At 42.4% G+C, this 288,358-nt stretch overlaps 2 long non-coding RNA genes across 8 annotated transcripts in view; one reads left to right on the top strand and one right to left on the bottom strand.

The window, feature by feature from the left end:
- The window catches only part of LOC106508464 (uncharacterized), a 315,434-nt gene extending 286,241 nt beyond the window's left edge, over positions 1–29,193 (top strand). Inside the window, exons 4-11 of one of the 5 annotated variants that reach the window (XR_014813482.1) lie at positions 7,608–7,643; positions 8,393–8,501; positions 9,292–9,356; positions 14,055–14,198; positions 15,994–16,096; positions 18,019–18,126; positions 26,352–26,563; positions 28,558–29,193. This is a non-coding gene — a long non-coding RNA (uncharacterized LOC106508464). Of the gene's footprint in view, positions 1–3,936; positions 4,064–7,607; positions 7,644–8,392; positions 8,502–9,291; positions 11,658–14,018; positions 14,199–15,993; positions 16,097–18,018; positions 18,127–26,351; positions 26,564–28,557 lie in introns of those variants that run through there. The other 4 variants (XR_014813481.1, XR_002346881.2, XR_014813483.1 and 1 more) reach the window with 4 other exon arrangements.
- A 109,076-nt stretch (positions 29,194–138,269) lies between these two features.
- Positions 138,270–283,454, bottom strand: LOC146401097 (uncharacterized). 3 transcript variants are annotated; one of them, XR_014813571.1, is made up of 4 exons: positions 283,278–283,454; positions 261,879–261,989; positions 213,999–214,115; positions 138,270–141,099 (listed from the first exon to the last, which is right to left on the bottom strand). It is a non-coding gene; the product is annotated as an uncharacterized LOC146401097 (long non-coding RNA). The 3 variants fall into 3 exon arrangements; XR_014813570.1 differs by lacking the exons at positions 138,270–141,099; positions 213,999–214,115 and adding exons at positions 240,524–242,787; positions 242,930–243,018; XR_014813572.1 differs by lacking the exons at positions 138,270–141,099; positions 213,999–214,115 and adding an exon at positions 224,591–226,902.
- Positions 283,455–288,358: the final 4,904 nt, after the last annotated feature.

Below are 288,358 nucleotides of genomic sequence, written 5' to 3'. Positions count from 1 at the left end.
TTTTATTCTTCATTGTTCCTCCCTTCCCCTTCCTGCTAATGAACCCTCATCATACACACTCACACCTGCACATCTGCATTCTCCATAAATAACTCGGCTGTGATACAAGCACTAAAGGATATTGGAATAGCTCATTGACTTTCTTGGGTGTGCTCGCCTCTCCATGCCATTGCGCTTTCTTTGCTGATGAAAAGGAAAGACATGTATTTTTCCTTAGCGTCACCTACCAAGGGCTTTTACTTTAAATATCACTAAGGACACCAAGCATCTAGGAGAATGAGGTATGGTCAACCACGACTTTAAAATAGCATCTTCCATGCAATTTCTGATGCTTCCACGGAGCCTCCTGAGTCTGCACTGGGCTTCTTGGCCCATGGAGGCCTAGACGTGAGCCCATCCCCGAGGGGAACATGCCCTTGTGTGCTTGTGCCCGCTCGATTCCTTAACAACGTGTGCAGATGGTATTATCGGGGTCACACAGATACTTAGCTTATGGGGACCCGCTTATCTTGAAGCGACTTTGAGAACCCATGCTTAGGTTTTTCCGATTTGGGAAATTAAACAAAGAAGCAGCAGCCAAAAAGGATGAAGCAAGAAAGACAAGAGTAATGAAAGGGAAGTCACCATGGCTTCCATCTGATCCGGATATCCAACTTAAAAAAAAGCAAAGCAATTCAAAAGCCCAAACAACCCAGAAAAACTCCCAGAAAACAACAGATATTTTAAGCTGAAAGTGTTCCAGATCCCTCTGACAAAGAGCCTCCCGAGGATTACAATGCAGTCAATGTTGCTTTAATTAAATTTAATGCTGTGTGAAATGCACTCCAAGAAACTTTGATGAATGACTGGGGCAATTCACGGAGCTCACTAAAGGGCATCCAGCCCTTGCCGGGGTGTCAAGCCACGATGAATTGGTTAGTACAGGCATGTTTATAGACTGCCTCGGGATCCTTGTGTCTGTGTGGCAATGTCAGAGATAATGTTATGATTCGCTGGACCTGAGGGGGCTTTGATGACACGGTTAATGAGATGTCCCAGAGAGCGTCCCAGCAGGTTGGGCCCAGACCTCCCACATCAAACGAGGCAGCCTCGCCCCTCCAGAGCCCCTGCCCTCCAAATCCCTCAGCTGGTCTTTTCTTTCCTTGGGGTCTTTCTCCCCCTTTTCTTTCTTTCTTTCTTTCTTTTTTTTTCACTTCTTAGTCAACATTCACTTTGTCTGGCAGCTGAAATTCAAAAGTTGTTAGTTTTTAATTTGGCTTCTTGTTGACCTGACGGTGAACAAAAGATTTTCTGGGATTGTGTGGAAACAGGGAGGGGGAAAAAATAAATACGATTCTGGGAAAGGGTAAAGAAAAAGAAGAAAAACTCCTGGCCAAAAGAGGTAACACAGAAAAATCACTCCACTTAAAAAAAAAAAAAAAAAAGTCTTCTTCCTGTGGACTTTGGTGGTCAAATTTTGTCCTGGGGGAGAGGCTGTGCTAGGTGAACTGAAATTTCATTTGCTTTATTCCCGTCTAAAAGGAGAAGGATTCAGAGAACCAGTCGGATAAAAATGGAAAATGTGTTAGCCAAAGCAAGCACAGAAGCAAGTAATTTATGTATGATTATAAGGGACACAGTCGTATTTTTAACAGTTTTTCTCCTCATTATAGTCTGTGGGTGGAAAAAAAAAAGTCCTTCTGGGAATTGGAGAAAGTAATGGTAGCTGGCAAATAAACACGCTTAGAATATATCTATCTCTGCACAAACTCCCCAGACAGGAAGTGAACAGACAGTGTTACCTCATTAAAGAAGATTATGTATAGAAGGGGCAGCAGAACTATATCGAATAACCTTTTCTGAGAAAGCAAATTGTTTTGTGTATTTTATACTTTAAAGACATTTTAAAATATTTGCCTGTCTAAGTGTAGCCACGTATTTCCTCCTTAGGGAGAAAGCAGTTTTTCTTATTAATATTCTAATATTTTTTTCAGAGAACAGAGGGAAACTAGGACCCTCGTCTTTACATTTCATAAAAATACTTGCTGCTCTGATTTTTCTTATTTCCATAGAAGTCCCTCAGACATGCCTAAAAAGAACAAACAACAAAAGCATTTCCCTATTTTTCCATTATACCCTTTCTTAATTTCTTATTAGTACTACTTAAATATTCTTAATTTTTTTATTGCCGAAGGGTGAGTGAATTATCTAGGTAGAAATGCTCTTATGGGAAGTGACATTTATTTAAAAATAGACTTGCTTTTGCCTAATAGCACTATAATGAGGTTGGAATTAGATCATAAGGACAAAAGTGTCACACATGGTTTGCTTGGGTGTTTCCGAAAGAGAACAGAAAAGAAGCAAGAAGCTAATCTATTTTAAAATAAGTCTAGCTCCAAGATGGTGTGACGAAATAATCTTTGTACTCATTAAGGATCAATTAGTGTTTCCGCTAACCAGACTCTTTCCCACAATTATAAAGGGCAGAAGCTCTCAGATGGCTGGGTGAGAAAAGTCTACCCCAGCTGTACATTGGAAAGTGTAACTTTTTAGGTGAGATGGTAATTTTTATTACAGCAAAGGTGACGTATGGGTTGATAAGAGAACAAACTATAACTAATTGGCGGTTGCTTTAGTAAAGAAAATGATTTCAACCGGTTACATGTTCCTTAAAAGGGAGAGGAAAAATTAAAGGGTCAAAAGAGTAGAATATTTAATAGAAGAGTTGGAGGCAAAACGATGCCTGCTTTGCCTGAGGAGCAGCTTATTAGAAGGTGCCCGTGAAGTGTATTTGCTTGTTATAGATCTATGCCAGGCTCAAATCCTCGGCAAGAAACAAATTACCTGTGTGTTTAAACTTGGCATGGAGCATCAGAGTGTCATACAGACTCGTTCTTTTGCAAGTGACAGAAATATCAGAGTGTCATACAGACTCGTTCTTTTGCAAGTGACAGAAAGTCCAACTCAATCTGGTTTAAATAAACTTTTAAAAAGGAAATACAGAAGTTCCCGTTGTGGCTTGGCAGGTTAAGAACCCAACAGTGTCTCCGTGAGCCTGCAGGTTCAATCCCTGGCCTTGCTCAGTGGGTCAAAGATCATGAATCGCCACAAGCTACGCCAGAGGCCACAGATGCAGCTCCTATTCGACCCCTAGTGGGATCCGTGTGCTGCAGATGCAGCCATCAAAGCAAAACAAAACAAAACAAAAGGAAATAGATTGGCTCCTATTGGTCGAAAGCCTAGGGAAGATATGCCTTTAGGCAGGGCTGCCTTCGGATTTCAAACAGCCTCTTCAGAACTCGCTTTCCCTCCGCTGTCCTCTGTGTAACATACTGATTTCGTTTTTAGTTTCACACCATCGCAAGAGAGCTGCAGCTTTGCCTGCCTCATATCTTGTCAGGTTCAAGTCAAATGGGTCAGACAGACACGAGAGGCACGCTGACTTCAGGGGTTGAGGTCACGTGTCCACCATGAACGTACCACCATCACCAGGAGGTGGTACATTGATCGACTCCAGGCTGGTCACAGGCACCAGCCCTGGAGCCTGGGGAGCATCTTCATCCCACGCAGACCCCATGGACTAAAGAGAGGTGCATAGCCCAATACAAAATGACAGTCTGTAGCGGGAATAAGGGTAAAGAAGCAAACAAAACTGACCCCACGTGCCTCATCTCTCCAGTCTTGCAGGAAATATTCCACCTTTTTCACAATTTGAGAAACCTACCCATGTAAGTTTCGGCTGCTAGTCATAAAGAGTAGAGAAGCAATGTCTCCTTAAAATGGAGCTGGGGAGCGTGCAAATTGTCTACCACGTTGAGCCTCTGAGTCCAGTTGTACAAATACCTCTCGTCACAAAGGGTCACGTCGAAAGTGAATAACAAAGCACTGGGTGATGTTACCATGGTGAGAAACGTTAACTTTAGCTCATCAGCCTCCTGTCATCTTTGTGCATTTTAGGTGGTTAAAGCCACCAGAAAGAGAAGAACCAGGCAGCTGGACTGGGAGAGGAGGAGGAGGGGGACCAGCCAGGCGGCAGAGCCCCAGGGAAGTTACACCTCCAGTGCACCTCAGAGTGCAAGACAAGGTAGCACTGACCAGGGCTGGGGGCAAAAAGAAACCACAGGCAGGGATGCGGCACCGTGTGGGGAGAGCCTATGCTACAGATCTGGACAGTTCTAGAGTTTTCTGGGTCTGAGCCAACACTGGAAGGCTTTTGACTCTCAAAAGTGAAGTCTCATAAATTGCCGGGAAAAAAAAGTTCAAGTTAAGCAACACTTAACGATGACTAGATAGAAGAAGGCATTGGTCTGAAACTAGGTGTTATATTCATTTACACATAGTTCCAGACAGCAATTTTTTAAATGCTGATATGTAAACAAGACAATTGTTTCTTAAGATATTAACGTTTGTGAATCGCAGTGGGTTTTTAAAAAAACAAAAAACGAAACACTAGAGTTGGTTAGATTCCTTTATTCATCTCATACTTCTCTTTGGTGGCAGGAGTACAATTGCAGGCATTTCATTGTTATACTATTTGTAATAGTGTAATTAGCACTATTACAAATTCAGTGCTAATTCAGCCCCTGTAAATTCAGTTTCATCCACTACACTACTAGTTTTGGCTGCCTTCCTTTTTTTCTTTTTTCTTTTTCTTTTTTGGCTGCATCATTGGCATGCCAAAGTTCCTGGGCCAGGGATCAAACCAGAGCCACAGGGAACTGTACATGCATGTGGCGGTGGACAAAAGCAGGTCAACAGCCTTCTCTCATGCAGTTGACATTTCAGTGGGATGAAAGCGAGTCATTTCTTGACTGTCCTTCAAGGATAAGTTCTGTTGAAAAGTGAAGCCCATTTATCCACGCTCCCACTCCCACCTGGCCGCAACACAGTAGGGATCGCAGGGGCCATAAGGCTTGGGCAGCGACACCAGAGAAGTGGAGGAATGTTGCCCTTATGTTTCTCCCCAGCGTTGCATTGCACTTTGGATCAAATCTTGACATGGATGGTCAGTCTCTTCAACATCATAAAAAAGAGACCTCTCTGGAGTTCCCCTCGTGGCTCAGCGGTTAACAAATCTGACTAGCATCCATGAGGATGCAGGTTCGATCCCTGGCCTTGCTCAGCGGGTTAAGGAGCCTGCGTTGCCGTGAGCTGTGGAGTAGGTCACAGATGCTGCATTACTGTGGCTGTGGCACAGTGCAACAGTGCTTGACCCCTAGCCTGGGAACCCTCCATCGGGCCGGGGGTGTGGCCCTAAAAAGCAAAAACAAAAACCACAAAAACTAACTATATTGCTATAGTTCTGATCACTTCACTCTCCTGTTAAAAAAATAAATAAAACCCTTCAAAGCGTTCCTGTGATCTCACATACTCCTTAGCAGACATTAAAGTTTCCTATTATCAGCATCCAGGCTTCCTTTCTTGTCACATCTTCCTGTTCCCTGTCTTTTACGTGGCAGTCATGCACCTCTGCCCTTGCGTGCGCTGGTAGTGCCATCCGGAATGCCTCTTCTTCGGGTCTTACCTGCCGAAAGAACCCCACTGTGGCTATGCTGAGGATATCCCATGTTATCTCTGACCTTGAAGTCTCTCGGGTAGACAAGAAACCAATCATCTCATTTGATTCAGTTGGTTAATACACTTCATTTTCCCTTAAATTTTTTTTCTTCCAACACAAGCTCTTACTGTAGAGTTCCACATTTATGCTACGTTTAGTGTCATGCTTTTAATGCTGGCACAGATAAAATCAAGTGTAATTTCATTCTTAGATCTTAATGATAATTTCTGATCATGATTTTGACCTAAAAACGTACATTGGAGTTTCCTGGTGGCACCACAGGTTAAGGATCCAGCATTGTTATAGCAGCAGTTCAGGTCACTGCTGTGGCACAGGTTCGATCCCTGGCCCAGGAACTTCTGCATGCTGTGGGCTTGGCCAAAATAGATAAATAAATGAATGGATAAATAGATAAATACGAAGAAAGGGTACATTGTTCAAATGGGATTGTGTAGTCTAACTCAAAAGGAGTGAGCAAACTATGGGAGGCCTAAATTGCCATTTATGGTCGTGAACTTGGGAAACAGAATCCGTAGTCGGTTGAGTCTATAACAAAAGAACAGAGAACTTTTCAAAGACCTTGGATATCAAGGGAAAGTGAACTTAGATCATTGTCCAGAAACCTGCCTAGAGATGGGCTGCTTCTCTGAATTCTCTGAGCATGTCATAGTCTGGAGGGCCCAGAACAGTGTTGACCCATGGCGGGGGTCGGGGGACACAGCAAATACCTGTTGACTGATTTACAGCAAGCTCAGAAAAGAAAGGACCAGAAAGGTAGGCCCAGGAAGTGAGAAAAAGAGGAAGAACTCAAGACGCAATCTGAAGGGAACACCACATAAAAATAGTTAACCGTTGACGACTCCACTGGAGTTTTCTTCTTAAAATACTCCACCTCCTTTTCTGTTTTCCACAGCTCCTAGCATGAGGCTTGTCAGTCAAGTATATGGGTACATACCTAACATCTTCTGAATGTATAATAAATGCCTGGGTTTATTGATATAGCTCATTGTATTTTAGGACATGTTGCATGCTCAAGAGTGCCCCATTGGAAGTCAAGTAGCTTTGATTTTTTTTGTTTGTTTGTTTTGTTGTTGTTGTTGTTGTTTTTGCTTTTTAGGGCAGCACCCTCGGCATATGGAGGTTCCCAGGCTAGTGGTCAAATTGGAGCTATAGCCTCCAGCCTATACCACAGCTCACGGCAACACAGGCTCCTTAACCCACTGAGCAAGGCCAGGGATTGAACCTGCATCCTCATGGATGCTAGTCAGATTTGTTAACTGCTGAGCCATAAGGGGAACTCCAGAGGCCAAGTAGCTCTGAGACGTTTAGTATTTTAAACTATACTCAGATAACTCGTTAGGGCGGGGAGGAGGCAGTGGCATTTCTGACAGTGGCGAGAAGCAGAGCCCCCTGGAAATAAGGTACAAAAGAGACACCTTGTGAGGCTCTCAGGGAGGAGGAGGGGGCTCTGAGCAGGCTGCTCTGATAGGTGAGCACGGCTGACTTTTCTTCCATCTTCCTTTTTGCTAGATGTTCCGTTCCCTCCTCCTGCCGCAGGCACAGCAGCACCTGGAGAAACCTCTTTATGAGGCATTTCCTTCACTCTCCCTTTCTCTCCCTCAGTCCTATTCTTCACTCCGCTCTGTGCCCTGGGAAGCTAGCCTCTGTTGGACATCCCTTTGGAAAGCTGGGTACAAAGCGGAAGAAGAAAAGAGGATGAGATCTGGGCGTTTATTTCCTTGGTCTCACTCTGGGGGCGGTTGAGGGTAGACCTTGACCGAAGCTCCATGGTCACTGGCACCTGGCTCCGTGTCTCCCCTCCCCCTCTCTCTTCCTCGTTCCTTCTCCTCTGGTAAGTGCTTCCGGCTCTTGCCTTTGGAAACTTGGGATGAGTCGCATTCCACACTCAGGACATAAGTGTCTTGGAGTAGAGCATTGTTCCGGGTGAGTTCCCAGAGCCTTCACACCTTTGTAAACATGCCTTTTATTAAACTCATATTGAATTATCCAGTCTGAGTGTGCTGTCTCTTTTCTGCTGGGATGTTGACTGACTCAACCTCTTAACTTACAGGGCGACTCCCTGGCTGTCATGTGAATTCCCAAAGAGGTAAATATCTGATTTGGGAGCTCCTGATATGAACATTTTATTATGAAAGACTAGCAGGTTTATTTATTTATTTATTTTTGGTAGCTATCAACTAAACATTTTCTGAAAGTCTATTTACAAATGGAATCCTTTATAAAATTCCAGTTCCATGAGGTCCCATTAATCATGCTTATATATAGAGGAAGAAGTAGGTTTCTGCTTATGTCTTATTGAAGTATTATTAAATATTTCTCTCCAAATATATATCGGGTTTCCTTTTTTTTTAATGCCTACTAAAGACTCTAAGTCATGTCTTATGAAGGAAACCTCTGAAGAGCCAAGACATTATTCTTCAGCCTGCCTGGCTCCTCCACATTTGAAAGAAATAAATTAGATTGCACCAATTAAATGACTTTAATAAACCTGTTGTTTTCAGTACTGGAGTGGGATGTGACTTTTGGAGCAGAACAGGATATAAATTCCATTTCTCTAGCAGAACTCACTGCTGCATCATCATCTTCAAACAACACGTACTCTGCCCAGTAAAAGACAATGGCAAGAGGGAAGGGATTGTATTTGGTAACAGAGCCTTTTAAAATGGAGGAGACAAAATCATTGGATTTATTGGGGCGTAGGTAACGGTACCCTACCATGTGACTATCCCAGGGCTCATGCCCCATGCACAGGAAGTCAAAACCAACCAAGAGCAAAGAGCCATCACGGGATTTGAACTCTGATTCCAATTTGATGACATGATTTTTCTTCCCCAGGGACAGAATCGATTGGGCAAACTGTCTGAACTTCCAGTTGATGTTTAAAATACCTCCTCTCCTCCAAATCACGTAAGAAGGTCTTCACATTGTGAGAGTCTGACAATGGGTAAGTAAGTCAACAGCCAAGGGCAGCTCTTTGGAATTTTCCTTTAACATCTGGAGGAAGCAAAAGACATGTTAGTCAGGGTCCATGTGCAGCTTCCAGAATGGCCACTGCCTTGCACTCTGGCCTTGCCCAGGTTCCGGGGTGCAGATGTGTCCAGCTCATTTTGGAGGACCCTTGCTCTGTCTGGTCCATGGCTTTGTAATGATTCATGCCCAAGAGTTCTGGACCGAGACCATCTACATTCAAGCGTTGACACTGGTCACCTCCAGCGACCTTAGGCAAGTCACCTGACCTCTGGTTTCCTTGGTTTCTGTAAATGTAGGATAAAAATAATTCCTATTTCTTAGATAGTCGTAATAATGAAATAATGCATTTGCTCATTAAAGGTATTAAATTAAAACTCATTGATGCTGTATACCTGAAGCTACTGCAACATTGTAAGTCAACCATACTCCAGTGATGTTTAAAAAAAAAACACACACACACATTGAAAGTTATACATGAAATGCTTTTAGCACTGAGCCTGGCATGTGGTCAATGCTCAATAAATGGGAACTATTTATCATCATTATTATTGTGGAAAGTGTTCCGCATTTTGTAAAGTGGTTAAAAATATTAGCTATTTTTATCATTATATTTCCAGATTTTGCTGTTCTAGCCATTGCGTGTTTATCAATAAATTGTCAGAATAGCATTTCCCACTTATTCTTTGTCCATGAGAGTATGTGCTAGGTTAGCAATGATGCACTATTGATTGAAGATCTTGGTAACTGTATTTTTTTTCCTTCAGATGGAGATGTTTTGCTTAGGTCTTGATCTTTCAGGGGAAGAAAATGAGGACATCATCAAAGAGATGTATGTGAGATTTCCGAATTTAACTGTTTCCATATCCTGCTTCTTCTTTTTGCCTTTTTGGAGCATTTGCTTCTGACCAGTAATATTTTCAAATAAGCATTTCTAAGCAGCACCCTATACTGTACATATGGAATGCAGTATATGGAATCCGCTATTCAAATAAGCATCTCTAAGTAGCACCCTCTACTGTATACATGGAGTACAGTATATGCAATACAGTGAGTTTAAAAAAAAAGCAAGCCTGGGAGTTCCCATCGCGGCTTCGCAGGTTACGAACCCAGCTAGTATCCATGAGGATGTGCGTTTGATCCCTGGCCTTGCTCAGTGGGCCAAGGATCCAGAGTTGCCACAAGCTGTGGTGTAGGTTGCAGACATGGCACAGACCTGGCATTGCTGTGGTGTAGACTGGCAGCTGGAGCTCTGATTCGACCCTTAGCCCAGGCACATCCATTTGCCACAGGTGTGGTAATAAAAAGGAAAAAAAAAAAGCCTCAAAATGTTGAATTAAAAAAGTTAGACAATCTGTTCAAAACATGGACTTTATCAGCTATTATTTCCATCGCTATACACGCTCGTCCCTAACAGGCATTGCTAATAGAGTGCTGCAGTCATTCATGCGGTCTGGGTTACAACCTCGGAATCTCTTCAGCACAGCACCAGGTAACAGCTTCTGGTGCGTAAGAAGGTCAGACTAAGGGACAAACGTAAGATGCCTCCCTCGCCTCGCCCCCGCCCCCGCCCCAGATCGCGCACCTGCTGAACAGCAGCAGCGTTGGCGTCGGGACTCAGCGTTTCCAGATGGGGCGTTCGTAACTCGGTAAATGGCCATGTGCTGGAAACAAATTTCATGAGATTCTCCAAAGATCTTCCTGTCTTCTGAGGTGACTTTTGCATGAAGAAACCAGCTTCAGTGACATCTCTGAGGACTGGCTTCAAGAGCTGTACTTCTACTTACTTCATTTCCCGTTTTAGCTTTCATGAAAAATCAGCCTGATCCTTAGCAGTCCATAAGGAGATTGGTTCAGTGTCAGGAGCAGAAGTGACAGATGAGCCAGAGGTTGTACTTTTGTTTTCAGTGTGGCCCGTGGTAGCGAGCTGGGAAGTGTTTTGCGCATGCGTCATGCGCCCTGGGCCCCGCCTGCCCCGCTGGGGGGCCTCTTGGAGTGTCTCCCTCACCCACTTCCCCTGCCAGTTCCTTGGGTGCTTCGGTTTTCACGTGGTGACTCTGAAAAGTCTAGCAAGTGTCATGTCTGCTCTCGCCTCAGGGTTCAGATTCAAGGAAGGTTTCCTTAACTGGGAGATGACATCAACCTGAAATAAGTCCAACACTCTCTGGCAAGAAAAGCAGCCAGTATCAGGAAGGAGCGATATTAGAAGGCTACAGAGCCACCAGCTGTTATGCAGAGAATGGCTCTGAGAGCTGGAGAGAAAGGCAGATACCACCCTGTATGATGCAGACTCTCCTTGCTGCTTGCTGTGAGCAACGGCATCCTTCTCCCTCTCCCGATACCAGACCTGATGGAGCAGGCGGTCTCGGAGGGAGACGTGGCAGAAAGAAAATGTGGAATCTGCCCTTCCTGAGGCACGTCCACCTTTTTTTCCAAGACAGTGTGTTAAATTCACTTTCACGTCAATGCGGAGATGCCTCAGTCACGCTAAAGCCACCCTCCCATCCCCCACCTGCCCAGGCGGTGGGGCACATCACCTAATTCTGTTAGACACTCTCCAAGGAGACTGGAAAGCAACTTGCAGACACTGCTAAGAGGTTTTCTTGGAACATTAAAGCTACAGTGGCATAAGGGCTGGATGATGGTGCAGAGTAAAAAGATCTGCCATGCGTATCCCTCCCTCCTTGCTGAGATGGTTATTAACAATAATAATAATCCCACCTTCCATTTACTAAGCTCAGCAGTGTCCAAGGGCCTCAGGTGAAAGCTCTCCTTTTATTTCTCATGCTTTGCACTCGAGAAGATGCTAATTGCTTGTGAACTAACCATTAGAGGAAGAATTGAGAACAAAAAGGTTGGAGTTCCCATCGTGGCGCAGTGGTTAACGAGTCTGACTAGGAACCATAAGGTTGTGGGTTTGATCCCTGGCCCCACTCAGTGGGTTAAGGATCTGGCGTTGCCGTGAGCTGTGATGTAGGCCGCAGATGCGGCTTGGATCTGGCATTGCTGTGGCTGTGGTGTAGGCCGGCAGCTGTAGCTCAGATTGGACCCCTTGCCTGGGAACTTCCATATGCTGCAGGTGCAGCCCTGAAAAAAGACAAAAAAAAAAAAAAAAGGAAAAGTTTAAAAAAAAAAGAACAAGTTACAAAAACTAGCAGTGAGGAAGGAGGAAAATTAGATGCTATTTCAATTTTCCCCGTGTAGGCATGAGAATGAAGAGGGCATATCAATGCTTACACAGAATTTATTCCATTAACAATGAATGTTGGGAGTTCCCATTATGGCTCAATGGTAACTAGCCATAGTATTCATTAGGATGTGGGTTCAATTCCTGACCCTGCTCAGTGGGTTAAGGATCCGGCATTGCAGTGAGCTGTGGTGGAGGTCACAGATGCGGTTTGGATCACACACAGCTGTGGCTGTGGCGTAGACTGGCAGGTGCAGCTCCGATTAGACCCCTAGCCTGGGAACTCCCATGCTGTGGGTGTGGCCCTTAAAAAAAAAAGAATGAATGCTAAAGATGGTTCCCAAACATTTCTCTACCAAAGGCTTCTGCAGGCTCCATATTTTGAAAAATAACCTGGAAAACTGCATTTATTAAAATAAAAAAGCAATTTTTCTTGTCCTCATTTCTATTTATAATAGCCATATTTAATTGGTACAATTGTAAGTTGCTATAAACAGCAGTCCTAGGAATATGGAATTTCCACTAGGTTTTGAGAATCATCCAAATAGCATCTGAGTGCCTATTGTGAGTTTTGTGGTACCAAAGAGGTTGAGACTTAAGTCTGAAAACCACTGATACGGTCTAACTCCTTCCTTTTGAAGATGAATAAGTTGGACTAGAAAATCAGAACCCTTGGCTAAGATTACAAATTTGGTATCAAGATAAGACTAGAGTACAAGTCTTCTGTCTGAACGTTTTATTCCAAAACCTTATCAGTCAGATCAGCACCATTATTGTGATTCTGATTATGAACTGCACAGGTAATTAAAAAGAAGTTGCTAGTTAACAGAAGAACAGAATCACAGGCTTGCTGATGAAAAATGAATGGCACTTTGCCTTGGTCTTAGAGAGGCAATAGGGAAAAGAGAGGACTGTGGCATAAAAAAAGGGCATATGCGCTGGCCAAACGGAGCCACCCAGTCTGCTTTAGCTAATGGTAGTCCTGCTGGAAAGTGAATTTAACATTACCAAATAGTCATGGTTTTTTCCCAAGAAAAGCTGGAAATGCAAATTTTACATGAAATCTCCCAATGTTCAAATGTTGCCAATTAATCCAAATATTTAAAAACATACCATTTGGGCCAACACTTCAACAGCCAAACAAAATATCCTTGTGAGCTGCTAATTTGTGGCTGCTCATAAAATAATCAATAACCTGGGAGTTCCCCTTGTGGTGCAGTGGCAATGACTCGGACGAGTATCCATGAGGACTCAGGCTTGATCCCTGGCCTTGCTCCGCGGCTTAAGAATCCAGCTTCACAACCTGGTGTGAGCTGTGGTATAGGGCAGTAGCTCCAGCTGTAATTTGATCCCTAGCCTGGGACCTTGCTTCCATCTGCTGTGGGTGTGGCCCTAAAAAAATATTAATAAATAAATAAATAAAAATAAATCAGTAACAACATAGGCTAAGTGATAAAATTTACCCAATTCCCACTATCAATTCATCCATCTTCTGTTTACCTATGTGATCAATACTTGAGTTTCTAATACTCAAGTATTTAAAAAACACAGTACTAGAGGTTGTGGGAAGCGCTGAGTGGGCCTGAGAACATGAGCAGCGTCGATCAGGTTTGGAATGGCTCTCAGGGGGAATCACATAAGATTTTTTTTTTCTCAGTCTGGCTGTGTATCAGAATCACATGGTTCTGGGCCCGTGGCAGTACTGACTCAGTTGTCCTGAAGAACCATCAGCAAGTGATAAGAGATAAATAAAATTGTTTTAAGCAGCAGCCCGTGTCAGATAACCTGACTTCCTAGGGAAGCCACTATGTCCAATATCCTGACTTCCTAGCAAGCCCAGGATAAAAGAATGGAAGTAGGCAGTTCCCGTTGTGGTTCAGTGGTAAGAAACCTGACTAGTATTTGTGAGGACGCGGACTCGATCCTTGGCCTCGCTCAGTGGGTTAAGGGTCTGGCAGTTGTCGTGAGCTGTGGTGTAGGTTGCAGATGCGGCTTTGATCTTGTATTGCTGTGGCTGTGGCGCAGGCTGGCACCTGTAGCTCCAATTTGACCCCTAGCCTGGGAACTTCCATATGCCTTGCGTGCAGCCCTAAAAAGACAAAAAAGAAGAAGAAAAAGAAGAGATGGGAAGTAAGTGTGGCAGTGGAGGAGAGTAGATAAGAGGCCCCATTGGACTTGAAGACTGGTGTCGCTGAGTTAATGGCCATTAGGTCTAGGCTGGGGTGGTGGTGACTGGCGGGTGGGTAGGCACGTGAGTCTTGAAACGGAAATTCCAAGTCTGTAAACATTGTGCTCGCTGTGTTTCAGGAGAAAGAGAAAACGCCGGTGTCTTAATCTTCCTAGGTCCCTACCAGACTGACCAGCCAATCTCGAGGAAATTGTTTGCTACACACCAATTGCCTCATTTTTTAAAGAAAGCTCCTGTGGCTGTAGAAGCAGTTTGGAACTTGCCGAAGCAGTGTGAAGCGTGAGAAGTGATGCCCAAGTGCGAGTGTTATGGTTTTCAAATCTGTCTTTTTGGTATTTTGAGTGCAAAAAGGAGTTTCTTGGAGAAGTCGTTCATAAATCCAATCAGAAATGTTCAATTTCTGCACACACGGATGGGCAGCTACAACAGGGAAAATGATTCTGTGATTCCACACATTTCTTTGACAAGCCACAAATGGGTTTTAGTGACCAGCTGCAGCTTGTGTGTTAAATTCAAATAAGTCATTCTTGGCACAGTTATTTTTTACATTAGAAAAAAAAAAATACCCTGCCTACCGTTACACATTGTAAAGGCGATAGATTATATCTCTTTGGAGAGGATATTGCATGCTAAGTGCGTAAGATGAAAATGTCAATGAATTCAGCAGTATGTTTCGCCTCTGATCGGGGGCAAACCCTCTGTGGATCTTTCGCTAGCAGGTCTGCTAAGACCTGCAGGGAATTTTCTTATCGCATAAACCACAGGAAATGTGAAATGGAGAGGATTGTTGACTACTTTCCAGATACTCAAACAAAAACGAGCTTTTAGAGCTTAGGTTGATCTGAAATTATTTCCCCCCCTGCAGGTCTGGAGCCAATAACAATAACACAGACAGACCGTCAATCTCCTCACTAAACTTCTGGTTTTCAGAAGGGAAATCTTCTAAGTCAAAGGATGTCCTCACATTAGATTGAATTCTTGGCTTGAAAGAACCAACGCAGCCATTAGTGTTGTGAGATCCATTTGACAAATACATCTTAAATTTATTTTATTTCTAGGCTTTTTCAAGTCCATGATTATGGAAATATAACCTAAGTGAGAAAAAAAAAAAAAAAAGGATATCCAGAGTGAGCAGAGGGAGAGATGTTTCAAGATGATTATAGTAGAATAATGGATACTATTATTACATAGGAGGTGGTTTGATGGAAAAAGATCCTTGGATGTTTGCATTTAGTCCCTGACTGAATCAACATAGAATTTCTACCGACCTAATTAATCTTAAATTAAGCATGCCTACTGTTTACTGTGATGACCTCACCCGACAGGCTGTTTGAGCGTCTGTTTTTCCTCATGGCGAAAAAGGTTCTCTTTTACTTCAAAAGTGAGTTTTCCTCCTCTTAAGTTCAGTTGTTTGGCCATTTCCATCCAACATAAACACTTCTCTCTCACCTTTAAGCTGTTTCAGGCTGAGTTGTGTCTTTAATGCCTGCACGGCTCTCTGTGCAGGCTTCTGACTTCAGCGGGAGCTATGAGTCTTGGAGGGCCTGATGTGACCCTGTGTTTGTGCTCAGTATATAAGTATTTATGTAATGTTTTCACTTCCTGACCCGCTCAGTATCATTTCTTTGGCAAAATATATTCACTTCCCTCACATTTTCCCCATCTGTTATATTCTTAGTCTGTCTATTACTTTGCTTACTTTTCTTTGATCCTTTTTGGTCTGGATATCATTTTCCAAGCACAGTGCATTGACACACATGCACACACGTAAACCAAAAAGATACACAGAGTTTGCTTTCCACTTTCCAAAGTGTGTACATCATCTAGCGTAGCACTTGGCTTTACATAGTCAGCGATGCAGACACATATCTCTATACTGACAAGATGAATTGATCTTCTGTTTTTCTAAATAGAGACAAAGGGTTCTCTACTTCTTAGTTTTATGAGAAAGAACTTACTACTATTGAGAACATATGGTCTGCGCTTCCTTCATTTTCCTTCTCTGAGTCTAACTCTGGGATATTTTTCTAGATGGAGAGGTTTTCAGGTTTTCCTGTGATGAATCAATATTTGTTTCCCTTTGTTCCTAAATAGTATATTTCGGAAGCATCGCTAGTGCACCATCCTGGAAGATGTTAACGTTCAAGAAAACATCAAACTGGGTATCAGGCGTCTGTGGATTCATTCTGGATTCCAGGTGGGTATTGGAGACACAACAAATGAAAAGCCCCATTTTAATATATTTGCCTGCTCTTGTTTTCTCACTTGACTTCCCAATCTAATTTCTTTGCTGCCAAGGGTTCTCACTCATAACACCATTTAAAATTTAAAAGCAATATATATTTAAATGCAAAACAATGTGCTTGTGTGGAGACTCTGCCACAGTGGAAAGTATGACAGTGGTTTTCATTTCAGAGAGTTCTGGATGAGCTCCTGAGTGGTAGAGCCAGAAGTAAGAAATGTTAGATTATTCCAAATGACTGGAAATAAAACAAATACTATTCCCTGTTGGATCACGGGGCTGTATCTTTCCACATTAGGGGGTTTTTGTTTTTCTCCATTTGCTCTTTGTCGTCTTCTCTTTGAGTGACCATGGTCGGTGTGAATAGCAGAGAAAGTAACTTACATCTTTTTTGGAGCAGCAGGAGAGGTTGTGTCACTTGTTTCCACACTTTGAGAAAACGAAGTCATTGTATGTGCAGGCCGTGTAGACTTTTTCCTCCAAAGTCTCCCTGTGGACTAAAAACACCCTCTGAAATATATCTGTTCTCTGGAATGATAATGTCATTCAAACGGGGAATTTTCTACTCAGCATCTTATCAATTCACTCAGGAACACCGCCATGGAGTGATCCATTCCATGGAACTTGCTGCTTGTACCACCTTCTGCCACAAAGGCTGACAGAGAGGCAAACATGTGAAAAGCTCAATCAAAATGGAAAATATTTTATGTCATGCAGTATGAATATTTACCGAGAATGTTTGTAAGAGTAGTTTTTAGAATGCATAAATAAGTTTATGTCTGGGGTCAACCGTCAAAAGTGTGCTCCCAGAGCAAATACCAGATTATTCTGGTAGTGAAATTGTGTACCTTTGAATGCATCTATTTCAAATGCTTTGGTCTTTCTCCTGCTTAATATGCCTTCAAAAATTAATATTCTCATCTGTCCTGTAAAAGCAGCACCAGTAGTTAAATAAAATAAATCCACTGGTCTGGCATGTATTTTTTCCCTTAGAAATTTCACAACTGAAATGTGTGTGGGCACATGTGTAGGTATGAACCCACCCAGCCTGGGAGTGCAGCCTACATTCTTGAAAAATTATGTATATGTGAGTAAATAGACATTAAATCATATTTAAAATGATTCATGGACATTCAGTGTAATATAACTCCTCTGGGTATTACTTTTAAGTGAAACCTACTTTAATAATGTAATTATTTACCCCCACAGATATACTGGATTTATAGATGGAATTTTTTTGAACACTGTATTTTCTAAAATTAGTTACAGCCATGTAGGAATATATACATATATTTTGTATTTTTAGGGCTGCACCCACAGCATATGGAAGTTCCTGGCTAGGGGTCGAATCAGAGCTCTAGCTGCCAGCCTACACCAAGCTCATGGCAATGCCAGATCCTTAACCCACTGAGTGAGATCAGGGATTGAACCCACATCCTTATGGATACTAGTCAGGTTCGTTACCACTGAGCCATGACAGAAACTCCTAGAAATACTGATAAACGTTGAAATTAGAAAACTGAAATGTGGCATAGAATATTTGACATGACTTTGTAGAATTATTTTGGCCACTTTCAGAGGCAGACATTAAAAGTAAGAACAAAGGAGTTCCCACCGTGGCACAGCAGAAACGAATCCAACTAGGAACCATTCGGTCGGCTGAAGATGAGACTTGGAATCTACATTGCTGTGGCTGTGGTGTAGGCTGGCAGCTGTAGCTCCAATTGGACCCCTAGCCTGGGAACCTCCGTGTGCCGAGGATGCGGCCCTAAAAAGAAAAAAATGAGAGCAGAGAGGAAGCCCAGATAACTGGGAAAGAACAGCAATGTGCTCACCTTTCTCCTTCTGTCTGTGACTCATGGCTTCTGTCTTTGTAGCATTGTCGGTGAAGAAGAGCATACGTTTGATATCGGTATATTTTTATGGGGGCAAGTGGCCTCCTCAGATAGCCGAGCAACATAAAGGAGCCGAGTGGGAAAAGAAAAGTAAGTCCTTGATCTGTGGCTGAAAGTGTTAGTATGGGTGCTAGTACTTCCTTGGAATCTTTATCTTTATGATCTGGAGGTTGGTTCTGTAGAAACTGGACATCGGCATGAATCACTGACACTATGGTGATGACCAGTTCTGGAAAGCCAGCTTCTCTCTACCACCTAAAAACATGAGCCCAAAGACTCAAATAGTAAACCTTAATTTCCACCCAGGACACTTTCAAGCTGTCTTTTTATGTTAAAAGTCAAATGCATTAACTGTATGAAAAATTACCAAAGAAAATCTTGACCCTTACCTCACACTATATAAAATTTAACTCAAGGGAGTCTCTGCTGTGGCACAGTGGGTTAAGGATCTGGCCTTGTCTCTGGCAGCTTGGGTTGCATCTGAGGTACAGGTTCGATCTCTGGCCCAGGGGGGTGGGCTAAGGATCTGTCATTTCTGCAGCTGTGGCTCTGATTCCATCCCTAGCCTAGAAACTCCCATATTGCATGGGTGTGGTTCAAAAAAAGCTTAACTCAGGGAGTTCCTATCATGGCTCAGTAGTAATGAACCCAACTAGTATTCCTCTGAATGCAGGTTCGAACCGTCTTGCTGTGCTGTGGTGTAGGCTGGCAGCTACAGCTCTGATTCAACCCCTAGCCTAGGAACCTCCATATGCTGCAGGTGTGGCCCTAAAAAGACGAAAACAAAAAACCAAAAAAGCCCCTCAAAATGCAGCATAGACCTAAATGTAAAAATTTTAGAAAAAAACCTAAGAGGAAATTTTAGAGACATGAGAGTTGGCAAAGATTTCTTTTTTTTTTTTTTGATTACGTAAATGAATGTATCACATCTGTAGTTGTATGATGATCATAACAATCCAATTTCACAGGATTTCCATCCCACAGCCCAAGCACATCCCCCCACCCCCCAAACTGTCTCCTCCAGAGACCATAAGTTTTTTAATGTCTGTGAGTCAGCATCTGTTCTGCATAGAAGATCCGTCTGTCCTTTTTTCAGATTCCGCATGTCAGTGAAAGCATTTGACGTTGGTGTCTCATTGTATGGCTGACTTCACTTAGCATGATAGTTTCTAGGTCCATCCATGTTGCTAAGAATGCTGGTATTTCATTCTTTTTAATGGCTGAGTAATATTCCATTGTGTATATGTACCACATCTTCTGGATCCACTCCTCTGTCGATGGACATTTAGGTTGTTTCCATGGCTTGGCTATTGCAAAGAGTGCTGCAGTGAACATCGGAGTACATGTGTCTTTGCGAGTCATGGTTTTTCTCTGGATAGATGCCCAGGAGTGGGATTGCTGGATCAAATGGGAGTTCTATGTTTAGTTTTCTGAGGACTCTCCATACTGCTTTCCACAGTGGTTGCACCAGTTTACAATCCCACCAACAGTGTCATAGGGTTCCTTTTTCTGTACTCCCTCTCTAGCACTTATTGTTTGTAGACTTTTGGATGATGGCCATTCTGGCTGGTGTAAGGTGGTACCTCATTGTGGTTTTGATATGCATGTCTCTACTAATGAGTGACGTTGAACATCTTTTCATGTGTTTTTTGGCCATTTGTATGTCTTCTTTGGAGGACTGTTTAGATCTTCTACCCATTTTTGGATGGGGTTGTTTGTTTTTTTGGTATGGAGCTGCAGAAGGTGTTTATAAATTTTGGAGATTAATCCCTTGTCCGTTGATTCACTTGCAAAGATTTTCTCCCATTCTGTGGGTTGTCTTTTCATTTTGTTGAGGGTTTCCTTTGCTGTGCAGAAACTTTGAAGTTTGATTAGGTCCCATTTGTTTATTTTTCTTTTTATTGTCAATACTCTAAGAGGTGGATCTGAGAAGATGTTGCTGTCGTTTATGTCAGAGAGGGTTTGGCCTGTGTTTTCCTCTAAGAGTTTTATAGTGTCTGGTCTCATATCTAGGTCTTTAATCCATTTTGAGTTTATTTTTGTGTATGGTGTTAGGGAGTGTTCTCATTTCATTCTTTTCCATGTGGCTGTCCAGTTTTCCCGGCACTATTTATTGAACGAGCTGTCCTTTCTCCATTGTATATCCTTGCCTCCTTTGTCATAGATGAGTTGGCTGTAGGTGCGTGGGTTTAATTCTGGACTTTCTATCCTGTTCCATTGATCTATATTTCTTTGTGCCAGGACCATGTGGTTTTGATGATTGTTGCTTTGAAGTATAGTCTAAATTTCGGGAGCCGGATTCCTCCAGCTCCATTTTTCTTTTTCAGGATGTCTTTGGCTATTCTGGGTCTTTTGTGCTTCCAAACAAACTTTAAAATATTTTGTTCAAGTTCTGTGAAAAACTTGATAGGAATTGATAATTTGATAGGGATTGCATTGAATCTGTAGATTGCCTTAGGTAATATATTCATTTTGATACTATTAACTCTTCCAATCCATGAGCATGGTATATCTTTCCATCTATTTGTGTCATCTTTGATTTCTTTCATCAGTGTCTTATAGTTTTCAGAATACAAGTCTTTTGTCTCTTTAGGTAGGTTTACTCCTAGGTATTTTATTCTTTTGGATGTGATGGTAAACGGGATTGCTTCCCTAATTTCTCTTTCTGCTCTTTCATTGTTAGTGTATAGAAATGCCATCGATTTCTGTGTATTCATTTTATATCCTGCAACTTTGCCAAATTCATGGATGAGCTCTAACAGTTTTTTGGTAGAGTCTTTAGGATTCTCTAGGTCTAGTATCATGTCTTCTGCAAATAGCAATAGTTTTACTTTTTCCTTTCCAATTTGGATTCCTTTTATTTCTTTTTCTTCTCTGATTGCTGTGGCTAGGACTTCCAAAACTATGTTGAAGAGTAGTGGCGAGTGGACATCCTTTTCTTGTTCCTGATCTCAGCAGGAATTATTTCAGCTTTTCACCATTGAGAATGGTGTTAGCTTTGGGTTTGTCATATATGGCCTTTATCATGTTGAGGTAGGTTCCCATTATGCCCACTTTCTGAAGGGTTTTTATCAGAAATGGGTGTTGCATTTTGTTAAAGGCTTTTTCCACGTCTATTGAGAGGATCATATGGTTTTTATTCTCCAGTTTGTTAATGTGGTGTATCACACTGATTGATTTGTGGATATGGAAGAACCCTAGCATCCCTGGGATAAATCCCACTTGATCATGATGTACAATCCTTTTAATGTATTGTTGGATTCAGTTTGCTAGGATTTTGTTGAGGATTTTTACATTGATGTTCATCAGTGAAATTGGACTGTAGTTTTCTTTTTTTGTGGTATCTTTGGTTTTGGTATCAGGGTGATCGTGGCCTCATAGAATGAGTTTGGGAGTATCCCTTCCTCTGCAATTTTTTGGAATAGTTTCAGAAGGAGAGGTGTCAGCTCTTCTCTAAATGTTTGATAAAATGCACCTGTGAAGCCATCTGGTCCTGGACTTTTGTTTGTTGGAAGTTTTTTAATCACAGTTTCAATATTAGTTCTTGTGACTGGTCCATTCATCTTTTCTATTTCATCTTGGTTTAGTCTTGGAAGACTGTAGTTTTCTAAGAATTTGTTCATTTCTTCTAGGTTTTCCATTTCCTTGGCATATAGTTGCCTATAATAGTCTCTTATGATCCTTTGTATTTCTGTGATGTCTGTTGTTTCTTCTCCTTTGTCATTTCTAATTTTATTGATTTGAGTCCTCTCTCTTTTTTTCTTGAAAAGTCTGGCTAAGGGTTTATCAAAGAAGAACCAGCTTTTCGTTTCATTGATCTTTTCTATGGTTTTCTTTGTTTCTACTTCATTGCTTTCTGCTCTGATCTTTATAATTTCTTTCCTTCTGCTAACTTTAGGTCTTGTCTGTTCTTCTCTCTTGAGCTGCTTTAGATGTAAAGTTAGCTTGTTTATTTGAGCTTTTTCTTGTTTCCTGAGGTGGGCTTGTATTGCTATAAGCTTTCCTCTTAGAATGGCTTTTGGTGCATTCCATAGGTTTTGGAGTGTCATATCTTCGTTGTCATTTGCTTCTAGGTTTTTTCTAATTTCCTCTTTGATTTCTTCAGTGATCCATTGGTTGTTTAGTAGCATATTGTTGAGTCTCCATGTGTTTGTGTTTTTTGCAGTTTTTTTCTTGTTGTTGATTTCCAGTCGTATGGCATTGTGGTTGGAAAAGATGCTTGATGTGATTTCAGTTTTCTTAAAGTTACTGAGGTTGGATTTGTAGCCCAGGATATAATCAATCTTAGAGAATGTTCCATGTGCACTTGAGAATAATGTGTATTCTGTTACTTTTGGATGAAATGTCCTATAAATATCTACTAATCCATCTGGTTTAATGCTTCATTCAGGGCTGTGTTTCCTTATGGATTTTCTGTCTGGATGATCTGTCCTTGGCTGCAAGTGGGGTGTTCATGTCCCCCACTATGATTGTGTTATTGTTGATTTGTCCTTTTAAGGTTGTTAGCAGTTGCCTTATATATTGTGGTGAACCTATGTTGGGTGCGTAGATATTTAAAATTGTTCTATCTTCTTCTTGGATTGATCCTTTGATCATAATGTAATGACCTTCTTTGTCCCTTAAAATATTCTTCATTTTAAAGTCTATTTTGTCTGTTATGAGTATTGCTACTCCAGCTTTCTTTTGATCCCAGTTTGCATGAAATATTTTCTTCCATCCTCTCACTTTTGATTTGTATGTGTCTCTAGAAGTGAAGTGGGTCTCTTGAAGACAGCATATATATGGATCTTGTTTTTGTATCCATTCAGCCAGTCTGTGTCTTTTGGTTGGGGTGTTTAGTCCATTAACATTTAAGGTAATTATTGATATGTATGTTCTCATTGCCATTTTATTAATTGCTTTGGATTTGTTTTTGTTGCTCTTTTTTCTTCCCTTCTTCTCTTGTTCTCTCCTCTTCTGGTTTGATGACTATCTTTAATGTTGTATTTGAATTGATTTTTTTTTGTTTGTGTATCAATTGTAGATTTTTGGTTTGCAGTTATTCTGAAGTTTTGATCTAAGAGTCTATATGTATATGAGATTGTTTTAAGTTGTTGTTCTCTTAACTGCAAGTTCATCTCCAGTGTCCTGCATTTGGACCCACCTCTTCTCATGATTTCTGATTTTGATGGTATAATTGTGCATGGATGATTTCATATCTTTACTGTATATACACCTTAACTGGTGAGCCTTGTCATTTGTGGAATTTTTGTTTCCTGTTGCTGTCTTTTCTTTTCTGCCTAGAGAAGTTCCTTTAGTATTTGTTGTAAGGCTGGTTTAGTATTGCTGAATTCTCTCAACTTTTGCTTATCTGTGAAGGTTTTGATTTCTCCTTCAAACCTGAATGAGAGCCTTGCTGGGTAAAGTCATCTTGGTTGGAGGTTTTTTCCTTTCATCACATTAAGTATATTATGCCACTCCCTTCTGGCCTACAGAGTTTCTGCTGAAAAATCTGCTGATAACTTTATTGGGGTTCCCTTGTATGTTATTTTTTTCTTTTCCCTAGCTGCTTTCAAGATTTTCTCTTTGTCTTTAATTTTGGTTAGTTTGATTCCTATGTGTCTCGGTGTATTCCTCCTTAGGTTTATTTTATATGGTACTCGTTGTGCTTCCTGGATTTGAGTGAGTGGTTCCTTTCCCATGTTAGGGGGGTTTTCAGCTATTATCTCTTGGAATATTTTTTCTGTCCCCTTCTCTCTCTCTTCTCCTTCTGGAACCCCTATAATATGGATGTTGGTGCATTTCACATTGTCCCAGAGTTCTCTGAGACTCTCTTCATTTGTTTTCAATCTTTTTTCTCTTTTCTGTTCCGCATTTGTAGTTTCCACTACCGAGGCAGAGGAATGGTTATTCATTCTTCTGCCTCCTGTATTCTGCTGTTAGCTGCTTCTAGTGAATTTTTTATTTCAGTTATTGTATTTTGCATCTCTTCTTGTTTAAGTTTTATATCTTGTATCTCTTTGCTCAGTGTTTCCTCTAAGTTATCCATCTTTGTCTCCAGTTTATCTCCAATGTCTTGCATCATCTTCAGCATCAACAGTCTGAAGTCTTTTTCCTGGAGGCTGAGAATCTTCTCATTGCATAGCTGATTTTCTGGGGTTTTTCCTTTCTCCCTCATCTGAGTTATAGTTCTCTGTCTTTTCATTTTTATAGGTTTTTGTGTGGCGACCTTTTTATAGATAATAGAGTTGTAGCCTCTCTTGCTTCTGGTGTCTGCCCCCCTTGTGGTGAAGTTGGTATGGGGGCTTGCTGTAGGCTTCCTGATAAGAGGAGCTGATGCCTGCCCACTGGTAGGTGGAGCTGATTCTAATTCCTCTGTTGGGTGGGGCTTTGTCTCTCAATGGGATTAGAGGTGGCTGTGTGCCTGAGGGGTCTTTGGGCAGCCTGTTTACTGATCCCACCTGGATTGTTGTTTGCCATGGGGCTTCTTATCACTGACTGATGGGTGGGGCCAGATTTTCCCAAAATGGCCCCCTCCAGAAAAAGACAGCTACTGAATATTCCCAAGAGCTTTGCTTCCAATGTCCTTCCCTCATAACAAGCCACATTCACCCCTGTTTTCCCAGGATGTCCTCCAAGAAGTGCAGTCAGGTTTGACCCAGATTCCTATGGAGACATTGCTTTGCCGTGGGACCCAGTGCACGTGAAAGTCTGTGTATGCCTTTTAAGAATGGGGTCTCTGGAGTTCCTGTAGTGGTGCAGTGGTTAATGAATCCAACTAGGACCATGAGGTTGCAGATTCGATCCCTGGCCTTGCTCAGTGGGTTAAGGATCCAGCATTGCCATGAGCTGTGGTGTAGTTTGCAGACGTGGCTCGGATCCCGCATTGCTGTGGCTCTGGCATAGGCCAGTGGCTATGGCTCCAATTAGACCCCAGCCTGGGAATCTCCATATGCCTCAGAAGCGGCCCTAGAAAAGGCAAAAAGCCAAAACAAAAAAGAAAAAAAAAAAGAATGGGGTCTCTATTTCCCCCGGTGCCGTGGAGCTCCTGCACACAAGCGCCACTGGCCTTCAATGCCAGATGCTCCACTCTTTCCCCCAGTGCCAGATCCCCATACATGGGAGTTTGATGTGGGCTCAGAACTCTCGCTCCTGTAGGTGAGTCTCTGTGAACCAGTTAGTTTCCAGTCTGTGGGGCTTCCCAGCCGGGAGGTAGGGAGTTGTTTATATCATGTAATCGCCCCTCCCACCTCTTGATGTGGCCTCCTCTGTCTTCTGGAGTAGGGGATCTTTTTTAAGGTTTCCGGTCCATTGGGTGGAAGATTGCTCAGCCTTTAGTTGTGAATTTTGTTGTTTTTAGGAGAGAAGTTGAGCTCCAGTCCTTCTATTCTGCCATCTTAAGCCCATCTCCTCAAGATTTCTTAAATATGATACAAAAAGCAGGAAGACAACTGCACTGCAACAAAGTAGAAATGAGATAAATTAAAAGTCAGGATACTCTCAGGGCTCAATAATCAGGGAGACAAGATGATGACCGTGGTCTGAAGAGGTCAGTCAACCTCTTCACGAGTCATCCAGGGCTTTCTAAGAGGGTCCATTAACACAGTAGCTGTTGAGGGCGGTGTTGGAAATTACGCATGGGCTCTCACCGAGGCAGATCTGGCTCCTCTGTTCTTCCAAAGGCTGATGTCCCAACAGCCAGAGCAATAGTGAGCCATACGCTACTGCACCTGAGGGGACCATGCAAGGCAGGTTGATTATAGTGGGTCACTTCCTTCACGGACGAGGCAGGGTGTGGTCCTCACTAAAACAAATTTTCTGAATGTGGATTTGCCTTCTATGCCCCCAGTGCTTCTATCAGGACCATAATCCACAAACTAACGAAATGCCTTACTTACCAACATGATATCTCACACTGTATCTTTTCCATCCAAAGTGTTTAAAAATGTGTTAAGGTATTATGTCAGGGACTTAGCACTCAAATGGTTCAGATTAAAAAAATCCCTGTAAACAGTACACTGTACTTGGAACTGTTCTTTGAGATAGTACCAAATTTTCTTAAAAAACAAAGTCATTCCCCTGGGAAGAATAGAAAACATATGTATATACACCCAAATATATCTTATATACACCTATAGTGTATAATACATGCAATATAAACTTTCATGTTCTATAAACAGATTCTTAGGTCCTTACCTTCAGAAATCCTAATTCATTCATTTTTACCTATTTTAGTAATTTATTGCCGTTTGCACTAAGCTCCCAGGTAATGCAGCTATACAATTTGAGAACCATCTAGAAATCATTTAATCTATCCCCATTCCTCCATTTTACAGAAGAGGAAAGAGAATCCTAAAGAAGTGATGCCATTTGTTCAAGGAACCAGCGTACTGATGGAGCCAGTATATTGTTGTTGACACCTAAATCTTGTCAATTGCTGGCAAACAGACAGACAAACAGATGAACAAATAAATCAAGTATTTACCACTTTATAGAAAGGAAACCGAGGCTTACCATGAGTAAAAAGTTGCCGAAAGTCATACAGCAGGTAAGAGACAAAGCAGAACTTAAATCCAGGGCTGTCTGATTTCCAAACATGAGCTCTCACACCATGGCTTGCCTAATAGATAGTGAGTGGCCATAAATATTTTTGAATTAATGAGCATTGATTGAAGCTTGGGTGTAAGGTCATAAATACTCTTTTCTGTGAGCTTGCAAGTCATCAGAAAAGAGTGACAGTTTGGTTTAAACATGCCAAATAATGGCTTAATTATTTCCTTCTCTTTCTCTTGGTATCAAAATGCCTTTATGTGTGGGGCACCCCTTAAGTATTAGATGCTAAAGAGTGCAGATGACTTTGTCTAAGTCTTCAGTTCTTTCAGTGATAAAGAGTATTATTACGCTTCTTTTTTTTGGCAGTGCTTGCAGCAAATGGAAGTTCCCAGGCCAGGGACAGAACCTGTGCCACAGCAGTGACAACGCCGAATCCTTAACCACTAAGCGAGCAGGGAATTCCTATTCTGATTTTCAAAAGTCTTGATTCAATTTTTCGAAAAACTGGCAGAGATGTAGAAAAATCAGCAGGAAGACTACTGTAAGGAAACTGAGATGGGACTTTCCACAACTTAAGGATGTGGACATAGAGGTGGATGAAGGTGACAACCACAGGTCAGAGAGAAATGCTTCATATCTCTTTAATCCTTTTCTGTAAGAACGGCGTCGTATCAAAAATTATAATTATGAACATGAGACTATGCTTTCAGCTTTACACCTGAAAGAATCATATATTTGTTTTATATATATATATATATATATATATATATATATGAAGCAATAAGCATTAAAAAATTAATATGCATTAGGGAGTTCTTTTGTGGTGCAGCTGGCTAAGGATCTGGTGCTGTCACTCACATTGCTGTGGAGGTGCAGGTTTAATCCCTGGCCTGGATCCACGGGTTAAAGGATCTGGCATTTCCACTGCCGTGGTGTAGGTCACAGGTGAAACTTGGATTCAGTCCCGGGTGCTGGAACTTCCATATGCCACAGACTCAGCCATAAAAACAGGGTAGTACTAAGGACTAAAGAATGTACTTTAGTGTACATAATACACTACACAGAAGGATAGAGCTAAGGTTATAGAAGATTAGATGGAGAATAATTCTCACTAAAAGAAGAGCTGTGTAGTCTACCATTAGTGACTGGATGAAGCTGCAACTCAATTTGGAGTTAGGTGTATGGGGTTTCATCCATAATCAAGATTTGCTGGGTGCCCGGCAGTATACTCTAAAAAAGAAAGCATAATTGGGAGAAGCCCATCATGGCGCAGCAGAAACGAATCCAACTAGGAACCATGAGGTTGCAGGTTCCATCCCTGGCCTCGCTCAGTGGGTTAAGGACCCGGCGTTGCCGTGAGCTGTGGTGTAGGTCTCAGATGCAGCTTGGATCTGACATTGCTGTGGCTGTTGGCATAGGCCAGCAGCAACAGCTCTGATTAGACCCCTAGCCTGGGAACTTTCATGTGCTGTGGGTGCGGCCCTCAAAAGACAAGACCAAAAAAAAAAAAAAAAAAAAGCATAATTGAAGCTGTATGAAAATGCAGGCAAGCTAGTGCCATGTAGATCAATAAGACTAATCAGGAGTTCCCGTCGTGGCGCAGTGGTTAACGAATCCAACTAGGAACCATGAGGTTGCGGGTTCGGTCCCTGCCCTTGCTCAGTGGGTTAACGATCCGGCGTTGCCGTGAGCTGTGGTGTAGGTTGCAGACGCGGCTCGGATCCAGCGTTGCTGTGGCTCTGGCGTAGGCTGGTGGCTACAGCTCCGATTCAACCCCTAGCCTGGGAATCTCCATATGCCGCGGGAGCGGCCCAAGAAATAGCAACAACAACAACAACAACAAAAAGACAAAAGCCAAAAAAAAAAAAAAAGAAAAAGTCAATGGAAGATTGTTTTTGCATTTGTTATCACTAAAGATATTGCTCATAGTATTTCGTCCGTATGTTAAATATCTGTTAGTATGAGGATCATTTTCCAATTCTCTTTAAGGACTGCAAGAGCTTCCACTCAGACACCAAAACGAATGATTGTGAAAGTATGGAATATTCATGCAATGGAATACCACTCGGCAGTATAAAGGAACAAACTGCTGATAAACACAACCCTGTGGGTTAATCTCCAAAACATTAGACTGAAAGAAAGAATCCAAAAGAAGTCTGTAAAAGAGTACTTACGGCATGATTCCATTTATACGAAGCTCAGGAACAAGCAAATCCGTGTTGAAAGCAATCAGAGCGGCAGTGAGGAGTCGAACTGGAAGGAGGCCGAGGAACATTTTTCGAGGTGATGGTTGTTTTCTCTGTCTTGACAGGGATGTTGTGTTATGTTGATATGTGCACTTGCCAAATTGCGTGTAATTATAACACTTAAGATCAGTGTTGTCCACTGTATCTATGTTATGCCTTAAAATCAAAGTTATTAAGAGAAAAAACGTGTGGTTATTTTCCTTTTTGCCTTTACTTCCAGCAGCATTTTAAGTATAACCAATTAACCAATAATAACTTCAAATTGTTTCTTTTTCCACATGACATGTAGAATCAGATTATCCTTCTCCAAATCAATCCTGAGGGTGTTTTAATTGGAATTACATCTCATTTAACCATTAAAAAAACCTGAGAAGAAGCTTTCCATTTTGTCTTCTTTCATCATCTGAATTTTTCTTCATACAACTTTTGTAGATACTTTGTTAAGACAATTTCTTCGTGCTTTGTTGCTCATGTTAGACAGCAGTCTGTTTATTTTGGGGAAAACTTCAATGATATTATTTTACACTGGGTTAATCCCATCTATGTCATTTTTTTTTTTTTTTTATTGGCCATGCTGCATGTGGAACTTCTTGGGTCAGGGACTAAACCCGAGCCACTGCAGTGACAACACCAGATCCTTAACCCACCCGCACCACCAGGGAACCTATCCTATGTCCTTCTTTTGACAAGCCTACACAGATACTGTCTGAAAGGTTCGTCAATCCAAATTGTCTATGGATTTTGTATCTTTTCCCATGGATTATGGGAAATTTGTATTTTGTGTGAAATACCTCTTTTTCCATGATTCACGGCATCTTTTTTTTTGATAGCAGATATGAATATAATTTTATTAAATATAAATGGATAAGCATCCAAATAAAAGGCTAAGATTTTCATACAAGGAAAGCACATAATCTGAAAATCCATATGGCATCTTGTTTTTAAACAGCCATTTTAACTGTTCTCTCTTAATATATTTAAGCTATATACCAACTATCTATGTGGCTTCCATATTTTTTTCCTCCAATGTGCCATCAATAAATTCTTTCGAAATCAGGAGTTCCTATCATGACCTAGTGGTTAATGAACCCAACTAGCATCCATGAGGACATGGGTTCGATCCCTGGCCTTGCTCAGTGGGTTGGGGATCCAGCATTGTTGTGAGCTCTCATGTAGGTTGCAGATGTGGCTTGGATCCTGTGTGGCTATGGCTGTGGTGCAGGCCGGCAGCTGTCACTCGGATTCAACCCCCAGCCTGGGAATTTCCATATGCCGCAAGTTCAGCCCTAAAAAGAAAAAAAAAAGAAAAAAAAAAGAAAGAAAGAAAATCTTTTTCTTCTTTATCAAACTTAATTTCTTGGTATATAAACATAAAATGAGTCTAAAATTTTTTTAATTGAAGCAGGTTAAAAAAAAACAAACCAAACTGTGTATGCTTAATACGTACATTTCAAGATGCTTGGAAAGAGCACACAGGGAAAGGACAGCAAGAACCATCGCAGATCTTACAGCTGCCTCCCTGCGAAAGACCCCCCATAAAAATAAGACAGAAGAGTGCTGTTTGCCTTAAGATAATCCTTCCCATTCATAAAAAATGACATGATTATAAAAATCATACATTGTATCTACGGGCACGATGGGCATCCTGAAAAGGGCCAGGTATTTACTACAGCTCTCAATCAGCCGCTGTTAGTCGTGGAGACATGAATGCACTTTCATTTTCCTAAGGCCCCAGCCTTTTATATGACATCTTCTTTCGTATTTGGTCTTGATTTAACTTTACTACATGTTCCTGATACCCTTATGCCACTAGCGCTCATGTTAAACAAGCATGAACATAATATATTTATAGGATGGAGTAGGACGCAGGGCACGCGTGTAGCATAGGTGCCCGTGGATGCTCGAGGACTAGCAGGAAGTGTAAGAGGGATGGAGGGAGCTGGTTCAAGAGCATCAGAAGAAAAATACGAGAGCTCATCTGGAGAGGAAGGGAGAATGAAGGAAGGTATAAAGTGTTTAGAGAGCTTCACTGATGCTAAGACCGTAATAGTTTTTTTTTTTTTTAAAGAGAAAGACTGATACAGGTGAGATCACTTAGCCTTTTTGTTATTTGAGTTATTGTGTCTACCTAACGGAATTTTAAACCTAATGTAGCGTTTTGGTAAAGATTGATTAGACAATAGGTTAATTCTACAAGGGGATTAAGCCATTCCCCTTAGGGAGGCAGGCCGTTTGGAGAGATGTGCTGTTTCTTTCAGACCCTCAGAGTGCCATTTAATCCAGCTGTTCAAACACGAAGCCGTTTAGAGTGCTTTCTACCACTCAGAAGAAAATTCTAGATAATGTGGATAATCAGCACTAATGACACGTCCGGCGTGACAGGGGATCGAGACGGAGGTAGAGATTGCTCAGGGCCAGAAGCAGGCCTGTGCACGCAGGGAATGAGTTCCATCGTGGGGCCGAGAAGCAGTTTTAGGAGGCGATTGCTCTCTAAAGAACAAGCGCTGAGAATTCTTTACCCATACAGACTCCAGACCATCAGCTAAAGGGCACCCTTAGGAACAGGGGAGATGAGAATGTGCTTACCTGTAAGGTGATTCGTGCATTCCCGCCATCAGAACTTTGCTGGTGGACTTCACGCTGCATCATTTCGGAGGCATGACTTCGTTTTTACGATTGTTTTTCATTAGGCTTTTCTACCCTCTTTGGTCTAAGCAGAAGGTGAGATTTTAGAGGCTATGGCAGGGGAATGTGGGCATCACATTGAGGTTGTTGGGTAGGTGTGTGACTAGTTCCTTTTAGATCCACAGTTCCCCTGGCGGCCCATCCCACATCAATACCTATCCTGGGATTTTCAGGCCCAGACAGTATACTCGGGCTTTGCATCAGTCTGGCAGATGTAGCTGGAGGAAGCATGCAGGAGTCTTGCCAAGCCCCCAGTGGCTAGACTGCAGTTCCGGATATTCTTTCTGTGCAGAAGCACCTATAGAGAGAAAGTTATACAGTTAATAATGGCAGGGGCTGGTCAGGGCCCCAGGAAGCACTTCTGATAGGTTGTATCTGGTATCAGAGCTTCAACAAGGAGAGCCACACCTGATACCCTAAAAGAAGAGCCTGGGCTACAAGCTCTTTTCATGCTACTGAGCTTGGCCTATAGATTCTAGTTTACCAAGTTCTGCTAAGTCAGTGTTTCTCAAACTTAATAAAATGAAAATACACGGGGAAGATAGTTAAGCATGCATAGCTCTGAGCCCTACTCCTGCAGATAAAGATTTGGTAGGTCTTCAGTAGGATCCCAGAATGTGGATTTTTAACAAGCATTCCTCCTTAGACAGAGGTGCACTGTAAACACACTTTGAGAATGTCTGTGATAGGCGGTCATTGGCGAATGTCACCCACGCGGGAGATGAGAGCAGAGAAAAGCACTGAGGTTTACAGAAGTGCTTTGTTTGTTTGTCTGTCTGTCTTTTTAGGGCCACACCCACAGCATATGGAGGTTCCCAGGCTGGGGGTCGAATCGGAGCTGTAGCCGCTGGCCTACACCACAGCCACAGCAGCGCAGGATCCAAGCCGAGTCTGCGATCTACACCACAGCTCACGGCAACGCCGGATCTTTAACCCGCTGAGTGAGGCCGGGGATCCAACTCACAACCTCAAGGTCCTTAGTCGGATTCGTTTCTGCTGAGCCACTACGGAACTCTGAAAGCAGTGGTTTTTATAGAACTGAATCTGGTTTGTGGCTAAGGCTGAACTTCTGCAGGATCCAATAGTGGGAGGGAAGGCAGGCTGGTTGATTTGCTGAATCAAGGAATAGAGCCCAGAATGCCTTTGGTGGTATTTTACCTGCCCACCAGATTGGAGATGGTGTCTCAAGTCCTGGGGGGCAGGGACACGTTAATTGCTGGAGCACCTCTGGAAATAGGCAATAAACTGAAGATTGCCAAGCATGAGGGAACGGTCACCTGGATATTTCTGGACAGTAAAGGATTCCTTGGATTTGGGGCTTGAGTCACTTTCTTCCATAATCCCTCCACCAGAGTGGGATGCCATTTCTTTCTTTTTTAAGTTTTATTGAATATAATTGATTTACAAGTTTGTGATCATTTCTGCTGTTCAACAAAATGATTCCATTAAACATGCACACACATCCATTTTCTTCCAGATTCTTTTCCCACACAGATCATCACAGAACACTGGGTAGAATTTTCTGTGCTATCCAGCAGGTCCCTGCTGGCCAATCATTCCATATACCTCAGTTGTGCATGTGCCAATGCCAACCCCCCAGTCCACCCCCATCCCCCGACCGCACCTGTCCCCTCTGGTAGCCATAAAGTTTTTTGAAGTCTGTGAGACTGTTTCTGTTTCACAAATAAGTTCATTTGTATCATTTTTTTAGATTGCACATATAAGTGATATCATATGATGTTTGTTTTTCACTGCCTAACTTCACTTAGTAGAATAATTTCTAGGTCCATCATGTCTGAAGGACTAGAATTTGGTTAACGAAGCTACTGCAGTTCATGTTGAGTCCAAAGTTAGATGAGGTTAATTTGTCTCTTTGCACCTTCATCTCCTCATCTGTAAAATAGTATAATTACAACACACTAGAGTATTGGGAAGAAGGGGGAAATAGAAATAAACACCCACAAATAAAACTTTTTGTGGGTGTCTTTATATGCAGAGGCTGAATAAGGAGGAATTCTTGTACTTTTTTGCTGTCATGAACATCATGGGGTACTGGACAGAAAGTGGATTTCACAGGGAGACCTGGTTTTGAGTCCCATCCCTATCTTTTCTTAGCCACGTGACCTTGATTGGTTCAGTTTCCTTCCTATCTCTGCATCTAAATTACTCTCTTAAAAAAACAGAATCATAATGCCTGTCTTGCAAGGCTGTGTTGAATATCAGAGGGAAATAAAAATAATACAGGGTAAACACTTGGCATCTTATAGAAACTGATCAGCAAATTGCTGCTTCTCTCCCTCTTTCCTTTCTCCTCCTTCTCTTTTTCTCCATCGTCCTGCAACTTGTTTGTTTGTTTGTTTGTTTTTTGCTATTCTTATATTTCAGTGTCCGAGTTGCTGAAACCTGTGGAGAGGAAGATGGTCTCCCACCCTGGTTTCAACTACCAGCTTCAAAAAAATTTCCAGGAAAGCCAGAGCTGAAAATCATAAGGATTCTTAAGTCAACATGACCAGGATCTTCCTGAATTGGTTTCCCAGTCAGTCTTCTATGAAATGACTGGCCTGCTTTAATAGTTAGGCCTCCCACCAGTTAGTTCACAAGGTCTGTGCAAGGAAGCTGTACCAGCTCGCTATGAGTAACGACCTTGCTGTCCAAGGGTTTTCTGGGGTGATGTCCAAGAGTGCCCTCTTTGAGGTTCTGGATTCTCCCTGGATGAGTAGGTGCAAGATCCCAATCTCCTCTGTTCTTCTAGTCGATCCTTCCCTACTGGACAGGATCAAAGATGGCCAGTTTCTGAGCCAGGAAGCAAGTGTTAAAGCGGCTGGAGAATGAAACCATGCCCTTTACACTGCAAGGAAACATTCTCCACCTTCCAGAAAAGCCCACATCTTTTGGACCTCACTACCTCACACACACACCAAAAAATTCTGTTTGCTAAGTAATGAACCCTGGTTCTGTCTCTGTGAAACTAGCCAATCATCTTTGCACAGTTTGGAGGGGGATATGAAGTCAACCCACCTTCACCTTGAAAACTACAGCAACCATAGTGTCTACATGCAGGCAATGATCAACAGGTGGAAAATCTACCGTTCGCAGAGATGGCCATAAATCTCCAAGGGACACTTTTAGGAGGAAAGGGTGAGTGTGTTAGATACCCACAGACTTAATGTCCAAATGGGGATGCTTTCACCTGTAGGACAAGGACCTTCACGGCACTACCTCAAAGTAGGAAGGCTCCAGCAGAACCGTGTCACTAGCTTGGTGTGATTCAGGGGACGAACAGGCCCAGAAACCAGAGTCCGGGGGATTCAGCACTAACCAAGTACGTCCAGTGACGACTGGCTTGGTCTGAGATCTGAGAAAGAGCAATGGGGCTTGTTAGCCACCACGAGTTAAGGAAATCTACAATTAAATGCTAAAGCTGGGAGGGCAGGCGCCCAATGTTAAACCGCAGTGTTATCAGGAACTAGAGGTATGAGCCGTGGTGGGGTCACTGGGTAACCCCAGTGGATTCTGTTGGAGAGCATCCTCCTTGCTTAGAGATGTTCTTAGCAGGTCACTTACATGAGTTGCACTCGTCTGACTGTGACAGTGTAGTACACTCATGAACAAATCACCATTCAAAGTCAAATTCAAGACATTTTCTTTGAAATGCCAGGCCCTGAGCCCGATGCTGAAGAATACCAGTCACATGCAATCATATTCCCCATCCTGCGATAACTCATGGTCAACTGAGAATTTTGTTCATTTAGGAAGTACTTTTAACAAGCCACTGATCCAAGGGCAGAAGATATAAAGAGGTAAGAGGCCCTGTCTCCCCTAGGCTTAGGCGGCTACATTAAATAGAGAGGGGCAAATGAGATGAAGAAGCTGAGCTGTGAAGAACTGCATGCACGAGAGGGAAACAACTACTCTTTGAAACCTTGCCTTTGTTGAAGGGGTCTGGTTAGAGAAACATCCAGATAACTGCCAGCACTTTGTGCCCCCAAAAGGCAGAGAGCCCTAATGTTCAGCTGAGCACCTGGGCATAGTTCTGATATGAAACGGTGGTGGAAGATCTGGAAAAAAATGAAATTCTCTTCATCATGGGGTGACCAGCATGTGGAATTCAGAGGGCAGTTAGGAGAGAACAGATGAGAAGAGAGCAGGTGGGAGAAGGAGTGATCAAGAGGCAAGAACCTGGATGCCTTTCAGAATAGCCTGGCCTGAGGTCGAGCAGGCCGAAGGTGTGTTCAAGACACAGTGCCTACTACTTTATTTGTAGTTGTATTCCCTGTCTGTCTGTCTGTCTATCTATCTATCTATCTATCATCTACCTGTCTATCTATCTAGTGAAGAGAGAGATTTTTTCTCTTCCGTTTTAGAAAAATACAGTGCTTCAGATGTGGGGTGATGCTTTGTGCAACAAAGTCCATTGGCAGGATGGCAAAAAAATCCATACATTAGTGACTGGAAGCAGAATCTCAAAGCCAGAAGGGATCATGAGGACAGAAGCCTTTTCATTCTCCCTCTCTTCCCTCTCGCTCTGAATGCGGAGAGGGTGGTACTTTATAAAACATGTGGAATAGGTTCTGAGCCAGTCTCATCAAGGTCTTAGGAGTTCACATTGTGGCTCAGCAGGTTAAGGACCCCACAGTGTCTTTGAGGATGAGGGTTTGATCCCGGCCTCACTCAGTAGGTTAAGGATCCAGCTTGCCATGAGTTATGGCATAGGTCCCAGATACAGCTCAGATCCCATGTTGCTGTGGCTGTCGCATAGGCCTCAGCTGTAGCTCCAATTTGACTCCCAGTCTGGGAACTTCCATATGCTGCAGGTGCAACCCTAAAACAAGAATAAACAAACAAATAAATGATGTAGTACATATATACAATGAAAATTATACAGCCATAAAAAAGAATGAAACATGCCATTTGCAGCAACATGGATGGACCTAGAGATTAGCATATTAAGTGAAGTTAGATAATGAAAGACAAACATCATATTATATCACTTATGTGTGGAATCTAGAAAAAGGATATGAACGAACTTATTTGCAGAACAGAAACAAACTCACAAACTTTGCCAACAAAGTTATGGTTTCTAAAGCAGGCGGGGCGGGGGGAGGGATGGACTGGGGGTTGGGGATTGGCATATGCACACTGTGGTACCTGGCATGACTGGCCAACGGGAACTTGCTCTATAGCAGAGGGAACTCTACCCAATATTCTGTGATAATCTGTATGGGAAAAGAATCTGGAAGAGAATGGATGTGTACATGTTTAATGGAATTACTTTGTTGTACAGCAGAAATTATTACAACCTTTAAAATCAACTATACGTCAATAAAATTTTCAAAAATAAAAAAAATTTAAAAATAAAGTTTATTTGTATCACCTAAAAAAAAAAAAAAGACCCCTGCTGATATTTTGGTTATATTTAAAATTGAAGCCAAGAAGACTTTCTTTTATATTCGGAGTCAGACTATGGAACGATTTCAACCTGAACAATAATTTATTTGAACACTGATAATAATTATCTTACAACTTTGGCTAAAACACTTTTAGAGGAATTTTGTTTTTATGTAGTAGACACTTTTTAACTTGATTCATTTTAAGCTGGGTCAGAATTTGGGGTAAATATAGTGAATCTGTGACTTTTTAAAAATGGTATGACCGACTCAGGAAAACATTCTTTCACAGAGTTGGTTGGTTAAAGAATATGTTGTCCAGATACTGGCTCTGCAGATTTTTTTTTTCTTTCTCACAATAATCTTGTATAAGTGTGTAGGTGTTTTAATTTATGGTCAGTAGTAGACGTATGAGCCAGAAAAACTGCACTTAATTTTTGTTGCTGAATGTAAAACATCTGACCGTATTTGCCAAGAAAACCCAATTGCCTTGCTTTGTTTGCACAAGCAAAAGCAAAAGTCCAGGGTATATCCATCTGCAAATCCACATCAAAGGCTTTCCACAAAATACAGAGAGGGTGACATGTATTTGGAGAAACAGTATGAGATCCTTCTGTTACTAGGGCAGTGCTGGCTGCGGCTTTCTACATGAACTAATCACGGCCAAGGGCAACTGAGGTTTCTGTGTCTTTCTTGCTGAGGTAGCTGGTCTTTGAGAGCTGAAGTTCACAGCCCTCTGTCCTTGGCCCACTCCCCCACCCTTTAACATCTGTTACTGATGGAGATTCAGAGCACATTTCCTATGAAATGAAGCTATGCTACAAAACTTTCATAAGTCAAAGATTTTGGAAAAAAAGGAGGAAAAAGTTATTAAGTAAACACATCTTTTCTGAGACCTGATGCTAAACATGCCATCACCTCGTAGGAGTTTATGCAGCACATGTGAAATTTACTCTGTAGAATTATGGCCTCAATGCTTGACCCAAAAGTCTCTATTTCTTTCCCATTATTAATTGGATCCGGTTTTCTTTTCTTATAAGAGGCAGCCACAGTGGTGCATTTTAGAGGCAAGGGTGTAATTTGGATCCCCCATGCATTCCAAATTGCTCAGATTCTAAGTTAGGTATTCTAAGCAAGGGATATGTCTTTGCAAGCATTGCAAATCCAGAATCATCTAATATTTTGAAGGACGTGATTCACACTGCCCCAAAACTATGACATATTATAAGTTGTAAAGTTGCTTCCCTTCCTTCTCTTCTTCCTCCTTTCCCCTTCTTTCTTTTCCCTTGTCTCATTCTTTCTTCCCTCTCTTTAGCCCTTTCCTTTTCTTTTCTTTCCTTCGCTCTCCGTCTCTCTCTCTTCCACCTCCTCCTCCTTCTCCTTTCCCTCTCTCATCTCTTCCACAACATCACTTTAAAAGTTTTATCGAAATGGAACATAATGCAGAAAATTGAATAAATCAAATCATACGGGTGTAGCTTGGCAAATTTTTACAAAGTGAACAACCCCGTGTAATCAGCATCCAGAGCAAGAAATAGAACTATGGTGTCCCGGAAATCTTCTTCGGGTCTTTTGCAAATTATTCAGCACCCTTCCCTAAAAAAGCCTCATCACTGTTCTGATCTGTAACGCATTTCTAAACTTTATATAATTGGTTCATATAGTACGTACTCTGTGTGTGACTGCCTTATTTTATTCAACATTATGTGAAATGTATCAATGTTATTGCTTATAGCTTATTCATTTTCTTTGACGTGTGATTAGAAAAAACTCAGAACATATTTCGAAAAACTTTTTTTTTTCATGCAATTTGGTTTTTAAAAAATCTGTAAATAAGAATATGGCATGACTTACTCATCCATTCAATTGTTGATGGACATTTGTTTCAGTTTTGGGTCTTTTTTTTTAAGCTGCTGAGAACATTCTTGTATATGTTTTGATTTCCATTGCGTATATAACTATGAGTAGAGTTGCTGGGGCATCTAGAATATGAGTATGTTAAGTTTCTGTAGATGCTTCCCGAGTTGTCCCAAATGGTTATTCCAAGAATTCCAGTTACTCTACAACTTTGCCAACACTTCGTATTATCAGATTATATTTTGCTTCGTTTTAGCAATTCTGATGGATTAGCAGTGATTTCTTAGTGTAGTTTTCATTTGCCCTCCCTGATAACTAATGAGGATGAGTGCCTATTCATTTGTTTATAGGCCATCTAAATATTCTTTTTTTGTGCGAGAAGTATCTATTTAATACTAAACAGACAAAGAAAACCCTAAAAACAAAACTGTTTTCTCCTTAGAACACTTCTGAATGAAATGTGTGGGTTTTCCAGACATTGCAGTCCTCTGGTTCTCTGCAGACACAGTCTGGGTGGCCTGCAATTTCATGCTGGTCCCGTCTACCCGGAGTTCCGCAAGTTAAATGGCTCCATCCTACAAGACTGCCCCCACTTAAGATGTCAAGTGCAAGTCCTAGGTTGTTACCTGTACTGATGACTGACTGGCTGTAAATTGGAGGTTCTCAGACTCCTCCTTACATTCAGTAATTTGCTGTAACAACTTTACTTACTATTACTGGCTTATTATAAAGGATACAACTCAGGAACAATGGAATGAAAGAGATACTGTGGGAAGGGATGTAGGAAGGGCCACCTACACGGTGTCACCAACCCGAAGCTCTCTGAGCCCCATAATTTAGAGTTTTTATGGAGGTTGCATTACTTAAGCATGATTGATTCAATCACTGGCCATTGGTGACTGAACAATCTCTAGCCCCCTTTTCCCTCCCTGGAGGTTGGGAGTGAGACTAAATGTTCCAACCCTCTAATCATGTGGTTAGTTTCTCTGGTAACCAACCCTAATCTTCTAAGAGTCACCTCAAGGCATAAAGGTATGATGGAAAAGGGATTTTTTATGAAAAACAAAAGATGCACCTCTCATCCCAATCAGGAATTTTTAAAGGTTTTAGGAGCATTGTGCCAGGAACCAGGGATAAAGACCAAAATATTTTTCTTATTATATCACAATGTCACAAGTCTTTTGCCCATTTTTAGTTTGTCCCTCAGTTCTTTCTTATTGATTTGCAGGAATTCATAATATAATTTGCATAGGAATCACTTGGCAGATGTTTAGTGCAAATATCTTCTGCCATTCTGTGGTTTGCCTTTTCACTGCATCTTTAATAAAGTTCAGTGTATCAATATTTTATTTCTATGATTAGTTCTTTTTTGTCCTATGTGGGAAATTATTCTTTACTCAGAGTTCATGAAGATGTTCTCCTTTGTAAACTTCTAGAGATTTCATCGTTTTTTACATTTCACATTTAGTCCTTCCTTTCGCTTTGGAATGACATTTTGGATATGGTGTAAGGTGTAGATCAAGATTTACTTGTTCAGATGTGGATGACCCATTGACCCAGCATTACTTATTGCAAAGACCATTTTTACCCACTGCAGTGTAGTTTGACTTCATCGTAAGTCAAGTTTTCATATATGTGGTTAATTATCTGTTTTATTGGTCTATTTGTTTGCTGTTTGTCCTTGTACCAGTACTACTCTGTCTCAATTGCCTTAGCTTTTTTTTTTTTTTTTTTTTTTTTTTGGCTGCACTAGTTGCATGTGGGAGTTCCCAGCCCAGGGACTGAACCCACACCACAGCAATGACCTGAGCTGCTGCAGTTAATCACTGTAGCTTTTTAAATAAAATAATACTAGATAACTCATAGTGTACGCTCTCCAAATTGGATTTTCCTCAATATTGTCTTGGCTTTTCATGGCATTTGCATTTCCATATAAACTTTAAAGTAATCTGGTCAATACACCACCTCCCACGCACACTTTCTGAAGTATCAGTTGACATGAAATTGGATCTGTAGATCAGCTTGGGAGGACGGTATTCACTTTCTCTGACACCTTTCCTCAGCTTAAGATATAAACATATAGGCACAAATACAAATGTTTGTATAAATATGAGGTTGAAAGTGGTGTTGTAATGTTGGCTCATTAATGCACAGTGCCTTAAATATGGTAAAGACACTTTTTTTTCCAGAATGACTTTTTGGTCAGTTTGTCATTCATCCTCCTTCCTGATCTCAAATGTCTGTGTAAGTGACCTGCAGGAAAGTGTGTGTGGCCGGGGGTTGGGTGGGGGGGTAGGTAGAGGGAGGAGACACAGTGTCCACTGGGGGTTGTTCTGCCTACCTGTTGCTGCATACCAGTCAATCCAGAACTTAGTAGCTTAAAACAGCAACAATTACGCCATTTCTCATGGTTTTATGTGGGTTGAGCTGCCCTTCTGTCCTTTATTTGAGGCCACTCAGATAGATTGTGACAAGGTTGCAATAAGACTGTGCCAGAAGCTGAAGTTCCTTTATCAAGGAACAACTGGGACCCTGGGACAGCTGACATTTGTCTTACCATGTTGCCTCTCCATGTGGCCTCACAAGCAAAAGAGCTGGACTTTTAACATGACAGTCTTAGGCTTCCAAAAATAAAAGCTCATGAATTACCTGCCTTTCCAGATATAGTATGGGAGGGGTCTCTACAAGGCTGTAACTACTTGGAAGCATGGCTCATTAGAGACCACCTTTGGAGATGAACTGCCTCAAGGACCATGTCAGAACCCCTGGGAAAGTAAATGCATTGCTTGACTTGGAGATATTTTAAATACTATAATAAAATACAAGGGAAATGAGTAAAGCTATTAGTTTTGTAATTAAAAAGGAAAATTAAACCTTCATCACTTTTTTTTTGTTGTTCAGGGGAAATAAACAAATTACAGCCCATAATTATCAACTGAGAGGTATGACCCCTAATTAGTCATATTAGAATATTGGGAAAGGATGTCCTGAGTTTTTGTTTATTTGTTGTTGTTTGAGGAGAAGCAGCACATCAGAGAATAGAATGACATGTTTAGCTCTTAGCAATTAGGCTATCAAAACAAAACTCTATAAGATGATTTTCTCAGCGCCAACTGGAGTCTGCATTCACATCAACTTTCTGCTAAGGCAGAGTCTTTTACTATGTATTTTTATTAGATTAAAATAACAGAGCAACCTCAGGACTAAGTGTATTTGCTTTCAGAAGTTCTTTCTCCAACACGTCCCCCTCATCCCCACAAACATGTTCAAAGTTGAAATTTTTGCATTACTTTACAAAAGAACACACAATTTTTTTAATTCAAATGAACCTACTTTCTCTTTATGACCATCCAACTTATTCCCTGGACACAGAATTAAAACAATGAAACTCTCATTAGTTTTCACTTTCATTAGTGATAACATCTAAAATTTCAGACTTTTCTTTAGCTGGGAAATTTTCAAGACCGCTCCCCAGAGAAACTGCACAAGGTCACTGAGCCTCTCATTAAAGAGCCTGACCCTTGGGAAGGTGTGAGGAGGCATTTTTCCAAAGACGATATTTTCACTACCCCACATGGAGTTCTACTTCCATAAATAAAACAGCCTAACTTGAGTAAGTTAGGCCATTTAAAGCCAATGTCCCGACACTGCAGGCTGTTCTAAACAGTACAGGGTGATATATGTACGATGCAGCCAACATTTTGACTGAAAGAGACTTTTCAATAGCACCTTAATAAGCCGAAGAATAATGGACCGAAACATTTATTTGAGAATGACTATCTTTTTTGAATAACACATACTGGGTCAGTTGATTCACACTCTAGTCAAAGTAGGACATAAATACCCTTCGTCTCCAAATCTCAAAAGCCTAACTCATTGCCTGGCATTCAGAGAGTGTTTAATCAACATTTGATGAATGAAATAATCAATCAATCAATTAGAGAATATATCATATACCCTCTAACCTTCCTATTATCCCTCAATTGGAATGCTCAATGCTCTGTGTCAGCTAGTCTTTAACTATGCCTTGATTTGCTAGAGCATGATATTGGAAATTAGAATTGTGACTTGGCTCAATGACTGAGTTTTGAAAAGCCCATGTTTTCTTTTGCCCCTAGCCTCTAAACTGTGATAGCCTGGATACTGTTAAATGTTAGTGAATCATGTTCCTGAAGGATAAATGGAAAGCTCCATTCTGTAATCATCGTTTGGCTCCTATCATGTTTTTCCACATTCAAGATAGATAATGGCCAAGAATGTTCACGAACTGATGGAATACATGAACTCTTAGACTGTAGAAGCACAGAGAGTTTGGAGAAATATAAATAAAAATAAATCCAAAAAGCTGAGAAATTTTAAACCATTCAAGTTCGGTAGAAAAAACTACACTAACTCTGTAAGAGAGAAAAGTCAGCTTACTTTTAAAAAATAATAAACTTCCCATTAGCAACACTAGAGGCCAAAGAACAATGAGATACCATTTCCAAGTGTTAAATTATTAGTTAGGTAGGAGAGGAAAATAAAGATATTTTTAAACACATACTGAGAGAATTGACCACACAGACAATCACCGTAAGAAGTACTAAAGGATATACTTTAATAAGAAGGGATTGAATCTAAGAGGAAAGAGTGGATTGTGTGAAACACTGTAAACAAACTTATTAAACATGATTTAAAATTTTAATAAGCATTGAGTTTTTATTTTTATTTATTTTTATTTTTCTTGGTCTTTTTTTTTTGTCTTTTCTAGGGCTGCATCCATGGCATATGGAGGTTCCCAGGCTAGGGGTCTAATTGGAGCTGTAGCCACTGGTCTACGCCACAGCCATAGCAACATGGGATCCGAGCTGTGTCTGTGACCTACACCCACAGCCAACAGCAACGCCGGATCCTTAACCCACTGAGCGAGGCCAGGGATCGAACCCACAACCTCTTGGTTCCTAGTTGGATTCGTTAACCACTGAGCCACGACAAGAACTCCAGCATTGAGTTTTCAAAATAGAAATTATAAAAAGATACATGTACCTCAATGTTCCTGCAGAACTATTTATAATAACAAGACATGGAAGCAACCTACATGTCCAACGACAGAAGAATGGATAAAGACACATACCTACAATGAAATATTATTCAGCCACAAAAAGAATGAAATAATGCCATTTGCAGCAACCTGGATGGACATAGAGATTCTCATACTGAATGAGTACGTCAGACAGAGAAGGACCAACACCATGTGCTATCAGTGATATGTAGAATCTAATGAAAAATGATACAATAAAACTTATTTATAAAACAGAAACAAACTCACAGATTTCAAAACCAATCTTCGGGTTACCATAGGTGAAACCATTGGGGGGAGGAAAGAATTGGAAGGGTGGAAATAACATATATACACTATTGTATAAAATAGGTGATTAATGAGAACCTACTGTATAGCACAGGAAAATCTACTCAATAGTCTATAATAACCTATGTGGGAAAAAAGAATGGATATATGTATATGTATAACTGATTCATTTGCTGTATACCTGAAACTAACACAACATTGTAAGTCAAGTATACTCTCATAAAATTTTAAAATAACTAAATAAAGCGTGGCCACTAAAAATAGAAAAAAAATAAAATAAAATTATATATAGTCATTCAAAAAATAAAAATGAAGAAAGACAATAATGCATGCACATTTGAAACAAGAGAAGATAAAAATGTTAGAAAACAATAACGTGGTTACAGGAGTTGGTGTCCTGAGTTAATATAAGGGTTTTCATCTCTTTGAAAGGAGTATAGAGATGTTAACTTTAGACTTTGTTAAAGCAAATACATGTGTTAATATTTTAGGGAAATCCATGAAAAGAACAGAAATATAAGAGAAATTCCAAACCAGTAGAGGATGGGAAAAGAAGATTTAAAAAAATAATTTTTCTAATGATTAATGGAAATTGTAAATAAAAAGAAAACACAAAATAAAATAACAGCAATCGGGCCTATTAAGTCAGTTATAATAATACATATAAACAAGTTAGACTCAATAGTTTAAGAAAGACACTCAGACAGGATTTTTTTAAATCCAATAATATGCTATTTACAAGTGACAATGGGTTTTAAAAAGAAATCCACAGAAATGATGTTTATAACAGAAAACATGTTGACACTGAAATTTTGAAAATAAAGTAATAAAAACAGAGTTATTGGGGAGTTCCTGTCATGGCACAGCAGAAACAAAACTGACTAGGAACCATGAGGTTTCAGGTTCGATTCCTGGCCTCGCTCAGTGGGTTAAGGATCCAGCGTTGCTGTGAGCTGTGGTGTTGTAAGTTGTAGATGCAGCTTGGATCTGGCATTGCTGTGGCTGTGGTGTAGGCTGGCAGCTATAGCTCCGATTCGATCCATAGCCTGGGAACCTCCATATGCCGTGGGTGTGGCCCTGAAAAGACAATAAATAAATAAATAAATAAAATAGAGTTGCCAGGAAAAAAGAGTTAAAAGTGAGATAATGTAGCCATATTAATACTAGAAGATTGTAATTTAAAGTAAAAGCGTTATTAGACATGAAAAGAGTCTCAATTTCATGATGAGAGAAAGTTACCAGGGAGATCTAAAAATTCATAGCCTGCATGCATCTAACACTATAAGCTTGAACTATTTAAGCAAAAAATTAACATTATTACAAGTAGAAACAGAAACTTACATAATAATCAAGTAGGGATATTTGAATATATTTCTCTTAGAAATTAAAAATACAGCAACCAAAAGGTAGTAAACATATAAAAGGTTCAAATAACACACAAGGAAAATCCTATTTATCAAGAAAGATTATATCTATAGACATATACAGCTGCATCTGGAAAAATTCTCTAAGAAATTTTTCTAAGCCACTAAGGAAGTCTCAAAAATTACCAAATAAATAATATAAGTCTGAACAATGTTCTTTCAATACAGTACAGTAAAACTAAAAATTAATAAAAGGAAAATATCAAGTAACCCATGAGTCAAAAATAAACTAAAAATGATATTAACAACAGACACACAATTAAAAACTTTATGACTCAAAATTTGTGGGATACAGCTAAAATGATATTTAAAGGATACATTTATAACTTTAAATGTACATTAGAAGAAAATTGAGAATTAATGAGCAAAGTACAAATTCAAGAAGTAAAAATATTCACAGCAAACTAAACCTAAAGAAGTTATTATAAGAGGAAATGGTGAAAATAAAAACATTAAGTAATATCGTAGAAGACAAGAATCACTAAAAAGAATCGACCAAATCAAAAGCCAATTATTTGGGAAGACAAAATAGTCAAATTTTAACAAATGTGACCCAAGTGAGGGTGGTAGGGAAAGGACTCAATATTAGGAATAAAAAAGAGAATGTGCCTACAGATAAAAATAAAAGTTATAATATCAGACGTGATTAGGACTAATTTTATGCTAATACATTTGAAAATGTGTACAATATGAATAAATTTGTGGAAAAAAGCATAAATTACAAAATTTATTCAGTCTGAAACACTGAACAGACCTACAGTCATTAAAGAAATAGGAATAATCATCAAAATTCATTGATCCCGGGGTTACTGTTGTGGCTCAGTAGGTTAAGAACCTGACGTAGTGCCCCTGAGGATGCAGGTTCGATCCCTGGCCTTACTCTATGGATTAAGGATCCAGCATTGCCATGAGCTTTGGCAGAGGTCGCAGATGTGGCTTGGATCTGGTGTTGCTGTGGCTGTGGTTACAGCTGGCAGCTGCAGCTTCGATCTGACCCCTAGCTGGGAACTTCCACATGCTGCAGGTGCAGCTGTAAAAAGAAAACAAACAAACAAAAAAACTTGATCCCAAATAGAAGCAAAGGGCCCATACAATTTCAAATTTTTCAGGCATGTTTTACCAAACTTCCAAGGTGGGGGGAGAAACTCCAATTATATCAATTGTTTCGTGAACTAGAGAAACAGGAAAGGCTCTGTAACTTATTTTGTGAATGCTAATACATACTTCATAGGTAACCTGGATTAGGAAAGTACAAGAAAGAAAATGTATAAGCTATTCTCAATTATAGAAGCAGAAGTCCTAAATAATGTACTAAATATTTCAATAATATACATTTAAATTAATTATGACAAAAGAAGACTCATCTTGGGACTTAATGAATGATTTAACATTAAGTAATCTATTAAGTAACTTAACACATGGAATCTCTAAAGGTGAATTTATTGTCTTAAGTGTAAAAAAAAAACAATCATTACCCAAAATTCAACAACCATTAATCATCTAAAAAAACCTTATACTAACAGGAAATTTAAGGGAGATTCCCAAACCTGTGAAAGATGTTTAACAAAAGCCTCAGATATAAATACCCTTCAGCAGTGAACTGTAAAGATCATACCTTTCAAAGTCAAAGAGAAATATGCCCATTACCATTACTGCTATTCAATCTTGTATGAAATGTCCTAGCCAGCGCAATAAAGCAAGAAAAGTAAAAGATATACAAGAATTTTATGAAGAAGAATATTCATTATTGTTAAAGGAGATAAACAAGAGCCTAAACAAAAAATATACCATGGACTACATAAAATACATAATATCATCATATATCAAATATATAAATATAGATGATGGAATGGAAAAGTCATATCATAAACATGTCAACAGTCCCACAAGGAATGTAAATCAATTGCATTTTCAGAAATATTCAACACTTTTTTCCTAAAGAAGTTAATAAGTTGAATTATAAATAAAATAGAGAAATAAATGGCTGAGAACATAAAATTAGATGAAGCATGAGGAATAGCCTACCAAATGTCTGAAATCTAATAATTAGTACTAAATAACTAAAACAGTCTGAAAAGGTGTGAGGACAGGTAAGGAGACTAGAGGAACAGAACACAGCATCTATAAGAAGCCTCATGGAGATACTGGACTTTGATGTTTATGATAGACCTGGCATTACAATTGGAAAATAAAATAAACTATTCCATGAGACATAACGAGACCTTTGGTCATCCCTACGGGGGAAAAAAAAAAGTTCTGTCTCTTCCATACATGATATACAAAATAAATTCCAATGTGCTTAAAAAGTAAAACTTGAAAGCATAAAGTGATAGCATCTTAAAATACAAAAAAGGCATAACCCTTAAAAGACTGATAAATATAGGTAATTCTGTATTCCAAACTTCATTTCTTTTCAGTCCTCTAAAGTTTGGAAAAGACATCCACAGTGCATGTAACAGACAATAGAGTTCAATCTAAAATATATGAAGAATATATGAAGAATCCATATAAAATAAAACATGTGTGTATGTGTGTGTTCGAGAGAGAGGGAGAAGGAAAGAAAAGAAGATGAGGAAGGAAGGAAGGGAGGGAGGAAGGGAAGGAGGAAGAGAGGGAAAGAGGGAGGAAGGAAGAGAAAAGCTGACACACAGGCAACAGAAGAGCTAAGAGGCATAAGAAAGATGTTCATCCTAAATCACCTGGAAAATACAAATGAAGACAACATTGGATATGCGAGCAGATTTTTTAAAAATCTAGTTTTCTATTTAATACCTTCTAGAACTCAAATGAAATTCTGGGAAGCACAGAAACATTACAGTGCATATGAGACTTTAACAGAGAAGAAATATTCCATTTTTTGACAAACTACCAAGTATCCAAAACCAAATGTATGCTAAGGGCAAGGAAGGACAGCTCTTTAAAATATTTTCTGAGAGAGTTCCTGTTGTTGTACAGCAGAAATGAATCCAACTAGGAACTATGAGGTTTCGGGTTCAATCCCTGGCCTCACTCAGTGGGTTAAGGATCCGGTGTTGCCGTGAGCTGTGGTGTAGGCCAGCAGCTATAGCTCTGATTCCACCCCTGGCCTGGGAACCTTCATATGCTGTAGGCATGGCCCTACGAAGAAAAAAAAAAATGTTTCTGAGAAACTTCCCTTCTGGTTCATCCTCCTTCTGCTTTTCTGGTGTGATTGCTTTTTTCGAGGCCAAAGATCAAACCTGTGCCACAGCACTAACCAGAGCCATAGCAGTGAAAACACCAGGTCCTTAACCTGCTGAGCTACCAAGGAACTCTTCTGATTGTTTTTAAGCAAACAGGGAGACCCACTCCATCACCACTTTTTGCACTGAGTGGAAGATTTTCAGGAGTAAAAAACATGAATGTAGACTAAAATTTGTGCTCCCATTAGATTAGAATATACTTCAAATCTCTATGATACAGGTTTATGCAATTTAAGCTTTTTATTATTATTTTAATGTTGAAACTGAATTTTTATTGCTCCGTTTGTAAGGTAGGTCTAGATGTTAGTCATGTAACATCCTCAGTTATTAAAAAGAATTTAATATAGCTCTTCAGTTTCACAGTATCAGCATTGAAATCTAAAATTTGTATTAACACTGGAATGGGACTGTGCTATAAAGTAAATGACATTTCTATACCAACTTACATTGGATAAACTAGGGAAATAAACCCGACTGTTGTGCTGCAGGGGAAATGAATCCGACTAGTACCCATGAGGATGGGGGTTCAATCCCTGGCCTCGTTCAGTGGGTTGGGGATCTGACATTACTGTGAGCTGTGATGTAGGTCACAGACGTGCCTGGGATCCCACATTGCTGTGACTGTGGCACAGGCCAAAAGCTGTAGTTCCTATTTGATCCCTAGCCTGGGAACTTTCATATGCCATGGGTATAGCTCTAAAAAGAAAAAAAAAAAAAAAAAAAAAAAGATAAACTAGTGTGTGCCAAATATTCTATTCTATTTTTTTTTTTTACCTTCCAAACTTCCTGTAGGTTGACTAGGACTATGTATTCTTTTCCCATTCCATATAAGAAATTAAAAGGGCATTAAAGCTATGGTCTACTTACTGCTGAATCAGGTAAAGCATTTTAGTACGTTTTTATGACATGAAAGCCTGAAGAATAGTGTAAAATAGTAACGTCCTTAGGATGAGATGACAATCAGTGAGAAGAGTAAAGAGAAATGTGTGCTTGTCATGTGTTATTTTTACGAACATGGTATCAGAAATGTCACTCTGTCCAATGACTAATGGACTCCGACTAACGCCTCTAATCTTTAACCTACCATCCTCCTCATATCCATACTTACTTATTTAAAGGTTAAGGCCAATCCATAAGTGAAATCATTCCTCTGCACAAAAGCCTTGGCCCCTTACTACCTCAACCTTTGTTTTTAATTTTTTTGGCCACACCTGTGACATTTGGAAGTTGCCAGGCCAGCTATTCAACCTGTGCCACAGCACCCACCTGAGCCACTGCAGTGACAACACTGGATCCTTAACCCACTGCGCCACAAGCTAATGCCCACCTAACTTTTATTGATAAAATCCCAACAATAGTTCATCTACACTTAAAAGTTGAACATGGTTATCATGGCTATTCCCACTTTGAACTCATAGCCGATGCTCCAAAAATGTCTGTTCTGCAAAGCAGGTAAGTAGGAGCTGCCAATTCATGTGGGCAAAGCGGTAGCAATGGACCAACTTTCTGTTTAGCACAGATAATATTTGTTCGGCCACTCTCATCCCCAATACTCTTGGAAAATTCTAGATCTTATATTCAACTGAAGGAAACCACCCTGCTTCTGTTCCAGGACAGGCTATGAGGACGTCTGAGTAAAACCCAGAAATAACTGTTCTTCAGGAGCCCCTCCAGATGCACCATCACACAGACTGTCATTAAAGCCAGCCTGGAGTCCAATACTGTTTTGCTCCCTGAAGAACCCAGCGAGCCAGAAGCCACTGCTATGTAGCAGCTCAGATCAGCAACCCACCTACAGTGGCAGGGAAAGTTCTACTCAGAACCGTGGAGCTGACAAAGCTGGTTTTGATACCTGCTATGGTTCATCCCTCTGTCTTTCCCCTTTTCTGCCCAGATCACCTCTTCACTCTACTAGTATCTGCTACAGGAAAAGAAGATGGTATTGCTTATTCTCACTCCCTTTAAATCAATTAAAAAATTAAAATATTTAAAAAATTTTAAATCATTAGGATATTAGGAGACAGATGAGGGAAATTTGAAGGGGAAATGGCTTCTCCCTCTGTCTATAATGTGCCCAGGATGGGTTGCGTCTCCTAGATCCACTTTGTACATGACACAGATGGGCATCTTCCGCTGTACTAATTAACTCAGCACCAACATCTGAAAGGTGACAATCCACTCACATAGTCAATTTCACCACTGGTCACTAATTTAATGCTGTAGCTCTTCTGGAAGTATATTCAGTTTTTATTCATTAATTAACCCACATAATCAATATAGATTGAGAATCTACAACATTGGAGGTCCTGTGCTAGGTGCTAGATGGAAGATGAGAAATAAACATTCCTTACCTAGTTATCACAGGAAGATAAGTAATGATTACAGTCAAGCACTCTACAGAGGAATGATTTCAGTGAAGAGTGTTGAGATTGCTATTTATAAATGAGAGTCTCACTCTTCAACATACTTAAAGCATCTGAGAAGAGGATGCTAATTATACAGACATTATTACAGTCTTTCTCTGAAGACCTCAAAACATTTGTAAATATTTTCATAAATTGTGCCTGAGAAATAAGAGAAAAAAAAAAAAAAACCATGGAGGTCAATAATTTAGAAGCTATAGAATTTAAGAGCTGAAAAGCACATCAAAATTCAACTCATCAAGCCTTCTGGTTTTACCTCGTAAATGTAGAAAAGCTGCAAAGAGCATTACTCCGGTGCTTAAAATAAGAAAAAATCCAGACAAGTGGCAAATTAACAGCTTTTCTTAAATCCATTTGAGAGCTAAGGATTCAACAACTAAAAGAAAGATAGGCACCTGTTGGTACAAACAGTCCTGAGCATGTGCTTACCTGCGGCAAAAGCCACTGGATTATATATAAGCCGGAAAACTGATTTGGTGGAAAATTGTTGACAAATTGCTGGAGGTGTGAAGTCTCTGGGAGATGGAGATGGGGGATTTTGGGCCCTCTCCCAGGATTTTCTCCTCCACAGATTCCTCAAGATGCTCACGGGAGCGTCAGGGAGACATTAAGTTTCCTTCATGGTGTCTCTACTAAAACTCTTCTCAGATCCATCTTCCCTACCTTCTTGGTAAAAAAAAAGTCTTAATCTGAAGAGGAAAGGGCAGCAAAACTGTCACCTTAGTCTGCCCCTTGAAATCCACTGCATGTGGAATAAGGAAACAGGAGAAATAAAAATATCCTGACTCTTTGGAAAACAAGTACATGCTAAGACCAGCTGGAGGAGGAGCAGGAGGACTTGGAAAGTCCCCAGATTCTGAATATCTTCCTTGGACTCAAGTTTAATCATAACATCAGAGAACAAACACTTCCTCCTCATACTTCCTACCATGACACTAGCAAGTGCTGAGCAAAATTAGCAGGGAAATACTTCTGAAAGAGCTGCAAGGGTAGGTTCCCTCTGGGGAGGATACCTTGAGAAAAACTCTAGTATGCAAGTCTACTCCCTAAACACAAGACATCACCAGAAGAATCTGAGCCCAGTGGAGGAACCATAGCAACAACACACTTCAAACCCAGCTGAACTTCTGACCGTATTAACACAGACCACCACATTAAAGACCCAGCTGAGGGAAAGGTGTGCTCATCTCCAAGCATAAAATATACTTCTCTCAGTGTGTGCTGTCATATACAACATATCTTTCATGAGTAAATTAAGAGGCATAGGGCAAGGCAAGAAAAAATAACCTGAAGAGAAAAAGCATCCTCAGAGTCAGACTCAAACTACGCTTCTGTCTTACAAGTTTAGACAAAGACCAAATTAAACCCAAAGAAAGTAGAAGGAAAGGAGATAATCAAATCACTGACTATTGTGTTAAAGGATGGAAAAGGTAGATAACAGGCACTAAGATAGGTAATTTCATCAGAGAGATGCAACTAAGATTCAGACGGAAATACTAGAGATCAAAAGCACAGTAACAGAGATAAAGTTCCTGTCATGGCTCAGTGGAAATGAATCTGACTAGCATCCATGAGGATTCGGGTTCAATCCCTGGCCTCACTCAGTGGGTTGAGGATCTGGCACTGCTGTGGCTGTGGTGTAGGCTGGCAGCTACAGCTCTGATTCAACCCCTAGCCTGGGAACTGCCGTATGCCATGGGTGCGGCCCTAAAAAGACAAAAAATAAAATTTAAAAAAAAATGACTTCAATAGGCTTCTTGGTAGACTCAACATGGCTGAGAAAATAATCTGTAAACTTGAAGACAGGTCAATAAGAATTATCCAAACTGAAATGAAAACTGAAAAACTCAGAGCATCCATGAAACGTAGAGCAATATCAAACAGTCTGACATACACATCATTGGAATCCCAGGAGAAGAGAGGAAAGAATGATGTGTAAGTAATATTTTTTCAAGTTTTTTGAGGTATAGTAATAATAATGTAAGAGAATTTTCCAAAATGGATGACAAACACGAAACAGATCCAAGGAGCTCAGAGAACTAGCCACATAAATACCTAAACACACCAAGACATATATTCAGACAACAAAAATGCAAAAATATTTCTAATTATAAGTAAAGAAAATCCACACCAATTTTCCTCATGAACATAGATACCAAAATCTTCAACAAAATGCTATAAAATTGAGTCAAAGGATATATTAAAAAGGTAATGGACCATGACTAAGCAAGCTTCATCCCAAGAATGCAAGGCTGGTTCAACATTTAAAAATCAATCAATGTAATCCATCAAATTAGTAGACGAAATACAAAGATCTAGGTAATCATGACAATATATGCGCAAAAAGCATTTGACAAGAAGTTCCTGTCGTGGCTCATAGTATTAAGGACCCAACACTGTCTCCCTGAGGATGCAGGTTCAATCTCTAGCCTCGCACAGTGGGTTAAGGAACTGGCATTGCTGCAAGCTGTGGTGTAGGTCACAGATGCGGCTCAGATCTGGTGTTGCTATGGCCGTGGTGTAGGCTGCAGCTACTGCTCCAATTCAACCCCCATCCCAGGAACTTCTCTATGCCATGGTGCGGCCATTAAAGAAAAAAGAAAAAGCATTTGACAAAATTTAAATTTCATCCTTATTAAAAAAATATTTTAAAAACCTCTTGGTAAAGTAGGAATGGAAAGAAATTTCCTTAACCTAAAAAGAGACACTTTCAAAAAACTTACAGCTAACATCACATGCAATGATGGGAGGCTGAACATTTTTCCCCCAAGACAGAAAACAAGGCAAGATGTCTTCTTTCATCACTGCTCAGCATTGTGCTGGGAGCCTTACCTAGTGCAATAAGGAAAAGGGGGCTAGGACTGGAAAGGAAGACATAAACTGTCTCTATCTGAAGATAACATGATCGTCCACATTGAAAATCCCCAAGAATCTATAAAACTTCTTACAGAAATAGAGTTTAGCAAGAAAACTGGGTACAAAGTCATTATAGACATCAATTACATTCCTGTATACTAGCAATGACAAATTGAAATTTGAAATTTACAAAGCAAAACTATTTACAATAGGATCAAAACAATAAAGTACCTAGGAATAAATTAAAGAAAATGTGTGCAGTTTGTAGTTTCCATGTGTACAAAACATAATGAAAGAAATCAAAGAAGAACTAAGTAACTAAGAGAGATGAAATGTATCCATGAACTTTAAAACTCAATATTGTTTAGACTGGAGATCCATAGATACGATGCATTGCTAATCAAAATCTCAGGAAGCTCTTTGGAGATATTGATAAGCTGATTCCAGAATCTACGTGGAAAGGGAAAGGAATTAAAAGAGAATATGTGATTCTGAAAAAGAAGAGCAAGCTCTTTAATTAATATGAGACTACTTTCGCTTTCTTAGTGTTGATAACAGCACCATGGCCACGTAACATGTTAACATTAGAAGAAACTGAGTGCAAAGGATGTGGGAACCCTGAATACCATCTTTGGAATTTTTCTATAAAGTTAAAATTATTTCAAAATGAAAGTTAAAAAAATTTCAGTTCCACTTCCAATTCACCAAACTGGTGAATTCTTAGACACCAAAATTGGGACTCCTGAGCCTGATGTCCTGGTTAAGCCACGAAACTGCATTTTGCAGATGGGTTCAGGCAGCATCCTGCGTCCTGCTGACCGGTTTTCTCCCCTCTCCACCCCCGCATCAGCCCTGCGATGGCTCCGCCGAGGACACTGGCGATCAAAAGAAGACAGCACTTGTGCCATTGCTCATGCTTTCCATGTAAACAATTTCCCCCTCATCCTGTTTTCCTTAAAACTTTGACCTAATTTCTTTCACATGCTGAGCTAATTCTCGTGACTGTTTAAAGGCAGCTAAATATATCAGGAAGGTCTGCTCAAGTTCAGAAACGGAGACCCCATTCATTCAAGTGCTGCACTTTTGAATCATTATTTCTTCAAATGCATGACACAAATACGTTCTTGTCTCTCTTCTATTGATAATTTTATATTAAGACGTCGTTAGAAAACAGCATCCGGGCTACTTTTCAAACCACAACCAGCTGAAGTCATTTTTTTTTCCTGTCATGAAATGGATTTTTGATGAGCAATAATAGCAAAGAGCAATGTGTGGCGTTTAGAAGACTGAACGGGCTGCTTTCAATGAAGTCTGATGACCAAGTTGTTTCTGACACTATACCAAAAGCACACATTTATTCCTTCAGAAAGTTAGTGAGTTTTCGGGTTCATTGTTCAATAATCTTGACTCCTGGGTATTTCTTCCTACATGGGAACCTCTGCTTCTGGAGAGGCTCCTTCCCAGCAGGCCGGAGAAGCAGAATGTTGGGAAGACAACATAGGTTTACTAAGCTGGAGACACCCTCGCTATCTTTCTTCCAGTTTTCTTCTAGCAGCTCTTTTACCCATATTCTGTTTCTACCAACAGAGAGGCAACAGTCCTGATGCCTTGGACAGAGAGTAAAGGCGTGGGAAAAGACCTAGACACCTTCATTCGCTAGCAGAAACTATCAAAACAAATGAGACTTCTCATTTATCTGAAGCTCAAATAAGTGAGCTTTGGCAAAAGCCAAAGCAGGCAAGCTCCTTGCTCAGAAAACTTCCAGTCTCCCCTCTTTAATGATCTTTCCCCTCTTCATGTAGCATCTTTCTAGATTTCAGAGACAGAGCACCTTCCAGCTCTGTGTTCTCAATCAAAACTTATTTTCAGGCAGTACCTACTATCATTTATGCACACTTTAGGGTGAGTGAAAGCATTACATCATCACCTCCAGGAATACCTCTATTTAGAACTGGAGTCCTAACTGAGGAATAAGTGATATGTTTCCAAAAACTTACAGATATTGATGATCCTAAAAGAGGAGTAGACAGAAGCTAGACAGAAAGGAAACATACTGCAGTCTCGGAAATCTATCTGCCCCAAGGCTGGCACAAATGAAAACACCCAAAGGTGTTGTTTAATACTTATTCAGGGGAGTTCCCGTCATGGCGCAGTGGTTAACGAATCCGACTAGGGACCATGAGGTTGCGGGTTCGATCCCTGGCCTTGCTCGGTGGGTTAAGGATCCGGCATTGCTGTGAACTGTGGTGTAGGTTGCAGATGCGGCTTGGATCCCACGTTGCTGTGGCTCTGGCGTAGGCCGGTGGCTACAGCTCTGATTCAACCCCTGGCCTGGGAACGTCCATATGCCACAGGAGCGGCCCAAGAAATGGCAAAAAGACAAAAAAATTAAATTAAATTAAAAAATAACTTATTCAGGTTAAATATCAGGGCAAGTATTATTTTTCCTTCTCTCATTACTCACCTTGTTGTTGCTTTAATCTTGGTTCAGTTTGACAAATGGGGATTTTGCCAGGGGATTAACGAAGGAATGAACTGAATTCTACCCATCCTCAAGGCCTGTGCTGATGCCCTTCCCAGTTTAATGTGCCATATGGTTTGGCACAGTGGCACTTCCCCCTCCCTCCTAAAACACCCCTTCGCTTATGTGGCATCCATCATTTCGCTTGTTGACTTAGTTTCATTTTCTGTTTTTCTGGTCTGCTCAACTGCCTGTAACAGCATTAAATTATTCTTCTGATCTTTCTGTTTCCCTGAGTTTGCAAACTGGAATTTATGGAAGTCTTTAAACCTAAAGGGCTTTCTGATAAAGGCAGATGCCAATGAAATGATCAAGGTCAAAGGAAAATTGTACACTTTAGGGAGGCAACACCCTTGATAGAAATGCTACATCTTCATTTTTATATGGGAAGGAAATGTTATAACCAGTAGAGAAGTCAGTATTGACATTTAGAAATGGAGTGGACCTCAGAGATTGTCCAGCCCAACTTCATTTTACAGCGGCAGACACTGAAGCTTTGAAAGGCTGAGTTACATGGGTATCCAAGGGAAGAATTGGAACTTGAACTTGGCACTCTCAACTCAACTCACTATGTGTCCACTGCCATGTACTGATTTTTTAAATGACATATTCTAAATGACAAAAGAAGTAGAGTATGGGGAATACCCACTCCCTAAAAAAATACACACAACACTTCCTCGCTTCCTCTTAAAACCAAGTCTTACTTTAGAGAATCTGTCTAACACTGAAATGACCATCTGATCCTGAAAGGCGCGGTGTGATGTGCGGGAAGCATTTGATTTCTCCATCTCTCCCATCCCTGCCTATGCACCGTCTCCAAGTCCTCCTGCTACACCCTCGTGGCGTCCTTGTCTCCATCCTTTTCTTTCATTCATGTGCCACTCCTGCAGCCCAGAATGTTACAAAGTTACACTGAAATTTTTGGACTCGGTTTTTTAACTGTAAGTCGGGTGGGAGTTCCTCTCTCCCCCTTCCAGTCCACGATGATAGAAAGAGTCTCTCAATTAAAAACAGGAGGAGATAGCTAGCGCAACGCATCTTGCAGAACAACACTGAAGACTGGTCTTCTGTTGATCTAAGATGATTATTTAGTAAAAGACTTTCTAGCATACAAGACACAGCTGTGTCCAACTCAATGTGGATTTGTGTTTATACAGATTTTCCTTGTACAATTTCAATCTCAAATAAATGGTTCCTTATGTGAAAAAATTAATTAATCTTCTTGGAACATCACCTTCACTATAATGTTATCATCAATGGAACCTCTGGTTTGTGTGTTTGTTTTGTCCTGTGTTTTGCCGGCCCATATAACTTTTCTGGAGGAGAGTAACTACAAGACTTGAGGGGTACAGAAGAATGACTAGAACTTCAGGCATTGTCACAAACCAAAGGCACGCCCATTCTACTTCTGTTTAAATTACTTTCCTTTCTGTTCACACTTCCCCAGGGAGAAAGGTTAAACGGTGCCACATCACCTACCACTGTTTTCCTTCTAGCCCTCTGCCTTGACATTGTCATGAGTTACCTGCACTTGCCACGCACGTAAGTCACATGATCCAGCAATGCTCCTGGGGGTTTCCATGCTTTGGCTTGGGTTATGACTGTGTCCTTTCAGGAAAAAAAATCCTTCTATCTACACAGGGAGGCAGCATTAAGGATTTGCCCTTCCATTTAGGGAAATTGTAATTATCTTTGCAAAGCACTTCCTTTGGGTCTTTGTCACTTTGACTCACATCAGAGAAAATGAGGCCCGGATGCTGGACGTTCTTCCAAAGACCAGTTTTTGCCACTCACGCTGCAAAAGCTCCTCCATAGTTAACCACCATGTCTTACCTTCCCACATACATCATGTTTCCTGAGAAAAAACCCGTGATTGTTCCCACGGAAGATCCCGCCCTGCTTTACTCTTAAGGTGAACGTTATCTTCAAAGACTGGGAGTTTTTTTCTTCCTGAATTAGTAGAACGTGGAAGCAAATGAAACAATGTATACAAAACAGCTTCCAACATGTAAATGTTAAGTAAATATTTTAAATGTTTTCCTATGTTATCAGCAGCATGACTCAGTTCAGTGCTTTCGAGTGAGTCTGATGGGCCTCAGGGCCCTCGGTGAGACCTCACGCACACAAGAAGGTCAGAGCCTCATCATCCAAGGCCTCACCTCGCAGGAGAGACCATTGTGTAAAGCATCCACTGTAATGAGACAAGGACACCGCAGTTAGATATGACAAGTGCTAAACGGGTGGATGACTAAGTTGTCACATCAGTTTTCTCACAGTAAGTGTAGGCTCTCAAGCTACATATTTTTTGAAGTTTTGTAAATCTACCTCCTTATAAAATAGAAAGAAGATGAAAAATAAGCATTTTGTCAACTTGATCTGTTTTGTTTTTGTTTGTTTGTCTTTTCTAGGGCCTCACCATGGCATATGGAGGTTCCCAGGCTATGGGTCTCATCAGAGCTGTAGTCGCTGGCCTACAACACAGCCACGGCAATGCGGGATCCGAGCCTTGTCTGCGACCTACACCACAGCTCACACCGGATCCTTAACCCACTGAGCGGGGCCAGGGATCAAACCCACAACCTCATGGTTCCTAGTCAGATTTGCGAACCACTGCACCCCGACAGGAGCTCCCAATGTGATTTGTTGATAGTGGCTCTCAAAGAACTGGCTTGGGAAGGATTCTAAACTAGTACTGAGCTCAATTAAAAAACATTTTTTTTGATTAATTGCTGATGGCAGCCTTCAGCCTAGGAGTAGGAAAAGGAGAGCTGCATGTCATATATTTAAAATAGCCACCTCTAGTCTATATTACACAGCTACGATGTCAAGCTTTCACTACCTTATCATAGATTCTAAGACATCATGGTCACTTTTGCTGAAATTCTATCATTTACAATTCACGAAGCAACTCTTTACAGGGGATAGTTAAGAAGAGTGGCCCCTTCATTATGTCCTTTATGATCTGAGAAATGAAACTGTTAGCGAGGCAAGTCAAGGATGGACTTGATTCTCTGCTTTAAGGACATGAGTCTTCCAGCCGATATCTGATCCCATCTCTATGTATTTGTCTCTCTGCCAGTACTATGACTTGCATTAGAATGTACTGCCCACCAAATAAAGAGAATGCGCTGTCCAATCTGAAAATAGTTAGATATGTTAAAGCCCAATGGTGATTGAAGAAATCGCAAATGAAAAATTCAAAAGATTTAAATTCATAAATATTTAAAATTTTTTTTGCTTTTTGGGACCACATTTGTGGCACATGGAAATTCCCAGGCTAGGGGTTGAATCAGAGCTGTAGCCTACAGCCTACACCAAAGCCACAGCAATACCAGATCCGAGCCGCGTCTGCGACCTACACCACAGCTCATGGCAACACTGGATCCTTAACCCACTGAGGGAGGCCAGGGATCAAAGCTGGGTTCTCATGGATCCTAGTTGGGTTGTTTCTACTGAGCCACGAGGAGAACTCCCTAAAATGTATTTAAATATGTCAAAATCACACACACACAAAAGCAAACAACCTGATGGGCAAGGAAGACCATTCTCTAAAAATATAACAAAGAATTGATATATTTAAGTTGTATGACCTCATCTGCCAAGTTAGAGGCTTAAACCTGCAGAGCTAAACAGTCAGTCATGCTCTCTCCCCCAAACTACCCATGAATGAAAGAGATTCACTTATTTCAAAGAATAGCACCTGTTTGCAAGTGCCTTATGGGGGAAACAGTGGCTAATACTATCAATGTGGTAACAGTACTGACAACAGGTCCTATGCCTTCTGGTGTATCCTCTGCCAGGATCCCATGACCACCCAGAGTGGTTTAACACGTACAAACATGGCTAAAGCAACGAGTGTGTGCCAGGCAATCTTCTAAAGACCTTACCAATATTAATTTATTTGATCCTAATTACAACCCACTGTGGCAGGGACTACTACAAGGTCTACTTTGTATGTGAGAAAACAGAGGCAGAGCAGTTAAGTCACTTGTCCCAAGCCACGCAGCTAGTGAAGTGGGAGATCCGTACTGGAATTCAGGCAGCCTGGCTCTTTACGCACCCCTCAGAGGTACCCTCCGTCAAAGACGCAGCTTGCCGGGACTCCCAAAGAGATGACTCTTTCATTTGTGTGCAAAGTCCCATCCATTTACCTTTGGTTTTATTTGCTGTGCAGTAATTGAGTCCACACAGGAATATATGACAGATAGAAAGGACGCTCGGCGTTCTGGGGGCAAGAGAGCTCATTCTCTGGGAAGATAACACATGAAAAAGGAGAAAGTACTGATAATTCTGAGAGAGGGAAAAAAAAAATAACCAATACATTTGTTACAGAATGAATTGTCTCCTCCAAAATCTATATGTTGCAGCCCCACCCCCATGACTGTACTCAGAGACAGGGACTTTAAAGAGGTAAGTAAGGTTAACTGAGGCACAGGAGTGGGCCCTGATTTAATACGACGGATCCCTTACAGGAAGAGGGAGAGACAGCAAGGGTGCAGGCGCAGAGAAAGGCCCCTGAAGACGCAGGGAGAAGATGACCATATAGAAGCCAAGGAGAGGAGTTCCCATCGTGGCTCAGTGGTTAACGAATCTGACTGGGAACCATGAGGATGCAGGTTCGATCCCTGGCCTTGCTCAATGGGGTAAGGATCCAGCGTTGCCGTGAGCTGTGGTGTAGGTCACAGACATGGCTTGGCTCCTGCGTGGCTGTGGCTCTGGCGTAGGCCGGTAGCTACAGCTCCGATTCAACCCCTAGCCTGGGAATCTCCATATGCTGTGGGAGTGGCCCTAGAAAAAGCAAAAAGATGAAAAAAAAAAAAAAAAAGCCAAGGAGAGAGGCCTGTGGACAAACCAACCCTGCCTGCACCTTGATTTCGGCTTCCAGCCTCCAGAACTGCGAGAAGTAAATTTTTGTTGTTTAAGCCTCCCCATCTGTGGTATTTTGTCGTAGCCCTAGCAGACCATGACAATATCAAGGAGAAAACGTGGTTAACTTTCAATAGAGTAAATCAAGAAAATAAGAAAATATAGATCACCTAAGGCTAATAAAATTTAAATCTTCTGGGAGTTCCCACTGTGGCGCAGTGTGCTAGGAATCCAACTGCAGTGCCTTGGGTTGCCGTGGAGGCATGGGTTTGATCCCTGCAGTAGGTTAAAGGATCTGGTGTTGCTGCAGCTGCAGCATAGGGGATTCACTCCCAGCCTGGGAACTTCCATATGCTGTGAGTGTGACCATTCAAAAAAAAAAAAAAAGCAAAATTCTCTGCAAGTATGTAAAGCTGTATAAATCACCTTAATACTGATACAGTATCCATTCTTGGAAATCAGGAAATCAGTCATCCCTGGCACAATTTCTTGAGAAATAATAAAATATTAAAATATACTTCTTTAATGTGGTTAAAAAAAAAAAACAAAAACACCTGTCTGGAACCATCTGCCAATATTGTGCTCATTAGTGGAACTGCAGCCAGGGGACAGATCCCAAGCTTGTGGCCCAAGGGCCAGATAAGACCTACAAATAAGCTTGCTAGGCTGCTTCATTGTTTTGTTTTTAACTTGCCCTAGGTTCCAGCATTCGAAAGTCGTATTTTAAAACGTCCTCATTTTTGGCAAATTGGGCCCACATGACAACAATTCACTGTTGCTAATCAGGGCTTCCCACTGCAAACCAGCCATGCACACTCAGGTTAGCCAGTTTCCAGGACAGTCTCCTGTTTCCTCTGCATGAAGAACAGGTGACATGGTTTCATGCTGCTTGAGTTGCTTCTTTTTACCTTGGCCTGTGTCCCTTGTCTCCTGTGAGGCTTTTGTAGGTATTTGAGTTTACATCACTTCTTTTTCTTTTCCTTCTTTGAATTTTACTGGAATATAGTTGACTTACAAAGTTGTGTTAATTTCAGGCATACAGCAAAGTAAATCGGTTATACATGTACCTATATCCATTCCTTTGCAGACTCCGTTCCCACGTAGGTTATTACACAGTATTGAGTAAATCTCCCTGTGCTATGCAGTGGTCCTTGCTGCCCATCTATTTTATATATAGGGGTGTGTCTATATGAATCCCAACCCCCTAGTTTATCTCCCCCCCTGCCCCCTCACCACATTTCCCCTTTGGTAAACATAAGTTTGGTTTTGAAATCTTTGAGTCTGTTTCTGTTTTTTTCAGTTCTCGAGCATCATTTTTATTAGATTATAGTCTCATATGGCATTGGTCTTTCTGTCTGACTTACTTAGTGTGATAATCTCTAGATCCATCCATGCTCATTACTTCTTTTTTTTTTTTGTCTTTTTTTTTTTTGGTCTTTTTTTGCCATTTCTTGGGCCGCTCCCACAGCATATGGAGGTTCCCAGGCTAGGGGTCGAACTGGAGCCGTAGCCGCCGGCCTACGGCAGAGCCACAGAAACGTGGGAGCCAAGCTGCATCTGCAACCCACACCACAGCTCATGGCAACGCCGGATCCTTAACCCACTGGGCAAGGCCAGGAATCAAACCCGCAACCTCATGGTTCCTAGTCGGATTCGTTAACCACTGCGCCACGACGGGAACTCCTATGCTCATTACTTCTTTAAAGTCCCATCAAAGTTAGGAATTAGAAGGTCCGTGATCACCATTATTCAACCTTATTCTGAAAATTTTAACCAAGACATGAAATCAAAATCAAAGACATAAATATTGGAACGAAGAAGACATATTTGTAACCATCTGGAAATTATATGATCATGTGTCTGGCTAAACTAATTTGAATACTATTAGAAATAATAATGGTATGTTACAAAATAAACACACGTCCAGCAATAGCTCCCCTAGTTAATACTAATAGTCAGAGAATACCACGAATTTTAAAAATTGTGTTCATAATGATAAATCACTTGGGACATACAAATTAATCCAATGGGAAATGTTTTGTACTTGTATGAATAAAACCATGAAATTTAAAGTCCAAACAGGAGTTCCTGTGGTGGCACAGTGGAAACAAATTTGACTAGGAACCATGAGGTTTCAGGTTCGATTCCTGGCCTTGCTCAGTGGGTTAAGGATCCGGCTTTGCCATGAGCTGTGTTGTAGGTTATAGACACAACTCGGATCCCACATCGCTGTGGCTGTGGTGTAGGTTGGCAACGACAGCTCTGATTGGACCCCTAGCCTGGGAACTTCCATATGCTGCAGGTGCAGCCCTAAAAAAGAAAAAATAATAATAATAAAGAAAGAAAGAAAACAAAGTCTAAGATGATGTAAGAATTTAGTACATAACAATAGTGATATTTTCAACCAAGGGAAAAAAGTGTGGATTATTCCATAAATCATGATAGGCTAATGAGCTAAGTCTAATTGCAGGAAAAAAGTTCTAGCTACAACTTAAGTATACAGAAATCAAAAACCATAACAAAGAAGAAAATCAAAGTTAAAATCGTATTTATTTTCAGAGAAGAACTTTCTGAGCAGTGTGAAAATAAGAAAATGACAAAATGTGTTGATATGGTAGATATGGAAACAAAATTTAAATCTTCTATATATTAAAAAGATAACATAAGTAAAATACCAATACGAAGGACAAACTAAAAACAAAATTTGCATCATATCCTAACCAAAGGGTGCATATTTTTATTACATCAAGAGTATTTGCAAAGTGATAATAAAAGGAAAACATTAATAAAAATAAGCTAAGGCATGAATAATAATTTATAGTAAAAGGAAAAGAAATGGCAAACAATATATTTTTATACATCTAACATCACTGGAATACAACAAATATCAGTCACAATTTTTGTTATATCAATATTATTATATATAATATCAATATTATTACGGCTATAAAGTATCATTCACTCTAGAACCATTAGTGTTTTGGGATTCCATTTCTTTTCTTACATAAATTTCTATTTTCCTGAAATAATCGTTGCTTCCTAGTTAGATGTTTGATCTTTTGAATGGTTCCTAATTATCTAGTCTCTTCCACTTTCCAGCTGTATTATTTTCTCATTTTTTGAGTCTTAATTTTAACTTTCAATCTTTTCCCAAATGTGTTGTTTTGACCATACCTGGTATTATTTTCTGGATCCATTTCTTAGTCCATGAATGTTTATTTTTACCTCTCTTATTGTTTCACCATCTAATATCTTCTCTCATCTCTTAGAAAATAATATTGATATTTTTCTTTTATGCTTTCTTCTACTTTCTGTATTGTTTTCAAATCCCCTGACTTCCTTCTTCTCTGTTTGCTGGTTTGGATCTTGGACTTTCATAGTAGAGCCTTTTCTCACAGGTTTCAAGATCCCTGTCTATCTCTGTTCATACTGTTTCAAGAACTAAAAAGCTGATCAGACACGCTGAGGCATGGGGAGGTCTGCCAGTTGGTGGTTAGTGAGTCAGAAACCGGGCTATCTTGCTAGGGCACTCTAAATGATCAGTGTTAAGTCTTTTTTTTTTTTTTTTTTTTTTTTGAGTCTTTAATTTCTTTAGATACTATCCCTCCAGTCTCCTCGTGGGTTGCCAGTGTGCTGGGAGTCAAGGGAAAAGGGTCTGGGTCAGAAGGATCCCCCGGTAGGTCTCTTGGTGCCTCACCCTTGCCAGCTCAGGGTCTGGGTCTGGGGCTTCTGGAGTTCAATTTTCCAGAGAGTAAACCTTTGGTTATCTGGTTCCTTGGGGATGGGAGCTGAGTGTTTATGAGAGATGTGACCAGGAAATCTGAGCTTCTCACAGCTCCTTATAAAATCTTGCAACCAACATTATGTTTTCAAACTTTTCATGCACCCTCTGCAGAAATAACCAGCGCCTCTAAGTGCTGAGCCTTTCAGGGGTTCTGTGGCTAGAGGGGCTCTCTTCCTGGTGGCCTCTTTAGACTGAGATTTGCCCTCCTCTGCTCTGCTAGGTCTGCTATCATTTGTCCATCAGCTCTCCCACTTTGGGCGTTTTACTGGCTCTCTCACTGGCTGACTTTCCAACTCTGTTATTTTCATTTTTTTAATTCTTGGGAGTTTGTGCCCCTCCTGTTCTTCATTATTACTTTAGTGGGAGTTTAGAGGGAACTGGGATAAACTTTTGGATTCAGTTTGATGTATTTAACGGAAGTTACAGTTGCAATTGAAAAAAGAGTAGATAAGTCATAGGATGTATTCACAGCATTTTACAGTTGAACGAGAGCTTAAGTATCATTTACTTCAAATTATTGCTTTAAATGTGGGTTTTAAAAGGTTATGGAGAATAGGAATGAAGTACAGGGAGTATTTATGTTAGTAGGAGCAAAGTCAGGATTCTCTTCATGTTCATCTGTGGCCAACGCCTTTTGCTTGAGGGTCAGAACTGCCAAGGAACTGCTACCCACTGAGAGCTGCCCTCACCCATAATGTGCATGAACAAGCTTTTGTACCTGTTTTCTCTCCCTGGGCTCCATTCCTTGGTCATAACTACAGGAACAGGGGTGATGATCAGATTCAGTCTGCGCCCCAAATTCTCTCCCATAGAAATTTCGACTGAAGACCCAGAGATACTCGCTACACTGAGATGGTCTTCTTGGTGGGGAGCAGGAAGATCAGATGGGGGGGGGTCCTTCTGGACCTCCTGCACCACATGCCTCTACTAGTTTCTTAACCCTACATACACTGAAAGGACAAAAAAGGGGTGTGTGTGTGTGTGCGTGTGTGATCTTCTACCATCTACCATTTAGACTGGGTTTGTCACTAGGCAGTATGTTTGCCACTCTTACTTCTTTTCCTTGGATGAAGTCTTACGGCAAAAGGCTTCAGCCTTAGTAGAGGCAAGATCTTATAGATAAGATCTATGTTTCTCAGAGTGGACTCAGTCTTGACTTGCATCTTATGATGCTCCCAGTCCCTGCAGATGACAATTCTCCCACGTTTATGCTGCTGTGGCTTTAAGTAATTGTTGAAGGACAAAAAGTGTTATAAGGAAAGTTGACAAGACTGAGTACAGACACAGAGAGAGAGAGAGAGTGAGTGTGTGTGTGTGTGTGTGTGTGTGTGTGTGAGAGAGAGAGAGAGAGAGAGAGAGCGCGCACACAGGAATGTATGTGAAAATAAGGAAATAAGCTACTGACATGCCTGTGTAATTGTGTTTGGAGAATGGAGGATGATTGATGAAGACGTGTCTATGACATGTACTTTTTTAAGGGAAGAAACAACGAAAACAAAAGACACCCAGTGTAGCTGGCCCCCTACTGCTGTCCTTTCCCCAACTCTTTCTGGGGTGGATATATGGCTTCAGTTCCTTTAAAGTGTCAGCTGGCAACCGCTGGGGCTCTCTGTAACTCTCCAGGACTCTTTGGTTTCTTCGAGCCTTAAAAACTTTCCCAGCGACTTAAAGAAACCACACACATGCACGTACTCGAAGCCCATCGCGAAAGCGGTTCCACTGTGTTGGGTTTTTTTTCCTCTCTCGCTTTTGGAAGCTGATTGTTTTCGTCTCCCAAGACTTGCATGCTTCTACGATGTGAATCTGGTTAAAGAGGCGGTCATGACAGAAGCAGAGAAGGCTGCTGGTGGGTGGAACAAGGGAAGGCGAGTTCCCCAGTCCTGACTTAGTGATTCACATTGGGGAGCGCTGCTCCCTGGGTCCACTGTTCCTTTTTCCTAAGCAGCCAGAAGCAGGTAAACCTGCCCCTTCCAAAGACCTAGGTCACATTTCCATGACTTCCAGTAAAGCAAATGCGAATCATGAAGAAATGAAGGCACAGAATTCATAAAATGTAAGCAGGACAAAACAAATGCAACATGTTCATTTTTATGCTTTCCGGTTCTTGAAACAGAAATCATGAATAAGTATTTCCAAATCCATGTTCTTATTTCCCCATGCTTCTCTGAAAGCCCTCCTTGCACCCACCCTGCTCCCAGGCAGAAGCGACCACTCGGTCCCTTGACCTCCCATGATGGCATGATAGTGACCTACTGTGGCTCACAGGACACTGCATTTATTTGTATACATACTCATGTCACTGCCACTCCCCGCAGACAATAAGCCTCTTTTTTTTTCGTTTTATTGAGATACCATTGACATTAGACTGTGTAAGTGAAAGGTGTACAGTATAATGATTCGACTTACATATATTTTGTAGTGATTATTATAATACATTTAGTTAACATCCATTTTCTCATATAGATACCCCCAAAAAAGAAAAAAAAAAATCCCTGAGATGAGAATTCTTAAGATTTATCCCCTAACAACTTTCCTATCAACCACACCACAGTGTTATAGTCGTCCTATGACACATGACATCCCTAGTTCTTATTTATCTTATAACTGGAAGTTTATATCTTTTGACCACTTCCCTCTAATGCCCCCCCTCCCATTCTCCCACTCCCTGTCTCTGGTGACTATAAATCTGAGCTCTTTTTCTATGAGTTTGGCTTTTCGTTTGTTTTAAATTCCACGTATAAGTGAGAGAATGTAATATTTGTTGTCCTCTAGCTTAACGCTCTGCAGGTCCACCCATATGTCACAAATGGAAGGATTTCTTCATTTTCATGGGTGAATAACATTCCACTGCGTGTGTGTGTATGTATATAGATACATGTCTTGGTTATTATAAACAATAAGGAGCATTTAAAGAGAATGAAATTTCTTATTTATCCTTGAATTAACACATAGTACAGACCGACACAATTAAAGCATTTAATATTGAAAAATAATATTGGAGGATTTTAATGTATAGAACCATTTAATTTTAGTCACGTTTTCCACCCCAATCACCACACATATCCCCAGCCTACCATCTAGAAGAGACATCATCGCAATGCACGGAGCCATCTGATCACCATACCCGCTCGGTTACCCCAAGACTTGGTGCTGGACGAAGAGGAAGTTGGGGCTTATTAGATCTGAGTTCTGACTCTGTCACTTTGAACTAGTGGTTATGAAAAAGTTACTCAACTCTTTGAGCCTCTATATGCCTATCCGTAAAATGGGTAGAGTATCTTGGAGGATGACAAGGGCAATTAAATGAAACAGTCAAGTACTTAACATGTTACCTGGCTCATAGCAGGAGCTCAGAAAACATTAAAGCCTCTATAATAAGCAACAACTTTCTCTACGAGGAAATTTTGGGGTGAGAGGCAGACTCCTAATGAATTCCCTCCTCCTTTGAAAAAATAATTGATATAGTTTTGTGGGATAGGCTTTTTGAAATGAAGAGTACCTGCTGTATGCCAACTACTTTAACTTTATAATTGGGGGTACTGAACTAAATTTTAGTTGTTTGAGCATATGTCTTATATTGAGACTATGACTTTCTTAAAGAAAGGACTTCCAAGTAAGTCAGAGAAAGGAAGAAAAATATGACATGATGTCATTTATATGTGGCATCTAATAAAAATGACAAAAGAACTTATTTATAAAACAGAAACAAACTCAGATTTCAGAACCAATCTCATGATTACCACAGATGAAACTGCTGTTGCGGAGTGAGGAATTGGGAGAGTGGGAATAGCGTATACCCATGACTGTATAAGACACATGATTAACGAGAACCTACTGTATAGCACAGGAAAATCTACTCAATAGTTTGTAATAATCTACATGGGAGCAAAAGAATGGATATATTTATATGTATGACTGATTCACTCTGTTGTTCACCTGAAGCTAATACAACACTGTAAGCCAACTATACCCCAATAAAATTAAATTTAAAAAAAAGGGGGGAAGGGACCTCCATAATTTAGGAACTTAAACAAGGACTCCATAAGTATGTACTGGATGCCTGAATTAATACAGGAATAATCAATGCAGCTAATAATGTTTACAGGAGAGAAAAGGGTTTTTTCCCACCAGAAAATATAAAAATTCCTCTTCAAATGTCCACTGTTGGAAAGACTAGAACGTTGGGGAAGAGAAAGCACTTCTTTTCAGTTTAGATGTATAATCTTGGTATTGTGATCCTGGTCTAGACCCCAGCAAAGAAATGTGGATTGCAGTTAAAATCTTGACTGCATGAGCTGTTTTGCTTGTTGGGGGGTTTCCTGCTTATGACTCTATCAACCTCACGAAAGCGCGCCTCCAATAATGTGGCTCTAATAGCTAAATCGCCCAGGCTTGAGAGTTAAGAGACCTGCCACAAGTCAGCTTTGTACAACTGAGCATCTTACGAATGAATTGGAGTCTTTGTGGTCTTACCTTTAAGAAGAGGTTAACAATGGATGTCCCTCACACCTGTTAGAACGGCCATCATCAAAAAGACGAGAGAGAAAGAACTCCGGCAAGGACGAAGAGAAAAGGGAGCCCTGGGGAGAATGTGAACTGGTGCAGCCACGAAGGAACAGTACAGGAAGGGTCCTCAAAACATTAAAAGTGAAACTACCATATGATCCAGCAATTCCACTGCTGGGACGACACGCAAAGGACATGAAAACACGAACTCAAAACGTCTGGCGTTCTCATTGCGCCTCAGCAGGTTAAAAACCCGACACGGTCTCTGTGAAGATGTGGGTTTGATCCCTGGCCTCGCTCAGTGGGTTAAGGATGTGGTGTTGCCATAAGCTGCAGCTTAGGTCACAGATGAGGCTTGGATCTTGTGTTGCTGTGGCTGTGGTGTAGGTTGGCAGCTGCAGCTCTGATTCAACCCCAACCTAGCCTGGGAGCTTCCATGTGCCCTGGGTGCAGCCCTAAAAAGAAAAAACTTATCTGCACTCCTGTGTTTATAGCAGCATTAGTTACAGTAGCAAAAGACATGAAAACTACCTAAATGTCCAAACAAGTTGTGGTGTATGTATATACAATAGAGTATTATTGGGCCATAAAAAAATGAGGAAATCTTGCTTTTTGAGACAAGATGGACAAACTTTGAGGGTGTTATGCTAAGTGAAATAAATCAGGCCAAGAAGGGCAAATGCCGTATGACCTCCCTAATGTGTGGAATCTTAAAAAAAAAAAAGCCAAAGTCATTGAAAAAGAGATCAGATTTGTGGTTACCAGAGGTGGGGGGTAGGGGGGGGCGGAGAGAGGAACTGGAGGAAGGTGGTCAAAAGGCACAAACTTCCAGTTTTGAGATAAGCAAGCTCTAGGGATGTCACGCACACAGGATGGCTGTAATTGGCACTGCTGTGCTCTGCGGGGAAAGTTAAGCGAGGTAATCCGAAGAGTTCCCATGGTGATCCTTTCACAAAGCACGTACGTCAAACCACCGTGCTGTATACTTCATCACACTGCACGTCAATTACATCGCCCTAAAGCTGGGCAAGAAATTTTACAAAGAGATGGTAGAAATTGACAATTATGAACAACCCTTCTGACTCGAAAATTGGAAGATTATCCCACAATAATGTTTATCCCGGGGGGGGGGGGGCTGAAATATTAGGCCACTCAGAAGAGCTGGGCGGAGCTCCCTGGCACTGCACACCCACCCCCACCCATGCAAGGCTGGGTGCCAGCACGGGGGCCCCCCAGACGACTGTGGCACATGAGGCTGTGAGTTCCCTGTGTTCTGGCTGCTGCTTTGTGAACCCAGAGCTCTTTGGCTTGGGTTCTCAACTCCTGTTCCTATGCCTCCTCTTTTTCTCTTCCCCTCCATTTTTTTTCTTTCCCCTGTACCAATTTTTGTTCACAGTGCCATGAGTAAAACTGCTTCGCAATTTTCCCTGCTTCCTGGGTCCGAACCCCCAGCCTGAAGGTGGGTTTATCTGTCCACTGGATCTGTCTTTCTCTTTTGAGTCGCAGGGAGAAACCCGAAATGGGCAGGAGCTGGAGCCAGGGCTGGGCAATGAAGGTGAGATTAACAATTAGCCCTGAATATAGATGTGTTCTAGAGTGTTGGAGGATGGTGGAGCCCCATCTGTGCGGTAGAGAGACGTTTTGAACTCTCAGCAGGGAGGCAGCCTTGCTGCTCCAGTGCTAAAGGGGGGAGCTGTCCATGATAAATACAAACCTTCAAAATCTAGAGCAATGAGAAAAAGTCCTTAGCTGCTCTGTGACAGGAAGCACGGATATGTAAATATACAAACCTCTTACTCTCAGGGGATAAATATTAGTCAAAAGGATCCCGGAGTTCCCGTCGTGGCGCAGTGGTTAACGAATCCGACTAGGAACCATGAGGTTGCGGGTTCCGTCCCTGCCCTTGCTCAGTGGGTTAATGATCCGGCGTTGCCGTGAGCTGTGGTGTAGGCTGCAGACGCGGCTTGGATCCTGCATTGCTGTGGCTCTGGCGTAGGCCGGTGGCTACAGCTCTGATTCAACCCCTAGCCTGGGAACCTCCATATGCCAAGGGAGCGGCCCAAAGAAATAGCAAAAAGACAAAAAAAAAAAAAAAAAAAAGGATCCCTCCCTGTCTCAAAAATGTTGCTGGAAAATTGTGGTGCATTGATTTGAGAAGACAAAGATATTGTTAGAGGTGAAAACAGATTTTAATTTTTCTTTCCCTGAAATGAGGTCAAGCAAACTCTTAAGTGCATGCTTTCTAGAATTGCTTCATGTTTCAAAAACTCTGTCTTCAGCCCATATTCTTTTTATTTTAGCTCCTTCCTGGGAGGCGAGAATAAGTTGGAAAGGACTTAGCTCCTAGCACAATGTCTGGCAAGTAACAAGCGCTTCTTAGATGCCCATTCGATTAGGTATTTGATGAAGTCAGGCAAGTTGACTTGTTTATTTTCCCAGAAAATAAATAGAAAAAAATCCAACAGCAGTTGTTTACATATAAAATTGTATTTTCAGGAAACCCAAAGTGGGCATAAAATCTGACAAGTCTATAAAGAAGTCTTCTAGCTAAAAAAGGGAACTGCACCTTAAAAAGAACGAAATAATAATTTGAGAAGATGCTGGAGAAGGCTTAAGGGCAATTCTGTTTCTCACAGTCGCTTGAGAGGCAGAATCAGTCCAGCCTGGGTGATGTCACAGCCACCACGGCAGTGCTGGTCTAGTGTAACGGGTGCCAGGGACACGACCTGTCATTTTCAGTGATGATCATAGATGTGTCACTTACTCCGCCATAAACTCCACCCATTGGAAACAAGTTTTCACCCTCCGTGTGCAGGGAGGATGTTGAAGCCTCGTTATTTCAGCTCCTTCGGCTTCAGCCAATGTGTAAATATAGAAGCAAGTTTAAGGAGCCAAGGAAGAGAATGATGATTAGTCCATTAATACTAATGAGTGGAAGGGAATTAGGAATGTGTTTAGCTAATGCTGCCACCGAAGCAGATGACTTTAAAAGGAGAGGCAATCCACAGGCTGATCATTGATTTAAAAAAAAAAAAAAAAAGACCAAGACATAAAATCCACATAAGGTAAGATTCAAAGAGAAAATGTGTGTGTGTGTGCGCGGGTTTTATGCTCAGTGCATTCACAAGACTCTATGTGGACACCAGGAGGCTACTCCACGCCAGAGACAACAGTCCACGCACAACTTCTTTGTTCTGCTCCCTCATTTGGAGCTTTTCTTGGTACATAAAATAGATGCATGTATACCTCCAGCAAATACAGACCGTTATGTACCACATCCCCCGACTTCAGCTGAAAGGGTGCGGAAGGATCCAGAAGCGGGTCTGGCAGCGTGGGGTTTGGGGGAAAGGGAGCGTAGAGAATACAGTGACAGCCATGTGAACTTATGAAAGTCATTTTTCCGTTGCACCTCATTAAATGTTGTTAACACCGTCCTTATCAGACCCACCCCATCCTCAAACAAAAGCCATTTATTTGGGAGTGGACACAGTGCTTATTTATTTTAAGGGGTCTGCCCCATTTTCAATGGTCGCAATACCGCTTCACCTCCCTCATCTGGGAATGCTGGCACTTCAAAAGAAATTAAATTTCTTGTGACGGCAAAAGGGAGGTTTAGAAACTGGCTCTTTCCTAAATATTTTTTTAAATGAATCTAACACCCAGGTTCCGCCCAAGCTTTAGGCGGGTTTTGCCACCAGGATTTCTTTCTCCTCTGTAGCGGTTGCAAGCTTTTTGAGCTCTGCTGCGGGCAGTCCAAGCCCCTCGGTTGTCAGCGTCCCCAAAGGTCCTTGTGCCTTTAACCCGAAGGAGGCGCAGCCGCGCTTCTCTCTGCGGACACAGGGAGGCAGTGCGGGGAAAGGGTGGCTTCTTCAAGCCCCAGGAGCAAGAGGGCTGCTGCCAGCTTGCTCACCTTTTCCACTGTCCTGGCCCTAAAGCATCCCCAGTGGCTTGTCCAAATTTCTCATAGCTAAGAATTTTCAAAGGAAAAAAGCAGGTTGCTGACCCACGAAACAAACCTCGAAGGAAATTCTTTTGAACGATGTGTTCCGGAGACAAAGACACCATACAAACTAGGAACAGTGACAATTATTTTGAGCAGTTTCATCATCCGTAATAGAGCCTGTATCAGCCGGATATGTAGAGCTTCCCTGCAGATCCTGCCTTCCAAAGAGCACTTACCAAGCACTAAAAATACATCCTCTCCCTGAATTCTTCCTAGTACCTGAGATGATGACAATCACAGACCCGCTTCCACATCATGGGGAAGGAGACTGAGGTTGGAGAGTGCAAGAAGGTCACGTGGCGACCAGCAAGCGGTAAACTGGGAGCAGCAAGTCAGGATTTCAGCCTGCCTCATCTGACTCTAGGCCAGCAGCCAGGCACTTCACCCCCTCGCTCAGATGTACACAGAAAGCAGAGTCCCCTCCCAGAACTGCTTCTCATGATAATCCTTAGAGGAGAGGAAAGTAGGAGGTCTCGCCTTGTTTTTGCCTGGTGTAGGAAACAGGACGTTGAGTTAAAACCTCATCGTCAGAATCCTTGCCTGGAGTGTAAGCCCCCATCTGGCTCTCAGGTACCCACACCCACCCACCTCTCCTCCCTAGGGTCACCTCCCCAACTGTTGTCTGAGACCAGACTTTGGCTCTCCTTCTGCTTTCTGCCGCCAGCACTCCCATGGCTATCTTCTCCCCTGCCTACGCCGGGCACCTGTCAATGAGTTTTCAAAACAGGTGGATTTCTCCCCTGTAGATGCTCCTCGACTGCCCTCTTCTCCTCATTCTCACTGCCATCACCACCGCTGTTATTTGTCTTTCCTAGAACTGGAAGTTTCCAAACGCAGCTCTCACTTCCATTTCTTCCCTGTCCTAATCCATCCCAGGCCACGCTCGAATGAAATCACTGCTCCACCGGAAAAGCTTTGCTTCCTTAGACGGCACACAAAGGCTTTCTCCAGGCAGTTACAAACACGGCACAATCTGACTTAACCTCAATCTCCCAAAACAGCCCTTCCCTTCACGCATGCTTCACCTCCGCCAGTGGCTCCCCGTGCGAGCTGTGCACATTCTGCTTCTTTATAGACACTGTGCTTTCTCGCTGTGCTTGTTTGTACCTCCAAATTCTATACGCGTCAGAATCTAAGTTAAACACCGGGTCCTTCTTAAAGCCTTCCCTGATTCTCTGAGAGACATGTCATTTTTCTCTTTGAAACACCTATCCAATGAAAATTCTTTAAAAATAGATTAAGTCTAAATGGTGCATAAGTGAAAAAACTTCCCACGCACCTCTCTGTTAATCATCTCTTGAATTACAGCTCTCGGTATACGTAATAACCTCCTTTCCCAGGGTGTTTGTACACAAGGGCAGGAACCAAGTCTCTTTTCTGAATTCACAACAGCCTCAGAACAGCTTTCATGTATTTAGTGTTTGGTAAATGGGTTATGGAGAGAGGGTTGTGCCAAAACAAAACTTTCCCATTTACCTCCCCTGTGCACGATACATACGTATCAAATATTTAGTTGGATCTTCTGCCACTCAATAAATTATTTTTTCACATGTACTGATCATGTAATATATGTCAGGCACTGAACCAGGTGCTGTAGTAAAGAAAACAGACATGTCCCAAAGTCCTAGGAAAGACAGGCAATAAACTACCAATTTTTGCAAATAATGATGGGACTATAAAAATATGCAGAGCAGGTGAAGTGTCTGAGGAGGGGCTGGGAAGGAAACCTGCTCAGGCAGAGAGTCGAGGAAGGCTTCCCAAAGGATTAAAGAGACCAGAAGAGTGAGAGGTCAGCCATTCAAAGACCAGGAGGAAGTTCATTCCACACACAGGAAATTGCCAGAATAAAAGCAGAGACGTTGGGGAAAGCAGGTGCTTTCTAAGGAACTGAAGGAAGACTGACGCGGCTGGATTATAAGGAAGGGATGGAGGAGCTGATCAAGATTGGATGGGAGAGGGAGGTAAGGACCAGACCAGGTGGAGCTGACGGGTCCTGGCAAAGAAGGGGATTGGCTATGAAGTCTGCGGGAAACCACTGCAGGGTTTAAGTGTGAGAATATTAGGATCCATTTGCGCTTTTAGATCGTTCTGGCTGCTGTGAAGAGAACCGATTAAAGGAAAGCAAGACTAAAAGTAAAGAAACTGGTAGGGGGACCACTACTGTGGTCCAAGTAAGAAAAGATTCGACCTAGGCGTGGAGGACACACCATAGGGCTTGTTAAATACGGCACATGAGGGAAAGAAAAGAAAAGAATCAAGGGCAGTGCCTGGGTTTCTGACGTAGCAATTGAATAATCACTGTTACCATTTACTAAGAGAAGAAAGAGTAGAACAAGTTTGAAGGAAAATAAATCCATTAGCTCTAACATCAAAGCTGTCTTAAATCATAATTATTCATAGGATGCATAGGATGCACACATGTTTTGAACACCTATCATGTGCCTGACACTGCATTAGATGCTAGAGAGTAAATAAGGCAGTTCATACTATCTGGAGAAGAATCCCAATATAATTAAAACAAAATTTTTTTAAGCCAAATGGCTCATAGGAAGGTGTGCAGGCAGGCAGGCTGCGCTGTTGGAGATTTCATATAATACAATACCACTTTTAAAGATTCCTTTCCTTGGATGCTTTGTTCAGATTTGAAATACACAATTTACTTACCATTTTGCAAATGAATTCTAGGAATTCAGGAATGTAGAAGCCCAAACCAAACATAACATATCGTAACTTTGGGAACAGCTGCTCACAGTTTGCTTTCATTATGCTTTTAGCTTCCCCAACCCAAGCCCACAGCATCCTGCGTAGACAAGTGCGATTGGAGCGTGGTCTGAAGTCATGGTACCCAATCCTTGTTTCCGTGGCTGGGCTTCTCACAACGGGTGCTTTGTGTTTTTGAAGTGACTACTTTAAAGAAAAGAATGAGATTACAGAAACTAATCCTACAACCTTAGCAAGAAGAGTGTCAGACCAAAAAAAAAAAAAAAAAAAAAAATCAAATTGGGAAACTGCTTAAAGTTATAGTTAAATCCTGCTTTTCTGTCTGAATAGAACTTATGCCCTGAAAATCTTCTGAATACATGCCATAGTTTATGATCAAATCATTCAAGAGAATAACCCATATAAGGTTAAAATGTTGCTTCTCATACTGCCTCTTTCTAAGGTTTTACCTGAAACTTCCCCAGCATATTTGCAATGAAATTACACAACCAAACACACTGAACATTTATTAACTGACCATGTGTGGAAAACTTAGACACTGAGTCCAAGTCAATAAAATTAAAATTTGGCCACAAGACCTTTTTTAAATATCAGGATCGACTGGCAATTTATTGATAGCGCTCTCAAAATCCCTGACTCTGCCAGTTTTTTTGTTTTTGTTTTTTTTTCTTTTGTCTTTTTGCTGTTTCTTGGGCCGCTCCTGCGGCATATGGAGTTTCCCAGGCTAGGGGTCCAATCGGAGCTGTAGCCACCGGCCTATGCCAGAGCCACAGCAACGCGGGATCCAAGCCGCATCTGCAACCTACAGCACAGCTCATGACAACGCCGGATCCTTAACCCACTGAGCGAGGCCAGGGACCGAACCCGCAACCTCATGGTTCCTAGTTGGATTCGTTAACCACTGCGCCACGACGGGAACTCCAGACTCTGCCAGTTTAAAGCATCATATTGTTAATGTGATCATATTTTGCTTTATACTTGGTAACACTTATCCTCTTTTTTAAAACATGCCTAGAATTAGGTTCATTAATTTTCCTAAAATATAGTTTCCCTGGAAGCCAAATTCTAACACGCACCTTCCTAGTGCTGAACGTCGTATTTTCCTTGTTACTCTCCTTTCCCATAGAGGCTTATCCTGGCTGAGTCTCCAGAGGCCTTCACTGTTCACTGAGGCCAGCCAAGAGGCTCCCGACCATATGCACCAACTAAATCACCACGCTTCTCCTCCGGTCACATCGAATATATACACCAGTCATCTGTCTGCCTTTGATCTTCAGCTAGCACAAACTCCTTCTCACCGAGTTGTCCTCTGTGGTTTGTTTTTGATATTTAAACAGTTTGGACATCTCTAAAAGTGGAGTGACACTGACACCGAGATAAGGTGCCAATCAATTTATTAAGTGACTTTGTACAAAAATGGCAAACTTAACATGACCCTGGAGCATGACTGATGCACCCAACAAGAAGCGTGAAGAAAGCCATTCATCTGTTCTTGCCTCGCCTTCCTGAGGACACCATCTGTGTGAGACTCTCCTCTGGGGCCGGAGTTACTCCAACTCAACAGAAGTGATGTGGCTTTTTAAATTTAATTTTAAAAATTGTAATTGCATTTCTTATTTCTGTATTTCCTTTTTAGTTGACTTATCAGTGGAGGGTAGGCCATGAGGACGCACTCCATTAACAGAGACATTCTGTTCTTCTAAGATGAGGCTTCACTGTTTTGCAAGCCACCGAAATTACCAAGCTTATTAATAGAGGCAAACTATTGCCTTTGGAGTGGAGAAGCCATGCGATCCTGCTGTATACCACGGGGAACTCTATCTAGTCGCTTATGATGGAGGATCATGGGAGAAAAAGAATGTACATACACACGTGTGACTGGGTCACTTTGCTGTACAGCAGAAAATGGACAGAACACGGAAAACGGGATATAATGGAAAAAATAAAAACCATTTAAAATAAAAAAATGACCACGCCTATCACAACTACACTAAGTAATTTCCAAAGAGAGAGAAATGAAGGATAAAACACGTGTGTTTCATCCATCTCAACCCACTACATCCTGGGGAGCCTAGAGAGAAAGCCAGCCTAAGAGGGCTGAGGGTTTTCAGCATTTTGTGTTTCAAAGCAAAGCAGATATTGTATATGTAAATAAGAACTATGGTTACCTTTATTCTTTATTCTAAATGCCAAAACAATAGATTACTTTGAAATAAAACAGCAAAAAATTAGTATGACCTTTAGAAATCATTGTTTCTAATAAAATCGCTAACTCTTAGAACAAATTGGCCTGTCTCACAAGACCAATTTTACACAAGGTGGACTCAGTCATCCCTGTGCAGTAGGACCGAAGAGCAAGTACGATTTAAAGCAGTTGCCTAGTGGCCAAACACAGCACAAAGACGATGCCCGCAACTGAGAGTTGAGAAAGCATGCCACATTTAAGGGATGGGTGAGAAAGAGAAATGACTAAACACAAAGGATGATCAGGGCAATAGCTGGAGAAAAATATATGATAAAAGTCAATTAAAGTGGGAACTCTCAGATGTCAGGGTCCAAGAAATGGTAAGAATAATTCAATTATTATTGACCTCTAGGCCCAGACAATATGGATTACTCTGGCTCTCCGAAAGGAGGTTTCTAGGCCTAAAAAGATCCCTTTACCGTCTCCCAGCTTACATACCACCCTCTGTTATGGGTTATATTGTTTATTTAAAAGATCTGTTTAAGTCCTCACCCCCGGCACTACAAATGTGACCTCCTTTGGAAACGGGGCTTTTATAGAGGTAATCGAGTTAAAATGAGGTCAGGAGGGTGAATCCTAATCGAATATGACGGGTGTCTTTATAAATAGGGAGAATTTGGGTTCAGAGACAGACCGGCAGAGGGAAGACAATGGGAAAACACACAGGGAGAAGACAGCCCTGTCCCTGGAGTGAGGCATGTTCCAGCCAAGGGACAGGACTGCCGGTAAACCCCAGGGGCTGCAAGAGGCAAGGAAGGATTCTCCCTGACAGTGTCAGGGGGAGCATGGCCCTGTGGACACCTTGATTCTGGACTCCCAGCCCCTGGAACTGTGAGACATATAGTTCTGCTATGTTAAGTCCTTCAGTTCTTGACACTTTTTTATGAAGCCCTAAGAAACCAATCACGCCCTCGCATGCGGAGGTTGCACCATGATGCAGGACACCTGCTGGACGTCCACCAGCGTCCACCGACGCTGATCCCCAGGCAGAAAGATTTACAGGCCAGAAAGATATTTTTGCATCAAGCTGTTCTTGGTCTGGTCCTTACAAGGACACTTTTCTTGCCGTGCTTACAGACTGTCTTCTAAATGGACCTTTCTTCCCACCCCTGACTCATCCGCCCGTTGGCAAACGGCCTAGAACAAGGACTGTGTGGACAGTAGGTGTCTCGATAACCCACCGAGCAATGGAGGAGATATAAGGGGCTTGGGGTTGGGATCCCAAGTTTGAACGGTCCATCACTTATATCATAAAGTCACTGCTTCCACGAATATTTTCTAAGCATATTTTATGTGTCAGTCTTTGCGACAGATGGGTAAGTACCTAACTGTGAATCAGACAGACAAAGCAGCTGCCCCCATGGAGTTTATGTTCCAGCCTGATTTCACTCAACTCCACACAAGGAAATCTTTACTCAAGTCAATCAAGACAGTTTAATCCTGCTTACACTGAACTTTGAAAGAGCTGGATTCCTTATGTGGTTTGGAATGATTCGAACAGCCTTTTAGTTAATATCCGTCTTCGACAGACCGTTAGTCCTAATAAGCCGATGTACCGTTTCTCAGAACCTGACCTGATAGGATGAGTTACCACACCTCCTGCAATCAGTGTGCTAGGGAGCAGGCATGTGTGTGAAAGAGAGAGTGGCTGGGACCAGAAACATAAATTGTGCTGCTGAGAATTATATGTGCAGCCGGCTTTTCTGTGGTCTCGACTCTCATGACAGTGCCCTCCTCTGGAAGCTGATAGGAAAAGAGCTAATGTCGGCTGTGCCACACAGAGGTGATGGCGAATTGATGAGCCTGTAAAGAGATTCGCAGGCGAATAGGGAAATGCATTGTTAATGCTATTAAATATTACTTAGCCTACGGCAAGCTGCATGTTCAACAGTTTAAACTTTAATTGCTAGCTGATGCAGAAACAAGCCTGGATAGATGTAAATCCTATTGAAAGCTAATATCATTTTGGCTGCTCAGATGGATTAGCAGCCACTACAATTAGCAGCATGTGCAGCTAATGATATTAGGGGAGAATTCATCATGCACTAGTCTGGGCCTTTAAATCTGAAAAGAAGTTAAGGCTCTTCTCCCCAGAAACACCCTGCTGGGAAGTCTTGCCAGCTGATGCAGCAGACTCCAGGGGTGAGCCAAGAAGCTTAGAGAATGGGGGAGAGAGAGTCCACCATCACCTTGGATTGCCTCTCTCTATCATCCAGGCTAACAAATTGTGGCCCATGACACCCCCTCCCCATTCTCCGCAGAGGGACGCTGGACCGCAGACCAGAGGCACAAACATCCATCGTTGGTTACTGAACACATGCTTCACTCTGGCTACTGTGGTTATAATAGGGGGAGAAAGAGCAGGGGCTTTCATGAATGCAACACCACCAGAAGCAGGTGGCTGTATGAAGAACTTACTAACACGTTTCTGACTACATAAGGAAGCTCCAGGGAGGTGCAGTCGGGATCCGGCACTGCCGTGGCTGTGTAGGCTGGCAACTGCTGCTCTGATTCAACTACTGGCACAGGAACGTCCATATGCTGCAGGTGTGGCTATGAAAAGGAAAGGAAAGGAAAGGAAAAAGAAAAGAAAAAAGGGAAGGGAAGAAGAAGAGAGAAGAGAAAAGAAAGAGAGAAAAAAAGAAAAAAACAAAGTCCTAGTAAAAATAGTTCTCATTTACAACTCGATGACTTTAGAGTAATCTCTGGGAACTGACTTATTTTGAGCTTAATTTCTCTACCCGTTCTATAAAAATGAGCATATACGATGCCTTTCAAAGTCACAGCTCAAAGGTACAAGGGAGCAGGTATGGGGAGATGTGATTCCATCGCCTTGGCTGGATAGCAAGCCTTCCATTGCTAAAGATTTACATTCTGACCCTGATAAATGTTAAAATCAAAGTAATTTAAGGAAAGATTAGCCTTTATTAGTGAAATTTCTAAAATACGAAAGACTGTAGTTTCATTAATTTGATTGTGAAAAGCTACTATAGTTAGTTATAGTTATAGTACTGTGGAACACATCATCATTAAGATAAAATGGTCACTAACACATAATTTTAGATAACCCAATTTTTAAAAGAGAACTGTTTCATAATCAAAATTCTAAATATTCATAAAAGCCATTAACGTCATGATCCGTGAGACTGCTCCTTTTAGACAGAATCAGCAAGGATTATAAACCCAAATTTTTAACTAACAGAACCATGTGCACACACAAATTCTGAATATAATATTATATACATTAATACTATATATAATATTAATAACATCACATATTAATGTAAATAATATTATGTATTATTATGTATGATGTTATTATATTTTTACTATTATATATTATATTATATAATATTAATATATGTAATATATAACAGTTAATATAACTGTGAAAAAATTTTTGAGGCTTGCTTTTTTGCCCTGTTAGAAAGACTATAGAATGGAGACTTCCCATGTGGCACAGCGGGCTTAGGATCCAGTGTTGTCACTGTAGTAACTTGGGTCACTGCTGTGATGCAGGTTCGATCCCAGGCCGGGGAACTTCCACATGCTGTGGGTGCAGCCAAAAAAAAAAAAGACTATAGAATGGGATACATCTTAAATATATGTCACACAGGGAACCTATGCTACAAGAAAGTGATAAATAAAAGTCTAAGGAAATAAAGGTTAGGCTATTCCTTTCTTTCCCATCATTTAAAGAGAAACTTCTGCCAATTTTGCTCATCTTGAGTTTGTTCTACAGGGATCTCATCTTATCATGGAGAGCAGGCCTGCATGATAACTGTTAGTACAGAGTGAAGAGGACTTGTTGTCATAAGCAATCCCTCTCATGTTACTTTGAGAAGGCTACACTCCATAGAGGTTCAGACATGTCCGCTCTAATGAAAACCTCGATGCCATCACAGGCACCTCTCAGTTGTTTATACTGAGGTGACTTCGGAGTTTTGTTGGGCTACAGAAGATAGATGGCATTTCCCATTAATACAGCTTTTTTTTGCAATAAATTAGTTGATATCAAAACTTTCCTTTCACCAGCCCTTCTCTACGCTGCACCATATTCAGAAGCATGCCTTTATACCTCCACTAAAGGGGATGGGATTCTAAGTCACATGAGATGTCAGGTCAGAGAAAGGATATAAGGCCAATCTTTTCATACATCGAGAACCATAAGAGCAGTTAAAAGGGGCTGTACTCATTCGTTCTGATGTTCAACAGACATTTGCTGGGGACCAACTGAGTGCCAAACACGGTGATATAAACATACCTGAGGTATTGCCTTGCCATTAACGAGCATGTGGTTTAGAGAGGGGGGACAGAAGGTAAGTCTAGCCGAGACAGGAATATTCGCAGATTCTGTGGGATATATAACTTAGACAGGAAATGGTCAGAGTCTAACAGAGATAGGTTAGGTTCAGAGGTAAACTCCCTGATGGGAGGATTATATTGTAGCTATGTGGGTTTCCAAGAGGGATTGCAGTGTGGGGTTGTAAGAGTTAATCCTTAGACTGCAAATGGCTTGATTATACACATCAGATTCACCTGAAGATTCCAAGAGACTTGGGACTGGGAACACCAGGCCGACTAGGTAGCTCTGAGCTTCTTCTGTGACCCTTGACTCTCCGGCAGGGAAGATGTCCTCTCTACAGCCCACTGCTCAGCCCACTGCTCAGCCCACTGGGCTTCTGCAAATCTCAACACCCTCTGTCTCTCCCCAGCGGGGGGTCAGCACGATAGGCCCAGGTTTATCTTCACACCTTGTGTTCATCACCAGTCAGCTCATTTCTCACAGCTATGAATGACTTGGCTCAGGAATGCTGAGTGGTAAAACAGCTAGAGAATAGATCCGTTGCTTTTCATCTCCCTCCTCCGTCCAAAACTTAAATGCAAAATAGCTTGAATCCTGTCACTGGTCTTACGGTGTAAGCAGAGGCCAAAAACTAAGTGCTTATGTTAACTCACCATGATGTCCGTTTGTAGGTAGTAGACAAGTAGAGAAGGATGTTTTAAAACAAATGTAATGAATGGCCACCCCAGAAGGCTCATGCTTCCTGCATGTTGGGAGGGATCACTCCAGACGTAAACCTTGGATGCAATGAGTTTTTGAAATGAAACCTCCAACATCTCAAATCCAGCACATCCGAGACTCATCATCTTCTTGTAAACTTGTTTCTCTTCCTGTTCCCTCCAGCTTGGCATCACATAGGTCATTTAACCAAGAGGACTAGAGTTTTCCTCTGACTCCTTTGCTCACCTATCAAGCCAAACTGGTCAACAAAACCCATCAATCCTCTACATTCAGTGTGTTTCCTCCCCCCCCCTTTTTTTCCACGGTTGTTGCCACCTTAGCTGCCCTGGTCATAACTCTCTGCTGGAGTATGGACCGCAGTTAACAGTCTCTTGCCTCCAACTTTCTTTTACCTCATCCTCACCTTCCATACTACCAGCAGAATTCCCTTTTTAAAGTATGTTTCTTAAAAGTCTTATGCTCTAAAACTGACTCACAGATACAGAGAACAAACTGGTTACCAGAGGGGAGGGAGGAGGGATGATATAAGGGTAGGGGTGTGTGGGAAGTACAAACTATTGGGTGTAAGATAGGCTTGAGGATGTATTGCATAACACAGGGAACACAGCCAATATTTTGTAATAACAATACATGGAAAGTAACCTTTAAAAATTATACAAAAATAAAAAAAAATTCAACCTATGAGATGAATAGAAAAAAAAATTTAAAACATTTGCTCTAAAAGACAGAGTATAAAATCCTAAGGGTTTCACAGACCTAGAGAACAGTCTTGTGGTTGCCAAGTGGGGTGGGGGAACAGGGGAGGGAAGGATTGGGAGTTTGGGGTTAGCAGATGTGAACTATTGTAAGTAGGATGGATAATGAAGACCCTACTTTATAGCACAGGGAACTATATTCAATACCCTGTGATAAATCATAACGGAAAAGAATATAAAAAAGAATACATACACATACACACACACACACAAAACTGAATCACTTGGCTGTAGAGCAGAAACCAACACATCATTGTAAATCAACTATACTTCAATAGAAAAACAAAATAAAATCCTTTAGGGTGGTATTCAAGACACCTTCCAATTTGGAACCAAGAAACATTCAAGGCTCATCTTCCCCCATTCTCACCATGAATATGTGAGGCTAAGCTCTTGCCAAGCCGATGGCTCCAGCTATACGACAACTTCATACCCCACGTCTTTACTCTGCTGGAGCACCACTGCCTTCACATCATCCCGCACACCTCGACCTGGGGAAATACCCCTCTCGAGGCTTGCCGCCTACCCTAGTTCCTTAGACCAGTTACTCATTGAGCAGCCCTTAGTAGAAAGACCTCAAAATATCTAGCAGGCAAACCGCAAATACTTTATAACTTTTTTCCTTCAAAAACATTTAGTGAGGGCCAACTATGTCCCAGGCACAGTAATAGAGGCCAGGAACACAGAGGTGAGCAGGGCAGGTAAGATTAGTTTCATGGAACTTCAATTTTATTTCAAAATAAATAAATAGGTGAAATATACAGATAATTTCAGGCACAGGAACAGAGTATTGTACTGGAGTAGCTGGGTGGGAAAGGGGCAATTTTAAATTAATTGTCAAGGGAAAGCTTCTCTCAGGAGGTAGTATCTGAGTCGAGACCCAAGTAATAAGACAGTATCTCCCAATATCAGTTTTGGTTTTTTTACTTTAGCTGAGTATTGGCATAGAACATTTCAGCGAAAATAAAACAAAGCAAAAAAACAAAACCTCAAAATCTCACCTCCCCTTCCCATGGAAATGGCAGAGGTGCAAGAGAAAGCAAGCTCCATGGTGAAAGCATCTTTCAGGACTCTGCCTATAACACATCTGCTTTTATCTCATTGGCCAAGGTAAGTCTCAAGGTCAAGCCCAGAAATATGATGAAGGGCAAAGCTGTATGGAAACAGGGATGGAAGGAACATTTCGCTAGACTAGCAAGTAACATACCTGAATTCTAGTGTTGTATTTGCCACCAAATGTGTTGTGTTAAGCCTGTCACTTTCCCTCTCTGAGTCTTAGTATGCTTATTTGTAAGAGGAGGTCATTTGATTAAATAATTCCCAGATTCTTTATGGCAGAAATTGAAAGAACACTGTAAATCAACTGTAATAGAAAAAATAAAAATCTTACCAAAAAATAAAAAGAAAAACGAAATAAATTTCCCAAGATCCCTTAATTTAATTTAATTTCGAATTGAAGATCCTTTAATTTTTTTTTTTTTTTTTTTTTTTTTTTTTTTTTTTTTTTGTCTTTTTGCCTTTCCTGGGGCTGCTCCCACGGCATATGGAGGTTCCCAGGCTAGGGGTCTAATTGGAGCTGTAGCTGCCGGCCTACCCTAGAGCCACAGCAATGCGGGATCCCAGACGCGTCTGCAACCCACACCACAGTTCACAGCAATGCTGGATCCTCAACCCACTGAGCAAGGCCAGGGACTGAACCCGCAACCTCATGGTTCCTAGTCAGATTCGTTAACCACTGCGCCATGACGGGAACTCCCAAGATCCTTTAATTTTGGACGGGTCAGGTAGCATTAAAGCATCTGTGTGAGTAAATACCCAAAATGTTGTGAAAAGAACTAAAATCTACAATCAGCTGATATAAATGCTGTGTTAACCTTAGTGCGATGCTGCTGAGTAATTAAGGAAACTGAAGGAAAAAACAACCCACCATGGGAAGGGGCAGGAAAGGGTCACGGTTCATTCGTGGACTGCTCCTTGGGCAACGCTGCACCCTCCAGACTGGATGGTCGTGTCCTCAGAAAAGTATAATGATTAAGAACTCGGGCCCTGGAGCGAGCCCTAAGACACAGGGTGGGGTTCCTTGCTGCCCCATTCACCAGCTGAGTGCCTTCTCTTTCTTTCAGGGGATCTGTTTTCTCATTAAAAAAAAAAAAAAGTACTAAGAGTATATACTTCATATCACCGAGGTGAGTGTTAAGTGAGATTCTACACATAAAGTTTAGGAAGGGTGCCTGGAACACAGTGCTCGATAATAATATCAGCTGTATGTGCTACTTGTTTAAGCCACTTCAAAGCCAGGTGTACACATATGTATATAAATATGTGTGTGCATATGTGTGCGTATTATATGTATGTATATGTAGTGGGCATATATGTGTATACATAGCACGTGCGTGTATATACCTAAATACACCACTCCACCTGAGTCCCTACTGTCTTACATCCAACCCACCTCACTCTTCCTGGTCTCTGTAGACATTTGCATTTTCAACCTCTACTTCAGAAAATTCTAAGGGTTCCTCCAGTTTCTCCAAATGAGCCCTGGGCTCCCGATGGGTGTGAAACCACTATGGACTGGCCTGTCATCTTCTGATGGTTCTTCAAGTGGGTGAAGGAAAACTTAGAAGGAAAATATTCCATTTTTTTTAACACTCAGAAAAGGAAGCTGCAGCTCATTTTTTCCCTTACTGTAGGCTTTTAGGCATCACGGTTATGAAATATGGCAGCAACATTCTTTTAAATCCTTTTAAGTAGCAGTCACCCTCCCCCTCTCCTCCCTAACACCCCCCTTCCCCGATACTATTAAGCCCTTCACAGGTATCAATCGTCGGGAAGTAGGAAGAACTGCACTTTAAAAGGATTTTAAATAATGTCTCCAAGAAATATAGCAGCAGATTGTTCAATGGGGATTATCAGCCAAGAGTGTGCTGGAAAGGGGAGGGTTCTCCTTTAAAAGGTCTTGAAATAATGTAAGCCTACTCCTTGGCAACATTACTCAGAACCATTTAAAGAGCAGAAATCTTTGCTGCACCAACCTACCAGGAGTGTGCATCCACAAAAGAGACTAGAGGAAGACACAGGGCAATAATGTTCCCATAGCCTTGATGTGGTCATAGCACAAAAATTCAAGCTTCATCCAAAATGTTGAGAGTACCAAAGCCTTACCTAGCAAAGGGATCCTCGTTCCTTTCAGGCGCAAAGTTCATATAACCCTAGAACATACTTGAAAATATATTCATGATAACGTGAGAAAAAAAGAATCTACACATGTATGTGTAACTGGGTCACCCTGCTGTACAGTAGAAAATTGACAGAGCACTGTAAACCAGCTGTAATGAAAAAAATAAAAATCATTATATGAAAATAAAAAATATATATATTCAAATATATTTGAATATATAATAGGGGGAAATACATTTTCTCTACTTCCGAGAGGGTCTTAAGAGAGAAGCTTTACTTTCTCTTCTCCTTCACATCTTCATAAAACCAAATTTGAGGTCAAAAATCATCAAAGTCTAGACAGCCTACTCTGTCTTTTTTCAACCACCCCATCACCAACTCCCTTCCTGGTGCAGTCTCCTGACACCTGCAGGATGGGCAGACAAGGAAGTCTCTGCAGCAAGCGACGAAGTTAAGGGCGGAAGATCTGAGTTTAAAATCTGGTTCTTCCACTTCTGATGACTTCAGGAAAACATTACTACCCCCACTGAGCTGCAGTCTTCTTAGCTGTAAAACAGACTTAAACCATATCCACTCCTAGCCTTCCTTGTTCCTCGCATTCCATGGAATCAAAATGTTGTAAAGCAATCAGCTCCACACCCAGTATTTTCTAAATGCAAAATACATGGTACTCAGGGAGCTGAATTTGGAGCCCGATTTTTTAGTGCAATTTTAGTTGTTTAGTGTACAGGAGGGGCCTGTCTTGATGTATCCACTTGGTAAGCCAGAAGTTGAGTCTGATAGGCAGCTGGCACCAAGGACAGTGAAAGGATGGTTTTTTTTTTTTTTTTTTTTTTGTCTTTTTGTCTTTAGTTGTTGTTGTTCTTGTTGTTGCTATTTCTCGGGCCGCTCTCGCGGCATATGGAGGTTCCCAGGCTAGGGGTTGAATCGGAGCTGTAGCCACCGGCCTACGCCAGAGGCACAGCAACGCAGGATCCGAGCCGCGTCTGCAACCTACACCACAGCTCGCAGCAACGCCGGATCGTTAACCCACTGAGCAAGGGCAGGGACCGAACCTGCAACCTCATGGTTCCTAGTCGGATTCGTTAACCACTGCGCCACGACGGGAACTCCGAAAGGATGGTTTTAAGGATGAGTGTGTGCTGTGTGAGAACGGGGCATCAAGCAGAGCTTTCCTCTTGAGACAGAAAAATGAACAACTCAAATATCAATGCCGGCAAGGGGTCCCTTTGGCCATTTTACAGGCAGACTTTGCACAAATGGCAATAGAAGGAAATTGTAGGAGAATGATGTTTCTTTCTCTTCTCAGAGATCAAACATAAAGCAGAAAAGACAGCTCAAAGACTCACTGTTCTCCTTTACAGCCCAAAAGAATTTCAGAAATGAGAAGAACCTTTACCCAGTGGACCCCAAATACATTACATTCTTGAGAAACTGTGACATGGTAAAGCCAGGATCAAAGAACACCCTCAAAGAAGGACAATGAGCTGACAGGTGAGTAGAAATAATGCAGCTCAAATGATCTGAGGGAAAATGATGTTCCTTTAGCATTCAGGCAGTGGAACAGGTCTTGTGTCATTGACCACAATGACAGAAAATCAAACTGAACCCCATTAAAGAAAAAAAAGCCATCTATTTTAGTTAGCCCAGCGGGCGCCTGAAAGCTCCTCTCAGTATGAAAAAATGGGAGGGCACTTGAGAAGATGGAGGTCTTGGTTCTAATGACTATGTTTGCACCTCCTGCAGCGGATGGATCTCTCTTTTAAATATGAAGGATTGATTTTGAAAATAGTCTTCTCTGCGGTGTTAGTTCCTTTCCTGCCTTTCAATGACAAGAGGACATGATTGGGTGAGGACCCTTTCAGTTAAGGAGAGGAACCAAAACAAGGAAACCATTTTTTTTTTTTTTGAACAGGAAAAAGCTGGCAGGACCTTATTTGTTCTAATACTTTAATTCCAGTGTGTTAAACGACAGTGCCACTGTAGGGGACATTTCAGACAAAAGCATCCAGTGATATAGGGGAAAAAATCCTTGGAGATTTTATGGAAGCATTTCAAAGAACTTTTCACAAAATTCTTGCTACCTGGAAAGGAAAAGTAGACATGATCTCTTTAACCCTTTTTCTAGTTGACACTTCAGGTATCTTGGTCTTTCTGACCATCACCTATTTTAGAAGCACACATTGACTCTCTGGTCCTTATCAAATAAAGCAAAAGTCTGAAGCAACACCCAGATAATGAAGCCCCTCCCACCCCACCCAAACTCTTTGGCTTCAACTATGCTACATAAAATCTGTAGAGAAGCTCCAAATTTTTGATGTCGATTTCCATGAATATTGCCCATAGCTTCGCCGTGATAAACGGAAATTATTTCAAGCCATAGGTCCCAATCCTCTTTGTCGTCATCATGACTATGGCTCTGCTTTACCAGTGAGCATGGAAAGGGTTACACTTAACCTACTCCTCCAGTGTGACATGCAAAAGTATTTTTTCATAGACACGTCTTGATTTCAACCTTTTTTCTCAACTTCTTGATAGATGCCTGATAACTCACAAGCCAGCTTAAGACAATCAGCATGATATCTGATCTTTAAACTTTATGCATGGAGAAAGCCATGTTCTGAACACGATTTACCTGCCTGCTCACACCTTATAATGGACTTTATAGCTTGGTATAAATGTACAACGAGTGTATAAAAACTATCGCCATCGACCAAAGCGGAGATATACATTTGTTTACTAAAAACAAGGTAAGGAACCATTCTTGTAAGGATCAGACCTCAAAGCCTGGTTTCACGTGCAATCACAAGGAGCAGAAGAGAGGTAATGCTTTTTCGGTAGTGTGGTGTTATTAGTTTTAGAGCCCTTAGTTTGGCATTGAGAAGGAGGAAAGGAGTTGTGGGTATGGAGAATGACTTCAGAAAGTTCTACCACAACTCAAGAATGATAAGGTAAAATCCAGCTCTGAGCCCCAGTACTTGGAAAAAGGGTGAAATCACACAACAAGATAAAAGGGAAGAGGCATATGTACCCATGTTAGGTACGAATCTTTTGTGACCAGTACCACAAAACCAAAGCCAATGACTCCTTGAAATACTGGCAAGTTCCTGCCCTTGGCATTGATGCTTTAAACAAAGAGAGGAATCTGAAAGGTAGCAAATCTGATTCCCCCTGCGTCAGATAAGCTACAGTGCTTGCCTCACTCAGCCTGGTGCCTGTGTTGATTCCAAATCATATGAGGTGGGTAGGCTCACAGCTTAAAACAGCCCCATGGCATCTTGATGATTAACTCAGCAGCTTGAGCTATTCCAAATGCTGCTCTCTTGTCGGAGAAAAAGAATAAATACATTGGGTGTGAGTGATGGCCAGCGAGGGAAAGCTGGAATGTTTGCTCAGCCTCAGTGTTCTGTGAGCTGAACAGCTTTCCAAAGCCACTTTTTTCTCCCCTCTCCAGATGTTCCTGAGGAAGATGCAAATGAGCATATTTTAATATTGCAAAACTGACAAATCCTGCTCAAGGAACCTACCAGAATGTCATCAAGTCCAACAAGTCCCCTTTCTGATAGAAAAAGTCTGTATTGCTATCAATCATATAATCAGAGGGTTCATAACAAAATAGATGCTGTTTTCTTATTTCAGAACAACAGACATTTCTCAAATAGTCTCATGAATATCATTTATTTTTTCACAGTTCTGGAGGCTAGAAAATCCAAGATCAAGGTTCCTGCAGGGTTCACATTCTGGTGATGCCCTCTTCCTTCAAGTGGCCACTGTTTGTTTCCCTGTGTCCTCACATGGCCTCTCCTCTGTGTATATGCACATAGCATAGGAAGAAAGACAGACAGAGGGAGAGAGAAAGAAGGAGGAGGAAGGACGGGAGGGGGAAGACAGGGGAGAGAAAGTCTTCCTCTTATGAGGCCATCAATCCTACTAGACTATGGCCCCACCATAATCTAATGTGACCTCACTTAACTTTAATTACCTCCTGGAATCTCCTATCTCCAAATACAGTTTTGTTGTTGTTGTTGTTTTGTAGAAGTTGCATCTGTATGTCAAATATAGTAAAGAGATGACATATTCAGATTCTAAAATGAGCATAACCAGTCACGGCAGATCTGAAAGTTGGTTAATGGGATTTGATGTTCTGCATTCATTCACCTTGCAGCATTCTAGGGTTATAGGCTTTCACGTGCAAAGACTTCATGGGAATGACCCAGAGGAGGGCTGTACAGCCATTGACCTAAAGATGCTTCGTGTCTGGACATGAAGAAAAGTGTGTAAAAACCAGACAGTCAAGCATGGAAGAATGGAGAAAGCTCTATGATAGGTACTCATGTCCGCCATTGACCTATCAGGTGCGTACGTGGAATCTGAAGACAAGGTTGCCCCTGCAGATGGCTGCAACTTCATGCATCCTGTGCACAGGGAGGGCAGGTCTCCAAATATAGTTTAAATATGAACACAATGTGGTCCACAGAAGTATACATTAAGGTTCAGTCTTCGTGTTGCACACTTTTACAAATTTTGACAAATGCATAACGTCTTATATCCACCATCACAGTATCATACAGAATAATTTCTGCATCCTAAAAATCCCTGTGATTCACTTATTTACCCTTCATTCCTCCCTCTGAGCCCCTGACAACCACTGATCACTTTACTCTTTCTACAATTTTACTTTATCCAGCTATTCTGATCACTGTAGACAAGCAAACTGAGCAGAATTTCTAAATCTAAATTATGTATTTAAAAGTCTACATACATAATCACTCAAGGAATCACCTAAAAGAAGGTAAAGAGTTTGAACTAAAAGAACTTCTAGGTCCTATTTCAGTCTTAGACAGTATTATGATTTATCCTTTGACTTTCCTATCAAAGGAAGAAACAACTTCTAAGCTCCCGTTGATGTGAACTTAGTTCTGCTGGGCAGACACAGACCTCTGCACGTTATCTCTTTTCCATCAAAAAACAATGTCTGGTACTTCCTTTTATTTTCTCTGCTAAACTTAGAATTCAGGACTAGATTCATATTTATTAAAGTATGACCAAACTACAACTGATGTTCAAAAATGCAATTACATGTATGATCAGCTTCAAGAAAATCCTATATAAGTAAATTCACTCTATTGACCCATTAAAAAATCATTTACTGAAATATTTATTTAAATGATGCACTCTCCTAGTGCATTTAAAATTAGATTAAATTAATAAGAATGAATTTGACATAGCAGTTCTTGGCTGATTTACAGCTATACCTGTACTAATAAAACTCATCAACCTGGGAGAATAATAGAATAAAAAAATGGAAATCTAGTTTTCCATATTTATTTGAAAACGCTTCCATGGGGAGATTGTTCTTCACTAGGAACCAAATCCTATTTATGTAATAACTCCGTCTCAATCTGTGTGGAAGTTTGAAAACCTGCATGCAAATTCTCTGACACACCTTCCATCAAATTTGGGTCAATTTAGTGACAAGCTTGTACTCAAAAGAATGCAGTGAAGATGATGTTGTATGAGTTCAAAGGCTAGATTCAAAAGGACCATATAGCTTCTACCTGGTTCTCTCGGGCAACCCACATTGGGGAAAGCATCCCACTATGTAAGAAGAGTGACCACCTTGGTACTTCCATGTTGGGTTGGCCATCTGTAGGTTCTTAGGTGGCACTCCCACCTGAGCTCAGCCACTGAGCCCTCAGATATGTGTGGGAGGAGCCTTCAGGTGATTCCAGACCCCAGCTGTCATCTTCAGGTCATCTGAGGTCCCAGGCATCATAGGGTGCTGATAAGCCATTCCTACTGAGCCCTGCTTGAGTTCCCAACCCATAAAATACATGAGCATAAAAGAAATAATGGATTCTTGTCTTAAGCCACTAAGTTTTAAGGTGATTTAGTATAACGGCAGTAATAATTGGGAGAGTTTGGTTCCCCCAAATGCAGACCATAAATAGGATTTGGCTGCAGGTAGGTCATTTGGAGGCTGATCCCAGGAAGCATCAGATGGAGGGTAGGGGAGTGGGACAGGGAAGGGAGAAAGCCAACGTCAGCATGCCAATAAGCAAGTTACCACTGAGGTCATAAGGCATTCCTTGCTGCTGGGGATCCCTGGAAGACGGTGTAGAAAATGCCTCCAAGTTGTCCTGCCTAGTGAATGATGAAACTGGGGTTTTATCCATCATTGGCTGAGAGGTGTTCTAGGGTGTTAACATCCAGGTACCTGACCATGCCATGCGCAGGTGAGCCCTCCCCTGCAGAGTCACAGGAACGCGTAGTAAGAAGTTGTGGGTTGGGAATGTTGAGGGCAGTGGGGATATAGGTGGAACCTCAAACACATGAAGCATGTGTTCTTAACCAGAGTCCACTGAGCCATGGATGGGTTTCAATAACCCACCAACCTCTGAAAATTACATTGAAATTCTGCATACATGAGCACGTGTGTATTTTTCTAGAATGGGAATTCAAGATTTCATCAGCTTCTTCAAGTGGTCTATGAGGCAAAAATGCTCAAGAATAAGGAACTAAGATAATAAAGAAAGTTATGCAACTTCAGCCCACTTTCTTACATCAGCTAATCAGAATCCATACTAATTGCAGTTGCTGTGAAATAATAGATAGGTATTCAGTAATTAAACAGTAAGTCTTATACAGCTGTGTTAAATAATGACAACAAAATCAAAATTTACTGGTAAAAAGATCAATTGTCATACCGTTCCCTTGGAAGAAGAATTTTGGCAGATGAAAAAACTAAGGAATATCCAAAGAAAAAGTAGTCACACTTCAACCACTGCCAAGATATCTGGTTTTGCAAACAATACTTTGACATCTGGTGGACAAGGGAATAAGTTATATCTTTATGTATGGTCTAATAGTAACATATTTGAAAGCTTCATTCTCATCAAGAGTGAACACTTTTTATGAATATAAAATAATCATATTACAACGGCATTGATAATAAGAATGGAAATCAATAAAATGCATTGATACCAAGAAATTCTCAAAATATCAGGCATGTTCTCAGCATCAAACTTAAGCAAAGTTTCCTTCTCTTAGTCAAATTCCTCCAAAAGCAGGAGACCAGTTCCAGAGAAACACCAGGCAAGTATGCCTGCATGATGAAATCTGCTCCTGTTATCCCACCTCTTCAGGCAACTAGTACTTAAAGATTACCCTACTGCTTCTTTTCCAAAACCACAGCCAGTGAAGGGTACTGTTTTACAAATTTTTTTTAAAAATTATGTTGACTTTGACACACTGTTTAAATTTATAGCTGTCCGACTAGTCCAGTTCACCACTAATCACTTGGGCTAAATACTTCTCAGGAATTCTATGTGAGTTCAAGGATAGTAAAGGAAGAATGGATTCAAATAAGGATAGCCTGTAAGTTCCTAAGCCAAAAAGTAAATGATGCTACTTTTAACTCTAGAGTTGCAGATGATATCACATGATTCCCTCTGATAAAAGATGTCTGCCACTATGTCTGAACCAGCTGTTTCAAGCTATCTGTCCTAGTTGTTGCAGCTGTAAAGAGCTGTACCTCTTCCTCCCCACCCTCCATGCACCCTTTCATAGATAGGTTCAGACATAAGTTGCAGACATCTTTCATCGAAGGGAATCATGAAACTCATCCAAATATTGCTTTTCTGAGAGTGTCATCAATGATAATTTTTTATTCTGAAGCACATAATTAGTTTTATTTATTTATTTATTTCAGGGCCACACCTGTGGCATGTGGAAGTTTTCAGGCTAGGGGTTGAATCGGAGCTATAGCTGCCAACCTACCCGACAATGCCAGGATCCTTAACCCACTGAGTGAGAGGCCAGGGATCGTACCCCCATCCTCATGGATACTAGTCGGATTCATTACCACTGAGCCACAACGGGAACGCCCCATAATGATTTTGAATCGTAACATCTACTGCCACATGCTATCATTTAAAACTCAGTGGATATCACTTTCTTGGGCTCGCTCGGTAAAAAATACACAATTTCCCCCTCCAAACATCTGCATTAGCATGTAGTTTATGTTTTCCTGGGATAGGGTGAGTTACAAGATGCAAGCTTCTGAAATTATTATCTGATGTGAATTAGCCCAGGTAGGGAAAAAGTCCTATATCTTTCTATCTATAATCTATATATAGAAGACACAATGCTATGTTAATATTTAGCCCCCCAAAAGATTGCCTTCTGGTGTTACTAGGGGGAAAAATCATAGGATATCTCTCCACAGCTCACCAATTTTTGTCAGTTAAAATAAATATTATTTAAAAAATATATTTGAACTGTTTATTACTCTGTATAGTGCAATAAATTCCACAAAAATATTAAGCCCTCATCTATCAAAATTAAATACCAATGAAAAACCTATGAATACCAAATTTTTTTCAAAGGCTTAGGTCAATCAGCTATTGGCAAGACAGACTTGAGAAAGTTGTATTGTTATTATCTCAGTTATGTATGCTTATGACTATCTCACCAGATGATTAGACTTTAGATGAAGCTTACTGAAAGCATTTTTTTTATTCAGTAAAGCATCAGTAGTTTCATCACTTTTGTGTCATATAGCAAGTATGACTACCTTTTTACTAATTTGCCCAATTTTATTAATTTACTGAACTACTTAAACTATTTGTATATGTAGACATAATTTTTAGCTTGTATGTAAAGACAAAGATTAGAAAAGAAAATAAATGATAACGATTTTTTTCAGCTATGTCTCAAATGGGTTTGACTAGTTAAGGAACGGTGTTGACCACAACACTGCATAAAAACTCAACCAGGAAGAAGGACTCACATGTTTAAATCCTTCTTCTCTCACGTGGGGAGGAGGAGATAAGCAGTGGAGGGCCAGTCTGGGGGCATTCTCTAGGCAGAGCTAGCGGAGAGCATCTTTTACCCAAAGGCGCAGACAATCAAAATCCTAGATGTGCACAGGGTCAAGAGCCAATGGGAGACATAGAGGAAACCAAGTCTAAAGCAGAGAGGAGAAACTAGATAGATCCTCAAGAGCAGATTAAAAAAAAAAAAAGATGATGTCAAAACAGAGCCCAGGAAACACAAAGAAGGGTGATGAGGATCAAGACAAGAAGAAGCAAAGGGTCTCTGGGCAACTGCACGGGTCATGTGTCCCTTGGCTGATTTTTGTGTATTTGTGGGTGATTTTGTTGTGTTGAACAAATGAGGGGCAAGACACATGTGGGAAATTGTTGGGCAAGATCTGAGTGATTTAATGCTTGAAACGCCTGGAGGTGATCATTCTCAACCTCCTATTAAAACAGAAGCTGGTGGAACGGAAAACCAACTACTAAACTCATGTTAAATGAGAATGAAAGTCATGAAGGCATCAAAGCACAAGACTGAGGTCAGAAATCTGGCCCAGAACAAGGATGAAGAACTAGGAAATGTTCGGTTTGGCACCCACCTCTGCAGGCTTTTTCCATGTCAACCACCCATTCTGCTTTTCATACAGAAAGCGGAAGTAGGAGGGGCTGATACCGACTTAATGCGATGAAGGATCATGCAGATGAATGTGTGAAGTGCATGGAGTTCCTGTCGCGGCTCAGTGGCTAATGAATCCAACTAGGAACCATGAGGTTTCAGGTTCCATCCCCAGCCTTGCTCAGTGGGTTAAGGATCCAGCGTTACCATGAGCTGTGGTGAAGCTCGCAGATGCGGCTTGGCTCCCGCATTGCTGTGGCTCTGGGGTAGGCCGGTGGCTCCAGCTCCGATGAGACCCCTAGCCTGGGAACCTCCATATACCACGGGAGCGGCCCCAGAAAAGGCAAAAAAGACAAAAAAAAAAAAAATGTGCGAGTGCTTCTAGATACCCTTCTCGACAGAACTGCACTTTATAAGACAAAAACAGATGAGCAGTATTAAACTAGGGAGTGTTACATGAGAGAAAAAGCTGTGAATCACTTATATTTAGTGATAACATCCCTGGGCTTACCAAACCACAGACTAAGAACCCACCGAAACATGCACATTGTAGGTAAAATGTCAATGTTTCCAGAGACCCTATTTCCTGAGTGCATGATCAAAAAATTAAAATGAAGGCGACAAATATGTGTTTTTTAAATAAGAGTATTAGAAGTGATGCGAGTATCCAGAACACTGTAAACCAATTATAATGGAAAAAATAAAAGTCATTTTAAATAAAAAAAAATTAAGATAAGACAAAGGTTTCTATCAGGTGTAGATACAAACCAAAGCTGTCCACCTGAAATCTTCCATCAGGTCCTGGAGCATCCTTAACTTGAGGGTGAGTACTTAGCACATAAAAAAAAAAAAATTGAAGACCTTTCATGATAGACTATCTTCCCATTTTGAAACAATCAAGAGTGTTTGGCTATTACCAACTACCTGATAATCGATTCGACAAAAATATAAAGAGCATTTGATGAATTTTCATCACTGAATGATTGGTATTAAGCCTAGCTCTTATCCTCAAGTAGTTTATAATATGTCAGGGAGGAAAGACAGAAACTCAACAAAGGATCAGAGAACAATTTGGTATTAAACTATAACACTGACTCATGATTATTGTTCTTTTAGGAAAGAAAGGACAAAATATTGGCCAGAAACGTCCATTTGAAAGGGATGATAACAATGGAGAAAGCAGAAGAAAAATTGGAGGAGCAGGAAGAGATGGAGGTTAAGAGTCATTACTCTGTGCTGGGCACTGGCTGTGTTCTTTACAGACGGTAGCTGTTTTTTAAACTCATCTTGATGACACTAATAATAATACATAATATTTTTGAATGCTAGACAAAAGTTTACAAATACTGACTCATCCAACTCTTACCATAAATCCTATAAAATAGGTGTTTTTTCCCCTCATTTTACAGAGAAGGAAATAGAGGAAAAGAGATGTTATGTAATGCGTCCAAGACCACAAAGTTAATCACAGGGCTGAGAGAAGAACCAGAGCAATCTGTCTACAAAGCTGCCTTCTTACCTCCTTGCTAGGTATGCTATTCCCAGTCTACAGCTGTGAAAACAGACTCTAAATTAGGGCTGCTTATAAGTTTTAAGGGGTTGGACAAATTTGCTTCCGTGCATCCTCTAATGCCACCTGATGGAAATTTCTTACCACCTCTGAGGAAAGAGCCTCTCTTGTTTTGACCAATGACCTCACGGAGGGCTCAAGATAGGACAGGGCTCTACTTGACCGTCCCCACCAAAAAAAAGTCAAGGAAGCAGAGATGAAGGCAGGAAAGAAAAGCAATATAGTTCTTAAGTACCCTGACTGGCTGAACACTTACATACAAGACATCCCTTTGTCCTCACAACCAACCCACGAGAGTTTACGCACTGTCGTTTTATTAAGACTCCTGAGTTCTGCCTCAACTAACTTTGTACCTTTGGTTGGGCTCCTTTCTAACAAGTATCTAAGCTTTTATAAGATAGAAGCAGGTAAATAATAAGGGGAAGAAGAACACTAATAAAAGTCATAATAAGACTAATGGAGAATTCAAACAAGAATAACGAACACAAAGAAATTGCAAAAGGCAGACAAAGAAATATCCTGATGTTCATTTGGTAGAATCAAGGCAAACAGTCCTAAATTCCTCAGTGGTTCCTGGGAGCATTGTTGTATTATTAAAAAGTTTAAGAACCAAGGTTACAAATGATTATAAGGCACAAAGATTAATCTATATTTACTTTATTTTAGAAAATATTTAATATGTTTTGTTAGTTAAAGCTTATAAGATGCATGAATTAGCCAGCCCTCAATGAAACAAAAATCCCAACAAAATAATTTATTCCTTGATGAGATTAAAGATTTCAAGATTTCCTTGCATCAGATGTTTGCTCAGATATGAGAAGCATTTCTTAAAAGAGAGAGAGAGAAACTCATGAGGGCTAATGATTACAATGTATATTTCTCCCAAGTTTGTCTATGAAACTACAGTTGGCACTTTATTAAATAAAAATCCAGTAAGATGTAGTGTTAAATTATTTTCACAGGGGCTGGAGCAAAATCTGCATTTATAATATCTATGTATATTTACAGAAATTATTAGAAAATCAAAATCTCCAGGGGAATGCTTAAGCAAACCAAGGGGATTGATTGACATTCATTCCCTCTGGGTCTCGTCTTTGGAGAATATACTCAGGTTTCTATATATCTAGAGGCACAGAGGGGGTTATACGAAAAAATGGAGTGAAAGAATAAAAGCATACACACTGCTTGGATTGTTCCACCATAAATGGCTTTTCAAGTTGCAAGACAAGGATGAAGACTTTGTCCACTTTGTTCTGGATGGCGTATCAACAGAGAGTAGACCTTCGATAGCTCGGTGGAGGACAAAGCTATTGTATGCCTATAATAAGGACATTAATGAATGTGACAGTAGACCACAGCTGGTACAAACTTCTGTGCTGATACCATTCTCTGTCCAAAGACAACAAGTCATGACAATGATGAAAATGAAGCAATGAGGGTGAAATCAATCAAGACGGCAAGAATACTGAAAAGAATACAGATGGGGGGCTTCTGTGCCTCTGAGATATTTAAAACGACTAATATTTCAGATGGATAGTTATTACCAGCCCAGAGCCTTTTCTTCAAACCTCATTCTGTATTCTCTTACCCAGCCCAAATGGAATCGGAAAACCATCAAGGCTGCATTTGATGAAAGCTTACCTTTTGGAGACAGTAGAGAATGTTTCGGAAATACATCACTATGGAGAACTGAAAGCCAGGCAAGGACTGTGACTTAAGTTTAGAAAATGATCTGCGACTAAATACAAACGTCACGTGCATGTATATGGTGTTTATTACATGCCAGGCACTTTGCTAAATCTAGGATTAAACAAGATAGACAAGATCGCTGCTTCTCTAAACTCTGCATTCAAGTGACAGAGATAGAAAACTAGTCAAATAAGTGAAGAAGCAAGCTAACAAATATGCACACACCTTTTGCTATGAAGGAAACACAGAAGGTGGGGAGCTAGAGTAATTGAGGGAGACTCTGGAAGACACGTGGCCAGGAAAGGCCTCTCAGAGAAGTGACATTTGAGCTGAGATCTAAAGGATGACCATGTGAAGAGGTGGATGCTGCTGGAAGGAGAGGAACTGAATATTCTAGAGAAAGGGAAGAAAAATGCCAAGACCAAGAGGTGGGGAAAGATCAGAAGAATTTAAAGAAGGCCAATGTGGCTAAAGCAGAGTGACCGAGAGAGAACAATATGAACGGAGGTGACAAGAAAGGGAAGAGGCAGTTCTTAAGAGCCAGGGATCCCATCCAAGCTGCAGCTGTGATCTGTACCACAGCAGCAGCAAAGCCGGAAACTTCAACCACTGTGCCACAGTGGGAACTTGTGCAGAACATTTTAAACTAAAATTTTATTGTAAGATTATTGGAACCCAGGAGTCAGGGGGGATGATCATCCTTATGCTGGTGGCAGCTGAATGGAGATGGAAAAAAACCAGATGGGAGATCTGATTCTGAGTTAAAAAAACACACTTGCTCATGGATTCATGTTGGGATGGGGCATATCAAAGACGTCTCTTAGGTCTTTGGCTTGAGTTACTGAGATGAGAAATGAATGGAAGAAGGAAAAGAGGGATGGGCATATTGGACCAGGAGCACCACACCGAACATGCCACACCAGGTAATCCACATACAGTGTATATCAGGAGGACCATACCATGTAACTTATATGCAGAGGCCAGGAAAAGGTGTCCTAAATACAGCCTTGGGATTCTTAACCACATGGTCAGTAGAAGACAGGATGCTATGTAACAAATTAGAAACTCTAAGTTTGAGTATTTATTCTACCACTTACATTAAAAAGACACAAAAATGGACATTACGGGTCATCTAGTCTTGCTTCCCATTGGTCACAGCAATGCCTTCTAATAGACCCAGCGGTCAGACCTTCACACTCAGTGCTCCAGAAGGCAGGCACTCCATTTTAGGAAAGCTCCAGTTGTTAGGAAGTCATCTTAATACTGAATCAATATTCAATGCAACTACACACAGCACACTTAAAACCTCTCAACCACACAACTGCCCCTGGTACTCCCTTTCTTGCTTCTGGTGTTTAATTTGCATCCTAGTTCTAGCCATGCTCATACCTACACCCAAAGAGTCAAAATTCTAATTGTAATTATTTTCAATTACATTTATGATTAATTCTAATTACAATCTTAATTAATTCACCACTGTAAATTCTAACTGTAATTTGGTAATTATACTAAGCCTTTGTAATTGCCTTAATCATTTTAATATTCTGTAATTATAAAACTTCAATCTCTTTCTGGTTCAATTTTCCCACTTATGACAGAGACAATATTACAGATTGCTTAGGGTTTCTAAAAAAAAAATCATTGCAAAAATCATTTTCTAGTCTGTTGGCTTACAGTTACCGAAGCTAAAATATATAGCTGAACAAAAAAGTGAGCAAAAAAATTCATTTCCACTTGCCCACAGATCTTCCATATTTCAAAATTTAGTTTTCGACTGTCATTTTCTCATCTCCTCTCCTAAAATTTTTTTAAAATAACCCTTAGTTGCGTTTGGGAAGTAGCAGAGTTCAAGTCATGTTGCTCAGTGTCATGATGAACGAGAAATCTAACAACACAAACCTGCGTTCCTTTTTCTCCTCCTCCGCTACTTGTCCCCGGATTTGGTTAAGCTGCACGGTTACATTGAAGACTTTCAAGGACAAATTCTACTAGAATTCTCTTTTTCAAGACAATTGAGTGTAAGAAAGGCTAATGCAACACAGAAAAATTAGAGGGTGTCTGGGTTGGGCTGCGTGTGGCTCATTCATGATCAGCCAGCTTTCCAAACAATGAGGAAGTGATCCTACATGGCTGTTGATAGAAAAGGGATATTGCTATTCTGGGCTCTTTTTCATTACCTAATAATATGTAGCAATGTCTCTGAGACACTGAGATGGTTACACTGTAGCCACATGAGGGGAACCAAATAAAGCTTACATCTCTTCCAATGAAGGCGCTAACAGTTGAGGGTTTCTGATGGCTCACGGCCACACAGTGTTCAGAAGGCCAAGTTTCAGTCTATCTTCAATGCTAATTTTACACCAGCCAGTGAAATCTCCCACCAGGCAGGACTAGTCTTTCATAAGAACAGTGTGTGCTAGAAACAACTGCCTATAATATATTCACGACCTTAGGAGTAATCACATAATGGTATCTCTAATGACATCTCAAGGATAAATTCTCCTTGAAATACAGCTTCTTCCAGAAAATAGAATAAGAGGGACAGGAAGGTATAATAAGGATTTGGGGGTCCCGGGTCATTGGTTTAGAAGCAAATCTGGTATACATTAAGCAAATGTTATATACTCTGAATATTAAATGATAATTCACATCAAGGTAGGGGGATGGCAGACGGCTAGTCTGCTTACATTTCAGATTGCTTTCCTGGTAACATAAAGATCATCAAGTGTGTCATGAACCGACTTACAAAACAGTCAAAGTGAAGTGAGAGAAAAAGTGTGCAGGTGCCATGGTTACCAATGGACGCCGCTAAGTCTTCACGGAATTCTACACGAGGGAAGCCTTGAGACCGTTTCAGCCTCTCCTGAATCAATGAGGTACATCATGTCCTTTGTCCTTTCTCCTTCCTTCACTTTTGCCACCACCAGAGCCCCCCGTGTGTCACTTGAGAACGCTCTCCCGCACACACCCACCTCGGCGTTGACTGATTCTCTCCTTTCAAGACTAGGTCCACCGGTCAGAAGAGTCTTCCCCGGCCAGCTTTCTAACAGGGCCTTCCGAAGCCCCTTTCTAGCCCATCCCCCTCGTGACCATGTCACAGCATCTGCGTTCATCCGTAACAGCGTGGTTATCGGTTGGCTTGTTTAAAACCTGTCCCCCCACCCGAATGACTATAGCTCCAGGAAGGCAGGGCCACACCAAGTCTGATTTGCCACCCTAACCTTATTGCTTTGTGCAGTGCCGAGCGCCCAGTTATTGCTTCAAAAAACACTGGAAGCATGAATGAATGAATGATGAACCCAGCTGAATCTAAGCACACAACCTGGATGGGTTGCTTCATCTGTGCTGCTGAAAAAAAAGCCTGAGAACCTGACCTTCTGGCAGGACCTTAGGAGCACCGCCTAGTGTACTGAGGAAGAGAAACAAAGGTTACGCTACCCACGCTGACTCTTTCCTGGCACTGGATGCATCAACCAATTTCGGAAAGCACATGTCATCGAGTTACCCACTGTGCACCGGCTACCGAGGAAGACTGTCAGGGATGGGGGAGGTAGTGATGGGGCTGGGGGGTTAGGGCGATTGGAGTGTTTACACATCACAGCAGTTTGAAACCAATGAGTTCTGCCAACAGGATTCAATCTCTGGATAGGCCTGAATTAATCTGATCTATACAAGAAAAATCAAAAGTGTGCATTCTGGGGACTGAAAGATGTACACGCAGGGGTCTGGCAGTGGGGGAGAGGACGGAAAGGAGGTTGATAAACAGGGACAAAAAAAAAAAAGTTGGCAGCCCAAAAAGGTGCTGTATATTAGCTACTATGATCTAAAATGGCCCAGCAGAGATCAGCGCAACATCTGCCTTGCTCATTTCCTGCATGTCTACATATTCATGCCCAGCTTTCTGAATTCTCTAGAGGCACTTGAGTGTATAGGAAGATGAGTTCCAATGAGCTGCAGCCTCCTGCTTTGCTGAAGGGACACAAAAGGAAATCCTGCCTCTCAGATTCAACTTCAGCCTCAGCATTTTTGAGCCTGTACTAACCAAAGCAGGTTTTAGGTACCTTTGAATGAAGAAATGGAAGATAAAGCAAATACATGAGCTGGATGAATGTGCCCTTACTACCTTAGGGGCATCTGATAGAGAAACGACAAGGGCCCTGTACCCAGAAGGACCTGGGTTTCAATCCTGGCTCCAGTTCTTATCAGCTATGTGGGTAGTTCACTTACAGGCACTCACCTCAGGGCCTCCATCTGTTAAATAAGCAGCTCAACTAACATCCATGGAATCTGGACTTGTGATAAGTACTCAATAAATGACACAGTGTTTATTACTTAGAACAATTCAGGCACTCATCAAGCTCTTTTTCTTCATAACCAGTTGCTCAGGGATTTGCCTGAATTATTGGGAGAACTGTATCAGCTCTGCCCTCAACCTTGGCTTTGATCATCAGGTCACAGGTTCTTGTCTCTGAACCATACACTGAGTCGAATAAATCACTTTCACATTGTTGAGGCTCTCTTTACATACCTTCTTTTTCATCAGTCCTATGCCCCGCCTTCCCTCAGGTCTCATCTTTCCCTCTATCAAAATTCTCCTTATTGTCGAAGGTCGAGTTCAAAAGCCAAGGTTTCAGTCAAGCTTTGCTGGCTAGGCCCGGTCAGATATGATCTCTTTTTTCCTTTGTACCTATTTCTCCATTTATTCCTGCATTCTGTAAGCAATCATTGAGAATCTGATAGATGCCAGGGAATTTGATAGATGCCCAGGATCAAAGGACAGATGCCTAGAAACAAAGATGAATAAGACCCGGTCCCCATTGTCCCAGTCCAGTGAGGAAGACCAAGAACTGGACAGATGATTGCATTCAAGCGTGATACAGGCAATAAAGGTGTGCACATGGCACTCGGAGCCCCTGGGGAGCCTCCTCTCCAGGAGCAGTTGCTTGTACCTCTGGTTGACATTCACTTTGATTTTCTTTGCCTCATAGTTTATTGCAAACAGAACCATCTTCCTCGTTACATTGTGAACTCCTTGAGGCCAGATGCTATCTTATTTGTCTTTGTATTGCTGTAGTGTCTTTCACAATATGTTGCAAATAGTAGGTGTCCAATAAAGGTGTTTCGAATATAGTATCAATATGTGGATGAAATGAAGCCATCAGCAATGAGCACTTGCAAATGCCTTGGTCTGTCTTGAAATATATATATATGTGTGTATGATAAATATATAAGATAAACATATATGTATAACATTGTTATAAGAAGTGGAGTGTTAAAGCCTGAGTTCCCACCAGTCTTTAATATGTGTGTATATTAGGCAAAGTACTTCATCAGCCTGTGTCTCAATTTCTTCATCTGCTAAATGGAAGTGATAATAGTAGAATCTACCACTTAGAGTTGCCATAAGAATTAGAAGAATTGACTCACTAAAATTACTTAGAAAAGTGCTTCTAATAAACATTAGCTATCATCTCCTCTTCCTAAACATCATAGCTTCTGATAAACATTTCATCTTCCTAAACAGACCCAAAGACTTTCACTCCTGTTAAACATGGACTATTGCAGGCTGATCAAAAATTTGTATTCCACAGATAAAACACTTAATTTCAATCTTTTACACTTTTCACCAAGTCTAGCTGCAATGCAAGTCTCTCACAATCCAGAAACTGCTGATTTGTAACTTTCACAATATTCCTTTACCTTTTTTTTTTTTGGTTCATTATTTTATTATTATTACTTGTTAATAGTTATTTCCCCAGTACAATTTCCTTTACCTTTTTTAACCACACTAGAAAATAGACTGCCATCTTGGGAAAGTCCAGTTAAAATTATCAACTCCATTCATTAGTCAACATCCATGTGAAAAGCTTTAAAGAAACTAACAAGTAAAAATTCCCATTTACTGTGTTGCTGTCATGTGCCATGTTGTTTACATATATTATTTCCAATCCTTAGAACAGCGTGCAAGATGGATAATATGAGATCCATTTTAGAGATGCGAAAATTGAGGCTCAAGGAGATTAAGTTCTTCCCTCAGAGGATCCACTGTGGCAAAAGCGGTTTGACACAGCCCGGCTCTACCTCCCCCAGTCCATTCACTTCATACACGATGCCTCTCACTACCTTTAGTTTGTTCTTGGCTTCCTTCCCCTCAATGTGCTCTTTGAGCACCATGAGAAAGAGGAAAGTTCCAGACAGAAGTAGAAGTGGTAGAATATACATCTGATCACTGAAAAGACTTCACCTTATGATTGCAACAATCTTGTGTTATTCAAGGTGGAAACAATATTCCAAGTCCCCTGAGCTCACGCCCTTATTCCAGCCAGTTCTATAGCAAGGTTCACCGACGTATGGCTACGGATAGGACTTCCGAATATGGGTAGCCATGGCCTCTCTTTGCCGTTTTCAATATTTAACAGCCACTAAACTTGGTGTATCCTTTTTCCTATTTGTGAACTCTCTCTGCATGCTAAAGCCATTAGCTCCTGTTCTGTCCACTACAGAATTACAGACAGCTGGTCACTGCCATCTTTCCAACTATCCTTCAAACGGTCTAAGGCAGCACAGCCCAGGAGGGATAGAATACAAGCCATGTGTGTAATTTTTAATTAACCAGTAGCCATTTAAAAAAAAAAAAAAGGTAAAATGGAACAGATGTAATTAATTTTAATAATAGTTTCCTATCACTGCTGTGACAAATCACCACAAACTTGGTGACTTAAAACAACACATTTGCTCTCTTGGAGGTCTGGAGGCCAGAAGTCCAAAAATCAGTATCACTGAGCAGAAATCAGCTTGCATTCGGGCTGCTCTCTGTATGGAGGCCCTAGGGAGGAACCAGCACTTTCTTCTTCCAGCTGCTGGTGGCTGCTGCCATTCCTTGGCTTATGGCTTCGTCACCCCAATTTCTGCCTCTATCTGCACAGCACTTGCCCTCTGTATGTCCAACTTTCTCTACCGTCTCGCATAAGGATGTGTGGGATTCCATTTCGACGCCAACTGGATAATCCAGGATAATCTCCCCATCTCAAGAACCTTAACTTAAGCCTTAACTTAGTCACATCTACAAAGCTTTTTTCCCAAATAAAGTAACATTTGGGGGCTCCAACAATTAGGGCCTGATATATTAGGGGGCCATTATTCAACCTATTATAAAGAATATATTTTATTTGATCTAATATTACCATTTCAATATATAATCAATATTTCACACTGTCTTCCATATCTGATGTGTGTGTGTGTGTGTGTGTGCACGCGCACACGCGCGCATGCGCATAGTTACAATACATCTCAATCAGAACTGGCCACATCTCACTTGCTCAAAGGCCACATGTGGTTACTGCAAGGGACAGTGCAGTTAAGAAACGCTTTAATTTTCTCATCAAAGAATTTTCTTCCCTTGCTCAAAAGCCAAGAAACTTCTACCAGATTCTTCGATAAAGGTGTTTTTATTCAATTTTTTTTTCTTTTTATCATCATGAGTGTAATTCCTATCTTTCTGCCTCACAGGGTTGCTGAGAAGACTAAATGATGAAAGCTTTTTAGGAAATGTAAATCACTCCCTAGTCTTTTCAAAAGCCACCCAGATATATTGCCAAAGTCTCCTGTCCAGTATCTCATGGTCATTCAAGCTCATGTACTTGGCGTAACTGAGAGATCTGCAACAAAATAGCAAAAATGCAGATGTGAGGTCACTCTGCAGACTAGAGCTAGAAGCTTGGGCAGTAGAGTTGGTCATGGCTAAAGAAACACAAGAGACACAGAATCTGCGTTGAAAGAAACATCGAAAATAAACGATCACATTTCAGCCCAGAACCTATTCATGTATTCACTCACTCAACAAACGTACCATGTCCTAGGCACAGCTCTAGGGGCTGGGGAAGGAATGGTGAGAGAGAAAAAAGATAGGGTCCTTGCCTCCTTTCAGTTTAGAGTCTAGAGAGGAGACAAAATAAATTAAATGGGAAAACTGTGACTGTGATCTTTTCTAACAAGGAGCAGAACATGGTTCTCAGAGAGGGAGATTTTGACCTTGTCAGGGGTGGGTCAGAGATGATTTCCTTAAGGAAATGATGATCAAACTAAGACATGAAGTAAGAATTAATTCAGTGAAGAGGAGAGGAAAAGACGCTGCAGGCAAAAGAAACTCATGAGCCAAGTCCCTTCTGTGGAGGGAATCGTGATGAGACGAGGGTCAAAAGCCAACACGGGTGGGGTGCAGACAAGCAGCAGGAGGACCAGGCACCGAAGGAGACCAGAGAGCAAGGAGTGACTCAGTTATGTGATCGCGGAAGAGAGCTGTGTCTTTTTCCTGCAGTAAATTGTAATCCACTGACAGGTTCTGTGCTTTGAACAGATCATCCTGTTGGAGTGTGAAGAACAGATTGCTGAAGGGACAAGAGTTGATACAGATTGGAGAGGGACAAGAATATGTCCTGAGAGGACCGTCAGGGGCTGTCTCGAAAGTCTGGGCAGGAGACGACGACATGCTGGGAAACATGGACTCATCCTTGCCTCACCTGGTTCTTCTATATCCCACATCTAATCCACTTGGAAATCCTGTCGGCTGAATCCAAATGAATCCTTTTATCACTTCTAACAGTAAAGCTGTGATCCAAGCCACCATAATTTCTCCTCCTGACTATATCATTATATTGTCCAATCTCCTTGCTTCCAATACTGACCCTACAGTTTGCTCTTCTACAACCAGAAGCCAAAGGAATTCTCCAAAAAGGTAAGTCAAACCATGTCACTGACCAACCAACACCCACCTCACTAAGAACAGAAGCCAAAGTGTTTCTAGGTGCTTCCTGATCTGGCCCCCAAATCCAACCTCATGTCCTACCACTCCCTCCTTTGGCACAAATGGTCAATGTGGTCTTCTCTGAATAAACCAAGCATCATGCTGACTCAGGGCCTTTCACTTGCTGCCCTTGCTAACTCAGGGCCTTTGCACTTGTACTTCCTTGGCCTGGAACACTCTTTTCTTATACCTTCAAGATCCCTGAGCTGAAAGTCACCATTTAAATCTCCACTTAGCCCTGCAGCATTTAGGTCCCTTCTTTGTACAAAGAAGGGGCAGGAGCAAGCCTCAGAGAGAGCTGAGACTGTATGAACAGCAAACACCAAACGCTGAGGCAGGAGCTCAAATGAGAGCAAGGAAGACAGCCAGGCAGAGGCATGCTGGTGGGAGAGGGGTGGGAAGGCCATGCTCCAGGTAACAAGGACCAGCTCATGCAGGTGGTTATAAAGATGCACACACATCTTTATAAGGCCACTTATAAAGATGACATGTCACTGAGATGACACGTCACTAAGGTGACACATCATGGAGATGAGACGTCACTGAGGGTCACAGCAGAGGAGTGATGTGAGCTGACGCATCTTAACAGGTGTGTTCCAGATGCTATATTGAAAACTGACTTGGAGTTCCTGTTGTGGCACAACAGAAACAAATCCAACTAGTATCCACCAGGATGCGGGCTCGATCTCTGGCCTCACTCAGTGGGTTAAGGATCTAGTGTTGCAATGAGCTGTGCTGTAGGTCATAGACGTGGCTTGGATCCCACGTTGCTGTGGCTGTGGTGTAGGTTGGCAGCTGAAGCTCCAGTTCTACCCCTAGCCTGGGAACTTCCATATGCCAAGAATGCAGCCCTAAAAGGCAAAAAAGCAAAAGAGAAAATTGACTTAAAGGGGGCAAGGGTAGAAGCAGGGGTCTGGTTATGAAGCTATTATAACAAACCAGATAAGCAATGCTGGCAGCTTGGACAAAGTATATAGCTGCCGAGGTGCCGAGAAGTCTTCAGATTCCAGATGTATTTTGAAAGCAGAGCCATCCAAGGTTGCTGAAAGAATTGAGTGTGTGATGTGAGGGAAAGAGACGTGGGGCCCGGACAGCTGGAAAAGACTGGTCATGAACTAGGATGGGGGAGACAACAGGTTTGGGAAAGCAGCAGCCAAGTCTTGGATGTTGGCTTCAATTGACCAGTTGTCCTCCAAGCAGAGATGTTAAGAGAGGCAGCCGGATGCACTCAGGGGAGAGGACTGGGCTGGAGGTGGACATCTGGGAGGCGTCACTGCAGAGAAGGTATATCCAGCCTCGAGCTTGGGTGAGATCACCAAGGGAACGGCAGTTGCCTGCCACTCAAGGAATCCTCTATAAAATGGAAAAGGAGTAAATTCACACTTGTGACGCACAGAGAAAATGGTCACTCTGGGCTATAAGCTGCTCGGGGGAAGGAACGTCCAAGGGGCAGGTGAAGGAAACGGAGGATCTCGGGCACGCAGTTGTGCCAAGGGTCTGATCTCCTGCTCACAAGAACCAGTGCTGCAGTTAACCTCGCAGAGAACGTGCGCCCAGATTAGCTCCCTGGGCCCAGCTCCCGGTTATAAAGGACTCAAGTCTCCTCCAGGACCAAAGCCCTTAATGAATTACAATGCTGAGGTCAGCCCTGAGTTGATTTATTGTCCTGGGCCCAATGTTACAGCTGCACTTCCTCCGACCACACCACTTTCCCGTTTACACTCGGCCCCAACGACTCGTAAAAGCTCCTGGGTCGTAATAATTAGGATGATGAGCCCCACGGTCCCAATTCTCCGACCATGGACGAAGGCGAGCTGCTGTAAACCCAGAGAGGGGAACCCTCCCAGCCAGGCCCAGGGCAGAGCAGACAGCGGGCCTCAGGTCTCACCTCTGCTTTACGGCTGGCTTGCTTCTCTACGAGGGTCTGGCCTGGGTCACGAAAATGCAAGTCTGAGCACCCAGTTGGCGGGGGTGGCAGGTGATAAAACGCGCGCGCGGCTGTGACGGCAAAGAAGGGTTTCTCAGGAGTCAAGTGCACACACATTAGTGAGACGACTCTTCCCACTGCTTCCACGCCTCCAGCAACACTGTCACCACGGTCATCATCACCAAACAGGGTCTGACAGCAGCACGCCCAGAATCCCAAGCCACACCCTCCCCACTGTGTCCTCCTCTGCCCCACCCCCACCCCCCAGCCCCCAGCCCCCAGCCCTGTTCAGACTCCTCGTCTGAATGAGCAGCTGAAGCCAGACCTCGGGCAGCCCAAGCGAAGCGACGGTCCCAGCCTTCTCCATGTGTGACCCCTCCCTGGCCTTCCTGCCCCATCTCCCGCACGTCCGTAGAGTAGTGACGCCTTGCTAACCTATGGCTCGTGGGTGCTAGCTCACGGAAACATTTTTCCATTTCGGTGGGGCTGGCTAAAAATCTCGGGTGAACTGAACCTCAGAGCTTTTGGACTGAGCGACGCATCTTGAGCACCCCAGGTACAGAGTAGATAAGACCCAGAAAAGCAGCTAAGAGTGACAAGGAGGTGGAGTTTCCACTGGCGCTATGAAAGACTTAAAATTTGTGTGTGTGTGTGTGTGTGTGTGTCTTTTGTCTTTTTAGGGCCGCACCCATGGCATATGGAGTTTCCCAGGCTAGGGTATAATCGGAGCTGTAGCCACCAGCCTACGCCACAGCCACAGCCACAGCAACGCGGGATCCTTAACCCACTGAACAAGGCCAGAGATCGAACCCGCATCCTCATGCTTCCTAGTCGGACTCATTTCTGCTGTGCCACAATGGGAACTCTGTTAACAGAATTTTTATAGAGTTAAAACTCTTTATTCAAACGTATTCATTTAAGGAATAAATATGTGAGGTCCATCAGCTATGTTCCAAGAATACAGCTGAGGCATGAATGAAGTGATAAGTACCAATAAACTGAAGATATAATGATGAGCAAAACAGATATTTCCTGTGTTCATGACAAAAAGTACAGTGGCAGAGACGGAGGAAGCAAACAAATCCTCCATACCATGTACGCATATTACGTGACATGGAGGGAAAGAGAGGGCTATAAATGGAAATAACATGAGACCTCTTTTAGTTTGGATTTGGAGGGAAGAGGGGCTCATGGAAGGTGCTCTTTCAAGGGGATCGTGTAAAGTAAAGCATGAAAGGCGCGCAGACATCAGCCAAGGAAAGAGAAGTGTGTGATATGAGAGAAGCATGTGCCAAGGTCCTGAGGCAGGAAAGAAACTGGAAAAGACTGGTGACAAAACCAGGGCAATGCAAACCAGGAGAGCAACCAGCTGGGGCTGGGGGGCCAGAGGATCAGCTGCACAGGGGCCCGGGGGACAGCTTAGAGAGATGGAAACATTCTGTAACTTGATTGAAGCGACTGTTACATGACCACTTGCTATTTGCCAAAACTCACTTAAAATCCCTGAATTTTATTGTATATAGGTTACTCCTCATTAAGGCCTTATGGGGGTCAGTGAGCTTTTTAAGGTTTCTTTTTTAAGCCTCAATTTAAGGTTCACATTAACCTGACTTCGCCTGATATACAAACAAAGAGAAATGCACAGAGCTATTAAATTAAGTGCATTTGTCTATGAATTTATTTACTTGTTCATTTATTCAGGGCTCATGTGTTTTAAAAAAGGATTTAAGATGGGAGGGGCAGATTTGGGATTCTAAAGACTGTTTGATATTTATATTTTCACATCTAAGATTAAGGCATGTGAACTTCTGAGCCTCTTTCCTCATTTTTGAAAGTGGGGAGAAAACATCTCTCGTATCAGGTAACAAGGGTTATTTCATTAAATGTTCTTGGAAGATGTCAGTTCCAATAAATACATAGTAAATCATCCTTCACCAGCTTCCTCTTTGGTATCTGAAAGTCAGGCAGACCCACTCCTGGGCATATATCTGGTTAAGATGAAAACTCTAATTAAAAAAAAAAAAATTCATGCACCTCAATGTTCATAGCAGCACATTTTACAGCAGCCAGGACCTAGTAGCAAACTAAATGTCCATTAACAGAGGAATGGATAAAGAAGATGTGGCACCTACATACAATGGAATACTACTTGGCCATAAAAAAGACTGAAATAATGCCATCTGCAGCAACATAAATGGACCTAGAGGTTATCATATTAAGTGAAGTCAGAGAGAGAAAGAAAAAGATTTATTACTTATATGTGTAATCTAAAAAATGATACAAATGACTTTATTTACAAAACTCACAAAGAAAACAGACTCACAAAGAAATAGACTCACAAAGAAAACAAACTTATGGTTACCATAGGGGAAAGAGGCAGGGAGGGAGAAGTTAGGAGTTTGAGATTAGCAGATGCACACTACTATATATAAACTAGATAAACAAGTATTTACTGTATAGCACAAGGAAATATATTCTATATCTTGTAATAACCTATAACGGAAAAGAATCTGAAAAAGATGTGTGTGTGTGTGTGTGTTTAACTGAATCACTTTGCTATACATCTGAAAATAACACACCACCACAATACAGTAAATAACTGTTCTCCAATTAAAAAAAAAAAAAAAAAAAGAGGCAAGCAAACAAAAACAAGTGAAGAAAAAAATTTTTTAAAAATTCAAGCTGATTGCCAGGTTGTTCTGATAAAATCAACATCCACAAGAGGTGACACATGACTAGCATATTGTCCTGGCTGTGGGTACCTCCCCGGCAGGATCCTGGGGGGGAGAGCTGAAGCAGTGGGGGGTGGGCACCAAGGGTGCGGGGGGAGTGTCAGCTCTAGCTTAACTTGTCTCCTGCCTCACCCCGACAGGCAGAGACATTATCACTCAGAGGCCCAGGACATACATGTTCATCCAGAATGTTCCCTCTCTGAGCTCTCATCCGCAGGAAGGGACAGAACAGCATGAAACATTTCCAAGCCTCTCCAAAGAAAAGTGAAACAGAGTTTGCAATTTAGATGCAGGAGGAGAACCGCATACCTAAAGAACCTCTCCAGTTTTGCCCAAGCTCTGTTTTCTCTCCTCTTTCATCCTTTCTGTTAACTCCTTGTCATTTTGTTTCTATGACGTTCTCCAGTGGTAAAGACGAAATTTCTGACTTTCTAATGTCACACATAGACTAAATTCATTGTTAAAGGCTGAAACAATTCACTCTGACGCCCTTTGGTTTTCAATCGCCCAAGAAAACTTACTTTTCAATGGATAAAGGCCACCCTTTCAACCAAGTTGGGGTGTCTCTGGAGCCGGGAATTGTGTTGACCGTGGCCATAAAAATGCACAGGCAGAGGGCAGACAGGCCGGTAGCTTCGGGGAGGCTAACCAGACAAAGGCGGTGTTATGTGTCGCACGGCCCTTCGCTGCAAAGGGATTGTTTAAGTGGAGATGGCCTCTCGACAGGCACACAAGAGGGAGCCTTCATGTGGGAATAAAGGCTGGCCGCCCGCCGCGGAAACCCTCCATCTGTCGCCGTCCCGTCGCCGGACGTCCACGGCCCCGGCTGCGCTCATTGAAAACACGGATGGATCTGTGCCCCACATGGTCACTTCTCGGAAATCAGCTTGTGTCCGGGTAGGACCAGGCCCAGCCGAGTCCTGGCTCCTCCAACCAAAGCGGCATCCACGTAGTGGCTTTCTGGCTGCTGCCGTCTTTGGATCACTGGTTCCTGATATTTTCCTCACTGACCCCCCCCCCCGCCCCCCGCCCGCCCCTTTGGATCATTCTCGCCGTAAGTATGGCTCACGATTTGTTAAGCTGCTCAACTGCTTTCACTTTGGGGCCCCATCCAAGCCGGGGGCTGAGGATCGCGCCTTCCTCTATGGAGACGAAAAGCGAAACCACGGACGCGAGCTCTGAGCTCTGCAGGGGGGGAACGGCGTGCACATTTGCAGGCCGGCCCCTGCTGTCCTCTGCGGGTCCTACGATTCAAAAAAAGAAAAAAAATCCCCGTCATGGCGCAGTGGTTAACGAATCCAACTAGGAACCATGAGGATGCGGGTTCGATCCCTGGCCTTGTTCAGTGGGTTAAGGATCCAGCGTGGCCATGAGCTGTGGTGCAGGTCAAAGAGTGGCTCAGATCTGGTGTTGCTGTAGCTGTGGCTGTGGCCGGCGGCTACAGCTCTGATTAGACCCCTAGCCTGGGAACCTCCATATGCCGAGGGAGTGGTTCAAGAAAAGGCAAAAAGACCAAAAAACAAAAAAAATTGCTCCTAAGTTTCAAAAATTGGAGGGAAGGGAGGGAAGGTCCTTGCAATGGCGAATCAGGAGCATGCAAGGCCCACCCCCACTTCTGATTCCTCCGCCTTCCTCCAGGCAAGGCCAAGCCTGCAGGTGTCACAGCAGAGGCAGACTTGAAACTTAAGCCGCGGCATCTCCTGAAGGGGCACAGAAGTGGATCCTGAGCAAAAAATGTTGGACGACTCAGCTTTACCCCTTTTCTCCATCCAAGCAGATGAGGCAAGTGTATCTGTCTGCTCCTTTCTGCACCTAAAGGAACCTGAGCCACCAATCCGTGAAATAACACACAAGTTCTGAGCCACCAGTAGGTGAAATAACACACCAGTCTCAAAAAGAGGGGCTAGGGGCCCCATTCCTCAGGAATAAGTGAGAGTCATTCTGGGAGATCACACGTGCCTGAAAATAGCCACCTGGCTCTTCCAAAGAGCTTCTGTGTCCCCACAGGGCAATGACATGGTGGGGCTGGGGAGGGATCTGAATTCACGTTCACGCTGCCTGAGCCTGAATCACATGCACTGATGCTCTGTCACCAGGCATGAAGGGGTTGCTATTTATTTGCTGGAGGGAGACAGTGAGTCACAGAAGTTGTGTGAAGGTGGAATCCAGAAATCAAAACTTGTTTTCTGCTGTACCTCTTCAGGCGTTTGATCAGGCCACCGAAACACATCCCGTCTTAGAGAAAATGTAAAGATTAAACCGTCTTTTGCGCAAGGAGACTGTTGAAAGTTATTAAGACAGGTGGTAAGCAGAGCTAAGTGGTTCAAATTACTAAAGGCTCTATTATTTAGCTCTCCATGATTCCTACAATGATGTGTATTGAACGAGAAATGCTGTGGACGCTGTTATCCCATCTGATGCGCTCTGGAACACCTGACCTTTTTAGGGTGGCTGGAAACTGAGCACTGGGCCAGTTTCCTTCCAAAAATGTCTACAAGGAAGCCAAAAGAGAATGAAGAGGGGTGTTGAAGTCGCATAAACACAGCTGAAGAAAGCATACTGTCTTGATTTCAGCTTGAAATCTGTGTTAAATTAGTGATAGGCAGTGTAGCAGCAACACTTCATTTCTTAAAACGTCAATTGTGTTTAGGTTTTATTGCAGCTCTGTTCACTTTTGCGGGGAATTAAAAAACTGAAAACATTTTAAGCTTGCCCTAAAAACTCATACATCCAGAAGATGAATTTACTGATTTTATTCATTTATTTGTCTTGCATTCTATGTCCTGCGTAGGCTGGCAAGCATATTTATTTTGTTCATTGTGGACCCCCATATTATAAACTAAGAACTGTTTTGAGATGTTAAAAAAAAGTCTCCAATAACCTCTGAGAAGAGTTAATGTTTAAAGTACAGTATGCAGATGCTATTGGAATAGTTTTAGGGTCCTAAAGATATTTTTTGACAGGGAGCCCAAATCAGGATTTACATAATGGATTTGGGTCTTGTAAGAGGGACTCATAACTCTTGTTCATTTTCTGCATGCTTTTTCTTTAATTCAAGTTCACCAAAGCTAAAAATGGGGCTAATCCAAGATAAAAGTAGGGACAAGGTGATTAAAATGTTCCTCTATTTTGATAAGGGCACTGGGTTAACAGGCGAATGCCATTGTTGATGTCAGCATCCCAAGCCAAAGATAAACATGGCTGGGCTGCTCTTACTTCAGATTTGGGTGACATTTTTCTTTGTTAATGAGCATTTCTTTTTCTGCAAAGGGAAGAAAAGTTTTATCTTAAGTTTCATGGCTTCCGGCCAAGAGAGAGCTTTTCTTTCCTTTCTGCCTTCACCTTTTAATAAAAATAACAAAATTCCTTTTTCATATGTATCTTTGTTAATATCCTTTTACTTCCATCTCATTAGGACTTTGTACTTCCCACTTTTGTGGTAGGGTTGGGGGAGTAGTTTGGCTTAAATTAATGTTTATTTTAGCGCTTTCTCCTGAAACCCCCATTTAAATGCGTCCATGACTGTGAAAGGTACCAGGATTCTTGAGGCTGAAGTTGTTAAGGAAGCATAACTCCATGGCTGTGTCTCTATGGACATTTAAAATGTGTTTTCTGGAGTTCCCGTCATGGCGCAGTGGTTAACGAATCCCACTAGGAACCATAAGGTTGCAGGTTCGATCCCTGCTGTGAGCTGTGGTGTAGGTTGCAGACTCGGCTTGGATCCCATGTTTCGGTGGCTACAGCTCTGATTCAACCCCTAGTCTGGGAACCTCCATATGCCGAGGGAGCGGCCCTAGAAAAGGCAAAAAGAGCAAAAAAAAAAAAAGTGTTTTCTTTTGTTTGGGTGAGATTTACTTTCCCGCTGCCTGGCTGTTATAAGAGTAGAGTAAGTCCAGTCATTTGTTCCAAAGAGAATGTGGTTTTTCGCCATGTCCTTGGCCTTTAACACCGGCTACAAAAAGATGGTGGAATATACCAGGCTCCAAGCACAGACACTTGGATTTGGGTTCACGCTGGGTATTTTGGTAACCCTTCTTCCTACCAAGAGACGCACACATGGGGAGCGATTCTTGTCCCTTTTAGCAGGGGGAGGAACTGGTTTTGGCTCACATAGTAGGATGGTGCCATCTGGTGAAAAACTAATGGGGCTGGGGCATCAGAAGACCCTGAGTGGGCTCCTTCTGCCACCTAATATCATCTCTTCTCCACCGGGAAGTCCCTTTACTGTGTTTTTTCTTTGACTACGTCTTTGGAAAGATTAGGTCTGCCAAACACAATAGTTACAAGGAAGAACATTAAATCTTTATCCTATTTCCCCCTTCATAAACAGTCAAATGAATATTCCAGACAGCTACAGATGACCATGCTATCACAATAAGCAGTTATAAAGCAACGAAAGAAAGTTGGTGTTGCAGTTACCTTAGACAGCTTGACTGAGGCTAAGGGTATGGTTTCCATGAGGCTTCTTGAAATATTAAAAGTTACCTTATGCCCCAACTTTCCTTTTTTATATGCTCATACTCCACGTGAGCTCAAGGCCCAAGGTTGGGAAATATTGGCTTATTTTACCGGAACCTCAGTTCCCTCGTCTTCAAAATGGGGGGGACACAACAGCTTCCAGGCTGACCTTAGCTCAAGGTTTTTATAAAGAATAAAATCAAATCACATGTGTTACGGTGCCATACAAGATGCTGGAGATCAACATACATCATGCACTTCACAGCAGTATCCGCAATAGCCAAGACATGCAAACAACCTCAATGTCCCTTGACAGATGAATGGATAAAGAAGACGTGGTATCTATACAATGGAATATTACTCAGCCATTAAAAAGAATGAAATAATGGACCCAAGATCACCGTGTTAAGTAAGTCAGAAAGAGAAAGATAAATACCATATGATATCACTTCCATGTGGAATCTAAAATACAACACAAATAAACGTATCTACGAAACCGAAACAGACTCCCAGACATAGAGAAAAGACTTGTGGTTGCCAAGGAGGAGGTGGGGTGGGGAAGGGAAGGATTGGGAGTCTGGGATTAGCAGGTGCAAACTAGTATATACAGAATAGAGGAACAACAAGGACCTATGGAACTATATTCAATATCCTGTGATAAACCATGATGGAAAAGAGTATGAAAAAGAACATTTATGTGTATAACTGAATCGCTTTGCTGTACAGCAGAAATTAACACAATGTGATAAATCAACTATATTTCAATAAAATTTTAAAAATACAAATTATGCACTGAGGTCATAGAGAAGCAGGAAATACTTCTGGATTAAAAAAAACAACTTTCGTTTCTTAGGAAGATAAGATCTGAGTCAGAAATCGTCTTGATTTTTCACTTGACTGTACTAAGGCCTTCCACATGGAAATCTGTTCTTACTTGAATGTAAAAGCAGGTGAACATCTGCAAACCATTTTCTGAGCTGAGCAGGTAATCTGTTTAATGTGAAATTGCCATTTTTTGTGTGTGTGTGTTTTTTTTTGTTTGATTGGTTGGTTGTTGTTTTTTTTTGTTTGTTTGGTTTTTTTTTTGCTTTTTAGGGCCATACTCGTGGCATATGGAGGTTTCCAGGCTGGGGGTTGAATTGGAACTACAGCTGCCAGCCCACGCCACAACCACAGCACCGCCAGATCCGAGCTGTGTCTGCAACCTCCACCACAGCTCACAGCAATGCCAGATGCTTAACCCACTGAGCAAGGCCAGAGATCGAACTTCATGGTTCCTACTTAGATTCGTTTCCACTGCCCCACGACGGGAACTCCAAGAGACTGCCACGTTTTGAGTAAACACAGACACCACTTGGGCACAGTTTTCAGGAAAGAATGCTGGTTTGGTGGCTACAGGAAACACATTTGCAGAACCTGCCGTCCTTTTTTGGGAAATGGTTTCATCCATGGTCCCGGCGAGCAGTCATGTTTGTACTAAGTAATCATGCTTCTTGGCCATAGATAATTGGACCAGGAGTGAACCCCTATCTTATGTGACAAACGGAACACCTCAGATCCTCTCTTGTCGGATTCTGAACTGTAACACTCAAAACCTAGTTAGGCAATGATGGGCCTTTACACTGAAAGGCCCAGCAGAGGCACTCCTTCCTTTGTTCATTTCTTCACTCAGTCCAAAGGTAGGTACTAAGTACCTGACAGAAACCAGACACTAAGCTGAGTCAAGGACAGAGTCAGGGTGCGCCAGAAAGTGTGGGTTTAAAAAAAAAAAAAAAGCCAAGGTAATGCATACCGTAAATCATGGGAAAGAAGAGTATGAGACGACAAGGGGAAGGTTTGCAGAGATGAAAGGAGAACTGACGTGGCAGAGAGAGGCAGAAGACGACAGGCTGCCTGATGGTCTCCACCTCTCCTGAGCCCTGCTGTGGCATCAGGGACATTCCCTGAGATCCTTTTAATAAATCCTCCCTTTCCTTAAGCTTTTATATGTGGAACGTGGTTCCTTACAAGCAAAAATGCCCTGCCTAAAACAGGAGCCATTGTTAATTTTTATGTAAGCTTGAAACACTTTTCCCCCTAAAGTGTGGAGATGTTTCAAGATCAAAAAGCACTGAAGTCAGGAATCGAATTTGGGGAGGAGAGAGGAGCTGAGACAGTTCCCCGGCGTCTCACCCTGGAAAGTGCAGGAATGGTACGAAATAGGGTTAGCGTGTCTTTTCCTTGGGTCCCAGCACTGGCAGGATGTGGAGCTAACGAGCAAATGACCCAGATGACGAATTCCATTTCCGAGCAAGCACATCTCCTCCGGCACAGACGGATTCTGATTTTATTTAAATCCTGCTCAGAATTAAATCCCTGCAACATCCAGCTGAAAAGGAGAGCTGGGAGGGAGATGGAGAGGGAAGCAGGTTCCCGACTTGTGATGCAGTGGCGCACAGTGGGGTCCTGCTGAGCATCTCTGAGGGGAGGCAGCAGGCGGGATCCTGCTGCCCATGGGGCATGTGGGGGAGAAACCAGAAAGGGTGGGGCATTTGCCATGTTTGGTTGTCTTTCTGGACACCTCTGTCCCTGAGTCCCTGCCAGTGTAAAGACGTCAGAGGAAAGAAGAAAGAAGAAAGTCCTAACTGCATCCAGAAAGCCTTGGGGATTTTAAGTAATCATAGTCGAAATGTTCCTTTGGACTAACCTGCCAATGGGTCCCAAAGACGAACTGGATTTAAAGTCCCTTTTAGGTCCTGAGGAGAAGGGGAGAACATCTTTAAAGTTGGCTGCTCAGTCAGCATCCTCTCATTCCTAGGCCATTGCTCACTCCCCTTCCTAGGGCTAGCTCCCATTTTCTTAAGCTTCCAGGCTCTCCTGAAGTCGTACCTGCCGCTCATAAAATTCAAAGGCATGTCTCAAAGTCATTCACATCTAAGCACAAAGGAGTGAAGAGGTTACAGGTGAAAGAACTCCCAGAACAATGCATTTCAACACAAGACAAAACTGACTAGAGGACCAACCTCTGGTATGAGAATTCAAGCACCTGTGGGTTGCAGGACAATATACAGAAGGCAGGAGGGACCCTCCTGGGGTTAATGTCAGGGGCTGTACCTCTTCCAGTGACAGTGCATCCAGGAAAGCATCGGCTTACACTGGGACCTCTCTGATGCAGAGAATGAGAATGGCTGAGAATCACAGGAAACCGACCCTCACCACTCACTCCTTCTCCACCTCCCAGGTTGCCCATCGCAGGGCTCTCTTCCCAGAATTCCTCAGCATCCCTCAAGGAAGAAAGAAAATCTCTGAAAAGCTTCAGTACCAGACAAGCTCTGGAAAATCACTTACAGCTTCAGAATGCTAGACATAGGGAGTAGTATCAAAATATTGGGTTGATGTTCATCCATTGGAAAAATGTAAAAGCCCATTGATTTTGAATGATGGAAGGTTCTTAGCAACACCTGGTCTTCCTTCTTCCTGTTCATGGGCCCAGTGAGCCCATCTGCCCCAAATCTCCCCCCATCCATATGTGCACTGCAATTGCTTCCAGCCCACCACCCTCGGCAATGCATATGGCGTCCTTATACCAAAATCAAAGCAAGTATACTGCTGAGAATTCACTGGAGGTTTGAAGTTAGATGAGGCAAGGGTCAAAGACCATAGGGGGAAAAATAATGAGCTGATAATTCATATACACAGTTAGAAGCATGATTCACAAAGCAGTTACTGTGCTGTCCAGTTTTTGTTTGTTTGTTTTGTATTTTTGACTCGTGAAAGCAGAATCTTTTTGTTTCTACTGGAGAATAAGCCAAGTCTTTATAATACCTACCATCTCACGTATTATAGGAGTTCAAGGATGAAGTCTACCCCTGCAACACTGAAAAGTCTGTCTCTGTAGTTTATGTTCCCAGTGGGAGATGCAACTTCATTGTTTAGAGGCAAATAGAATAATCCTTTGCATCAGGATTTTTCCAGAGGAGATTTGTTCTCATGCTCTTTGAACCTGCCTTCAGTTGACTTAGCATCCTGGCCATGGAAGTCATGTCCTCTTTAAGACAAAGTGAATTTTCTTGACATAGGGTCCTGAGGAACAGTTTCAAAGGACAGGAAGTTATGGGTTTTAGGAGGGAGCAAATGTCTGAGGGGACCATTGTCAAGCCAAGGAGATTTGTCTGGGTTTGCTGTTCATTTCCATGATGGCCAGGACCCTCAGTTTCTCCATTTTTCTACCTGCATAAAGTAAGGCTATTTGGGGTTTCTTTTGTGATAGATTTTGCTGCCTCTGCCTTCTCAGCCCTCCAGATAAAGGTAGAGGGGGACCACCCAGCCCTTCTTGGGGCACACGCTGCATTTCGTCTCCCAATCTCACAAGTGACGTGGAGCTAATGTGATGCCAGCTACTCCTACATATATGGTCTCCTGACTCTGGTCCTCATGATGCCCAGCTGGTTTCTTCTCATTGCTTCCGCATCCCTCTTGCTCAGATGGTTCTTACGGGGAGAATCCGTCCAACAAAGAGGGGACACCCTAATGCCATTATGCTTGGCACCACAACTAGTATCCACGGCGAAAACCATTTCTAAAAAGGCTATTATTCCATTTATAATCTGCTTTCATGACGGCTTTTAACTAACTCAAGGAGGAGCTGCACTAGGGCAGAAAGGTTTGTGACCCATCTGTTGAGTGTATAATTTCCTTTTCATTGGCTAGCACAGCCCAATAAAAAAAATATTATTAGGTGCACTAACTCAATCAGCAAACAAATGACAGGCAGATGGTCCTCAAAAACAATACTGACCATGAATGCCACAGAGTCACAAAGTGGGCCCCAGCTTTGAGACAGCCTTTGTCTGAAAACACTCCACTGGGTTAAGTGATGCAAAATACGACGGAATGAGAGAGAAGCTGTGTGTAAATGAGGGAGAAGTTAACGGCCTCTGAAGTGCTCCGTGAAAGGCTATGATAATTTTACTGGGGAAAAGCAGGGGAAAAAAAGGGATCCTACTTAAATAATATATTTTTGTGATGGTGCTGAAATCCGACAGATCACGTTCACAGGACATTTCTCTTCTAATTCTTATTTTAGTCAGTGGTTTTTTTTTTTTTTTTTTTTCCTTTAAAGAGCCCTTTATCTGACAGAATTTTCTCAAGTCATGTCTTAGCCCAGTGATACAATTTGTGAGTAGAAGTTTTGGTATGAGAGAATTTTACTGGTTGAATGAAAGGCAGGCAGACAGGAGAAAGAAAGAAAGAAACAAAGACAGAGGGAGGAAGGAAGGAAAGAAAAAAGAACAAAGAAAGAGATTTTAAAAAGATTTTGAAAAGTCAGTGAGGTCAGACAGTGGCACTGGTGATTTCAAAGAGAGTTTAGTGCATTGCCTGATACATATTAAGCACTCAACAAGTTACCAAAAATGACAATATACATACATAGTATATATACAGTACGTATATGTGTATACACTATGCACATTGTATGTTATGATATATATTATCTATAGATAATCTATCTCTATGTACACACACAGACCATAGCTGCAGACACACACATACACAGAAAGTATAGACGTAAAACCTTTAATGGTTGGTAAGGGTGAACAAGGAACTAGCTCCACATCCTGGACAATCTACCATCCTTAGGGCATGAGCCTTGGTTAGTTAGCTCAGTAATGGTTAAGAATATGGATTCAGCAACCCACACATCTCCCTCACGGGTGGCAGCACGACTCTTTACTATAACCTCCAGACTGCTTTTAGACGAAAAAAGAAGGAAAAGGCACAGCCACATCTAGTTGACATTTTAAACGTTTCTCCCCTGTACAAATAATGCAAGCTTGCAGAAAAAAAAAAATTGAGACGTATAGGAAGATCATCAAAGACCAGAAAGCAATCACTCAAACCCCATCACTCAGAATAACTCTGTTAATAATGGGTAATAAATCCCTCCTGGTACTTTTCCTTTGCATTTTTATTAACATATTGTAAATCATAACTATTTCACATTCTTTTTTTTACTTAAGTTTATATCAAAGCTCTTTATAAATATTATTTTAAACAGCTGCATAATATTGCACAGCATGGAACACAATCTTTTTAACATCTTAAAAAGACACAATTACCTGTGTATCTTGCCAGCTTCAGAAGTTTGGGAAATTAATATAACCTCTGAGCTTCATTTTCATTATTTGTAAGTTGATATAATAAAAACCATCTATAGGAGTTCCCATGTGGCTCAGTGGGTTAAGCACCTAGTGTTGCTGCTGTGGTGTGGGTTCAATCCCTGACCTGGGAATGTCTGCATGCCAAGGGTGCAGCCAAAAAAAGGAGGGTGGAGAGGGGATAACAATCTTAAAATTTTTTTTAATTAAAAAATAAAAAAATACCAAGAGCTCCCATTGTGGCTCAGCAGGTTCAATCTCCAGCCTCACTTAGTGGGTCAGGGATCCAGCGTTGCCCTGAGCTGTGGCGTAGGCCGGCAGCTGTAGCTCCTATTAGACTCCTAGCCTGGGAACTTCCATATGCCATGGGTGTGACCCTAAAAAGACAAAAAAATAAAAAATAAATAAAAGTAATTATGGGCTTCAGAATAACAAATTATCATTGAATGACATTCTCAGGAAAGCAATATTTGGATGAGTCACTTGACCCCTAGCCTGGGAAATTCCATATACCATGGGTGTGACCCTAAAAAGACAAAAAAAAAAAAATGTATCTATAGCATTATATTGCTGTGGACACTGAATTAAATACCTCACATAAAGAGTTAGAACATTGCCTGGTACCTAGTGTGCACTCACAGTAAGCACTTGAAATTACCCATGAAGATAACTTATACATAAGAATGCTTGTTCACATTGCAGATAATTGCCTTAGGAAGTAGTCCTCGATATGAAATTAAGGACAAAATATACAGACACTCAGGGAGTTCCGTCGCAGCTCACTGGAAATGAATCCACTAGTATCCATGAGGATGCAGGTTCGATCCCTAGCCCCGCTCAGTGGGCTAAGGATCCAGAGTGGCGCTGAAGTATGTGGTGTGGGTAGCAGATGAGATTCCGATCCCAAGTTGCTATGGCTACGGTGTAGGCCAGCGGCTACAGCTCCGATTTGACTCCTAGCCTGGGAACTTCCATATGCCTTGGGTGTGGCCCTAAAAAAAAAAAAAAAGAAAAGAAATATATATACAAATATTCATATGTTCTTGTTACATACCCATAAAATTCTTCTATATATGTGTATTGCAACAATTTACCCCCCACCAGGAATGTATGAGTAAATCTTGCCAACAGTGAGAATCATTTTTTTAAAACTTTGATAAGTTAAAATATGGTGTCTCATTACTCATTTAATTTGGGTTTTTTTAATTTATTTTTTTCAGTGTTTATTAAGCATTTATATTTCTTTTTATGTGAAATTTCTATTTGTATGTTTTGCTGTCTGGGTCATTTCAATTTCTTGTTCCAATCCATTCAGAGACACAGGCTCCCCATACCATCTCCCCAGTGTCTACTTCAACTCTGCCCGCCATCATCTCATACCCACCCCACACAGGGGCTGAACAGCTTTCCCACTTGCCTCTTCCTCCTGCTCCCCTCCCTGTCCTCCCCTGCCCCCTTCTCCTTCTCCTTCTTTTTCTTCTTCATCTCTCTCTCTCTGTCTTACACATACACATACAATATGCTTCTCAATCTTGGCTAATCTGTAGGATCTTATTAAAATGCAGAATCTGCAATTCTAATAACCTCCCAGGACAGGTTGATGATGTTTGCTCTTTAGCCTACTGGGTTACTAGAAGTATCCTATACTTGATCCAAGCTGTTAGAGCCTAAGAAATACATCCCCATTCATGAGTCTCTATTCTTAAGTGGAAAAGTCTCCAGATAGGATGCTCCCAAGGGAAAGACAGCTGGTTGCCAAGAGGCAGCCCCCTCCCCCCAGAGTGTAAATGTCCATCGTTCATGGTCCAGACACAGCAGTCTGCAATTTTCCATTGTGGTGGCTGATGGCAGAATTTTGATCAGCAGCTATCCCTTAGTTTTGGTTATACAAGTCCACAGATACCTTAGCATCTATTAGTTTCTCCACCATGATCTATTAGCCAGCATCCCAGCTCTTTGGGTTCCCATGTCCTGCCGGCCACTCTGGCTCTACTGCCCTGTGTCCTCCATGGCCTTCCAGGAAGCAGGGTGTGGTGGTGGAAGACTCTGCTCTCACGCATCAATCCATTCTAACAGTCCCTCCTCCCTGAACCTTCTGACTCTTGCCCCAACACTCTGCCAAGGCAGTCCAGGGTCCCCACCTCATCACCATGGCCAAGCATCAAGGAACCACCCAGGGTCAGTGTGGGACCAGTTCCAGGTGTCCTTACCAGCTGCCTGAACCTTGAGTCATGAGCGCGTGCTTCCAAGTCAATACATTTTCCTCTTCCCCGCTTTGGACTCTATTCCCATCTCCTACCGCTCTGGCCCAATAAGAGAGCTGCTCCCACAAATGTTATTCAGGCTCCTGTCCGTGAACACGAATCACGATGGATGGGACTTTGGTGTATCAGCCATTTCCTAGTGGAGGAGAGACCATTCCCCTGCTTGAGTTGTTCCAAAACCTGCCCATCTTTCTCAGTCTGGGGCAGTGAGGACAGACAGGGAGGATCACGGGCGGGGCAGTGGCATCCTGTAGGACATCGGCCTCAGATGACGTCTTTGCAGGGTCTCCAAGCAAAGGGAAACTGGCGCCCTCTCGTAAAAGGGGAGGGAGCTGCTTCCGCCAGACCGAAGGATTTAGGGGAAACGAGGGGTTAAGAATTTCAGGCTTATGTACAAAAAATTCCCCAAAACAGAGGTCATTATCCTGCCCCTTTAAGGCCCTGACTTTGTCACATAAGACTCGTCAAATCCAGGCATTCAGTGTTCTTTGCAGTTCAGCTACCCTCATCATTAGATCCTGAAACTGGTTCTCAGTGGCTGAAGAAGACATGGATCTCCTTAGTCACCATCTGATGTTCATAGGATGCCTGCTATTTTCTCTTTTCAGGGCTCTTAAAGGAGTTAACAAATGCCAACCAACTACACAGTCGCAAGGTGACCACAGCCCCTCTAATGCTAAAGTGCCACAGCCTCTCCATCCACTACAGGTGTGTGTCTCAGCAATTGCGATGCTGCACAGTTACGCTGCTCACTTGCAAGCAGCGACGGGGTATTTGTGGTAGTCTGACTGGAGAGGGATGCAGCTCAGAGTGGCATCCTAAAGCTCTGCATTCTGGGGACTCCTCTACCACCAACTGTCTCAGCCCGAGGTCAGTCTCTGAAAGCAGCGCCTGAGACAGTTAAGAATGTGATAAAGAATGTGATTCCGGGAGTCCCTTGGTGGCCCAGCGGGTTAAGGATCCGACATTGTTGCTGCTGTGGCTTGGGTTCGATCCTAGGCTCTGGAATTTCCAAATGTTGTGGGCGTGGCCAAAAAAAAAAAAAAGAAGAAGAACGTGATTCCAGGGTCCAGGTTTGTTAGGGTGAGTGGACAGGTAAGGAAGAAAACTCCACCCGGGGATGTATCACTAGACTGGCCACTAGTAGAGGCTGCTGGTGCTGAATTCCATGGGACCATCTGAGGAATCATAAAAAGTACCTCCAATTTGTCAGCCCAAATGATGAAGTGGGGGAGCGTGTATCTGTCAATTCCCAGTCTTTACTGTCAAGGGAGGCTCCATAAGTCTCAACATCCTCATACCTGCAGGTCGTGTAAGCACAAATGAGAGCATCAGAGAAGACTGGGCAGTTTATCTCACTGGGGTAAAACCCAAGAGAAAGTGGACAACTGCCTTGTCCTTCTTAGGCAAACAGCGTCTACTGTCTCCATATATTTTCTAGCATTGGTTGGAATAGGAAGAGCTGATACAAAGTTAAAAGTACCAGCTTTGGGGCTCCTGATAAGGATCCAATGTGGTCACTGCATGGCTTGGGTCACTGCTGTGGTGCAGGTTTGATCCCTGGCCTAGGAAATCCCAAATGCCGTGGCACAGAAATAAAAAGTCTAGCTTTTAACTGTATGCTTATTAGGTAAAATCTGTTTACAAAAATCTGATCCACTGTTCTCTGGTCTAGGTTTTGGCCTGCTAGGGGCATTCCTTTCATCTCTTAAAAGGCTCGGTTCTGCCATGATGATTCCTACAGTTTTGGTTTTGGTTGTGTGAGCTTTTTGAAGTACATGTCCAGGTATTCTTTGAAACCGTCCAATTGAAAAGGCTTGTAGCCAAGACTTAGAAGGTTATCGTTAAAAAGGAGACGCCACTCTGCCTCCTCCAGATTCTTATTCCACCAAATGTGTTTCCTGTTCAATTATGGAGGGTCCTTCTCTTCTCTTTGATCCTTTTCTCCACCTTCTACCTCTTACTGCCTAAGTTCTAATGCTCTGGACCATGTGCCTGTTGGCATCTCAGGCTGAAAGGAGACGGCTGAACACAGAGAAAATCCGTCATCATTACTCACACCTAAATATCTACTATTGAAATGTGCACATGGGAGAGTTCCCGCTGTGGTGCAGTAAGTTACGGATCTGGCGCTGTCTCTGCAGTGGCTCAGGTCGCCTCTCAGGCACAGGCTCGATCCCCGGCCTGGGAACTTCCACATGCCACGAGTGCCGCCAAAAAGGGAAAATAAATGAATAAAATGTGCACATGGGAACAATCACCCTTAATTCCAAAATTTTGTAAGAATAAATGTGGGGACTATTGGGCTCTTCATGGGAGGAGACTATAGAATGGATGGGAGAGAGCTCTGTGAAGCGCGGGTGTGCGGTGCCAGCAATGAGCCTGACGCCTCTGAGCGTTAACACATGGTCCCTCCGTCCAAGGTCTGTATATGCAACTCAGCTGCTGGGCTGACAGAAGATTTGGGGTTGTTAACACACACTTCATTAAAATACCAGCTAAAATCCAAGTTCGAAATCCCACAGTTTGTGTTAGTTGATAAAACTCAATTGCTTCTAATTACAGTTAGTGCAGCTTTAAACTAATATTTTGTTGTCATAACGGGTTCAATATGACAAGTGAGAGTTGGCCCGCTGAACTGGGAACCCCGGGCCAGGGGGGCTGTGCGCACACATGCCATGTTCCCCATCCTGCCTGACTCGCTTTTCTGAACACTTTCTAAGCATTCAACAGAGAAAAAATGACCAGTCTTCAAATGCGTTTTGAAAGGTGAGGACAGCTCAAACGCTGGATGTGATGTGCATCTCTGATTAGTCACCACAGCTTGAGAGGAGGAAGGCTGAGCTGGAAGGAGACAGGTAGTGTGATGCTTTCACAGAGCAGGCGCCATGACCAACCAACATCCTCTTCTTGCAACCCTTCCCCCCCACTCGCTTCCTAAAAGGTTGTTAAGATTGGCAGACTCGATTCGATGGACGTCTGCAAATATTTGACGTTGTCGCCGTTAGAAAAAGCAAGGAAATCTTTCTCCGCCACCTCCTCCACTCCGTGTAATCCAGGGACACTGGTCTTGAGCTTCTCCAGAGGGCTGAGCCACTCTCCACCTCCTGGCCCTCGCCCTTGGTCCTGCCCCCAAACCCTCCCGCCTTCACCTGACCCCTCTCAACCCAGCAAACTTCTCCTCAACCTTTATGTCTCAGCATAAACTCTAGCCCCGATGGCTAGACGCCTCCCTGATTGTCCGTGTTTAAGTTCGGCCTCTATTGTGTATATGCTGTTATCATATCCTGCAGGGCTCCTTCATAGCACTTTTATCAAAACTGTGACTATCTGCATATTTGTTTAATACATTTTCCCTATTAAGCTCCAAAACATGCACATCTCTTTCATCCTGCCTTTTCAACAGCCGTGTTCAGAGTGCGTGGGGCAGAGTAATTGACTGCCTAAGTAACCAATAAGAAATCTGAGAAAGCTGAGCTGATTCTTACAAGTACTGAAAAGAAAGACGAAGATACCACTATGGAGACACTGGCTAAGGGCAACATAACTTGGTTGGCGAAACACATCTCATTCAACACGGAAGAAAGGAGAATCTTCTGGTCCTTCGGGAAGAGACCTCAGAAGCTATAAAACCCTTTTGGAGAAACTCAGGTATATATACCGACCAATTATTCTCTATTAGGAAGGACAGTCCTAGTTTTCAGTGTCTGGTCGCACATGAACAGGTGTCCTCAATTGGTCCGTATCTAAAACATCTCTACTTCCGTCCAGGGACTTCTCACTCCTTGACTCGCCGTAAATTCCATCTTGGCCCTGAGCTTCATGAGATACTTTAAAGGTTTCAAGCACAAGCTTCTCCTTCAAGCTTCTAGCAATTAACAATAAAGATGCTCACGGCGAGTAAGGTCCTAACAATGAGAATAAAAGTCAAGGGGAAGGGGTAGCCTTTGACTGACCAGTATCCACTGTACCTTCTCTCGTAGTGACTTCCTGATATCTTTGGTGGGAATGATAGTTTCCAGGGACCCTCACTGGTTTTCTATCCTCTCCTGGCTAGGCTATTCAGTGGCTCACCCCCTGGAATTTGAATCGTATTATTATTATTATTATTTTGCTTTTTTTTAGGGCCACATGCACCGCATATGGAAGTTCCCAGGCTAGGGGTCGAATTATAGCTGCAGCTGCTGGCCTATGCCACAGCCACGGCCATGCAGGATCTAAGCCATGTCTGTAACCTACACCACAGCTCACAGCAACGGAATATCCTTAACCCACTGAGCAAGGCCAGGGATAGAACTTGAACCCTTACGGATAGTATTCGGGTTCATTACTTCTGAGCCACAACAGGAACTCCCGGAATTTGAATCTTGAACAAATTAATAGTAAGATAGAAAATGATTGGAGCTCAGCCATTTGATAAGAAGCACCCTAGAAAGACTACCAGAGAAAACTTTTTTCCTAGACTTCAATATCCTTCCAATAATACCCCTTTTACTTAAGCAGCCAGTCTGTTCCTACTCGTCTCAACCAACGTATCAACCAAAGTTTCAGTCAGTCACGGACTGATTCAGTGACTGTGAAGATGTGATGAAAAAGATGAAAACAAATATCTCATGAGGTTTTATAGAAATCTTCTTAACCATGACCCAAGATGTTCTAAGATTAGCACAATCATTTATTCAGATAACCTCTCTAGAATTAAGAAGTTCAAACTCAAATCTGTTCTCAGTGGTATCTGTTTAACATACGAAATCCTAGTGCACCAAACAATACTACAAAGACCAGAATTATGATTTACCCTAATCTCTACTATTTGGCCTTATATTGTTATTTTAGCTTTTATAAGCATGTGTTGGATCAAAGACTATATTTTTCCTAAAATTATTTCACTAAGGAACTCTCTATTAATATTCACATTGCAAATGTGTCTATATTTAAATAGCTGAAAGTTCTAAAAAAGACTTCTGTACAAAAAGTCTACAGTTTTCACAATCATTGTTAGTTATTATAACACTATTACTTCAATAACAAGCATTTACATATCAACTGAATAACAGCATTTTATGAGATAACTCTCAAATATTTCATTGTAAGTTACATCTCAAATGCTTACGTATAGTATTTGAAAGTGCTATGCTATATAATCAACTGCCCCAAGAGTCAGTGACTTAAACCACAATTATTTATTCTTGTTCATACATCTGTAGGTCAGTTGAAGGTCAGCTGATCGAGACTGGGTGACTGATTCAAGCCGCAGGATGAGCTACACTTGGCTCTTCACTGCTGTTTGGGCTCAGATCTGCTCTTCAGGTGGGCCAACCCTACCCCACATGCTCAGGAGAAGCTCTTTTCCTGGTGGTGGCAGAGGAAGAAGATGCCAAGCCCACTGCACAAGCACGTCCCAAGATTTTGCCCATATCGCAGCTGATAACATTCCATTGTCCAAAACACACCAAATGGCCAAGCCCAGTATTGACAGGGAAGGGAAGTATATTCCATAACATGGGAGGAAAGAAGACTGTATTATTTCCTGCATAATAGTCTAAACTTCCCCCCAAACCAGCAATGCATCTGAAAGACATACCTTGCTGATACAAATAATACTCTTTTGCTGACTGGATATCATGGTAAATATATTTGGTCATTCACAAATTCAAGGGCTTCAGAAGTGATACTGAAATTGGTATTTTGAACAATATGGAGGTACCTTAGAAAACCATACATAGAACTCCCATATGACCCAGCAATCCCACTCTTGGGCATATATCCAGACAAAACTTTCCTTGAAAAAGACACATGCACCCTCATGTTCATTGCAGCACTATTCACAATAGCCAAGACATGGAAACAACCCAAATGTCCATCAACAGACGATTGGATTAAGAAGAAGTGGTATATATACACAACAGAATACTACTCAGCCATAAAAAAGAACAAAATAATGCCATTTGCAGCAACATGGATGGAACTAGAGACTCTCATACTGAGTGAAGTAAGTCAGAAAGAGAAAGACAAATACCATATGCTATCACTTATATCTGGAATCTAATATACAGCACAAATGAACCTTTCCACAAAAAAAAGAAAATCATGGACTTGGAGAATAGACTTGTGGTTGCCTGGGGGGAGCGGGGAGGGAGTGGGATGGATGGGGAACTTGGGGTTAATAGATGAGGACTATTGCCTTTGGAATGGATTAGCAATGATATCTTGCTGTGTAGCACTGGGAACTGTGTGTAGTCACTTATGATGGAGCCTGATAATGGGAGAAAAAAGAATGTATACATATATGTGTAACTGGGCCACCCTGCTGTATAGTAGAAAATGGACAGAACACTGTAAACCAGCTCTAACGGAAAAAAAATAAAAATAATTATATATATATATATATATATATATAAAGAAATTGGCATTTTGCTAACTGGCTGTCTAAAACCTAAGGCCAAAGCCGAAGCAAGACAGCAGCCTAAGGATGAATCCCAAGGCCAAAGCTGAAACTTCAGTTCATCTTGACCTAACTTCCCCAAAGCTGCAGAGCTTCGCAATAAGAGCTGAAAAGTTTAACTCAGATTTTCTCACCTCAGATTCCGTGTTCTTAAACACCAGGCTGTGGGGCTCCATGGTAAGCATCATGTCTCCGTGTTAGAAAAGAAAAATTGGAGCATTAAATATTTACTGTACGCCAGGCTTTGAGCCAAAGGACTTAGATATATTATTTCATTTTATCCTTAAATCTCAAGAGGTCAGGGGATTTTTTTCAGAATTTACAGATAAGGAAATAATTGCCAGGAAGCTTTAAAACTTAACTTTTCTAAGGACAGGCAGGTAGAAAACCTAAATTTTGAAACCAGCCCCATCTGACCACAAAGCACATACTTTTCTGTTAAACTACACAATCATCTCAAAATAGTGATCGGGAGTGAAAGCTTGTACCTGAACCCATGTCTCCCAACTCAGTGACTGCTCTATTATTGTTCCAGCAACTATATTTCCAAAACCATAAGTTTTGTTTTAGTACATGGTTTAACAACTGGTCAAAATATTTGAATTTAATACTGTCCAACACATCCTGGTTGCCATAAATATATGACCTACCCCCTTATTAATTCAACCACCATCTGTAACTTTTTTCAATATGAAGCGAGGATAAATCACGTACATTATTTCAAGTGTATTCTTTTACCATTAAGAACAAATTTACATTGAAACAGTGAAAGAGGTCTAAACGTTGATCAAAACCTTACATTTATGTTCCATTGTCTCCATGTATGGAACAATGCTGCCTCCTGTCACTGACGATATTAAGAAGAACAGAAAAATATGCTTATAGGAATTCTCAGTCTGTAGAATTTAATCAGGATTCTTTAAATTGACACATTAACACGTCTTTTCAGATTACTGTATTTTGAGACTTTATAATGCACTCTTCAAGAGAACACCACTTTCGTAAAGCTCGTGGCAAGGTCAGCACTATAAATATATTTTGTGTTTCAAAATAGAAAACTAAACCCTTCTGGAACATTCTATGCTGGGTTTCCTAGGCTCTAATTATAGAGAACTTTAAAACCAAAGAGTTGGCTATTTTTCGGGGTAATGATTCATTGTGAATACTATCTGCCGATTAACTGAAATTAGATTGACCACATCAAAATTTTTAAAACACAAAAATCTTTTGTTATGCCAACTTGAGGTGATAGAAAAAATAATGTAACTGTAAGAAATTAAAGTGTTTTCCACCTTAATTGAGATATAATTACAAATAAAAATTGAAAGTCTTGTGGGGAGTTCCCATCGTGGCTCAGTGGTTAAGAAATCCGACTAGGAACCATGAGGTTGCGGGTTCGATCCCTGGCCTTGCTCAGTGGGCTAAGGATCCAGCGTTGCCGTGAGCTGTGGTGTAGGTCACAGATACAGCTTGGATCCCATGTTGCTGTGGCTCTGGTGGAGGCCGGTGGCTACAGCTCCGATTAGACCCCTAGCCTGGGAACCTCCATATGCCACAGGTGTGGCCCTAGAAGAGACAAAAGAAAAAAAAATTGAAAGTCTTGTGAAGAAGACAATACAATAGAAGGGAGTGCGCCAGTTCTGAGCAGACTTCCGGTGGCCCTGCATGCTTTGGCCCTCTCTTCTAGAGCCCTGCCCAGACACCCCAATGACCAAGCGTGGGTTAGCCTGCTGGCATATGAGGGCCATATCGGGCAGGAGGGTTCTGCCAACTCAGCCACCCCAGCTGAGACCATCTGGAACTAACCAGCACCCAGTCCACTTAGCACTGACCTTAGCCATGCATGAACCGGCCAAGACCAGAAGAACAATGCAGCTGAGCTCTGCACCAATGGCTGGCTTGCAGAATGGCGAACTCCACAAATCCTTGTTGTTTTAAACCGCGAAGTTCTTGGGGTAGGGTAGTTTGTTATCTCCAGACAAAATGACAAAAAACAAAACAACAGCATAGCCCCTGGTGGATTGTAAATTCCATGTTTCTCTTGTCCACCCACGCATTTCTAGTACCTGGCACAGCAAATAGGAGGTGCTTAATACATGCACAATTGTGAAACAAATGAATAATAGATGAATGAAAAATATGCAGTCTCATGTTTTTGAGTTTTGAAGATAATTTGATCTTTATGCGGTGTGCAAGTTTGGCGCCAACTTAGAAGGATAGGTTTTGTTTTTGACCAAGCTCACTGGCTTTTATTCAATATAACGTTGGAGCCAAGACTGAAAGCCCAGTCTTTCTGAAAATAATAACCGGGGGGGAATAAGAAGTAGCAGTAGTGATAGTAGTAGCAATGGCAGCAGAAGCTAACTGGGAAATCCAGCGCTTTCATCTGCACATTATGCTGATCTTTCCACAACCCCTTTAAGGAATCTCCCAGAGTTATCGGTCAAACTGAAATAACCCAATCACAGGATATCCACCAGGACGGTTTTGACCCGTTTTTCCAAAAAAGTAAGCTGTGTTGCATTGTGTAATAAACTGTTGCAAAAACCTTTCTGGAACATAAAAGTTATTCTGGCATCTGACTCAAGTTTACTGCGAGCATTCTGGAAGAATTTCAATAGGAACAGAAAGGCCGGGCAAGTGAGTAAAGTCATTTCAGAACCATTCTTGAAGGGTAATGCCAGCATTCCAGAGGGATTTCAGCGCTCAGCTAGAGGGCAGCAGAATTATTGCTGAAGTATTCCTTGTGGAGAGCTTTAACCTCATGACCGAAGTGTATTCCAAACATTTCTGCTGTGATAGTAAAAAATATATGTATCCATGCTGTGCATTCCCAGAAGGGCATTCCGGCCTCCGTATGCACAGGAGCCAGGAACTGAAAAAGAGCTGAGGGGGTGAATCGGTAAAGGGCTACCACAGAGATTTTACTCTAAATACTGGTTGGGGAAGCCCCATGGCCCCCAAAGGTTAGAGACATTAGATGTTTTATAGGGAATGTGCTCAAATGAATAATTCATAGAAAAAAATGCTCCCAACACCAGGCAAGTAGGATTATACAGTAAAGTAAGAGACCGCATCAGACACAACTGTTCAACTCTCCGTGGTCCTTGTGCCAAGCCTCACATTACTTATTCACATGTGCACAGAGTGACTTGGCTCGGTACTGGGGGTGGGGTGGGGTGGGGGAGGGAGAGCAGTTGTATCTCAAGCTAACTGAGCATGTGAGAGGCCCACATAGTCAACAAATATTTCTTTAACCTCTACATGTTCAGTGGAGGGGAGCCAGCATCCACTTGCTCTTGCTGCTTCGAGTCCTGTGCCTGTCCTGTCCCCACGCTACACAGCTCAGAGCTCCTCCCTCTCACCTCCCCAGGCCCTCAGTGTCCAGAACTGAATCCCGCCCCCAGCCCTCACACTGCCTCATACGTGCTCTTTTATTCCTGATCTCAGTTCCTTTTTGTGGTTTTTTGCTAGTGCTTACTCACAATTTCTATTTATTTGTTTACTTAGAAGCTTTCATACCGGGTATTTTTGTGTATTCTGTTCACTATTATAAATTTGGTGCTAAACACAGTGAGTACATAACAGCTACTCAATAAAATTAACGTTTCGCTTAGCATGACACCGACTTAATGAAATGAATCAACTGAATGAATGACCCAAAGTGACCAAGGTTGGCTCTTCCTCAACTAAACAAAAATAGAGCTCACTAGAGCCAATATTTTATAACTACAAATGAAGTGTAACTTTAAAAATTGGGAATCACTGTGCTGTACATCTGTGGCTTATATTGTACATCAATTATACTTCAAGTTTAAAAAAGTATATATGGCAGAATAAATATCCACTTCTGGTTGTAAAAGGGTCTGTAATTCAGATTGACAAGATGACTTCTTTACAGTTTACTTAAATGACTAATTTCTAACTATAGCAGAATTATGGATCATGAAGTGAGGGGTGTAAAGCGGAGAACAGCAGTTGAATTACAAAGAAAGATGACATCAAGTAAAGAACTTTTGTGCTTCTTGAAAAAGAAAAAGAATTAGACGAGCTGACACAATCATTAAATGACAACGAGCCATCCACAGTGTGGGGACATCCGTGTAATAACATAAATACTATTGGTTTTGAAAATCTTCCTTGGTTTCAACATAATTGCCATTTCCACTTATTTAAAACCAGAGTTAACTTTTGATGGGTTTATTTCCAGCCAATCCTGCTAATGTTTCAGGAACTTTCATATTCTGTATCATTTGATATGTACTGTCATATAGAAAGCATTTATATTTTTTAAACAAAAAAATGTTTTATTTATTTTTATTTTTTGTCTTTTTAGGGCCACACCCATGGCATATGGAGGTTCCCAGGATAGGGGTCAAATTGGAGCTGTAGCTGCCAGCCTATGGCACAGCCACAGCAACACCAGATCCAAGCTGCATCTGTGACCTACATCCGGCTCACAGCAATGCTGGATCCTTAACCCACTGAGCAAGATGAGGGATTGAACCTGCTTCCTCATGGATGCTAGTCAGATTCACTTTTGCTGAACCATGACAGGAATTCTGACAAAAAAATGTTTTAAAACAGAGTTTAGGAGTTCCTGTTGTGACTCAGTGGTTGACGAATCCGACTAGGAACCATGAGGTTGTGGGTTTGATCCCTGCCCTTGCTCAGTGGGTTAAAGATCCGGCGTTGTCATGAGCTGTGGTGTAGGTCACAGACGCAGCTCGGATCCCGCGTTTCTGTGGCTCTGGCGTAGGCCAGCGGCTACAGCTCTGATTCGACCCCTAGCCTGGGAACCTCCATATGCCGCAGGAGCAGCCCCAGGAAAGGTAAAAAAACAAAGCAAAAAAACCCCAGAGTTTAAATCTTGATTGTAAATTCCTGTTCTATGCAAATTCAGTGTTCAAGATGGTGGGTTGCAGAGGAAGATAAAAGTCAATTTTTAGTCAGAAAAATGTTGCTTCTATTTTCACTTCGAATTAGGCACTGACTGCGATGACGATTTTATGGAACAGGTTCATGTCTCTGGAAGGAGCTAAGACTCCTTTCCAGTCAAGTCTTCTTCCATCATCCCAGCCTCTCACCTTAAGAGACCCAGTAATCCTATGGGAGTCAAGTCCAAAGATACGAATTAGGATACTTATGCTGCTGAAAGTATCAATACCCATAATGTAAATTAACCACTGTTGGGGCACACCCTCTCCTTCCTCTCTGTTTCTTAGTGTGATTTACCATTTGAATGTGAAAAACACAGACTGCTAAGATTTGGGCATGAACCTAAAGAGAGGCAAATCAAGGAGGTTCTTGGTCATTGGATTCCAGTTCAGGGCAGTCAACTCCAGGCTAAAGACATACTATGATTCTGTGAGCTACAGTCTGCATCACTAGAAACTATTCTTGGTTTGAGGCAAAAGAGAGGGAAGGAGTTTGAGGAAAACTGAGAGAGTCTGATGGGGGCACAACCTTGCCATATCATCCACAGGATCTTTACAGGGTTTAGGTGCTTGTTCTTGGACTCAAGACCCTGGATCCTGGGAAAATACATTAAACAACCAGTAATGCAATATACTCCCCCAAGGGATTTGTTAGTAATGAAGTAGAAGAAGTTAAGTTGATTAAATTTTGATGGAGGTGGTGGTCTACAGACGGCAAGAGTCCCAGGGAGTGGACAGCCTTTACTACCTTTCCCAGGGAGCTGCATGCCCAGGGAGGGCACATGCTGGGAGCAAGACTTTTTCAAAAGGCGGCAGAAGATGGCATGGGAAAAGCAGAATGCAGTGGACAATGGCCATGCAGCAGTGTGATGCCTCTCTGTGACTCCACGGACTTTCAGCCATTAACATCACCAAGTTCATGAGTGGGTTTCTTGTTGAAAATTCTAAAGGGATCCAATGTGTGTACTTCCTTGGGCTAGATCCCAATCAAGAGGGCCCATAGACAAAGGGCCCTGGAAGAATTACACCGTGGAACTGGCACAACTCATCAGGGAGGGGCCAGACTTGCACAGACTGTGATGTTGGGTGGGAATCACGTCCACCTATAACTCAAGGAGTAAGGGAGCCTGGATGATATTTAGGTTAATGATCAAGGTCCCCACCTGGGTTCCTTCCTTGAAAGGACTCAACTGTATCTTGCATTTAATCATCCTCCTAGAACTTGAAAGGGGGGCTTTCTCCAAAATTGCTGACCTCTGTAAGTAGACAGAAAGCCACCATACCAGTTTCTGCAGAGAGTAAGTCAGCATAAGCTGAGAACTGGGTGTGGGAACGTGGGCATCTATTAAAGCAGCATGTCCTCCACATGACGAAGTAGCCTGCCCAGCAGTGGTCCCAACAGGGCAGCACAGCGTGGGAAGGTCATTGATTAAGGCTCCCATTCATTTCTCGATGTTAACACAGAAAGTCATAAGTTGGTTTTATCACCTGACAGCATATGAATTAGTTTTCACTGATACTTATTAAAATGCGGGGTTTTGAGGCTTAGACAGAACCCAACTGAAAGGGAATCTCAGAGAGTAGAGTCCAGGGTTCTTTATTTCAAAAGGCAACTCAGAATCCCTAAGTTCAGTGGAGTTTGAAAATGACCGCTCTTTCTCCTTTATGCCCACAATGTGAGCTGTTTCTGAATATGCCCACTATTACTCTCATGTCCTGTGGCCAGATGGCCAATGTCTGCCAGGTCCTTCAGTATTCCCATCCTGTCTCTACTGTTGCCACTCAAGTAACCTCTGCGAAACACAGGATGCATCATCAAAATGATAACATTGGTTAAATGGCTTAAAGGATTGCTTAATGGTCTATATTTCACGATATGCCTACCAAAACCCCCACTCCCAAGTTTCTGACATTTATCTCCCAGTGATATACCATACACAGAATGGCTGGCCTTCAGAATGATTGGTGTATCAAGAAGTATTCAGCACATGCCATGTCCTCAGCACTATGGTACAGGGGTGCAAATTCTTCAAAATATCCTAAAGCTCTAAGAAAACATCTCTGCTCTCAAGTTACTTAAAATACAGTTATAGTCCATAGTAGTCAGAGTTACAGAAAATTATAATAAAGCATAACAACACCAGTGATAGCAGACAAGCTGGTGGGAATGTAAAATGATGCAGACACCATGGAAAACAATACGGCAGTTCCTCCAGAAATTAAAAATAGAATTACCACGTAATCCAACAATCCCACTTCCGGGTATATACCTCCCGAAATTAAAACAGAATCTGGAGGAGGTAGTTGCACACCAATGTTCACAGCAGGATTATTCACAGTAGCCAATAGGTGGAAGCAGCCTAAGTGCCCATCAATGGATAAATGGATAGGCAAAATGTAGCATACGCATACAGTGAATATCACTGAGCCTTAAAAAGGAGAGAAACCCTCACATGTTACAACATGGATGAGCCTTGAGGATATTATGCTAAGAGAAACGAGCCAATCATAAAAAGACAAATAATTCAGAGTTTTACCGATAGGAGTTACTCAGAGAAGACAAATTTACAAAAACGGAAAGTAGAGATATGGTTGCCATCGGCTGGGGAGGGAGAAATGGAAAGTTAGTTGCTCGGGGCTGGGGCCTGGGAGAAATGGAGTGTTGTTGTTTAGTGGGTATTTGTAAGTGTTGCAAGGCGAAACGTTCTGGAGATGGCGTGCACAACAGGGTGAACATACTTAACACTACAGAACTGGACACTTAAAAATGGTTAAAGTGGTAAATTTCACATTAGGTGTATTTTATCACAACAGTAAACAATTATAACAAAACAAACAACTTGGTTGCTTTTTGGCTTACTTACCTTTGTGAAAAGCCTCCATCCCTAAGGCAGCTGCCCACCATAATACGGCACCATTCTACCTGGACATGGTGGATGCCAGTGCGTACGCTGCCTAGATCACTTGAAAATTTTCTCACCTGAGACAGATTTTCTAAGCTTCTCAATTTGGCCATTTTCCTCCCACAAAGGCTGGAAGGCTGTTCTCATGGGTTCCCGCTGGTGTTCTTCCCCAGACAGCCTGGAAGGAAGAAAGGAGGTGTATCAGCACTTTAAAACACTGAATGTCCTTCAAGGACGCACCTGGTCCACAGAGGCCATCACCACAAAGGTAGGTACATTAATCATCTTCGCTGCTGGAAATGAAGGAGAAGAAATAAATAAACAGCCCATCATCACGATCAGGTATCAAAAGTTCATTTTAGGTCATACCCCCATTAAAACAAATTTCAATGCTGTCAGGAGCAATGTCATGCTTCTTCTGTAATTTTTTTTAATCAGTAATTCATGCAGGGAGGAAGCACCCTCCCTTTGAGATCCATAATGAGTGTTCCCGTCAATTTCTCTACCTTTCCATTTTGGGTGTTCTCAAAGAAAGCATAGACAAGTGCTCCACATTTACCCCTGCATTAAGTGCCTCTGCCTTAAATAAATATTAAGTCAAGTTAATGCAACTGGTTAGAAAGTCAATAACCTAGGAAAGACCATCAGCATTTTTCTCTGTGTTTGTGCTTTATCATGTGGAGTTATCATTTTAATGTTACTAATTAAATCTTTTTAAATGACTCCTCTTCTTTCATATGCATCTATATAGGAATGTTAAATACAGCTAAGAAAGAAGATAAAGATAAATATTTGCTCTCTCACCTGCCCAGTGATAACGATGGCTAGTATCTTGGGATGTGCCTTATAAAAGATTTTTTTTTCATGGATACACACACATAAGTAGATGAATAAAATATTTTGGAAAAATTAGATACCATTGCCCATTTTGGTAGGCAAATTTGGCAGGATTCTGAGGTAGCTTCCAAAATTTTCATAGAATTCTGAAGTAGCCAGATGCATCCCAACAATATCCATTGACCTCCAGGAACTCCAGAAAGACTGTTGGGGCAGGGGAAGCGCAGGCCCTGCCAAGCCCAGGAAAACAGCCCAAAGAGCACATCCTATTGATGAAGAGGAATCAACACCATTTTTATGCAGAAAGGACAAAACATTATTTTGACTCCTTTAAATGGGTGGATTATAGGAAACGAGAAAGGATAAAGGAAGATGGACTCCACTTCCCATTCCAAGAGGTAGCTTAGGGAAAGAGGCCACTACCTGCTGAAATCAGCAGTTCTTTAGGAAAAAAAGAAGTCAGGGAACTGCTGAGGACAAAATACAGTTACAGCTATTAGGTTGGAAGATAAGCAGGTTTTTTTTTTTGTTTTGTTTTGTTTTGGTTTGGTTTGGGTGTTTTTTTTGCCTTTTCTGGGGCTGCTCCCACGGCATATGGAGGTTCCCAGGCTAGGGGTCGAATTGGAGCCGTAGCCACCAGCCTACGCCAGAGCCACAGCAGCACAGGATCTGAGCCGCGTCTGCACCTACACCACAGCTCACGGCAATGCCTGATCTTTAACCCAATGAGCAAGGGCAGGGACCGAACCCGCAACCTCATGGTTCCTGGTCGGGTTCGTTAACCACTGCGACACGACGGAAACTCCAGATAAGTAGTTTTGAATCAGAAATTCTTTAGGTTCCATCATATTAGTGTTTTTAAAATATGGTAGCTCAACTCCCACCCTACCCCACCCCCCCAAGGTCTAGCCAGTGACAAAGAGCATTAAAATAAAACTTGAATAAATAAACAAAATCCTGAGCCCACATTCTATGCGAGGAACAAAACAAAGCCAAAACTAATTTTTTTTTTCCTTCTAATAGTATGCCCAAAGAAGAGAATTTTTCTCACACTGTTCAACCCAGCTATCATCAGATTCCCATGGGTAGGAATGTCAAGCTTACTAGTATGTAAAAGAATTTAGATGGCTTTTCTTCTTTCTTGAAAATACAGTCCTTTGAAACCCAAGGAAAAATAGGTTAATGCTGAAAAAATTCTGATTCCTGACAGCTTCCGCTCTTAGAAGAGTTTATTTTTACTTTGGCCATTATTATTTATTAACAGTAAAAAGATTAGACACATCTCATTTTCTAATATGTTTTCTTTAGTCTCAGAATACACATTTACATTAAGTAATTCACTTTTCTCAATGGATTTACTTCTAAAGAGATGGCATATATATCCATATGTCATCTTGAAAAGAAATCTCTGACCAGCATTCTGGATTTTCCTTTCTGTTATAGATGACTATAGAACGTGATAACATATGGGTACTTGTATATATGTTTCAGGTATTGACAGCAGTCAGCATCTGACTGCGATTCTGAGAGAAAGGGAGTCAATCAACTGAGCCCAGCAATTTCCCTGGAGTTCCTCCGGGGGCACTTTCCAGACTGAAGTACCAGGAGGGGGAAGATGAGTAGATGCTCATGACCTCTTTGAGTTGAAAAGACAATCACTGAAGTTCAGGCGGGCTGAGAGAGCTACAATTTGTGGGTCAGAGTACTAGAAAAGAGGGAGCTATCCAGAAAAAGAAATTTCCAGAATGCTTGTAAGCACCCTCTCCAGCTTGTTGCTGAACATTAAGCTAGGCGTGTGCAGGATGAAATTCCATAAAGTCAGACTGTCCACCACCAGGGTGCTGTCAGCAGCCAAACAACTGCCAGGGCTCATGCCGACATGGGAGATGAGGGAGTTCTGACAAGCCAGAATGGACAGCCCTCACTGAATGTCTGGGGCATTCGGTACATACCCCAAAAGAGCCCTGCCTTAGCAGTAGGACTAAACCAGCCTCAGAGTATGAGCTACTCTAAATTTTCTCTATCAAAACTTTAAACAATCCTCAGAAGGATCAAATGGAACAGCAGATGACTTAACTGCCCACCAGAACAAAGCCCAGTACCCTTTAAAAGAAGACAATAAAAGCCAGACACTTAGCAATGTCAAGTTCATGATCTTCAACCCCCAATCAAAAATGACTACACATACCCTCAGAAGCAGGAACATGGAACCTGAAACTAGGAGAGCCATCAGTTGATAAACACAAAACCAGAGTCGGAGACAAAGAAATTTCAACAGGTGTTACTTATAAATGTGGCCAAAGACAAACAAACATGACAAGGAGGAAAACTACTACATACAAACAGAGACATTATTTTTGTATAGTAAAAGTGCATTAGGTGAGCTTAACATAAATATAAGCACAGAAGACAAAAATGCCAATGAACTTGTAGACATAGCAATTCAAGTTACCCAAAAGGAAGCTCAAAGGGGGGAAAAAAAACTAGCAAGAAGAAAGTTAGCTAAACCTCAGAGATGTGTGGGGCCATTTAAACAATCAGACACACAGCTGGAGCCTCAGAAGGAAAGACAGGGAAAAAATTAGGGGAGAAGTTTTTGAAGAAATAAGAGGCAATTTTTTCTCCCAAACTTGATGAAAACAGCAACCCCACGTGTTTAAATTTTCAATGAGTCCTAAGCAGGATATCACAAAGAAAACCACAATGAAGCTTTTCATAATCAAATAATACAGAGAAATAAAGTTTAAGCCACCCTGTGTACAGAGGGACAAAGATGCTCTCAGACATCACAAAAACAACGCAAGCCAGAAGATAATGGAATAGCATCATTTACGTTCTGGAAAAAGAAAAAAAGAAAGCTGTCAACCTAGAATTCTACATCCAGCAGAATACACTGCAAAAATAAAATACAGTCATTTTGAACAATAAGCAAAAGAAAAGGTGAGACAATTTGAACTATAAGGATTTGAACTGCTCCTGTACTATAAGAAATAGTAAAGCAATGTTTTAGGCTGAAGAAAAACGGTTCCAGATGAAAACGTAAAACCAAGAACAGTGGGAGAAAGAAGCCATACTGTCTGAAAGGTGAAGATCACAGGGTGTAGAATCCTGAGATTGACACTTAATGGAGCATCAGTTTCCTCCTCTGTAAAATGAGGGTAGTTAATGCCTGCATTACAGAGGTGTTGCAAAGATTCAATGACATGAGGGAGCCAAAGCACTCAGCACAGTGACTGGAAACACTATGCCTCAGATCACAGCTATTATTGTCATGAGCTATTAAAAGTGCCAGAAGATTGTTGTTAATAACTCTTGATGAATACGTTCGCACCAAGTCCCATAAATGCAGAAAAAGAGAAAGGGTGTTCAGCCTTAAGCTTTATAATTTATCTTGGAGACATGTGATAGTTAAGCACATTAGAATTACTAAGTATCTTAATATCTTAGTATTAGAGATGTGGGGAAACAAGTATCAAGACTTCACAGGTGAGAATGGAAGACTCCCAACTTCTGGATGAGTGACTGGACACTATCCTATTTGTTTGTAACGTAAAAATCTCATAATATTTCTGACTATTAGGTAAATTTGGGGCTTTCATTATAAATCCATAAAAGTTGTCAAATAAAAAATAACTATATTTTTTCTTGATTCTTTGTTTCATTAGGAGAAAAGAACTTAAGTACTTACCTGCTTATGATTCTACAAAATAACCACTGCAATGGATATTCTTTACCAGCCACACTTAAGACCAACATGCATGTGGAAGAACATAAGGAAATGAACTATCCAACTTATTAGTAGTTGAATGGATCAAATACCCATGTATGTAAAATACAATGTAGTAGCAATTGTAGCATCAGGCCCAGCTGCCTGGGTTCAATTCCTATTTCACCCTCCTCAATCACTGTGGCCTTGGGGAGATACATAACCTTTTTTTCATCTCCTAATGAGAGAAACAAGAGTATCTATCTCATAGGGTTGTCGGAAGCCTGAATCAGTTATGACCTAGTGTGTTTGGGATGTTAAGAGGTTGCTACTATATTGCATAAACAGTGATGTGAGGGCTGCATTTAAAGTTACAGAAATTGTTTATTAATAGTGACACTGCATAAGTCAATTCCCTTCTCAGAATGTATTTCAGGTTTGAAGTTACTATTTTCAAACTGCCTAAAGGTAAAACATGGTTGTTACTAGCATTATTTCTAGCATTTTAACGTGAAATACTGGCTTAATTTGTTTGGAAAGAAGGGGACAATCCTTCCAACCCAAAGTTCCTACAAGGCTCATGACAGCATCTGGAGTGAAGCGACTGCTAATGTTCCGAGAAGACAATCCTTGGTCCGATTGCAGTAGCAAGCTTTGCTCTAATCATTCAGCTGAACAAACAAAACCCAGGATTTAGTTATTTTCCCAGAAACTAGATAAACAGCCACTTCCTTTTTAGTGTCTCTTTTTAAAGCAGGAGGGTCCACATCTCTCCTAATCATCACTTCATTCTATATATTTTAAAAGCTGCTTTTTCTAGATTTTTGCTATTTCAGGCATAAAAAATATCATAGGTACATATGCCCTTTAAATAATGTATGAGTGTAAATAACATGCTGTTTTTTACATATAAATTTTAAACCACAAATTAACTCAATGGTCTTTTCGGGGTCAGTGGTACACTGTCAGACTTACTCGGTTGTCTGGACATAAACCCACTCAGTAAGGATACTGGAACTGGAGGAGGCTTAAAAAGCATCAGAAATGTTGACCACTCTGGAGACAGGCTGTTTTCTATCATCTTTTTCAAGGACCACATGGTCTCTCCCTGTTTCATAAGGTCTCTGTTTCTCTTGGCACATTTGATCTATTCTCTTTTTTGCCACCTGACTTCTGTCTTGTGATAGTTTCCATTCCGTTATAGCTTTGACTTACACATAACTGCTATGGGTTTTATCTTACAGCTTCTCTGAATGTACCCCTCAGTTCCAATCTTAGTATTTTTCCTGTTCAATTCAAATTACTGGAGAGAGAGGGAGATTTAAATATCTGATGATACAGCTTACTTGAGTAATCAATAGACTTATGGTCAAATTATAGATTGGTGAGTCAGGTGCCCATCCCTGGTCCAGGTGGGAGAGATCACATGGTACAAACCACTACCCCCCCACCCCCAGCCCTCCATGTATTGCGTCCATGGGTGGGCAGCTTCCACGCGGAATGTGGGCAGGCGGTCATCAGAAGTATATCTAGGAAATACAAAGAAAACAAGCCATGTCCAGGCTACTCTCCGTAAAAGACGCTGTTTACTTGATCTGCCCACTCTTTTGAACTGGGTCTTGAATGCAAATGTTGGTTGAGTTCATGTTGGTCAGATATTTCATAGCAATATTTCATAGGCTTATTTTAGCATAAAACGTCACACATCAAAAAGTTGCAAGTTGAGAATTACTGAAATCATACCTAGAAACAAATTATAAACAATTCATTAAATGGTAAATTTAAATCTAAATGTAAATGCAAGTTACGGCTGGAAATAATCTTTCCATATAGCCACAAAGTGGTTCCTCATTTAACGAAACCTTGAGTGCTTTGGGCTCGGTGAAATTTTTCCTTTTGCCATTATTATGACTCTATGCTAGCTGATGATTCACACCGACACCCTAAAAGTTCCTGCGAGGCTGACTCCCTCCGTGTGTCCAGGCTATGTTCACTGAGGTGTATCCTCAGCCTCTGAGGTAACAATTCTTAATAGTGGACCTTTAAAGTTCAATTTTATGAATTGCATCTCTGCTGATCTCGACACTTCTTTCCTTGTTCATTACTGCAGAGAAGCATGCAAATAATGCAGATACAGTAACTGCAATATGCCTTATTCCCCATGTTGCTAGGAAATACATATCCCTAGATTGTCTGGTTTTGTTTTCCAATTAATATATTTTTTACAGTGCAATACTTCAAACTTATAGAAACTATGGAAGAACTCTATAAAGGAATTGCAAAATTCCTTCATCCAAATTACCAAACTGTTAATATTGTACTATGTTCTCTCTCCCTCTTCTCTCTTTCTCTCTCTGTATATACATTTTCTCATTCATTCATTCATACAGATTCATTCATTCTCCTGTCAGTGCCACTTTGATCACTTTCTCTTTTTCTTGGCTATTACATAATACTCCAGTGACCGTCATTTTTTAGGTCTCCTTTTATATACATGAACAAGAGTTTCTCTAGGGCCGTAATCCTCAAATTATAGTTCACAGATCCCTGGAGGGTCCTGAAGAGTTCATAAAGGCACAATTATTTTCATGATAACATTAAGATATTATTTGCCCTTGTCACAGTGTTGACATTTGTCCTGAAGTTACAAAGGTCATGGTGGGTCACACCTCCAGGTCTTCATCAAGGGAGTGACGGCAACGAGTACTAGTTGTCATTGTCTTTCTCACACTATGCAGTGTGGGGGTTTTAATGCAATTTATTTTTAAAATGTGTTTTTGCTGTTGTTGTTGTTGTTTTGCTTTCAGGGCCACACCTGCAGCATACGGCATATGGAAGGTCCCAGGCTAGGGGTCTAATAGGAACTGCAGCTGCCGGTCTAAACCACAGCCACAGCAACATGGGATCCGAGCTGCCAACTTCGACCTACACCACAGCTCACAGCTACGCTGGATCCTTAACCGACTAAGGCCAGGGATCGAACTCACATCCTCATGGATACTAATCAGGTTTGTTACCGCTGAGCCACAGCGGGAAATCCTAAAATGTCTTGATTTAACTTTGATTTTATACATGAATTTTATTTTCCATTATTATTAATTTTATTATTATTAATAAATGTTAATTTTTTAGATCTAGACCACTGAGTACACATCTTTTTAATATTCTGTGTGATGAAATGGGAAGAAGCATGAAGCATTTCTGCTGCAAATGAAGTAGGATGTTTGCTCACCTCAAGGAAAAGCACTTACATGATTGTCTAATATGAGAACTGAGCCAGACAGTCTTTTCATGGAAAGTCACTTCACTTGAAAGTATAACTAATTCAGACTCAGATATTTGCCAACTTCAGTATCTGAACAAACTGAGGTTGTGACCTTGAGAAAAACACCTGACAGCCTTTGCTGCCCACACTAAAACTTGAGAATGCAAATAATATTTAAAATTTTGGAAAACGTATATCTGCCACCATGAGTTTGACATCTCCTTAATATCTAAAGTTTTTTTCTGATAAGATCTGTGATGATATTAGTGACTGTTATAGTATAACAAATGTATCAATGTTTGGAATATCTATATAACTCAGTGAACCAATATTTTGCAGATGACTAATACATGATGTTACAAATAATGTAGGAGTCAAAGAGGCCCTAACAGGGTAAGTTAGGCCAATGCATTGTAACACAAAATATTTCCTAATATTGTTTCAAATTTCCCATGACTACTATCCTTTCGGAAATTAATGTATGTTAAGTTTCGATGTGATATCAAAAAAGAACATCCATAATTATCTGAGACAGCTATTAAAATAATACTTTCCTCTCCAGCTATATATCTATGGGAAGCTAGAGTTTCTTCATATGCATCAACAAAACAACATAGTGCAGCAGACTGAATGCTGGAGAGCTGAGAATCCACTTATCTTCTACAAAGCCATATCTGAAAGAGATGTGTAAGTTTAAAAAAAAAGTCACTTTTATTCTTGTACATGTGTGTTCTGGAAAATAGAATTATTTTAAAAGGTGATTTATGTTAACATGTAATAGATTCGTTGTCCTTGTTTCTAAATAAATTAATTTTTCAGCTTTAAGTTCTAATATGGTAGGTATAACCCATATAAGCAAGAACTGTTTGGGATTCTCTATAATTTTTAAGAATATAAGGGGCTTCTGAGACGGCAGAGTTTGTAGATAGCCTCTCTAGGCCATAAATCTGGAAATGAGTTTGTGAAGCTATAGGTTACGCTTGTCTTCAACATTGCTAGATAATGTCAAGTTGCTCCCCCATCCAATCTCAAATTATAGGTGCCTATATGCAAGGTGAGAGATGACAGCTTTAATGAATTATCATAATGCATCCTTAACATGAGTTAATTCGTTATTAAGCAGAAATTGTTGGAGTTCCCCTTGTGGCTCAGTGGTAATGAACCCAAGTAGTATCCATGAAGATGCAGGTTCAATCCCTGGACTTGCTTGGTGGGTTAAGGATCTGGCGTTGCCCTGAGCTGTGGTGCAGGCCATCAGCTATAGCTCTGATTTGACCCCTAGCCTGGGACTTTCCATATGCATGGGTGCGGCCCTAAGAAGACCAAAAAAAAAAGGCAGAAATTGTTTAGGTATATTGCAGAAACTATTTAAGACAGCATTAAAACAATTTGGTTCCACTAAATGCCATCTTTATAATATTAAATAAAAGAAAAAGTCAAATAGCATCAAATCTTTTTGAATAAGTATAGAGGTTAAAAGAACCCAAAGATGTTAAATTTCCTTACAATATTTTATTAATAATTAAGTCAAATAGGTATACGAGACAACCAATAAATTGAAAATATTATGTATTTCTTGTGTGTAGCTACAATATATAATTATTCAGGGAGCCTATGCACTGATTAAAAGAGGTGCAATGATTAAAAGCATGCGGTCTATTACCATGTAAAATAGGTTTGGGATTAATTCTACAACTGTTTGATATTTAAAATGAGTGTGTAATTCAGTATATTAAAGAGTTTTATGTACATACAATAGGAAACCATTTAAGATTTCTTAACATTAAAATATAATGCAAAGAAGAGGTAGAAAGAAATTATATTAATTCTCCCAGAGCAAGACATTATAATAAGCTGATTCATACAAGTTTTAATTTTAAATTTACGGGTTAAAAAGAATGAAAGCCTTTAGGTCTCGATGGAATGAGATAAGATTAAAAGCCCAACAGGGAATTTTTTTGGAGATCTTCTCTACAGATAGCACATCACCAGGATCTCAAGGAAGAAATGGCCTTTCAATCATACCTCCTGAAGGCATAGGGAATTTTATCATGTCTCATGTATAATGAAACATTAATGTGGTTTTTCTTGACGGATATAATTCTGCGTGAGTCATTCATTTCCTACACCAGTTCTCACTCATTGTAAGACCGATCTGGTTTGGTACTTATAATGAGAATTTGTTTTCAAAATGGTAACTGAATCCATGGTGGGGGGGGTGAACATTTTCATTTATAGGAGGAGTTTTCTTTAGAGAGTAATATTCACTGGACTCTGTATTCATTGAACTAAAGGGTTTAGTGGATCATCCTTAACACATCAGAGGATCCTTCCTCTAATTCCCCTTCAGGTTCAGAAATGACATGAACTATTCTTTTTTTTTTTTTTTTGCTTTTTAGGGCCCCACTCACGATATATGGAGGTTCCCAGGCTAGGGGTCCAATCAAAGCTGCAGCTGCCAGCCTACACCACAGCCACAGCAACGCCAGATCTGAGCCCCATCTGCAACCTACACCACTGCTCGCAGCAATGCCAGATCCTTAACCCACTGAGCAAGGCCAGGGATCAAACCTGCAACCTCATGGTTCCTAGTCAGATTCGTTTCCGCTGCACCACAACAGGAACTCTGATATGAACTACTCTTTATGAAAATTATATTCATTAAGGCATTTACAGTAGTGAGAACATACTTCACGTTAATAAACGGCCTAAATTCGTGGCAGAGGTCTGCCTTAGTCAGAAGTGTTCACCATATGTTGGGGCCTCATGCCGCACCCAGAGAAAAGCTATCTGACACTCAAAACCAACTGTCCGTGCTGGGCCCCTGAAGTGCAGTGCAGATGAAAGGCAAGCCCGCAAACACACTGATGCAGGGATGGCTCCATCCCACCTCTTTTCTGCAAGGTGGACCCAAAACTAGTTTAGGCTTAGAGCTATGACCTCACAAGGGATGCACACAACTGAAGGAATAAAAACATTCAGGAAGCCACGCAATACAGATAGCTTCACAGCTCTGCCCTGTGGGATTTTATGAGGAACACCTATGAGCCAGTAGGCCTTCCAGCCCAGGAACGCAGCTCCGACTTGCATGTGTGGCTCTGGCTGTCTTGCAACAAGGCTGAGTAAGCCAAGAGCGGGAAGAGAGGTGGAAAGACTTCCCCTCCTCTCTCATCTTCTTTACTCTCTGGGTAAAGAGAGTAAAGAGAAAGCTAACCAGGGGGAAAAAATGTAATTGTAATCTATACATGTAAGGATGACCTGACCCCCTTGCTGTACAGTGGGAAAATAAAATAAATAAATAAATAAATAAATAAATAAATAAAGAGAGAAAGCTAACCAATCTCTTTTACAACGCCTTTGCCCTTTTTCTAACTTGTGTCTTAAAATAATCTGGAAGAAATACTGTGCCTTTCACGCAACATAATATTGGACTGAATCTGGTGAATGTGTATGAAAACAACTAGCGGGATTTAAACAACTTGAAATTGGAAATCCTCAATCAAGATTCCTGTAGGCCATGGGAATGACCTGAAGACCAAGGCAAAATTCTGCAGATCAAACTCACGTGGATATTATCTCTGGACACAGTCCATGGAGTCTCCACAGTCACAGCTCCTTGACTTCCTCTCTCCCAACCATTTAGCCATTTCAGGATTTTCTGTCTTCTTTCTCCCTCACACCTTCTCTTGAAGTTACTTCTCTGTGCACCAGGACTATTTATTTCTACTATTACCTTCCCTTTTAAAAAATTCTCATTATCAGGCTCACACTGACCATTAGATTATTAAAATCTAATTATTATTATTAAAAGGTATGTGAGTATATGTTTCACCTAGACCAGCTTTCAGTATACCCTTAGCTGCCTTCAAATCTAAGTTGCCCTTTTCTCAGGCAGTTGAACCTGGCAGGTTATTAATAATTCCAAATTAAATCAGAGAATCAAACAGAAGAAAAACTGGTGTTGAAAACAGATCCATCTTCTCAAATGAGCAGGCTCACGATAATCACATTACCCTTCCCTCTCCGTATCCAAGTGGCCTGTGAAATCCTTAGTCACTGGTACACATGATCCAAGGGCCACCTGTTGGTTTGGATCAGAGATTCCTGTGCTGAGAGGTGTGTTCCTGTGCACAGGTGTGTTCAAGAGAACCTCAGAAGGCACAGGGATGTAGAGGAGTCAGGAGCCCCAAGGAAGCTCCAGGTATTTCCACTGATAGAGGAGAAAGTGCCAGCAAAGTGTGGGGAGCAATACAGACCACAAGATCCTTGAAAAGAAGTGGAACTAAGGAGAAGCCTGGGTCTTGTGAGGAAAATAAGAAATCAGCTAGGACATAATTGCTTCCGTAAAACTTCATAGTCTTCAATGAGCTTCCAAGTTATTAGCACTCCTTGAGGACCAGGAAGCACGTCTAACAGCAGCTGTTGACATCTCCGCCACTCTGGGCTCGATGGTGTGCTTCTCCGGGCCCCTTCTCAGTCACCTTGTGATTTGTTCACTGACATCTGTTCAAAGCCCACTATGGACCAGGCACCATCCTAAGCCTTGGGATACAGTGGTGGGCACCAAGAGACGCAACCCTGCCCAGAGTGCAGTTTGTTGGGAAAGACTGATACTGTATCTGTCCAACAACCACTCCTCACATATAAAACTGAAGCTGCAGCAGTGCTATGAGGGAGAAGCAAATGGTATTCTGAGAGCACACGATAGGAAATGGGCAGATAAGGGAAGGCCTCCCTGGGGAAGCAAACTTGGACTTAAAAACGGAGAAGAATAGATGTTAAGTGGGTGAAAATGGGGGCAGGGAGCGGGAGACCTTATAGGCTGAAGGAGGAATACATGCAAATGGCCTGTGGCAGGGGGAGATCACATAGGGTACAAGGGGCTGAAAGGCCAGGTTCACTGAAGACAAGAGAGAAACAGAGTATGGTGATGGTGCAAGAGAGCTGTGCAGGGGCCAGATCATTCAGGGCCTCGTCAGTGTTGTTAAGGAGTTTTTGCTTTATTCTAAGAGCAACAGGATGCCTCCGAAGAGTGATGTTACACCACCATCCGGTGAGTCCACCATCATTCTAGCTGCCACCTTGTGCATTTCATGCAACATAATATTGGCCAAATCGGGTAAATGAGTATGAAAACAGCGAGCGGGATTTAAACAACTTGAAAATGGAAATCCCCAGTCAGAATTCTCTAGGCTGTGGGAATGACCTGAAGACCAAGGCAAAATTCTGTGGATCAAAACCACATGGATGTTATCTCGGGATGAAGTCCACGGAGTTTCCACAGTCACAGCTCCCTGACTTCCTCTCTCCCAACCATTCAGCCGTTTAAGGATTTTCTCATGTTCCGGCGCTTTGGATGTCCATCACAATTGCAGAAGTAAAATGAATGGTAATAAGGAATTGATTTAAGGTCTGCCCTTGGATAAAATAATGATTCATTGACGTTTGTAGCATTTTATTGTAAGTGTGGTGGAAATGATTATTATCTTTAATGGTTAAGTGAGTAATTGATTATTGATAAATGAGTACTCTATTCAAGCCAGGATCCATCTCAGATCACCTGAAAAAGGATGATGTTCCTGCTCTTTTAATGACCATTAAGTGGTAAATAAGGAAGTGGAAATGTTTCATAACTTACATATTAAGTATCTTTGGTCATTTAACCACCTCTACAATGAGAGCAATAAGGCAGCCGGGGGTAGGCAGCCGACTTAAGGAAAGATCAATGACTGTTTTTCAGAGTTTTATTGAAAGTGCATTATAGATTGTCTTGCTTTTAACATTATTACTTCATTGAATAACGATATATGAGTAGGCTATGGGGAAAAATTAGAATACAGCTATGCAGGGCTATCTGTGTGACGGAATGAGAATTACATAGTGAAATGGCCTCCAGAGAAAATTTCAATCCCCCCTGCACTCTCTCTACCCAGTGCAAGTGGGATTGGCCTTTGGAAGAATTAGCAAAATGGCTGGAGTTTGTCTTTGTGCTCCATCTCCCTCCTCTTCGGTGTTCCTCTATTACCGTCCCATGTCCCTTCACAGTTACCCACCTGAGCCCCTCTGTGGCCGTCTTACACCCCATTTACCCCCACAAACAACTGCCACATCTCAGTGAGGTTATAATTCACATAAATTCCCCACCTGCCATAATCTCTTCTGCAATCACAATCATCTACACAACTCCCAATCCTTCAGAGTTTTGACCTCAGTCAAGCCTGAAGGATAAAGCAATGTCATTTAACCAATGTATATTACTTCCCATATGACCTAATTTGTAGAGGCTTCATTTTAATAAAAAAATGTCAACTACATACTTAATATTTCTAATAGTGGAATTTCAGGAGGTTCAACCAAGTGATGTGAAGTTTCATGGGACGATGTATTGGGGCATACGGGGGGGACACAGGGGGACAATGTATTGCTGAAAGTGACTATCAGAAGTGGGACTAAATGCTGATTAAAGTCCAGCAGACCTGGGTTCCCTCTCCCTTAGTGGCTGAGCCACCTCAAAGCCTCAGATTCACCTGTAAAATGGGCATTATTGCTTCATAAGTTCAGAGTGAGCATTAGATAAGTAACATTTGGATGTTGCCTAGTATAACCCACAGCATTGGTGGTAAAATGATAATAATAATAATAATGAACATGAGCATTTCTACATGTGCACGTGCGTTATCATAGCCTTCTAAATAAGGACCCGTGTGGACCATCAATAATCACCTGATTTTTGCTGATGATGCCAAGGAAGAATTGAGTGGGCCAGCCAAGACCTTTATAAGGAAGGAAAGACTGCCTAGAGTTGGAACATCTGAGCACGACCATTCACAAAACAACCACCACTGACTCCAAGTCTAATCTGAAACTTCACTTGAGAACTGTAACCTTGGCCCTGACCTCCAAAAGCAAGGGCATTATTACTAGCCTACTAACATTTCCAATTTAATTTGGGAGGTCATTCAAAGTCTAGATATTTATGTCAAGCACAGAATGGTTCTAGGTGAAACAGGATAATTTCACTTTACATGGGTCATGATAGTCACCAAAAGACCAGGTTCTTTGAAATATTTTCTCTTAGAGTAATATCCATCATGTTTGTACCTATCCTGTCTTCTGATACTTCAAAAGGTCTGCAGTATTTCCTAACTAACTACCTCAGCCCTCGCAAGTAAAAATATTTACCACCCTCTGGTCCTTCGCGTCCCCTAATCCTAAACACAGTAACACTGGCTGTAGCTTTGGTCTTTTCTTCTCCCTCAGTCATTCTTCCTTCAATCACTCCTGAAGCCCATGGTAAATAATAAGATTGTTTGACTGGGGTTGGAAAATATTGATTTAGTACATCTTCTCTAAGACCATTTCTGGAAGAAAAAATATCTATAATGTAATGTTCCAAACATACCATCTTTTTTTCAAAGTGAGAGGAGGCAGAATCCAGCCATAAATTCGTTACTTCTAACCCCTGACCCCAAAGCTTCAAGCCATCCATATATCATACAGTGGGGAGTCAAAGTTCAGAGTCCCTTTAAATCATACATAGCAGTTACTCTTCTAATAGTCTATTGAAAAGAGCCACCAATCTACTTTAAATGAAAGAAGAAGAAGTCCATATTTACCACAGCCCCACTGCCATGCAGTTTCTGCAATGAAGTTGAAAAAAGCATGGAGAGAGAGAGTGGGAGAAAGCAGGAATAGTGAACAGATGGGAATCGTGGGATAGTGGACAAGGGCATTGCATTCAGTAATTGCACATTATTACATTTCCACCTAGTATTTACCCAAGGCAGCAGTATTCAAATCATGTCCTCTCTCGACCAAGGATTCTGTACAGGTGCCCAGCAAAAGGCCAAGGGAAGGCTAAACAGGTAGATCTAGGGCATATCTGACAGCTAGAACAGCTCTGCTTTTTTCACTAGCATCCATACATAACATCATACTAGAAAAAAATAAGAGTTCTATTTCTGAAAAGTACTTAAGACTCACTGATATAAGGTTCTGGAGGATTGTTTGCTTCAGTAGACCAAAGATAAACAGGAAAAAATATATGCAATGGTCTTTGACAGATCTTTAAAAATTGCCATACCTTGGCTATCAAACTGGAGATGAGAAAAATTATATAAGAGTGGCTCACATCCATCCATCACATGCTTATCATGTTCCCAGCACTATGCTAAGGGCTTCACATGGTCAAGTCTCATAGCAACACCAGCAGGCAGGTTACGTTATGATCCCCATTGCGCAAGAGGGAAAATCTTAGAGAGGCTAAGCTGTGTCCAAGGTTACACATCCAAAAGGAATTAACAGGGGAGGATAACTTGAAACAATGTCAAAATCTCAGCGGCTTAACACAGAGGTTTAAGTCTTATTCACGTATCAATTCAATAATGTTTGGTAGATGGTCTTCCATGGGGTGATGCAGGGACCCAGGCTTCTTTAATCTTGTGACACATTCTCTAAAGCCTCAGGGGCCTCTGCTGGATTTTTGCATTTGATCACCGGAGAGGTATTAGAGAAGTGAGAGTATTGCATGGGAGGTTTCTAATGGCCAGACCCAGACGTGGAATGCCTAATTTCTGCCACATTCCTTGGGCCAGAACTCATCGCAGGGTGTCCAGCTCCAAAGGAAGTTGGGAAATGCAGTCTGGCTATATACGCCCAGGAGGAAAGGGAAATCGGTTACTTGTCAATCTCTACCACAATGATAGGGGCTGGGTTCAAACTCAGAAGCCCTGAATCTTCCAAAGCCCACGACAGTATGGCATGAACTTGTCTCCAGTCATAAAATAAGCATTACGAAACGTGACTTCTAGAGCTACCATGTAGATTCTGGAAAATCTTGAACAACTGCACAGTATGTCCATTCATTAATTCCTTCAACGTTTACTGAACAGTCACTAAATACCAGGCAGATACTCATTCATTCACTTATTCAGAATTTATTGAGCACCAACTGTATGCCAGGCCAAAATGGGGCAGAAGCAAATAATAAGACAGAAATGATTTCTGCCACCATGGAACTCACATCTAAAGGAGCCGGACTGTATTTCTCACGTAAGATGTTTTAGTATTTTCTACCAAATCACGCACCACTGTGTGCTTTATGTACTTTCAGCCTCTGCTGTTTAGCCTGAACACATGTGGGGATGAAGAGACACATTTCTACATGGGGATATTATATGTGGACATGCCCTTGCAAGGCAGAGACCGCCTTGTGTCTTTGCTTTGGTACTTACACTGTATCCGGCACAGGAAGAAACACCGGTGTCACGGAAAAACCACCAGACCAGGAATCCTCTGGATTAAGCTTTGTTCCTGCTCTGCTGCAAACTTCGACTATAACTTGGGCATCTTTGCTCACTGCCAAGTAGCAACCAAAACAGTTTCCAGGATGCTGTCCATCTCTAAAACGTGAGCTTAACGTTTTGAAGACACTTAGTCTAGTAGAAAGTAGATAAGACTGAGGATCAGCAGAGGCTGTAGCTCTGATTCTCCAGTTCCACCCAGAACTCATGCCCCATCTCTGGTCCTCAGTCTTTTCACTGGTAAACAAACAATTTTGAGCATTAAGAGCATCTCGGAGTTCCCGTCGTGGCACAGTGGTTAATGAATCTGACTAGGAACCATGAGGTTGCAGGTTCGATCCCTGGCCTTGCTCATTGGGTTAACGATCCGGCATTGCCGTGAGCTGTGGTGTAGGTTGCAGACGCGGCTCGGATCCTGCGTTGCTGTGTCTCTGGTGTAGGCCGGTGGCTACAGCTCCGATTAGACCCCTAGCCTGGGAACCTCCATATGCCTCAGGAGCAGCCCAAGAAATAGCAAAAAGACAAAAAGACAAAAAAAAAAAAAAAAAAAAAAAAAGAGCATCTCTTCAAAGTCCAATATTCTATCAGAATTTATAATACTCACTTTAGGCACCAAAAGATCAGGTTCCTGCTTCCACGTAATTTCCTATAGCTGAATCCTAAACAAGGACCCCTCACGATCTGAAAAAGGCAGAACTCCTTCCATGCCCAGCAGGAGAAATTCTCTCTCCCTACCTGATTTAAGCGTCTTTTTTCTCCCCCTAAATTCACAACCGTCCTGGTTTCACCTATTTGGCGTAGTATTTAGGAACTCCCTATTTCAGCCCAGTTTACTCTGCTAATTCATTACTTGTTAGCACATTACTCTGGACTCAGCCTTCTTCCCCCTCAGCCGAGAAGACAAGTCAGAGTAAGGTGACTGGAACAGCCGAAACAGTGATGCTGTCTGTCTCTCTTAACAGTCCTGCTGATCACTACATTATATTTATTTCAGGTTTTAATCAAAGTGGGAAAAAAACCATAGTCTTCATTATACAGAACAAAATTGTCCTAATGCTCTGGAAATCAAGAGATTAGGGACAGTTAAAACTCATAAAATGTTTAGCTTGAAGACCAAAAGTTAACCAGACTATTGCTAAGAGACCAGCTGTATTTGTAACCTCAGTCGATGTTAGAGAGAGAGCGTGTGGGCAGGGCAGACGAGGGCCCTGAAAGAAATGATTTCAATGACGCAAAGTATAACTATGGTTATTTCGCCAAAACACAGGAGATGTAAACATTTGTCTGAGAGTGTCCACAAGTGTGAAAATAAATGTAAATCACAAGACCAGGGTTTAATTGTTTCCAAGAGGCACCCGGCAGAGAGAATCCCCTTGTAAAATAGAATGGACCGTAAGTCAGAATCACATTGCTCGAACATACTGTCCATAGGCATTGCTCGAACACGGATTTTGATTTGGGCAGAGACGGGGGTGGTGGTTGCTAGAAACATTCTAGAGTAAAGAATGAAGCATTAAAAGTCTCAAAGCCAAAGGTCTGTGATGCCTTCATTCATTATTTAAAAGCAAATCTCTTTAAAATGAAAGACTGCCATTCCAGCATTATTTGGTCCCAGCCTAATATTCTCCAGATTCACTTTACTGGCGGCCAGCGAGCCTGAATGATGCTATGACTCCCTGCCCCAAGGTGGCTGTGCAGGCTCCGAGGCCCCTAGGGAAATGGGAAAGTCAACAGCAGTAAGCCCATCCCACATGCATCATTTTTTTCTTTAAGTACATAAATCCTGCAGAAACGAATCCCTGCTCTTGCTATGCCTTCAAAGCCACCCTCAATGAAACCTGATAGACTTGGATAACTAGTTTTTAAATTGATAGTTTCCAAAGCATGAAAACAAAAAGTGGTGAACTAGGTGTGGGAAGAAAATATTAAAAGTTCATCGCCTCTAAAAAAAAAAAATAAGAGAAAATGGGCTTTACTAGTACGCTGCATATGGATGGCGATTAGTACCTGCGTATGGTACATTAAAAATGACGATGTGCCTTGGATGAATATCAGTTAGGGTCTCAGCAGGGAACAGACATTATCTTCAAGGGAGTTCCCACTGCAGCTCAGCAGGTTAAGGCCTCTGTGAGGATGCAGGCTCAATCCCTGGCCTAGCTCAAGAGGTTAAGGGTCCAGTGGTGTAGATCACAGATGCAGCTCGAATCCGGTGTTCAGTGGCTGTGGCATAGATCTGCAGCTGCAGCTCCTTTCAGCCCCTGGCCTGGGATCTTCCGTATGCTGCAGGTGTGGTCATAAAAAGGAAAGAAATAAAAGTTATCTTCAAATGGAATAAATTGAAGAAAGTTTAAGAGAAGCACAATTGACACTAGTCTGGGTGTAATCATTTACTAACAGCAGCAAGAAAGGACGTGTTCTGGACAAGTACCTGCAGGGAGGAAAGAAGGAGGAAAGAGGAACCAGAACCAAAGGGAGAGGCTTGGAGGAGCTGCAGCCTTCAGGAGAGGCAGCTGCAGCCTTCAGGAGAGGGAGCAAGCCAACCCACGGCTACCGAGCCGGGTGCGAGCCAGGGAAAGAGGACCCTGGCCTCAGTCTCTCTTATCCTCCAGGTTTTCTGCCAAATCCACCCAGAGTCAGAGGTCAAAAGAGTGCACTGATGGGGTCCATATAGACCAATCTCCCCACCCGGCCTGGAGAGGTACACAGAAGCCAGCCACAGAAAGTGTGCCCCCAATTGTTTTTACTGATAGGGTTAATCACTTGTATAATCAAAAAAGTTCAGAGATCACTGCTCTAAAATACTTTCACTAGACACTAAGACTACGCTAGACAAAAGCTAAGTTCAGAAGACCTAGGCTGCCTGCCTCTAGGCTCCACGGCCCGTAATGAATTCAGGAAGTCTGTTCTGCATGAGAGAAGGGAAAGTGTAGCATTTGGACCACGTGTTTGCCATCTCTATTTTGAGTTAGTTATAAGGCCAATATACACTTCACTGGATTTTTTCATCCATTCGCTCTTTCATTCATTTGTTTATTGCCAGGCATTTTACAGGTGCTCAGAATACAAAGATAAATTAGACATGACAACTGGTCTCAAGATTCTATAAGTTTGTAGAAAGAGATAGATATACAAAGAATATGTAGAATAGTCCTGTAATCATGTCAAGAAATCAGAGCAGGTTACAATGAGTTTACTAAGAAAAAAATAGTTCTACTGGAGGTTGGGCAGGTGCGGGGGTGGGGGGAGGTCAAGAACTGTAACATGTAGGCCTTTGTTTGGGGAAAATTGAAGGAGAAAATAAACAAAATATTCCAGGCCAAGGAAACATTATGAGCAAAATGATTGGTGAATGTGAGAAAGTGGAAGAACCTTAGCAGAGCTAAGACTCAGAGTATACATAGTAAAGGCAGCCAGGCCAAGATTGCAGAAAGCCTTGTGGGTCAGCCTGGAAAGTGGGAATTTTCATCTGAACTATTTTCCACTGGCGCTTATTTGGGGCAACTCTACCTCAACATACTTGGAGCAGTTACCTCAACTGGAAAGAAGAAATACTAGTCATATGCCAACACACAGAATCAACTGAAAAAGTCACCCTGAACCACAAAGTTAGTACCTACCCCCATTTTATGGTGAAAGAATCAACATGATAGAACAACAATTATTTCAGAACAACTGTTGTGAAAGAACAACAAATTTTTCCAAGACCAGTTTTGGATGCTGTGAACACTCTTTAAGGATTTCTAGGCGACATCAGGCAAACTGTGCGCCTGGTCATTAGAATTAAATATATAAATTTATCCACTACCTGTAGCAATGATTATCAAATAGAGTCTAATTAAGACATGGCAGGAAGTTCCCATGTGGTACAGTGGGTTAAGGTTATGGCATTGCCACAGCTATGGCACAGGTCTCAACTGCGGCACAGGTTTGATCCCTGATCTAGGAGTTTCCACAGCACAGCCAAAAAAAAAAAAAAAAGACATGGCATCAAATAACCTTTTCTTCTTCAGTGTTTTCCTAGCTATTAATATGCACTCCCATTAAAAAGCTCTCAGTTCCATTGCAAAAAGAGCAGTGCCTGGACATTTTTCATGGATGTCAGATATTTTCACAGCATCACAGTCTTAATCATCCAACTATTTCCCAGTTAGTTGACCCATATGGGGGTGGGAGCATTGACTTTGGCATGTTTTATTTCTGAAAACAGAGGAGGCTAATTAATTTGCCCTCTCTCTGCTGATAAGTACTAGCACCAATAAGTCTGATTTTCATCCTGCTCCAATCACAAAATATCTGTTAATTGTATAAAGCAGTTTAGAGAGTGCATTGGCCATTTGACAACACAAATGCACAAAGAAATTCAATAAAGATGGTTTGCAATGAACAATGGAGTAAAGAATAAATTCTGAGAGCACTGAAAGTCGAAGTTGACCTCTTAAAAGAGTGCATCAAATGAATGAACAATAAATTTTCCATAAGGCAAACCAAAGCATATTTTATACAGCAAGAATTGTCTCCTCTGAATGCTCAACAAGGCACCTAATGGGTGCAATTCTTATCCAACATAATTCTCACAGACTAGATCTGCTCTTTCTCCAACACATCCACTGGCACTCATATTTCATTAGGTTATTCTCGATCAATATTCCCATCATGACCAGCTAAAGCGCCACCAGGAGGGAAGCATTTGGAGGACACGCCAACAGTTGGGTCCTCTTGAGAACAAAGTTGTATTGCCACTTAAGAATTCTAAGGTAAATAAAGGCAGATGCCTTTCTACTCCTAGTCACTCTCCTAGAGACAAGCCAGTTGCACTTCCCATGGTAGGCAAAATCCTCAACAAAATTCTGAGGGGTTTTCATAGTTAATATGCAAGCTAAAGGAGCTTCTGAAAGTCAGAACAATTAGGTCCAGCATCTATCCCAAGTATCAATGGCTGTAGGTGCTGGACCGCCCTGAGCCAGCAGGAATGCCAAGGGAGGCACGGCAAGGAGGAAATAAGGAGATCAAATCTGTCTTCTCAAGAAAGCAAGCAGGTCCAAGAAGAGGATAGTGATGTCATAAGGCACCTCCTAAAACTCTCATTGCCTTCTTTCCCCTTGTCCAGTCTCCATCACCAAGAGTGCTGTAAGCAAGAGCCCCAGGGTCTCTCCCTTGCCTTTCAGTTATTCATCCTCACCTTATTTTTGTTGTAATCTATGAAATCTGCACAAATGAAAAAGTTGCAAATGGATTGATCGTGAACTGATTTATGATCCTTATTGCACTAGAGGAGTAATTTTATGCATATAACTTCTTTTACAATTACCACCCCATGATTTCCAAGGAGTTCACTGTTTACTGGAGGAGGCCATCAATAAGTTACACTTGCATATTCATTCATTTCAATCAGAGACTTTTAAAGACTCGGGGGAATAGTTCAGCGCCATTGAAAATTACTTTCTTTTTCATCATGTTTCCTCTATTGTTTTGGTTTGGTTTTGGGTTTTTTTTTTTTTTTTCCAGAGGAAAAAAAACATCTGGTACAATCATGGTCTGTTTTGATTTTACTCTATTTTCACTTATTTTTGAGCAAATTACATTTTAGGGAGTCAAAAAGAAAGGCTGCATTTATTAAATGCCAACTATGCACCAGAAACCACGCTAACCCGTATCTCCACTAAGCATTGTTTTCTCTCCAAGATTATAATTATTTTGCCTGTTCCACTAATGAAAACACTCAGAGATGCACAAATATCTGCCCAAGGTCAAACAGCAAGTAAGTGACAGACAGGCTGGTGTTTGAACTCACGTCTGTCTACCTACGGAATCCCTCTTCTTTCCATGATTTCACACTGCCCTCAGCTTTGGGGGATAAAATTCAACCTGTTTAGAAATACACACAGAGACATAGAAAACAAACGTATGGTTTACCAACAGGGAAAGCGGGTGGGGACAAATTAGGAGCTTCGGATTAGCAGATGCAAACCACTCTATATAAATTAGATAACCAACAAGGGCCCATTGTATAGCACACAGAACTATATTTAATATCTTGTAATAACCTATAATGGAAAAAGAATATATATATTATATATATATTAACTGAATATATATGTATAACTGAATCTGAATCACGTTGCTGTATACTTGAAAAATTAAAAATCAACCATAATTCAATTTTTTAAAATTAATTATAAAAAACTCAATCTGTTTTATATTTCTCAATCTGTGGAAAGATTTTCCAGGGCTCTTAAAATAACCTGAGGCTGGTAAGCACACCCCAAAAGTCTTGTGAAGCACACATTCTCAATGATATTTTTTTCTTTCTTTCTTTTTTAAACATAACTTAATGGGGAGGCCCTGGTGCCCACCAGAATCTACAGGCCACGTGTTCAAAGCCTGGCTTGCCCATGACAACTCAGACAAGCCAAGGTTACTTCAGAAAGCAGGACACAAAGTCACCTGGTTTCGTGGCATTATGTTCACCAGTTTTTCCCAAACTTCAGTCCTTGCATAACATCTACAGCATTTTGCCATATCGGTACTTATGGAGCTATTGGTAACTTAGTACATTTTAATCCTTTGCACTTCACTCGCATTTTTATTTAATCTTATTCTAAGCAATAAGACATTGAGTTTATGTACTGCCAATATTTTTCTTATATTAAAAAAATTTTAGGAGTTCCTATTGTGGTTCAGTGGTTTAAGAACCCAACATAGTGTCCATGAGTATGTGGGGTTTGATCCCTGGCTTCACTCAGTGAGTTAATGATGCTACACTACATTGCTGCAAGCTGGAGTGTAGGTCACAGGCAGCTCAGAATCCACTGCAGCATAGGCCTGCAGCTACGGCTCTGGATCAACCCCTAGTCCAGGAACTTCCATATGCCACAGTTGCAGCCGAAAGAAAGAAAGAAAGAAAAAAGAGAGAAAGAAAGAAAGGAAGAAAGAAGAAGAAATGCTACATTTATAAAATTTATATTTTTATTATATTAAAATGTTAAAGTACACACAGGAGTTCCTGATGTGGCTCAGTGGTTAATGAATCTGACTAGCATCCATGAGGTTGCAGGTTCAATCCCTGGCCTTGCTCAGTGGGTTAAGGATCCAGCATTGCTGTGAGCTGTGGTGTTGGTCGCAGACACGGCTCGGATCCCACATTGCTGTGGCTGTGGTGTAGACCAGAGGCTATAGTTCTGATTAGACCCCTAGCCTGGGAACCTCCATATGCCACGGGAGCAGCCCTAGAAAAGGCAAAAAGACAAAATAACATAAAATAACATAAAATAAAATAAAATAAAATACACACAGAACTAATAAAATGAAAGCTGTCTGTCAGCACACCATCCAAAATCTTTGGGAAGCACTGATAGAGGATAGTTGGCTGTGCTTTTCTGCATTCACCCTTTTGCATATGTGTCACGTGTTTATGGTCTCATGATACATTTGTTTACTTATTCATTCACTCTAAACACATTTATTGAGCACCAACTGTGCATCTGACCCTGTCTGGACACAGACAGCCAGGTAGAAAGTGGTTTAGACCAGGGAGAGAATGAAAACACAGAGGCCAAGCAGGGGGCTGCTGCAGGGTTACTATAGCAACCCAGGGAGAGGTGAAAGGGACTGAATGGGGTCAGTAGAAATGAAAAGAAATGGATCAATTTAAGAGATATTTCAGAAGTAGAATCAACGGACCTTGGTGTTAAATTCAATACAGTGGGGTTAGGAAATGGAAGATTGAAAAATGGCCCTAAGACTATGTACTTATTTTAACTGCATTAAATTGCAATCCTTCCCGTCTTTAACAATTTTGAGAACAACTGTAAACTCATAAGTAATAGGGAAAATTGGGGGGAGGAGGGATTCTTGTTTAAAGTGCGATATAATGTTTCACATATTTAGCGACCTATATGAGATTGGCCACCAACCAATAGGAATAGATGCCAGAAAGGCCCTAGAGGCCTTCTTCACCCCAAAGAGTGGAGGGAGTGGTAGGAGAAGTAGGTCCAAAAGGGGTTACAGGTGGTAGGAAGCTCAGCGTATAGCTGTTTACCCAGCAGCAGGGAAATATTTCGATTCAGCCAATGGTTGCAACCCTCTGGATTCTCAGCCTGCTTAATCCCCTTTCGAGGCTCCCATCTCTTTCAGAATGAAGTCCAAAACCATGCTGTTGTTCCCAAGGCCTGAACTATGCATCTTACAGCCTTAAGTCAGCATTAAGCCTTCATTGGATCTCTGCTCGCCAACCTTTTGAAATTCCAAGCTGCAAAGCCTTTCCAAACACCCCCGCTTCAGCTAACACTCATCGGTCCCTCTTCCCACTCACTTCCTGGGGTCATTCTGCCCCATCTTTGATGTGATATCTCAGAGAAGTTTCTCCTGACCTTCCACATCAAGACAGGTTTTCTTTTTACATACAGCACCCTGTTCTTCATAGCATTCAAGACACTAGGGGTTAAATAATTTGTTGGATCATTATCTGTTTCTGTCCATCTCCTGCTTTGGACCCACTAAGATCCATGAAGACAGGAACCAAGCCAGCCTGCTCATCATCCATTCCCCAAAGCCTCATGGAGAGCTTGGTATCAGAGCTCTATGAAAGCAATGACCCAGAATAATTTCCTCAGCAGGAAAGGAGTAGGGACAGTGCCTATTCACTTATTTTTGTTGATAAATGAGTGGTTTGGGACATTTTGGTGGAAATTATCATTTACAAACCCCCTATCAAATGCCAGGCACTGACTTCAGTACTTATTTTTATCTCATTTAAGTTTCACTATACCCTGAAGAGTAGGTATTATTATCCTATTTTTAGATGAGGAATCCAAGTCTTAGAGAGAAATGGGCTCAGGGTTACTCAGCTAACAAGTGGCAGAGTCAGGATGAAAAATATTGCCCCACTATTGCTTCCCAAGCTTGGTTATTGAACCTCCCCTGGCATGTGAAGGCACCACTGTAATCCCCAGTAGATAACAGACAACAAGAAGGTTAAAAGGTTTTGGTAGAAATTCTTACAGTGGGAAGGGATAGCTAGTGGTGTGGAATGAAATGAGACACCCAAAATAGCACCGTGGTTCACAATATCACTGTATTCCAGGGGGTGTTAGGGTAACAATATCCGTAAAAGTGTGACTTTCACCCAACAATGATTCATTTACTCTCAAGGAATTCTGTTTAATAAGGACGTATATGGATATTTTGGAAGGTTTTCATTGAAATCAGCTATCATTTTAACAGTAGTTTAGATATCCAAGGAACCTATCTCTTTTGAGAACTTTCCTCTCCATCCAGATCAATAGGGCATTGCAGTGCTTCCTGACAAAACCAAAAAACTTGGCTCCAAATGCCTAGTTCCCTTCCAAAGCTAAAAGATACATAAAGATCCAGAAAGAGAGACATCTAATCCATTGATAACCAATCTGATTAGGATGCTTTTTCCTATGAAACTGATGTCCACTGCCTGGGGAAAAGCACCCTCAATCTGGCAGAAGTGAACCTCGTAAAACAGGTTGAAAAAAACAGAAACTGAAAAATTGGTGTCACTAGTCTCCACAATGATGATTAAAAACTCACCTCATTGTTCTGGTTTCTCCCTTGGCCTTTCTTGTTGCATGTAGCTACAACTTTACTCATTTGGCAGTTTTTCCTAAAACTTTGATTTCTAATAAGTGCCTTGTTGCAGTTTTTGAATGTTGCTTTTAGCAGAGCAGATATATCATAAACTTCATACAGTCATCATTTTCTTCAAATTGTCTGTGAGAATGCAGCATTTAGAAGAGTTGCTTGATGGAGTTCCCATTGTGGCTCAGTGGAAATGAATCTGACTAGCATCTATGAGGATGCAGATTCAACCACTGGCCTCTCTCAGTGGGCTAAGCATTCAGTGTGTAGGTCACAGATTGGGTGCAGATCTGGCATTGCTGTGGCTGTGGTGTAGGCCTGCAGCTGCAGCTCCGATTCAGCCCCTAGCCTGGAAACCTCCATATGTCATGTGCGTGGCCCTAAACATACCGGAAAAAAAAGAGGAAGAAGAAAAAAATGTTGCATGATGCATTATTATAATGTCTTGTTATTACTATGAGATGAATAGCCCAGTGATCAATGATTGTGTAGGTCAGGATTTACAAAGAAGACAGAGATAATTTCTCTGTTAACATCCATCCTATGCTCCTTCCTGCATAAACAGAATGGGGAGCATATATGCCTTCTCAAAGCTCCATATAGGCCCATGTACCTAGGTGAAGAATTTTCCTAAAGTTCTCCAAGAAGGGGAAGAATCACCTTATTTAGGAGTCTTTTTAAAGTATCTCATATGGAGTTCCCATCGTGGCACAGTGGTTAACAAATCCGACTAGGAGCCATGAGGTTGCGGGTTCGATCCCTGTCCTTGCTCAGTGGGTTGAGGATCTGGCATTGCCATGAGCTGTGGTGTAGGTCGCAGACGCGGCTCGGATCTGGCGTTTCTGTGGCTGTGGTGTAGGCCGGCGGCTACAGCTCTGATTAGACCCCTAGCCTGGGAACCTCCATGTGCCGTGGGAAGCGGCCCTAGAAAAGACAAAAAAACAAAAAACAAATAAAGTATCTCATATATACTCTTTTGATTACTTATTTCAAACAATTAGTTATTCTTATAAAGAAGTTACTTTGCCCTAAAATTATCTCAATCAATGCTAGTTCTAGATATTTATAGAGGATATCTTACTGAATTAATTTTAAAAAAGTGAAAAAAAATTAACACAACTTGTCACTGTTCTTGAGGGATGCTCTCCTAATTGCATGTTAGATGTTACCACAAAAAAATCCTTTTAAAAACTACTTAAAACACACACACACTTACACATAGTAAATGACTTTCATCAAACTGTAGCTTGGAATAGAATTTCTAAGGAGAGTATAGAGTACAGATACATTTCAAAAAGTATGTAAATCAAACAATTTAGATGTAAAAGAAGATTATACACTCTAGTAAACTGTGGTAATGATTCTAAAAATGTATCTGATAATGGCAAAGATGCTTCTGAAGAGTCTGGACAACATTGTTTTGAAAAAATGTGAGTAAACAAAATACTGCCTGCACATTAACAATATTTATATGATGTGACTCTATACATTATAATAAACAAATACCATAAATAGACAACTCTTTATAAACCTAAGGGTCTGTATATTTAGTTTGCCTCCTTAATTATTTTAGGGATCTTTTCATTAGGAAAAATGAATGATCACCTTATTTTGAAAGTTGGAATATGAATCTTTTTTTTTTTTTTTTTGTCTTTTTTTGCCTTTTCTTGAGCCGCTCCTGCGGCATACGGAGGTTCCCAGGCTAGGGGTCTAATCAGAGCTGTAGCCACCGGCCTATGCCAGAGCCACAGAAACGCGGGATCTGAGCTGCGTCTGCGACCTACACCACAGCTCACGGCAACGCCGGATCCTTAACCCACTGAGCAAGGCCAGGGATCGAACCCGCAACCTCATGGTTCCTAGTCGAATTCGTTAACCACTGTGCCATGATGGGAACTCCTGAATCTTTTAAAATAATTGCTATATTCCCACTGCCTAATAGAGTACCAAGAACGTTTAAATTGCTCAAAAAAATTAATGTATGAAATAATTAGATATCAATGGTACCTTAAAAAGAAATGTCAGACAGACATCTAACCAAATCCACAAACATAATAAACTCATGACACCCCTGTCAACAGACCAACTTTGAGATTCCTGAGCCTAATAAAACACATAGACCATTTGAATGGAAGTAATATTGGAGGTCACATAATCCAATCTTTTTACTTTACAGGTGAGGAAATCATACAGCAATTAAATGCCCTCCTGCAGGAGGTTTCGACATAGAGCTCTGATTTTCCCATTAGATGGTATTGCCAAGCTGCTTTCCTTGTGCAAGTCATCCCAGTCTCGAGCTTATATTTCAAATTGAAAGCAAGCAGCATCTTTTGCATGAGAATGGGTTCTGTTGAGTAAGGCATAAATTAACTGGGCCCTAGGAGCTGAGAGACAGAAAGAGAAATACCAAATCAGGCAGATGCCCCCTAAGTGTTCATGATCTGCTATGGCTTCTAGTGACCTAATCAGGAAGAAATATATTTATCTGTTTAGTTTTGACAAGGCTTCAGTCATTACAGGTTTGGGTTCAGCCTACAGCCCTGGTCACCATGAGGCAGAACTCCCATACCAGAGGACCAGAAGCAAAACACACACAGCTGACTTAGATCCCCATTCGGCAGATGTGCCCAAGAAAAATCAATACAAGGGCATCGCTTTCCTTGCATAATATATACTTTAAAATAAAAATACTATAGAAAATGGATCCAGATTAGAGACAAAATGGTGAAGTAGAAGGACTAGAGCTCACCTTCTTTCACAAAAAGGACAAAATAACAACTAACTGCTGAACGACCTTGACAAAAAAGACTGGACACTACCAAAAAAGATATTCTACACCCAAAGACAAAGAAGAAGCCACAATAATATTGTTATCTAAGCAAATCCCACACCCCTAGGCAGGTAACCCACAAACTGGAAAATAAATATATCACAGAGGTTCTCCCATAGAGTGAGAGATCTGAATCTCACATCAGGTTCCCCCAGCCTGGGAGTGTGGGATCAGGAAGAGGAGCCCCAGAGCACTGGGCTCTCCCACCAGGAAGCTGGCACAAGCCTCTGGACCAACCCCACCCACCAGGGGGGCAGACACCAGAAGCAAGAAGGGCTACAATCCTGCAGCCTGCAAAAAGGAGAACACAAACACAGAAGGCTAGACAAAATAAAAGAGAAAATATTAAAAGCAACTAGGGAAAAGCAATTAATGGCATACAACGGAATTCCCATAACTTTATCAGTTGATTTTTCAACAGAAACTCTACAGGCCAGAAGGAAGTGGCATGATATATTTAAAGTGGTGAAAGGGAAAAACCTACAACCAATAACATTGTACCCAGCAAGGTACTCATTCAGATACGATGGAGAAATCAAAAGCTTTACAGATAAGCAAAAGCTAAGAGAATTCAGCACCACCAAACCAGCTCTACAACAAATGCTGAAGAAACTTCTCTAGGTGTAAAAGAAAAGGTCACAACTAAATCTATATGGGAAAAGAATCAGAAAAGAATGGATATGTGTATATGCGTAACTGAATCATTTTGTTGTAAAGCAGAAATTATCACAGCATTGTAAGTCAACTATACTTCAATAGTACTTTAAAAAATTTTTTCAAAGGCCATACTAGAGATAAGAAAATTACAAATGGAACAGCTCACCAACAAAGGCAAACACATAGTAAAGGTAGGAAGTCATTTATCAAAGATGCTATCAAACCCAGCAATTGTGGGAAGAGTAGAGCCCATGCAGGCTACTGGAGATGCATTTGCAATTAAGAGACTTGCAACTTAAAACGATTTTATACACACACACATACATATATATATTTAGACAGAGAGAGAGAGACAGCTATGTTAAAACCTCATGGTAACCACAAACCAAAAATCTACAATAGACACACAGACACGCAAAAGAAAAAGCAGTCCAAACACAACACTAAAGATAGTCATCAAACCACAAGAGAAAAGAACGAAAGAAGGAAAGACCTACAAAAACAAATCCAAAACAATTAACAAAATGGCAATAAGAACATACATATCAATAACTACCTTAAATGTAACTAGATTAAATGCTCCAATCAAAAGACATAGACTGGATGAATGGATTAAAAAAAAAAAAGACCCATACATATGCTGTCTATAAGACACCCAGTTCAGTTCGATGGACACATACAAAATGAAAGTGAGAGGATGGAAAAACATATTATATGCAAATGGAAATCAAAAGGAAGCTGGAGTATCAATGTCATAACAGACAAAAGAGACTTTAAATAAAGACGGTTACAAGAGATAAAGAAGGACACCAAATAATAATCAAAAGATCAATCCAAGAAGAAATAACACTTATAAATATATATGCACCCCAAATAGGAGCACCTCAATATATAAGGCAATTGCTAACAACCACAAAAGGAGAAATCTACAGTAACAAAATAATAGTGGGGGGGGGGGGGCTTTAACATCCAAACAGAAAAATCAATAAGGAAACACAGACCTTAAATGATACATTAGACCAGAAAGACAATTGATATTTATAGAACATTCCATCTGAAAGCAATAGAATACACATTCTGCTCAAGTGCCCACAGAACATTCTCTAGGATAGATCACATGTTGGGCCACAAATCAAGCCCAAGCAAATTTAAGAAATTGAAATCAGGACTTCCCGTTGTGGCTTAGTGGTTAACAAATCCAACTAGGAACCATGAGGTTGAGGGTTCGACCCCTGGCCTCGCTCAGTGGGTTAAGGATCCGGTATTGCTTTGAGCTGTGGTGTAGATCACAGACGTGGCTCGGATCCCACATTGCTGTGGCTCTGGCGTAAGCTGGCAGCTATAGCTCCGATTAGACCCCTAGCCTGGGAACCTCCATATGCCGTGGAAGCAGCCCTAGAAAAGGCAAAACGACCAAAAAAAAAAAAAAAAAAAAAAAATGAAAGAAAAGAAAAAAAAAGACAGAAATTGAAATCATATCAAACATCTTTTCTGACCACAATGCTATCAGACTCGGAATCAACTATAAGAAAAAAACTGAAACAAACAAACTCCATGTGTGTTCGATCCAAGCAAAGGCTCACCAAAGAAATCAAAAAGGAAATGAAAAAAAATACCTAGAGACAAATGAAAATGAAAACACAACAATCAAAAACCTATGGGATGCAGCAAAATCAGTTCTAAGCGGGAAGTTTAAAGTAATACAGTTTTAATGTAGCTTTGTAATGTGTGGTAATCACAAAGGACCCAGAACAGCCAAAGCAATCCTGAGAAAGGAAAACAGGGCTGAAGGAATCCAGCTCCCTGATTTTAGACTAAACCACAAAGCTACATTAAAACAACACAAAAACAGACATAGATCTATGGAACAGGATATAAACCCCAGAAATAAACCAAGAGACTTGTGGTCAACTGATCCATGACAAAGCAGGCAAGAATATATGATGGAGAAAAGAGAGTCTCTTCAATAAGTGATGCTGGGAAAGCTGGACCACTGCAGGTAAAGAGTAAGATTAGAACATTCTCTAACATCATATACAAACATAAACTCAAAATGGATGAAAGACCTCAACCCTTGTGTTGGTGGGAATGTAAGTTGGTGCAGACACCGTGGCAACCAGTATGCGTTTCCTCAAAAAACTAAAATGAGAACTGTGGTACGATTCCGCAACCCTACCTCTGGGTACATATCCAAAAGAAATGAAATCACTCTCTCACGTAAATATCTGCACATTACTCATAATAGCCAAGCCATGGAAACCACATAAATATCCAGTGACAGATGAATGAAGAAAGAAAACACACACACAAAGATTACTTAGCTGTACAAAGAAGAAAATCATGTTCTTTGCAACATATGGATGAAACTCGAGGGCCTTCTGCTAAGTGAAATAAGTCACACAGAGAAAGACAAATGCTTTATGACCTCACTTCCACGTATAATCTGGCAAAGCAGAGCTCAGAGGAGCAGAGGAGAGACGGGGGTTGCCAGGGGTGGAGTGGCATTGGGAAAGGGCAGCTGTTGCTCAAAAGTGCAGACCTCTTGTTCTGAGAGGAGGACGTCCTGAGCTCTCACGGACCGTGTGATGACTGCAGCTAACAACACGGCATCGTACTCTTGAAACCGGACAAGAATTTACAAATCTTGAATGTTCTCCTCACAAAAAAAGTATAGTAGTAGGTGAAGTGGTTAAAAAAAAAATCACTGTATATCTCTTAATAGGGATTCAGAAAACGAAATACTGTTTAACAGCTCTAGCAGAACTGTCAAAATGATGAAAATTTTAAATTCCATTTGAGGGCGGCTAACTTACTTTCAAATCACATAAATATCCCCCCAGTCTCCCTTTTTCCCCTTCAATCTATTATTTTGATCGCTCACCTGAACATCTTCAGTGTATCCTAAATTGCTTTGGATTAAAAGCAAACAGGGGAGTTCCCGTCGTGGCGCAGTGGTTAATGAATCCGACTAGGAACCATGAGGTTGCGGGTTCCATCCCTGGCCTTGCTCAGTGGGTTAACGATCCGGAGTTGCTGTGAGCTGTGGTGTAGGTTACAGACGCGGCTCGGATCCCAGATCGGAGGCTACAGCTCCGATCTGACCCCTAGCCTGGAAACCTCCATACGCCGTGGGAGCAGCCCAAGAAATAGCAAAAAGACAAAAAAAAAAAAAAAAAAAAAAAAAAAAAAAAAGGATTAAGCTAATTTAAGATTGATGTTATGACAAAAGTAAGATCCTTGCCCAAGAAGAATTTCACACATTTAAAGAAAAGTAAGAAATATCAATTAAATTCTATAGAAACTCCAGAGGTGGGAGAGGCTAGAGTAGGAGAAAAGTTCCTTGAGGAAGTAAAATTTAAGAGTCTCTAAATCATAAACAACATCTGCATAAAAAAAAAAAAAAAGCAAGCAGGCCATGTTAAATTTGCAAACAGGCCTCAGAAGAGACCCACTCACCTTAAGCAACAGTGCATATACAATTGGGATTCTAGCTCTATACATACAAAGCACACACACCCTTTTAAGCCTTCAAGAAAGGATGCTGTTGTCTCTAACAATACACACTCACTTCATGTAAGTACCAGACATCTCCTTACATCACTTTATATAATCCTTATATCAGCCTGCCCTCTGCATAGACAAGAAAATTGGAGGTTGGAGAGGTGAGGTATCTTACCCAAGGTCAAGTGCCACTAGTAAGCAGCAGAGCTGAGATTTCAGCGCCAGCAGTCGGGCTCCAGTGTTTGTGCTCTTAAATGTTATAATTTTACCCCTTGGTTTGCCAGTTTCTACTTTTGCTCACTTTGTGGGCTACTCATTTCTTTACCACTTTTTTAAGTTAACAAAGAATTTTCTCAATACTCTAATCTTACAATTACGGTTATCATTTATATTATGTGAATTATTTCTATTATTAAGGAAACAAACGTTGTGCTATGGAAAACACCACGATTCCAGTGGATTTTCCAAATGAAGGGCTGACAATATAAGCAAATGTGAAATTTCTCTAAATTCCCATGTAGTTTATGGCATTATGAGTTAGTGGATTATTTGAGCACCAAAGGGTGTTTTTTTAAGTAACAGGGATGACTTAAATAATAAAACATGATCTGGCATGAATTACAGTATCTGAATTCATTTCTCCAACGAGGGTGTTTGTGGGCCCAAGGTTGAAAGCAATTAGGTGTGAATTATTACACCATCTTCCATGCCCTAGACGGTTTTATGATGATTATAAAATTTTATTATTAATGGTTCGCTGTTTTTGGAGGAGTTGTTAATTTAAATGTATATATTTATATTGTTAATTAATGAATAGAACAAAAATTTGTTTGGTGAAATCTTTCTAGGGACCGGAAGTACCTGGGGAACAGAAAGGATGTTGCTGGCTGCAGGTGCGGAAGCTAAAGGCTGGATGTGGAGAGCGGCGGTGGGCAGCAGTCAGTCAAGGCTGTTAGAGATCGTCCTGGCCATCGTCTTTGTTTTAAAGTCTGGGAGAAGTAAGTTATTTCCCCAGGATCACACCGCTAGGTAGTGGCAACGTCAGGTCCACTCAATCAATGGCACTTAGGATCCTGGCTCCCAGTCCAAGGCTTTTCATTTTCAACAGTGGAGGAAGAGGTGACATAACTGGGAAGGTGTGGATCACACTGTTAGAAAGACGAAGCCAAGAAAAATCACAAAAAGTCAAACAAAACCTCTAGTTTCATCGGGCTAACATGAGGGTCAAAACAACATTTGGTTGTGTGCCGAGAGAAGTGTTGTGAAGAAGGGGTCGGGAAGACTTGCTCAAACGTCCTGTTGAGAAGGAAGGTGAGGCTCCAGGGCTGTGGTACCAAGAGTGTAGAAAAGCACGTGGGATAAAGGCTCTCCTGGGAATGCATTTTCTCTGTGTTGGGACCACAACTGGACAAACGAGTTACCCCAGAAGCCAGGCAGGTAATGACAGATGTGAGCCCAGGGAATGGCCACGTCTAATTTCCAGCTGTGGACCTCCTCTTGCCAGCCTCATCCCCAAATGCTGTCTTCCTCCTGCTCACTGAAGGGTAAAATATTTCCTTGGACAAACTCAATCAAAAAGGAGCAATTGAAAACTGATTGAATTTTTCCATAGGTTAGGCAAGAGAAAGGAAGTGCAGTAAATAAAGTTTTTTTTATTTTTTTATCAAAGAAACTGGTGATAGAAGCAACCATGCAGAACTGCTGATATATTGAGCAGAAGTCTATCTTTCAAAATAGTAAAGCAGGGTCTCATTCCTGCTGGGATTCTCCAGGGGAGTCTTAGGCAAAGTGGAATTTGAAGCTGAGAATGGAAGCTCGTGTGTGTGTATCTTTTCCTTCTCTTAGAACTTCAAATGTCTGCCAGGCAAAGCCGTGCTGAAAGCCACTGTCAATTCAGTCTAACTGAGCAGTGACTGACAGTACTCTCTCAACTCAGCTCTTGCCTGTTTCTGGTGGCGTTACTGGCCGAGCTCCTGGGAACATGACCACAGTCCTCCCCGGGTCCTATCCCAGTTTCTAGACCAGAGGAGTTCATCAGAGAAGGAGTTCATCAGAGAAGGAACACGTTTTCCAGGATGAACATGCTTCACTGCAAGCTCAGTGCTGCATTCCACTGCTGTTGGAAATAAACTTATGTGCACCATGGCATCATCTAAATCCCTTCTTTGTAGAAAGCCAAGGACTTTCCCTTGGCCCATCTAAGTCAAACACAATATTCTTTCTGTACCATTGGAGAGTTTTCCACTGCGAAACCTAGGACTATCATAAGTTATTAGGAAACTAGGTAAATCTCTGTACTAGGTAATGCCCTATCTTATACAATTCTGTGAAAGAGACAATGTTTTGTGATGTCTCCATTTCTTCTTTCCTTTTTGGTTGTGTTTTTTTTTGTTTGTTTGTTTTTGTTTTTGTTTTGTTTTGTTTTGTTTTGTTTTTTCCTTTTAGGGCCACACCTGTGGCATATGCAAGTTCCTGGGCTAGGGGTCAAATCAGAGCTGCACCTGCCAGCCACAGGCACAGCCAACATGGGATCCAAGCTGGGTCTGTGACCTACACCACAGCTCACAGCAACACGGGACCCTTTACCCACCAAGCAAGGCCCATTTTTCCCCTCAAGCACCCATCCCTGTGATAACTGCTGACTGTGTTTTATGGAAAAATACTATCCATAGAATTACATTTGAGTTTCAAGATCTGAAACCCTACTATCATGTCTAATATCCCAAAAGATAACCTCTATTCACCCCTTCAAATAAAATCCCAGCACTTCACATTCCCCAATACGCAAAATTGCCGATAACCAGGAATTTCTGGGGTTTGTATCTTATGTTAGTATAGTCTTTCATTTAACCTCCAAAGGTTGGAAGCATCTCCTGTTACAACAAAACAAGATACTTGGTACTATGGAAATGGGTCTTTCTCTCCAAGTTCTAATTATTCAAACTTAGTGCCGTTTACAGTTTTCCATTTGTTTTGATCTGCAATAACCTCGTTAGCTCTGTCCTCAGTCTATTTGCTGAACTCAAATGCTGTGAGAAGCAGACTTCAAATAAGAGATAAAATTTACCACATGGTAAAATGTAAATACCATAGTTAAAAATGAATTATTCCTGGAGTTCCTTTCATGGCTCAGCAGTTAATGAACCCAACTAGGATCCATGAGGATGTGGGTTCGATCCCTTGGCTTGTTCAGTGGGTTAAGGATCTGGTGTTACCATGAGCTGTGGTGTAGGTCACAGATGCGGCTCAGATCCAGAGTTGCTGTGGTGTAGGCTGGCAGCTGTAGCTCCGATTTGACCCCTAGCTTAGGAACTTCCATATGACAAGAGGGTGTCCCTAAAAAGCAGAAAAAAAAAAAGGAATTATTCCAGGAGTTGTCTTGTGGTGCAGAGGGTTAAGCGTCAGGCATTGTCACTGTAGCAACCTGGGTTGCTGCTGTGGTATGAGTTTGATCCTGGCCTGAGAACTTCCACATGCCTCAGGCTCAGCCAAAAAAAAAAAAAAAGAAGAAGAAGAAGAGTTATTCCATAAAGAGGAGAATACTCACTGCGGACAATGGAGAAAGAAATCTGCATTCTAGAGTTATGTATAAAACATACCATTTATCAGCATAAATCTTTGGGAAAAGGCAAAAGCAGAGTGGGAGGGTGTGACCCATGAGCTTGGATTAGCTATGACCCCTCTCTCAGTTTTACATTGCATTGTCTGTTCTGCTCTCCACTCCAAGTTGCAATTCGTGAAAAATGTTTTATTTAAACTTTTCTCCACAGAATATATTTTCTGGAGAAAGGAGTCACCAGGAGAGAAAAGACCTTCTATGATCATAAAAACATTCAGATCATTTTGCAAAAACCCATTTCCAGAAACAACCTGACCTGATCCCAAGGCCAGGTTTCATATACAGAGATCCTTTTATATGAAGTTTCAGCTACTGAGTTATTAAACTACTGAATTATAGTCTGTTGCCCCTATATATACCTACTCCATCAGAGTAGAAGTTCAACTGTATGAAATGCTAAAATTTACTGGTAATTAAAGAACTATTCACTGTATACTCCAAGCTATTCTCCACACTTCAGCCAAAGCAAACGTTCTAAAATTAAAACCTAATTGCATTGTTACTCTGCTTGCAACCTACAAAGCCTTCCCATCAATTCTCAATGGAAAAATCCAAATTTCTGAGCAGCTCCTACGTGGCCACTCCACTCTTGCCTCTGACATTCTGCGTCAGCCACACAGAACTACGGACTGTGACACCAACTTGCCATTCTCTTCTGCTCCTGACCCTTTTCACATTCCTGCCAGTGGGGAGGTGCCAGCAGCCAGGGCACCACTCCTGGACCCAGAGGCAAAAGGCACTCGCTGAACATGCCTGCATCACTTTATGCCTCTTATCTCTAGTTGTCAGGAGAGATAGCTGTATCTATCCTATTTAAGCCACTGTATTTTGAAGTCTGTTGGGGATGGTAGCCTAAATCCTAAGTAATGGTAAATGTTTTTTTCCCACAGCTTCTCATTCTTAAGGTTTCCCATGAGATAAGGCAGCTCCCAGGAACCCTAACCTATTTCCTTATAGAGGTGAAGTGCCTCTAGGCAGCACCTCCATCACAGGGCACATCACCTGTACTGAAACTGTCTGCTTACATGTCCATCTGCAACCCTCACCTGAAGTCAGAGATTCTGCCCCTGTGTCCCAGTGCCAACCACCAGGTCTGGCACATGCTAAACACTCAGTAAACATGTTTTGAATTAATTCAAGATCGAAGAAAGATTACAAAGCCAAAGGGCATGTTATCAAAAGTGATTGTAGGATAAATACCCATGAAAATTCCCATTTTTATTTAGAAACAAGTATAGATGGGGAGTTTTAGAGAGAATTACTCTTCCTCGATCACCAGTTAAAAATTGGATGGATGGATATAAAATAAACTGCGCAGTTGCATATCCAATATGATTTAGTTTCTCCATTCTCCCTCCAGCCCACTTCCAAATATCTCAGCCCCTGGGACACACTGAGATTTATTACCTTTAGATTTATTCCTTTGAGCTAAGACAGGGTTTCTCTGAAAAGACTGCCAAATGCAAGTTATGTTAAGAGACATCAAACCATTCACACACACACACGCACCCCCATAGGGCTTAAATTCTCAAAATGCATGCAAGATACCAGGGCCCAAAGGAAATGAGATGGAGAACTAGATGAATTTGATACGAAGAAGAAACTGAGAAAAGTGATATCTGAAGAGGGAGGATCTGTCCCCAGTTCTGCATAAAAGGTGTGAAGAGGCACAGAGCATTGGGAAGCACTGGTTCCTTAGGGAGCAAAGAAGGAACTAGAAAACAGCCCGGAAGCTGGTAGACCAACCTGGTACATTGTATTCTTTGCCCTGACAGATTACAGGATACACAGAGGTTTCTGCTGTGGCTTCCCTCCATCTGAGCTCCTCAAATGACTAGTTTCTAGTCACATGTCCAGCATCCTACAGCTTCCTTGCTAAAGAAGTTTGTCCTGAAAGAGAATCTTCATTTTATGCCCAAATCAGTATATTCTAATGGCCTCCCAAGATCAAAGAGCGAAGTCACTCAAGTCCCCAGTAAGACAGCAGACCAGGCACAGGTTGTGGTCTGTCCCAGGGAATCCTCTGGGGGCTTCTCCTGATTCTGCTTCCCTATGATGACACTTTCAACAAGAACAGAAACTCATGCCAAACTCAATGCATTTTTATGACCAGAATTGAAACAGGAGTGGCAAATGTCTCTCATCCTTTTATACTGGGTCATGACTGTAATCTCATGGCCCCGCTCGGATGTCAGCCTCTTGACTGGAAGGACAGGTAGATGATACAGGAGTTCATTCTCGTTCCAGCTCCAATTTGTTCACTGCATCTCCATCATAAAACAAGGCGCGTGCTTCTCGTTTCGCATTTGACCCCCCATGTGTGCCGTAAAGTGGACGGGGAGGGGACCTCTCCATGCTTTAATCTCTCTGTCAAGCTTGTCTAGAGCTTTGAGTCCTGCAGCATGCATGAACACACACTGACACACACACACACGCACACTCCAATAACAATCACAAGCATATTCAGCCACTAAGTACGCTATTTGTCAGATGCAACTTTCCTGGGACTTACAGCAAAACAGCACCTCTAAGGAAAGGTTTATTTGCATCCTACTCTGAAATCTTATTCTGAATAGTTAACTGCAGAAATAATTCATCTCAATAAAGTTGTTGTGGATGCCAGACCTAATGCCACATCTTAACTTTTCTGAGAAGACAGATTGCATAAGTCTATGGAATTGGTTAGCAGATCCTTATTTTATCTCAACTGGCACAGATACATTATACTTTTTCGGGGTAACATGCTGTAGCCCTGGGGTTCTTAAACATTCGATGTCACAAATCCACATTTAGAGCTATAGACGCTTTGTCCGAACAATCTACACATTCCTAGACAATTTTTTGACCTTATATCAAAGGCTTTATTATTCATAATATGTACTCTAATGATAACCACATACTTTGCAGAAATTTTGCTATAGCCCCTGGTCAAATCCTGTCAACAATGACTTTATAGTTCAGTATGAATTATTTCTTTTACCCTGAGATTTTAATGTTCTAGACATTGAAATAATACAGAAATGACCATTTCATTGATATAAAAACGCTTAGCACATAATTATAAATAGATGAACAGATGAATGAAGAAAGTATAAAGAGATTTAATCTGTATTGTCATTTGCTACCAGACCATGGCTTAAACATAAATATAAATACAAGAAGTACAATTGATTCCTTCAAGTATGTTTTTGTGTTCTGAGTTAAAACAGAGTTTCTCACAGAGTGTTCAGGAAACTTCTAGAATCTTTTCCTCAGAGATTCTGATCGACTTCGTTAAAACCATTTGACTTGGAGTTCCCATTGTGGCTCAGTGGAAACGAATCCAACTAGTAACCTTGAGGTGGCGGGTTCGATCTCTGGCTTAGCTCAGTGAGTTAAGGATCCGGCATTGCCGTGAGCTGAGATATAGGTTGCAAACGTGGCTTGGATCTGGTGTTGCTGTGGCTGTGGTGTAGGCCGGTGGCTGTAGCTCTGATGCAACCCCTAGCCTGGGAACCTCCATATGCCTTGGCTGCAGCCTTAAAAAGCAAAAAAAACCCAAAACAAAACAAAACAAAAAACCCCAAAACCCACAAAAAAAACGAAAACATTTGACTTGCCTGGGCTGCAGGCCAAGGATCTCTTGTTTACATGGGTCACTTCTTTTGGGGGCACAGCATCCGATACCACCCTGCTAGACCCAGGGACCCTGGCTTTTCATGGCTCAGACATGCAAGTCTGACCCCTTTTCCAGAACAGAGGACAGAAATACTAGGTATCACAGCATGAGCAAAATGTCAGTGGCCCTTGTAATGAGTGAAAACAGAAAAGCAACCTTCCCAAGATCTCTGGGCCTTTTTCATTCGCTAGACAAAGATTTATAAAGTGTCTCCTCAGGCTAAGGTCCCACGTTAGACCCTCTAGAGCACTCACTCTCTTTGCAGATCAAGCAGGAATCCCTGGTGAGCACAGTCTGGTTGGCATCAGATGGGAATTACGGCCAAGTGAATTCTCCATATTGTAACCCTATTATCTCTCTCTCCCTCCATCTATCTCCCCTGTGCTGTGCATGGTTGGGCCTTATGGAAAGGTATCATTTGGATGCAAAACAATTATCCTAAAACAGTTAGCCAGAGTGGTCTGGACACACAGATTTATCTTCCCTCTCCTTCAGTGAAGAACATCTATCTTCCATGACCTCTTGATTACTGAAGCCTTCAGAATATATTCTTTGGTCTGTGACACTGTGCTCAGTGCTGGGCTGAGCATTAAATATCACCCTCTATGATTAATTGGAAGTTAATTAAATCTATCACTGAAACAATGGGAAGGCAATGAGCTATGTAATCATTGCAATAGTAAATGAAATGATGTACAGGTCTCTCCATCTCGCTTATTGACAATGATGGAGGGGTGGCAGGCCTCAGATGCTGGCGAGGCTCCCTGCCTGACCCCATGGACCACTCTGACTTGCACACAGCCCAGGGACAAGGCAGCTAGAAACGTGTTCTGACCACTTCTGCTGAACCAGGGGCCCTCTCTTCCCGAGGCCTCTGAAGCGTCCCTGTCAAGGTTCCCTTTAGAAGTCAGTGGGACAAGGAACAGGAAAGGCTGGATGACCCATGCCAATGCCTGTTGCGACCACCTCTGAGCAGCTCAGAAGCCCTGGCTTCCGAGTCACAGGCTCTTCAATTGCATTGAAGGGAATGCTTGTCTAGGGAACACTGAGCGCTTCTGAAGTTGTATTGAAAACTTCAGAATTTTCAGTTCTTTCACAGACCTGGTGGCATTTGGTCCTCCTAAGATGGGGGAACTGGGAAACAGAGAGGTTAAGTGGCCTGCTGAGTTTATCTAGCTGGTCAGTGACAGTGGTAGGTAAAGCGAATCGGAAACTAAAACAGCAGACTCAAGCCTAGCCAAAACCTTAGCTCTTGTTTCCACAGCTGATTTAATTTGTGGATGCGAGAACATAGAATGCCACAGAAAGGTAATCCTAAGTGCCAGATTACCAAGCATCCCTCGGATCCAGACTGGCTTACTTCAACATTTGGTATGAACATCAGTTTGTATCACAGGGTCGCCATCCAGACACTAAGTTGCCTTAGTCAGCTAGGGCTGCCTTAACAAGACACCATAGGGTTCGTGACTTAACAGAAATACATTCCTTTCAGTTCCAGAGGCTGGGAATTCTAAATCAGGGTGCCAGCAGGGTTAAGTGCTGGGGAGAGCTGCCTTCCTGACTTGCAGAAGCTGCCTTCATTCTGTGTCCTCACAGGGCAGAGATGGGGATAAAAAGAGAGAAAGAGAGCTTCCTTTTGATAGAAGGCCACCATCCTATCAGATTAGGGGCCCTCTCTGAGGACCTCATTTAACCTTAATTACCTCCCAACCTTAATTACTGTCCAGATATAGTCATGCTGGGAGTTGGGGCTTCAACATATGGACACAACTCAATCCACAGCATAATTTGAAAAGATCTTTTTAAAACCACCATTCACTAAGAATTACAAATTAGGATACTCTCCTTAAACTCTAGTCACTCAGTATTTTAATTTCCATCTTTTTCTAGCTGTCACTAGATAGAAGAATAGTTTCAGGCCTCTGGACTCATTGGGGATCCACCCTTTCTCTCTTTCCCCCCAGTCACTTCTCCTTCCCAGGGGGACAAGCCCAAGTTCCGGCGACAGGCCTCTGCCGTTTCAGGAGGCTCGGCTCTCAAGGAGCTGGTCCCAGCCTTCTCAGATACACACTGGGCCTCAGGAGAAAGGAGACTGTTATCAGTGTGCTCCGGTCCTCGTGGCCCCGGGGACCCTTAAAAAGACTGAAGCACTATTTTGGGATCAATTGGAAACAAATTAATTAATAAAGATCCCTTATCATAGTACTGAAGTTTAGCACTATTTAGTGGAAAGACGTTCGAGTGAACTTCTTATCACGGGGAGCCAGAGAAGATATCCATCTCCCAAAGGCATTTTTTTCTTCCTCTTCCTCTCCCTCCTACTGGCACACAATCAGGCCCATCTGCCCAATATCATCTAACTAAATACCAAGGGCTTTTGGAAATACCACATTGGATCTGACTCCAAAATGTGGTCCTGCTCCAGCTCCTACCAGAAAAACCATCGGCTCTCAGGCAATACAGTGGCTGCACAGAAACCAAATGAGAATCTGTCCAAAAAGAGGTTCTAGGGAAGCAGTGGATGAGCACACCTGCCTCAGGGCCTTTGCACCTGTCCCCTCTGCTCAGGGCCCTTCTCCCCTGGCAGAGCTGTCCTCCCGGCCTTCTCTCCAATGCTGGTCTTCACTCCAAGGCCCTCTATTGAATTAGGCTTCCCGTGACCCATCCTGTCAATGTGGCTCCTCCTTCAGCCCACCACATTTCTACCACCTTCTCCAACTTTCCTCTTCCTCTGAAATACTAGCCACTACTTGACATCACATTACTCATTCATTTACGTTCCACGTTCGCATCCTACAATATCAACTCAATGAAGTCAGGGATTTTGCCTGTTGTCTTCTGTATCCTACAGCTTTGCACATAGCATGGTACATATTCGGTGCTGGATGAATGAATAAATGAATGAATGTGTGAATGAATAGACATAAAGGACAAAGCCAAGGCCCATAAATAGGTCAACATCCCAAGGCAAAGCCATCCATGGAAGTAGAGGATGTGACCTGAGCTCCATGATAAGCTGTACACTTCAAGCTACTAACCTGACCCTTCTGGACCAGAGTTTACTTAACTCTAGTGGGTGGTGTCTGAAACACATGTTCCTTTCCAGGCTTAACACTCTCGAAGCTGTGCTATGAATTTTTAAATGATAAAGTAACACACTGCCGGTCTTAGGAGTCCTGATCTTGAGTCTGCCATAAGGGGCCTGGCAGGAATAGCTGGAATAGATGTTTCATGATTGTCTTTTGCGTTACAGATTTTTTTTAAGTTGAAGGACCAGGTTGAGCTATTGCAACCCCCTCAACACAGTGTGGTAATGAAAATTTGATGCTACTATCTTTATCCTGAGTCTAATTCTTTGTCTTCCCCAGATAGCTACCGTCTTAATCCTTCTTAAAAACCAAAAAAACAATGACTTTGGTTATAAATTAAGCAAGCAAGTTCAATCTAAATTGCTATTTTCGAGAAATAAAATAAGATTAATGAGGAAAAAACCTGAACAAAATGCTTCCCTAGAAATATTTTACGTGGGGAAAAGGGCATCAACAAGACAAATATCGATGGCACATTTTAGCTCAAAGAACACCTCGGGCTAATAGAAAAGTAGAGTTATGCTGCTGATGTCACTTCTGGTCATAGTGACTTGGAGAACTATAGGCAAGAGAAAGTTATTAAAATGATTGCAGAAGTTTTTGTTTACTTATTTAAGCCTATCGACTTAAAGACTCTGGGCAAATGTACAAAATCCTTATTTGAATTGCAAATTGAATCCATCAGCTAAAGTTACATATTTTTAAAGTCATATCTGGAATCCCAAGCCATTAATTCACAAAGTCTTCTGTAGAGTATATGAATTAGCTCATCACAAAGATAATTATATAACATCATTGAACAACATAAAATAACTTCCTTTTATTTTCCCATAATGTCTGAGTTCCAGGTTTCCTGGCTCTCTCATAATGCCTGATGGTGCCACAGGGCAAATAAGTGTGAATAGCAGTTGCAATATGAAAAGTGACTCCAGAAAAGGCATGCTGGGGCTTTCAGGTTGATTCCCTGTCAATAGTCTCTACATCAAACTGCCTCAGTGTCTAGGTCAAGCATTGCTTTTCACAGATGCAGGCACTGTCAGGTCAACCCAAGATCTGAACACTGAGATGCATGTACTCTGTCTCTTAAACCAGCCTGCAATAACAATAGCACCAGGCAGGGAGGAGCTGATCTGATTTTATTTCATCATGGGCATGTAGGAGTCTAACAACTGACTCTAGGACTGATCTATCTACATAGAAGACGAACCCGTCCAATCTGTTCAACCTCTTAGTTCTGCGACGAGAGACTCAAAGGCATTTGGGCTGACGAAAGCACCTGGTGTTAGAGAATTTACTATGTAAGCAAGCGCAACTACTTCAAAGATAGCTGGAGGGAAAACAGAGATGTTTTTTCAGGTTCAAAGGAAATCTCGCAGCCCTCAAGGGTGAAACAGACTTTGGCTGTCTCTATACTCAGTTCAGTTGAAACAAAATTGTCAAGTCCCTTAACACGGTATAGCCCCTGACTTACATAAAGGGGCAAAGGGAAGAATTGGTTTTTCACTTTCCGCAGCATAAATTAGCATCATGTTGCATAGAGAAGAAATTCAAAACAGTTTGAAGCATCAGGTTTGTCTGTTCGTTTTTTTTGTTTTGTTTTGTTTTGTTTTGTTTTTTTGTCTTTTTTTGCTATTTCTTTGGGCCACTCCCGCGGCATATGGAGGTTCCCAGGCTAGGGGTTGAATCGGAGCTGTAGCCACTGGCCTACGCCAGAGCCACAGCAACGTGGGATCCGAGCCACGTCTGCAACCTACACCACAGCTCACGGCAACGCCGGATCGTTAACCCACTGAGCAAGGGCAGGGACCGAACCCGCAACCTCATGGTTCCTAGTCGGATTTGTTAACCACTGCGCCACAACGGGAACTCCCCGTTTGTTTGTTTTTAAGGCCTCAACAATGGCAAATGGAAGGTCCCAGGCCAGGGGGTCAAATCAGAACTGCAGCTGCGGTCTATACCACAGCCAAGGCAACCCTGGACCCAAGCCCAAGCTTTCAGTAACACCGATCCTGAACCCGCTGAGCAAGGTCAGAGTTCAAACCCGCATCCTCACTAACACTGTGTCGGGTTCTTAACCCACTGAGCCACATCGGGAACTCCGGAATCATCAGTTTTATAAGGTATTTGTTTGTGATCTTGATGCTGTGTCTGAAGATGAGTTCATTTTATGTCAGAATCACCAATCTTGAAAAGTGGAAAGTTGGTTTAATCAACACTTTTTTCTGTTTAATACCCAAACAATTCACCCGACTGGATTATTTGACCAGATTGACACAGGCATTTAATATCAGCTGGTGTAGCCACAATCTCCTACCTTGATTTATCTACTAGTAAAATAAAGATAAGACATCACGGCCGAGGTTTCTCTCCCTGTACAACATTCATGGGGCCTGTAATTGCTTTCCACATTCATACGTTCCATAAGCATTAATTTTCTCAGATTAAGGCAGGAGAAGGTGATTAAGAGAAAGGGCTTTGAGGTTAGCCAGATTTGAGTTCAAATACTGACTCAGCCATTAATTAGGAAAATAGCCTTGTGCAAGCTACGCCCCCTGTGGGTGCCTCCATTTCCTCATCTCTAACATGGGATGAAAATACAGCTACACGGTAGGATTGCTGTGAGAAACAAAAATCGAGATAATTCAGAGAAAACACTTAGTGTGGTTCTGGGAACACAAAAAGAGCTTGATAAGGAGTTCCTGTTGTGGCTCAGTGGGTTAAGAACCTGACAAGTATCCATGAGGATGCAGGTTCGATCCCTGGCCTCGCTCAGTGGGTTAAGGAGTTGCTGCAAGTTGCAGTGTAGGTCACAGATGCAGCTCAGATCCCTAGATCCCGAGTTGCTGTGGCTGTGGTGTAGGCTGGCAGCAGCAGTCCGATTCGACCCCTGGTCTGGGAACCTCCATATGCCACAGGTGCAGCCCTTGGGGGAAAAAAAAAAAAAAAAAAAAAACAAGCTCGATACATGTTAACTATTTTAATTACATAAAAATAAACCTTTAAATGACAAAATCAAAGGGGAAGTATCATCTTCAAGAATTATTTCATAAGTTTTTATTTCAATTTGAGAAGATAAATAATGGTCAAAGAAATTTTCATTGACTACATAGACTCTCGTGGAAAGTTAATTTCAAGAAACGAAAGAATGAAGGTCATAAAATTTTCCTTATGGAAAACATCCGACCATGAAAGCTTCCTCAGTCGGTCACAACACAACCTTCAATCAGAAAAAACCATAAATGGCCCATGATGGGAAGGGAGGAAGGGATGAACCTTCTAGTTCCCAAGGAAGTTCCCGCAGCTTTCAACATCCTTCACAAAGGGCCCTCTTTCCAACAGCCAGCTGAATGGTATTTTCAGACCCTGCCATTAGGGTGACGTTGGACTGGTGCCTGCAACGCAACACCTCCAGGCTTGTGAAGTGGGCAGTTCTCGTTTTGAGTTGTTCTCTTTTCTTATTTGGTTTTGCTTTCCAGAGTGATGATCAAATTTGTGAATGGGAACCTGTAAAGCTCTCTGCCATCCAAGGCACCCCTTCTAAGACAGATCTAAAGACCTACTGCCTCGCTCTCTTAGGGCCAGGTGGGCTCCCTCGACGAGCAGGAGAACTGGGTCCTGGCCAAAAACACCCTCCGCGACCTTCTTCCCTCAGAAGACTTGACTTGACAAGCCTCTCCCTTTATGGAACATACTTCTACCATTCTGAACCTCTCCCTCTGCTCCTGAAATCAAGCAGAGTCTGACGTGGACTTTCCTCACGTTGTGTTGAGACACAGAGTTGGAGTCAGGAAGACTTAGGCTCACATCCTGGCTCACTGCCTTGAAGGCAGCCTGGGTACGCTGAACGTGGGACTCACCTCTCCGACACCCCGTTTCCTGAGATAACACATGGATGTACTTAGCATAGCGCACGGCTACAGGCAACACTGGAGACATATTTGTTGCTACCACTGTTACTGCCACTACTAGTGCATCTAAAAAGAGAAAAATAAAACAAACTTGCCTGGCCCATTCGCAAAGCTGGTCTCCAGTAAGGTTTTTTTTTAGCTTGGTCTTCATTAAAAAGGTTCTTATCTTGGAGATGGTTCTCAGAGATGCATCTAAAGAAGACCCAGAGAGATTTACTCTCGAATACATCTTTATGGCTTCATCACCATAATACCTAAGCATTCATGTGGACAACATCTTTTCATCATAAATGAGAAGGTCGTACTATTGAACTGTAATCCATCCATTGATTTATGGGCCCAGGTTCCTCCAAGGATTTTCACAAATGCCTGTGACGTCTTCTAGGGCCGGACTTTGCATTTGGAACTGTGATTTAGATGACAGATGTGTGAAATCATATGGAGCCAGACAAATCCCGGGTGATAACACATTTGAGGGGCTCAAGCAGTGATGGATTAAGGTCCAATCAACCAGATCAGCTAATCTGAGCCCTCTTCAGTGACACTGGCCCTGATGCTTTAAAGCGGCACCCCTCCCCCGGATAAATTACTTTCCAGAAATAATATTTCTGCTCTGCATCTCATCCTATGGTACTTCCTTTTCCACAATAAGTCCTAATACTATTGGAGAAGCCCTGCCTGTTTCTAAAAAATGGATTATTATGTCTGGGACTCATATTTGCCTCTATTGATAAGTTGACTTTTAAAATCTCACATTCCAAGGGGTAATGGGATTGTTAACATGGGCAGTTTGATCACAACGATTTTTGAAAGCCTGACACATGGAGAAGCCACAAAGCCAAGAACTTAATAATAGCTTCTTAGATAGATGCTAAAGGGTTTGTGCCAACAAAACCCAACAACTCGCATTCAAAAGATACACAAACTCAAAGCTTCCCCAGGAAGAAACTAATATAAAAATTCAACACTGAGGCCTTTCCCAAGAGTGAACTTTATGATGCCCTGTTTATGCTTTTACTTGCAAAATAGATGATCACACAGACACTTTTGGGGAAATAGGAAGGAGGCAGGAAAAATCATACTTTAGCCTCGCAGTAAAGGAATAGAACACAAGATAAAGAGCAAGAAAAAGCAGGAAAATCTTCTGATCTCCTCCACAAGGACCCCTCAAATGCTGCATACCCTCCAAGCACCCCCAGGCACTCCGTTTAATTTCCCCAAAGGCAGGCTGCGAAGCTTTATTATTCTGTCATTTCTCTGGGCCTCTATTTGATTTTTGCTCTCAAGATCAACTTTACACTTGATCTTAGCCAAAAGGCCGAGAAGTGATAAGATCAACTTTAGACAATACTTTTCTTTTCCACCGCTGACTGAAGTGCTCTCCAAAACAGCTCCCTGCATCCACCAGCACGTGCAGCTGCGGGCCTCTAAGGGGCCTGCAGGGCAGGCTTTGGATGAAGATCGGGTTTTCAGTAGGGCTCTGCTGTCATTCATTATGTGGTGAGAGCTTGAGAAGCAAAACAAGTGTATGCGTCTTTATCTTTGATTTGAACATGTTTCCTTACCTGACGTTCGCTTCCACCCCGAAACCCCATTCTGTTATTGTCCTCAGACCATGCTAAAGATGACACTCCAGGAGTTCCTATCCTGGCTCAGTGCTTAGCGAACCCAACTAGCAACCATGAGGATGCAGGTTCGATCCTTGGCCTCGCTCAGTGGGTTAAGGATCTAGCATTGCCATGAGCTGTGGTGCAGGTTGCAGACGCAGCTCAGATCCCACATTGCTATGGCTCTGGTGTAGGCCAGCAGCTACAGCTCCGATTAGACCCCTAACCTGGGTACCTCCATATGCCGAAGGTGCGGCCCTAAAAAAAATAAAAAAAAGAAAAGACAAAAAAAAGATGACGCTCCTCTCCAGCACATCATGCTAGGGTTCACCAATCCAAACCCCTCTGTGAAACAGACCTGCCTTATCGTGATGTCTTGTCTTTACTGAAGTGTATTAGAACAAGCTTGGAGCAGAAGGTGTCAAACAGTGCGCCCTCACCCCAACAGCTGCACTGTGTCCTTCCCTCATCCTCCTCCTGCACTAAAACAGAACAGAAACAGAACCAGAAACCAGCCAAGAGGGGAGCTAAGAAACTGAATGCTGGCCCACATACCCAGGAGTGATCAGAGTGAACCAAACAGCAGTCAAGCAAAGGCAGGGAGCATGTAAAACACGCCCGTCCACTTTGCCAACTGTGCTTCTATCTGCAGGGCCCTCTTCCTATGGCGTGTCTATGAAGGCAGATGTCAGCAGGTCTCCTGAGACAGTGTTAAGAAAAACAAAGCGGTGACCGGAGCAAGCGTCATCGTGTGAACGGAAGAGAGGTAAGATGCACCAGTCAAGTCAAACCACACAGATTAAGTGTTTTTAATATGATCTAACTCAAGGGTCTGCCAACGACAGCCCCAAGGCCACATCCAGCCTGCCACCTCTTCCTCACCCATTGGTCTACCTATGCCTGTGGCTGCAGAGTTGAGCAGTTGGGACAGAGCCAGTGGGGCACACAGAACCTGTTACTATCCGGCCCTTTAGAGAAAAAGGCCCTCAGTCATCCCTCTCCCGAAGAGAGCCCACAGCATCCGGAAATACAGTTACACTTTGCCTACTCTTTACATCTCTGAATCATTGCATGTGAAAGCCCACCTCTCTCTGTTTTATGCAGAAAAGCACGTGTGCATGGGAGGCAGTGTTGTGTGTGCCATTTCTGCAGGTTCCCTAAAACGAAATACACCAGACACGTGCCAGGAGAGCTCCCTGGGCACTCGGAGGTTTGCCACCGCAGAGGGTGGGCTGGGTGATGATGGAAAGAGTCCGCTCAGAACCAAGAGCTAGAAGAGGAAGCTGTAGGCATGTCCCCTTGGACATGTCATCTAGCCTTCATTTCCTCCCCTTCGCAAGGGGAACCCCGACGCCCAGCTCTCAGGGTTGTATAAATCAAATGAAGTTATTTCCGTGTGTGTACATCCTCTGTTAGGCCGTAAACGGCTCAGATCTGAGCTGTTCTTACGCGGTGCCCCGAATGCTTCCCATGGGGACGGTGTTCTGAGCAAGGCGGTCTCGGCCAACTGATTCACACAGTTAGGACTTTTCCTCAACATCCCCCCAACTCCACCCCCGCTCCGCCAGGGGCTCTCTATAGGCATCAAAGCACCATTTCAAAGAGAGCATCGTTTAGAGTGAAGAAGTCTGAGACCGAGGATCAGCACAGAAGATGCTCGGGTCCACATCCGGAGTAATTTCAAAATAACCGTCCTGGAAGTCGGCCATTTCCTCCCACCCATCACTGTGGTTCCGCTCAGGCGTCTCTGTGCCCGGCATTTCCCCCCTTAGCTGTTGGCTGCTTCCTACGTACCTGTCCCCTTCCTCCCCCCGCCCCCCGGCTCTCCCCACTGTCCCCTTTCAATTCCACCCCAGGCCCCTTTGATCCTGTGCTCATTTCTAATTCTGAAGGCCCTTTGAGAAAGGGGGAGGGAGGAAAACAAAAGGTTAATTTTCTCCAGCCTGCCCAGGCCGACTTAATGTAACAGCAGGCAGCAAATTGTATTGATTTAGTGACATGCAACTGTCCAGAAAGAGCTATTTATACATTATTCAGGACAAACACTGTCATAATGGACAAACAGCAGCAGCATCTGGGATGTTAATGTCTACAAATAAGATTATTCTTTGAAAGGATTAGGATGAAGCATTTTGTGTAATTAGATTTCTCCGTTTCAGGAATGAATTGCCTTTTAGCAGTAAAAGCTGTCACTGAGGGAGCCATTAGCTCCTTATAACTGAATTAAATGCATAATTAGTGACATGATCACATTAGGATTTGTTTCATTTTTAACTAATCTGCAGGGGTGGGGGGGTGGGGGAGAGTTGGGGAGCGGAGGCGGTGCCATTTCCAGGTCACTGCGGCCTTCCTCAGCTGGGATAGGCCTCAGCTGGCGGGCTGAAGTTGGTAAAAGTCAGGCGTGTGTGAATCAGAGCCCAGGCCTCGCCACGGCGACGGCCGGGCTATTCATCACTGGGTGTTGGGTGACAGTGACTGATGGGCTCGGCCCGGGCCTGGCACTTCACCAGTGCAAGAATCATACGAGCCAGGGAGCAGAATGACAGCTGGAGCGCTGTGTCAAGTGGTGGAGAGACCAGAGCTATTAATAATGTGTGCCACAGGATCTCGGCCGCGAGAAAACAATGATTTAGACATTGGTGAGAATAAAGATTTTACATTTAGTCCAGGGGTGACTCTTCTCCTTGGCACTTGTAGAATAAATCGCTATGCAATCAGCATGTATGAAAATCAGGCAATGCATATATTAGAGCCCAGCCAGGGAGGGAGGGACCCAGCTGGGGGGGGGGGGGTTAAAATCCTCGCACCGGCCATCGATGCTGCGAATCCCATCCTCCCAACATTTGTGCGAAGGCCTTGAGGTAGCCGGAGAGAATGGGGAGAAGACAATGGGAGGGCTCTGGCCTTCACTCACTCACTTGATCCCTTCAGCACGTCTTTGTTGAAAGTTTACTCCCCTCCGTGTTGCTTAAGGTGCAGGAAGAGGAGCGAGGAGGTACCGGGCCTTGTCTTCACCCCCGACCGAAAGGGGGCTGGGACACCAAGAGGGTGCTGCTGAAATGCACTGACATTTTCCTTGCTTGGAGAGACCTCTAGTTTTGTGTCTTGGTCTGAATGTTTGGTTGAGAAAGAACAAGAGCCGAATAACAAACGAGAAAGGATGGTCCCATTCAAATGGTCCCACGTCAAGCCTGGCGGACACCAGGAGAGGCGGCACGGGCCAGGGACCGCGGGTGGCGAGAGCAGTCGTCGAGTTTGTGGTGACGCTCCCTCCGGGCTCGGCCGGAAGCCGCTGTAAGTGCAGGAACTGGAAGTTGTTGGACATGAGCTTCCAGACGGTTTCAAGTCTCTGGCAACAGTGATGGGGGCTTCTCCAAGAAAGAGAGGGATGGGCAGCAGTTAAAATGCTCCTATCTGGAGTTCCCCGTGTGCCTCAGCGGGTTAAGAACCTGCCCAGCATCCACGAGGAGGCAGCTCCGATCCCTGACCTCCCTCAGTGGGTTAAGGATCCGGCATTGCCGTGAGCTGTGGTGTAGGTCGCAGATGCAGCTTGGATCCTGCGTTGCGGTGTCTGTGACATAGGCCGGCAGCTGCCACTCTGATTCAGCCCCTAGCCTGGGAACCTCCACATGCCATGGGGGCAGCCCTCAAAAGACAAAAGACAAAAAAAAAAAAAAAAAAAAGCTCCAATCCTTCAGAGATACATCCCTTTTCCCCACCGCTGGACACAAAAGAAGAACTTCCTTTGGAGGGACGTGCTGACCAGTGTTACCGGCCCAGGGCCATCTTTTGATAGAGTCCATCTTGGAACCAGGAAAAAAATTAGAATCGAATGATTGAATGAATACACTGCCCGACTTACAATTCTTAGGACTATGATTAAGATGTGTTGTTACAGAAAGAAAGATTCTGACTCACGACTGGCAAAGACAGTTGCGAGAAAATGTCCCTGGTAACTGGGAAGATTCGGTAACACATTCTCTGTACCCTCCTAAGGGACAGCTTGAGTTCTATTCAACTCTTGTTAACCTTTGCTGTACCAGAATCAGACCGTATCAAATCCTTTTAACTCACGGCTCAGCAAACATCAACAACAGAGAAGGAAGTGGAAATTCTTATTTTTTTAGTTACCATTTGATAGGACTTAAAATTTTAAGGCAGATTTTGGTGAATTACCTGATAAAATAGAGAGCTTTCATGATGTTACGCCTGGGAGATGTATGTAAAAATTCACATATAACCTTTATATATTGGTGAGCATTAAGATTTCCTGTTCTTTGAGGCAAATATTGACCTTGACTTCACCTCGGTCAATATTTACCTCTCGGGTCAATAGATCTTGATGTTCACCTCAACAGAAGTCAATATCTACTTATTATCTCATTTCTATCTGTCAGGTAGCAGTGTGTAATCAGTAATGTGAATTTTCTTCCCTTATGCATTTCCTGAGGATAAGACGGGATTAATTTTGGACCTTATGCTTTTCCATTTGCTAAATACCCTCTCCCCACAGGAGCTGAGGGAAGTTTTGTACAGAATATTGACGATGTATTTTCATCTTCTTCCATTGCTTTGTCTCTGCCACCCATCCCAAATAAAGGGAGCATAAAATGTCTTAGTATGAGGAATTCACTCATTGATTCAACAAACATGCATTGTCCACCACATATCGGACACCAAGCCACCTGCTGGGGATATAGCCAGGATGTAGGTGGACATGGTCCATGCCCTCAGGAAGCTTACTGTCAAATGCAGTACTTGCCAAATGCCAGTTATCGGAAGGATGCCAGATAAGATGCAGGTGTCAAGAGTATCATGAGAAGAGTGTTTGGAGTCTTTTGGTTTGGTTTGCCTTTAGAGAAGGTATCATTTCTGTAAAAATTATTCCTGGAGCACCCATTTACCCAACAGTATTCTGACGATCAGGTCTTTGGGGGGGAGGAGACCTGATTTGTTGCATTTGCTGACTTTCATAGTATAAATACTCCAACCGTGGTCCATCTCCGGCTGCCAGTATGAGGTCGCTGACACAGAACGGGAAGTGATACACAGACTCATAAGCCCACTCACAGCAGCTCCAGCACAGCACTGCTGCCCTTTATCTAGGTTTACCCACTATTAGGATGTCATCCTCTTTTTTTTTTTTTTCCGGTTTTTAGGGCCACACCCACAGCACATGGAGGTTCTCAGGCTGGGGGTCAAATTGGAGCTGCAGCTGCCAGCCACAGCTACAACGATGCCAGATCTAGGCACGTCTGTGACCTACACTGCAGCTCACAGCAGCACTGGATCCTTAAACCCACTGAGCGAGGCCAGGGATCAAACCCGAGTCCCCACGGATACTAGTCGGGTTCATAAGGGCTGAGCCCCAACAGGAGCGCCACGTCATCCTCTTTGGTTTAGAATTTGGACTCTTTTCTCCTCCTTCCCTTCCCCTGCCACCTCCCATTTCTTCACTTTCCCTTTTTCTCTGCATAATAATTGGGGGGGGGGCATTTTTTAGACACACCACTTCTAAACCCTCAAATCTTAGAGCTGCAGTGAGATTCAGGATGTGTTAAAAAATCCCACAGGTGACACCAATGCACGGCCAGGCTAAGGAACACCGGCCCGTCTAACAGACCTCACATAACTTTACTTCTTCAGTTTTGAAATTCAGAGCCTCATGAATCCCTCCCAGACCCTCACCCAAGGGAGACTGAGATGAACATCCCCGGACTCTCTCACCAGGTCACGGCACCCTGACCTTCTGTCCACTCGCTTTCAGTGTTTGGTTTTGGACGACCTAACCCTCGCCTGATCATTCTCCATAAAATCTAATTTGAACGTTTCCCTCTTAACTTCATTCACGTAGAAAAATTCCTTCAAGAAGCTCTATGCACACCCAGAGCAACAGGAACCTAACGATAAACTGAAAGGGGAACATGAGGGCATAAAACACAGGCTGATGTTTGAATGATCCAGGAGTGCCTTCAAGTCATTGATGAAGAACTTAAGGATGGGCTTGGATGTTTTGAAGGCTTGTTAATTTACTCCTGGGAATGCTTTTGTAACGTCTAGGTAAATTTAGCTGTTAAGCTGTCTTCATTTATACAGCCGCGGTTTACAGATCTGCTTACAAGACTACTCCCAACAATAACTTTTGGGTGAAAAACTTCAATTGTAGACTTTTCCATGAGAACGCTCAACCACAATCTAGTGATGTATCTACACTGTCCTGACGAAGCACTAGAATGTAGAGCAATGCTGATCTGTCAACATTGTCACCCTGCCAGGTGGATGTGTCTTCTGAATGCCAAGACTGGACCATCATTGCACTCGAACTGCCCGTAGGGATGCCTGGGAGCACCCAGTCTTGAGGAAGAGCAAAGGTTTACTATTTCGAAAAGACGCGGCGGCTGTCCACTCACTAGCTATGTCACTTCGAACAAGTTACTTCACCTCTTGAATCTTCATTTCTTCATCAGTAAAACAAGACCACAAATAGCACACATCTCATCTTTTGTCGTGAAGATGAAGTGAGCTGTAAATGCATCAGCTAAAGGAATCTGACAGTGAAAGGACCAGGATAGATTTTATTTGCCTCCTCTCTGCCGACCACCACTGCAGCCACGGCTTATGTAGTGATGAGTATTCTACCTATATTTTAGTGTGTATGTATGCACACACACACAAATATACTCATGTTTTATACAGCAGGGACTCAAAAATGGAGAGTGATGAAGAAATGATGGTGATCACAACGACACTGATTTAAAAGATGAGGATGCAGAGAAAGGGGCGCAGCCACAAGAAATTTCACTGGTGAACAGGTTCCTCACGCGGATAAAACGTGCATGGGAAAATTATCAGAAGAGCGTATCATTGGAATACTGCTGGAAAGAGAATTCAACATTCCTAGAAAGGAAGTTAAATTAACGTGTATTTGTTTACCTTCAAAACACAGAGATGGTAAACACTTTCTCTAGGAGTAAAGACTAACTTTATGAAAATTTAAATCTCCAGGAAACAACCCCCAAAAGATTTTTCACGTCGCTAGACGAAGAATGGCCGATTTTGAACACCAACCAATTAAAAAGATATCAAGTCTTCTCCACTCCGGTATTCCTAAGAGAAATGTAATTTCTACGAATGAAACGTAGGTTCATTCGAAAAATCATAATATTATTTACACTTTTCAGAAACAGTCTATATGTAGAGCTGACCTTTAAACAAGGCAGGCATCCGCTTAAACGTAACTATTAAGAGCCCACCGTTGACCAGCAGCCTTACCTATAACATAAACATACTTTGTATGTTATATGTATTACATGCTATATTCTTACAAGAAGGTAAGCTAGAGAAAGGAAAATGGTATGAAATCATAAGGAAGAGAAAATACATTTACAGTAATGTATATATTTATTGGGGAAAAAAATCCACACACAAATGCACCCATGCAGTTCAAACTCACGTTGTTCAAGGATCAACTGTATATTCACTTGGCATGATTGTTGAAAGTTCACCATTAACCCTCAAACCCAATTCTGAAAAAAACAAACCAACCCCTAAAATTGGCAACTCTGAGAAATGCCTCTTCTATAGACCCTGGTTGAGCTTTCTTTTCACAGACTTTCAACAACTGGAATGGTTGAGGGGTTTTAAATGATTTCGGGCTCGTGGGTGACCAGCTCGTGGTTTCAGTGACTCGTCTACACTAGGCCGAAACTCAGGTATTGCAAACTTTTCTGTGAAGAAACTCTTCTCCCTCCCTGGCCGGCTTCATTTACCTCGAGAGGTAAGTAACAGCCACCACACACGTTCCCAGCTGCTTTTCACTGTCTTATTACTTTATTTTCCATCTCAGATGTACGAGGGAGAATTCAGTCACAAGAAAAACAGCTTCCAGCGGCAGTGATTCTCATTTCCAAGAGACGTGTGAAGTCCGACACAGTTAAAACGGCGATCATTTCAGTTTTAAACTGACTGTGACGAAAATCAATAGATCTCTTTCACCTCTGAAAAACTGGGTTCAGATCTGAATTTGCTCCCAAGCGAAATCAATTTGGTGGCCTCTTAACCCAGTGTCTGGGAACCACTGGTCCCCATCACACAATCACCCTGTTGCTTTTATTCAGCCTGGTTGCCTTGACTCTAGAGAGACCAAGGATCACAGGGGAGAGAAAAGCCAAGATGGGGTTGAGAGTGAAAGCTGACTTAGGGGAGAACTGACAACCACCAGTCAGGGGATAGTAATGCCTCACAGGGTGGGGTTTCGGGGAGGAGGAGGAAGGAGGTAAATTCCGCATCTTTATGTTGGGATTTATGTCTGTACTTGGTGTCTCCCTTACACTCACTCTGGGTATGCTGCCCATTGACTTTTCTGTTTTGAAACTGCAGTGAAATTTACACTTAAACCTACACGTGTAGGACTAGGTATTGAAAGCAAACATGTTTAAAGATCTATACATACTATTTAGAATGTTAAGTCTTCAAAAACCAAAAAGTTAAAACATAGGTGATAGCCCAATTCAAGCAGCATGTGCCAAGCATTCTCTGCGTTGGTTTCTTTGTTACGGACATGCCGAGTATGAAATATTAAGTATAGAGATGAATATGGCAATTCTCTTAACAGAGTTATCAGCCGTTATCATCAATGGTGAACAAGCAGACATGCTCAACCAGGCCATTCTTTAAAATGCTCTATTCCTTCTTAAAATTTGGGACTTCAGTTCTTTAGTAAAGCATTTAACTTTCTGTAAAAAATATGCTTTGGATCCATAGTCAACAGCTAAACCAATAGAGATTATATTTCTCTTGAATAATAATAAAATATGAACTGAAACTTATTTTAATTCTACTTTTCTGGAGTTCTTTCAGTCATGCATGATGAAAAGAAATGTGACTCTCTTCCTTTCCAAAGTTGCAACATCACAACAAATCTGGAGCTGGAGCTTTTGTATTTCATTGGTTTTTAACTAAATAATTATCACAATCACGTTATGTCTCTAAGTTGTCATCCAAAATCTAACTATACACATCCACCCAACTGAAGGAGCCTTGCAGTTGTTAGGATAAAAGGCCTCTCTTCTTAAGCAGGCAAGGCCCCTGATCTGGCCTCTTATTTTACTTTCTCCATCTCTTTTATACTTGAGGCATCACCAATACTGAATTTCTTTTACTACCTCAAACTCAGCAGACTACTTTCTTGCCTCAGAGCCTTCACACATGCTCCCTGTGGGCTCACCATTCTTTCCACTCCGTAACTTCACCTAACCAATACCTACTTTTTTCCTTCTCTAAGTATCTGGTTCAGCGATCCTTAGTAAATTCATAGAACTGTATAACCATCACCCAAATCCAGACTTTGTACGTTCGGATCATGTCTAAAAGACCCCTTGTACTGTCTACAGTCAATCCCCAGCCCTCACCCAGCCCCACAGGAGACCACTGATCTGCTCTCCGTCTCTGCCCTTCCTGGGCTTTTCATGCAAATAAAATCATACAGTATGTGGTCTTTTGCGTCTGACTTCTTTCATCCAGCATGAGATGTTACAAGTTTATCTATGTGGTAACATGTAGGTTGTTTCCTTTTTGTTATGAAATAAAATACTTATTGTATGTAGCACTTTGGCTCATGTCTTCACTGGCTGTTGGATATTTGGTTTGTTTCCAAATAGACTGTTTCCAAATAATGATGCTGCAATGAATATTCATGTAAAAGTCTCTGTGTGGATATATATTCTCATTTCTCTTGTTAGATACCTAAGAGTAGAAATATGGGTTTTGTGATACATTTATGCCTAACGTTTTAAGAAACTGCCCAAGTGATTTCCAAAGAGGCTGTACCATCATAGGCGTCCACTCACTAGATGTGAAGATTCCTTTTCTCTACATCTTCACTAACACTTGGTGGTGTATCTTTTTTGATTATAGTCATTCTAGAAGATGTGAAGTGGTATCTTACACTAGTTTTAATTTGCATTTCTACTATTACGCTGAACATATTTTCATATGCGTATTAGCCATCTGTATTCCTTCCTCAGCTAAATATCTATTCGAACATTTAGCTCCTTTTTATTATATTGTCATCTGATTACTGAATTGTGAAAGTAATGTATACATTCTAAATTCAAGGGTCCTTTATCAAATACATGCTTTGAAAACATGTCCTTCTAATCTGTGCCATGTCGCTGCATTTTTCTTAACAGTTTTTGAAGCTCAAAAGGTTTTAATTGTGATGAAGTCATGTATCAATGTTTTTCTGATATGAATGATGCTTTCGGTGCTATATCTGAGATCTCTTTGCCTAAGTCAAGAGTACAAAGATATTCTCCTAGGTTTTCATTAAAAGGTTTATAATTTTATTTTTACATTTAGGTCTATGATTCAGTTTGAGGGGGTTTTCCCCGTGTTTTGTTTTTTTTTTAATACGGTGCGAAGCATGATTCTAAATTCATCTTCTTCCTGCAGATTTCCAATTGCTTCACAATCATTTGTTGCAAAGAAATCCTTTTCTCCATTAAATTGGCTTGGTATCTTTGTCAAAAATCAGTTGACCATAAATGTAAAGGTTTATTTCTAGACTCTCAAATCTGTTCCATTGATAACTCTATCCTTATACCAGTACCATACTATTTTGATTACTGAGTTTTATAGTAAGTTTTAAAATTTAGAAGCTTAAATCCTCCAATTTCATTCTTTTTCAAAATTATCTGGGCTACTCCATGTCTTTGCATGTCTATACAAATTTAGGATAAATTTGTCAATTTATGCAAAAAATGTATAAAATGTATGCAAGGATTTGGAGAATGTGCACAGCTTTTTCCAAGCAGGCCTCCTTCCAAGGCACCAGGGCCATGGGAGAGCTTATCAAGGCTCCCTATGGCTCCTCATTCCCCCAGGCCTCCCTGCTAAATCTCTAGCTAGTCCGATACTTACCCCACCCTGATGACAACCTCAGGCTAGCGGTGAAGCTGGTGTTTTCTGATTGTTTGCCTCTGAGATGGCTACTCTTACTCTTATAACAACATTTATTGAATACTTTAAATTGAATACTGTGTATCCTCAGAAAACTAAACATAGAACTACCATTTGATCCAGCAGTCCCACTCCTGGGCATCTATCCAGAGAAAACCACGACTCACAAAGACACATGTACTCCGATGTTCATTGCAGCACTATTTGCAATAGCCAAGACATGGAAACAACCTAAATGTCCATCGACAGAGGAGTGGATCCAGAAGATGTGGTACATATACACAATGGAATATTACTCGGCCATTAAAAGGAAAGAAATACTGGCATTTTTAGCAACATGGATGGACCTAGAAATCATCATGCTAAGTGAAGTCAGTCAGACAATGAGACACCAACATCCAATGCTTTCACCGACATGTGGAATCTGAAAAAAGGACAGACTGAACTTCTTTGCCGAACAGATGCTGACTCATAGACATTGAAAAACTTATGGTCTCTGGAGGAGACGGTTTGGGGGGTGGGGGGATGTGCCTGGGCTGTGGGATGGAAATCCTGTGAAACTGGATTGTGACGATCAATATACAACTACAGATGTGATTAAAAAAATAAAACAAATTGAATATTGTGGATTTTTAACCTATGCTTCATGGATCACCACAGAAATGCCTCAGAGAATACGGCCAAGCGGGGCCCAGTGAACAGATGTCTGATCTCTTCCGTCTTTTCACTCCCACTTTTTAATGTCCTTGTTGCTGCACTGGTGGCAGGTGGAAGTTCCAGGGCTAGGTGTCAAACCCATGCCACAGCAGTGACCCAAGCCACTGGCAATGACGATGCCAGATCCTCAATCCCCTATGGCACAAGGGAACTCCCCTTATTTTTACATATTGGAGTTTATCATAATGGGGTTTTTTTGTTTGGTTGGTTGGATGGTTGTTTTATGGTTTTCTGTGGGGTTTTGTGTGTGTGTGTGTGTGTGTTCTTAGGGCCACACCTGCAGCATATGGAAGTTCCCAAGCTAGGGGTCGTATTGGAGTTGCAGCTGCCGGCCTACACCACAGCCACGGAAACACCAGATCCAAGCTGCATCTGCGACCTACACACAACTCACAGCAACATCAGAGGCTTAACCCACTGAGCAGGGCCAGGGATTGAACCCATGTCCTCATGGATACTAGTCAAATTCATTACCATTGAGCCACAATGGGAACTCCATAATTTTTTTTAATGGATCCATGGCAAAAAGAAAAGGATTTTAAAACCACTGAGATGTATTATGTGAAGTAAACATACTTGCTTGCTTGATCTATGAAAAAAATAATTTTCTGGGAGTTCCCACTGTGGCTCAGCAGTAATGAACCCGACTAGTATCCATGAGGACATGGGTTCAATCCCTGGCCTCACTCAGTGCGTTAAGGATCCAGTGTTGCCGTGAGCTGTAGGTCAAAGATGAGGCTTGGATCCTGCGTTGCTGTGGCTGTGGTGTAGGCCGGCACAGCTGTAGCTAGCTCCAACTGACCCCTAGCCTGGGGACTTCCATATACCAAGGGTGTGGTGCTAAAAAGCAAAAAAGAAAAGAAAAAGAAAAAGAAAAAAACCTTTCTCACTAGATTCATGTAAGTGCTAAATGAAATGATATGTTTGAAGATCACTAAAGTGCTTATAAAGATGGATATTTGACAGGATTGCTGCCTCTGAAAAACCTATGATAGGTAGACTATCACAGAAGCACAGTTACAGCACAGACACCTCTCAAGCTCTTTGCCTTTCACACTGATATTTCTCTCTACAGACCTGTTCTTGTTCCTGTTGGAGGCATTCACAGAACCCTCTGACTCTGGTCCACTCTTGGGGCAGGGACCAGGTGTCTCACTTCCTACATCTCCTTCCTTCTTAGTAAGACGGAGCCCACGGGACAGACTTCCAGAGCCTGTGGTTACAGAACAACATCCCGCCAGAGAAAACCTGCGGAGTCAAGGCTTTTTAATTAAAACATCGTAATTCCATTCTGTCTTTCATGTTGCAATGGCACCAGCTGAGGAGGGATGATGTCTGTTTAAATCTGACTTTATCTCACTGCCCAGTGCCTTAAGAGAAGAAAAACAAGCACCCCATTATTCTGATAATAAAGAATGTTCTCTTAATTCCCTATTGTTGTATACAAGATTTAGTGCTTGCTCTTTAATTTCAGTGTCAGAATGTGCACTGTAATTAATTTTCATAAAATGGAAAGCAATAAAGTCAGATATATTAAATGCTCGCTGTAGAGGTTGAGATGGTGTAATTTACAATTAGGGGTGGTGGCAGAGGAAACAGCCCACACATTAAATGAGTGATAACTCATCTTGGCTTCAGCTTCAGAGATTGTGAAAGTGGTCAACAAAGCTGCTTGAACAAAATCCCCAAATCTATGGGTGTTTGGAACTTGTTCAAGAAGGTCTGTCAAACTTGATGTCACTTTTCCCTACGCCAACAGTTGGGTCATTTTTATTATTATTAATTAACAATAATAATATGCATGGACCTAAATTAGTACCCAATGAATCACCTAAAACCTTTCCTAGGCATTATTTGCAACAAACTATAGATAATAGACCGTAATTCTATATCGACCATTAAAAAAAAGTCAGCTGCCTACTGATTAAAAATGCAGGTTGCCTTCATCTTACTGTCAGAATTTCCACAGAGAATGTATGTTTGAACTTGGGGAATATTTGCATGGTGGTTATTTATAAGTTCTAGGCTGTATACTAAAACAAAGGATACTATAGACAAAACTACATATAAAACTTTTCTAGATAAAAAGAAAACCAAGTATATTCGTGTTGAAGGAATTATCCTTTGCCTTGTTTGGTTCGGGTATGCTTCCTAGAGAATGACATTCTGGAGGGGATCATTAAAAGAGCAAAGAGAAGGAGCTCCCCCCATGACACGGTGGATTAAGAATCCAACTGCAGCAGCTCGGGTCACTGGGGAGGTGAGAGTTTGATCCCCAGCCCAGCACAAAGGATCCAGCATTGCCACAGCTGTGGAATAGGTCACAGCTGTGGCTCAGATTCAATCCCTGGCCTGGGAACTTCCATATGCTGTGGGTGGGTACAGCCATAAAATTAAAAAAAAAAAAGAGCAGAGAGAAGCTGTGATCTCTCAGTGAAATGTAAGTTTACCCTAGAAAGTATTGGTGCAAACTTTACAGTTTATAAAACTCCTTCACATACTTTAGCTTGGTGTCACCTTTCAGAACCCTAAGGAAAGGACAGAGCAAACTCTGACATTCTGCGTTTCAAGCAGCGCACTGAGAAGTGAAGCGGCCTAGCTGAATCCACATCATCAGGAAACGGCTAAGCCAAAACTTGAAGGTAAGTTTAGGACGCTCTAAATTCACGCCTAGGTCAACACAAGCAACCAGAGTTAACAAGACCAAGAGAGAGTTCATTATGCGGTGTCCACCAGGGTTTGCAGAACTGGCCTGAAATGTGTTTACAAACATAAAGGGGGAAAAGACTGAGTCCTCAGGCATTTAAAGGGGGCAACAGAGCAACCTCAGGCACCATTTGAAAATAAGGGAAGGGAAATAATAATAACAACATCATCAACAATAACAATGGAAAAATCAAGGAGAACCGCAATACCTGAGTTGCAATCATTTCCAGCCTATTAGATTTGCACCAGGCCAGAAGAGGGTTTCAGGCAGGATGATACACACCATATGGATCTTGGCTTTAGGTGCAGTTAAAGCCCACGTTTTGCCTCCCCCCTAGCATGGAATACACATTGGACATGTTCAGTCCTCGGCTGAGTTTGGAAGCAGGTGATTAGTCAACTGGTAGTCACCATGGAGAGAGAAGAGAGCCCCCACCTTAAAGGAGTGATTGTAAGATAATAAGTGATTATGTTTATATACACCTAGAAAAATTGGTGTATTATGAGAAGAAATCTAGGAAAAAATTAAACCACACTGTTGATCCCAAATTTACTGAGAGGTGGACTTACAGAAAACAGTCATTTTTTTTTAACCTTACGTGTCTAAAATTCCTTGATTCTTTTTGTCATGAACAATTTATAAAAAGAAACCAAGGAGGAAGATTACATTTTGTAAAAACCCAGTTGCAGTCTCCCTAACTTTCCCTGAAATTCATCAGCTGAGCTGAGAGCACTGCTCAACTCTTTAGGCATCAGTGTTGCCTGCGTTCCAGTCTCAGGTGAAACAGAACTTCCTCCAGGAGTTGCCCACAGGGATCACTCCTCTAAGTGGCGTTCCTGTGTAGATCCCCTCCCAGCCCTCTGTCTCTTCCTGCAGAGCCCCTATCATGTCTTATAACATGAGAAGGATGCCTGGCAAGCCCGCTTCAACCCAGGCAAGAGGAATGCTGTCCTAAGCCCCTTGTTTTCAAGAACCACAGATCTCCCAAATATCAAAATGATCATTTCAACTCAGCCGGCAGCCAACGGACTTCAGTTTATTCACTTCCTTCTGTGTGGCTACTAATGGACAAAAGGATGCTGCAGGTTTTTATTGATGAACATTTCCTTCCCGTAAATGCCCGGCTTTGAAATAATACCATGGTTTATGTGTAGGAGTTTGTGGATGCAAGAAAGAAGGAGAAAACACTAGCAATGCAAGAGAAGGGAAAACACATGTGGATCTACTGGTGGACAGAGTATCTGCTAAAGGCAGCTACACTTACTTTTCATCTTCAATTCATTTCTTAATGCTTTGAAACCATATTCCTGCCACGGAACAACAAATGTTGCCAGAGGAGTTCCCGCTGTGGCGCAGTGGTTAACGAATCTGCCTAGGAACCATGAGGTTGCAGGTTCGATCCCTGGCCTTGCTCAGTGGGTTAAGGATCTGGTATACGCATCAGCTAGCTGTCCTGATTTTGTGAGCAACCACAAATTTGCTAAGCTTCCACACTGCCATTTAATCTGGTGATAAAGGTATTGAGCATGACCATCAAAAAACAAAACAAAACACAAAAAAAACCAAACAAAAAACCCTCCCTATATTGAAATTAGTCTCTTTATTGCTTTTTGTAAATGTTTGTTTTGACCAGATGTAAACTCACTTATATCCCACATGCTCATACATCCCACATTTCTCTTCCACATCCACAATGATGTTATAAAAATGATGAAATACTTTATTGAATGTAGGATATATGATGCCTAGAGCAGTTTTCCCCAAGTTTATTCCATGTAACACTAATCCTGGCCAAGTAATTTGGGGGGGAAACTTGCATGAGTCATAAAGCACGTATGTTATCCTAAAGTGGTGGCTGACATTTTTTTTTAATCTTACAATAAAAACACCTCCAATTTTTCAAATATACTTGACCATTGGACTCACTTTTCTTCACAAAAAACATGCCTTCCCATGTAATTGCTATAATTTGAAGGTAATGTACAGACAATTTCAGATGGATTGAAAGTTCTGAACCTGAGAGACGGGAAAGTAAGGTTGTCGTCTGTGGAGACCTGTAAGGCTGAAGGAAAAGTAGTTTGAGGAAGAAAAAGTGAAAACCTTGAGTTGGTGTTAGACACGGTAAATTTGAGACACCTGTGAGACATCCAAGTAGAAGCTTGAAGTTCAGGGTCAGCTCTCTGTTACATCCTCTACCACCGAAGCCACTAGATTATTAGTAAAATGAGTCCAAAGTTACCCGCAGAGTCCACTTTTAGCAGAATAAGTCATTCATCTTCCTTATATTTTGCCTCTGTGTCAAGGAAACATGATCTAAGTCATCCATACAACTAAGTTTATAGTAACTCCCAACAAGAATAGTAACTATTTATCTCTTCCTTTCCTCACAAAGATATTCTTCCATCTTGAGGTCTGTGGATCTCCGTATCTTTCCATTCGAATATATGCTTCCTTTCCAGGCAGCTATGGCTGTACACATAATCAACTACCCCAAACTTAATGGCTTACACTATAGCCGTAGTGATGGTGGTATCATTGTCATCATTTTTGGGGTCATATCTCACATTTCCATAGGTCAGGAATTCAGAACTCAGCAGGAAGTTTCTTGTGTTCCATTAACTGAGTTCCTGTTGGGGGGCACTCCCCTGGCAGAGGGGCTAGACTGGATGGCTTCACTTATGTGTCTGGAGTCTGGTGGGGATGGCTGGACAGCCAGGCACAGTTGGGGTCTCAGCTGGAGCACCTCTGGAGACTCCCAGGGTAACCAGACTTTTCACACGGTGGCTCGGGTATTCTCAAGAGACAGGAAGTGAAAGCAGCCCATCTTTTAAATCCCAGGTGCAGAAACTGTTGATAGTATAATTTCCTCCATATCCTACTGATCCAAGAAGTCCCATAACTGACCCAGATTTAAGGGGAGGGAGGCAAAGATCCCACCTGTAGGTGAGAGGAACGTTGAAGAATTTGTGGATGTCTTGAATCCACCACAACTTCCCATTATGGTTAAGAATGCTCTGAAACCAGGACTCAAATCCTGACTCTCCAACACTTGGTAGCTGTGTGACAAGGCTAACTATTTAACCTTCCTCTGGCTTGCTTGCTTGCTTTGTAAAAGGAGGACAGCAAATGTATTCATTCAACAACAACAACAAAAATGATATAAAGCACGTCGTCTGCAGCAAAGGGCTGAGACAAAAAAAAGAGGAAGAAGCTGGTCTATGCTTTCAAGGAACACATAGTCTGGACTAATGGAAGAAAAGACGTGCATTCGTTCATTCATTCTCTCAATACATATGTAATAAGTACTTACAAAACACCAACAGAAGCATTTGTGCAAATCTCTGCCATACAACAGAATGGAGGTCAAGTTCTTTCCCAAACTTGATTTTGATGAAATGGAATCTTAAAATCACCTGCATCCAAATTTTAGTTGGTAAATGCAGAGGCCTGACCTGAGCATTCCTCTTTCAAGTGACATTTAGAAAAGAACACTAGTTTCCTTCTGGTGTAGAAAAGCGTAGGAGGCTCCATTTCTGCCTTTGAAAATCTCAGATGGCTTTGTCATTCAAACTGAATCATGTTTACACTGAACCTCAAGGTCAGATGAGGAGTAGGGCCCACAGGGAGGCCCCTGAGAGAGGAGCTTAATAGGCATGTACTGCCAGGAATCTTCCATCTCCACTAAAAACCCCTTTATCCAAGAAGAATCCGGCTGATGCTTGATGGCAGGGTCTACCTGGAGGACTTCAGCACTCGTCGCATTTTAGTATATCAATAATCCTTTCAACCACTAATAACCTTTCCTCACATCTTTTTGAGCAGTTGTTAAAAGAATAACTGAAGTATAAAATAGACTACTCCCTCAATGCTTTGTTGGTGAAGGAGACAGTGAAAGCAGACATTTTCAACCTTCTGAGATAATTGTGGGGAACTCCTTAGCAGACACAGACAACTAGAACTGGTACATAAAGTCATGGATGCTCCTGTCTCTCATCATCTGGGGTCACATATTTGACAAAGGATAGAAAGATCCGGTCACCACACGACCCTCTTCTAGGCTTTCTATTTTCACGTTACTGCTCTAATGCTGCTAGTTTTAGCCTTTCTTTTTTTGTTTGTTTGGTTTTTTGTTTCTTGTTTTTGTTTGTTTGTTTGTTTGTTGTTGTCCTTTTAGGGCCACACTTGTGGCATATGGAGGTTCCCAGGCTAGGGGATGAATCAGAGCTGTAGGCACCGGCCTACACCACAGCCACAGCCACGCCAGATCCGAGCCACATCTGCCACCTACACCACAGCTCACAGCCACGCTGGATCCTTGACCCACTGAGCGAGGCCAGGGATGGAACCCATAACCTCATGGTTCCTAGTTGGATTTGTTTCCTTTGCACCATGATGGGAATTCCCTGTCTTTCTTAATTAAAACCTTGACTGTGATTTTTACATGTTTTGTTTTCCACACAGTAGATATCAAATAAATAAGTTTTAAACAAATAAGTACTTTTTTCTTTGTATGCCATGCAGAACGAAGCAAAAGAGTAAAACGGTTGGAAATGCAACTTTGAAACCGCATAGAACTGAGCTTAAATCTAAGCTCTGCCTCCTACTCAAAGACTAGAAGTTTCTTCAACTCTAGGCTCAGACCCCGTGTGTGAAACAGGAACGGTATGCGAGAAGCCTCCAGGAGTGGATGGGAGAATTTAATGAGTATTTAGACCCTCAGCACGGAGCTTTGACACTGTATGCTCCTGCTAAACGCCGCCTGTCATTTTGTCATCATCACTGTTGTCCAGGGATGGCATTTAGACATGCACACAGTACTGCAGCACAGTGTCCCAGTATTTGTGCCCCTTGTGACGACCCCACCCCCTGGGTCTCTGTGATACCTGAACCAAAGGAAGAAGTAAAAGAATGAAATTGCTATGGAGACAGGCTAGCGGGGCCCTTGGGATGAGGCTCTGTCCTGTGACTCTTCACACCTAGCTCTTGGCACAGAGGAGATGCTCGCTAAACGTTTCTGATGGTAATATTACTGAAGTACTCGATTTTCATGTCAAAAGCACTCAACGTATTTTAAAGCCAATAATAACTTATTGGGAAAGGAAGCTAATCTTTTTTTAAAAAAAAATTATAAATTTCATAATATTGCATAGAAATGAAATATTAAATTAAATTCCATTATTAACATTTAGTGAGAACTTTGCCATTTCTTTCATAGTTTCCAGTGACCCCTCTGTCGGGTCTTTTCAAAATGGTCTTTGTCTCGTGAATGCCCGAGCCCTGCCTCCTGGAGCCCTGTGATTGGAGCCACTGCAGCTATATGCTTCCAACCCTGGCGAACCATATGCCACAGAGTGAGTCAAATACTGACCCACATCTTAATGCCTTTGTTACGACGTTAGGAATAAAATGGTGGAAAACGGAGAATAAAATACTGCTTCATAAGATGGCCTGGTGGTGAGGGGTAAGGAGGTTGGCAGGGTTGTGTCTCCACTTTATACAAATAAAAGGGAATAAAACTCCCATCACCCGCCTAGCCCAGGTCCTTCATTTTGCCCTTGAACTTGTCCTTGTGGCTCTCGTGGTATAACTAAGACTAGAAACCAACCTCCAGTTTCCTATGTGGACATTCTTTTGGCCTCTGATAGGCACAGTCTGTAATGAAGGTGAATCTTCTGAACGCTTCTTCTTTACAAAGCTGAGCACCCCCACTTTTCTTCTGTAAGTGTTACCATCTTCTTGAGAATCTCTAGAAGAGCAAGGCCACTGAATTGGAAAAGTAGATCCATAGACTCTCCAGCCAACGCTCCGATTTATGTCCCTTGAAATCCTCCCGCCAGGTCACAGCCCTGGACACTACTGGAAGCCAAACCAAGAGCTTTGGGGGCCGTGACCAAGTGGAAGTAACTTTAGAAGATGCTGGGCACTGTGACGCCTTCTCCAGTGCATTTAACATTTCAGAGCGCTCACTTGACGACGGTAAGACTACACTGCACTTGCAAACCCACCTAACCACCTCGTCACCCCCTGTGTTTAAAGCGCATTTGGAAATAAGACATTTGGTTTGAGAGGGCAGACTCTGCGGTGCTGCCATCCCTCCTTCATCCCTGCCTTGATGGACAGCTCTTCAGCAGGGTTTGCGGCCCCCGGGCCAGTGGGAGAGGTGAGGGGGCAAGCAGGGGGAGGCGGAGAGGGGAGGGCTGGCTTCCTTTCTGCAGACTCTCACACCCCACCCTGAGAAGCCCAGTCTGTCCCATTAAAACCAGTCGCCTCTGACATCCTGGCTGCTCTGTATTAAATCGACACCGAAGCACTTAACCTGCTGGATCGCCTTTCTCCAGACACCTGCCCAGCAGCAGACTAAACAAACAGGGATTCTCCACTGCGGGCAAGTTGGCTTCTTTCAGTGGGTCTCCCATCTGTTAAAAAGCCATTGTCTGAGAAAGTGTTCAGCTAGCTGGGGAGCGGAGCGACTGCACACAGAACTGCCCCCTTTTCCCCATAAAAAGTCCTCGTTAGCATTTTCTTTTCTCCCCGGTTTTCACGGCCTGATTTATTCATTGGTTTCACCTCTTCTCCCCTCCCCCTTGGTTCGGGAGGAGAGTCTCCTTGTCTTCGGTTTCTCAGGGGTCATGTCTTTTCAGTCAACAGGACAATACCCGCTGCTGGCATCTGCTTCCAGATCCAATCAGCCATACTGTGAACACATCCTGCCAGAGAATTGTTCTTCCTTTTGCTCGGCTTTGTTGCCAATTTCATGCCATGTATTGCTCCATGTTTTGTGCTTCATGAAGCTGTCACGGGCATAAAAGTGGCCTGACCAAGGTCATAGTAAAAGGGGTGGGAATGAAACATCCACCAAAATGTTGAGCAGGCCACCCACAGTCCACACACGGACACACAGACACACACCCGTGCAGGCCTCACGCTCACCCCCCACCCCGCCCACACACACACACAAAAGACCCCCAACCACACGCACGCACGCACCGTTCACACACGCAATCCACGCTCCCAGACCCCAGGCCACTCACACAGTCACCACACACACACACACACACACACACACACACGCACGCACACACGCACCCCGGGAGCTCTCACGCACTATCGTTTCTCTCCCTGAGTTTTAACCAGCACCCCAGTGAGATACGTTAGGCTTCTCCAGAGGGGTAAGCAGAGGGGGGCAGAACTGGGTACTGTCCTGAGTTTGATTTTGTGACTACTAAGGACCATGGGAAGTTGGGGGTGGGTGCTGTGAAAATTAAAGAAAGAGTTTTCTCTTTCTCTTCTCCTCAGGTACTTCTAACCACACACAAACAGCACTAATCCTACACAATCTTAAAAACATACCAGAAAGGATTTCCCAAGACACATTAAACTACTTCAGATTAAAAAGCCATTAGAGGAAGCACATTCACTTTTTTGAAAAGCAACATTTAAACAAAGGGAAACACGTCAACAAATGCATAAAAATGAGCCCCTTGGACTGGGGGGAAGGTGTCCGGGAGCCCCTCTGCCTGTGCTGTGGCTCCTGGGTGCAGGAGTATTCCGATTTATCAAGAGGCTCTTTGTAAACCAGGGATTAGCCCGCCACAGCACAAAAGACTAAACTCCACTGCAAAGCTTTGCTGAAACCCAGCTTTCAGGAAGGAGGGGAGCTGGGGCTTTGAGTCCCATCGCCCAGAGCCCAACTGGGCCTGCCTGCTGGCTGCCAGCCAGCTGAGGGGAAGTTGCTTTTCTCCTGAATGTCTCGAGTTGAGGAAAAGAGGGCGGGAACACAGAGAATGGAAACTCAAAATCCTCAAGGTGAAAATCCACTGAAGTTCTCTCACGGTCCTTCTACAGAGTTCCTTGCTCTTTTATTTCAAAAACGTGCAGCTTCTGAAGGTAGCTTCTTTGGAGCATATTGCATCTGTGCTTATAGTTTGCAGTGTTTCTAGTCCAGCATCACAAGCATCCCTGTGCCGTTTTCCATGGGGGCATTTTTTTGATCGTTGCTGGATGGTTGTGAACTCGGAAGAGTTTTAGAAAAGCCCTGATTCCCATGTGAGAACACAGGAGAGGCTGTCTACTGGGACCGTTCCCCTCCTGTCCCCATCTCTAATAAATGCCTAGGAAGCCTGTTCTGCTGCCCTCACCAGGGTCCCTCCTCGAAGAAGAGTTAGAAGCAACTATCTCCAAAAGGACATAAAAGGTGCACATTTGCAACCCCTGGGGCACATTAAAATATGAATGAGGAGCAGATGCTCCCAACCAAACAAAGGATGGGTAAATTTCAATCAAGAGAATGAGGTGTGTGGAATTTCCATCATGGCTCAGTGGTAAGGAACCATGAGGACACGGGCCTCCACCAGTGGGTTAAGGATATGGTGTTGCTGTGAGCTGTGGTGAAGGTCCCACATTGCTGTGACTGTGGTGTAGGCTGGCGGCTGTAGTTCCAATTCAGCCCCTAGCCTGGGAACCACCATATGCTGCAGGTGTGACCCTAAAAAAATCCCCCCCCAAAAAAGGGAGAGAGAGAATAAGGTGTAAGAAGGGGGTTAGCAACTCTAAAGACCTGAACCACAGGTCATCTCGGGAAGTGAGCCAGCTTTTGCTTCTCTGGAGGTAACTGCCATTGTCAGGAGCACCCCGCCCTGGGAGAAGGGGGGGCGAAAGGGTAGGAGGTGGAAAACGCCAAGACAGAGCCAGGCCAGACTGCATGGAATCTATCAGGTACAATCTTAGAATGACGGAAGAAAGTCTCCACACCCACCCCTCAGCTGATACATGATGTTCTACTGGGAGCTTTATTCCACTAGTCAAAAGCTGGAACAGCAGCTTTATTGCAGATACCCAGTTACAGGCTGGATGTTTGTGTCCCCAGCCCCGCATTTAGAGTTTGAAGGCCTCATTCTCAGTGGGGCTGCATTTGGAAATGGGGCATCCAAGGAAGTCAGGCTAAATGAGGCCCTCAGGAGGGAGCCCTCATCCAAGAGGATCCGTGTCCTTATCAGGAGAGACGTCAGAGATAAGCTCGGTCTCTCCACGCACATGAACAAGAGATCACGTGAGCGCGCGGTAAGCCGGCGGCGACCTACCAGCCGAGAGGTCTCACGCCGAAACCTACCTTGTTGACACCCCGATCGTGAAGGAGGAAGCTCTGGAACCGGGAGGCATAACCTTCTGTTATGTTAGGCGTTGTGTTAGGACAGCTGGTGCTGACTGCGACAAACCCCGAGGTGTGCTGTGTGATTGAAAGAGTCAGAGAGAACAGGGTAAAACAAGAGCACAGCACCCAGCGTCCGCAAGGGGTCCCTTCACCATCTGCCCTGAGCCAGGCTTGTTTGGGGTTGGGATTCGTCTCTACACGCAAATCAAGCTGGAGGAAGCATCACCGAAGGAGACTCCTGGATGTCTGCGTTTCACCCACGGTCTCTGGTAAAGCCTGGACTTCACTGTCCACGAAGCACTGCTTGAAGATGTACTGAGTGTCGGTGGCTACACTGAGCTCTGATAGGCAAAGACGAGTGAGCCACAGCACCTGCCCACAAAGAGCCTCAGATCTGGTAAGAGAGACAGGCGCTTACATCCAACGTCATAACCCAACACACGTGGCACGGTAAAAATTGTTCCACTAACGGAGAGTGGAGAAGAAGCAACTTCCCAGGAAAAGGGCTTCCTTTTGCAAACACCAAAAGTACGCAAGGATCTGGTCCACTGAAGAGGGGGGCGTGCAGGAGAGCTGAAATATAAGGTACTTGGGACTGAAAGAGCACAGGACCCTGAGACAGAACACCGATGCGGGGCCATAGGAAGACACCGCTCTCCAGGGCACAGAGCACCGGAGGCTGAATTGAGGAGACACAATAGCCCCCGGGTGATAGCAGTTCAGAGTGGAAAGAAGATGACCTCAAATACACAACTTCCTAACCTAACCCCCGCACGCCCTGGTCCTCTGCTTTTCCAATGACTTCATTATTTCTAACTTTTTCAAGGGCGTTTTCAAATACCAAATGCATTTGATGTGACATTGAGTCCAAAATGCGCTCTCTCTTCTGTTGTTTCATGAATTTTCCTTTCTTCCTTAGCCCTATACTTTCATCTACGTTTAATAAGGACATTGAGCCAGCCGGACGCGTAAGAGGGGCAGAGCCAGCTTTGTGCTCTGTGTGAGCGTGTATGTGTGTGTTAAACAATTTCACGGACATCTGTCATGCACAGTTAACTTTGCATTGCTGCATTTTAAGTGGTGGGCCCGGGCTTGGCCGGCAGTGATAAAGTAGCTGGCAGTTTTCAAAAAGCCACAGGATAACAGAGCATGAATCATAAAACACACTACTGTGTAGCAATATCCAAGTTCATTCAATGCAATGAAACCATGCAGAGGCCCTTTATCCCCAGCTAATTATGTGGAAACGTCTAAGACAATAAAGCATCTGGTGGTCTTTCTTCCCCGTTTCAATTTTTCTCAATATTGTGACAGGGGAAAGTATTGTGCCTTTCCCAGGGTAGTTGCAGTGAAGAGGAGTAAAAGCAAAGGGTCAGAGAAGAGCAAATAGATGAATTTATAACTTTCTTTTTATTTATTCCTTCCCCATTGTCTCTCTGGAAGTCTTCCTTCAGGGCTGTATTTTCGGATCGCTATTCTCATTGCACTCCGCTTGAATCCCCTCTTTCTCCCTCTTTAAAAAAAAAAAAAAAAAAAAATACCACCCAAACAGCCAGACCTGCCAGGACTGCCTGTGGCGGGTGAGGCTTTCTCTGCCGTGGGCATCCAGGAATTTCAGTCCAAGATTTATAATCCCTCTCCAGACTCAGGTTAAGGAAGGGGTTCGTGCTGCCCCCACTGAGGCCTAACATGTGCTTCTTCTCTTAGACAGAGGTAAAGGGAATGGTCCCCGTGATTAAGGGTCTCCCAGAGAGGGTTCCCCGTAATTGCCGCGCACATGCTCCTTTCTGCCATTCTCTGGAAAACACACGCAAATGCCATGCGCTGCACTCCTGGGGGTTTTGATGAAAGCCCCTTTATAGCTGAGCGCTGTGTGATGAGACCGAGCCAGGGGCTGATGAGGTGACTAATTGGTACCACTAGCTTAAAAAGCTAATAAGTTAATTAGATTAACTTCGTTGGTGTTTGCACAGGGCTTTGAAGACGGAAACACTACAGGAGCCCTAAGCTCCTCTGAATTGAGATCCAGGGCAGCTCCATGCTGGAGACAAGCTTTCCCCTGCAGAGACAGGAGTCTATTGTGGCATGTATGCTGCCTTTTCTTTCCTCAGCCACCTCCCAATCTTCCTCGAGAGCCAAATTAAAGAGCCATCATATGCCTTTAGTATCTTCTCGTGCAACATGTTTTAGGCACTCTACTCTACATTCTATTCAAACCGTTACGAAGGTTTGTTTCCCCACTTTCTCTGGGTAGCATCCCAGTCACTTCAATGCCAACTTAAGAACCAAGTCAGATCTTTTAAATCTAGACACAGAAATAACTACACAAAAATGTAACGGGGTGGTATTAGCATTCTCTTTGGATCACTTAAGTATCGCACACCTTAAAAAGGCAAAAGGAGGCCTAGAGTTATGGCATCATTAGTTTTTGTGGACTTTTAGCATTAAGTAAATTTTGTAGGCATCACTGATGCTCCTTTATCTACCTACGTACCCATCTATCTAATCTATCAATCTATAGTGCCTATCTGTGTCATCTCCCTGCATCCTCTGTTTATCTCATGTATTCAGGTAAACTTTGAACAAGGCTCAAAAGCAAAGCTCAGGAGATACGACGACGACGATGAAGACAGAGGACAGTCTTCAAGGAGCTCTTTTTCTAGGACGTATTGTATCATCTCTGGAGAGAGCACCTAAGAGCAAAGCAAGGAGAGAGATGATTGACAAGGTAGCTTTTAAGCTGAACTTGAAAGAGTGTGGACGAGTGGAGGGAAAGCCATACCCCTCATGAGAGGGTCTATTACCCAAAGGTTCTACAGGAGGAGGCATATGGCACAGCCAATCAACAGAAAATAATCCCGTACAGCCAAGGTGCCTGCACACAAGGTAAGACACGGGGCCGTAGAAACAGGCGAAGCTTGGTGAAGAATGGTGCTTCTCAGGTTTAGGGGGGTGTGTGTGTGTATCTAATCAGCGACATCGCATGAAAAGAATCAGGCAAGGAAAAGCAAAGAGAAGAGCAGTGAAGGCATTCTGAGATTGTCCTTGAAAAGGCGATAAAGTTCTAAACCACAGTGGCAGCAAAAGGTAACACAAAAGAAAGGGAACGAAAAAGGGAAGGGAAAAGACACATCGAACCTTCATGAGCTTTCTGAGTGAAAAATCATTTTTTAAGAGCAGATTCCAAATCAAAAGGTACAGTTTAATCACATAAAATCACATTTTGCTTTTATGAGGTTTTACCAGCTCTGGGTGGTATGTTTCAAAGTTACCGGCTTAGGGCTTTGTGACTGACTGATTTTCTCAGTCATGAATATATAGCATTCGTACAATAAAAGATTTTAAGTTTTACCCACTGATGTGAGGGACAGGAGCATCCCTAAAACAAACAAAAAGTAATAATTCAGATCGAGTGACTGTCCTGCTAAAAAAACAGAAAAACTTTGGAAACTCAGGACGGTTAGTGAAAAAGCCTCAGACGAATTAAAGCTTATCCCAGCTTCACCATGTAACGAAGTATCACTCTGGGCATGCTGCTTACCTTTTCTTACCCTCCGTTCTCTCACTGGTAAAACAGGCCAATTGTCATGCCTGCTTCATAGGATGAGACGGGAGAGCATGTGTACGGCGCCCGACATGCTGCGACTACCCAGGAAAGTGCCTCTCCCCCCTCCCTCACCCCCCCAGAGGCAGAACCCGGGCACGGGTCTGCAGGAGGGCACAGACGAGACCGGCAGGGCACTGCTCACTGCTCGCTTCACCTGGCCTTGGGAAGCCTAGACCCCAGACCGCTCAGGGAAGAAGCACAGCACCAACCAGCCCGGCCTTTCCTTGCCCATAAGCACGCTGCATCCTTGCTTCCAAAAGGTCGCCTCTGCCTCCTTCTCTGCAGCCCGAGCTCTCGGCCGGCTGCGTAAGCTTCCAGAAGGACAGATTATCTTTATCCGTGAGCCTTCTGGGTTAGTTCCTAGGGCTGCTGGGAGAAAGTACCACAACCGGGTGCCTTGAAACAATGGAAATTTATTTTCTTGAGGTTCTGGAGTCCCAAAGTCCAAAGTCAAGGTGGTTGTAGGGCTGTGTTCACTCCAGAATCGTTAAGGGGAACTCTTTCCCTGCTTCCCCCGCTCCCGGCAGCCCTTGGCTGATGGTAGCAAGAGCCCTGTCTCCTCCCCTGTCTCCTCCCCTGTGCTTCTGCATGTCCCCTTCTGTCTCATTGGGTTCCAGGCCCGCACTAACTCTGTCCCCTTTGCCTTACCTTAATTACAGAGGCAAAGGCCGTATTTCTAAACAAGATCACGTTCTGAGGTTTCTGGTGGGTGGATGTGAATTTTAAAGGCACACCAGGCCGCCTACTACAGTGCCTTAAGTCAAATTAATTTCTATGTCAGCTGAAAGGTGTCTGAAAGAAATGTAGCAACACACATCCCTGGTGCCCAGAACTTGGTTTCTAAAACCATTCTCCAACAAGAGAAAGCAGGGCTTCTTCGAGAGACGGCTGATTTAAGGACTGGGACAGGACGCATGCAAGATCATGGAACTCTCGTAAAGCCAGAAACTAAAAAAAGTGTGCTCTCTCTCTCTCTCTCTCACACACACACACACACACACACACACACACACACTGATGGGACTATGTCACAGGAACACAGCACTAAACGAGTGACTCCAAAAGATAGGACATGAGCAAATGAACAAGCCATCTGAGTCCAACCAGCCCAGAGAATTATAAGAACTTACACATCGTATTGGTTTAAGCCACCAAGTCTTGGGCTACTTCAGCAAGCCTTAATAAAGATAACTTTTTCTTACTAGATTGATGAAGACTTTTTTAATTTTTAAATTTTCTTTTCTTTTTTTATGGCTGTACCACAGCATATGGAAGTTCCCGGGCCAGGGTTAGACTCCAAGTCACGGCTATGACCGACACCGCAGCTGCAGCAACGGTGAGAATGCAGGTGTTCCCGTCGTGGCACAGCGGAAACGAATCTGACTCGCATCCATGAGGACGCAGTTCGACCCCTGGCCTCGCTCAGTGGGTGAAGGATCCAGCATTTCCATGAGCTGTGGTGTAGGTTGCTCATGCGGGTCAGATCCCAACTTGCTGTGGCTGCGGTGTAGGCCCGCAGCCAGCCGTCGCTCCAATTCGACCCCTAGCCTGGGAACCTGCACATGCCGCGGGTGCAGCCCTAAAAAGACAAAAAGAAAAAAAAAAAGAAAATTTAAAGCACAAGACTTAAAATGTTTCCTTGGTTGACAGAATATGAGCTGTCTGGACCGTCAGGCTGAAGTGGTCTAAGAAATCACACCCCTATGTCACCGAGGAGGAAACGTTACAGCGTGGCCATGAACTCCAATAAAGTGTCTTGGAATTTGTGTAATATACACAGAATATATACAGGAGGAATTAGTTTAATGATATTTTGTAATTAATAAAACAACACCAGTGGTTGTAGGATTTGCTATCCTGACTATTGACACCTCAGCCTACAAGTCTACAATATTGTTAAGTAAATTGCAAATAATAATTCTTGATCTGCTTATAAATTAAGACATACTGTACTATAATGCTAAGCCAAGAATATACTGGAAGACAGTCACTAAAAGATGTACAAGACTGAGAAAATCCTATGATAAAAAAACTTACAATTCTGGCCAGATAGAGCACACAAGTTGGTATTTGTGATAAATCTAATAAAGCAGGTTATTTGAGCTTATTTCCATTGCTATTGCAGAAAGTAGAATTTCTCCGAAGCGGTTTTTAAATTTCACCAGCTTTGATAAAGAAGCTGAAACAAACACTAAATCTGAACATTAAAATAAGACCTTGACCTTTAGTGACCAAAAAAAAAAAAAAAAAAAGAGTGGCCATCTGCTGTCTAATGTTGATGATTTCTGTGAGTTAACAGGAGATCTGAGCATCTTAACATTTTCATTAGAAGAGATTTATCTAGTCATTTCATTCTTGACAGAAAAGGAGCAGGTCCAGATATAACCAGTAACTTGCTCAATACAGTTTGGTGGCAACAGAACAAGCAGGTACCCAAGAGGCCCATCGATCCACTGGGTGTGCTGCCCTTTCCATATCCCTCACTCTCTCTCTTGCTCATGTTTTTTAGGGCTGCACCTGCAGTATATGGAGGTTCCCAGGCTAGGGGTCGAATCAGAGCTACAGCTGCCGGCCACAGCCACCGCCACAGCAATGTGGGATTCAAGCCACACCTGTGACCAACACCACAAGTCACTGCAACACTGGACCATAACCCACTGAGCACGGCCAGGTATGGACCTGTGTCCTCATGGATACTAGTCGGGTTCGTAACCACTGAGCCACAACAGGAGGTCCTTTATTAATTTTTCTCAAGACAGCTAAAACACTGTGAAACTTCTCTTCTTTTCTGAAATGACCAACCTGCTTTGTCACATGCTATTAGAACACAAAAAGGCCATCTAACAAGAGAAGTTGAGTGTGGACTCAGGAGTCGGGCTGCCTACTTTTAAATCTTGACTCTTCCACAATTATGCCTCAGCTTCCTCTTCAATAAAATGAGGATAAGAACAGTACTGATCTCCCATAGTACAGTGAGCACTAAATGAGTTACTGTATATAAGAAATCTAGAACAGTACCGTAGCTATAGCTAGTTCTCAATAAATGTTAACTCTAAGTTTTGGTAGCACGTTACCATACTGAGTTAAAGTGGCTTATTTACTTATCTGTTTTACTAGAGTAGGAGAACCTTGAAGGTGGGAGCAGGTCCCATGCAGCACTCTATACCCACCCCCCGCGAGCACACAACAGGTGTATAAACTGTTTGTTGATCATAGAGAGTACGTGGATGAGAATAAACAGGGAATGAAACAAAATGATGTTGCTGCAGCCCCCCTGGCCAGGCAAAGGTGCAATGCCCCAATAACAAAGACTGCTAAGCTACTGAAACTGGGAAAGACAAAGGAATAGTAGGTGTCGAGGACTTGGAGAACTGTAGGAGACACAAATGCTGAAAGCAGGATGTCAGGTAAATAACTGACTTGCCTGAAACAGAGAATCTTGGGAGGAATGAGAACTACAAATGTAGTTCAGGCCAACAACGTTTATATGCCAGCCATTCGGGAATATAAAAATAGAAGTTGGAACAAATTAAATTTCACAAAATGTATTTTGTAGCTATCACACACGTCCATAGATTGCATTTTTCTTTTCCACTTCTGTCACTGATCTTTTTTGCATTTCTCTGTGGTTACTTTATGAAACCTCCCCTAGACTGTTACTCTTGAAGGGGAACTGCTGTATATTCCACAATTTCCTTTTGTCCCAGCACGTAACACAACCCCTTGTGCCTAGGAATCAAGTTAATATTTTTGATTGACTAAATGAAAAGGAATCAAGGGGGTATAAACAGAAAGAAGGGGAATTGTGAGTATCAGTTTGGTTGTAGCATCTGCAGGGTTTAATAGCTTTTTAGACATGCTATCACAATGGAGAAGAAACAGTCAGCTAAGACTTCTCATCTGGGCATTAAAAGAAGTAGGTACTTTTTATAGGAGTCAGAGGTCACTGACAGCAACTGGTTTCAAAAGCACGAAAATAAATGTAGTTCAGACCTGCTGACTTGGAGTGTGTGGTGAAATATCCAAATGGAAATATTCAGGGCACGGCTGACTGGATGGTTCTAGAGCCCAGGAGAAGATTCTGGACCAGAGTCCTAGCTGTGAATCAGCCCCCTTAAGGAAGGAACTGAAGACAGTGACAGAGATGAGACTGCAGAAGAAAAGCATGACAAGAAGCAGGAGGAGAGCTCCGAGGACAGAACAGAGACGGAAGGCGAAGGAGGAGCACTGGAGGAGCCTGAGGCAAAGCCAGGACGGAAGGAACAGAGTGGTGCCACGTCACGAACGAGCCAAAGCAAGAGCGCAATTTCCTGAAGGAGCCTGTGGTCATCTATGCCAAATGCACCGGGTCAGAGGAAGCTGGGAAAGGATGAGAAAAGGCCTGTGGAGAGTAGACTCGAGAGCTTCTCAGAGGCGTCAGCCATGGTGAAGAGCTGATGCCTCCAGAACCCTTAAGAAGATGAAGGCAATGACTGTGGGCCACTCTCAAGAAGCTGGAACTGGAACTCCTGTCGTGGCTCAGTGGTTAACAAATCCAACTAGGAACCACGAGGTTGCGGGTTCAGTCCCTGGCCTTGCTCAGTGGGTTAACGATCCGGCGTTGCCATGAGTTGTCATAGGCGCGGCTCGGATCCCACGTTGCTGTGGCTGTGACGTAGGCTGGCAGCAACAGCTCCAATTAGACCCCTAGCCTGGGAACCTCCATATGCCACAAGAGCGGCTCTAGAAAAAGCAAAAAGCCAAAAAAAAAAAAAAGAAGAAGAAGAAGAAGAATCTGGAATTTAAGGGAGAGGACTTAATACCTGTTCGTCATCAGGATGAATGAACAGGTGATGTGGTCGAATGAACACGTCCTCCCATCCTGCCAGGTGTGAGAGCCATGAGATGGGAAAGGCTCAAATAGATGATCAAACCACTGACTTTGGAGGGACTTTGTGGGCAGCACTGGGGGCGGCCCTCCAATGTGCCCTGGGAGGAAGCTCAGGATGACTGGGTAACAGATTCCAAGTCACCCAGTAAGTTCATGTCAGGAAGAGATCACATGAGGGTCTCTGAGCACCTGGCTAGTGACCTTCCCACTGGCCAGCCTCAGCAACATGAACCTTCAGCATGGCTGAACTAAGAAACAAGAAAAGAAACAGCGTACGCCTCTTCTTGTTCTCCTTCCAGTTACTTCTTCTAGCCTATCATCCCTCGTGAAGATACAGTGCTCATCCTTCCTAGTGGGTCTGCAATAAACTACTGCTTTCTGCGGGGAAGGAGGCACGGGGATGTTTCTGAAGTTATTAGACAAGGACGTCGCCTTCTCCCTATCAGAGTACGTTCACTGTGCCATGAGGACACAAGCCCCCAGGGGCCAGATCCCCATGTGAAGAGACAAGTTGGCAGGAGCAGCCTTGGTGAGAAAAGAGCTCTTCCGCTTAGCTTCGCACAGAGCCTACACAGCTGAAGTGGGCTAGAAGGGAGGACTGAGGGATAATCTGGCAAACTCAGGCAGCGTAAATACCCAATCCAGCCTCCTGGGCCTCCGGGCAAAGAAAACTATTCTCCCTGACCCTGCTAAATTTCCTTCTCGTGTATGAAAACCGCTCTCAGACCTAGGCCTAAGGATTCATGGATCCAAATGATGGCATTGCTGAGCTGGCAGAGGACTACCTGAGGCCTCTATCCAAGAGCTCATTGGACTCCATCCCCTTTCCTCCGTGGCACCAAGAGGGTACTTGGGAAGGAACACGCCCTCTGTGCAGCCACCAGGGGACCATTTAATGCGCCACATTAGTAATGCCATGTCTGGGGTCCAGCTAATGCAGATTTACTGGCAAAGGATCCAGACGCGGTGACAGGTGATTTAGCAAAGCACAGGTAACTACACTGCTGCGTTTATTACTTCCTTGGTTGGCTTCACTTCCTGACTGGCTCCAGCCAGTTCTAGTGGAAGAAGATAGTTCTCACCAGTAAATCGTTTTGGGCTTTTATTGGATTGCCTCTCCTAGGAAACTGAGTCCAGACTCTAAAATTAAAACGGGAGAGTAATTTTCAGTATTTTTTTCTCCACATAAAAAAGGGCCTGGATATCAGGCGTTGTGGACTCTTCTCTCCATATGTCCAAGTCACTGGGTAGAAAGTGATCATTCCTTCAGGCCAGGGCTAAATTTGGAAGTTCAGAATGAATGAATGAATGAATGAATGACTTTGATTAAAGTATAGTTGATTTCCAATATTATATTAGTTTCAGGTGTACAACCCAATAAGTCAGTATTTTTGCAGAATATATCCCATTATAAGTTATTATAAAATAATGGCTATAATTTGTGTGGGGTTTTTTAGCTTCCACATATAATTGATATCATACAGTGTTTGTCTTTTTCTGACATATCACTAAAGCATAATATTCTCTAGGTCCATTTACATTGTTGTAAATGGCAGAATTCCATTCTTTTTTGTGGCTGATATTCTGTTATATATCTGTACCATGTCTTCCTTATCCATTCATATGCTGATGGAAACTTAGGTTGCTAACATATCTTGGCAACTGTAAACAATGCTGCTGTGAACACTGGGGTGCATGTATCTTTTCAAATTAGTGTTTTCATTCTTTCCAGATATATACCCAGGAGTGGAATTTCTGGTTCCTATGGTAGGTCTATTTTTAGTTTTTTGGGGAACCTCCATACTGATTTCCACAATGGCTGCACCAATTTACATTCCCACCAAAAGTGTACCAGGGTTCCTTTTTCTACATTGTTGCCAACATTTGTTATTTGTGTTCCCTTTGAGGATGGTCATTCTGACAGGTGTGAGGTGATATATTATTGTGTTTTTGATTTGCATTTCTCTGACAATTAGCAATGTTGAACATCTTCTCATATACCTGTTGGCTATCTGTATGTCTTCTTTGGAAAAGCATTTATTCAGGTCTTCTGTCCAATTTTTAATCAGGCTGTTTTTGTTTTTGTTTTTTTGACATTGAGTTGTAAGAGCTGTTTATGTATTTTGAATATTAACCCCTTATTGGTCACATCTTTTGAAAATATTTTCTCCCACTCTGTAAGTTGTCTTTTCATTTTGCTGATGGGTTTCCTTGGTATTCAAAAGCTTTTAAGTTAGGTCCCATTTGTTTGTTTTTGCTTTGCCTTAGGAGAGGAAAAAAATATGACTGTGATTTATGTTAAAGAGTGCTCTGCTTATGTTCTCTTCTTGGAGTTTTATGGTTTCAGGTCTTACATTTAGGTCTTCAATCCATGTTTAGTTTATTCTTGTATATGGTTTGAAGAAATGTTCTAACTTCATTCTTTTACATGTAGCTGTCCAGTTTTCCCAGCACTACTTACTGAAGAAATTATCTTTTCTTCATTGTATATCTTACCTTCTTTGTCATAGACTAATTGGCCATATGTGGATGGGTTTATTTCTGGGCTTTCTACTCTGTTCCATTCATCTACGTGTCTGTTTTGGTACCAGCACCATACTGTTTTACTCATTAGAGCTTTGTGGTCTAGTCTGAAGTCAGGGAGGGTGATACCTCCACTTTTGTTCATTTCTCTCAAGATTGGTTTGGCAATTTGGGGTCTTTGAGGGTTCCATATAAATTTTAGAATTATTTGTTCCAGTTCTATGAAAAAATGCCATGGTTGTTTTGATAGGGAGCATTAAATCTGTAGGTTATTTTATGTAGTCTGGCCATTTTAACAATATTAATTCTTCCAATCCAAAGAGCATTGGATGTTTTTCCATTTCTCTGTATCATCTTCAATTTCCTTCATCAATGTTTTACAGTTGTCAGAGTATAGGTCTTTTACGTTGAGCATTTAAAAATACTTACCTACTTGAGTTTCTTTGGTCCTTCTACACCCTAATACACCTGCCCCCGCTGAAAACATGCAGTTCTGTCAGAGACACACCCATTTTCAGCAAGACTGCATCTAGAAATAAAGGCTCCTGAGACTTTTAACATGTATCCAGTCACAAGAGCAAATTAAACCCAAGTATTCATTCTTGCTCTCCTTTTTATTTTTGCCTATCCCCCCAAAAAGCCCATAAAAATAACAATATTGGAGACAAGCTGGGGAATCTGCCTCTTCACACAGCTGACACAAACCTTGGCAGAATAATAATGTATTCAGCAGCCACCTAGTCGGCCATGCAAAATGGTCACTGGGTTCAAGGCTATGATACATTAGAATATAATTTGGCTGGAGCTTCTCTCTCTATTATGGAGAACAAATGCATTTTTGAATGACTTGAAGAAGAGGTCATGCTATTACTTATGATGGGTAAACTCAAAGAGGGTCAGAGAGGAGAGTTCAGATAAGCCCCTGGAAAGTATATACGCTCTTTCAAATCTAATCCTATTTTTTAGGTCTCTCTCTTCACTTTCAGGGCAGGAAACTTGGCTGCCATCTGGAGCTCCATTTTCAGCTTGTTGGGAGGTTTCAGACAACTGCTGAATCTCTTAGTGCCCTCCTGGTTACTCCATCTATGGAGAATGGAAAATGCCACCTACCTCAGGCTATAGAGGACATTGAATAGTTGTTGTTAGTGCTATTATTGTTGCAGTGGTTGGTTGGTTCTCAAAAGACTGGAATCTGGCCAATTTTCAAACGATCTGAGATAGCTAGGTAACATAGCTTTTCTTCTTAAGCATTCGATGCTAAAAAAGATGCCTGTGTACTTAAAACCTGGTCATCTTTTCAGACTCTCCCTTTGTCTGTTTTATATACACAGGTTCATGCCCACAAAAGAACCAATTTAAGTTCTTTACTGAAGAGCTTGAGTTCCTAATTCTCACAATCCATCAGGCAGTATATTTAGAAAAAAAGGTAAATATGCCTTAGATTTTCTTAGCCAAACTCTACCAAGAAAATTGCTTAGCACTGTATTCTATTTGCAGTCTTCCTTTTCCTAATTAAACTGGACTAAAGGAGGATTCAGAAAATTGTATAATTACATGAAAAATCAACCTCACTTATTCTGATAGGCTTTGAGTACACTGTTATAAATCTTGATTAAAAGTCAACTTTTCCCCTCCTGCATTCACACATTTCTACACATGTGCTATAGGTTAAGGAGGCTTCCAAGTCCAGGTCATTGCAATCCCTGTTGGAGTCATTGCTAGAGACGGAGTGGGCTCTGTGAGGTCCAGGTTTAGCCCACTCCATGAACAGTCTCACAGTCCTCAGAGCAAGTCCTGGCTGTATATTCCTTCAGCCTCTGCACCAGCATTCTTTTGCTTGAGAAAGAGTCACAGTCCATCTGCTGTGCAAATACACAAATACAAAACCATCACCCATTTCATTAGGAATTAGCCCCCTCCAGGATACAGCAGCCCTTTCACCTTTCAGATGAGGAATGAATGTTGTAATTGTAGATCAAGCTCCTGGGGGGAGGCTTTTCCTGAGCAATGAATGGAGGCAGCCTTGGCTCCAGGAATCCACAAGGCCAGTGGTGCCCCAGGAAGCTCTGTACCGGGTGCAAAAAAATATGTGCCAATTCTTAGCCTACCTTCTCTTACACCATCTGTTTTTCCACCTCCTCGGGCGAGTTCGGGTGGCCAGAACTGAAGACTTGAGTGGCAGGGACTCCTAGGCACATCTGTACCAGGCCACAGCAACTAAACTGGCTCTGTAACCTCCATACAGGCAGTATTTTCAGTTAGTTTTTGAACTATAAATGTCCTAAGCATCGGGCTGACATCATCAAGTCCTATCTTGTTCTTAACTTTCTCTTGTTCTTAACTGTTTAACAATTTCTGTAACCAGAAGGAGAAAAAAGAGCTGAGTCCTTTGACATCTTATATGACTTTTTTCTAGACTTGGGCACAACCAAAGAGATTAAAGAAGGACAAACTCTAAAACTGGATCTCATGTATATGCATCAAATATCTCTGGAAGGGCCTAAAACACCTTGTAGTGTCTCTGGGAAGAGACTTAGGTGCTGGGGAAAGGGATGTCACTGATATGCCACCATCAGTGGGGCAGGAAGAGGAGGAGAAAGCAGTAGGCACCATGGTTTACATGGAAAACAAAGACACTTCTAATTTTAGGCCCAGGCAAAGATTCCCCAATTGTTTAAAAACAATTCTTAGTTTTTAAAAAACTAAGAAGATGTGGTACATAGATACAATGCAATACTACTCAGCCATAAAAAGAATGAAATAATGCTATTTGCAGCAACGTGGATGCAACTAGAGATTCTCGTACGAAGAGAAGTCAGAAAGAAAAAGACAAATATCACATGGTATCACTTACACGTGGCATCTAAAATATGGCACAAATGATCCTATCTACAAAACAGAAACAGACTCATAGACATAGAGAACAGACTTGTGGTTGCCAAGGGACCGGGCAGGGGAAGGAGTGGGATACGGGGAGTTTGGGGTTGGTAGATGCAAACTATTACATTTAGAATGGGTAGATAATAAGGAGCTATGATATAGTACAAGAAACTATATCCAGTCTCCTAGGATAGACCATGATGAAAAAGAATATTTAAAAAAGACTATATATATATATATATATATGGCTGAGTCATTTTGCTGTACAGCAGAAATTGGTACAACATTGTAAACTGACTATACTTTAATTAAAAAACAACACAATTTCCACTGGGAAAGATAAATTCCCCCCCCCCCTTTTTTTTTTTTTTGTCTTTTTGCCATTTCTTGGGCTGTTCCCGCAGCATATGGAGATTCCCAGGCTAGGGGTCTAATTAGAGCTGTAGCCCCTGGCCTATGCCAGAGCCACAGCAACATGGGATCCGAGTCACATCTGCAACCTACACCACAGCTCATGGCAACACTGGATCCTTAACCCACTGAGCAACGCTCGGCCAGGGACTGAACCCGCAACCTCATGGTTCCTAGTCGGATTCGTTAACCACTGCACCACGACGGGAACTCCGGGAAAGATAAATTCTGATAGTCAATCTAGAATACAACTTTCTGAAGGTTGCATCAACCTATTCTGCTTCCCCCACCCCACCCCACATAATTTTAACAGTCTCCTCTTTCTCTGCTGGACACATGCAAAGAAATGACACCAGTTCCACACTTGCATTGTTGGTTATCAAATGTGATTTGTTCTTTCTTCCTTGGGTCACTCCTTCCTTTAAGGATGTATTCTCTTGCTTAACTTTCTCAATCCTTGCTGGCATTCCATTCATTTGTCTGTCTTTCCTTTCCTCTCTAATAACATTTATTGAATGCTGACTATGTTCTCTCTCAAACTTCATTTATTGAGGACTTCTTAGATGCCAGGCACCATCCTAAGCTCCTCTGTACAGCATCTCATTTAATCTCGGGAAAAACCTCATAAAGTATGATTATTATCTCCCCTTTGCAAATGAGAAAGCCAGATGTTAGACACATAAAGTTCCTTGCCCCACATCACATGGCAAACCCAGACCTGCTCACTAGAAGCCCGTGTACTCAGGTTGTAAAAGTGCTATTCTTACCGCACTCCTTCATCTTTTTATTCAAAGTTCATCTTTTCCCCAAACTCCTGCTCACTCGCTAAGGTCCTCATGTTATTTACCTCTTCCTCGTTTCCTCAATATCCCATTGTTCTTCACCCTCTCCCTGGGGTCCCCTCCTTCAGGGTCTTTGCTCAAGTCCAACACCCAAGTAAAGGATCGCTTTCAGGGCCTCCTTTCCTGCCTGAGAGAACTAGGGAGGCGCAGCCTCGGTCGCCTTGGTCATGGGCTATGTGTGGCAGGGAGGTGACTTCCTGCTTCTTTACAGCCATGATCTTTAGTGAAACACTCATCCTGTCTGTGCGCTTGAAAGGGGTGCTTGTTTCTAAAGATGTGTGACTTTTTTTAACGTAGGACTTATTTTATTTTATTGCATTTTAATTTTTGACTTGTTATGAAGTGTCTTAAGAAAGAGAAGTTGTACTTGACTGCGCATTAGTGTCTCGCTGGTGCTGGTAAGTTAGGAGGAGACATACTTTTTTCCCCACACTGTCCCTTTGATACCCCAGAGAAACACAAAGGAAATCCTGTTCCAAACACTCTGATTTTTAGCCACAAAGTCTTAAAAGTTGCAGAAATGTGAAACATAAGACAGCATTCAGTGGCCGAGGGGCTCCTGTCTTCACGTGGCCATATTTCAGAGAAGCTGCTAACATCATCCCATCACCATCACATGTCAGCCCGCGATGGAGGAGTGGGAGCAGCAGAACCGGTAACAAGATCCCCGAAATAAAACTCATCTACAAGTTTCACCCCCTCCTGGGCCCCCCATGAACTACGGATTAAGAAGAAAATCGGTGGTCCTGAAACAAGAGAAAAACACGTGTAGTGAAAATTCATATTCGAAATGCTGAACTAAAAAGAAGGAAACTTTTTTTTGTCTAAAGACAAACACGCACGTGGACGCAGACGCCAGCGCACACACCCCACCCCAGCACCCCCAGGACGGAAGCCTCGGCCCAGCTGAGCCTGCGGCTGCGGGCGGCGTGACGTCACCGCATCTCCGGTAATGTGTGGTAATGGATTCATTGCATGGATCTGTGACCAGAAATTCATCCCCGCCCCTCCCCCTCGCCACCCCCTCGCCACAGCCAGCCAAGTTTGTGTAGTGCCACCGCGCCGCTCAGCCTGTGTGCTTAATGCATTCATTAAACAGGAGACTGGAGACGGTTTCCTATGTTTCTCATTATTTAAAAGAACAAGTTAATCTCCCTTTGGGGGGGGGGCGCTGCAAGGGAGATGAAAACCACAGGAGCCTCTTACATAGTTCTCTGCCTGGTGCTCCCTCGTGGACAGGTCTGCTTTCATAATTTAATTGTCGTGGCTGCGGAGCACATTTTGGAGAGGCAGGGTGCTTGGATGCCAGGGTGGAAGTGAGGAGACGAAGATGAGGCTGGGAGGAAGCAAGGAGGCGAGGGCAAGAAATCCAGCCTTCTGATCGGTGGCACGTCTTTGATCAGATCTGCCGCCTTCCCTTCTGGAGCGCCTAGCATATCACACAAACTGCTCCAGAAGAGCCCTGCATTTACCCTCTCCCCTAATTAAATGTGCACTTCATTAATGTAAATTGGGGGTTTAATGCTCTTGTTGAAATTCTGAAGAAAGTGCTATGGCCTTGCGAAATGCTTAAGCATCATTGCAAATTAGATTAGGGACCAAGAAAGGCAGTAAAATTAGAATGATAATGGCTGATGTGGCTTCCTGACAGGCATGACTATTCAGGGATCAATGGAATGGAGAACAGCTTCCCGAGCCCAAAGTGAAAGGCAGGGACAAACGTCAGCCTACAGATGTGGCTTTTGGAAGCACTTTCAATTAGTTTAATTTGGTAAATGGTGGGGATTTAGAGGCTCTCAGCCAGTCATACAAGACAAGAATACATTGAAATGTTTTTCACTTTTTAACATAAAATAGGATTGGCTTCAGATTTGCATTTCTCGAACAAGAAGATGGAGTGGGGGCGGGGGCGGGGGGGGGGGCGTGCAGGGAAAGTTTCCAAAGTGTTTCACCAACTCCAGCTTTAGAAAATGGAAATGCCTGTTAGAAGCTTGGACTGCAACCCTCCAAAGAGTGGGAAAGGGGAGAGTAAATGTTCCCTTTCTGGTTCTCAGGGAGGCTTTACATCCTGAACACACCAAGCGCTCAATAGGTACTGAAACTTGTGGTCAAAAGCCCAGGACGCGGGACGAGGGAGGGGGCGCGGAGGCGGCGAAATACACGCCAACTCCGTCACCGTTTCTCACTAGAAACACATGCCTCCTCTTTAAAAACAAATCAAAGCAAACAACAAACAAAAAGGCTATCTCTCAGCTGCAGGACCTCTGCTCCTCGCTCCCCTCCAACAAAAGAAGCCCATTTTAAAAGGCATCAAGAAGCAGGAAGAGTCAGAGCCGCGTTCCACGAAGTCGCCCAGCACGCGTCCTGGGGGCTCCGCAGCCCCGCGCGGGACCCGACTCCCCGGAGCGCGCTCCGTGGGTGCTGAGGGCGCCTTTTCCTTTGTGTCCCCTCCTGCTAACTGCACCCCCCGCCCCCAACCGCCCGGTGCCCTTGCAGGAAAATAAATTGGTGCTCATCAGGTGACTGGGGACGGTTCCAGGCAGGACAGCTTCTGTGCACAAAGACCTCCCTCAGATCTGCAGGTTCGGACTACAGGTCCCCCCTTGTGTTCCCAGAGTCAAGCTCGAGTTGGAGCTCCTCCCTGAAGGCGCCTGCATCTCTCATGAGTGAAGGGGAAGGAGATGATGCGGCAGAAACTGCGGTAAATTTCACCAAATCCCCGGTGGCTCCCAAGGTCTCTTCCACCTGGTGAAGGCACGATGCACCTCCCAAACCCGTACATTGCCTTCACCCATTCACCCAACGTTTGCTGATAGGCTGACCGACCGCGCAGTGCTGTGAAGTGAACATCCCTAGTCAGCAGCAGGCGTGGCCACGGACAAACCACGCAGAAAGGGGAGAGTCTCCTGCCCCAAAAGGAAGAGTGAGGTTCCCTGGCAGTGGAAGCAGACCAGGGCAGCGGCGGGCTCATGACGGAGTTTGTTTTGCACAGTCAACAATTTGGGGGCTGGGGGTTCTCAGTTCATCATGAGAGGGACAGCAGATCACTGAGGTTGCAAAGCAAATCCACAATGTATGGGCTTCGGAAGGCCTCATTTCATAGCAGCTACGTGTCGCCTTCGAAACATCCAGAGGAGAAGTAGGGGAAAAAAAAATCTCAAGTGAGTGATCTCAGGGCAGTTAATACAAAGAAGAAGAAGAAGAAGAAGAAAGAAGAAAGAAGAAGAAGAAGAAGAAGAAGAAGAAGAAGAACTGTATGGCATTTGCTGTGTTTCAAGTACACAGACAAATCCAATGGCTCATTTGATCTGTAGTAAAATCTTCTGAGGTAGAAAAGAAATGAATAGTTCTTTCTATTTTATAAACGAGGAAAATAAGGCTCAGGGATGTCCAGCTACTTCCCCAAAGACACAGGGTAAGTGTCAGAGAAAGAATTAAAAGTCTACTTTTCCTTTTTTTTTTGTTCTTGGCCCCCGTGGCAGATGGAGTTCCGTGGCCAGGGATCAGATCTGAACCCACAGTTGCGACTCATGCCACGGCTTTGGCAAGGCTGGATCCTTTAACCCACTGTGCCTGGCCGGCGATAGAAGCTGTGCCCTGGCGCTGCAGAGATGCCACCTATCCCGCTGCCCCACAGGGAGAACGCCAAAGTCTTCTTTTTCTAAAATGCTAATGTTGTTGCAAAACTGATTTTTGAGAAAAAATTCAAATAATCAAGAAATGTATAAAGAAGAAAGTAAAAAGCATACCAATAATTACCAGAAATATTTTGCAAACATCTTTTCAAATATCTTTTTTTCATATAGATAGATAATATTAATGATTATACTAAGGGCTAACAAATACTGGGCATTCCTTCGTGGTGCAGTGGGTTAAGGATCCAGCCCTGCCACTGCTGTAGCTCAGGTGGCTGTTACCGTATGGGATCGATCTCTGGCCCAGGGACTTCCACGTGCCCAGAGTGTAGCCAAAAAGAAAACAGAGAGCAAGCGAGTGAGGGCCAACACTTCTTACAATGAACCAGACACTGTACTCGGTATCCTGGATATCTGCAATTACTCCTTGAAGTACATGTAAACTTTTAAACGAGGAAAGTGAGGCTTGGAGAGGTTAAGTGACTCGACCAAATTCATAGAACTGGGACAATAACTGCTAAAACTCTGATTGTGCTGCTCATATAAGGGAAATTGCTCTTTTCACACAATAGGTTCTAAGCATCTTCCCGTGTGTCTACTTGCCAGGGTTCATGGTCACCTGCATTTCACTGGCTGTAAGTATCATCCTTTCACGAACAAATCCTCAATGACGGACTTCGGGTTGCCTCTAACTTTTCCTTTGGAAACACTGCCATGAAGAAAACGGCGGATATGCTTTCTTTCGCATTTCCCTCGCAGTGTCCTCAGGATTAACTCTTAGACATAAGATTTAGAGCAAAACCTAGGTCTTCTGCGTTGTGGTTGCACCGGCTTGCCCTCTTCCGCTCAGGCAGCCTTAGTCATGGGGATCCGGTAAGCTCAGCAGCCATCGGCCGGAGGTTTTCATAGTTTTCACAGACAACTTAGCAAAGAACGTCCCCAATATGGTGTGATCACTGCTTCGAGGAAACCCATGCCTAGGATTCCTCTGCCCCTCCAGGCACTTCGAGAGCCGTCGGTGAGTACCGTCCAGGGCCCTGAACGACAGTGATGTGACAGTGCTGTCATTTCCTTCCCTCCCGTCATTCCACAAACATCTGACGGATACCCAGGAAACAAGCCAGGTGAGATAGAATCTCTGTTCTCAACAGGTACAGGGAGACACAGAAAAGCCAAGAGGCCACTACAGACGCGTGTACAGAAATGGTCACAGGATTCGCTCTGTGTGCGCTCAGCCCGGACTGGTGAACGCGGAGAAGGCCTTCTTGGCTTGGGAACCCGGGGAGTCCTGAAGGATGAGCTGCAAATACCCAGGCAAACCAGGACAGACAGACTCGGCAGGTGGAAATTCTTGTTGGGAAGCTCTTTCCATACAGCTGTCTTCTCCACAATTTCTCCTCCTGACCCCTTCGGGCCAATGCGGAAGTGATAACCATTTTCCCCTCCTAACCTCAGGATACTGGGTGAGCCTTTTTTCGTTTTCAAAAACCCTGCCCAGCCCTTTGTAAATAGGCCATTATTACACTCGCTTCTAATTACCCAGTTTGAGTGTGAGATCTGCTTCCTGTCAGAACCCTGACTAATCCAACACATATATACATAAGAGACTGGACACGAAGCTACAGACTTCACAGCCCCCCCCCCCTTTCCCACCCTCAACCCAAAGCCCATCTAAGGAGCTAGGAATGAAAACCCTAGCTCCAGAAGAGATGCAGAAATGTGCTCAGGATTGGCCCTGTTAGCCTTGTAAACAGGGATTGGCACAAAGATCTAGCTGGAACATTTCTCTTCTGGCGCCAGTTAGAAATGTTCAATTTCAGTTCACTTTAATTTGCAATAAATGTGCCTAATTTTATTTTTAATTTCCTAAATAGATTGATTTGGCAAAGCTGCTTCACCAGCTCAAAGGTTAAATTCCTGATTGAAAATGCTAATATGGAATTCATTTTCTCAAACACTGATTCTCTGGGTTCGTGAAATTATTCTCGTTTAGATAAGAGTCAGAGGACTGTAGAGATGGGAAGTTGGGTAGACACGAGCCCAAAGGGCCCGACCAAGTGAAAGGTCTTGCCCAACAAGACCCAGCTTCTTAATAACATCCTTCTGCTCTCCCAGACCCCAGGTGGCCTGACGGAGGCAACTGCGGTCTGCACGGGAAAGAGACTGTCTCCTAAGAACAATTCTCTGTATGTGGAGACTCTTCCCCCCTTGGCATTCGAACCACTCCGAGATATCGTCTCAATTTTACTTTCCATGACTTGGAAAAAGGTTTATTATTATTATTGTTATTATTTTGTCTTTTGTCTTTTTAGGGCCGCACCTGCAGCATGTGGAGGTTCCCAGGCTAGGGGTCTAATCAGAGCTGTTGCCTCCGGCCACAGCCACAGCAACGCCAGATTCGAGCCGCGTCTGCAACCTACACCGCATCTCACAGCAACGCCGGATCCTTAACCCACCGAGCAAGGCCAGGGATCGAACCCACAACCTCACGGTTCCTAGTTGGATTCATTTCCGCTGCACCACGACGGGAATGCCGGAAAGAGGTTTTTTAAAGAAAAGAAGAGCACAAGAAACCAGTAATAGCTGCTTCCTGCTCAGGAAGCTGAGGCCAAGGAGAAGGGAGGCGGAGAAGAATTACTTTTTATGACGTAATGCGCAAGCTGTGACACTTACAGCATGTGAATTTATCACCTACTTGAAAAATAAATCCGTTTACTTACAAGGTGGCTAGAGCAAGCACCACCTGTATAATGTTCAGCAAAGAGATACTGCCCCACGACGGCGTGTTATAGAACATTCCAGGCACTACGGGGATGGAAGGGGAACTCAGGCAGAGTTCCAGACCTCAGCGCCTGTCCTCCTGTGGAGAAGACAGAAAGATACGGAGACTATGGGAGACGATGATAATCCGGCAGGGAACAAGTGACATCGCCCGAGAGAGATGGGCGGGAGGCGTGCAGCGGGCGTGCATCCAGGCTGCATGTGAACAGGTGGTTGGTGGCGGGGAAGGATGCACCCGTGGGGGGACTGGCAGCAGAAGCACGAGGGGAAGTGAGGAAGCACGTGGACAGCTGGCTTCGGCTCACGAGGAGAAGCCACCACCCTCGGGCCCCCGAAGCCCAGCCTTGAGCCAGCCTCCCTTCTCCACCAAGGCCCTGTGGGGAATGCCGGTGCCTTACAGCAGCGTGGCGTTTCTGTCCCCAGATGAACGGCCTCCTTTCACTTCTCAACGTCGCCTCACCTTGTCCTTGAAGAAACTAGCCAAGAGGGGACCGCAGCGCTGAATGGGATTTTAACGGAAATTATCATTTTACAGACAAGGACACAGAGGCCGAGGGAGGATAGGAACAGAGCCAGAAATTTCTGAGGCTGTTCGCCTCGCGCACAGCAGGGACAAATCTGTCTTCCAGTCGGCAGTGCCTCCACCTGCGTGTAGTAATTTGGAGGTACAGCAAAGTGGCTTGTGACTCACATACACTTGTTTTCTGCCTAGATGCAGAATGCCAAGCTTTTTCCTTTCTTTTTTTTTTTTTTGTTTGTTTGTTTGTTTGTTTCGGTTGGGAGGGGAGGTCCCTTATCCACTGTTACTCTTTCACCTGGAACCTGCACCCTGAGCAGGACGGCGTGTCTGTGCATGGGGAGGAGGGAAGCCACTCTAACTCGAGGCCAGCTGAAGGTCTGCCTCCTGCCGGCTCTCCCGCCACCAGCCACCCAGCGAATACTCTCCAGGAGGAGCTGTTCCATGTGTGGAGGTACTGTTTTTCAAAGGGAAACATCCAATGCATATTCGAAGATAACTGATGATATGAAGCGGCCCAGATCTGGGACTGGGGTAGCTGCTACAGACAGCAAGCAGCGTGCAGAACAGACAGAGAGAAAAAAGCCACAGGCATGCGCAAGCTTGCGTTTCCTGTATATAATACCGAAGTCATTTCATCTTTTACCCCTCACTGCCCGCTCACGAAACGCATGTCCCCTCCCCCCAGCCAGCCACCACCCCCTCCCCGGAGCCAGACCCTCTGCAGCTCCTGCCTTTTTTGAGAAGCTCCCCATATCCCAGCTGGGCCTGAATGATTAGGTGTGGCCCTATAGCTCGCTCTCACTTATTCAGCTGTTAAAGCAGCTTAAACCCTCATAAGAACATTAACATTTGGGGCCAATAACAGATTGACCTTTATTCATAAAGTGCAAATAGTTGGAAGTCGAACAGATTGGTTGCCAGCGATCGCCTTTTATGTGCCGTTTAAGGCTTTGATTTCTCCCTCCTTTCTTCCTTTAATCTGGCATCGCTGGCCTGAATACGGTTTGCACTCTAAGTAAACAGGGCCGGGGAGGCCTCTGCCTTTGTCACCCAGTTTGCCTGTGAGGACGAAAGGAGACTGGGGGCTGACTTGAAAGGATGTGCCTTTGGAATTAGCCAATTTGAAAATGGATGGGAACCCCCCAGGACTCAACGGAGCTGCTGGAAGAGGCCTGCACCGACCGGGCACAAGAATCTCTTGCCCACAGGACTATTTATCCAAAGTCAGGCATCCAGACACAGACTGAGGATGCAGGAATACCAGCTCTCTTCAGAGTCTACTCCACACCATACACAAAAGGGAAACGCCGTGCCCGTAGAGCCCACGCATTGGAGATGGGCACTGCTCTGTTACCCCTTTTCTGGCCAGCTGGGAGTGTTGGGTGCTTAAGAGTGGGCCCGGTGGTTGCATCCCTTTAAACAAGTGGTGCTTCTTGAAAGCATTCCAAGGACATAGTCTGTGAAGCACAGGCTCCTCAAGATACTCTCCAACACAGCAGTCCGTTCTGGATTTTGTACCCCCGATTTATCTTGACAATGCTTCACTTTCAACAGCCCAGCCCGCGCTTTATGGCAAATGGAGAGTCTTTATAGCATTTTCCTAGAGAGCATGTGTAACGGAAAGCGTCCCAGCAATCAGCTTCACCCTTTTAGAAACAATAAAGTCCCTTGTGAGTCAACAGACCCAACACAGGAAAAGGAAGGGACGACACCCCCGTGAATAAGGCTTGACCACGAGCGGAAAAGGCCATTCTACGCGCATGCGGGTTCTGCGACAGCTGCTGCGCTACCTTGAAAAACACCTGAAATGCATTTGGATGCAAGGGAGCATTCCTTTCTGATCCCAGGCAATTTAGTGTTGTATTAATAACGTTGTCTTTAGGATTGGGCAGATCTAAGTTTGCATCCCGGCCCTTAGTAGAAGCTCAGTAACCACGTGACTTAGACAAGGCCCTTGTCTCCAAGCCTCAGTTGCTCCTCTGAAACTTATGGGCAACTACGGGGCCAGTCCAGAGGGACGAGCATCCACATGGAGCTCTCGGCTCAGCTCTTTGGCTCTTGGCGCTCAGTGAAACTTAGTTATTGTTACTTTAGCCACTTTCAATTTTAGATGCAGATGCTGTCCTAAGTCTATGTGAGAATTTGACCAAAAGAAGTAGAACGTGCTTAGCAACAGACCCCTCCTATAGTCAACCCCCAGAAAGAGAAATTTCTATTATTCTTGTTAGTATTAGTTCACATTTTCATGTGCATGGACTATTCCACTGTCTCCAACTACATCACGGTGGTCTCATGCAGAAAACAGGTCTTCCACTTCTTTTCCACCCCCTGATGCTCCGAGCACAACCTGAGGCTGCTAATAAATGACTTCTCAGTTAACTGCCTCTTCTTTTTTATTGGGCATCACTCGTTCCAAAGCGGAAAACACAGGCTTTCTCTTTCCATCCTTCTCCTTTGCAGTAATGACTGCAATCTATTACTGGCCATTTCTGGCTTGAGAAAATGAACTCTCCTCCTGGCCGCTCACCCTGTCACCAGGCTAGCCCAGGTGTGCCACCGCCTTCTAATGGAAGACATGCTCACACCAAGTCTTTGCCACCATTCCCCACGGGCTCCCAGTCATTCTGCAGCCCCTCGCTGGGCAAATACTACCCAGACTTCTTTTAAGTCTCCACCCAGAAATGTATCCTGTGGTGTCCCTCGTCTTCCAGACTTTCCCTAACAATGATGTGGAAAGTTGCATGGACGGAAAGAAATAAGAATATATCTACAGTGCCTTGATTCAGGGGTTTTTCCAGAACTCAGAACATCATGAGGTGGGCAAAGCCTTCCCACATTTGCTAACTGGTTAGCCATCTTGCCAGCATGCACCTGGCTTCAGCCCATGAAAGGGACGGTTGTACAGGTTATGGTATGACTCGGTAGTAAAAACAAATCATCTGACTGCAAATGGACAGAGGACCTGAACAGAAGGCTTCCCAAAGAAGATACACAGACGGCCAATGGGCACACAAAAAGGCATTCAACATTACCAATCATCAAGGAAACGCAAATCAAAACCACAGTGAGACATCACCTCATGGCTGTTAGAGTGGCTGTTACCAAAAAGACCACAGACAGCCAGTGCTACTGAGGGTGTGGAGCAAGGGGAACCCTTGGGGACTCTTGGTAGGAATGTAAACTGGTACAGCCGCTACGGAGAACAGTATGGCGGGTCTTCAAAAAAGTTACAAGCAGGACTACCATATGAGCCCGAATTTCCCACTTCTGGGTGTACATCTGAAAGAAATGAAATCAGGATCTTGAAGAGACATCTGCTGCTTTCATGTTAGTTGCAACATGATTCACAATAGCCAAAATATGGGAACAACCTAAGATAAATGAATACAATGGAATATGTGGTATATGAATACAGTGGAATATTATTCTGCCATAAAAAAGAAGGCGATCCTGCCATTTGCAACAACCTAGATGAACTGGGAGGGCATTATGCTAAGTCAAATAAGTCAGAAAGAGAAGGACAAATACCATATGACCTCACTTATATATGGAATCTAAAAATGTGGAACTCATAGAAACAGATATTGTTCACTTGAAATTTGCTAAGGGAGTAAAGCTTAAATGTTCTCACCAAAAAAAAAAAAAGTACCACATGAGATAATGAAGGTGTTCGCTAACTTTTTCGCAGTAATCATTTTACAATGTATACAGATATCAAATCAACACATTGTACACCTTAAACATACCCAGTGTTATATGTCAGTTACATCTCAATCAAATTGGGAAAAAAAGAGGCTGTGGATAGGTCAGGGCTACAACTACAGGTGAAAAGCAAAAACCCTTTAACCCTCAGTTATTGTCAGTGCTGTCACTATATACATATCTTTTCTCCAAAATTTCCGTGGACTACAGATGTCAAACTTTAGATCATAATAACCATAGAATTTCGTTTGGGGAGCTGCCACTGTGGTGCAGTGGGATCAGCAGCATCTTGGGAGCACGGAGATGCAGGTTTGATCCCAGCACAGTGGGTTAAGGATCCGGCATTGCCACAGCTGTGGCTTAGGTCAAAACTGCGGCTGGGATCTGATCCCTGGCCCAGGAACTCCACATACTGTGGGGTGGCCAAAATTGAAAAAAAAAAAATTTTTTTTTTTGTTTTGGAACCGTAAAACAAAGGGCAGCAAACGAGGGAGAGTTAAACATTACGCACAGTCATACAAACACAAACTTGTGGCACAGAAACTATCACGTGTAGAGTGGAAAGCAATGAGGTCCCGCTGTACAGCACGGGGAACTACATCCATCTCTTGGGATAGAACATAGTGGAAGAGGGTATGAGCAGAAGAGGGCGTGCATATGTGTATGCAGGACCGGGTCACCATGCTGTACAGCAGAAATTGGCACAACACTGTACATCGACTACGCTTTAATAAAAATAAAATACATTAAAAAATAAAATAGTGGCACAGAAAGCAAAACAGAGAAGTGAGGAAAAATTGAGACGTTACATTTCAGATTCCCAGACAAACCCTTCCTTTTCTTGGTCCCCAGAGCTCCCTCAAAGAAGAGACAAGAGTCGGAGGCAATGAAAAATTGTCCTTTCTCCCGGGTTTCATGCCCACCCATCCCTAAATCCAATGCTCCTCGGAGGCACAGTGTTCATTCTATTTAATTGTGTTTTCTCACCGCTGTTCCTTTCACAATCAGGGGCCGCGATGCCAACGCGCTCTCAAGCCAAGTCATTTTAATGAGGGAAAGATTTCAAAAAGATTATGGATGGGATTTTAAACATCTCCTGAAATACACACAGAAAAGTCTTCATTGTAAAGGAGGAAATGCTTTCAAAAGTATCTTTAAATAAACCCTCCATAGCAGGGACTTGGCAGGCCCAGGGCTGCTCGCCAGCCATCGCTGCAAGAGGGGGCTTTTTACGGATTCCAGTCCTAGTGTGCGTGCTGACGGGACCCCCTCACCTACGGGGTTGTTCTGTACTCGTGAGAGTCTCATTAATTAGCAGCCGAGGAGGTACAAAAGAAGTAAATTTTGTTTCAATTTCATGATGACCTTCATTTTAATTCCATTTCCCTTGTGAAAACCTGGAAATTATGAGACTGTCCCCAAACAGGAGGGTTTTTTAAAAGCTCCTCTAGTCACGCAAATTGCTTCAATTCCTTACGCCCTTACAGAAGGCAGAGCTGGAGTGAACCGAAGGTACTTCTGGAAAAAGAACTGACAGAAGGAAATTTAGGTTTGGGAAAATGTTGGCAGGGGAAATACAAGGGGAGAGATGAAAGGTTTTGGTTTGCATTTCTGACAAAGAACCAATCACATAAAAAGTCCGAGGATGACAAAAATAATGTTCCTGTCATCAAAACAAAAGGCACTTAATGCACCTAGGAGACCTTGAATAACCTGGAGGTCAATGCCTGGCACAGAGAGTATTTTTAGAAAAGTTTGTTGAATGAATGAATGAATGAATTCTTTTGAGGTCACCTTATTCTCAGTCAATGCTAGTATTTTCAGCCGTAATGTTCCTACATGCAGGTAAGCAGTGGGTTTGAAACAAGGCTGGTGTTAACGGACCGTTAAATGATTAGTTGTGCAAGCAGCCCTGGGCCACGCCACAGGGAACAAGCTCTCGGTTGCACTCAGGGAATGCGCCAGAAGGCAAAAGGGTGAATTGAACAGGCAGCTGCCTGCCTCACCACCACCGGGACTTCTCGGATCGCAGAGCCCAGCTCCAGGCCAGCGAGGGGGCCGACCCACCGCGGCTGCTCGGTAGCAATGCAGGTTGGGGACACACCGTGGGCTTCGAGGGCACAGCCATTTTAACCAAGTGAGGAAGGCTAGAGGCATTCTCCTTTCTGCCTAACAGCCAGTAATCTGTGCAGGAGGCATCCCTGACCCCATCTTCTGGGGGGGGGGGGGAGGCTTAGATGGGTGTGTGTGTTTACAAGACTACGCGCTGAGCGAATGAATGAGCGAATGGTTGCCATAATAAATGAAAATTCGGTGTGGGGTGCATGTCGTTACCCACACTTAGCACTTGCCCAAACTCAGTACTTCTAGAGCCACTATAGAAAACACCACAGAGGGTCCTGAAAAAATTAAAAATAGAATCATCACATGATCCAGCAGTTCTGCTTCTTGGTATTCATCCCAGGAAAGCAAAACCACTAACTTAAAAAGATATCAGCAGAGCCATGGTTATTGCAGCATTATTTACAATAGTCAATACATGGAAATAACCTAAGTGTCCATCAGGGGACAAACGGATAAAGAAAACGTGGTTTATATACACAGTGGAATATTGTTCAGCCATAAAAAAGACAGAAATCTTGCTATTCGTGGCAACATAGATGGGTCTCGAAGGCGTTGTGCTCAGTGAAATAAGCAGACAGAGAACAACCATTATATGATCTCACTTATATGTGGAATTAAAAAAGAAAAAAAGGAGTTCCCATCATGGCTCAGCAGTAACAAACCCAACAGGCATCCACGAGGACGTGGGTTCAATCTCTGCCCTCGCTCAATGGGTCAGGGGTCCAGCGTTGCCCTGAGTTGTGCTGTAGGTTGCAGGCGCGGTTTGGGTCCCATGTTGCTGTGGTTGTGGCGCCAGCCGGCAGCCACAGCTCCAATTCAACCCCTAGCCTGGGAATTTCCATGGGGGTAGCCCTAAAAGAGACCAAAGAAAAACAGAAATTGAACCCATAGATGCAGAGAACAGGTTGGCAGCAGCCAGAGTGGGGAGGTGATGGGGACGGGTGAAATGGATGAAGGGGTCAGTGGGTGCGGACTTCCGGTTACACATACATACGTTCTGGGCTGTAACGTTCAGCATGGGGACCAGAGTTAGTGCTGAAGAGTATATTTGCAGGTTGAGAAGAGAGTAGATCTTAAACGCTCCTGCAAGAAGAAAATGTGTAACTGTGTGGGGGGGAGACTATCACTAGACTATCGGGGTGATCATTTCACAGCATAAACACACACGGAGTCATTACGCTGACACCTGCAGCTAATACAACGGTGTGTGTCAGTTAGCTCCCAGTTTTTCAGACGGTCAGCATCACTTGGAAGGGTGAGGAAAATCTACCAGTCATCCACACTCCAGTGCAAATTACTCAAATACGGCTGTTCCCTCCTGCCTTCGCCCCCGGGACCCTTCTCTTTGGAGAGAGTTTTCACTTTTCTACTCACACCCATGGTCCTCACTTTAGATGTCTAAGAGCCACTAGCTACATGTGGCTATTAACCTTTAAATTAATTCAAATTAAATGAGATTAAAACTTCAGTTCTTTGGTCACATGAGCCACATCTCAAGAGACCAACAGCCACATGTGGCTGGTAGCTACCATATCAGGCACAAAATATGAGACAGAAAACTTCCGTCATCATAGAAAGTTCTACTGGACGGCCTATTATAAACCTGCATAATGAGTCCTGAGCCTACCTTTTCCCTAGGAGTCTGTCTTTGGCTCCTCCAGCTCTATGCTCCACAGCAGCTAATGAGCCCAGACTCCACTGTTGGAGTCAAGCCCCTGGTGTTGGCTCCTCAGGGTTCCACCTGCCCGGGGAGGGAATTTCAAAAGCAAGCTTGTGGCTGATCATTTCCAGTTGGTTCATTTTCTAGCCTAGAAGCAGGATGAGTTTTCTAATATTTCAAAGGTCCTTGTCCAAAATCTTCCATGGAATGATCTGCCTCAATTAAGTCCAAATAAATACTGTTATTGGGCAATGCTCTCCTTCCTCGAACTCCACTGCCCTTCAGAGAAGGAGGGGGAGTAGGAGGAGAAAGGATGGAGGGAAGAGGGGAGGGAGGGAGACAGAGAGAAAGGGAGAGGAGGGAGGTTCAGGGAGAGAGAGATCCTCTTGTCAGCAAACTCCTTACTGAAAATATTAATTCCACTAAAAGCATCAAAAGACAGTTTCTTTCCCTTAGAATGAAAAAAAAAAAATACAGCTGCATAGCAAAATGGAAGGCTTGAATGAACATTTCAAGCCCTACCTGTCACAAGCCATTAGTTGAATTGCCTAAAGAAATCCCTTGACAAGTGTAAGTGCTGTTTTTATGTTAGAGAGCTCCGTAATGTTGGCCACCAGAAGAACTTTCTCCACAAAAGCTCCTTCTGTTTAATAAAGTGATTTGTTCCAGTAACAGTGATAATAAAATTGCTGAATTGAAACAGGATTGTTCAATGAAGACCTGAATCCAATTTGCTGGACTAGTCTGGTTACACTTTTATCTCCATGTTTACTCATTTGTAGAATTGCTACCAGTCTTTTGATATGCAATTAATAGGATTAATGGTTTTCAGGACCAGAAAGCAGTAAAAAGGAACAGCGCCCCGACTCAGGTAGCTTGGCGGCTGTGGGTGGCCTCTTTAGGGCTGCATACGTTGCTGCCTGTGTGCTATAGAATGAGGGTTGGCTGCCTTGCCTTTGCCTCTTCATGAGACTTTTTTTGCCCAGTGAAAATTATTTTGAATAAGTCTATTTATGCTAATGTCTGTCCCTCCCCTCTGTGAGTTCCGCAGGCAGCTCAGGGGATGGCCTTGGGGCCCTGATAAGACATGCAATGATTAGAGTAACAGCAACTATTTGCTAAAATTTAACTTCTGGAATGATCTTTCTTCCTCACCCAGCCCCCCACTAAAGTTCTTATTACCATTCTTAGTATCTTTAAGAGCAATGAAAACTTCTGACAAACCATTTCATTCATGGCCCAGAAATTTTTGAAAGGTTACGTTAAATATACACATATTGAAGTTATTTTTGTGGTGGTTTATGCTTGCTTATAGTTTCTTCTGATCTCTATTGCTTGAGAGGGGCCATCTCGAACCCTCAAAAGGAATTATTATAATCATATGGCACACAAAGTAAGATACATTAAATCCACACTCCTTTTTTGGGTGGAGATGTTTGTCTTGTTTTGATGTTTATTGGTTTGTTAGTTTGGGGGTGTGTGTGTGAGTGTGTGTGTGTGTGTGAGTGTGTGTATGTGACAGATCAAGAAACTAGTAAGACTATGTCTAATAATAATTAAAGCCTGTATATTATTTTTTTATTAAAGAATATTTGACCTATAATAGGGTGTAAATTTAAGGGTATAAGTTTAAACCATACAGCATGTTAATTTGATACATTTACACACTGCAATATGATTGCCATTCTAATGTCAGGTAATACCATGGTCAGGTCACATAATTTTCATAAATGCCCATCAACAGCTGAATGGATAAAGAAGATGTGGAACATACATACAATGGAATATTATTCAGCCATGAGAAAGCTACAAGACTATTTTAAGACCAGACCTTGACCATTTTCAGCAAACACTGGTGTCTATGCCTGGTTTCCCAGTGAACACAGCCAGAGGCAAACCTTTGTGTTAATGCTTTATTGACGGTACAAGACCAAAGAAGCAAGAGTGAGGTGAAAAAAAGAAGCTAGACAGGCAAGAGGAGAGAGCACGTACAAGATGCTCTGTTACAAAGCCGACGCAGCACCACTGGCCCTTAGCCATGTAGGATGGTCCTTATCCAGCTACAGGGAAGAAAAAGGGACCCCTGTGTCAGAGAAAAGAAGGGCAAGCCAGAGCTTCCTAGGTCTTGTTGGGTCAGAGTATGGTACCTTAACCAGTGCACTGCTCCATGGGCTCAAGGAAGACCAGGCTGGAAACCAGTGCTCATCCACAGGGGAGGCCAAAACAAGTCCAGGCATTAGGAAATGAGGCTGCAGCCATTACAGTCATGGGTACAGTGCACGTTATCAGCAGAGCTGATCTGGCTGGCAGGCAGGGAAAATGGCCACGGGTTGGGGGAAGAGGAAAAAGCAGATCTGGAATGATGCATAAACCAGGCCTAGTGCAACTAAAGACCTGTTTTCACAATAAAGGGGAGCATTTTCCCCAAGTCTTGATCAAATGTAAAAATTATCAAAATAGGAGTTCCCATTGTGGCTCAGCGGTAATGAACCTGACCAGTATCCATGAGGACACAGGTTTAATCCCTGGCCTCAATCAGTGGATTAAGGATCCACCATAACCGTGAGCTGAGGTGTAGGTCACAAACACCGCTGGCTCAGATCTGGCATTGCTGTAGCTGTGGTGCAGACTGGCAGCTACAGTTCCAATTTGACCCCTAGCCTTGAACCTTCCATATGCTGCAGGTACAGCCTTAAAAAGCAAAAAAAAAAAAAAAAGGTCAAAATATTTGTCTTCCAAAACTACCCTCTACATTAAATGGAGTATTTACATAAATCTAGTTGGGGTTTGCCTGCTGTCACTTTAAATATGCGATCCACGTAGTCAAGACACCCTCCCAAGATAAAACTGGGATGACTGAGTTATTGTACCAGGGGCCTCAGGGTCTTGAATGTGGTAGAAACAATCAGTACAAATCATTTGTTGAATGACTGAAACAGCCAATTAGCCTAAGGCATGCACCTCCCCAGTCACACACTCAGCCCCGCTCTGCCTGAGTTTACTGAATATGATCAAGATACTAAATACGTAACTTCACCAAAAAAGAATATTTCAGAGTCTAACAGTGGCATTTCCATTCCCACATTTTAGCAGATTTATATATATATATATATATATATATATATATATACATATATGTAAATTATATCATATATTAATATATTTTATTCCTTTGTTAAAAAAAAAGCCTACTAAGAATAGCTTTATAGCACCTGCCTCCTTCTCATATAAACATTAGCATCTTTTCTGTGCCTTGATAAATTGTTGTTCTCCTTTCTAAATATAAGTTGTCCCCCAATCTTTTATCCTCTGCTATGTCAGTGTTAGGAAATACCTCCGAGAGTTCCTCCGCTGTGACATTTTTTGCCAGTGTCACTCCATCCAGCACATACTCATTCTTTGCATCATAACCACTTTCCTCACTGATGTCGATGAGCTTGCCTTCACCAAGGTCCTCTGGCTGCACATTCAGAGACTCTTGAATAAGGTCAGTGTCAACATTCTCTCAGTCAGTTATTTTTTCCAAAAGCCCTTTTAAGTTTAATGAATTTGACTTACAACATGGTCACTTTTCATCTCCTTGTTGCACTCTCATCTTTGCTGGCCAATTCCCTCTTTCAATCCTCCACTTTCATAAAGCGCCACATGGCTTTGTCAGTTCCCCAAGTCACCAAGCACCCCCCCTTCAAAGGGTGTCTTGTTCACTGCTTAATCTGGGGCACCCAGCATGATGCTTGGTGTGCAGCAAATATTGAATCAGCAGCCAAACCAAAACAAAACACAGAGGTAACACAACAGCACACATTGTTGTCTGTGCACGAGCTTCATAACAGATGCTCAATGACAAATCACTGACAGAGTTGGAAAAAGCGATGGGATCACTGATCATGATACTTACTTGTTATTTACATAGTGATCGGTGGAGTAAAGAGCTAGCGGTGAAGTTTATGCAATTACTCACGGTTAATACACTGTGGTTCACTGAAATGTGAACCACGTTTTTAGGTACTGGTACTGTTTCAGTAAACCATAGTACCTGAGCTCTGCTCTTATTAGAAACGTGCAAACTGAGGGCTGCCTATGTTCGACGAGACTTGGTGAGGGAACCTAGTTATCCACCACAGGAGGAACGGAATCTGTCATCATCGTGGTCAAGAGACCCCAAATAACAAAAGAACGTATGTGACTGCTTATGCATGTGTGTATATAGGTGCCCGCTAGAAACTACGCCTGAACGCATGGAGTACAGTGTATATTTTGGAATCGGACAGAACTGAGTTCAAATGCTATCCCATCTCTCACAATCCCATGTTCCTCATGTGTAAAACCCTGTTTCAAAGACCTGTTGTGAGGATTCAGCGCGATAACATATGTAATATTTTTAGCACAGTGTCTGGTTCACAGTAAGGGACACTGAATGGCGTTACTGGCAGTAGAAGTGATTGTGGCAGTCGTGGTGGTGGGTGCTGCTATGCACCTGAAACAACAAAAAAGTACACAACTTTTAAAAAGAAGAGACCTGGAATGCTGGATTGGAAAAAGGTGAGCTTTCCAGAGGCTATTACAGTATAATTTTATAATGGGCTCATAGAACATTTACATGGCAAATCTAGAACTTTAAATAGGTTAAAATGCTTCCAATGTAGGGGGGGAAAAAGAGCCAATAAGCTTCAATGTGATTCCATGCCAAGTCATGGTGCCAAAAAAGCATTTATGTCTCCGTTGTGAGCTCTGCCCAACCTCCATGTACCAGTTCCTGGTTTACAAATCCACTTGCTCCAGGACAGGGACTGAACAACAGAATTGGCAACATTTTAAGCTTGATAAATTGGAGCTGCCAGCATGATAGCATAATTATTTAAAAAAAAAAAAAAAAAAAAAAAAGAGTTCCGCTTGCCCATTTCCAGAGCTTGCTGTGGATTTACCTTTAGGCGAATTGACTTTCATTCACCATCTCATTGTCACACACATTTGGGAAATTCGAAGAGAGCATGTCCTAATTAGGACAGGCAAAGTCACTTAATTAAATTACAAAGATGACTAACATGAATCAAATAACTGAATCGTCTTTGACCTTTACAGCTGTTTCCCGGACTATGTTCTAGGGAGCATCCATGGCCACTGTGATATAATAAGCATTCCTCACCAAAAACGGGGAGTTTTATAGTCATGAATCCGGAAACTCAGAGTGTACAACAGCATTTGAAAGACTGTGAGAATCTCTGCAGTTTACAAAAAGAAAACCCTTTAGGTTAATTACATTTTCCAAATATACTGACTATGAAACACTTTTTTAAAGTAACTGTTGCATTCTCACGAAATACAGTGTTTCATGTAACAGCTTTGGAAACGCTCACAAAATGTATAAATCAACTAGGGATTCACAGGATTATCTGACTTACATCTTGAGACCCCGAGGAAATTTCAGTAATATTTCTGTGTTATATCCTTGAACATTCACACATTTTGGAAATAAAGTTTTGGTAGCTTTCAGCAACAATTTCCGCAACAATCCGCAAATTTACCTGAAACGTTTTATTCCTGATACAAGCCCTCCCTTCACTCTGTCCCATTCTGTTACCCACACTGGACCACGCTATTCCTCCCGAACCTCTTTTCTCTTTGTGGAGAGTGTCTTGCTCCATCATCTTAACTGGTCCTCTAATCCCATTCATCAATTAGAACAATTTTCAGCTCTTATGATGAAGTCTTAGCTCTGTGTTAAGCGGAAGACAGCAGATGTATAAGTTCAGGTGCTTACAATTTATCAGGAGAAGCAAAACTTACATAAGGAAAGCAATGAAAAATAACTGCAGAGATTTTCAAGTAGGGCAAGGTCAACATGGGCGAAGATCCCTGGAGAAGACTCTGTGGACCTGAGCATCTGAACAGGACACAGAAAAGTGCAGAGGGAGGAGAGAGATTTCCAACTAAGAGGAAAGCATGAGCAAAGTCAAAAGGCAGGCAAAGCATTTGGATTCAGGAGGATACAGAAAAAGGCAGCTGAGACGTCTTCCTGTAGAAGAGTATTCATGATATAGGTGGGAAGAAATGAGATGGACTAAGTACAGGTGAACCACACAGTGGAAGATTCTAGCCACCAGATTAAGCAGTTGGACTTGTTTTCTTAAGCAGGAGGGAAATATGGGCATAAGAATAAGGTCATAAATTTAAGCCTGGTCTTAAATAATCAAATGAGTGTTCCAGGAAGACTGGCCTTGCATCTCACATGAAAAGGCTGGGGAGAGAAAGAAGGGGAAAAAAAAAAAAAGACCAGGATTGAAGTTAGAATGCTATTGAAGTAATTCATGTGTTGAGGCTCTTGACAGGTAGGAATAAAATAGGAATAAAGACAAAAATGTGAATCCATAAATCCAAAGGCAGAAATGACAAAATTTGGTGCAAGAAAAGGGTAGAATTGAATACAACCACAAGCTTTCCAATCTAGGAAGATGGGTTTGGGGAAAAGAAGATAGATATTTAATACGAAGGAAACTAAAAAGCACATTTTCATGGCTTTCTGGTCTAGTCTTCCATAATTTACCAAGTCTTCAGTTCAACAATTATTTGACAAGTACCTTTTGTATGCCAAGCAATATTCTAGACATCGGAGGAAAAAAAATGTGACATGCACAGTCTGAGGCAAAGGGTGGAGATGGGTGAAGGTTATGTCAATAAATAACTAGGGAATGTGAGAGCTTTCTTCTTCTTTTTGCCACACCCTTGGCATATGGAAGTTCCCGGGCCATGGATCAAACTCAGGCCATAACAGCAACCCAAGCTGCAGCAATGACAACACCGGTCCTTAGCCCACAGAGCCACAGAGAGACTCCTTGAAATCTCTCAATCTATTTTTTATTTTCAGACTTCACAGGACAGGTGCTAATATTTATTAAGCTCCTACTATGCACTATGTCTTTTAGATGTATCTAACTTAATTTCTACATCAACACAAAGAAGTCAATATTGTTGTTCCCATTTTTCTTGATCGAAATCACCAGCTATGGGGTTCCCACCAGATAGACCACTGAGAACACCAACAATGTGAAAAACCCCTGGAAAATACTGCTTCCCTTCTTGACACAACTGCCAGGGACTCCTGGATGGATGGCAAGAATCTTTCATTAAGAGAACAACAAGATTTGTCAAGGCCCTTCAAGTCTTCAAAGATTCTACTGCAGGACCAAAACAACCAACCGGATTTCAAGAATTTTAAGACACATATATTATTTCCACATTTTACCATCTTGTTGGGACAATCAAACAGGTGTTTTATTCTTCAGGTAAAGAAGGGTCCCTTTCACCCAACCAGAGGTCTTTGGTATCTGTGTATAGAGAGAAAGCAACGATTTACTTCATGGAAACTGTGAATTTTCTGTTACCATTTTGTGTCATGTTTTCCCATCATAGAGGCTGCAATTTGCAACCAAATGAATGGTCTCCTTAATGACAAAAAAGAAAAGAAGAGGAAAAAGAAGAAAAGAAAAGCAACCCCAAAATCACATTAGAGGATTTCATTTCCAACCTACATTTTATCATCTCCTTTAATTTATTAAACATAAGCAAGAAAATGTTTCCTTAAAACGTAGGAATCATTCAATTATTAAACACTACTTTCAGAGAGGTATTATAATTATTGTGCCATCAAGGTGTTTTTTGCTAGTTTTGAATTGCTTGCTCATAAAATTGGTGATAAGGAGATCCACGGTACTTTCTCTCTGTACTTCAAATAAAACTAGGACTCGATGGCCAAAGCCACTTTAACCCCAAGAGTTTCATCCCCAACAAAGTGAGAAATAAATGGCAGCAATTCTCCACTCTGGAAAGTGTCCGACTGAACGAGACCAAGAGTGGAGAAGCGGCTTGACACGCCTGCATTTCACAACACAGGTAGCCAGCTCCGCTTTTTAGGTTTTGTCTTGCTGCCAGTGCTTTTGCCTGGCACGACTTCAAGGGCCTCATGTGTCCAATCCAAGGCAGCCCCCTTCAGGATACTTGAGCCAAGCTAACTGCATGCAAACCAGGCCGGGTCTTGGAATCAGTATACATGGGCATGTGGTCAGAGAAAGATGTTTATGTGTGTGAGAGTCTTACAGGACTGAATAGAAAGATCAGAGGCAAGGTTAAGCAGAATGGGGCTGGGAAGAATTCCACACGCCCTTAGAGGACAGGCAGAGGATAAAAGAAGGTACAGTGGGGAGGCAGAAACACAAGTACATTCTTCACAGTCTGGCTGGCAAGCCCCGCAACAGTGCCATTCTTCAAACAAAACCTCCCTTGGCTTCGGGTCCTGCACTGGTCATGCCAGCTCTATTGATTTACACAAAACCTTCAGGACTTTGATCAGTTACCAAAATGCAAACATTTTAAGCGATGCCCCAGAGAAGCTTGTTTAAAAAACAGTTGATGTAAGGGTTTAAAACAGTCCATTAACAATCTCATGTAGAAATGTGTATACATATATGCCCACCCATGCATGCCTCTACGCAAAAGAACGTTTTTATAATCTGCTAACAATGTCATGTGCTTGTTACACGTATACACTTCAGGTCCAAGGGAATGTTCTTTATTTGCAAATCTACAGTCAAAAACATAAAACTGAACTCTTCTTTCATTGAACCTCATGCTCGGTCCCACCCAAAACAGGAAAAAGGAAATCAAAATCGGCCCACCCATCAGACATAAATCGGGTGATTTATGGTTGGGTTTATTCAGACCATAAAGTTTTTCACAGGGTAGAATTTTAGAATATAAATTAATCACAAAATTTTAGCGGTTTGAAAGATCCAAATGAACATTTCCAACTTTTGCTCCTTATGGAGTGTCCCAAAGCTTGTCAATCTGATAAATACCCGGTCCATTATTACAATAAAATGGCTGCTAAAAATAGTGCCCCACAACACATAAATGCCAGCTTTTGTGGATCCAGAGGTCTTGCTCAGACTGAAGAATGGACTCGCTGAGCTAGCTGGAGAGAGCAGCTGGCAAGGCTTCTAACTATGAAATGGGCAGCCAGGAGGTTTAATGGTGTGGTTCCTGTACTTTAAAGAAATGACTAAATAATATTTGTCTGCTTTGAGTCATTTGGACTCTATTTCTAGACCTGGGAAGTGTAAAGAGCTCTATTTTGTAAAAAAAAAAAAAAAAAAAAAAAGTATTTCACCCATTCTAATAGAATAACAGCACCTCGGCTCCAAACCCCTTTTTTAAAAGCAAACAAGCAAACAAAATTAAAAAAAAAAAGACAGAAAACACCGCTTCACTGGTCCAGTTTTCCCTAACAAAGTCACTATGGATATACTGGCTCATGACAGGATATGATATAGGGACCAAAGGTGGTCAACGGACTCTCAGCTAAGGCATCCCCAGCTGCAAAGATACACAGCAGGAGGGTAGGGTGCTAACTGGGAGAGCAGGAGAGCTAGGCTGAGAAGGGAGGGCAAAGGGCAGCTGAATTGCAGTTAGAAGAATTCCAGACACTCTTCTATCTCACTGACTTAAGCTCTGATTGATCCCAAGCCCAGTGTGCTCTTCACTGAAGTCCAGGGCTAAAGAGATGCTGAGAAACTTTAAAACAAAGACTGTCTCCAGGCTACAAATAAGACAGCCCTTTCCCAGCTCTCTAGTGAATAAACTGCTTCCAGAATCACCCTAGTCCTCTCTGAAACCAACACGGAAAGGACGTTGCCTCCAGACTAACAGACACTCTCCAACACTCATCAAGGGTCGCTCCCCACTGGTGGGGGTTCTCATAACCTGATTCGCCAACATGGCTCCCCACCCGCACTCCTTCCAACCAAGGCAACTCCTCAAAGTCCCCTTCCTTGTATGCTGTACTTTCCGATTCTCCCGCCCATGCTCAGGAGAGCATAAGGGTGCACAACCCCGCTCCTTTACTTCAGCGTGTCCAAAGCTTTCCCGTGCTACATTTAAAATAAAATGTTGTGTAACTCTGTTAAATCAGCAAGCGGTGCAGCCCCCTTAAAAATATACAGAAAGAGATACTCAGGGTTGCCTCTTCCTCGAGACAGTGAAAAGATATGGAGGAAGTGCACATTACTAAGTGAAAGATGCCAACCTGAAAAGGCTACATACTATATGATTATAACTATGCGACATTCCGAAAAAGACAAGACTATGAAGACAGCCAAAAGAGCAGTGGTTTCTATAAATGCAACCTAATTGAACCTTCAAGTTTTTGCACAGCAAGGGAAACCTTAAAAAAATAAAAAAAAATAAAAAAAAAAAAACAATCTACAGAGTAGGAGAAAATCTCTACAAATGATGAAATGATGCAACCAACAAGGGCTTAACTCCAAAATATACAAACAACTCATACAACTCAACAGCAAAAATGCAAACTACCCAAATGGAAAATGGGCAAAAGACCTAAACAGACATTCCTCCAAAGAAGACATACGAATAGCTAAGAGGCACATGAAAAAAATGTTCAACATCACTAATTATTAGAGAAATGCAAACCAAAGCTATAATGAGGTACCACCTCACACCAGTCTGAATGGCCATCATTAATAAGTCTACAAATAACAAATGCCGGAGAGAGTGCAGAGAAAAAGGAACCCTCCTATACCATTGGTGAGAATGTATATTGGTACAACCACTACGGAAAACAGTATGGAGTTTCCCAAGAAAACCAAATATAGAACTACTATGTGATCCAGCAATCCCACTCCTGGGCATACATCTGAACAAAACTATAATTCAAAAAGATATATGCACAGTATGTTCACTGCAGCACTATTCACAATAGCGGAAACAACCTCAACGTCCATCGACAGATGAATGGATTAAGAAGATGTGGTGCCTACATCTTCTATGGAATACTACTTTGCCATAAAAAAGAATGAAATAATGCCATTTGCAACAACATGGATGCAACTAGAGATTCTCATACTAAGTGAGGTAAAATAGACAAAGACAAATACCATATGACATCACTTACATGTGGAATCTAAAATAGGGCACCAATGAACCTATCTACAAATGAGAAACAGATTCACAGACATAGAGAACAGACTTGTGGTTGCCAAGGGGGAGGGAGTGGGATGGACTGGGAGTCTGGGGTTAATACATACAAACTGTTATTTTTGGACTGGATAAGCAATGATGTCCTACTGTAGAACAAGGGAACTATATCCAGTCTCTTGGGATAGACACTGATGGAAGATAATATAAGAAAAGGAATGAATGTATATACATGTATGACTGGGTCACTGTGCTGTACAGCAGAAAGTAGCATAACACTGTAAACCAAAACTACTTTAATTTTTAAAATGTAAAAATAAATAGGTAAAAGATCAGTGGTTTCTAAGAGCTGGGGCCAGGAGGAGGGATGAATAAGTGAGGAAGAGAGGATTTTTAGGGGAGTGAAAATACTCTGTATGATACTATAATGACGGATACATGTCATTATACATATATCCAAACACACAGAATGTTCAACATCCAGAGTGAACCCTAAGATCAGTGATGGACCTTGGGTGATTATGATGTGTCAGTGTAGGCCCATCAGTGGACCATTCTAGTGGAGGACACTGATGATGGCAGAGGCGCGGCGTGTGTCAGGGCAGGAATAATATGGGAAATCTCTGTACCTTCCTCTCAATGTTTTTGTAAACTTAAAACTGTCCTAAAAAAATTGTATGTAAGGAGTTCCCGTCTTGGCTCAGGGGTTAACGAATCTGACTAGGAACCATGAGGTTGCGGGTTCGATCCCCGGCCTCACTCAGTGGGTTAAGGATCCAGCATTGCCATGAGCTGCGGTGTAGGTTGCAGATGCGGCTTGGAGCCCGTGTTGCTGTGGCTCTGGTGTAGGCCGGTGGCTACAGCTCCAATCCAACCCCTAGCCTGGGAACCTCCATATGCTGTGGGAGCGGCCCAAGAAATGGCAAAAGACAAAAAAACTAACAAACAAAAATTGCCTTTAAGAAAAAACAAGAAAGATCTAGCACATATTTTCTTTCTCATGATTACAGAACAAAGAAACATTTATGCTCAGTAATTGTCTTAAGTAGACCAGTATGTCCAAGGTAAGAGGTTATACACAGAATTGTTTAGTTAGAAGGCCTGGGTTTGAACCCCAACTCACTTAACATTCTGTAGGGCTCTTATGTCCCTCAGCCTCTTCATCTTCCTCCTCTGAAAGATGGAATAGGACCTACCTCCTACAGCTGTTGGAAGAATGACATGAGAGAGAATTTAGAAAATGTTGAACCAGGTACCTACCCCATAGATGGGAGGTAAGGTAAGCAGACAGAAAGCATGAAGGCAGAGCACGACTGCATTCATTTGCAACCTAACAGGCGGGCGATGGAGAGGAAGAACGAAATCAGGTGAGGGGATGGGGGGAGAACTGGCAGCTTTGGGCACCAGGAGTTAGACACTTCTGTTAGGGGCAAGCTTCCTTAGATTAGTAGACTGATGTCTGCCAATCATAGGGAGTGGTTTAAAAAAAATATTAACTGACTGTCTTTGCTGTTGTTTCTCCCATGGATATTCACCCCTATCACTTGTTCTGCCCCAAAGAGTTTTTAAATAACCTTAAATGAGAATGAGATACAGCATCTCTGCAGCCCTGGGACACAGGTTCATCCTAGCCCAGCACTTTGGGTTAAGGATGCAGCATTGCCACTGCTGCAGCATAGGTTGGAACTATGGCTCGCATCTGATCCAAATTCCACATGCTACAGGGTGGCCGAAAAGAAAAAAAAAGAGAGAGAGAGAGAGAGAGAGAGAATGAGATCTATCCTTATATTTTTAAAAAGAATACCTGTGTCCTGTATTAACAATAACTTGGGGTGGCCAAGGTCTGGACACCACTGGAACTACAGAAAAGAATCCCATCCAGCTCGTTTGCCAAGTCCTTCTCCATCACCAGCCTCACTCACTGGCATAGCAGTTACAGTCTGAAGCCTGGTTGATGTCTATGCCCAAATTCTTGCTATTTTTATAGAACCTTGACCAATGTTTCTTGTCATGTCATTTATGTGATGCAAAATAAAATGTAAATTTTGAAGTTTTAAAACCACCCCCAAAATGTGCAGAATGAGTTATCTCTATTTCTAGTCTGCATTGAATACGATGCACTTCCTCAAGCCTTTCCATGTCTCTGAGCACAACTTTTATCCTACCAAAAAAATGAAGAGCGAATCCCTAAACTACTACAATACACAATTCCATTTGCCCAGATCCCATCAGCCAAAAAGGACAGCAGGTGTTCTGGTTTGGCATTGACCTCCCTGTGTCCTGCTTAGGCTTAGAAGAGCCTGGTGGTTGGCACATGGCCTCCAGAGCCACTCCTGCTGTCCCGCCTGCAGGCCCAGTGCCCCCCAACCTCCACCCCCATCCTCTCCCACCCCTGCCCCGGGTCAGACAGAGAGCTGCAGGAGCCAGTGGCTGCACGCAGTGAGGTCCTTGCAGGTGGGAAGGTGAGTGCAGATGACACTGCAAGGACACAGGTGGTTGTGTTATGGACCTCTTGGGGTTGCTGTGAGGATATCATTAAATAAGCTAATTTACAGTAAGGATGCAGAGGCGTGCCTAACACAGAGTGAGTGCTGTTTTAGCCGCTACTGCTGGGATCCATCAGAGGCACTCCATACACCGTCCCTGTGCTGAAATGAACATCGGCCTGTGAGCCAGGCACTTGACATGTGTTATCTATTTAATTCTCACAACAACCCTGGAAAGGAGAATCTGTTATCTCCATGTTATATGGCAAATGAGAAAACGGGCTCAGGGAGGTATCGTAATAGACTCAGAGGCAGAAGAAACTGATGTTCCATATACCTAAATCCATGCCAACATGCAGTGTTAGTTCATAAGCATCATGCACAGTCCATTTTATTTTCTATACGACAAAAAACAGAGAATCAACTATTTTATGTGCATTCTCTAATAGTGGGCACTGCATCAGGAAACCGAATAAAGTTTGTTTCCCCATGTTTCTGTGAACCTGGAAGTCGCCAAGAATATCCTCCTGAGCCTCGTAGGGATAAGAATCCAAGCGAATATAATCACTTTAATTAAGTCTCATATCATGGGAGTGCAATCAACATTATTCTCTTGCATTCAAAGGTCCCTGAGTTAGTCACAGAAACATCAAATTTGTTCAGGGGGGAAAGGCCGCTTATTTATTATAAGAAAACCGCGAGTCAGAGAGCCCCAGGGAGAGAAGACTGCCTCAGGGGAGCAGAACCAGGACCTGAAAAGCTGGCAGGAAGGCAGCGGTCACTCTCTCAGCTCCCCCCAAGGGGCATCACTGCCTCCCGTCTGCCTTGGTCCTTTGTGGTCAGTCCTCTCCGCTTCTCCGGGCTCATCACCAGCCACACAGCTCCTTCCTCTGCTACCCAGGGACTCACCGGGGATGAGACCAGGAGCTCTCGGTCCCAATTCAGAATTCTCAAAAGTGACCAGCTAGAGCAGGCATCTCTCTGTCTCTCTCTCACACACGCACACCCCCAGATAAACCTAGACAGCTATCCTGAGCCTCTAGCAAAATGACCTCTGCTGCTTTGTCATATCTCCACCCATCTTTCTATCAGAATATTTAGGAAGCTCTGAGTGTATCTGAAGAGGAGTCCAGGTCCCAGGCAAAAACAGTGAAAAGAGAAATGGAGAAAAGAGATTTTGAAATTGGACACCTTTGAGCGCCCAGAAAACTGCCTGCAGGCAGCAGCTGAGCAGGGGGGCTGCGAGCAGGCATCATGTGATGTTTAATCAGATGGTGACGCGGGAGGGGAGCCCGCTCGCACACCGTCCAGCCGCCAGGAGCCCCGGGAGCCGGAGCAGGGAGCGGTCTGCCATGGGGTGCCCTCACAACGGCCTGGCAGAAATGGATGGTCCACACCGGGGGGGGTCAGTTGCAAAAAGCGGAATTAGTCCTATTCTAAATCATGCGGCGGTGGTCGAAGGGAGCTCTTCTAAAAATCATTAAACAATCATGTATTCCTATTGATTTATTCAAAATACCTTGAGGGAGAGCAGATTAAACACAAGGTAAAAGCAAGCTAATGCAGATTAAATGGATGAAGGATGGGCCGAGAGTTCCCTAGGTAGTTTTTGTACTAATGAGAGGAAAATTATATGTACACTATTACCAGGATAAAAGGGTCTATTAGAGGTCTTTTGCTTGACATATTTATGTATTTCAAATACTAAGTAGCATAGTGAATTAGGTTTACTCTGGACATTTGTTATTTTTATTGCATCTCCAAAGTGATAAACAGAGTTCTCTGTCGAGGGCACTGTGCCGCCTCACTGCGGGAAGCCCTGCCTGAACAGACACATCCCAAGGCCAGGGTGGTTCCCGGGGCATCATTTATTAACCAGCCCAGCGCAATCTGATCGCACAGACAAGGTCTTTAAAATCCAGGAGCAACACGCAGAAGGCAGGGGTGGGCATGAGCTGCGGTGCTCATGGCGTCTGCTTCTGGGGCTACCTTTGAGGATGACCTTTCTTCCTCCAGCGGGGTGTATTCCAATACCTGATCACATAAGAAAACCAGGCGGCCACCATGGACGCCACACGTCCTTCTCCTCATTCGCACGTGCGGCAGACACAGCAGGTGTCATGGTCCTCGGAGGAAGAGGCTGAAGCCGAGAAATGGTCATGAGGGGCCCAAAGGCACCCAGCTAGTGAGGACTGACCAAGACCTCTAGGTTTTTCTCCCCTGGTTCAGACCGTTTCTGCTACACCACGTGCCAGTGAAAACGCATTTGTGGTTCACTGCATAACAAAACGCGTTATGACCACGCGGCTCCCTGGATGCTGAAAATCCAGCTGACTCTTTGTCTCAAACAGTTCCATCCCCAGCTCCTCACCCCACTGTCACCTGTATTTCAGTCGACTAGGAACACGTCGGTCTCCATCACCCCCTGGGCCAAAGCAACAAAATCCAGGGATGCCCTTGCTTCCACGCTTTCCTCTTTCACCCCCCTTCTGCACCCCACTGCCAACGTCACCTATCTAAACCATTGCTTCCATCCTACGACCCCCTAGTCATAAAATCCAGGGAGGGAGGGTGGCAGGCATCCTCACTTCTCTTCTCCTCAACCTGGAAAGGGGTCATGGAAGACTTAGACTCCAGGCTGACTTTAATAGAGATTACTTGTAAAGGAGGCACTGCTGGTTGGTGGAATTTGTGATGGATTCAGTTAGGAGTGGGTGGGACAGAAGGAAGGTCAAGAAGGTTGGATGGTTAAGAGCAGAAGGTGCAAGCTCAGGAGATGGTCGGAGGGTGGGGAGCTTAACCAGAAGGGCTGCAAGATGATGAGAACATGAGTGCAAAGACCCAGGTGTTAATGACAAGTCATGCAACACGGCTGACATCACTGGCAAATTCCAACGAGAACCAACAGAAGCATGAACCCCACCGTACTCCACGATAATGACTTTAGCCAGTAAGTACAGATACATCATTGGTTCTCGACTCTATACATGCCCAGGTCCACTAGGACCTCTGGGTCAATCATCTCCGGGGGAAAGACCCGCAAGTCTGTGGTTTTAGGGAACCCCGTATATTATGATGCACAACCAGGTTGAAAGCTTCTTTGCATGGCATTAGACGCCTATTAGCCAGCTACACTTGTCAGAATTGGTCTAATATTTTAAAGAACTCCACGATTCAGTTAAACCATATATTTCCTTCTAAATTCTTTATAAATCCCAAGACACTTTTCTTATCTACCGAACAGGTATCATATCCCTACACCTGTGCGTGATCTGGCCAGAAAACTAGAGAAGTAAACTATTCTCAGGATGAGGTTAAATGTTATCCCAGTTCTTGCCACCTGGTTGCGTTCTTTCTGTATTCTACATTCTGGAGCTAAAATCTGAAGCCACATCTAAAGCAAAATGTATCTTGCATTTTCATAGCACTTCAATTCCGTAAATATATCAGTTCATTTGGTCACTGCTTCCGTCTATGGAAGAGGCAAAGGACATCATATTCCAGTTTGCTGGTGGGGAAACTGAGATTCAGCGATACGAAAGAACTTGCTCAGTTATGAGCAGGTAATCACAGAACTTACATTAGAACCCTATCTTAAGAATTTTGTATTCTGGTGTTCTTTTCCACTAAAGCATTGCAACTTTTTAACAAGTTGGGCACAAATCTGTAAAAAGAAATCCCAATCTAAAATATGATAAATATTTTTAATATCCACATATGTATTTCATCAAAAATTTAAACACAAATTAACAGCAATGGCATGTTCTCTCCAGGACAACTTTGTGGTAAAGTACTAGTACTTTGATGAAGTATTAAAAAGGATTAACAAAAATTATAAGATGCGAATGTGTACTAAGAACTAATTTAGTTCTGTCTCCTTTCAGTTCTGTCTATGATTGTTGGGTTTTGTTTTCATTTTTCTTTTTGTTTTTTATTTTATGGCTGCACCCACAGCATATGGAAGTTCCCAGGCCAGGGATACAATCTGAGCCACAGCTGTGAGCTACACTGCAGCTGCAGCAACACCAGATCTTTTAACCGACTGCCCCAGGCCAGGGATGGAACCTGCACCTCCACAGCAACCAAAGCCTCTGCAGTCAGATTTTTAACCTACTGCATCACAGCAGGAACTCCTGTTGTGTGCTTTCTGGCTATGAGCAGTGCACACGCATGCGCGTGCATATACACACACCGTCATACCATCTCGAACCATCTTGAACAAATCTAGATCTCAGAAGCCATGATCTGTGAAATATCTGTTTGGTTAAAGCTGCTTAAGTACCAGAGAACTCACAAAGAGAGCAGAAATACTATCCTGATACGAATCATCAGTGCTGCCAAACACAAACTGTAGTTCATTCTGGTCTGTTCAAGATAACATCCTACCCCCCAAATCATAACCTGGGCTGCAAATCAAAAGCAGAAGGAATACGGCTTTGTCTCCCATTCTGCAATGGAGAACACACTTTCGAATGGTCCCATTCAAGAAGAGACATCAGAGGAAGAACTTCTGAGCTAGGGAGGCCTTCCCCAGTAGACAGTATGTCTTGTCCTCCTCTCGGGGGACAGCTTCACTATGGCCATGTTGGTCTGGGACAGGAAAGGGCTTTTTCTGCTTTACTGAAAATGACTTCTATTCACAACTGTGCTTTTTCAGAGCTTGGCCATCCACATTTTCTTGGACGCTGTTAGAGTTATAAAATAAACACTTCCAAGATTGTTTTCTTAAAAGTCAGTCCAACATAAAATAAAATGAAAAGAACTTTTCTGAGTCTTCAGTTCAACATGGGTGCATTTAACTAGGAACATACCTTTTTCTTCCTCTCTTTGAACTTCTTCAGACCGATCTTTGTTTTTCGAAGTCTCAGCCCTGGCTCATTCCACTGGAGACTTCTGTTTGATGGCTGGCTCCATCCTAAACTCTGGGACAACATTTGGATGTCAGTTATTTATTTAAGATCTGAAATCAGGCAAATACTGAGACAGGTGTTTAGGAACTGGAGCAGTGGTTGAGTAATTATAGATCTTAAACCTGGAAGGACCCTCAAGGGATAAAGGAACCTGGCGAGCAGCCTTCAAGCAGAGAGGTTAGTATTGTCCCATTTTACAGCTGGGGCCTCTGAGGTGTAAATGAAGTAGATTCCTTTGTTAATAGATGCATGATTACTTCATTAAGGAGGAAGGGAGAAAGAGATGGAGGAGAATTGGATCCCAAACTGCCTGCTTTTTAAAAGTGTCCATTTTCCAAAGGCAATAGTCTGCATCTATCAACCCCAAGCTCCCAATCCATCCCACTCCCTCCACTCATTATATATACATATTTTTTTTCCATCGCACATAGAACTAGTATTGCCCACCATTACACATTCAATCCTAAGATTACAGCAGGGTGGTTAACAATTTGGATTCTCATAGAATCACACAGGCCTACGTTTGAACCCTGTTTCTCCTGTCCACTGAGCATGAAAACACACACATTTTATCAATCAGTAAAAATATAGAACAGGTATCTCACAGGGAAAGTGTGAGAAATTAATAAGGAAGCTACGTATAAAGTATTTATTCCAGAGTCTAGCACATGGTAAATACTTCAAAATATTAGCTATTGTTACAAATCAACAACCATATTCTATCTGTCAAGGGTCCTTTGGGAACCTTTTATAATATTGGGAAACTTCTGGTAAGTCCAAGATAGGAAAAATTAACTGTCTTCAAATAGACGAAAACGAAAGTGAAAAGACAACAGATTTCTCATAGAAGTTAGCGTGACCTCCCAGTGAAATGGGCCCAGCTGAGGTCCAAGCTAATGACCAAAAAGGCTTTAACGGATGTAATCATATGACCACGAATGGATTTAGTGCCAAGCTAATGAAGTTTATTTGCAGAATCTCTCAGATTGCCTGGGCTCCTTCCAAAGCCTTGCCTGGGACCCTAGCAATATGCTCAAGGGACAATTCTATGCTTTCCCTTAAAGCATAGCCCCTGAATTGTACGAGCTTCATGCCCCCCAAAACTTGAAGTTGCTCCTACAATGATGTCTTGTTTATAACTCTTCAAATGCCAAACAAAGCCAAAGCTGATATAATTGTGGGCAGATGGCTTCTTCATTTGGCTTTTCTGGTTTTCAGGCGCCATGGTACCAGCCCTTGGGGAGAGGGACAGGATCAGGCTGCTGCTCTGTACCACAGACCAGACGGTTCCTTCCAGAAGTGTCAAAGCCCATAGACTGGGCACAGCTCCAAGGGATCAGATGACTCAAATGATGACCTGAAGAAGACAAATTTCAAAAATCCACCCAAAGAATCTGAAGATGGGCCATGGGTTCACTTAGTGACTCCTGCTATGGAATTAAAATGGGCCCTCCTGGGGAACCTGGCCAGGAGAGATACTGCTTCCTGAGTAAAAAGTGGTTTTAGGCTCTTCAAGAGGAAGCACAAGAATGGCATGAAAGACACAAGGCTCATCCCAGTGAAAGCAAACCCAACAGTGTTTCACCCTCGCGCTCCTACCGCCTTACGCTGCGACAACTCAGCCTAATCCTCACTTTCTAAGAGACATGGGGAGGAAACGGGAAAAACCAAACATTTACAGAGGTTTCCCAACTTGAGCCAAGTATCACTGCAACGCTGTATAGATCAGGTCATTTCATCATCACACACATCAGAAGTCCTGCATTTCACAGATGAAGAAACAGGCAAAGAGAAGCAAGGAAAGATGGTGAGTGACGGAGCTTGGATTGTAAACTCAAAATAAAAAATAAAAATCCAGGTGGTCCCGTCACGGCGCAGCAGAAACAAATCCGACTAGGAACCATGAGGTTGTGGGTTCGATCCCTGGCCTCACTCAGTGGGTTAAGGATCCGGCACTGCTGTGGCTGTGGTGTAGGCCGGTGGCTGCAGCTCTGATTGGACCCCTAGCCTGGGAACCTTCATATGCCGCAGGAGCGGCCCTAGAAAAGGCAAAAAGACAAAAAAAAAGAAAAAGAAAGAAAAGGGGAGGAGGAGGCAAAGAGGAAGAAAGGAAAAAGAAGGGGAAACGATTCGGTGGGATTTCAAGAAGGGTTTGCCCCTCACTGGAGTAGTGGAACCCCACGCTTGGGAGACAGTTACACGGCACTCAGAGAATGTGGCCGAGTATCTAACGTGGCTAGCCTCGAGTTCGAGTTCTGGTTCCGACTGCAAGGTACTCTCCTTCCCTAAGCATCAATTCCTCACGCAAACTGTGATGAGACAGTGCCTACTGCACAGGACTGGGAGAGGATAAGTGTGTTTATGTGTGTTGAGCACTCCAAAAAGTGCCCGCAGCACAATAAACGTTAGCAATTGCAACGCTATGCAGGACTTCATGACCCAGCCCTCATTCCCTTTATCCACCAAACCGCACACGGACACGGATACAATGCAAGCATTCATTCAGTGATTCACTCCGCCTGCAAATTTTAATATGCACACCCAGGGAGCTGGGGATGCAGCAGAAAGAAGACAGACCCAGTCCCTGCCTTCTTGAAGCTCACGATCCAGGGCAGTTTTTATTCTATCTAAAACGCCGGGGGGAAAATAACTTTTTTTTTTTAAATGTCACTCCAAATGGACTTCTTTATTATAATTCCTTTAGCTGGTGGTACTAATTGCTTAGAAAGTACCCAGTAAATCTGAACTCACTTCAAAATGGTCTTTGATAAGGGTGCGTATGATAGCTTAGCAGAGGGCCAGCTCCATGCAGTAATGTCTTAGTCCCTTTAGAGGTAAGTCTCGTGCTTGTAAAGTGTCAGGATGGAGCATCTACCACGGGGGAGGAAGAGCCTCGATCTGTATTGGTTCGTGTGCTCCACTGCCTGGTGAGCCTTAGCTCTTCATTTTCAGGCAACTGTCACTGAAGAGACATCTTTTTGTCACCGAACATGTGTTTAGTGATTACTTTATCTGTAAGTGGTGAAGACGGCACTAAACGATTGCTTCCTCGGTCTAGTTAAAGCTGACAGGGTTGTCACTACTTCCATGATGGATTCAACACCCCAGCTTCTTTTCACAAATACGTCTTATTCCATATCAGAGAAATTATGGACAGTTTGAGAATGGATTTAGCCAGCAGTAGACCATGGATTCAGTATGATATTCTTAGAGTCAATATCAGAAAACAAAAGTTTCTTTAAAGTTTGTCTTTCCTCTGGAGTTCCCGTCATGGCGCAGTGGTTAACGAATCTGACTAGGAACCATGAGGTTGCGGGTTCAATCCCTGGCCTTGCTCAGTGGGTTAAGGATCCGGCGTTGCCGTGAGCTGTGGTGTAGGTCGCAGACGCGGCTCGGATCCCGCGTTGCTGTGGCTCTGGCGTAGGTTGGCGGCTACAGCTCCGATTGGACCCCTAGCCTGGGAACCTCCATATGCCGCAGGAGCAGCCCTAGAAAAAAAGGCAAAAAAAGAAAAAAGTTTGTCTTTCCTCCATCCCATAGCCTGGAGCTTGTTCTCTTCTCTCAGGGTCCAAAGGATTACTTTAGTCAACTACTGAATGCTATTTTTTTTGGAAACGCATTCATGGAAGCTGGTGGTGTCTCTTTGTTCATCAATTCTTCTACCCTTGCCAGGTAACACATATGAATCCCAGCAATAGCCTCGAGGACAAATATTCCTACCCTGATGGACAAGAGTGACTCTAGTGGTAGGAATTTCTAGTCTGGATATTCAGGAAATCTAACCATTGAGAAAATCATTTGGGTAATTGGAGCCTTAAAGATTTCCTTAAATAACAGAAGACAGTAGACAGTCAGAGTGACTGCTCGAAAAAATATTTACAAGGGATAATTTTATTATCCGTACCCCCTTCTTGTTTGGAATTAACCGAAATCTGAGTATTCCTCCTGAAAGTCACTTTAATGACCGACCTTCTTTAAATGGTTACGAACAATGCCCAGCTTCTTATACAAGAGAGCCTATCACTTAGGTCCTTTTTTGTGGATGAAAGAGTAATTCCATATACTGGCATTCATTGCTGTTGATTTTTTCTGTGAAGCTTTAATTCCATCATTTGCCTCTCACCTTGAAAAAAAAAAAATGTGCTAGGGTAAGATCAGCAAGATCTCGGGGAGGCAAAATACTGGAAAAGGTCAGGGCCTCGCTACAAATTTGAACCTGGTGCTAAGAAGGGAAGGAGACAAGAAAGCTGCTGGAGCAGCTGGAATGGGGAATAGCAATGGCCAGTCAACCAATCAGCAATGAACAACGAAAAGGCCAGGCTGCTTGGGAACGCTATCCCGTCTTTCACAGGCTAAAGTGAGCATTAAAATTCCGAGGTCTCCCTTGCTTCCCGAAGTTTAGAGAGACCAGAAAATGGCATCACCCCAAGACGGTGATGATATTTAGAAATGATGTGAACATCTGGGGATAAACATGAGGTCAGCCTTGGAGCACTGCCATCAACCTGGTCACACGCCCCACTTCTCCCCACCCCCGCCCAGTCCTTCCCCTCTCACTTCATGCATAGCCATGGGGCAGCTGCCTGATCAATCAGACGGAATTCTTCAAAAGGCCCCTGAGGGCTGATAATCACAATAAATATTACAAGTTTGTCCTCGCACAGACCTTTCTTCAGAAGGCCTTCTCAGCTAGCCGGTTTCATTGTTATGACTGCTCTTTTTTTCCTCTCATATGGGACTGATGAAACACAGTGGCTTCTCTGAGGTCACCCAGCAGGACGGGTTCCCCACCGTACCGCCTAGAGCATCAGTGATGCTGCAGAACAGAGCACCCTGGGAGCCAACAAAAATATGTCAGTGGGTTTTACAAAGGACTTTTTAATAAAACAGCAAGAGCCATTTCTGTACCAAGTCATTTTAGTGGGCTGGGCTATGTTATTTCAGCAGGCCCTGCTAACACCAAAACCAACCAAATGGGGAATAAAAGTTTGTAGTGTCTGTAGGATGGACCGTCCTACATGGTGATTAACTATATTTGAAAAACAAGATTTGCTTTACCAGTTATGTTCTTCTTGAGCCAGTAATGATAATGTGCATTTTCCTAACCCAGTGATTCTCAACCAGGGACAACTCCACACGGCAGGGGACATCTGGCAACATCTAGGGACTTTGTTGATTATCACTACGGGGGGGGGGGTGCTACTGAATCTAGTGGGCGGGGGTCAGGGCTGCTGCTAAACATCCTACACTGCACAAGACAGCCCCTCACCACAAAGAACTCTCTTGTCAAAAATGTCAGTAGTGCCAAGATTAGATACCTGAGGGCTTGGAAGCAGGCGAGACCTGGGGGAAGGAGGGAAACTGGCTTGTACAGTGTCAGCCTCTGCAAGTTTCTTCCCAGACTTGGACGGCAGGCAACTACTCCACTCCCGCCCCCACCTGTGCAGTAAACCCTCCAACCTCTGCCACATCCATCTCTCTTTCTAAAGCATAGGGACAAAGCTTCTGGTTCTACTGTTCTTATCTTAATGATAAAAAGGGTATCATGCTCTATATAACCTTTGGAGACGTATTTTTTGCTCCAACTTATGTTGCTGAGATTCACCTAATTTTGTAGCCAGCTTCAGTTCATTCATGTTGACTGCTGTGTATTATTCAATTGTGTGAATGAACTACAATTCATTTTGGTGAACATTCAGCTTGTCTGCAGGTGCTTTTGCTATGACAAACAGCAGTCCTACAAACATCTTATATAAAACTCATAGTGTGCCTACATAGTTTTTATAAATACACACACACACACATGTAGATGGATTAAGAAGGATGGAGTTACATACACCCAGATGTTAACAGTGATTATCTCGTATGTTGTAGGATTATTAACCATTGTAATAATATCATCATAATAATAAATATTTCCTTCTTTTTCTTATTTATATTTTCTATTTTTCCACAGTGAATTTTTTAATTTTTTTATTTCCCCAATACATTATTTTTTTCCTACTGTACAGCATGGTGACCCAGTTATAAATACATGTATATATATTCTTTTTTTCTCTACAGTGAATTTTTTGTAATAAAATTTTTTTCTAAGAAATAAACTTACAGACATAGAGAAAAAACTTACGGTTACCAAAGGGGAAAGCAGAGGAGGGATAAATCAGGGTTTGGAGATTAGCTGATATACATTACTATATATAAAATAGATGAAAAGGAAACAGGACCTGCTGTATAGCACAGAGAACAATACCATGTAATAATCTATCATGGGAAAGAATCATTGAAAAAATCTGAATATATATATATATATATATATACTCTTTTCAGATTCTTTTGAATCGTATTTAATCACTTTGCTGTATACCTAACACACAGCAAATCAACTACACTTCATAACAACACAGCAGCATATTATGTTGGTCCTATACATAATTAAAATGTCAACTCTCCCCCAATAAAAATCCACTTTCCTAGCAAGAAAATGCCTGCTTGGACCAGCTGCCAAGAAAATAAAGATAACTGACAAAATGTGAAAGTGACTTTTATATGATCCAAGAAATAAGACTGCTACCAGCAATAAAAAGTTATTTATCCAACCAAAAAGACCTAGTATATACCACAGGGCACTATACTCAGTATTTTGTAATAACCTATATGGGAAAAGAATCTGGAAAAGAATATATATATTAAATAACTGAATATATATTATTTATATATACATATAACAGAATCACTTTATTGTACACCTAAAATTAACACAACATTGTAAATCAACTATACGTCAACAAAAATGAATAAATACATAAAAAATGTTATTTGTCCTACCCCCCCCCCAAAAAAAACACACTGTAAACATTATATCATCCTCAAGTTTGCACACTGAACCTATTGATGACAAATCGTAACCTAAGTCCAGCCCCGCTGAACAGGCTTAGTTGCGGGGTGATGCGGTCACACCACGCCGCTGTCACATAGGGGCAGGCCCTGGTTCTGCGGTGCGGCTGCCTCCCATCCACAGAAGAAGCAACAGCTGACCTCAGGGGAGGAAAGCTGGAATGCGGGCTGTGTCCTCAAACATTAACCAAGAAAGACAACACAGAAACGGCTCCATTTAGCCAAGTCCCTCTCCTCACTCCCACAAAAAGCAACAGCACCCTTTTCTAAGCTTGCCGGAAAAAAAAAAAAACACCACAGGTGAAGGCCTGAATTAACCTCATTCTTTTTCCATCTCATTTTTTTGCAGAGTGGAGAAAAGCTCAATGCTCCCCTCAGTGACAAAAGATCTTTTTTCTTTCTCTATTACAGAGCCAGCATCCCCTGCTGTGTGTACCAGGGGTTGCAACTGTGTGGTTTCAAAGTTGAACAGGAAATGTCATATCAAAACTGACAAAAGGAAATGTGAGAGGATGCAGAAAAGAAGGGAGAGGAATGGCAGGGTGACTAACTACAGCAACAATTCATCTCTAAAGCCCCCAAACGCATCCTTCAAAGAAAATGCCAGTCCGACAGGAAGCCAGAAACTCCAAAGAGTGTACATTCCTATCAGGTATGCTTCTTTTGTCATTGGCAAGAAAAACAGACAGGTGGCAGAGTTCCTGCAGGAAGCGGCCCAACTCTGCAGGCGGACACGTGCGGAAAGACAGATGTGCAGGCGGAAGAGATGCTGGACGCAGAGAAGCCCGCGGTGTTTGCCGGAGGTCTTAAGGGGATCTTGTATTTCATTCCCTAGTAATGCCCTTTTTGTTGACAAAAGTAAATTGATGATAGTCAAGAGGGAAGCATTTGGTGGAAAAATTCTGTTGACCCTTCTCAGATTGAATTTGACCACAGAACAGGATACCAGCAGTTGCAGAAATGATAGATTATTGTAATGACTGCCAGAATGGCCTTTTGGCATGTTTAAATGGCGATAAATTTCACCAGGAAGAAGGCAATTTTACTACTTTAGAGCAGTAAGGAAGCACGGTGTTTAGGGTGTAAATAAATTGTGGGTCATTAACAGCAAGCATATTCTGTCCGAGGTGCAAATTCTCAATCAGTAGCTGTTCATATTTAATTTAATTACGTGGACCGACTTTGCCAATTACGCCTTTTGGTTCCAGGTCACAGACCTCTCAGGCGGACAATTTTGCTCTCTTCCTGGCTCCCTTATGTTCGCAAACACAGCCCTACTTTCTCCCTCGTTCTTCCTTCCATGGGTACATAAATACCATCAGGGTAGTTCAATAATGCTGGCTCCCTGAATAGTCGACTGGGATGATCAAATTAGAGACTGTTCAGCTACGTGGTCTTTGCCTCGGCTCCCAAATCCTCTCCATCCCTGGCTCATTAATCTGGCTCTGCCATTCAAGGAGGAGGCAGGAGAGAGAGGTGTGCAATGAAGTCTGACGTTTCCTCAAAAATGATTGTATTAAAACCCGCTTACATTTATAGCTCCATCTCATTTGAGAACGTTAATAAGTTGCAATGGCAGGAAGAGAAAGGTATTGGGATCTAATCAAGTCAAAGGCTTGCTCCGGTTGGTATAGATTGAGCTTCTCACGCATCACTTTAAAAGGTCATTTTTAAATACAGCTGAAGCTGATAATTAACCAAGTTCATTAATAACAATCTGCTTATGGACCATTGAAAACATCTGGGCTCCATCGACCGTTTCGGAGTCAGGCCACCTTCAGCTCACTTCCAGCCCAGACCCAAAGTGCAAACTTTAGGAAACACACCCCAAATTAGGCAGGTCCCTGCTGTGCTGTACGGAACCAAATGAATGTTGAGCTTGGGCTGGCCGCACGAGCACAAGCCCTGCCAAAGCCTCACTCTCGTTTCCCACTAAAGCCCAAGGCAGACTGTCCCTTGTCCACGTGACTGCGAGGTCCAGGTGATTCGTCAGGCCCAGGCTTCACTACTGCATCAGAAACCGGGCACCGTGGTTTCTTTCTGCTGGCTTTGTGCTTTCTGTGATGTTTACCGAGACCATAGTGGAAAGTTTTTCTGTTCCTACAATTTTGGAAACTGCCAGGAATGTTCCAGGAGCCCCAAGGGCCTCAAGGCCAAAAACATCATCTTGTTTATCTCAGGTCATCCTGGGGAACTACTGAAACGCTGAGCAGCCCATATGTGTGGTGGAGGGGGACTCACCACAAGGAATTGCCCCCCCATCTCAGAGATCACATGATTGACATCCCCGAGTGGAAACGGGGGAGAAAATCCAAGACACTAAATCAAGAGAACCATCAGCGGAAGTTGTAGCAGGCAAAACCAAAGGCACTCAGTTGAAAAGCTAGGAGGTTTATAGCAGGAGGAAAGGATCATTATGTGCAGAGGCTGGAAGATTTTAGAAAATGATTGTCTTATTCTTCCTACGAGGAAGTGATGACCTCCCAATCTGAATGACTCCCTCCAAGCCAAGGGTCTGCTGACAAAATCAGACTCAGATGAGGCCTTCTGGATTCCTAATTCCATGGCTCCAGGGAAGAGTATTCCCGGAAGAGCAAACCACCCAAAGTGCCATCAAACTGGCCTGGGGAACGGCAGGCTTCAGGAGCAGCTGCAACCTAGGGCAGCAGGAGCCTGAGAAAACCTGCCAGCGTCCTCAGCTCACCCCTGGGCGTGAGGTGCCTGAAAACAAAGGTCTAGTGTGTTTGGGCTGCAGGGGTGGGAATGCACAGGTTTTCAGGTCCACACGTCGTTTCCAAGACCCCAGCTCATTTTTGTGATCTTTGCTAGAGAGATAAAGAGGATACGGGGGAGGGCAGGGAAGTTTTAGACTACAGGGCAAGGTTATCTGGCTGGAGCTGAGATAAATGTGACGGGTCAGAACCTTGCCAGTTTTCACTGCAGTAGGTCAAGCTGACCCCATGCGAGGAAGATGGAATTTTTATAGAAGCTGTCGACATTTAAAAGCACATAGTCACGTGTAGTGATAAGTCAAGCCTCCCGTGTTTTTAATGGACTTGCCTCCCAGCCTCACTGCCCGAGCCGACGATAGCCTTATCTCTTAGGGCTTAGTTAACGCTGCCTCTAGATCTCTCCCCAGTCAGGCAGACCAAGGGGAAGTCAGCCTGCACTCCCTTTGTTTACCGTCTCCGGCTAAGCTAATTGTAGGTTAGCGAAACCACAGGGAAGGTAATGGCGTTGGGGATGAGGAGGGCGATGCTGATGCCAGCATATGAGGGGGACGCGTACAGCTCGCTCTCCTTGCTGATGGGCACTAAGCTATTCCAGCAAAGAGCCTGAGATAAGATGGAAACGAAAGAACCCAAGTCAACAAATGACTGTTTGCTTCTCATCGTGAACAAATATGGTGGCCTGATGACCAAAAAAATTCATTTTGTTTCTGTTTGACTTCCACCTGGTTGGCTTTATGATTTGCTTATTTTGTCAGGTTGATCAGGTACAATTAGCATGTCTTTCTAACAAAGATTAATAACTCTTCAAGTCAACAAAGGGCAATGAGAAGTAGAGTCTATTACACCAATACAATACGAAAGAGACTTATTTATTTGATCATGTGTCATACGCATGGTGTCACAGACTCCCATCTATGCCACAGCAATGAAGGAGAAAAACAAGTTTATTTCAGTGTAGGCGAGAGACCATTTAGTTTAAAGTTAATTGCCCTTATACGATGCTTCCGAAAAGGGTTGTTTGGAATTGGCTTTGGGAAGATAACACTTACTAAGCAATTAACACATGCCAGACACTATATCCCATGTTTTATGGGAGTTTTTTTATTTAATTCTTACATTAAGCTTATGTGAAAGGCATGGAAAACACTGCTTCTTGTCACCCGATATCCATTCCTCCTTTTGTCCTCAGCAAGAGAGCACTAATTTTGACGATATTGCTAAGTAAAAAGACATGTCCCAGCTTCCTTAACAACTAGGAAGGCCATGGGAATAATTTCTAACCAATGAGGTTTATGCAGAAGAGTTGTTAGGGATTTCAGAAATAGCATCTTTTAAAAATTCATCTCTGCTTTTGCCCTTTCCCCAATTCCTCCTTCTTTCCATCTGAAACACAGACGCGATGGCTGCAGCTCCAGCAGCCTTCTTGGACCAGGCATCAGGATGTTAGAGGAAGGCAGAAGGAGCCTAGGTCACTCTGATGATGCCACGTACACAAAGTTCCGTGCTCCTTAAGCTGCTGGTATTTTTGGATTTTCTGTAATATATGTAGCCCAACCTAATCCTAGTGTAACAGATAAATATTATGATCATCCCCAGGAATTTGAACCCAGGTTTTCTGACAATGGAGCCTCTAGGGTTAGTGCTGTAATCAATTGATTATTAAAAGCAACTGAACGCCTCACACTCTTTACTAAGGCCATTTATGATTGTTTCAATCCTTCAAACCAAACTGGCCCTGTTCTATTTGGCTTTAGATGTTTCTATATGTCTTTTTTACACACTTCTCCCTGTTCTTTGCCTGGATAACACCTATTGGGCTTTTAAATTTGATTTAGAGATCACTTCCTCTAAAACAAAACAACAACAACACAAAACCTCTCCTGATCCCTCAAGTCTGGCTACAGTTGCCTCTGATATACCATCATAGTTCTCTTATCACTCAGCCGTTGCCATCAGCCTTAGACTCTAGGAGGAGGCACTGTGTCTTCTACCTTGTTCACTGTTACGTAGAACAGTGGCTGGTGCCCACACAGGGCCAGGAATAGAGCTAGACTAGAAAGTCTCATAATTCGCGGGGCATTGGGCAGAGTACTCAGAGGATTTTGCCTTCGTAGTGAGGAATCATCAGCCAGAGACTAGACATGCCTCTGGTCCTACTAGAAAATCTTGAAAGCAAGATCCAAATGTACCTTAACTGTGTCCCAGAACAAAATCAACAATGTTTTTATATCTGGCATTGAATCAAAGAGGACCAGGCATGCAAAAATGAATGAAAATATGACCTATAATCAAGAGGAAAAAAAATCAATTAATTGAAATTGACCCAGATATTAGAATTAACAGGCAAGGGCCTTAAAACAGTTTCCACAATTATCCACAATTTAAGTAGAGACACAGAAGTTCTTTTTTAAAATCCAAACTCAGCCTCTAGACATAAAAACTACAATGTATAAGATGAAAAAATACACTGGATGATATTGATGGCAGATTAGACATGGAAAAAAGATATGTTAGTAAAATGTTATGGGAATATTAACTGTCCAAAGGAAATACAAAAGGGAAAATAATTTTGAAAAGTGAAAAGACTGCCAGTGAACATGGTAACTTTTTTTTTTTTTTTTTTGTCTTTTTGCCTTTTCCAGGGCTGCTTCCGCAGCATATGGAGGTTCCCAGGCTAGGGGTCGAATCGGAGCTGTAGCCACCGGCCTACGCCTGAGCCACAGCAACACACGATCCGAGCCACGTCTGCAACCTACACCACAGCTCACGGCAACGCCAGATCGTTAACCCACCGAGCAAGGGCAGGGATCGAACCCTCAACCTCATGGTTCCTAGTCGGATTCGTTAACCACTGCGCCACGACGGGAACTCCTGAACATGGTAACTTTAAGCAGCACAAAGCTATGTGCAGTTGGAGGCTTCGGAGGAGAGGAAGGAGAACAGAAAAAAGTTTGAAGAAATAATTTCCAAATTTAATGAAATCCATGAATCAACAGAACTAAGAAGCTCAATGAAACAAAATCCCAAGAAACATGAGAAAAACTACACCAAATAACATTATAAGCACATTACTCAAAACCAGTCATAAAAAGACACCCAAAAGAAAAAAAATCACCTCCTATTAAGACAGAAAGAGATAAGGATGATGGTGATTTCTTGTAAAACACACACACACACACACACACACACACACACAATTCAAGGATGAGAACAGTAATACTGTCACAGTACTGCAAGGAAAAAAAAAACCTGTCAACCTAAAATTCTATACTAGCAAAATGTGTTTCAAAAATGAAGATCAAAGCAAACTCATTTTCATACATACAAAAGCTGAAAGAATTATTAGCAAAGTCACATTACAAAAATTAAAGGAAGTCCTTCAAGCAGAAAGAAAGTGATAGCCATTGGAATGATGGGTCTATATACACGATCAAGGAGTATCAGGAATGGTAACTTCATGTGTAAAATATATGATCTCTCTCTAATGTTATAAATCTCTTTAAAAGATACAGACAATTTAAGAAAATATCAAAAGCACGTACTGTGGGCTTTATTACATATGTAAGGTGAAACTTCTGACAATAGAATAAAGGCAAGAAAGGGAGAAATGGAAGCATTGTTGTAAGGTTCTTACACTATACACAGACTGGTGTGTTATGACCTGGAGGTGGACTGTGATAAGCTAATATGTATCTCGCGCCACAAATGAGAGAGCAATGATTAAAATCACAAAACAAGAATTTTACCTAATAAACCAGTGGAGATAAAACAGAATGTTTTAAATGTTGAAGCCAAAATAAATGAGAAAAAGAGCAGAAAAAAAAAAATAGAACAAAGCAAAGCCAAACAGAAACAAAAAGTGAAATGATAGGCTTAAACCTAATCAGATCAATAATCACATAAGATGTAAATGATGTGAATACTGCAGCGATTACTAAGTTGGATGAGAAAAGACTCTCCCCAGGTCTTTTATAGCTGCTAGGAGTACCTTATCATCAACACCTTCTTCATTTTAGTCATTATTACTGTGTTGTGTGAATCAGTCTCCACAACCGTCCCACGAGCTCAGGATTCCCACTAATGGGAATCCACTTTATAGATAAGGGAAATGGAACACAACAGAAAACTTTACCCAAAGATGCAAAGTAAGACAATGGTAGAGGCAGGATTTGAATCAGGTAATGTCTGGCCCCTGTGCCTACACTCAGAGGCACCATGTCTATCAGTCATTCATTTATGAAATAAATATTTATTGAGTGTCTTCCATGTGCCAGAAGCCATGCCAGGCTCCAGACAGGAGGGCCTTGAGCACTGGACAGGAGGCAGAGGGTGCCCGGAAAAGCACGGGAAAGAAAGAGAAGAGGGAAGAACAGGGCGTGTAGGGAAACTGGGGAGGGGGAGGAAGAGAGTTCTACCTGTGCTTATCTCATGGGTTTACCTGTGGAAAAACCCAGAATTATCCACAGGATTGGCTTCTGCTCTTGCCATGTGCCCTGCCCCTTTCAGTGTAGGGTCTGGAGCCCATTTGTCCACCTAAAGGCCAGTTCCATCACTTATAAGCTGGAGCAGGGTGTGTTCATCTCTCTGAGTTTCCCCTCTAAAACAGAGAGATCAGGAGTTCCCATCCTGGCAGAGCAGAAACAAATCCGACTAGGAACCATGAGGTTGCTGGTTCAATCCCTGGCCTTGCTCAGTGGGTTAATGATCTGGCGTTGCTGTGACTGTGGTGTAGGCCGGCAGCTATAGCTCTGATTCGACCCCTAGCCTGGGAACCTCCATATGCCGAAGGTTCAGCTCTAAAAAACAAATAAAATAAAATAAAACAGACAGATCAGCTTCTGCAGCCTGCCCGACTGACCTGAACTGCTGAAAGAAATAAAGAAATGAGTCCATGCAGGTAGAGCCCTAAAACGTTTCTTTTTTTCCCCCAAACAGCTTCTAGGAAATCTGGTTCCGACAGCCCAGGTGGTTAATGATCTGGAAGCCTTCTCTGAATCAAACTAATCCCAAGACTGAAGAAAAGAATTTCTTCCCGCTGCTTTCTCCTGGAGAAAAAGGAATACTGTGCAGTTCCCCCAAAGACTTCTTAAAAGACAGATCAAAAATGTTTGAGCAGGGGGTGATCCTTTTAAAAATGGAAACCTCCGATCCCCCTGGTTTAAACTCATCCTCGGGCCAAATACTTTCCGCCAGGCAGCTATTTAGAATTGCAGTAATAGTTATCTTTGGTTGACTGACCCGAGGAGCTAGGAGCCAGGAGCACATTCATTTAAAATTAAAAGGAAAAAAAATCCTGAAATCCTTCCTGAGCTACTGGTTCCAAAAGACTTAAACTCAAAATCAAGCTCAATTAAATTTCATATCCAGTTCCATTCCATCTCAGCCCTAAACTTATACTTTATTCATTTATTATTTATATCAATAATTATTTTTATATTCACTATTTTTATTTCTATTTATTGTTTATTTATAGCTCACTCATCATACAATATTAACCAGGCTATAACACAGGCTCTGATGGAAAGGTGGACTTCTTTTTCATTTACCTTCATAAATATTTCAAACTGGTGGCCAAAATGCACAATTCCTCCATTTTTATATAAGCTCCTTGATGTGCTAGGTTATGAAGTACTAAAAATTCTTTGCTATGGGTCCTAAAAAAGTGCTTGTTATAACTGCCCCCAAACTCCCCTGCATTTGAAAAGATGCTTATACACAGAAATGATATGTCACTGAGAAAGGGCAAGGAGAGGAAGCAACTGCCATGCTCGTTTAGAAAATTTGGTTTGTCTTGGCCTCCGTGTTGACTCTAACTCTGTAAGTAGACTTAAGTAGACTTAACCCAAGCACCACACAGCAGCACTATAGAGACGGCAAGTTCCAGTCACTTTGGGGACAAATGATTATTGACCATTATCTTATATTGCATCTCACAATTTTAGAAAATTATCTATGCCCTTGCCTTCACACCTAGAATGTGAATTTCTCTAACACACAGAATTATGCATAGTGGTTTTTCTTTTTCTTTTGCATGACTGAGTCTGGTAACTAGTCAAAGATTCAGTAATTAACAATGGAGTTGCATACAGGAGAACATATTGGAACCACACAAATGTTTGGTCGACTCAAAACTACCCGAAAAGAAGAAATCCATCCATCAATTAATTTTAAGAACCCTAAGACGCTATACTTTCTCATTCTGTAGTAACGGCATTGCGCCCATTAATGAGAACTTACTATGCGGAAGGCCTACTGCCAGAGGCACTGAATTCCCATAAATATGTTGCCTCTTAAATGCCACAACATGCCTAGGAAGTAGATTTTTTCCCCTGTTTTCACGTAAGAAAATTACATTTTGCTTTGCAACTTTTACCCTATTTACTCAGATGTGTGTTGTTCTTGATAAATAAACAATATAAATGACACCTTGGGGTTTCAAACAATTCATGTAAGTAGAATATTCCCTCGCCCTTTGTTCCCTGGAGAAATTACAAAACCACACTCTCATTTTGGGGGCAGGATCTGTTGGAGGTAAACACTTAAACACTGCGTGGTGCTTCTGGTCAGTAGACAGTGGGGATTATTTTGTTCTCACTATTGGGCCTCTCTTTCCCTTTACCAGGTCTCTTGTTTAAGTAGCTCCTTCTTGCCCAATTTCTTGACCCTCTGACTTTTTGTATTAGGGAATAGACATGTAAATGGGAAAAAGTCAAACCCACCTCTATCTTTTTCTGCTATTTTTCACTGAGTTTCACACTAGTCTCACACCTTTGCTGAACTATCTGGAACAGACCTGGTTCATATGACACCAAATAATTTCATCCTAGCTGGCATACTCAGTCATTACAGCTGTGTAGTGTGCTAGTCTCAAAATAATTCCATTTATTTAAAATTGCCTCTGTGAAGTAAGTCAGAAAGAGAAAAACAAATGTCATATGGCATCACTGAGCTGTAGAATCTAAAACACGGCACGGATGAACCTGTCTACAGAACAGAAACAAACTCATGCACGGGGAGAACAGACTTGTGGTTGCCGAGGAGGAGGGGGAGGGAGCAGGATGGACTGGGAATTTGGGGTTGGTCGATGCAAACTATCATATTTAAAATGGATAAACAATGAGATCCCGCTGTACAGCACAGGGAACTACATCCAATCATTTGTGATAGAACATGACTGAAGACAATATGAGAAAAAGAATGTATATGTATGTGTGTGTCGCTGGGTCACTCTGCTGTCCAGCAGACATTGACAGAACATTGTAAATCAAGTATAATAAAAATTTTTTAATTTTTAAAAATAAAAAAAAAGAAAATTGCCCCTATGGAATTTAACCAGGAGTTTAAGAAAAACTATGAACTGCTGACTCTTCTGAATCACCAGCACCTAACACGGTGCCTGCCACAGGTAGGCACTCAGTGCGTACTTTTTGAATGAGTGCATTATTCTACTACCTGTCTTCCCCCATACCACTCATCAGGACAAATTCCCATCACAGCGCTATCACACACCCTTAAATTAGCAAGGGTGTTTCACAGCCAGAAAGGATGTCACTGCTTGCAAGGATTAAGAGGGGCCTGGCCAGCCAGACACACCCCAACAGAGTGCACAGGATCTCAAATGGCTCACCCTTTGCGATGAGAATAGAGAGGCTAGGAAACATATTCCCCATTTCATGGGTAGCGATCCAAGACTTTTTTTTATCACAAGTCCCTAAGGACAAGCATTAATTAAAAAGGTCATTGCGGGAGGTCCTGTTGTGGCTCTGCAGAAAGAAATCTGACTACTATCCATGAGGACAAAGGTTCACTCCCTGACCTTGCTCAGTGGGTTAAGGATCTGGCGTTGCCTTAAGCTGTGGTGTGGGTCACAGACACAGCCCAGATCCGGCGTTGCTGTGGCTGCGGCATAGGCCGGCAACTGCAGCTCCGATGCAACCCCTAGCCTGGGAACCTCCATATGCCACTAGCACAGCCCAAAAAAAAAAAAAAAAAAACTCATTGCTGAAAAGCTTTCAGGAGAGAACATTAAAATGAGCTACAGGGAGAAAACATTTCCAAATCTTTTGTATTATTTGATTCCACATGATCTTTTACCCTTCTGTAAAATTGTCTCTAAACTTACAAAGAAACAAACCAAGGAATGGTGCCAAGGACAAGACAGCAAAATTTTATTCTGTGTTTATCTTTAACACTGTCTCTTTGAATCAGTACTTCAAACTACTGCTCTTTAAGTATGGTTTGATGTCTTTCCTTCAAGCTGTCACATCTTAATGATTAGCTTTTTCTACCAACAGTCAAACATGAAACAGGACAGGAGGCATTATTTTACTTGCAAAGCACCCACCAACTGTAGCATGCTCTCCATCCCCAAAATAATACTTCGAAGAGGTGAGTCCATATCTAAGTTATACCCAGGTATGCCTATAAACACTGATTTATCCTCTTCTCTCTGATGACAAAGCTGAATTCGTCTAAAAAATTATGAGCATTGCATTTGTAGAGCACGCCTGCATTCTGACTAGCCCATCTCTTTCATCAATTTGCCATTCCAAAGCGGAAAATGCTGTAGGGAAATGCCGTCCAGCAGGAGAGAAAGAAAATCTAATCTGGATAAGCTACTAAGAAAACCGCTTCTCTGAGTCTTTAACATTTAAACTGTCCACGGAGATTCAGAAATGAAGTGGATGGGAGAGCAAAAGGGTGGAGCAAGCAGGGCAGGGGCTGCAAAGGGGGACGAGATGCCCGGAGGAGCCCGGTCCAGCCCAGGACAAATGGAAGTTACATGCCGAGGGGTAAAGAAGCAAAGCCACAGAGACACGTGGCAAAAAGAACAAGTATGAGACACAGCCGTGAATGAGAGCAAAGACAAAGGGGAACACAAAACGCGGAGGGAAAGGGAAGAAGCCCAGAGGGGTCATATGGACAGAGAGGCAGAGCAGAGGCGCCTGCAGGGAAGAGCGGCAAAGAGGGGAAACTGAGAGAAAGAAACCGGGCCGCTCGTCCATCATCAGCCGGGCCTTCTTCATCTTCGCCTCGCTCTGTTTTTCAGATGGCACACTGACAGAAGATTAATTCAAGTCAGCTGCTGAAAATAATTATTGCATTATGGGAGCAGTAATCATTATTTAGAACATGATTAAATATGTCTGCACCTATTGACTCTGCCTATGATTTATGTATTTGTTTAGTCAATAGTCTAATGTAAATGATGTAATTAATTATAGATGGTGGTGTCAGGTCATTGGTGAAAACAATCTGAGGAGAACAAGGGCTCTGTTTTTTTCATGACAGATGCAGGGGGGGCGTGGGCTGAGTTGAGGGAATTCCAGGGGAACTTTTTCACGTGTGAATGGCGGCTGGGAGCTCAATTTGCATGTTGTCTTTCTCTTGTTCTGCCTTCGTTTAGAAATTGAAATAACTTGTTAAGCAAAGGGGAAGGGAGCCCGTGATTGCCAAGAGGACGCCTGGGACCTGGGCGGGTGAGGAGGTGAAGAGCCAGCTGCTCCCTAACACAGGGGAGCGTGGCACCATCATTTGCCGCTTCATAAAATTAAATGTTTTCCAAATTAAATCAGCAGCCAGTGTGCAGGAGGCCTACTATCTCTAATAACAATTTTTCAATCAATATTAGGGGCCCTGCCGGCGTGAAATCTGGGCTGAGAAAGTTAGCAGGGGCCTGGGCAGGCCGGCGGGGGGCGGGGAGGGCCCGGGAGGGGAGGGAGCAGCAGGGTTTGGGTCCTAAAGCTTTTGATCCCACCCGAAGTTTAAAAATAGAGATACACATGCACGGGGGCTCCGCCGTCGCTGTGAGTCTATTCCCCGCAGATTTTTCTCTTAACTGATAATTCGGTCAGGCACATTCCCCAGAGGGAGGTCAGAGGTCGCCCCAGCCCCTGTCAGGCTTCAGAGAAAGCATTTCCATTTTAATGCCACAGCTATAATCTATCAAAGATGTGATGTACAAGATACAATGAATTTAAGTGGTCTTCATATATCACTGAGCCTTCATGCCTTCACCTGGGTAATAGTCTGAATTACTCTCCCTACCTCACAATCTGTCACCCCCAGTAAAATAACTGCCATGCGGGTGTTAATGACAGATTTGTCCAAATTGGGGCCACAGTAGCCAAAGTCATTCTACATCATAAACTTTAGCATCCAGGGCTTAGCCTGGGAAGGACCCGTAGCTTACAATTCTTCTGTAAATAACTCTGTGGAGGGGGTCTGCTCATGTTTTTATTTATAAGCGCTCAAATAAATCTAGCCGAGGCTGCACACAGCCTGCCTTCTCCGTTTTTCTGGATCGAGTCCTCTCTCCCTCCCAAGCCCATCTAATCTGACCTGTCACTTGTCCCAGAAAGGTATCTACTAGGCACAGGGCTCCTCCGTCCACGGTAAACACAGCAGAGTTCAGGAGGCTCAGCTCATAGCCAGGGACCTTCTCCGCACCTCAGCTGTTAACCCTTCCTATTTTACCCCGAAGGAGTAAAAGCTGCTGACGTATCCTCTCCCACCCAACCTCTCCTGGTCGTTGAGTACCGCAGAAAGCTCCGGAGGAAGAGGTTTCAGGTGTCTCCCTATTCACGTGGCTTCATGCGTCCATCTCTGCTTTCTAGTCTTATCACCAGACCCACGGTCTCTCATCACCAATATCCAGTCTACTATTTTCCTTGCAGCCTTTTAGATCAAGGGCTAGAAAGCTGGGTTCAGACCCACGGAGTTACAGCAATAGTATTATAAAGGGACAATATATTAGGAAAGCTCAGAAAATACCTCCATCCCACCAACAGACCCATGCAATAGAAAAGACTGCATAATGGTTGGTTATTTAGGCACTAATGCCCCCTGGATCAGACCCAGAAAGACTTAGGTCAGATGAGCTGGCTGCAAGCCTTCACCTCCCCAGAGCTCCTGTATAAACATCTACCGATGCATCGCCTAGGCTTCAGAAACTCAAAGAACTTGGGCGATATTGAGAGGGGATCTGGGTTTCCGCACATTGGCCTGACATGATAAGAACATACGCCCTAACCGAAGCCTCGTAACATATTACAAATCTTCCAGAGAAGAGGCAGTTTTATTTTATTCATAGGTCACCTGGTACCAGAGCCAACCAATGAATAAGCACAAATGTATGAAGGCTGTTGCTGTTTCAGAGGACTCTGCTTCTGCAGCATTTATAGCCTTTCCATACCTCCTTCTTCATATATGGAAACGGGGCCATTAGGGCTAACGGACCTCTTACTTCTCAAGGCCATGGGAAAGGATTAATGAAGTAAGGCTTATAAGACGGCTTGAGTCACTCACTTTTTCCATGGGCTATGGATTTCTAGAAATGGAGGCAAAGCTGTCTAAAAGCGGATGGCCTGGTTAAAAGGCCAAAAAAAGTCAATAGAAGTGAAATTATTTAGGAAAGGTTCAGACAGAACACAGAGCAGCAATTATTCCTTCAGGTTCCAGGCCGCGTGTGTGCAGCGGTAACAAAGGCGCCTGGCCCTTCTGTTTCTGAGAGGACTTTCATTAAGGTAAACAGTGTATTATTCATGCCAAGGGCTTCTCCAGCAGGCTCTGTTTGCTTCCACTTTATCTGGGCACCTTTGCAGTGAATTGTAAACGCAGGAGATGTAAAGTAGAAATATGGACCCAGCCAGTCAAAATCAATGAATGGCCTTACCTTCAGCTGGCAAGAAATTGCAGTAAAATAAGGTGAGAGGAAGGAACGCTCTTTCTGTCACTGCTCTTGAGTCCACTGTGGCGCAGACTTTATTGGACTCTCCTGTCTGTTCACGAAGCATGTTTGGAAGCACATATCTTGCAAAGGAGGACGGTGGAAAGATGGTCTCACGCCTCTGGAGTCACCTCTCAGCAGGCCCCTGAAGAGAGAGCATGCGCTGTGAGCACAGCGGTCCCAGTGCATCACTTTCTCATCATTCTGCACACCTGTGCGCCTGAAAGATTCTTTGGCTTGTTATGGATATTTAAAAAAAAATTGAACTCAGGTCTCCCTTAAAAGATGCACACCTGTGCACCTGAAAGATTCTTTGGCTTTTTACAGCTATTTAAAAAAAAAAACAAACAAACAAAAAAAAACATTGAACTCAAGTCTCCTTTAAAACATGCGAGAACTTGCCCAAAAAGTTCTGAAAAGCTTTCCTTGCCAAAGTACAGCCTGATTTTACAGAGGAATTCACTTCACTTCCCTAAGATGGATCGAGCTGAGCAGGAGTTCACAAATTGAGCAGCCCAATATCTGGAAAATGATCAGAGATTCCCAAAGAAAGTTGTAAAAATGTCCATCTGGGAAGCACCTGTTTGTCCTCCCGCCCCTTCCTCCCCCACCATTAAGAGAACAAGCTTTAAAAAGATAACAGGCTGTGTGCTGATAACACGCAGATTTCCTAAAGTTGTTGCTTTTCCTGTGGGAAAACACTTACCTGGTAAAACAGGGTGGAAGCTAGACTTTGCTGAGCCCATGTTTGCATGATCTAGTCGTTTACAAAGCTCTTCTTAGGCAGAGTCAGATCAGCAAAAAGCCATCCACCCTTCATCTCCCGAAAAGTTTTCAGCGAAACCCAGAGCTTTAGGCCGGTTCTGGCCGCTTGCATATACCCCTCAAGTCTGTTTCTCAAACTTCAGTGTGTGTCCTTTAGGGCTGCCAGGTAAAAGAAAGATACTCAGTTTGATACGAATTTCAGATCAAATGGAAGAGTTTCTTAGTACAGATATGTTCCCCAAATTGCGTGGGATATACTTATTCCTAAAAAATCTCGTTTGTCTGAAATTCAAATTTAACCAAGGGTTGGGGTTTTCTGTCCGTTTCCTTGGTGTTTGCCTTTTGTTTTGTTTGCTAAATCTAGCAAGGCTCGAATAAGAGTTACCTAGAATATTTACTTTATGATGTAGACTCTCAGACTCCAGACCTGGATTTGGATTTGGATTTTTCTTTTTTTTTCCCAGTTGTATTGAGATACAGCTGACATACAGCACTGTATAAATTTAAGGTGGACAGCGTGATGTGACTTGCATACATCATGAAATGACTGCCGCAGGAAAGCTAGTGAACACCCATTATCTCACATACATAGAAAATTAAAGAAATAAAAAATATTTTTTCCTGGCCATGAGAACGCTTAGAATCTACTCAGCTTCCCTATATAACATACAGCAGTGTTAACTGAATTCACCCTGCAGTACCTTACACAGCTGGTACTTTTTTATCTTACAACTAGAAGTTTGGACCCTTTGGCTGCCTTCATTCAATTCCTCCCTCCCCCCTCCCCATAGATCTGGATTTGATAGTTCTCACATGGGGTCAGGAAATCTTTTTTTTTATCATTTATTTATATTTTTTTCTGCTGTACAGCATGGTGACCCAGTTAGACATACATATACATTCTTTTTTCTCACATCATCAGGCTCCATCCTAAGTGACTCCACAGAGTTCCCAGTGCTACACAGCAGGATCCCATTGCTAATCCACCCCGAAGGCAACATTCTGCATCTATTTACCCCAAGTTCCCAGTCCCTCCCACTCCCTCCCCTTCCCCCTTGGCAACCACAAGTCTATTCTCTGAGTCCATGATTTTCTTTTCTGTGGAAAGGTTCCTTTGTGCCATATATTAGATTCCAGACATAAGTGATATCATATGGTATTTGTCTTTCTCTTTCTGACTTACCTCACTCAGTACAAGAGTCTCTAGTTCCATCCATGTTGCTGCAAATGGCATTATTTTGTTCTTTTTTATGGCCAAGTAGTATTCCATTGTGTATATATACACACCACATCTTCCTAATCCAATCATCCATCAGTGGACATGCGGGTTGATTCCATTCTTGGCTATTGTGAATAGTGCTACAATGAACATGAGGGTGCATGTGTCTTTTTTAATTTGTCCAGATATAGCCCAAGAGTGGGATTGCTGGGTCATGTGGTAGTTCTATGTATAGAATTCTAAGGTACCTCCATACTGTTCTCCATAATGGTTGTACCAGCTTACATTCCCACCAACAGTGTAGGAGGGTTCCCTTTTCTCCACACCCCCTCCAGCATTTGTTATTTGTGGACTTATTAATGATGGCCATTCTGAGTGGTGTGAGGTGGTATCTCATGGTAGTTCTGATTGGCATTTCTCTAATGATCAGTGATGTTGTGCATTGTTTCAAGTGCTTGTTGGCCATCTGTATATCTTCCTTGGAGATATGTCTATTCAGGTCCTCTGCCCATCTTTCATTTGGGTTGTTGGCTTTTTTGCAGTTGAGCTGTATAAGTTGTTTGTATATTTCAGAGATTAGGCCCTTGTCGGTTGCATCATTTGAAACTATTTTCTCCCATTCTGTAAGTTGTCTTTTTGTTTTCTTTTTGGTTTCCTTTGCTGTGCAAAAGCTTGTCAGTTTGATTAGGTTCCATTGGTTTATTTTTGCTTTTATTTCTGTTGCTTTGGAGACTGACCTGAGAAAACATTTGTAAGGTAGATGTCAGAAAATGTTTTGCCTATGTTCTCTTCCAGGAGTTTGATGGTGTCTTCCCTTATGTTTAAGTCTTTAAGCCATTTTGAGTTTATTTTCATGCATGGTGTGAGGGTGTGTTCTAGTTTCATTGATTTGCATGCAGCTGTCCAGGTTTCCCAGCAATGCTTACTGAAAAGACTGTCTTTTTCCCATTTTATATTCTTGCCTCCTTTGTCAAAGATTAATTGGCCATAGGTGTCTGGGTTTATTTCTGGGTTCTCTATTCTGTTCCATTGGTCTGTTCGTCTTTTTTGGTACCAGTACCACACTGTCTTGATGACTGTGGCTTTGTAATATTGCCTGAAGTCTGGAAGAGAGATGCCTCCTGCTTGGTTTTTGTTCTTCAGAATTGCTTTGGCAATTCTGGGTCTTGTGTGGTTCCATGTAAAGTTTTGGATTATTTGTTCTAGTTCTGTGAAAAATGTCATGGGTACTTTGATAGGGATTGCACTGAATCTGTAGATTGCTTTGGGTAGTGGGGCCATTTTTACAATATTAATTTTTTCAACCCAGGAGCATGGAATATCTTTTCATTTCTTTACATCTTCTTTAATTTCCTTGATGAATGTTTCATAGTTCTCAGCATATAAGTCCTTTACCTCCTTGGTCAGGTGTATTCCCAAGTATTTGATTTTTGGGGTTGCAATTTTAAAAGGTATTGTATTTCTGTACTCCTTTTCTAATATTTCATTGTTAGCATACAGAAATGTGACTGATTTCTGAATGTTAATCTTATATTCTGCTGAATCTGTTGATCAGTTCAAGTAGTTTTTGGGCTGAGTCCTTAGGGTTTTCTATATATAGTATCATGTCATCTGTGTACAGTGACAGTTTTACCTCTTCTCTTCCTATTCGGATGGCTTTTATTTCTTTTGTTTGTATGATTGTTGTGGCCGGGACTTCCAATACTATGTTGAATAACAGTGGTGAGAGTGGGCATCCTTGTCTTGTTCCAGATTTTAGTGGGAAGGCTTTCAGCTTTTCCCCATTGAGTATTATATTTTCTATGGGTTTGTCATAAATGGCTTTGATTATGTTATGGAATGTTCCCTCTATACCCACTTTGGTAAGAGTTTTGATCATGAAGGGATGTTGGACTTTGTCAAATGCTTTTTCTGCATCTATTGAGATGATCATGTGGTTTTTTACTTTTCTTTTGTTAATGTGGTGTATGACGTTGATTGATTTACATATGTTGAACCATCCTTGTGAACCTGAGATGAATCCCACCTGGTTGTGGTATATGATCATTTTTGATACGCTGTTGGATTCGGTCAGCTAAAACTTTGTTGAGACTTTTTGCGTCTAAATTCATCAAAGATAATGGTCAATAGTTTTCTTTTTTGGTGGTATCTTTGTCTGGTTTTGGAATTAGGGTGATGATGGCTTCATAGAATGTCTTTGGGAGTGTTCCTTCTTCTTCAACCTTTTGAAAAAGTTTAAGGAGGATGGGTACAAGTTCCTCTTTGTATGTTTGGTAGAATTTGCCTGTGAAGCCATCTGGTCCTTAACTTTTATTTGTAGGGAATGTTTTTATGACATATTCAATTTCATTTCTAGTGATTGATCTGTTCAGTTGATCTATTTCTTCTTGATTCAGTTTTGGCAGGCTGTAAGTCTCTAGAAAGATGTCCATTTCTTCTGGCTTGTCAAATTTGTTGGCATATAATTGTTGATAGTATTCTCTTATGGTTTTTTGTGTTTGTGTAGTATCCGATGTGACTTCTCCTTTTTCACTTCTTATTTTGTTTATTTGGGTTTTTTCTCTCCTCTTCTTGGTGAGTCTAGCCAGAGATTTGCCTATATTTTTTTACCTTTTCAAAGAACAAGCTCTTGGTTTGATTGATTTTATCTATTGTTTTTTGAATCTCTATTTTATTGATTTCCTCTTTGATCTTTATGATTTTCTTCCTTCTGTTGACTTTAGGTTTTGCTTGTTCTTTTTTCTAATTCATTTAGGTGTTGGGTTAAGTTGTTGATTTGAGATTTTTCTTCTTTTTTAAGGAAGGCCTGTATTGCTATGAATTTCCCTCTGAGCACTGCTTTTGCAGCATCCCATAGATTTTGAGTGGTTGTGTCTTCATTATCATTTGTCTCAAGGTATTTTTTTATTTCTTTCTTGATTTCCTCATTGACCCATTGGTTTTTTAGTAGCACGTTGTTTAGTCTCCATGTAGTAGGTTTTTTCTCACTTCTTTTCCTATGGTTAATTTCTAGTTTCATGCCGTTGTGGTCAGAAAAGATACT

Source organism: Sus scrofa, chromosome 8, assembly GCF_054392235.1.
Source record: "Sus scrofa isolate SSC_HxYL_T2T_F1_AM1 chromosome 8, Sscrofa_HxYL_maternal_Yorkshire_Landrace_v2.0, whole genome shotgun sequence".
Taxonomy (NCBI): domain Eukaryota; kingdom Metazoa; phylum Chordata; class Mammalia; order Artiodactyla; family Suidae; genus Sus; species Sus scrofa.
The sequence above is the reverse complement of the archived record's forward strand: the minus strand, read 5'-3'. Positions and strand labels throughout refer to the sequence as shown.